Here is a 249385-nt window from a genome sequence, read left to right as displayed (position 1 = left end):
GAAGAGAGAGGAAAGTCAAGCCACGCCGCCACGCTACGAAGGTGACAGCGCAAAAATAGTTTCTCTGTCAGCGCGGAAGACGGTAAAATATGGCTAAAAAAAAAAGCCAATGAGTGAAGCTAAGCCTGCGGTAAAGGTTGTTTCTGTGGAAATCACGGAATAAAGCAGCAACAGTAACAGTTAGCTTAGCAACTAGCAACACCTGTCCTGCACCTATTCGGTGGACATGAGGAGGACCTTGACTGTTAAATATGTTAAAAAGTTGCGAGGATACAAAGTTCTCCATAGCTGTTTTTTTTTGGGGGGGGGGGTTATTTTGACAAATAAAAGGTAAGCACACATTTTATTTTCATTTTCTGCTGTGCTGCTGATTCATTAGATGAGTTGTGGCCTTATGTTATGGGTGTAAAGTTTGTAAATATTTTGTATCTGTGTGTTTTTGTGTTGTGAAAGTTTAGTGACCTTTGTAGCTAAATTAGCATTGATGTTGCGCTGTCCTTGTTGCTGAAACACTGCAGATGTTGACAGCTGTCACTCAGAGTGGGAGACGGATGCTCTGTAACGGGCGATTGTCCGTACTTCTTTAACGCTGATTGGTTGTTTGTGTTCATGTGATTTTATTGACCCATTTAGTTACCAAAAGGCATTTTATAAAACGTTTTCCGTTACATATTTGTCTCTCTCTTAGTGCCGGAACAACACCCGGTGTTTGCTCCGGGTGTTGTCTAAAATAAGCATTATAAATACACAAATAAAACCACTAAAATGTTTAGCTATTGTTGCACTGGAGCATAGACTGTAAAAATAATGGACAGGACAAGCTCCACGGTGGAGTGAAGCTTTTATTTTTAGAGCTCCCCCTGCTGACTGGCTGCAGTATAGGTCATAAACCCCGCCTCCTCAATGATAACAGATGGGATGTGGGTCAAACTCTAAAGTCAAAATATTCGTCACATAATTATTTTCTAAAAATTAACTCTGCTGTGATCATTAGTTATTATCCCCCTACATTGTGTTCAAGTGCTCATTTTTCTGTGAACTTTGTTTTAAATAAGTTATTTGAGGTTGAAAAATGGGATTTTAGGTCATATATGACGATGATTGACAGCTGCGGGTCTTGTGTAGCTCTATTTATGAATAGCAGTTATGTGGTGAAGAAAAGCTAAGACATCATTTAACTAGATATTAGAGTGTAAATATATGGTGGTTTTGTACTAACCTCTATGATCTGAACAAGACGTTGGTAAATATTCCAGTGGGAAAGATACTTATGTTTGTGGCGTAGCTGGGCTGCGTAAGTCATTAGAGCAGTACGCTAAATGGGCGAGGTGTGTTACCGGGGCTCCTCCCACCGGACCCTACTGCGCAGACTCTGGCTCCAAATGATGTCAAATTTGCAAGGTGGAAGTGCACCTAAGCACCATATTTTGGCTTCAAGAACATTGAGAGGGAACAGCTACAGTGCACGCCCACTGAAATGGACAGAAGTGGGAGAAAGCCCTGGACAATACGAATGTTCAATTTAAACTTAGCATGCTGCCCCCAATTTGGCACAACCCCAATTTTGGAAATAGAAAAACACCATTCCATTTAAGGACATGGGAAGAGAGCGGAATCACTCATCTCCAATTCCTCTTCCAAGATGACAGGCTCAGGACATATAACAATCTAATCCAAACATTTCACATAAATAAAAGTAATATATATAATATAATATAATATGTAGTACAAGTACAAGAAACCAAGAAAATTAAGCAAAACATTCTAGTAGATGCAAATTCCCTACAACCCCCAGAGCTGGTGATTACGTTAGCATTGGCTCAAAGGTTTATATCATGCTTCTATTTGGTCTTGTTATACATGTCACGAGGACATCATCAGAAACTTTACTCGTCTGTTTGGACCTTCTCGTCCAACTCAAAATCAGCCTTAGTCAATTTCATTCCAAATGGAAGGCGGAGAAATCTGTAGTGGCGAAATACAAAGTGGTACATTTTTGCAATTCCTCAGTGATTTTGGTTGTCCAGTACCCTGACTTATCTATTTATTTATTTGCACTCATATGAAGATACATGATGACAAGATAACAAAGAAAGGACTGTGCAGGAGAGGAATGAAGCTTAAAGGCTTCTAAAATATCCTCCCCTCAAAAACAAAATTTTCTTAAAAAGAAACTACAAGAAAGTTTAAAAAACAAATGAAAAAGAAACAACAGAATAAAGCTGTATTGTAATGGAAACAAGAGAGTGAGTTAATTCCACAGTGTTCATTATATATAATTGCTTGGACAAAAGATACTGAATTAGGTTTGCCCAAAATGTTTTGTATGTAGAATGATTAATTGAGGATTTGTCAAGAGAGTTCCATATTTGGGGACCGAAAGATATGGTAAATAAAGGTTCATCCGACTTCTTATTGAATAACAGTGGATGTCTGCTGAAAACCCAAAATAATTTAGGAAGGTATTTGAGATGTCTTGTTTGTGATGAATGAATTTGAACATAAACAAACATGTTTGAAACGTGTTAATTGAAAAGACTGCCACAATTTTGTATTTACTGAATGAGGGTGCAGATGGCGTTTGTATGGTTGAATTACAAATCATTCTTAAAAATCTTTTCTTTATTAAAAGTATCTCTTTAAGTTGTGAGGGATGAAAAGTGGCCCAGACAATATTACAGTACATCAAATATGGACACATTGGGCTATAAGAGTGTTATAAGATAGGGTTGACTAAGTAAGAAATTGATCTTGCCATAAGATTTAATTATTTTTTTGCACACATAATCAATATGTTTCTTGTTGATGATTACACCAAGAAATTTAGTGCTAGACAAATGACGTGCGGATCGGCCCGCACTGTCGCACAGGAAAGATTTCGCATCTGGGCCGCGTCTATCCATTGACTATGTAGGTAATCTGGACGTATGGACATTTCATGACGCATCCGGTGTGAACGCAGCATGTCATGTCAGAGGGATTAGTGAATGTGGATTTGCAATCCGTAAATTGCCATGGAAATTTCTTGTCCACTTTTTTGTTGTTTAGTAATTTCTTTATGATGTAATTTCTTTATGCCGTGTGTTTTTGATATTGGTAGCTGATTCTCTAAGTTTATCAGAGTAGCGTTTCTTTTTTGCTATATGTAGTAAATAAGTAAATTTCTTTCTATACATTTTGTAAATTTTAGTATTCTGTGGAGTTGGATTTTTTATAAACTTTTTGTATAATCATCTTTTTGCTTAATTGAGGATTTTAAGAAGTCTGTAGTAAACCAAGGTTTATTTAAGCTATGTTGCTTCTTAATTCTTTGGCTCACTACTGGGGAATTCTCATCAAATACAGATAAAAAACAATTGCATAAAGATTCACAAGGTTTTGTTTGCCTCCTTCTGTTTATAAACATCATTCCAGCTCACTTTACTGATTTCATTTTTAAATCATTGGATGTTCGCATCGCTCATCTTTTAAAAATGTATTCTTTCCCTTGTACACTTTTTTGTATTGTCATTTTTTGTTGTAATATGAAAAATGGGAAAGTGGTCCGAAATGTCCCCGCAGCCACCTCTGATGTTTGAAAGTCAACCACTTCCCAAGCCACTAATTTCAAATGCTACTCCTGTGTACCACAATCCATTTTATTCTCAACCACCAAACTCCAGTCACAACAACTCAAGCACCAATGATTTTGTCAGATACCTGGCTTGTCGTGAACTTGTGGCTACAGGCTTGTTCCAAGAGAGCAAACTTTTGAAAGTAGTGACTGAGATGCACCATTACCTGAAGCAATGGAAGGAGCCTGGGCTTCTTGGAGAACCACATTAGCAGAGCTGTCCAACTTTTCGATTCATCTACCTTACACAAACACTTCACCTTCAGCAGCAAGCAGAAGAGAGTTGTGTGTCTTCTGTGATGCATCGACAAAGGCCATCGCTGCTGTGTTATATCTAAAAGCCACAGACGCTACTGGAAACAACAACGTTGGATTTGTAATGGAAAAGCTAAGCTAGCACCTTGTCTTGAGCAGACTGTACCAAGGCTGGAACTGTGTGCAGCAGTTCTTGCTGTTGAGCTAGCAGACTAGTCTCATCTGAACTAGACCTTCAACTTGATGCTGTGACCTTTTACTCAGACAGCAAAGTTGTTCTGGGTTAAATTTGTAATGAAACAAGATGCTTTTACATTTACGTGAGTAATCGAGTGCTACGTATTCGGAAATCTTCCCATCCAAATCAGTGGTTTTATGTGCCAACAGACAAAAACCCTGCAGATCATGCAACCCGAATTGTTGCTGCAAGCCAACTAACATATACCAACTGGCTTAATGGGCCTAAGTTTCTCTTGACATCTGAATGCACAATTTCTAAAGACTCCTACGAACTCGTGAATCCAAACACAGACTGTGACATCCGGTCTCTAGTGTCCACATTGTACACTACAATGTCAACCAAGCAATTGGGGTCTGACAGATTTGCAAAGTTTTCATTTTGGAAGTCTCTAACTTGTGCCATTGCTCGTCTCATTCACATCGGTCATTGCTTCAAAACGACCCCAAAGAGGAGCAGTTCTTGCAAAGGTTGGCATCTATGTGACACAAAAGTAACTGTTGAAGACAAAGATCAAGCTCTGAACATCATCATACGTGCAGTACAAGAGGAAGTTTATGCTCAAAAAATTAAATGCATTCAAACTCACAAAAGGATTCCAGAAAACAGCCCTCCTCTCAAATGTCTGGATCCCTTTGTTGACATCAATGGCCTGTTGAGAATTGGAGGTTGACTCCCGGAAATCTTGGTCTCGGTGCGTTCTGGTCTCGGGCAAGTCTTGGTCTCGGATAGTGTGGTCTTGAACACAACACTACGCACTATCATGTGGTCAACATTATGTGTGGCTCATTTCTTGCCACACATAAAGCATGCATATTTAACTGGCACATTGGTGGTTAAATTAATGTCCCCACACAATTAAAATCTCTATTTTCTTCCAGAATAGTGTTTTTGTTAGTTTAGTTTTCTTACCAGGGATTTAAAACTTAAGGTTAGCCACAGGTGCAGGAAAGTTGATGGTCTGTAGATGTTGCATAAGGTGAAGTAGGAAGGTGCTGAGTCATTGCACATGATTTTTTTTAGGTTAACAAATTGTTATGTCTTGATTTTATTTTCATTAATAGCCTCTGTTAAAAAAAAAATTAAAAAAAAATATTTCAATAATTTTTTTTAACGCTATAGGGAGCCATTGGAAAAGCGTCAAAGGGCCACATTAGTCCCCAGAGCCGGAGGTTGCCTGCTCTGATAGAACTACAGCTGGACATCTGGCCTGGCATCATAGTCCATCAGTTCTGGTCCCTCCATGCTGATTATGATGAGTGTGTACGCTCTATCACTGCGCCCGGCAAGTTCTTCCTTTTTACTGCTGCCCTCAATGTGAGCACGCACTCATTGCAGGGCTCATTATGCCTGGCTCTCTTCGCGGACTGCGCGCACTCCAAAGGTGCACATTGGTGTTTATACTCTGCACATTCACTGTTGCATTACCCACAGCCAAGTTGCGCGAGCGCGCACCGTCTCCTCACCCGCGGAGCGAGAGAGAAAAAGAAAGAAGTGCACTCGGTGGGACGTGACGAAGCGCTCAGCCGCTCCGTCCAAAATAAGGTCACCCATACTCCAGGTATTTCCGAGGATATAAATATGCATATATATGTTCCTGGTATATTAACCCATATAAACCAAAAAGCATGTCCTGTCCTCAAAATACCAGTAATATGTTACACATTACTGTGTAACATATGTGTAATATGTTACACATTTGTAACATATTACAAATGTGTAACATTTGTAATATGTAAAGCACAGTGGTGCTTTTTGGTAACTTCATTACCAGGGAATGATGTGTGTGTGTGTGTGTGTGTGTGTGTGTGTGTGTGTGTGTGTGTGTGTGTGTGTGTGTGTGTGTGTGTGTGTGTGTGTGTGGGCTCATCACTTCCCTTATCATAAACAGCTCTGTTTTTACGGTATAAATGATCAACTTACTGAGTTACTAAAGGATGAGTTCACTCAGAATGTATAGGCTTATTCAACATTAACCACTTTAATTTTGCTTGGTACGTTTAGGAAGCCCCCCGCTGCCCGTCTCACTGAAGCGGGAGGGAGGAACTGCTGCCTCCGGGGCGTGGAGTGTTTACGACAGTGTCATAACCAAAAGGGACCTTTAGGGGGAGCGCTAAGAGCAAGTTACTTAGTTCTGCTTTAAAAAGAGGAGTAGGGTGAAGTATGCAGTTGTTTTTTTGTCCCTATGCCTTTTTAGAGACACATGGTTCCACAGTAACATACTGTACAGTCAACTGGAGCTGGCCAGCTTCACGTTGCTGCACGCAGACGAGTCTTTTTTCAACTATATTGTGTCAGAATCAGAATTCCTTTATTTATCCCAGGGGGAAATTACTTGCACTACAGCCACTCAAGAAATATTACAAATAAAAAGAATAAACACTAAACTACGAAAGAAACACTTGCTCAGGCAGCCATCTTGGATTATGACATCACCAGTGCATCATCGCGACAGGACGAGCATGCTCAGAACGACCGGAATTAATTGAAAGTGGAATGTATACAAGATCGAGGAATTATTCAATTTAGAATTAAAATCAGAATATACTAGCCACCTACTTCAGATTTAAGTTTCATTCGGCCTGGGGCCCGCCGTCCTCCGTGCTGTGCTGGCGTCGGGGGGTGTCTCGTGTTGGCGCGCGGGGGGCCGGGGGTGGCTTCCGTGGGGAGGGGGGCCTCTGCTGGCTGCACTTGGTGTGGGGTGGCGGGGCCTGGCTGGGGATGCTTGGGTTCGCCTACTTATCGGTTGGTGGGTGGCGGGATCGCCCTGCTTGGGCGTCTGATAGCATCCTTTCTTATCGGGGGGGGGCCAGGGCCACCTCCCTGTAGAGAGCGTTGTTTAAAAAAAAAGAAGAAAAAAAAGTTTCATTCGGAATGGCTAATTTTAGTGAGGATTGGACGTTTAGTTTAAAGAGGATTTAACTTTTATTCTGATTTAAATCTAGGGTAGGGAATTGTCTCCAGGACACTTTTTAAGATTTTAGTTGAAATTGTCTTTATGTCTTGACAGAAATTAAGATCGTATGTGCTCTGAAAAAGGAACTACAAAAATCCATCATCTGTAGCAGCTGTAACCCTGTAATAACTTTGACCAATGGAAAAAAACTGTTTTTTTAACCAATCACGTCTCCCTGCTCATTCTTGATCCCTTGCATGCACGAGCTCACACTGAAAGCGCGTCACCGCTGACAGAGTTAAAACAAAGTTCTCAGGTAAATGTAGCCATTGAACTTTTCACTTTTCACTTTTGTCATATTTGCTAAAACTGTCACCGCGACCGAGCAAAAAGAACCAATCAGAAGGTGGCGCTATAACAAAGGTCAACGCGTCTTGGCCAATAACTCCCACACCGTTTGTTGCAAATTTAAAACCTTCATATCCACAGATCCCTTGAATAGCGCAGAATCACCTGGGCTAGGCCACGCCCATTTCCGCCTAAACTTTTCTCGGAGCAAAATTGCAAAAACTGGAAAACCTATTTTTTCGAACTCCTCCTTGGGGTTTTGTCCAATCAGCATGAAACTTGGCACGTAGAGTCTTCAGTTGGACGTAATCTCCAGTTAACCCTATGAGTTTCTTCGGGTAAATTATGCGCAAATTATTAGCGAGTAAAGTTTTCTAGCGAGCTATAAAAATGCAAACTGGCGCATATCTCGGTCAAAATAAATGCTAACAACACCAAATCTGAGATCCTTAGTTGGCATGTGACTGTGAGGGTATGCGCCAAATTTGAATGATGTAGACCACTAGGGGGTGCTACAAATAACGAATATTTATATCTCTTAATTGGCACGACCAATTGTTACCAAATTTGGAGGGTATGATCTTGGGTCCCTCCTGAGGTGATATCTCAAAGTTATTCACGATTGGTCAAAGTGGGCGTGGCTAATGACATAATAACATAAATAAACAAACATTTATATCTGTTGAATTATTATGTTGAGGGCAGTGAAATTTACAGGGTAGATATAGAAGACCACACAGACAACATACCAAAAATTGCGCCACTAGGTAGCGCTATAATTGCAAAAACATTTTGGCCTTTAACTTTCACAATTTATTTCACATCTTCAGAAAATTCATATCGACATGCTCTCTACATAGAGTCGCATTTTCTGACATAGGCCACGCCCACTCCCACAGTACATTGCTCTTTGTAAGTCACTACATATCACAAACTTACTTTTTCAAATTATTCCTTGGGGTTTTGTCCAATCGGCATGAAACTTGGCACGTAGAGTCTTCATTTGGACCTGGGCAAAATATGCGCAAAATATTAACGAGTAAAATTTTCTAGCGAGCTATAAAAACACAAACTGTTGCATATCTTGATCAAAATAATTGCTAACACCGCCAATTCTTAGATCCTTGGTTGCCATGAAACTGTGGGGGAACCTGGGGGCCGAGTCGCGCAGGAAGGCTTGGCCCCCTTTCATAACTGCTTGTAGTACTAGTTATTATTATTATTGTATGAAGCCAACATTACTGCAGCCCTGCACATCATTGTTACTTAAACAATCTTAAAAACCATCTGAAATTTGTGGTGACTCAAGTAAATCACCTTTATTTTGCATTACAAAAATCTGTCCTTGAAACATCAAATAATCTTCCTAAATTATTGAAACAATGAAAAACATCTCCTAGAAAATAAAATTACAGAACATTAAATAATCATTTAATATACATATCAATAAATAAGTGCATCCCATGGTCCCATGTTGACTCTGAACTTTATTCTGTCTGTTGTCTGTGGAAGTGATGGGTCTAGACCAGATGATGGAAACTAGGATCAGCTCATGGTTTTAATGTCCAGGGAGGGGCTTCAAGAAGAAGAAATAAAAGAAAAGTTTAAACAAACACCAATACTCTGTCCTAAACTATCTCACACATTAAAAACATCCATTTAATCTTATATTAATGTACACAAAGCTCCACAAAAGTATTTATTGATCCAGAAATTAAAGTGATCTTACCTTTATAAGCTCAGTTTCCTTCTTTGTTTTTAAATCCCTTTGAACCTCCATCCATGGTGGTCTTTATCATCCAGGAGTCTTCATTTTCAATTAAATCCACCGTTATTTGGTCTCTTTTAATTTCTCTTTCTTTCTCACTCACTTGGTTCTCTGTTCCTTGTGTCAATTTTGCCAAAACAAAGCGCCATCTTTAATGGTTCAATCACGTGAAAAGAGCACGTGTCTGGGTAAATCTGGACGTATAGTTACCCTACGCAACAGAAGATAAAAAAATTAACAGCATGTACTGTCAACAACAAACCCAGCGTTGCTTAATGATGACGTAATGCCATGTGTGTCGTAAATGAACGTGATGACGTGTTTGTCTGTGGGAACCGAGTTGAGCTGGTGATCACGTCCGCTCTACCGTGCCAGAAAAGGGACAGGGAGGGGGGGGTTCCTGCTGCGAGCTTGGAACGGCCCTGGCGGTATGAGTACACCCTAAGAGTCATGATCTTTGACTTCTCCAGTGCTTTCAACACCATCCAACCCTGCCTCCTGAGGGACACGTTGCTGGAGATGCAGCTGCACTCAGACACCATGAACTGGATCCTACTTTACAGGGCAGCCACAGTACGTCAGAGTGGATGGCTGCTCCTCTGAGGTGGTCATAAGCACCATTACTCTTCACTCTCTTCAGGTCCAACTCTGGTTCCTGCCACCTTCAGAAGCTCTCTTCGAATCTTCGATCTTCGGATGCATTAGCAACAATGACAAGGAGGAGTACAGAGGACTGATCGAGAGCTTCACGACGTGGTGTAACACCAACCAGTTGAATCTCAACACCAGCAAGACCAAGTGTTGGACTATAGGAGGAACAGAAGGCCCGCAGCTTCATCCAGGGGCAGGAAGTGAAGAGGGTGGATTCATATAAGTACCTTGGGGTCCACCACAACAATAAACTGGACTGGTGGGGCAACACTGAGGCCATCTTCAGGAAGGGACAGAGCAGGCTGTTCTTCCAGAGGAGACTCAGATCCTTCAGTGTCTGCAACAAACTCCTGAAGTCCTTCTACCAGTCTGTGCTGGCCAGTGCACTGGGACAGTGCAGTGGTGTGCTGGGGGGTGTGCCATCAAGACTGGTGAAACAAACTGGTGAGGAAGTCCCACTCTGTGGTTGGACTAAACCTGGACTCCCTGGACACAGTAGCTGAGAGGAGGACAAAGGAGAAACTTCTCTCACCCTCTCTATAAGGAGCTGTGGTCCATGAGCAGCTTGTTCAGCCATCACAATAATAATTTATTGCATTGGATTTATAAAGCGCCTTTTTTTTTTGGTCACTCAAAGTGCTTTACATGGCATTATTCTTTCGCTCCACTCTTAGTGGTGGTAAGCTACTATTGTAGCCACGGCTGCCCTGGGGCAGACTGACAGAAGTGAGGCTGCCATAGTCCGCCATCGGCCCCTCCCACCACCAACAACACTTACTCACACACTAGTGTGAAGTGCCTTGCCCAAGGACACAATGACAGATACCACTGGAGTGACTGTCCCCCACTGTGGCCCCTGGAATTTTCAGTGGTCTCCATCCAACTATTAACCAGACCCAGACCTGCTTAGCTTCAGAGATCTAACCAGATTGGCCAATGACAGGGTGGTATGGACACACAAATGCACAATGCAGGACGGAGCGTTTCAGGTGTTCATTTGTGCCCACTGCCGCTACTAGGTTTAACTCCATGTTTAACACATTAAGTGTAACCACACTGACACCCCAAACCAAATTCCTTCAATTGTCATTTGCACATTTATGTCTGAATTACAGTTTTTATATGTTTTTGCATCTATGTTCTGTTTATTCTTATTTAATAGTGCTGTTACCGCAAGTGAATTTCCCCTTTGGGGATCAATAAAGGTGCATTATATTCTATTACCTAAATATCGAAATCAATATATTATGTATAATAACAAGTATTAACATATTTATCTAACATATCTACTAAGCAGCTATAATGTAACTATTTTCTTTTTTTTTTTTTTCATCTATATTGCTCATCATACTTCCTCTTCCATATACCTGTTTAGCAATACTTTTTCATTCTTGGCCAGAACACCACAGTTTCTCCCATGGTCACCAACCTGGGTGTCAAGATGGATCAACAGCTTTCATTTGTCCCTCACATTCAACACCTCAGTGAAATATATTTTTTTAATTTCAAAAACATTACTAAACTCCGCCCTTTCCTCTTTCTTGCTGATGCTGATAGGTTGATTCATGCCTTTATCTCCTCCAGGCTGGACTACTACAATGCACTACTCATTGGGATCTCTGCAGGTATTTGCAGAAGCTACAGTTCATTTCAGAACAGTGCTGCCAGAGTCCTAATGAAGGTCTGGAAATATGACAGCATCACTCCTGTATTTTGCACCCTGCAATGGCTTCCAATCCAACAACGCATCCACTACAAAATCTGTCTCCTCACTCACAAATGCATTCATGGATCTGCACCTCAGTACCTCAAAGACTGACTGTCCACACACCATCTCGATGCCTTCAAAGCACTAACAGCTTATGCCTCCATTGCCCCAGGACTATGCTGAAAACCATGGGAGAAAGGGCTTTTCAGTCATCAGCGCCCAGGCTCTGGAACACCCTGTCTGACCACCTCGGGGCTCCACAACCTGTAGATTATTTTAAGAAACTTTTGAAAACTCTTTTATTTAAGCAATGTTTTTAGATTTTTTTATTCTATCTTGACTGTTCTCACTCCCTGTAGCACTCTGAGATTTGTGTACAAATGTACAGGTGCTGGTCGAAAAATTAGAATATTATGAAAAAGTTGATTTATTTCAGTAATTCCATTGAAAAAGTGAAACTTGTATAATGTATATGTTCATTTCATACAGACTGACATATTTGAAGTCTTTAATTCTTTTAATGTTGATGATTATAACTGACAACTACTGAAAACCCCAAATTCAAATTAGAATATTGTGGAGAGGTTCAAAATTGAAGACACCTGGTGCCCTGCAAAGGCCTTTAAATGGTCTCCAGTCTAGTTCTTTAGACTACACAATCATGGAGAAGACTGCTGACCTGACAGTTGTCCCAAAGATGACCATTAACACCTTGCACAAGGAGAGCAAGACACAAAAGGTCATGGCTGAAGAGACTGGACTAGAGAGGCGAAGGGAAGGAAAAGATGTGGTAGAAAAAAGTGTACAAGCAATAGGGATAACCACACCCTGGAGAGGATTGTGAAACAAAGCTCAAAAATGTGTGGGAGATTCACAAAGAGTTGACTGTAGCTGGAGTCAGTGCTTCAAGAACCACCACACAGACGTATGCAAGACATGAGTTTCAGCTGTAGCATTCTTTGTGTCAAGACACTCTTGAACAAGAGACAGGGTCAGAAGCATCTCGCCTGGGCTAAAGACAAAAAGGACTGGACTGCTGCTGAGTGGTCCAAAGTGATGTTCTCTGATGAAAGTAAATGTCATTTGGAGATCAAGGTCCCAGAGTCTGGATAAAGAGAGGAGAGGCACAGAATTCATGTTGCTTGAGGTGGAGTGTAAAGTTTCCACAGTCAGTGATGGTTTGGGGTGCCATGTCATGTGCTGGTGTTGGTCCACTTTGTTTCCTTAGATCCAAGGTCAACACAGCCGTCTACCAGGAAGTTTTAGAGCACTTCTTGCTTCCTGCTGCTGACCAACTTTATGGAGATGTAGATTTCATTCTCCAACAGGACTTGGCACCTGCACACAGTGCCAAAGCTATCAGTACCTGGTTTAAGGACCATGGTATTCATGTTCTTGATTGGCCAGCAAACTGGCCTGACCTTAACCCCATAGAACATCTATGAGGTATTGTGAAGAGGAAGATTTGAGACACCAGACCCAACAATGCAGAAGAGCTGAAGGCCACTATCAGAGCAACCTGGGCTCTCATAACACCTGAGCAGTGCCACAGACTGATTCACTCCATGCCACGCCGCATTGCTCCAGTAATTCAGGCAAAAGGAGCGTTAACTAAGTATTGAGTGCTGTACATGCTCATACTTTTCATGTTCATACTTTTCAATTGGCCAACATTTCTACAAATATTTTTTTGTATCGGTCTTAACACTAGAAGTCCCACAGAGGTGTCAAATGAACTTTTTACCTATAAAACCCAGAGAGGTGTCATTTGACCCAAAGAGACCACAAAAATTATTTATTTTTAATGACAGTGTGGTGTGAGAAATGTGCAAAAGAACAACTGTGATTTGTTTTCAATGGTTTTTATTTGTGTAAAAAAAAAAAACAAACAAAATAAATAAAAATAACGATAATAACAAAGCAACTGTGCACATATTTAGAAGAATCTCCTTCATCCTCTTATTGAGACTCGTGACATACTTGGCACTGCCACGGTATCTCTCTCCTACATTTGCCACATGTGTATTTGTGGCAATGAACACATCGCACAGTTGCGCGATTGCTCTTGCAGCAATGGTTGATCTGACACTTAGCCCTTTTCCCAGGGCCAGGTGTAGGTGGTTGTTGTTGGCGCAGTTGCTCTTTGAGTGCCTTCTTTTCACTCACATGAGAGTTAGCCAACTCTCTTGCTAGCTGAACCAGGAAGTCCACCCGTCTCTCCTGCACCCCGGTGCATGCTTGATAAAGCAGATGTGCATTGAGTGCCGCCATGTCGATCATGTTGTAGAACACGGCGACTGGCCATCGCCGTGTTCCTGTGCGCACACTGTACTCCCGCACCATCTGGTCCATCACATCCACTCCGCACTTTGTGGTGTTGTATTGGGTGATGGTGTTTGGCTTCCTTTTGATGGTTTCCTCAGTCTCAACCACGCTGTGCATGCTGCTGAGAATGTAGACGGTCTTTTTTCGTTTGGGCGCATACACCGTCAGCGTGGCACCAGTGGTGGAAAACACCTAAAAAAGAAGAAATTGTTGTTATTATAGCGGTTTTAAACACAATGACACACTCAGAGGTGTTGATGGAATAAAAAAGACCAACAACATACCTGAGTGGTGAATTCCTTGCGGTCCATCTTTCTAGTTGACTGAGGAATTTCCCGGCGAATCTTGTTGACTGTCCCGAGGATGGTGGTTTTCCGGCTGAGCAGTCGTCGTGCAAGTGTCAGTGATGTAAAGAAATTGTCCGTGGTGACCGTCCTGCCTTTGTCCATAAATGGTTCCATCAGCTTCATCACCACACTCTCAGAAAGTCTCTCCTCACTGGGACGACTGGGGTCCTTTCCAAGATATGGGAGGACATTGCAGATGTACTTTGTTTTCAAATCACAAGCCACCCAAAACTTTATGCCAAATTTGTCGGGTTTTGTTGCAATGTACTGCAGGAAACAGCAGCGAGTCTTCGATGGGAAAAGCTGTTCATCAATTGTGATGTGTCGACCAGGGTTGTAGCATGTGATGCAGTTGGTAACAAACGATCCCCACACATCCGAAATTGCAGCAAACTTATCTGTCTGCACTCGCTCACTGCGCGTAAACATGTCATCAAATCGTAGGTGACGCATGATGTCTTGGAAACGGTTTCGTGACATAATTCCAGTGATAAGTGGGTTTCCCAGGCATGCTGACCAGCTGTCACGCAGAGATGGAACCTTGGTCACCCCCCTCAAAATAATAACAGAAATAAATGCCATTAGTTCATGGAGGATCATGAACCAGTCCGTCTGCTCCGTTTGCCGTGCATGCTGAATAGTCCATTCTTGAATGGTACGAAGCATGCCAACAGTAATGAAACAGAGGAAGCTCTGAAGGCGACTCCTGATTCTTCTTCTGGCCTTTGCTGTTGGCTCTCCATCTGCAGCGTACGGTTCCATTGGAGTGAAACGGAGAATTGTACCCACATGTTCTTCATGCCACACTGTGCCCTCTTTCGCCGTCTCTGTGGGCTCACTCTCCAACCGAGCTCTCTTTTCCAGATGAGGAGCAGTCTCGTCATCTGCAATGTGAACAAATTCAAATTATTCTTTTCTTCGGTTTTAAATAAAAATAAAGTCAGGAAATGAAAATAGGATGTTTGGGAAATCTAACCTGAAGACAGCTCAGAGTCCGAATCCGAATTTGGCTGAAGGTTTATGTCCTCCCCATCTGAGTCACAAGGGTTTGCATTGTTCAGGATCAATTCCAACGCTTCTTGAGTGGTAAATCTTCTCTGCATTTTGAGTAGAATAAGTGTGGAGTGTCAGCAGGTGGAAGCAGCCAGCTATTTATTCCCCACAGCACAAAAGGCTGCATGACAACATGGTATTCCAGGGGTGTCCAATTCCGGTCCTCGAGGGCCACTAATCAGCACACCTTATTCAAATGATCATCCAGCTCTGCAGAAGCCTGATAATCATTTGAATCAGGTGTGTTGGAAGAGGTGACTCTGTTTCTTTCAATGTTTGTAGTCTGTGTTTGTTCTCCCCCAGCATCAAGCAGAACGAGTTAATAAACGGGGCATTGTGACTTTAGCTTCCAGGGCACTTCCCCCTAACATTCCAGACTTCCATTGTTAGAGTCAGGCTCTCCCCCCTGCTGATTTCTCAGGTGATTCATTTACAAATGAATAGATGCAAATTGTAGCCATCAGAGTCGTCAGTTTGGTCCTAGAGTTCATTTGACCCTGCTCTGGGACTTCTGGGGGGATATAGAAATCCCTGGGACTTCTAGTGTTAAGTAATTCTAACACTGAATTTGAGATTTTCATTAGTTGTCAGTTCTAATCATCAAAATAAAAAAAAAATAAAAACATTTGAAATATATCAGTCTGTGTGTAATGAATGAATATAATGTAACATTTTCACTTTTTGAATGGAATTACTGAAATAAATCAACTTTTCATGATGTTCAAATTATATGACCAGCACCTGTAAAGTGTGTTACAAATAAAATGCATTATTATTATTATTATTATTATTATTATTATTATTATTATTATTACTTCTTTTCAAACAGATTTATGTTTGTACTTTATTGTATCTCAATCTCCAATCTATTCCATGACGGTATCAAGGTATCGCAGCACTGGCTTTTAATGCTCCGCAGCCGTTTACTCGAGTGGAGGGGGATAAAGACTTTGTCTGGAGGGTGGGTGGGGTCCTTTATAATGCCCTCTTCCAACTTCTGGAGGAGTAATTGTCCATGGTGGTGGTTAGACTGCCTCCCACAGTCTTCTATGCAGCCTTCACCACTCTTCTTCTCTGCCACACAGTGATGCAGGAGTACTCTCCACCACACATCAAGACATACTGTATCATCTCAGAATGTTTAAAATCTGTAGCAAGGTTCCTTCATGCATTTACGCACCCATTTTAATCTCATGTCACAGTAAACTGAGATTTAACCCTGGACGGGGTTCATCGCAGTTCAACGTGCACACAGACAGACAACACAGACTTCAAACCTTACAGTCATGGTTTTGTAGGAGAAAGCCGGAGTACCCAGAAAAAGCCCCCACACAAGCCCAGGGAGAACATGCAATCTCCACACAGAAAGGAACCAAGTGTCCACCCCAGGACTTGAACCCAGGACCTTTATCTTGCAGGTCTATGGGGAAAAAAGAAGTGCAAAACCTAAATGCATGTTGAACACAATTCCCAGTGTTACTGTTGTTCTCCTTTGTTTTTCGTTCTCTTTCTGTTTGTTCTTTTTTCCAAATCAAAAATCTTTTATAAATGCATGATACAAACTAAAAGTTACATGTTTCGACTTCTTAATTCTCAAAATATTGTTAGATGCAGTGATTATATCAGGCAAAGTTTCTGTTTTCTCGCACAGTCGTAAATACTTCCACACTGATTTTAATCAAGTGTAGTCAAGTGAAGGAGTGATGCCTGCAAAACAGAAGTGGCATTTTTTTAATGAAACATCCATGAAAATAAATACATTAAAACTTTAGTCTCTTTGTGGCCCAGCACCAAGTCGTCTTTGAACCAGTACAGGTTTGCTGTCTGGTGGTTGGGGCCTACTGGTTTAGTGGAGTATTTTTAGTGTTCTACTTATGTTTGAGACTATGCAATCTAATCGTAACTACTAAGGTTAACTAAGTTTAAAATATCTGCCTGTATGAAACCACTTTGCTGATATTATATAGGCTCCTTGGACAATATGGCAATCGCTGACGCTCGAGCTAGAGTGTGCGAACCAGTACTTCCAGTCAAAACGTCCAGTGATTTGATTGGGAGAGCAGGAGATTGCAGAGACAACAGTGTTCAGAGAGTTAAATCAGCAAAAATTAGTGGCTTTCGCAGCGTAAGAACCTCAGCACTTCCCTGTTGTGTACTGTAATAATAATAATAATAATAATAACGCATCAATTTTATATAGCGCTTTCTCATAGACACTCGAAGTCGCTTTACAGAATTAAGGAATTATTCTTTCACTCCACACTTGGTGGTGGTAAACTACAATAGTGGCCACAGCGGAAGCGAGGCTGCCATAGTGCGCCATCGGCCACCAACATTCACTCACACACTTCATTCATACTAGGCAATGTGGGTGAAGTGCCTGTGTGCCACCCCACTGTGGCAGTCACCCCAGTGGTCTCCCATCCAACTACTAACCAGGCCCAGACCTGCTTAGCTTCCTAGATCTAATGAGATCGGGCAATGACAGGCTGGTATGACCACTGTGTCTTCATCACGCTACAGCATGACTCTGAGATGAAGACTGAAATGGCTTTGGATCATGATTACTGTATGGTCCCTCAAACAAGCAAGGGCAAGTCATTTGGTAGACGAGAAAGATGCTCTTCGTCTCCAGGTTAAAGAGCTATAATAACAGTTGGAAGTCCTTAAACTTCTTCACCAGCTTTTTGGGATAGGGCGCCTGTCTGCATCAGATGGTGTGCAATTTTATACAAGGTTTGCATCTTACAAAAGCTTAACACTAGAAGTCCCACAGAGGTGTCAAATGAACTTTTTACCTATAAAACCCAGAGAGGTGTCATTTGACCCAAAGAGAACACAAAAATTATTTATTTTTAATGACAGTGTGGTGTGAGAAATGTGCAAAAGAACAACTGTGATTTGTTTTCAATGGTTTTTATTTGTGTAAAAAATAAATAAATAAATAAATAAATAAAAATAATGATAATAACAAAGCAACTGTGCACATATTTAGAAGAATCTCCTTCATCCTCTTATTGAGACTCGTGACATACTTGGCACTGCCACGGTATCTCTCTCCTACATTTGCCACATGTGTATTTGTGGCAATGAACACATCGCACAGTTGCGCAATTGCTCTTGCAGCAATGGTTGATCTGACACTTAGCCCTTTTCCCAGGGCCAGGTGTAGGCGGTTGTTTTTGGCGCAGTTGCTCTTTGAGTGCCTTCTTTTCACTCACATGAGAGTTAGCCAACTCTCTTGCTAGCTGAACCAGGAAGTCCACCCGTCTCTCCTGCACCCGGTGCATGCTTGATAAAGCAGATGTGCATTGAGTGCCGCCATGTCGATCATGTTGTAGAACACGGCGACTGGCCATCGCCGTGTTCCTGTGCGCACACTGTACTCCCGCACCATCTGGTCCATCACATCCACTCCGCACTTTGTGGTGTTGTATTGGGTGATGGTGTTTGGCTTCCTTTTGATGGTTTCCTCAGTCTCAACCACGCTGTGCATGCTGCTGAGAATGTAGACGGTCTTTTTTCGTTTGGGCGCATACACCGTCAGCGTGGCACCAGTGGTGGAAAACACCTAAAAAAGAAGAAATTGTTGTTATTATAGCGGTTTTAAACACAATGACACACTCAGAGGTGTTGATGGAATAAAAAGACCAACAACATACTTGAGTGGTGAATTCCTTGTGGTCCATCTTTCTAGTTGACTGAGGAATTTCCCGGCGAATCTTGTTGACTGTCCCGAGGATGGTGGTTTTCCGGCTGAGCAGTCGTCGTGCAAGTGTCAGTGATGTAAAGAAATTGTCCGTGGTGACAGTCCTGCCTTTGTCCATAAATGGTTCCATCAGCTTCATCACCACACTCTCAGAAAGTCTCTCCTCACTGGGACGACTGGGGTCCTTTCCAAGATATGGGAGGACATTGCAGATGTACTTTGTTTTCAAATCACAAGCCACCCAAAACTTTATGCCAAATTTGTCGGGTTTTGTTGCAATGTACTGCAGGAAACAGCAACGAGTCTTCGATGGGAAAAGCTGTTCATCAATTGTGATGTGTCGACCAGGGTTGTAGCATGTGATGCAATTGGTAACAAACGATCCCCACACATCCGAAATTGCAGCAAACTTATCTGTCTGCACTCGCTCACTGCGCGTAAACATGTCATCAAATCGTAGGTGACGCATGATGTCTTGGAAACGGTTTCGTGACATAATTCCAGTGATAAGTGGGTTTCCCAGGCATGCTGACCAGCTGTCACGCAGAGATGGAACCTTGGTCACCCCCCTTAAAATAATAACAGAAATAAATGCCATTAGTTCATGGAGGATCATGAACCAGTCCGTCTGCTCCGTTTGCCGTGCATGCTGAATAGTCCATTCTTGAATGGTACGAAGCATGCCAACAGTAATGAAACAGAGGAAGCTCTGAAGGCGACTCCTGATTCTTTTTCTGGCCTTTGCTGTTGGCTCTCCATCTGCAGCGTACGGTTCCATTGGAGTGAAACGGAGAATTGTACCCACATGTTCTTCATGCCACACTGTGCCATCTTTCGCCGTCTCTGTTAGCTCACTCTCCAACCGAGCTCTCTTTTCCAGATGAGGAGCAGTCTCGTCATCTGCAATGTGAACAAATTCAAATTATTCTTTTGTTTGGTTTTAAATAAAAATAAAGTCAGGAAATGAAAATAGGATGTTTGGGAAATCTAACCTGAAGACAGCTCAGAGTCCGAATCCGAATTTGGCTGAAGGTTTATGTCCTCTCCATCTGAGTCACAAGGGTTTGCCTTGTTCAGGATCAATTCCAACGCTTCTTGAGTGGTAAGTCTTCTCTGCATTTTGAGTAGAATAAGTGCGGAGTGTCAGCAGGTGGAAGCAGCCAGCTATTTATTCCCCACAGCACAAAAGGCTGCATGACAATAGGCTATTCCAGGGGTGTCCAATTCTGGTCCTCGAGGGCCACTAATCAGCATGTTTTAGATGTTTCCCTCTTTCAACACACCTTATTCAAATGATCATCCAGCTCTGCAGAAGCCTGATAATCATTTGAATCAGGTGTGTTGGAAGAGGTGACTCTGTTTCTTTCAATGTTTGTAGTCTGTGTTTGTTCTCCCCCAGCATCAAGCAGAACGAGTTAATAAACGGGGCATTGTGACTTTAGCTTCCAGGGCACTTCCCCCTAACATTCCAGACTTCCATTGTTAGAGTCAGGCTCTCCCCCCTGCTGATTTCTCAGGTGATTCATTTACAAATGAATAGATGCAAATTGTAGCCATCAGAGTCGTCAGTTTGGTCCTAGAGTTCATTTGACCCTGCTCTGGGACTTCTGGGGGGATATAGAAATCCCTGGGACTTCTAGTGTTAATGGCATTTTGGACATTAACCAGCACCAAGACAGCCTCTGCTAGCGCCAACACTGTCCAGCACGAACTACGGTAGGAAACAACTATGGTAACATTTGTTGGCGTCTCCTCACTAAGATTCTCTGTTCTTCTCAGCTTCTACATCAGTGTTTGAGCTATTTCACAATGCCACCTCCGAAGAAAAACATTACTGCCGTGGAGGCTGACGAACTCAGGAGGTCACTAGAAAATCTAGCGGACGATGTTGCCATGATACAAGAAGACCAAAAGAAAATATTCTGGTTGAAGAGGTCAAGAAGCTGCGTAGCAAAAATAAGGAAAAAGACAAGATGATCGTGGACCTGGAAAAGAGAGTCGACAAACTGGAGCAATATTCAAGGATCAATGATGTTGTCATAATGGGACTCAAGATCAGACCCTGATCATCTGCTATCGCTGTGGCCACTGACAACAACGGGGGAGAGCTCAGGGAGGAAGAGTCATGCCCCGCTGAACAACAGTTAGCAATTTTTCTCCAGGCTCATGGCATCACCCTCAGCGTGGATGACTTGGAGGCCTGCCACACTCTTCCAAGAAGAAGAAAGGAGGACAAGCCAACACTGATCTTACGGTTTAACAACCGGAAGAAAAAGATTGCACTATTGAAGCAAGGGCGAAAATTGAAAGGTACAGATGTTTACATGAATGATCACCTGACCTGGAAAAATGCTGAAATTGCCAGAAAAGCCAGACAACTGAGGAAACTAAAGAAGATCCAAAGCACTTGGATTAATAATTGCAAGATTTTCATTCTACTGGGGGACTTCAATGCCCATGTGGACTGCGATAATGAGACCTAGACAGGGGTGATTGGCAACCGATCACCACCTGGTGGTGAGCTGGTGGTGAGCTGGATCTGCTGGCAGAGGAGGAAGCCGGTCAGACCTGGCAGGCCTAAACGTATGGTGAGGGTCTGTTGGGAACGTCTGGTGGATTACCCTGTCAGTGGGGTCTTCAACTCCCACCTGCGGATGAGCTTCTCCCAGATCCCGAGGGAGGTGGGAGACATGGAGTTCGAGTGGACCATGTTCTCCACCTTCATTGTCGATGCGGCCGTTCGCAGCTGTGGCCGTAAAGTCTCTGGTGCCTGTCGCGACGGCAATCCCTGAACCCGGTGGTGGCGCCCGGAAATAAGGGATGCTGTCAAGCTGAAGAAGGAGACCTACCTGGCCTTTTTGGCTGGTAGGACTCCAGAGGCAGCCGAGAGGTGCCGGCAGGCCAAGCGTGCTGCAGCCCGTGCGGTTGCAGAGGCAAAAACGCAGGTCTGGGAGGAGTTCGGAGAAGCCATGGAGGAGGACTATCGGTCGGCCTCGAAGAGATTCTGGCAAACCGTTCGGCGCCTCAGGAGGGGGAAGCAGTGCTTCACCAACACTGTTGATGTTGTCGGGCGGTGGAAGGAGTACTTCAAGGGTCTCCTCAATCCCACTGCCACGTTTTCCGATAGGAAGCAGAGGCTGGGGACTCAGAGGCGGACTCGCCCATCACCTGGGCTGAAGTCACGGAGGTGGTTGGAAAGCTCCTCGGGGGCAGGGCTCTGGGGGTGGATGAGATTCGTCCTGAGTACCTTAAGTCTCTGGATGTTGCAGCCAGGGACCGGAGGGAGTCCGATTTGGGAACCTCTGCTGTTGGGTAGGTGTATGTGGGGGAGCGGCCTGTGGCTCCGGGCCTGGCGGATCCGCGTCGGGGTTGGTTGGTTTGCTGGCTGGGTTCCCGCTGTCCCGGGGGGTGGGTCTTTGGGTTGGACGTCTCGGGACGCGCTCCCTTGCCATCTGCCTGGGGACTGGCTGCGGCTCAGTGTGGCGCTGGTGGCTTGGGGCCCGCTGTCCTCCGGGCTGTGCTGGCGTTGGGGGGTGCATCGTGTCAACGGCGTGGGTGATCGGGGGTGGCCTCCGTGGGGGGGAGGCTCTACTGGCAGCATTGGTGTGGGGTGGCGGTGCCTGGCAGGGGGTGCTTAGGTTCACCTCCCTATCGGTTTGTGGCTGGCGGGATGGTCCTGTTTGGGTGGTTGGTGGCGTCCTCTTGTAGGGAGGGCCGGGGCCGCCTCACTGTGGAGGGTGTTGTATCGTGGTGCCGTGCGGGGCTGTGCTGGCCCTGGTGCGGGCTCTGCCCTCTCTCTTGCTCGGCCGCTCCCTGCTTCAGCGGGGCGGGTCATTCTGGGCCGGCGGGCGGCAGGGATCGCCCCCTGGACCGCTGGGGGAGGTGGCTGGTGCCTGGCTGCCCCTGGGGGTTGGGGGTCTCGCCGTGCTCCGTGTGGCTGGCATGGTTCGGGGGGTGCCGTGGGGTGGGTCTCTGGCTGTGCTGCTTGGTGCGTCCCTGGGGCCTGCGCTGCCACGTGCCCGTCTGCGCCATTTACCCTCTTCGGTGGCCTGCCATGTGGACTGGCCAGGCTCATACCAGACAGGCCTCCAACATGAACACTTCACTTCATTCACTCCCAGCTGGTCTGGCTCACCCACTTAGTGCACCACACACATATACCCAACCCTTGAGGGGCTGGATGGTGGGTCTTGGGGCCGCCGCCTGTGCTACTAAGTAGTGGCGCGGGGGTGGCACTCCCACCTCAGGTTGCTCTACTAATCCCTCCAATTTTAATCACACCTCAACACACCACCCCCCAGAGGGTGGGACCACCAATTCCACCCTCCGGAGCTATTGCACCACATACACATATATACACATAGGTTGGATGGGAGGCACCGCTCCCCTCCATCCACCTTCTTTTAATAGCACTCCATACATTCACTAAACACACACATTCACTCAGGGGATAGGGAAGTGCCTCTCCATTGGGGAATGGCTTGGTGTTTGTCTCGTCTCCTGGTTGCCTTGGGGGCGTTCCGGTGGTGTGCGAGTCCGGGGCGCCTTGCGGTGTGGGGGGTGGGCGTGCTGGGGGAGTGCTGGCATCTGGGCATTGCCCCATGGCTTGTTCTGTCCGGTGGGGGGCGGAGCATGGGCTGCTGTCCTTACGCCGGCTGGGGCTGTGCGGCCCTGCTGGGCTGTGGCCGGTTTGTTGGCTTGCTCTTGGGGGTTCCCTGTCTTGGGGTTCGGTGGGCCTGGCCGGCTGGCCGGGCCAGTCCTGGCGGGGGTCTTCCAGGGCGGGTGGTGCGGGCCACGTCCTAGCATGCCTGCAGGTGCGGCGCTAGGTAGCCCCTTCTTGGGCGGCGCCCTGCGAGGCCAGGTTTTGTGGCTCTGCCGCCGAGGGGCTGTGCGTGCTGCAGTAGCGGTTTTTGCACATACACTGGTCTACGATGCACTGGCATGCCTTAGGATGTGGGATAAAACTTGTACTGGGCTTAACTTTAGACACGTTGATCCCAAATACCTGCTTTAGGTATTACCACTCACTCCTTCCCTCTGTCCACAGCCACCACCATTATACCTAAGCTTCACACTTGTCACCAGACTGGGTTGATTACACAACATAATAAGCACAATATGTTCTACTACAATTTCACATATCATTCTCACTTTAAAATAATCAATTCTTCCCCACTCTTTCTATATCCTGCCTTGAGTCTCTCCTCCCTGCTCCCTCCCCCTCCCCCACCACCCCCTCACCTAGGTGTAACACTGCTCTCCCTTTTTATATCCTCCCTATAATAAAATGGGGAGGATATAAAAAATAAAAATAGCCTCTTTTTCTTTGATTTAAAATCAAACCTTGTGATATTTGAGATTAAATCAGCAGTTAGAGGCACAGGGGAAAGTGTTATAAATGTGGTTTTAGTAGTCCATTTTATTCCGTGATTACATCACCTAGTAGAAGTGCGGTCTGATTTTCAAAACAACATGATCTCCTTTCCCTAACTCCCTTAGGAAGTCTCCTAACACCTTTCCTAAACCCTCTGGCGTCATCCACAAGGTTAAGTGGATAGGAAAGGAGATAGAATGGACTATTTGGATACAGCCCCAGGCTAAATATCTCCATTGATTCTCCACTTTTGAAAGTTCTGAAAGCATTTTAAGCAAGAAAGTGACCAAGGAGAATATCAATATGTGCTCATTTGATCCATAAAACTCACGTAGACACATTTCATACCGTTATTTTGTAGATTTACGGAGATCCGCCATTGTGGCCCTGACAAAACTAATGGTTAGCTTCAAATCAAATCAAACTTTCTTGTCGAGCTCTTTTCATATACAAATGATAATTCAAAGTGCTTAAAACCTTATATAGAATAAGAAATACCCACTCTGCACCTAATCATAGACTGAGGCCACAGGACGCCGACACAGGGGCCCCAGGAGTCCTTCACCAGCACTGAGGGCCCATGAGACAGCACCACCACGGCCACAATCCATCACAGCTCTCAGTGCAGAGGGCCCCCTCTGAGGAAACACTTTGAGAAAACAAGAGCAACAATTAAGGAGGATAAAATACAATTAAAACTAATAAGAAAAATAAAACCATAGGAACCTTAATTTGGGGTAAATTGCACAAATTAACAAGGTAAAATACAAAACAGTAGATATAATAAAAAGCTAAAATAACATCAACTAAATAATTAGCTAAAAGCTGAAGAAGGAGATCTATCAGACCTTTTTGGCCTGTGGGACTCCGGAGGCAGCAGAAAGATACCGACGTGCCAAGCGGAGTGCAGCCACGGAGGAGTTTGGTGAGGCCATGGAGAACGACTTCCAGACTGCTTAAAAGAGGTTCTGGACCACCATCCAGCGTCTCAGGAGGGGGAAGCAGTCCATCGTCAACACTGTGTGGGAATGGTGTGGATGGTGCGCTGCTGACCTCGACTCGAGTCGTTGTGGATCAGTGAAAGGAATACTCCGAAGACCTCCTCAATCCCACAGACACGCCATCCAATGAGGAAGCAGAGCACGTAGACGCGGGAGTAGACTCTCCTATCTCTGGGGCTGAGGTTGCCGAGGTGGTAAAAATTGTCTGCTTATCTATGTGGTATCTAGTTGGCCAATTATCTTCTAAAGATTTCTAAGAATGTAGAAAGTTTTTCTACACTAGTTTTCAGACCCTTTTCATAATCGCCTATTTTTCTCCTCTCTTCCAGTTTTCTGGCCACCTGCCTCCGCATTGGGACTCACTCACTCACATACCTGCTCCATCAGTCAATAAACTCTTTGGAATTCAGTTTGGCCATCTGTTGTGTTCTACCTGGGTCCGCTTGGGGATGCTGCAACAGGCCCTACAATTTTGGTCGCCCTAAGCAAGAATTCAGTTGAGGCCCTAAAACACTCAATGATTGGGGCAATAACAGCAGCATGATATTTATGATAAATATCAATCTGGTTTTAGATCAATCCACTCCACTGAAACTGCTCTTCTGAAAGTTTCTAGTGACGTTATGATGGCCGCTGACTCTGGTCGTTACACAGTTTTAGTTTTACTTGATCTGACAGCTGCCTTTGATACTGTAGATCATAGTATACTGGTTGATCCACTCAAATCTGAGACGGGGTTTTCTGGTACTGTTCTCCAGTGGTTTACCTCTTACATTAATGGAAGAACCTTTAATGTTGCTATTAACGATGTTATGTCCAATATGTCCAACCTGTCATGTGGAGTAGCCCAGGGCTCTGTTCTGGGGCCTGTTTTGTTTTTATTGTATCTGATGCCTCTTGGGCTTTTCCACCGGGCAGGAGCTGGAGCTAACTTGGAGCTAGCTCGTGTTTTGGCTCCGGGCCATTCTGTTTCCACCAACAAAGCTCCAGCTCTCAGAGCCAAAAACCGGGGCTACGCTGGCCCCACTTAGCTTCTGGGCTACAGCTCAGCTCTGAAGTGGGCGGGTGGTAGGCGGGGTTATACGGGATCCTCCAAAAACGAAAAGCAGCTATTTTTTTAAGCTGGCGAGTGGCTGGTCACGTTAGCGCAAATCCGACAAAAAATATTTAAAAGTGAGTCCAAAGTAAGTTCAAGTAGATAGAGCAGTGGTCAGTGGAGGAGAACATTGTGTGCTGGTACTGTGAGTGTCTGAAGAGATTCAGGGGAAAGAGGACGGAGCCCCACGGACCGAACAGAACTACAACCATGGAGGAGCTCGTCCTGTAGAACTGTTACTAATTCTGGTAAGTTTTATTTCACCCTGTTGTTAACCTACTACCAATTTTAGCTTGCTACAATATTCCCTCATCAATATTATGAACGTTACGTCTAACGTGGTGCAGGCTAGTGTTAAGGCGAAATTATTAGTTATGTTTAATAATATATTTACTCATATATTTTTAATCCTTAAGCCTGGGGTGTAACTTTCCATTGTGTCTTCAACTTTGGGTCAGACCGCCTTGTCCAAAGCACATGATATGCTTACACACACTCACATAGTTCCCCAAAACAACCTCAAGGCCAGATGCGTAGGCATTCTCTGTACACACACTCACATAGCACACATACACACCACATACACATCAATTCACACACACAAACACCACACACGCACACACCTCCGTCTCCATGACAACCAGCAGATAACGGAACTGGTTGTTTAGACCCAAAGGAGAAACTGTCTCTCTTTTCACCCGCTGTCCTTCACTCCTCCTTCTCTCTCTATGCTTATCTCCCGGGGGGGAGGAGGGAGGGGGGACTGAGCAGGGATATACGTGATGTGTCAGAATTGTCTCTCTCTCGATCATCGGACGTCCGCCAGGACGGTCACTAATTTTTGTTTCACTTTGTTCCATCTTTGTCTTTTTTTTTACTTAGTTTTAATAAATCTTTTTTATAAAATCATCAATGCTCCGACTGGACTCCATCCTTCAACCAGAGCAATAAATCATGTCTCCAAATGAGGTCAACCGCAAATTCTGCCGTAACACTAGCCAGTTAGCCGCTGGTTAGCTAGGAAACCATAACAATGCTTTAATATTCCTGAAAGCAGCAGTAATATTTCATTGATCTGTATTCAGAACTTCCCTTATTGTTACATAATGGTCATGTAATAATATTACTGAACTATGTGGTAACATCGCTTCTGCTCATTTCAGAGTTAGATTTAATGGTTCATCTGTAGCTCAGCTCGTCTTCATCTCAGAACAAATCCAGTTAGATTCATTCATTCTATGCAAACATGTACAATATTATCTGTTGGTCCATCCTAAAATATCATTTGTTTATGAACAAATGTAACTATTATTAAGAACTAATATTGTTTTCTATTCCTGGACAAAACCAGGCACATTCTTATTCAAAAAGCATTGTACACTCTTTATTGTACAATTGTTTTACTATATTTGAGTTACTGTCTTGAAGTTCGGGGAAATACATACATGACGAACATCCAACCATTATTTATAATGTAAAAAAGATCCATCAGACTCAGACATAACGCAGAATACAGAGAACACACACATGGATTATTGTTAAAAACACCAGATTTAAAACTCCCGATCTCATCAAACTCAAAACTGTCCAAATGATTTATAAAACAAGTAAAGGTTACTTCCAAAAGGTTTGCAGAAAAGATTTTTAGAGAGAGAAGGGGAAAATAATTTGTGTATAACAATATCAGGGGTTAAATTATGGAACTGTGTAAGGGATGAAACAAAACAACATAAATCAGTTTAAAAAGTTTTTGAAATCATATATTTTTAGTAAGTATATGAAAGAAGAGTAACAATTTTACCAAGTACATGGCATATATACATTCATGTGTATGTACATATGTATATATGTTTGATGTGAATGTATACACTGTATATATAAAACTTGTGTAGAATATATAGTTAAAATAGTTATATAAGCTAAATATTTTTTGTGTGATTATCTAGAGCCTTGTTTAGTTTTATTGTGGTACGGTAGGTTTGTATAAGCTTTGCTTCAACCTACACACTTTTGGCTTAAGGATTACACAGTTGAGTGTTTGTTTTTGTAGTTTCTTATTGTGGAGACTGCTGAAATAAATAATAAATTCAAATATTATTTTAATGCTTCTATTCAGGAAAAAAAGCAGGAAGATGTTAATGCAGATGTTCTTCCATGGAGCAGTCAGCGACTCGGTTCATGGACCAGAACCAGGGCCAGGACTACGTCCATGGTCCAAAACCTCCAGCTCATGATGAACTCCTCAGCACTGGTGTTGATTCTGGAGTAGATAGAATCAGACTTTGGCCCTTTCTAATAGAAAACCCACAATCATTTTTTAAGTAAATGTTATTATATATTGAGTTGGTTTGTAAATCTATTTTTACTTTGTGTAAATAAAGTTATTTATTTTGTATTCTACAAGGACTTTGTTCATTGTTCGTTGCCTACTTGTAAGCACACACATGTATTTTATTTCTATTCAGTTAATTTAATTACTCTTTACATCCACTTTTTTGATCTAAGATAGAAACATAACCTGCTGTAGCACACACTATTAGGTTTGTATTTTTTTTTTATTTTGATACATTTATAAAATTTAAAAGTTCATATAATACTCACCTATTAAGTAGGACAATTAAATAAAATGCAATTAAGATTTCCTCAATTCAAAATTTATTGAAACAAATCAAAGAGCAGCAATAGGTTTAAAATATGTTGGAGTCAATAAGGTGTCATTGATCATTAATAACACAAGTCGAACAACATGATGAGGACACAAACATTTTAATAAAGCATCCATTCAGTCACACACAGTAAGTCCTTGGTCTAAATATATATAAATGAAATGACATCAGGACTCGTTAGTTTGACACAAACTTGAGCTGATTCTGGTCGTATTGAGTCCCACCAATAGTCAGCATTAAGAGCATCTATAATGATAAACAAACATATCAAAGTCAACTTATTGCCTTTATCTGCTGTACTTATGCAGGCGTAGTTGAAGCTAAGTAGCTTAGCAAATGCTAACACGGTCATTGTTAAGCAATAAAACGTCTTTGATAATTATCTATGTTCACAAATGTCGCAGATTCCTGTGACTCCAATGAAGATGGTTACGTTTTAGTTTTACTTGATCTGACAGCTGCCTTTGATACTGTAGATCATAGTATACTATATACAGTATATGACGCAAGTGCTCATGGGTAAACTGTTACGTAATCAGTGACGTACTGACGTATTGTGGTGACGCAAGGACGTGGCTCCAACTTGCCGCTGCTGCGGTGGAAAACCAAACCGGTTCTTCAGCTAAACAGGAGGAGCTCTGAAGTAGCTCTGGCACCAACCCCAGCTCCAAAAAAAACCCCTCCGTGCTCTTGGTGGAAAAGCCCTATTGGTTGGTTGATCCGTGGTTTTAAAAATGTGTCTTATCATTTTTATGCTGACGATATCCAGTTGTACTGCTCCTTTAATGACTCAGAGTTTCACTTTTTATCAGAGTTCTTAGACTGTATATCCTGTATCAAAAACTGGCTGTCATCAAATTATCTCCAGATAAATTCAAACAAAACAGAAACTCTGACCATTGCTCCTGATAAAAACATCCTCTAATTAAAAACTCTCTTGGTGATCTGGGCTCATCTGTTAAAACCAGCCTCAGAAACCTTGGGGTTGTTTTTGATCAGTCCATGTCTTTGGAGGGACATTGTCGTCAACTGACTAAAAACTGTTTTTACCACCTGAGAAATCTCTCTAAAGTGAGGCATCTTTTATCAAAATCAGATCTGGAACTGGTCATACATGCATTTATATCATCTCGTATTGACTACTGTAATTCTGGTTTCACTTGTTTTAATAAGTCGACCCAAAACAGACTCCAGATCGTTCAGAACGCTGCTGCCAGACTTTTAACTGGTGCTTCTAGAACATCCCACATCACCCCCATTCTTTCTACTCTGCACTGGCTTCCAGTTAAGTTTTGCATAGAATATAAAATATTAGTTCTCACGTTCCGAGCATTACATGGTCAGGCCCCTAAATATATCTCGGACTTGTTGTGCCCCTACTCATCAGGGCGATGCCTTCGGTCTTCAGGTCAGGGTCTCCTAAAGACCCCAAAAACTAAATTTAAGACCAGAGGAGACCTGGCGTTCCAGGCTGTAGCTCCCAGACTCTGGAATAACCTGCACCAGTCTCTCAGGGAGCTCAACTGTGTGGTCACTTTAAAAAAAACTGCTGAAGACTACACTTTACAGTAAAGCTTTTAGTTACTGGATTTTAATTTTTATTTATCCTTTAATGTTGCTGTTCTTATGATATTTATGCACTCTTGTTTTATTATTCTATTGTGTTTACCACAACTTTGTACAGCACTTTATGATTTTATCTGCAAAAAGCGCTTTAGAAATAAACTACTTACTTACTTACTTAGAAAAGTTTCCTGTTAGCATGTGTATGTAAGCTAACTAGTGCAGTCACATGTCTGTGGCACCTTTTCCTTTGATTTTTTTGCAGATTTCTGTGGGATTGTAAAACGGAGTGGCTGTACTGATGTTATTTTGTGTTTCACACAGGTGTGTAGACAATATATTGTAGACATTTGTTGATGTGATGTATATTTTTTGTGAATGATTCATTGTTCTTGTGAAAAATGTGGAATTGCTATGAAGGGAGGAATTTATCTGTAAATTATTTGACCATGTTTTTAAAAAAAATGGATGAATTGATATAACAGAAAAACATTAGTTCTATGAGGAAGCAGACTGGAGATTTCTGTGGGATTGTAAAACGGAGTGGCTGTACTGATATTATTTTGTGTTTCACACAGTAAATCACCTTCCTGAATGGCAAACCCCTGTGTGTGGCTCAGCTCATTAATGCATACAACACAACGCAGAAAGCTTCTAGTCAGTCAGTGCAGACACGCCGGCTACAGTGGTGCCGTAACCCGGATCTACATCGCTCAGCCATTCATCGTGGTGGTTCTTGGAGCACTGGATCAGCGCCAGCTTGGTCGCCGGAGGTTGCTGTCGTCACGTCGAGAGTCCGGGGGTTTGGTCTTTTAGAAAGAAAAAAAAACACATTTGCACAGTTACTGGTCGATGATGCACTGGCACGCCTTGAGATGTGGGATAAAACTCATACTGGGCTTAACTTTAGACACGTTAATCCCAAATACCTGCTTTAGGTACTACCACTCACTCATTCCCCCTGTTCACAGCCACCACCATTATAGCTAAGCTTCACACTTGTCACTATACTGGCTTGACTACACAACATAATAAGCACAATATATTCTACAACTTCACATCTCACCCTCACTGTAAAACAATCTATTCTTCCCAGCCCAAAAAAGAGAAAAAAAAAAAAAAAAAAATTTAAAGAAAAATTACGTTTATTGTTGATGAAGGGGAAAAGCAAAAAAATCCCACAGAGATGTCTTCTTTTGGTAGGGATAGCGGTAAACCCAGAGTTGAGTTGCTACAAACTCCAGTGAGAGGCGCAGCTAATGTGAATTCACCTGCATTTTGTTCTACCCGCATACTTGAGAATGTATCTGCTAATACAAGTCTACATGACGCTGTATTGGGTGCTTCTGATGTAACAGACTCAAACCTGAACACATTGATTACTCACATTGCTCAGCAAGTAGGACAGACCATAAAAGAGCAGTTAAGAAGTGAAATGGGACAAAGCCTGAATGACACGCCAACTCAGGTCCATGAAGGGCAGTCGTCCAGTGAACCCACTTACTTAAACCTGTCAGGTGCAAAGTTTGTTTTGCAGCCAGATGTGCGGGAGCCTCCTACTTTCAGAGGAGATGGTTTGGATAAGAATACAGTGTGTGAGTGGCGAGAGATGATGCAAGTGTATTTAAAGAAGCGAGCCATACCCATTAATGAACAATACTCTGAGATAATGTCTAAGTTAATGGGAAAAGCTAAAGATGTTGTCAGGATAACTTTGCAAAGCAGCCCAGCATTGAAACCCCAGCAAGATCCAAACATAATGTATGACATTCTCAGGCAGCACTTCAGTGATGCAACTTATTCATGCATGTCAATGGCCGATTTTTACAGTACGGTCCCAGTGCCAGGTGAGGCTCCTGTTGAGTACTGGCTACGGCTAAATAAAGCTGTAGATACCGCTGAGGAGGGTCTGAAAAGACTGGGGAGAAGTATGACTGCTCCATGTCATGAAGCAGCCATGATGTTCATGAAGTACTGCCCCGATCCCACGCTCTCTGCCGTTTTCAGATTCAAAGCTGCAGACAAATGGACTGCTAGTGAGGTACAGGAGCACATTGACCGCTATCACACAGAGAGAAAAGAGCTCACCCTCTCTAAACCCAAACACTCTCAGCCCGTAACGGTTAACGTCCAAACACCTGAGTCCAGTCCACCAGGAGCTGTAAGTCATGCAGCAGAGCCAGCTAAAGGTAATGAGAGCTCGAAGTCCTCCTGTAACGATGAGTGTCTGAAGATGATGATGAGCCTTTTTGATCGTGCGCTGTCCCAGAACAACAATGCAGTGTTTAACACTGTGAAGTCTGATCACTTTCAGAGACGCTCCTGCAGTTCGTCAGTCCGTCGATCATCCACTCTTGCACATTGCAGACAAACGCGCTTGTGTTTAGCGTGTTTCCAGCCTAATTACATTAACAAGGACTGCCCCAACGTTAAGTCCAATCAACAACCAGGCACACCTTCCCAGCAGAGTACCCAGCCATTAAACTAGCTGGCCCTCATTGGAAGGGGGGATGTGTGGGCAGCAAAGATGATACCCTCAATTATGAACTGCAACAACACTACGTCAAAGCATGTGCTGTGGTGCCTGCTGGTGCTAAAGTAATAATGCAAAATACTCAAAGAGTGGGCTCCTATGATGAACTGTTTTACACCTCAGTCAAAGTTAACACACTGGAAGTTAAGGGAATGTTGGATTCAGGGTCAATGGCATGCACTCTTAGTGAAAAAGCAGAGACGGAGATGCTGAGCAAAATGGCACTTTCAGATCCTATTCCTTTGAATCGTGAGATTGTACTTGTGAGATGTTGCAGAACGCTAAGTAAACAGAAATGCATGTATGAGGTTGAAATGAAGTTGTATGAGCAAAGCTGCATTGTACCAATTCTTGTAGTCCCTGGGCAGCGAGATGATTTGATAATAGGAAGCAATGTTATCAGATATTTGATACGCCAACTCAAAGTAACTAATGATTATGTGCGTCTTGTATCCAGTGGCAGCCTTTCCCCAGAGTGTGAGCAGTTTTATGACATCATGGCGAACTCTACCCTGTGTGAAGGAGAGGAGCTATTAGACAAGATTGGGACAGTCAAACTGCAGCAGTCTGTCACACTGTTGGCCAGGCAGGAGCATTTGGTCTGGGGTAAGCTGCCGAAAAATACACCCGTGTCTCCAGGCAGTACAGTTATAGTCAAGCCCACCACATCGAAGTCAATGCCGCGTAACATTATGGTTGGTCATATAGTCACGCCATTGTGGGGCGATCGGTGGGTACCTATGAAGGTAATTAACGTGTCTGAGAGATCGATCACACTAAAGAGAAACGCTAAGCTTGCAGATGTATCTTCATGCGTTGCCGTGGAGGAGTTCGAAATCTCCCAGGGGTCATGTCAATCTGAGAAACACATTAAATCAGAGACATGTGACAATCGCACCTCAGATTTAAAAGAAAAATTGAGCTCTGTGGGGCTTTCCGATATTGACATTGATCAGTGCCATACAAGTCAGAATGGTAGAAAAAAACTAGTCTCCCTGCTCGAGAAATACAATGACATCTTTTCTAAACACTCTAGACTAAACTAAAGATTTTGTGCATTGGATCAGACTAACAGTTGAAAGGCCGTTTTGTTTGCCCTATTGGCGCGTCCCACCTGAATATTATCAGAAATTGCGGCAAGTGTTATCTGAAATGGAGGAGCAGGATCTCATAAGGAAATCTGTCAGCGAGTAAGCGTCCTCGCTTGTACTTGTTTGGAAAAAGGATGGAAATCTGAGACTATGTACAGATTTTCGATGGTTAAATGCCAGAACATTTAAAGATGCTCATCCGCTCCCACACCAATCTGACTGTCTGGCTGCTTTAGGCGGAAATGCCTATGTTAGCACAATGGATTTGACCTCCGGTTTCTATAACATCCCGATGGCAGAGGCGGATAAAAAATATACTCCGTTCACAACCCCGATGGGACTATACGAGTATAACCGTATGCCTCAAGGACTCTGTAACAGCCCTGCATCTTTTATGAGAATGATGCTCAGTGTTTTTGGTGATTTAAACTTTAGTAACCTCCTATGTTACCTTGACGATGTTTTAGTCTTTGCTCCGACAGAGCAAGAGGCATTAGAGAGGTTAGAAGTGTTATCTAAAGTTGAGTCCCAAAAAGTGTAACCTAATGAGGTCATCAGTTAAGTTTTTGGGCCACATAATCGACAAAGATGGCGTCGCTGTAGACCCAGACAAAGTAGAGATAATTTCCAAGATGACAAAGGCCGACCTCATGGAAGATGACGGGTGTACGCCCTCAGTGAAAAGAATAAAATCATTTCTGGGCATGGTACTGTATTATCAGCATCTTATCCCGAGCTGTTCCAGTTTAGCCAAGCCATTATTTGCCCTTACATCCGCTCAGAAGAGACAGGGTAGAGTCAAGCAGAATGCCAATCCAGGCTCTTTTAGAAAGCTAAAGCCTTCTGATTGGACAGAAGAGTGTGATGTTTCATTGTTCAAACTTAAAGACAGTCTTTTAAACTGTATTGTACTCTCACACCCAGATTTTACTCACCCTCTTATTCTGTCCATTGATGCCTCGTTAGATGGGCTAGGAGCTGTGTTGTCACAGGTTCTCCTAGGTGAAAAGAAGCCCATCCCATTGCTTTCGCAAGCAAAACTCTAAGCACTTCTCAAAAAGAAATATCCTGCTCACCGCTTAGAATTTTTAGCCCTGAAATGGAGCGTGTGCGAAAAGTTCAGTCACTGGTTGAGAGGCAACTTATTTACCGTATGGACTGATAACAATCCTCTGACCTACATGATGACAAAACCAAAACTAGACACGTTTGAACAGCGTTGGGTGTCCAAACTAGCTCCTTACACGTTTGATCTAAGACACATTCCAGGGACAAAGAAAAATGTTTTTCTTACACACTGAGCAGGGATCCATTCGCTAAAACTGTGAGTCAAAGGCTGGTAACCGAGCAGTATGATAGGATTTTGGTAGAGGCCAAGGGCGTTGCTCCAGACAGAATCCAAGACACATTCCGCCTTAAAGTCCAGAGTCACAAAGTACAAAGAGTCACAACCCCTCTGTTAAGCACCACCTATAATGCTGATGTCAGTGTATTATTAGACACTCACAGCGAATGGGAGGTTGGAGCAGAGACGAGAGCGGTGCAGTTTATTCAGGCTGTTCAGGACCTGTTGCCTCCACGGCAGGACCCACTCCCTGTGTTCACACTGGCAGAGTTGCAGCGCAGTCAGGAAAATGACGCTACTATTTCGTCACTTATGCCTTTAGTTAGTAGAAAAAAACTCCCTTCTAGATGAGAGAGAGCAGTGTTCAACCCAAAAGCCATGGTTTTGTTAAAACAATTTGAGAGACTTAAATTACAAAGTGGAGTTCTTTACAGAATCACAAGAGATCCAATCAGCAAACACAAAAGACAGCAGTTTGTTCTTCCCGATAGTTTGAAAGAGAAAGCACTGTATGCCATTCATGACATAGCAGGGCACCAAGGGCAAGCGAGGACTATGCATCTCGCTAGACAATGGTTTTTCTGGCCTAAAATGGACATTGTCATAAAAGAGTATGTGAAGTGCTGTCATAGGTGCATTTTGGCAAAAACCCCAGACCCATCTGCGCGTGCTCCTTTAGAAAGTAATCGCACTTCTGCACCCATGGAATTAGTTTGTTTGAACTTTTGGAGCGCAGAGGACAGTAAGCAGCACTCAGTAGATGTTCTCGTAGTTACAGTTCATTTTACCAAGCTTGCTCATGCTTTTCCATGCCCGAACCAACCGCTAAACAAGTGGCAAAGAAGTTATGGGATCATGTATTCTGTGTGTATGGCTTTCCTGAGGGTGTTCACTCAGATCAGGGAGCAAACTTTGAAAGTGAACTCATTGCAGAGCTGCTCCAGTTGTCTGGTGTATCAAAATTGCACACTACAGCTTACCATCCCATGGGAAATGGTGGGACGGGAAGATTTAATCGCACACTTGGGAACATGCTCCACTCTTTGCCCCTGAAACAAAAGCAGAAGTGGCCTCAGCAGATACAAACATTGACATTTGCTTATAACTCGACAGTGCATGAAACAACTGGATATGCCCCCTTCCAGCTGATGTTTGGAAGGATTAAACAAGTGTTAAATGATCCAGTGGTAGTGGATCACAGAAGCTACGTCAAAACGCTCATGTCGCATCTTCATGAGGCAATCAGGATTGCTCAAAGGCACAGTATCAAAGAACAAGACAAACAGGCTGTGGGTTATGACAAAAAAAATCAAAGGCATTCACCTGAACATTGGAGATCATGTTCTTGTTGCAAACAAGGGTGAAAGAGAAAAGAAAAAGTTAGCTGACAAGTGGAGCTCAACGGTGTACACAATAAAAGACAGGAACCCGCAGAATCACACTTATAAAATGGAGGATCTAGAGGGCGCCACAAAAGTCGTGCACAGGAATTTGCTTTTGGGTCTCAATTTTCTGCCAGTGATGGATGCATGTGAAGCATGTTGTGCACACCTGATTCTTTGGACGTGGAGAGCAGTATGGATTGGACAAACTCCTGGATAAAGAGTGGTTCAGGGTATTCCTGCAGTCAACGGGATCAAAGTGACAGTATGTCTCAGTCAGAACAGTCTAGTCAGTGTTCCCCAGATATCGAATCTGAAGGACAGTACCAACATGAACTTGTTCACTCTGACCAGGGTGATAGTCTGGCTGCGGAAAATGGCTCAAACTAATTTCAGATTCCATTGACTCTTGACATTGACACTCCAGAGTCCCTGCCACAAACTGACTCGGGCCATGGCCATGACACCCCTGAAATACTGACTCAGACCAACCCAGACATGAACAGAGAAGGGGTAGTCATAACTAGAGTGGGTAGAGTTAGTAAGAAGGTCAACCGTCTTATTGAATACATGGTTAAGCCTTTAGGTTTAAAAGGCTTTGTCAGTTCTCTGAATAAGAGGTCCCAGTCACTTGACTTTATTCTGAACAGTGAGAGATATTTTTTTTTTTTTTTTGTAAGAGACATGGTGCATTCTGTGACACTTTGCGCCCAGCAATTTTGTTTGTTATAGAAGCAATGTGTTTGTGTGGTGTACAAGGCACCATATTAATCTAGGAGTGTGAAAGGTCTGATCACCCTTTTTTCACTGAACCTATGTAGTGGGTAGCTTTCCAGCTGAAGATAAAGCTTAGAGCTTTGAGTCCTTGCTTGGTGTTTGTGGTATGGATTTTGGCAAAATCTGGCAGGGGTGGATGTAGCCTATGTGGTCTTACTATTAATCGATTTAACCAAAATCCTGTTTCCTTGATAAAAAAGTAGTATTTGGTTTTATTGTTTTATTTTGTAATGTTTTATTTGGAGACTTTTATTTTGGTGCCTCTACTTGCTGTGAGTTCGCAGGCTTTACCTCAGTTCTATGAGGAAGCAGACAGGAGGTGAGCAGCAGCATCAGCTCTCCTGGTTAAAATGTTATAGTTTTATATAGTTTAGACTTTATTAGGGGGCTAAGCCCGCGGGGCCAGAGAACCGCGTATGTAAGCATACGTGGTTCCTAGGACCAGCGGTGCTAGGAACCCTATTGTAATCGTAAGGATTTTTATTATTATTATATATATATATATTATTATATTTATTATGTTTCCTTGGGTAAAAGTGGTGCTGCAGAATAAACCGTGCAAGGTAGGGCAGTACCTTTTGGTGGTTGGGTCCAAAACCCCAAGGGGACCTTGGACGCAAAAATTCGTCCAAATATTCAGGAAACAACACTTTTTCGTGCCAAAAAGCTAAGATTACAAAAAGTAAATGAATGTTTTAAATCAGCTATAAAAGTTTGTTTCTGGTTCCGCTCCACTTTACATGCCAACGTAAATCATTATGTTTGCATTTTGGTTCCACGTTACATTTTGATCCCAGTCACATATCTAATGTAGATACATTTTAGGATTCTAAATTTGCCTTGTAATGATCTTTATTGTCGATGAAGAAAGTGTTTTTAAGTATATTGGCATGAAATTGAAAATTTCAACCTGTTATGTCTCCATTCTCTACCACACACTTTGAGAAGCACTGCTCTACAAACAAGCCTGTCTCTCCTTAAATGTACAAACGTTTCTTTAGAATTGGGGCTAAATTTGGGTGAAAGTTGCAAATCTGTAACGCATATGGTTGATTTGTTATGAAGTTTTATAAATTTGAACTTTAGACAAGAAGAAGAAGAATGTATGTATGCATCGGGTGCTGACCCCTGAACCAAAAAGTTTGCAGACCCCTGGTTTAGAGCAAGAAAATCTTCATTTTTGAGCCAAGTAACATTCGTGACTTAACTATGTTCTGATTGGTACATGTGTTTATGGAAATGCCACTAGGGGGCGCAAAAACCAACATCAATGGCCACTGCTATAGTTTACTTGTAGTGATTTTTACTCCATCAATTATCATATATGATAGTAGAGGTTTGGTTAGGTAATATTCTTTAAAAGTTCTTCTAGAAGCTGTTTTTCAATTTAATACAAAAACACATTTATTTTAGAAAGTTCACAAAAAATTCCAGAAAAGCATGAATTTATCTTAGTTAAATATAAGTTTGTGCTTTGTGAGCAATGAAATTCTTTATTCATATTACACATGATGTTAGCACTCAGTGGTGACAATAATAAACACTATCTTGTTATATAAGCTCATTCGTTCATTTACTAAAATCCATTTAAATTTTAAAAAAAAAACCTTGGTTCTCATGTCAAATATTGTGATGCGATTAATTTAGATTAATCAAGAATAACTAATTTCAAAGTCTTTAATTATTTATTTATTTCTTTTTTAATCGAGTTCCACTTCTAATAAAGACAGAAAAAAAGTGATGATAATGACATTCTGTAAGAAAAGAGAATGTTCAGAGTTTAGTAACTGTTTAAATACTACAGCTGTCATTTCATTTGATTTTCAGATAGTCTTCACTTTTTAATCTGGAAATAGATATTCTGCCGTTTGCGTTCAGAGACAGCCTCCACCAGAGGTGAGTGGGGTGGTGGCCTAGTGGTTAAGGACGCTGGCCTTGAAATCAGAGCGTTTCCAGTTCAAGCCTCACCTGGATAACATCACTGTGGGATGTTGAGCAAGTCCCTTAACCCCAAATTACTGTTGTTATCCTGCTCATTGTGTGTCCTTTTGTGTATTTTTCCTGTAGAATATATGTTTTTTGGAGTACTCTCTGTGTTGTCATTTTGCATTTTTTGGTGTAATTTTTATGTATTTCTGTTGTTGTTTTACTTGTTTGTTGTACTGTGGGTTTGCTGAGTCATTTTTCGTGTTTTTCTTGTCTTTTTGTGTACTTTTGTTGACATTTTCTGTAATGTTATATGTTTTCTGTCATTTTCTGTATTATTGTTGCCGTTTTGTTCATTTTTGTCGTAGTTTTGTGTGTTTATCTTGTCTTTTGCTGTATTTTCCTGCAATGTTGTAATTCGTTGTATTTTTTTTTTTATGTATTCTTACTTTTGTTTTGTGTATTTTTCTGTCATTTTGTACATTTACTTTGGGGACTGCATGAAATTAGTGGCCCCCGGGTCGCCAGTTGCCTATGTCTGGTCTACACTCTACACCAGATATAGGCAACTGGTGGCCCGGGGGTCAAATGAGACACTCGCTCTAATTTAGTGCGCCCCCCAAAGTGAACACACAAAACCACAACAAAAAAGCACAAAACGAGACAAGAATATACAAAATGTATTTAATTTATTCTAACTCATATACATACAGGTACATATATAAAATTTGCTGTCTGCATTTGACCAATCCCTGGGGAGTGGTGGGCAGCCACAGTCCGGTGCCCGGGGAGAACAACACAATAACACAAAAATATTTTAAAAATGACAGGGAAATTTACAAAATGGCAACAAAAACACACAAAACAACACCAAACATGCACAAAAATGTCTCCAAAAACCCAAAATGACAACACATTACATCATAAAGATGCACTAAATGAAAGAGAAATAGACAAAATAACAATCAAAAAATAACAAAATAACACAAAAATATAAACAAATCACACAAAACGACCTCAACCATACACAAAAAATACTCCAAAAACACAAAATGACAACAAATTTATATAGTACAACAAAAAATGCACAAAATGGGAGAAAAACACTAAAAACAACAGCAAAAATACACAAAAATGACTTGAAAAATGACAAAGATGCTAAATACCATCACATGTACTCAGGACAACAGCTAAAATGCACATAACAGAAGAATACACAAAAAAAAAAAAACATTTAATTTTGTGTATTAATTCTCACATTAGTCATTACAAATGCTAACATAAATGTTGATAATGTAATTATATTTTATATTTTGTAATTATCAGAACTTTTTGGCCCCACTGTGAATAACATCTATGCTCTACACCGTGGTACCGCCATTTGTTTCTATTCAGGCTATTTTTAGCACATGCAGACTGGTCACGTGTCAAAGGAGGACGTCAGTAGTGTTGTTGTTGGTGGAGAGAGAGAGAATGGAGGAGTAAAGCAGTAGGGAGACACTGCTGTTGCTTTCTAGAACACGCGTTGTTGGTGAGTCGCTGTGTCGGTAGAAGGAGGGATTAGGGGACATTCTTCAGTCTGCAGAGGAAGCGACACACATCCACGGTACTGTATGTGTGTGTGTGTGTGTGTGTGTGTGTGTGCGCGCGCGCGCGCGCGCGTGAGCCAACTGCAGGCTAGTGAGGTTAGCCTGACCTAGCATTAACATGGAGGGTTTTCACTGCGCGTCATCAATCCGGAAGTTGCCATTTTGGCGATATGCGGCAGCAGAACAAAGCGCACGCACACAAGAGAATCCCGAATTTTGAGAAGAAATGGTATACAAAATACAGTAAGCAAAACATTCTGTGAGCTAGATAGCAGAATAATAATAATTTTGCCATCAAAAGCCTTGTCTCAGTGTTATTTTTTTTTTTTAGAAGGAAACCGATGTTCAGATGCTATAGTTTTCAATAAAGCAATAATAATAATAATAATAATAATAATAGCTTCAAAGTCACTGACAGATTTTCAGCTTTTTGCTCTGAAACTGGTGAGTTGTGTAAAACTTGCACTATTCAACAGCTGATTACGGAAGAACAAAGCAAGCTACAAACAAAAATTTTAGATTGTCATAGTACAAATTATTCTATTGGTCTTTAAAAATCAGTCATAATGCTCTAAAACGGCTGGCACTCAGGGGGGTAGAAATTCTGAAAATGGCTGGCACTGAATGAGTTAATGTTCAATTAAGAGAAAACATGTTTCAAGTTTATTATACCTTTTTAAATTAATATAAAATAATAATAGTATTAATAATAATAATAATAATAATAATTGGGGTGCAATTTGGAGCGCCTCCAGCAGATGGCGCCCTAGGCGGCCGCCTGTGTTGCCTGTCGGGAAGGCCAGCCCTGCTGCAGATCCATATGCGTCGGCTCCCTCGTCTTGAATCAATGAAGACTCAGGGGTGTTGCACACTCTATTCTGGATAAACTTATCCCCAAGTCAGTTGAACGAAAGCCGGCCAAGTTTATCCAGGACAAGTAACCATGGCGATTTAGCCTCTACAGCTAACCTGTAACCATGGCGATTTAGCTTCCACAGCTGCCCTGTAACCATGGTGATTTAGCCTTTACAGCTAACCTGTAACCATAGTGATTTAGCCTCTACAGCTAACTTGTAACCATGGTGATTCAGCCTCTACAGCCAACCTGTAACCATGGTGATTTATCCTCTACAGCTAACCTGTTACCATGGTGATTTAGCCTCTACAGCTAACCTGTAACCATGGTGATTTAGCCTCTACAGCTAACCTATAACCATGGAGAGTCAGCCTCAACAGCTAACCTGGAACCATGGTGATTTAGCCTCTACAGCTAACCTGTAACCATGGTGATTTAGCCTCTACAGCTAACCTATAACCATGGAGATTCAGCCTCTACAGCTAACATGTAACCATGGAGATTTAGACTCTACAGCAAACCTATAACCATGGTGATTTAGCCTCTACAGCTAACCTGTAACCATGGTGATTTAGCCTCTACAGCTAACCTATAACCATGGAGATTCAGCCTCAACTGCTAACCTGGAACCATGGTGATTTAGCCTCTACAGCTAACCTGGAACCATGGTGATTTAGCCTCTACAGCTAACCTGTAACCATGGTGATTTAACCTCTACAGCTCACCTATAACCATGGTGATTCAGCCTCTACAGCCAACCTGTAACCATGGTGATTTAGCCTCTACAGCTAACTTGTAACCATGGTGATTCAGCCTCAACAGCCAACCTGTAACCATGGTGATTTATCCTCTACAGCTAGCCTGTTACCATGGTGATTTAGCCTCTACAGCTAACATGTAACCATGGAGATTTAGACTCTACAGCAAACCTATAACCATGATGATTTAGCCTCTACAGCTAACCTGTAACCATGGTGATTGAGCCTCTACAGCAAATCTGTAACCATGGTGATTTAGCTTTTACAGCCCAAACATGTAGAATTAATAAAGTGAACTGATAGTTCCAGTAAGATGAGGTGGAGCTGATAAATGAAAATAAATTCTTGTACTTACAATAATATGCAAATACATTAATATTAAGTTTCAAGATGTACATTGGAAAACCACACACTTCACGCCAACATCCTTCAATACTTTTCATGTAACATTATGGTTGAATTTTGCAAAGATTTGTTTTTTTTCCTTTTTTTAAAGACAGCACAAACCATGCCCATGACTCATGCTTAGTGTCGTTTGGAGATATTTTCAAGAATACAGCAGCTTTCACAGGGCTCTACGCACCAGCACAGAATGTAGAACGGGCGGGGCCATGCATGCTATATGAACCATAGTTATGAAGTAAAGATTGACAGTGACTTGAAATATGATATTTGCTAAATGTTTTAATGTTTTAGTGTTAATAATATTGAGTTTGCATATTGAGTTTGAACATTTGAGTCTGCAACAAGCAGTGGCGGAAATAACAGGTCATTTCTTTTATATAATTTTAAAATAACATGTACCAAAGTGTTTTAAATAACAGCAAAGCATAACAACAGGTTACATGTATTCTGTTATTTTATTTTGCAGAAAAGCTGTACTTGAATTAAGTTAACAATAAAATAATCAACTTAGCATCTGCATTGTTTCACCATATGGAATTAAATTCAGAGGGTCCAGCTCTGATAGTGGGGTCTCCTAACCCTCTTCCCTGGTCAGGGGTCTGTAACCTTTACTCTACAAGGAACCATTTAACCTCATTTCACCTGGATTAAAGTCCTCCTGGAGCCATAAATACCTTCTCTATGAAGACAATGCAGTGTACAGTGATGTTGATAGGTTTTCAATGTAGTGAGTCCCGGGACCCACAGGTGGTGATTTGATTGGGTCTCTGGGAAATTCAATGGGTCCCCAATAAAAAAATGTATTTCTTTCTATTTCTTATATTCTTCTATTTTTTTAAATTGTAGGGTTAAACTCTTTTAATGGTGGTATGATATGTCTATATTTAGCAGATATATTCATGTATGTTCAAAATGTATCTGAAATTAAACAAATACAATTCAAATGAAAACAAAATGGTGTCTGTTGTACAAAAATAAATTATCAATAAAAGTCCTGATTTTAACACCAACAAAACATTCTCATCATCATCAAAAAATAAATTGTCACCAAAATCTTCTTGTCTGAACATCAACTAAATCAAATGAACTGAGTCAAACACTATGAAACTTATAGCACAAAAATGTAACTTAACTAACAGTGCAAAGTCTGTTGAGAAAAATAAAATGATGCAGATATGTTTGTGGTGTATTGTACATAGCTAGTTAACTGGCTGATTGTTGTTGTAGCGGCTAAACTAGCATGTACACAAGGCGATCATGTCTGCACTGATTTAATGCATTAAGGGGTCCGCTGACGGCTAGGTTTCTTTTGTTAGTTACTCTGATTTTAAACATAAGTTGATGTTCACAATGTATCGTACCTAGCAACATCACTGCTTACTACTAAGAAGGTCGTATCTTTGACTTAGGGCCCTATAAAATCTGTTTTATTTTTTTTTACAAATTCCGTTTTATTTTTTCTCAAATTCTGTTTTATTTTTCCCCAAATTCCGTGTTTTACACTTTATTTTTTTAAATTACGTTTGTTTTTTTTTTTAGAAATATTTAGTTTTTAACTCTTGTGAGGAAACAAAATAAATACTAATGAATAAAAAACTCATAATTAAACAAAAATGTATGTCAACAATAAAGTAAGATACAATTAAAAGGTAGATATAAATTGTAGTGTCATGGATTATTCTGACTGCTCCTTTTTAATTATTTATATGTCATATAATGATGTATGAGAACAGCATTAATGTCACCATATTTCCTCTCAGGGATCAATGGTTTACTGACTCTGATCAGGTTTAATAATTAGGTTTTGATCAACTTAGTTTAAATTGACCTAATTTAAATTATCCTATCTTCTGTAGCTCTGATGAGATGTTGTTTGAATGTAACTAATAACGTTGTTCCAACGGAGTTTTATTTTGTAAACTGGAAGTTCCCATTGAAACGTTTTTACTTGAGGTAGCTTGATGACTGTGAATGTGTACCTATAGACACGGACAAAAGGCTGGAATAAAAAGAACTAACAACATGGACTGTTATTCTTAGTTAACCAGACACAACAGTTCGAACACTGAGCAGGTGAAGATGATTAAAGCTGATCACGTTTTCACAGAGCACCGCTGCGCTACACGAAAAACGGACCGAGCTTTCGGGGGGGGGGGGGGGGGGCAGTGCACTTAATAAGCGGTCCGTGGAAACATTTTGAAATGAAATCTGCGTTAACTGGATCGTTAACGCAGATTGGCTGAACTAGCATGTATTCAATGGGATCATGTCTGCGCTGAGTTAATGCGTAAAGGGGTCCGCTGACGGCAAGGTTTGTTTTGCTAGTTACTGTGACTTTAAACAGAAGTTGTTGTTCACAATGTGCCGTTTTTCATGGGAAAAATTAGGTAATGCATGGATAGTGGATTTACTGCGTCCTTTCAGATGTTTTATGCATCAGGGACGCAGGACGCGTACCGAGCAACATCACTGAGTATATTAAATTATATACAGTTACAATTATATAGAATAATGTTTAATTTGATTTGATTTATATTGATCATGTAAATGGAAACTTAAAAACAGTTTAAAATAAAATAAATTGTCATCAAGAAATAAAACAGTATCTTGCATCTTCAAATTCTTACACATCATGAACACAATATTATATAAAGAAGATTTTTTTTTTTAGTTAATCTATTAACTACCTGAGCCACGGTCGTGGGTCGTCTTCTGATCGAGAGGTTGGGGGTTCGATCCCAGTACCTGACTATGTGTCGAAGTGTCCTTGGGCAAGACACTGAACCCTAAGTTGCTCCCAGTGGTCGACTAGCGCCTTGCATGGCAGTCCTGTCCCACTGGTGTGTGAATGTGAGAGTGATTGGGTGAATGAGCTGATATGTAAAGCACTTTGAGACTGCTTCAGTGTGGTGATAAAGCGCTATATAAAATCAAGTCCATTTACCATTTAGTTCATTTTGAAAGGCTACAAAAAGTGACTTGAATTTGATAACACATGATAACACTAGCACCCCCTCACACCCTGAGGTCAAAAGATGAATAGGTTTCATTTCGGGGCCGTGCTGAAGTGAAATAAAATTTAAAAAAACATTTTGAAATGACCAAATTACTCCAAAATAACAGATACACACACTTGGGGTATTTGGAAGCCGTTGACTTAGTTTCAGGTCGAACTCACCGCGTCTGGGAGATATTTGCTCAGCACACACACACACACACACACACACACACACACACACGCACACACACACACACACACACACACACACACACACACAGACCTTTTAACATTTTTCTATTAGCTCTGTCTGCTAGCGCATAGCATCTCTTCTTCATTGCTAGAATATCTGCATGCCAACCGACCACTGTGTTACCAGCGGCCACTGCTGGTCCAAACAAATATCTGATATAAATACAGTACAATTTTAAAAAGAAAAATAACTATTATGCAGTTTTGCATCGTTTACTATAGAACCAGAATTTAAATCAATAGGCTTCTTCTTCATTTGTATTATTCTTTTATTTATTTCATTCAGGATTTATTTTTAGTTAAATTGCATTGTTTTGAATAGTTTATCAAGGGATTCTTTTGACAATGAAAAATAAAATAATACAGTAATTTCTATTTTTTTTCCCCAAAAAAAATAAAGGAATATTTTTCAGTCATCATTTGTCTACAGTCCCATTTTTTAAAATAAATCGTGAGAGAATCGTATCGCGAACCCAGTATAGTGAATCGTAAGTATGTATTCATATAGTGGGAGGAGTTTCAGTAGAGTTGTCAATTATGGTCAAATGAGAATGTGTTTGAAGGCTGGACGTACAAAGAGGTGTACATACTCTGTAGTGTTATAAAGGGGTGTATTTGTGGGTGCAAAGTAAAAAAGCGTGCAATTTCCCTGGTTTAATTCTATGGGAGATGAACACATGATATATTGATAAAGGTTGCACCAATGTTTGCTGGACTTAGGTAAATAGATAATAAATGTACCAGAACATCCCCTGTCTTTAGACCCTTCCTCGGCAAGGAAAAACACAAAACCCAGTTGGAAAATGAATTACATGTAAACATATCATGTACGTCCAACATACGACCATAGAGAAGAGACACAGAAAAGTGGTGGGTTTTACAGTAAAGGCTTGGTACTGGCACACAGGAACACTGAGTGAGTCCTTTTGCAGCTGGATTCCCACCACCACACCATGTTAGAGGTTAGTTTGTTAGTGGGTTCGTTCTTAGTAGTAATAGTACAAAGTATCAGTGGGCGTGCCGCTCAGACGCTCCTCCCTCTCATGTCTCGTTTGGTCTAATTTGTGTTGATTTCAAAATCAAAATAAATGTTTTGAAACGTAACTACTAAAGAAGTTAAAAATAAGAATCTAGTAATGATTAAAAAGAAAAAAACAATAATATTAATCATAAACAATATTAAATAATGATAAAGTAATATAATGATAATATAGAAATACTAATAATACAATGAGAATACCATTAACTATAATATAAAATAATAAAAAAGAATATGAGAATATAATGGTAATTATAAGAATAGCAATAACATTAATACAGTAGTAGTACAATTAAACAATAATAATAATAGCAATAACAAAACATAATGAGAATTTAGTAACTGTAATAGGCAAGGCAAGGCAAATTTATTTGTATAGTGCATTTCATACTCAATGCAACTCAATGTGCTTTACATGATAAAACATTCAATTGTTTAAAATCAATAAGAACATTTAAAATCATCAGTAAAATCAATTAAAATCATCAGTAAAATCATCATTACATCAACAACATGACAAAAAATCTCTCTCTCAATCATATGCAGTAGAGAAAAAAAGTGCCTTTAACTTTGATTTAAAAATGTTCACATTGGATGCTGACTTCAGCTCTGCTGGCAGTTTGTTCCACTTCTTTGCAGCATAACAACTAAAAGCAGGATCGCCATGTTTACTGTGAGCTCTGGTCTCCACTATCTGACCTGTGTCCATAGATCTGAGAGACCTGCTGGGTTCATACCTGACTATCATGTCACTGATGTATTCTGGACCAAACCCATTCACAGATTTATACACCAGCAGCAGAACTTTAAAGTCTATTCTGAGGCTGACTGGGAGCCAGTGTAAAGACTTAAAAACTGGAGTAATGTGTTCTGACCTCTTTGTTCTGGTTAAGACCCGAGCTGCAGCGTTCTGAACCACCTGTAGCTGTTTGATGCTCTTTTGGGGGATTCCTGTCAGAAGACCATTACAATAGTCCAGTCTGCTGGATATAAAAGCATGGACCAGTTTCTCCTGATCTTTCTGAGCCATTAAACCTTTCACTCTGGAGATGTTCTTTAGGTGGTAGAAGATGTTTTTGTGATAGATTTGATCTGACTGCTGAATGTAAGATCTGAGTCAATCAGAACACCAAGGTTTTTGACTTGTTCTTTAGCTTTTAAAGATCGAGACTCAAGATAATTGCTGACAGCAGTCCTCTTTTCCTTGTTACCAAAGACAATCACCTCCATCTTGTCATGGTTTAGTTGAAGGAAGTTTTCACTCATCCAGCAGTTTACTTTTTCTAAACAGTCACACAACACCTCAATGGGACCATGGTCATCTGGGTTCATCGATAGATATAGTTGTGTGTCATCTCCGTAGCTCTGATAATCAACCTTACAGTTCTGTAAAATTTGTCCTAAAGGAAGCATATAAAGGCTAAACAGAAGGGGTCCAAGAACAGATCCCTGAGGAACCCCACAGGACATTGGTAATCTGTCAGATTCAAAGTTTCCAATGCTTACAAAATAACTTTGCTCCACCAAGTAGAACTTAAACCATTGCATTACTTTTCCATTTAGTCCAACCCATGTTTGCAATCTGTGCAACAAAATTGTATGATCTACAGTGTCAAATGCAGCACTTAGATCCAATAGAATGAGAACAGATACTTTTCCTGAATCAGTGTTCAACCTTATGTCATTGATCACTTTGATCAGAGCAGTTTCAGTGCTGTAATGAGAATGAAAACCTGACTGAAATTTATCAAATATTTTGTTGAATGTTAAGAATCGACTCAGTTGGTTGAAGACCACCTTCTCAATGATCTTGGCCATGAATGGAAGGTTGCTGATTGGTCTATAGTTAGCCAGTATAGAGGCATCCAGTGTTCTCTTTTTTAACAGAGGTTTCACAGCAGCTACTTTCAGGGATTTTGGTACGGTGCCTGATTGGAATGAGCAGTTAATTATCTGACACAAATCAGTGACAATTGACTTTACAACAGTTTTAAAGAAGTTTGAGGGTATTGTGTCAAGGCAACACGTTGATGGATTCAGCTGCTGAACAGTCTCCTCTATTGTTTTTGGGTTCACTGTAATAAACTCTAACATTGTAGTTGACTAATCCCTCAGTGGTTGAAGCTGTTCAAGCTTTTTGTGGTTTTTGCTGGTTTGTTCTGATGTTTGACCTTATTGATTGTATTTTTTCATTGAAATATACAGCAAATTCATTGCATTTTCCAGCTGACAGTAATTCAGGGGCTATCTGATCTGGGGGGTTGTGAGCTTTTCAATTACAGAAAACAACGTGCGAGAGTTGTTGACATTTTTGGCAATAATTTCAGAAAAGTATTGCTGCCTTGCTTTGAACAAGCCATCATTGAATTTTCGCAGACTTATTTTGTACAGTTCTAGATGAATTTGGAGTTTTGTTGATCTCCATTTACGCTCAGCTCTTCTACAGTCAGATTTCAAATTCTGCATTATCTCAGTCCTCCTCCAAGGTGTTTTCTGTGTGTTTGGTTTTCTCTTAGTTTTGATTGGAGCCAACGCATCTATGACATTACAGACTTTTCTATTATACTCATCCAGAAGATCATCAACTGTCTCAGCACTCAATGTTGGTGTCATTGCTATGGCTTCCATAAACTGTGCACTTGTGTTCTCATTTATGTACCTTTTCTTTAAACACACATAACTAGGGGGAACAGATGTTACAGTCTCTAGGTCAAAAAAGACACAGAAATGATCAGATAGAGATAAGTCTCTTACATCAACAGCAGAGATATCAACACCTTTAGAGATAACCAGATCCAAAGTGTGACCTTGAGTGTGTGTCGGACCAGTCACATATTGTGTAAGACCAAAAGTATCCATTAAAGCATACAGTTCTTTGGCAGTATTGTCCATGTTATTGTCTACATGAATATTTAAGTCACCTGTTATTATTAAAAAGTTGTATTCAGTGCATACAACTGACAGCAGTTCAGCAAACTCATCCATGAATTCTCCAGAATATTTTGGGGGTCTATAAACGACTAAAAACAGAACTCTTGAATCACCCTTCAGTAAGAATGACATATATTCAAAGGAGATAAAATCCCCAAATATTATGTCTTTGCACTGAAATATTGATTTAAAAATGGCAGCAACTCCACCACCTTTCCTGCAAGTACGACACTTATTTAAATAAATAAAGTCTTGTGGTGAACTTTCATTGAGAATAGTATTACTGATACCATCATTCAACCACGTTTCATTAAGAAATAAAAAGTCCAAGTGATGTGTCAAAATAAAATCATTAATTATTAGTGACTTGTTAACAAGAGATCGAACATTAAGAAGAGCTAATTTTGAAAACTTTACTGGAGACACTGGTGGACTTTTTGGATGACATGTTATAGGAGTCAAATTTTTATCTCTATAAAGCTTTTTGCTTTTCTTTAATTTCACAATTTTACCTGTGTTACCTGTCACCACAGGAATTAAAGAAGCTGCATTAACTCCATAGGGCCCTGACTTTTTCTGGTTGTTCCTAAAAATAGAGCTATTGCAGTCTGGACCCAGCACACATCAGACCTGTGTCGCTCTAAGATGAACACAGCTGGCCTGAGGAGAAGAGTGATCCTCTTCTCCTCAGGCGACCGTGGCTCAGGTGGTAGAGGGTCGTCTTCTGATCGAGTGGTTGGGGGTTCGATCCCAGTACCTGACTGTGTTGAAGTGTCCTTGGGCAAGACACTGAACCCTAAGTTGCTCCCAGTGGTCGACTAGCGCCTTGCATGGCAGTCCTGTCCCATTGGTGTGAATGTGAGAATGATTGGGTGAATGAGCTGGTATGTAAAGCGCTTTGAGACTGCTTCAGTGTGGTGATACGGCGCTATATAAATCAAGTCCATTTACCATTTACCATCCTGGGCCTGGTATCGTCGAGGAGGGATGGGTGGTGCAGATTGGTTCTTTAGAGGAGATAAGATGGGACCATGGTGGGGTAAAGGGTGGGGTGTCAGTCTTGTGCCAGCCAGAACCAGCTCGTTCATCTGGGCAGTTAAATCCAAGAAGGCAGGGGTAGGAGAGAAGCAGGATGAGGTGGAAGTAGGTGAATTTTGGGGTGAAGCAGGTGGGTCCTGAGATGTGGGGGTTGGGTTGACCTCTTCATTTTGGCGATTTTTATTTCTTGCTGGAAGCTCATCGACTCCATGTTCTTTCCTTGTTGTTTTGTTCTCCGATGGTACATGTTATCCTCTGTCTTTATCAGAACTGATAGCAGTGTGACTGGTGAAGTAAAACAAGTTGGATGTGAAGAGTTTTACTCCAGCCTTGTTTAGACACAGTCCATCTGCTCTAAAAAGATGACGACGTTCCCAAAAAATAGGAAAATTTTCTATAAAATTTAGTGAAAGGGCAGCACAAGCCGAAGACAGAAATTTATTCAAAGAGTAAATCCTTGAGAATTTCAGATCTCCTTTGCGGACTGGAGGTATCTGGCCACTGATGAACACTTTAGGCTGTAAACAGCTTACAGTTTTTAGCAGATGGGTGAAATCCGGCTTTAACACCTCAGACTCCTCCTTGGCTAAATCATTTAACCCAAAATGAATCACAACATTTTTCAAATGTGGGTAATCTGCAACGATATGCAAGATTTTGTCAGCCAGGTCTGATACTGTGTCATTAGGTAAGCAGATCACTTTCACGTTGCTGCTAAACATCTTCTGAGCATCTTTAACAGAAACGTCTCCCACTATCAGTGTGTGAGGTTGTTGCTTTGGCCGACCATGTCGCTTTTGTTTTCCTGAAGCACTTTCAGTCTTTGCAGTTCCAGAAGGTTGTGTGTTGACCTCATTAGAGCAAGATTCTAGGTCATTCAGCAGTGAGGCGAATCGATTACCCAGTTCTACATGAAACTTGGTTTGTGACTTGGTGATACTCCTGCCTTTAGCAGATGTCCACTTTTGTGCCTGGGCAGACAAATGGTAAATGGTAAATGGACTTGATTTTATATAGCGCTTTATCACCACACTGAAGCAGTCTCAAAGCGCTTTACATATCAGCTCATTCACCCATTCACTCTCACATTCACACGCCAGTGGGACAGGACTGCCATGCAAGGCGCTAGTCGACCACTGGGAGCAACTTAGGGTTCAGTGTCTTGCCCAAGGACACTTCGACACATAGTCAGGTACTGGGATCGAACCCCCAACCTCTCGATCAAAAGACGACCCACTACCACCTGAGCCACGGTCGACAAGGGAGTTGATGTTGAGGCTGCAGTCTGCGAAGCCAGTGCAGGCCAGTCCGTCTCATTATTGATATTAGGGCGCTTTGCTCGGCCCGTGAGCCTTTGAAGTGGATATGACTTTTTCTTAGGCTTAGCTCCCAGGGTATTCCAAGGAGGACTCGCACCTGTTGGTTTATCAACGGGAACAGGATCCTCCCTAGGCCTGATAGCTTTGTTAGCACGGGCTGGTAGCGAGTTAGCTTTATCCACTCCGCTGTTTTGAAACAGCGGCACAGTCGTATCATTATCATATCCACAGTGCCCATTAACCTCAATGTTTACTTGTATTCCTCGCACTGTAGTCTCCAGTTCAGTAATATTTTGGAGAAGACTGCTGTATTCTGTTGTGGAAAGAGCCATTCTTCTGCTAGTTCGCTTGCTACTTGTAGCTAGCTAGCTTGCTACTTAGCTTTCCAGTTGAGCCAGCAAATAAAAAGGCAGTAGATGATTACCTCAGAGCCAGAGTCAGATGGTAAATGATAGAGTTTGATGTTGAGGTATCGTATAATTTCTCAGAAGAAAAAGTTCATGTTTAGTAAATAAATTCCTCTGTGAGCTCCGCTCTGCTCTTTTGCTGCTGTCAGCTCAGCTGCCGGAAGGACAAGCTAATACAATAATAAACAGCATAAAACAATGAGGTAACAGCATTAATAATAATACAGTGTGAATACCAGTAACTATAAGATAAAAGAATAATTAAAAATAATAATATAAGAATAGCATAACAATAATACAGTAGTAGTACAATTAGATAGGGATATAATATTAATAGTGAAAGTAGTAATAATAATAATGTTATAATAATAATAACAAAATAACAATAATAATCTAGTAACTATAATGTGATCAAAAAACAATAATTTTAATAATAAACAATATTAAACAATGATGAAGTAATATAATGATCATATAGCAATACTGATAATACAATGAGAATACCAGCAACTAAAATATAATATCATAAAAAAGAATATAAGAATATAATGGTAATTATAAGAATAGCAATAACATTTATACAGTAGTTGTACAATTATACAATAATGTTAATAATAATGGCAATAAAATAACATAATGAGGATCCAGTAACTATAATACAATAATAAACAACATAAAACAGTAAGATGATAATAATAATAATAATAATAATAATAATAATAATAATAATAATAATACAATGAGAATACCAGTAACTATAAGATAAAAGAATAATTTAAAATAATAATATAAGAATAGCAATAACAATAATACAGTAGTAGTAGAATTAGATGGGGATATAATATTAACAGCAAAAGTAGTAATAATAATAATGTTATAATAGTAATAATAGCAATAACAAAACAATGACAATCGAGTAACTATAAAATAAAAGAATAATTAAAAAATATATATGAATAGCAATAACAACAATACAGTAGTAGTACAGTTAGATAGGGAAATAATATTAATAGTGAAAGTAGTAATAGTAATAATAGTAATGTTATAATAATAATTATAACTTAATATTGACACTAAAACATTTTGCAAATATATCTTGAGTCACTATCAATCTTTACTTCATACAAAACTACAGTACGCCAGTTAAGTCAACTATTCATCAGCATGTATGTCTATACTGTACAACCCCTGGACTAACAGAGAAAGTTTGTCACACCAGTGCCTCCACTGGATTGGTTTGTGTAGAGCCGTGATAATAATAAATATGTTGATAGGGATATAATATTAATAGTGAAAGTAGTAATAGTAATAAAAGTAATGTTGTAATGATATTAATGGTAATAATTGCAATAACAAAATAATATAATAATGCAGTAAAAACAATATTAATAATAAACAAATAATTATAAGGTAATATAATGATAATATAGCAATGCTAATAATACAATGAGAACACCAGTAACTATAATAAAAAATATTAATAATGAAAAAGAATATAATGATAATTATAAGAATAGCAATAACTTTAATACAATAATAGTAAAATTATACAAAAACAATAGCAATAACAAAATAATATAATGAAAATCCAGTAACTATAATACAATAAAAACAATAACAACATAAAATAATAATAATACAATGAGATTACCAGTAACTATAAGATAAAAGAATAATAAAAAAGAATAATACAGTAGTGGTACGATTAGATAGAGATAATATTAATAGTGAAAGTAGTAATAATAGTAATGGTTATAATAATAATAATAGTAATAGTAATATTAACAATAACAAAATAATATGAGAATCCAGTAACTATAAGATAAAACAATAATAAAAAATAATAATATATAAGCACATCATTCATCTCTCCATCTTTGGCTGCAGCAGTCAATGCAGCTTTTACGTGTATAACTTCAGGCACCATGTGATGAGGTTTTAGCTTAGCTTTCTTAACTGTCGCCATTAAAAAAATGTGCATGTTAACGGACTTTGCAGGTTTTTCCGGGTACTCTCCCTGTGCGCTATAAAGGACTTGACTGCTCCAGCGTGTGGTGCTCTGCTACGAAGCAAAAGCCTCACGTGCTTTTGTTTTGCTTACGTGGTGAAAACACGAGCGTTCATAGTGTTCACGGATAAACATGTTTACTTACCAGAATAGTACGTCCCACATTTCCGCTCTAGCAAACTGTGACACACAATACAATTGCTGGTTACATGGAGCTGGTTCACCTTCAACAAACACGTAGTTTAACAAAGAATACTGACAAAATAGTGAATATGTTATTATATACAGACATAAAGTGACAAGAACAAACTTACAACATTCCCTGCTGATTGGTTAATGTGGATGCCGACAGATGAGTAGCAGTTGATGGTGAAACAGATGAACTGTGATCAAGATGGATGCCGGAAGTCGTCTCCCTCACACACTGAGGTCAAAAGCTGAAAAGGTTTCACTTCTGGGCAAACTTGAATGTGCCGTCAAGCCGAAATAAAATAAACCGCGTCGGGGAGATATTCACTCCACACACAGACACATAGATTTTTTTATCGATGGTCGACTGATGTGATGTTTTAAGCATTTTTGAATCAGTACAACAATCTCTGTATGACATTGCACATGGCAATTCCAGCACGGGTACATAGCAGTCACATACTGAGATTGTAAAATAATCTCAGTACGGAGGTGAACTCAGTCCGTGACACCGGTCTGAGGAGATCTGGATCCACGAGGACAACAAACTAGAATGGGAATAGATGGGGTTCAACTCCCTACAGTGTCTTTGCTCAAAGCCAAAATATATGAAAACACAATAGTTATCACTCTACACATTTCACAACAAACCTAAATGTCCCACCTTCAAACACAGCCTCATTTGGCCATCCATGAAAAAGCTACTGAACCTCCCACTTTTCTATAGCAATACATACGTACATTCTACGGACACTGCACTAGTCATAATAAATAAAAAAAACAAAAACTGTACAGCACTTTGTTCAGCTGAAGTTGTTTTTAAAATGTGCACAAATGCACATAATTAGTTTTCTTAATGTTGATATTGTTCTCTTCTCCGTTAATAAAGGTCCCTGTGTGACATTAGACATGGCTTTAATTGATTTACCTTATTTTAAGGGTTTGCCTCTGAAAAAAGAAACTAACAGGTACATTATGCTATAATAGTTAGGAGAAACCGTCATTACATCACAGAGAAAACATCAATATATATATTCAGTATTGCTATTCTGGTTCGATTGTATGCATCAAAGCGTCATATCAAGGCAAGGCCAAAATATCGAGATATTTAAAAAAAAAGCCATATCTCAAAGTCTTTGAGAGTCAAAATGAATTCAGGTTCTGATGATAAAGTGCCAGAAGACAAAGAAGTATGTCTTGTTCCCAATGGTGTTTTCCTAAATGTCACGTATTAACAAAATAAATTAACAAAAATACTAATTAAAACATATGGTTGTGATTTTTCTGTTTGTGTTCACCTAAGAAGTACCGGTATTCTTCTAATCGGCAATCCTTCATTCAAAAGGTCACTTGTTTTGTGTGTCAAATAAAGTGTGTTTGACTAAGTGCATATACTGTATGAATTCATGGGTATGTGGTGTGGGAGATTCAAGTCGTGATGGGCTAGTAGCTGCTATATTTCAGTCTTCCACTTTGGATGTGTATGAGCGCATGGCATTAGGCTAATGGTGTCGTTGACCATCAGGTTAGTCAGTCACAGCTAGTTAGCTCCTTTATCCAAAGCTGACACATACACTCACAGCGGTTGCTTCATCCCATTATCTTTGTTCTGACACTGCTAGGTATTAAGGCACACAACCTGATTGCGTTGGCTGACTTTGTTCTGACTGCTTTAAGGGTTGGCAGTTCTAAAGAGGATCCATCCAGGCAGCTTTAGTTTGGTTGAACAGTAGCCAAATATAGACTGTGACTTCATTTTCATATCTTTCATATGCTATGTGGGTGGGGTTAGTTTTTACTTTTTTATATGCATCAATTGTTTCAGTTTTAGCTGTGGTGCTACAGGCACCATGCTTCAGTTTCAGGCACAGCATGATGCATTCCGATTGTACTGGGAAGTCTGTATTTTTCGTAGGACAGTGTTTCTTTATTAAACTTTATTGCCCCATGTACCCCTTAGTCTTTATTTCTTATCGCAAGTACCCCTTAGCTCATATTATACATTATGTATTTGTGTCTGCAGGCTCATCTAAACTCTTCTTTTTCATTTGTTTCTGAGGTTTTGTTGGTTTTAGAATTTGAACTTCACATTTTGGTGTATTTTAAAGAGTTTTATATCTCCTGAGAGGTGTTCAAGTACCCCATTTTGGGAACCAGTGGTGTCGGAAATTTCAGCTGGAACACCCCCTGAGTATATATTCTTGCTGATAATTCAATAAACTGCGAGAGGAAAGCTTTGAGTGAAAGCTTTTCAGCCAATCAGCAGCTTCTACCCCACGTGTAGACTCTTAAGTCTTCCCATAGACTGCATCGTCACCAGCAAGTAATCCAATTAAATGAATGAAGTTGGTGCTGAAGATTTTCAAGCACCAAGCTTGACGTTACTAGTGACGAGATTCAGCTGTCCTCTCCCCACCAAGTCCTCCCATAGCCACACCCTCACACCAGCAAGGCAAATGGCATTCTGTTTTTCTGACTGCAGAAAGAAACAGTTCAATAGTTTTGCACAGCTGTGTAAATAAATTGAGAGAGAAACAGACCCACCAAAGATACGTTTCCATTTCAGTCTTTTTGTGTACTGAACGTTCAAGAGAGCCCATCCAGTTTTCTGGAAGCTCACCCACAATCAAAATCCTTGCACTTCTCCTGGCCTAATAAATAAAATAACATCAAATACATTTGACACTTCGTGTGTGAGGGTCTGACATTGTTGTTCAACAAAAGACATGATCATAACAGATTGTTTGCTTGTTTTCTTATTTAGTTTAAGGGTATTTTAGCAACGATTCGATTGGAGTCATGATTTGTTGTTGCCAATTCAATTCATGGATGATATTGGTTGATTTTGAATAATGTGATCCAAAATGATACAATTACTTGAAATCGATTCAGTATCATTTTAGCCAAAATAATAATTAATCCAGTGTGAGTGAAATAAATACCTGGATACTGGATAGTGCTGGTCAGCTTTTCTAGATTCCTGTTTCTTGTAAGGAAATTGTCTGTAAAGTATGAGTATGTTTGAGCCTTAAGCTTGATGTAAATGAAAAATATACATTACTTTTGTTTAGGGATGTGAAGATTATTTTTTTTCTTTTAACAGCAAAGGGCACTATCTATTTAGAATTTGAAATTCAGGACGCACCACCGTGTTTTAAATCAGAAGTGTGGAAGCATTTTAACTTCCCCAAGACAAAATAAAAGAAGTGAGAAAGAAAGAATGTGTGAAATCCAAGGTAAGAGGGGCACAGAGAGGAAAGAGAGAAACAAGAGAGAATGAAAGCCATAGTTTGTTTATTAATATTATTTTTTTGACATGGGATTTGTTTTGAAGTCCAATTGTTAAGGAACAAAATACATTTTCAGTTGCACTTTTAAAAAGAAAAGGAACTATTATGTAGTTTTGCATAGTTTACTGTAGAGCCAGAATTGAAATGAAAAGGCTTCTTCTTCATTTGTACTATATTTCTTTATTAATTTCATTCAGGATTTATTTTTAATTAAATTGCATTGTTTTGCATGGTTTATCAAGGGATTCTTTTGACAATGAAAGACAAAAGGAAAATAGTACAGTATTTCTATTTTATTTTTTCCCAAAGATAAAATGAATATTTTTCAGTCATCATTTGTCTACAGTCTCATTTTGTAAAATAAATCATGAGAGAATGGTATCGGGAGTTGAGTGAATTGTTACATCCCTACTTTTATTACATTACGCGCGCGCACACACACAAATGAATACGACAATTTAAATTAAAACACTCATATTTATAATAAAGAGAGCTACCTTCCTTTCTGCTCATTAGCATTAGATGCATGTCTAAAAAATACTGCTGACGCATTACCAAACTTATACCTTTTCACCCCTACTACATCTGTCACAAGCGAGCATGTATTTCAAACTAAAGGGGACGTGGTCTGTGTCCAAAGGTCTCAATTGTTGTCAGAAAATGTAGACAAGCTAATATTGTTGAAAAACAACATGTCCATATCTTAAATCTGTGCTGTGTGGACTGTTCTAGTTTTGATGTTTTAAAAATGTGTTATTTAAATTCTATGCACAGATATTTTTTGAAGAATGTCATGAGGGCATAATTTGGTTTAATAATTATTATTATAATAATATAATAATTTCACATTTTATATATTTATTTGAGCTGTAAATGTTATATCAAGAGTAGGGATGGGCGATATTGACTAAAAAAATGTATCTGTTGTATTTCTGGTATTATCACAATAATGATAAAAAGCACGATAAATAAAAATAATAATTCACACCTTATGTAATCAGGTTTCTTACAAACACAAATAAATCTGAATACATCAACATTAGACACATTAAAAAAGGCTACAGTAGCTGCTGACTCAAAGAGTTCATGAGATGATATGAGTTTATTGTGTATGTGGATTACTATTAGTGTTATTGTATGTAATTCATTTATTTCCTCACTTGAAATGAAATTATTTTCCAACATGAAACACATGAAAAGCACAAATACACAGTGTTTTTACTGCTGATTAATCTTGTTTATTTCATTTTTGATAATGAGTTACATAAAGTTATGATTGATAAATATATCTCTGATTTCCTATAATTAACCCAGATCAAGCTGATGATTTAATCATTCAGATGTATTAATCTCCTAAATAATCACGGCAGAGCTTCCGTAAACAACGTTCCGCTCCAGAGAATAATAAGTTGTTGACAACAAACACGGGCAGTCTTGGCCTGTGGAACACGGTTTTTTGGGACATTCTTAGCTAAATTGAGGGACAAATGGCCCGTGGCCCTCGCTAATTTCTGACATGGGAATTTATCGTTTATATCATGAGATGACATACTGTATTCTTACTGGTGAGAATATTTTTGACGATAAATTATAAACGATAAAATATTGCACATTTCTAATCCAGAGTCGAACTGTAAGTATGCCCTAAAAGCAGAGTTATTTTTTACAACTGCATTGTTTCTTTCTTCCTTCCTATCATCCTGTATTGTTGTCATGAACCCAGTATTGCATTTCGCCTTGTTTTCTGAACTCTGTATATCAGCCCCCCATATAGATTTCTATTAAAAATGTTGATACATTCACTACACACTATGACAGGTTATGTTTAATTTGGATGTTTGTGTTGAAAAAGTGTCATTTGTCTATCTGTAGGTAAGATTCAAGATTCCTCTACCTGCCCACCCCTCCACCTTCTGACTCATGGCTGAGTCCAAGGACCTGCTTTAACACACCCACAGTGGAAGGACCTTCATGAATTTGCACAACTCAAGTAAGCCTCTAAGCAGTTGTGGACCTGAATAGTCCCTGCTTTAAATACTGAAGTTTTGCTGATAAAATTAGTGCTAGATTCTTTTTGTAGAGGCTGTGAGCTGTTGTCATTGTTTGCCAAGACAAGTGGCAACATGCTTAAATGTAAGGGGTAAACATGTCTTATTTCATTGTTAAAAATAAGACATTATTTTTATTGTAGCTACAGATTTCTTAGTAGCAATGTAGCAGTACAATGCTGCTGCCACCCAAACTTTATATAAACTCAAAGCAGAGTAGTATTTCCAAATTGGGAAAACTTTATTATTCATTTAGTTTCTTTGAATTCACATATGAAAAGTGAATGCCAAAACAGGCAGCACGGCTGTGTAGCAAGAAGGTTATGGGATCAAGCCCTAGGGTGGACACTCGGGTGTTTAGTGTGTTCTCTCTTCTGTGTATTCTCCCTATGCTTGCATGAGTTTTCTTCCAGTATTCTGGTTTTTTCCCATTACCTAAAAACCTGTATGCTAGGTAATTAGAGTCTAGAGGCATAAAGAGGAGCGTGAGTGGTATTCTGTTTGTCCTGTGATCGACTGGCGCCCTGTCCATGGTGTACCCCCGCCTAGCAGACTTAAGGACAATTTTACTAAGATCTCAAATAAAGGGAGCAAAATCTCTTCAATGCTATAACACTTTGGAGGCACTACTTCCTTACCAGCTGGGCCTCTTTTACCAAGATTGCTGCGCATATTAGTGTATGTGTAGACGTGTTTCGGACCACCCTATTTAAATTAGGAGTGGGAGAAATAGTTCGGGAGCCAAACAACTAAATTTCATTGAACGTTGTTTTGTCGGATAAAGGTTTTTTCTCACTTTTTCTGGTAGTCTAGGGTATTCTTATCATGAATCAGAGACAGATGATATCTGTTGGGCAACTCATATTAACCTCTTTCTATCGGACACAGCCAAATTCTGAAATCCTTCAGATTCTTCTTTTTTTCAACTAAGTATGCTGAACAAACTTTAAGTATGCTTATATTCTGCAATAACTGACGTTGAAGAGATTTTCTAAATCATTTTAGGAGTATAATATTGCAAATCAACCCTTCCCCCTTAAATTTTTGGCATGCGGGGTGGGCATTTGTCATGAAAGAAATGTTTGGTTTTGCCCCTCATGTCTTAGAAATTAGTCTAAGGTCAAGTTACTTAAAAACATTACAGATGACACTGTACAGACACTATTGTTTTAAGCACATGTTTACCATGCTTTTCTTCAAAGTTATTTTGCTTAGGAAAGACATCAAACCATGACTATCCACTGTTTTGAGGGCACCTAATGTCAGCTAAAGTACTAAAGCATCACTAGAATGGTTTATGTTCAAAGTTTGATCAAGTTTAAGGCCAGTTTTAATACTAGGAGGTCAGTGTCCGTAGGAAGTAAGTATTAATATAGAAAAGTGGGAGGTTCAGTAGCTTTTTCATGGATGGTTAAATGAGGTTGTGTTTGAAGGTGGGACGTCAGGGACATTTAGGTTTGTTGTGAAATGTGTAAAGTGATAACTACTGTGTTTTTATATAATTTGGCTTTTAGCAAAAACACTGTAGGGAGTTGAACCCCATCTATTCCCATTCCAGTTTGTTGTCCTCGCGGATCCGGATCTCCTCAGACCAGAACGGACTTGGTCCGGACTAGTTTCATGTCATTAATCCACAACAGTCAGTTTAGATGCACACGGAATTTGTAAAGCATTTATGAAATTCCTTGATTTCATAGAGAGAGTTATTAACGGTATCATTGCAGCCATGCACATGTTCCACAAGCAACAATCACTGTTGAGGTAGGACCAATGTTCCAATGTTCTAATGTTCTAATGTTCTAACCGATGACGATGGGAAAGGCCACAATAAATAAATCACTTTGTCCAATTGCTCTTCCAAAGAATTCTAAACCTGCTCCAGATTTCATATGTATCAGTATAGGATGCTCCATGACCCCAGTAACCTGGACTAGCCATTGCAATGTTGTTTAACTCTTAAAGCTGCAGTATGTAAGGTTTTTTTTTTTTTTTAAGTTTTGTTCGGTCAAAAATCAATAATCACCTTGTTGATATTGGAATACAAAGTGTTCTGAACGGACAGTGCACTTTTGCTCCTTCTTCTGGCCCTGTATAAGGGCTTTATAAATCCAGGAGTGTGACTCGACTTTGCTGTACTCTGTTTGTAAAAATATCTCTGATTGGCTGCAGAGTGCACCATGAGCTGTTTTGGGGTGTTAATATTGGTTTCTCAACTATAGTCAATGCATGTTCACGTAAGGCTGGGCGATATGCCCGAAATATGTATCAGGATATAAGTGTTTCAAATCAGTCAATATTGATAATTAGCAGTAGCAGCAGCTGCAGCCTCCTCATGGAACAGACAGGGACAGTCTTTAAGCATCCACTAATGAATAAATCTTTTTTCTGCACAAGAACATGGATTAACCTTTATATTTGATACATGGATTATGTAAACAGGTGCACTCTCATGCACGCACTGTGCCTGTGTTTGACGGGCGCTTGTTTCTCCGTGCACTGATCTGATGTTGGCATTAACAGTTGTCTGTTGATAAATATAATGCTTACCACTAAAACAAGCATAAATATGTCTATGTATGAGGAACAAAATAGGTTTTAATTGTGAGTTTCAGGTAGGACTCTGATATAAATACCTAATGTCTGTCGGACCTGTAGGTTTCAGTTTTGCTTTGTCGGGTTCTTCTAGTCAAAGCTTGTTTAAGGTTCATATCATAAATGGTCTGTGTTTAAAAGCAAATCAGCACCACAAAACGCCAAAACAAAATATTTGTCTCTCATTTTCTTTTTCTTTCTCCCCATCCTCCTCCACCTGCTCATTCATTGTCTGGTTCTTCTGACTGCGGTAACGCCATCCAGGCTTTCCATTTCCTTGGTTGCGCTATCCAAGCTTCAAAATAATGCTGCACATGAACGCATGAACGGTAAAGGCTTGTTGGGGACCGTACTGGATTCAGAAACAACTCGTAAAACTCATACAATATCTTTCAATGTTGTAAATAGAATACCATCACGTTTTTGTGTGTTTCGTTTTCAATTTAAACTTTACTGTTATAAAAATAAAGTTTTATTAAAGTGTTTTTTGTTTGTTTTTTAAGGATATTTAAAATAATTAATATAGATCTAGGCAGCAAAGGGGCCAATATTAAAAAAAAAAAAAAAAAAAATGATATAAAATCAAAGACAGAATGTCAAGACAAACAAACACTACGGTGTTGGATGGCACTCAGAAGGCGTAACTTTGAAAGAAACGCCACAATGCGCATGCGGGTCAGACTGGAGCCGCAAACTGTTTACACTGGAGTCTGATACAGGTCACATTTTAATGGTAATTTGAACTGACAAAACAAAAAATTGGAATCGAGCATTAAGGCTTGCAGTGTGAACATAGCCAGTGGTGTGCCACCCCGCGGAAGACAGGGGTGGGGAAGGGGGAGGTCTATGCAAATCCAGGGACACACCCCTCAAAACAGAGCACTCTCAGAACTTGTTGTTACAGACTCTTAAATCTCTTCTGTTGCTCAATTCATGTTATGTTTTGACCAAACACCAGAACAGATATGTCATTTAGACCACAGGGAACTGTTTTAAAAGGTGAAAAATGGGTATAATATGTCCTCTTTAGGCTAAGTTAGGCGCTCTCTGAGAAATTGTGAGAAGCTTTGTGAATACGCAGAAGAGATCTGGAGGTCTCTGTGGGTCGATAACATTATAAACAGGACTAGAAACAACTGGTTCTCATCACACTGCACGTTTATTGTATGCAGGGGAAGATCAAACACTGCTTTTATGTCGTTTCAGACGGGACGGTAACAGAAAAGTAACATTAAACTCCATCCATGCGCTCAGTACAAATCAGGTAGAAGGCAGGTCTGACTCAACTCTGACCTTACGTTACCATGGTTTCCTTAAAGGGACAGTCCTCAGAAGGCCATTATTACAGCGGGCACTGGTATTTATTTCACTCACACTATTACAGTACATTATTATTTTGGCAAAAAAGTTACTGAATTGTTTTGATTGAATAAATTAATAACCAACATCATTTATGAATCGAATCGCCAACAACATGAATCTTGATTCGAATCAAATTGTTGTTAAAATGAATTTTTACACCCTACTATAAGAAGACCCCTGCGACCATGAACAGGAACAAGCAGTTGATTTAATGAATTTACAATGTCAAATAAATTGGTAAGGTCATAAAGAGAATGTGTCACATATATTTAAAGGTGAGAACTCATACTGTCCTTTTCACACTTGGAAATCTCGCTTTACCATCAATAATAATGATACATTTTATTTATAAACCCTTTTAAAAAATGCAAATACACTTTTCAGTTGTTAAAACAACTACACAAATCAAAAATGAAACTAACAATAATAAAGGTAAATAGAGAAAATACTGTACTTAACAATCACAAGTTAAAAGCTTTGGAGAAGCTTGTGGAAGCAGATTAATACAGCTTCTCCCATCAGTTTTACTTAAGTGCTCGGATATGTGCATCATTCAAAATCATTGTAATTTAATTGTAATTTTAAAAAAAATGCTGGTCAGCACAAACATTATTGAATTGTAATTGAACATGGATAATTGAAGACCTAAATGTAAATGAAAAATGTAATTGACCCCAACCCTGGCTGCAAGTCATCCTTGAGTTTGTAATCACTCGTTGGTGAATTACCGCCACCCAGTGGTCGTCCAAGAAAATGTGAAACATACAATAAAAAAACAAATCGATTATGGGAAGGAGAATCGATTTTTAAAATCGGCACCCCAAAAATCGCAATAAATCGTTAAATCAATTTTTTTCTCCCATCCTTAATCTTTGTCCACATGATGAAAGCAGTGAAACTGTTGACTCTGAGTGCTCAGCCTCCTCACTTGTGTTTTTTTTACAGTTTTTTTTAGGCTTAACAAGTATTTGACTGACTGACTAATTTGGTCGTCATGGATACAGTACACGCACAAACTCCCACGCACATGCACACAGACAGCAATGTGACTCCAGGGGTTGATGCACCTCAAATAGAAACGCAGAGATGAGTCATCCACTGTGCTGCTGCAGTGAACACACACACACACACACACACACACATACACACATCTATAGCATTGGTTGTTAAATCTTTGAGATATGTTGTTGCCTGGTTGGTTTTACTTTAAATTGAAAGTGATAGTTTTACAATGAAATGCATGAAATCCAATCCTAAGAAGGCAATAACAAGGTGTTCCACTGTTTCACTATTTTCACCTCTTTTTTTTCTTACTAAGTTCTGCATCTCTAGTCTCTGCCGGTGAGTCACATTGATGCAGCGCTGAATGGGCATGGGGACACACATAGTGAAGAAGAGGGTAATGACGGTGATGTTGCAACTGCATTAAGATGGAGAGCCAACATGAAGCATCACCATCAGTCAGGTGTATCAGTATTGTTTACATAAAGCACCTTTTCTCCAAGTCTCATTAGCTTGTCGTAGTTAACACTTGTTATATTTCGCTCATCTTTTGAGCACTGAATGTAAGAAGCACTGAAACTATCAGGCACAGCATTCTATCAGTAATGGCCACGCTGACAGCCAAGTGAGCTGCTTTGGGTTAAAAAGCAGCCTTTTCATAATCCTGTTTGACATTTATAGGATGCAAGTCGATTTATATCTGATGGACTGATTAGAGTCAGCTAATGAAGCCTGTGGAGTAACACTCTGTATACGGATGAACTCTACAGTGACAATGACACTGTCAGTATCAGCAGAATCATGCTACAGTGAAACAATGTGCTCTCATCCTAGTGTGTGTGTGATAAATAGATCTACCTTTATAGAAGCACGTGTGTACTGCAATAAAGTGAAACTGATCAGAGCGCTGTTTATCATTCCATGGTTTTATATTGTATAATCTCACGGTTTTAATCATTTACAACCCCCGTCACTGCCAGTCATTTTAGAGCATTTTTAATGATATTTTAAGACCCACAGAACATTTTTTACTATGACTATGTAAAATCTGAGGAATAGACTCTCTACTTTCATCATTTAAAAAATTATGTTTCTATCTTGTTTCGTTCTTCCGTAATCAACAGTTGAATATAGGTAGGTTTCACAGAAAAGAAAGTGTCTATTTGTACAGTTGCCATACGGACAACCCCCGGTGCTATTGGTACGTTAATTGAAGTACACTTACATAGCGTCTTAGAGTTAGGGTTAGGTTTACGGTTAGGTTTAGTCTTAGTCACGTGACCTAAACTGGCCATTGAGGGGTGCTGCGTACGGATAGAATGTTGGTATATTGATTCGGCAACCGTACGGATAGCCACTGCCCACAGAAAATGCCAATTTTTGACCTGGAAGCTGAGAAATCAGGCTTTTTGTTAAAAGAAACTGTCCAGCAAAACATTGACTTTGAGGCTAATGTTTTTAGCTTTATTGACACTTCAAACATCTGAACATTGGTTTCCTTCCTTGGTGTTTGTTGTCATTTGCACAGTAAAGAAATATGTTTCGTTGCGGAATGAAATTCGGTGTTGTGAAATGCTTGGAGTTTCAGTGCTTGTTCACCGGTTATTGATCGCCTTCTAACACCATCGACACACTCCTAATAGTCCATCTAGACCGCTCAGAGTGTGCGCTGCTTTAAATCCACCGTCTTAGACTCATTTTTCTATTTTCTCCTTCATAAACTCTTCACCTCCTTCTGTGCTGTTTGTAACCATCGGCTAATCTCTCAACCCAAAGTGCGGTGCTGCTATCTACAGGGCAGGAGTTGGTCAGTACACCACAGTAGAAGTCTGTTATATAATAGGCGATCTTCGCCACAGTTTTTCCTAGCAACCTCCGTGAAAAAATACAATTGACGTACATATTCATCAATGGCAGTGAACGTTCGTATTTGAAATTATGTATATGTTCGTCAGTGGCAGTGAGTGAGTTAACAGTGTCGGCAGCTTCCTGCCTATGTTCTTTTCTTCGTGCTTTTTCTGCAGCAACAGTGTTGTTTTTGAACTGAATTATGGATTATAATTCTTCATATTTTTAAATTAGTATTCCTCAATTGTGACATTTTCTGTGTTTGGGATTGGTCTAACGCTACAATCTCCACCCCTGTCATAGGAGCACCTCCGTAGCCAGGCTGAAATCACCTGTCTTTAGTGAACATGTTTATGTCTTGCTTTGTAGGACAGGGGCTCTCTGACAGAGAATGTTTGATTAGTTGAAGCCCGCTAGCAGAGAGATATCAGGATATACTTATCCAACTTCGTATACCGGTACTGGGAGAAATGCAGTGTTCTTCTTATTGAATGTGTTTCAGTCCTTATGTTGACAGCTTGACTGTTACTAATTATAGTTCCTTTATTCAAATGTGGTAGCTGCTTCTTTTTCTTTAAAATTATTTTGACTATAATACGAATTTGTGTTCATGAAGAGTTTATATCCTTATATCAATGTTATTCTTTCATATATCAGCCCATTTATTGCCTTTTATAGCCCCCCAATATCTTTGTGGCATTGGCCCCAAAAATCCTGAATTGCTCAGGCTCTAATTAAAATAGAGTATTTCTCCTAATGAGGGTAAATTTGGGCAGTGGTGGCGTAACAGTTCATGAAGCTGGCTTGTAGTCAAAGGGGCACCAGTTTGAATTTAACCTAGTTCATCAATGTAGGATGTTGATCAAGTCACCTCACCTCACCTAACTGCTTGTGTTGAATGTCACTCTGGAAGTGTCGGATAAATTAAATCTATACTCAGAGGACTTGGTATATATTCGTATTCAGTGTTTATAAACATTTATTGTACATTTGATGGATTTGGCAAACATCAGATTTAGTAGATTACTCAGAACATAACTTTTTTGGTCTGACCATCTGGAGAGCACCTAGGGTTGTTGCCTGATGCTCACTTTTTTGATAACTCAACTCACAGCAGGTACAGAATGGAGGGCTGTGTGGATAACATTTTACTTTAATTTAAATTGATTGAATACAAGCAGCACAGCTATGTATCTGATGTTGTTTTTTTTTTTTTCAAAACTCAGAACATGAAACTTTCAAATGAAAACTAAATCTAAAAATATGTTTTTTTTAACATAGAAATCCAAATACAATGATGTTTTTTTATTTTAGGCTTTCACAATATTTACTAATTTAAAGTACTGAAAGGTTCGGCCATCTGCTTAAAAAAGAATAATAATAATAATAATAATAATTGGTTAAAAAATACTATTTGAAAAAGTCAAAAAACCTAGATACACAGTATTTATTATTTATAACATTTTATTTGTAAACTCAACATCAATGGGAGTGCTAGAATACAAAAGGCCCAGTTCAGCTCACTGTTCTCACATGTGTGTGTGTGTGTGCAGGTTGTCTGTTTAGCCTGTGTGACATGAACAGTTTACACTCTGCTCTTGAACTATCCATGACATTGAATGTGTCTAAATCTTTATTCCATTTTCTTTCACTTATTTACTTCACCTCCTCTGGTCAGTCTCTGAATAGCTTCTTTCACTCCTGTTTTTCCCTCCTTCCTGTTTGGTGTGCAGCCACCAGTCTGTGGCCTCTTCCCTCTCCAACTCTGAGATGCAGCTTTGTGTGGCTCATCTCCAAATCCCTTGTTCACTTCTATGTATTTGTTGTAGTGTACTTTGGTGATTTTGGTGGTGCAAGCACTACTGCTCAACCAGAATGAGCCAGGTGGAAGAGAATAAAGCCACTGTCTCTGCCTCCATTCTGTAATTGACAGGCCATCCCAAACAAGTGCAGTGCAAAAACATGTAAGCTCTAAATGCCAGCCCTCCACTCTCCCACCTTACCATCCTATCATCCTACCACCCTACCATCCTACCACCTTACCATCCTATCATCCTACCACCTTACCATCCTATCACCCTACCATCCTGCCATCCTACCATCCTACCACCTTACCATCCTACCATCCTACCAACCTACCACCTTACCATCCTACCACCCTACCACCCTACCACTCTACCACCCTACCACCTTACCACTCTACCACCCTACCACCTTACCACCCTACCACCTTACCACTCTACCACCTTACCACTCTACCACCCTACCACCTTACCACTCTACCACCTTATCACCCTACCACCTTACCACTTTACCACCCTACCACCTTACCACTCTACCACCCCACCACCTTACCACTCTACCACCTTACCATCCTACCACCCTACCACTCTACCACCCTACCACCTTACCACTCTACCACCTTACCACCCTACCACCTTACCACTCTACCACCTTACCACTCTACCACCCTACCATCTTACCACTCTACCATCTTACCACTCTACCACCTTACCACTCTACCACCCTACCACCTTACCACCCTACCACCCTACCACTTTACCACCTTATCACCCTACCACCATACCATCCTACCATCCTACCACCATACCACTTCACCACCTAACCACCCTACCACCTTACCACCATATTTTCCTAACACCTTGCCACCTTACCATCCTACCACCTTACCCCCCGCTCCCCCACCCACACACGCACAGACACACACACCTCTCTCTCCTTCTATTTTTATCTTAAGCTCCTCCTCCACCCTGCCAGCCTATTTTTAGCTCTAGTGTCTCCTTCCAATCCCATCTCCCCTGTTAGCAAATGCCTCTCCTCTCGGCTTTCTTGGATAGGCATTGATGCAGTGCCCTACTCGTCCACTTCATGCAGTTCATGCCAATAAACAAGCTGTTGTTGAATTGTCTCTTTAATTCCTTCAAGTAATCTATCTATTGTCCCCTGCTTTCCTTCTGTTCTCTTTCTGTTCTCTCTCTTCAACTCCCTCCTCCATAGTCACACAGTGTTAACCAGTGGATATTATGCGTGGGATCAGCAGCAGACCTGTACAGAGCTTCATTCTAGCACTGCCAGCTTTTTTTGTTGTGGGTGCAGACAGATCAGACGACAATAGTGCGATCCTTCACTTCCCCTTTGTTTGTCAACCCCTCCATCTCGACCTACTTTAGCTCTTGTCTCTCTTCCCTCTTTCTCACTGTCTTTGTCACTCTTTTGATGCTTCTTTCTAATTTTGGAAACATGGAACCTCGGGGAGTGCTCTCCCAACGCTATTTCTGTCCTCATATATCCTCCTTCTTATCTCTACCTCCTTCTCCTCATTCTATCCTCTCTCACTTATCAACAAGGAGAAGAGGATGAGGATCTTTTCATGCAATCCGAGCTCCAAGGAGTCATGCTTCTTCAAGTCTCCGCAATTTTGTTGAGGTTGTCAGCGGAAACTGCAGCATTGATGCCCTCATCTTTCTTCGCTCTTACAGGATAGATAAAGTGACCACTTGAATCCATCTGTACTGGATCTTTTAATTTTTGCCGGCTTGCAGCAGAGGAAACATTTACGAGTTACATCTTTGACTGCATATGCAAAAACATTAAGCCACGGGATTAACCAGTGCAAGAGTTGTTTTCTTTGCTAGAATTTACCTTTGATAAATACCTTTGGCCAATAAAAAAGAAAAATGAAGAATCCAGTTCAAGACTTTTGCATTAAATGTAGACTAATCTCAGCCTGACAAATCTTGGAAAGGATCTTAAAGCCAAAGCTGCATCCATGCACCATTGATGGATGCATCCAAACTATACCAGCCACTGGAGGAACTAGGAAAAATGTTTGACTGGATTTTTGATCACCTCCTTGGACCCACTGAAAAAAAGTTTTTGGAATCTCTTAAAAGTCTGAGTCTTGCCTAAATAAACTGTTGGCCAATCCTGATCCAGACAATTATTTCTTTCTAAAATAAAAAATTATAAAAGCACATAAATCCCAGCCGAGCTTAAAGGTATTCCAGTTTTAATTCCTTTATTGGCACAAGACTGACCCATGTTTTCCTTATCAACTGCTTTTTGGCTCTTGTCTTGGCATGCTTTTGCATTCCACTGTGCCGGGATTGTGCGCCATGTTACAAACCATCTATGAGACCGAGTCATGTTTCTCTTCATCCAGCACAGACAGCAGCCATCATCCACCACTGGAGCTTCTGAGCGGCAGCAACGGCTCCAAAGGTACTGCCATGCCCGCTGCTGGTGAGTCATTTAAGAGAGAGCATGGAAGGGGTGGAGTGAGGTTCATGAAAAGTGGGACTTGGAGCTGATTAAGGGATGCAGTGTGGAATACATATTAAAAGGTCTGGAGGTATGCAGAGATTGTCATCTAGTAAAACAATCATCCTGGTCGATAAATCTGTTAGTGTGCTTTAGAAACTTAAGCTCCTTATGATAAGTTGATGACAATAGCTGATAGAGGTTTAGTTAAGTGGTTTTAAATGAAAAAAAAGGCTTTACGTAAAGATTTTGTGATTTAAAAATGTATAATGAATCAGTTGACCAGATCTTGGTCGGGTGTGCAATAGTAATTCAAAAGTTTTGTAAGAAGAGTTATATATATGTATAAAACAATGTACCGTTATTAAGGAAATGTGTAATTTGTAGATGTTTGCTTTGGTTGCAATGATTGTTGGAATTAAATCTTACACCAGGCTCAAATGCAATCCTTAAAGGTACACATGGAAATTATCGAACAAGTCAAAGGTAGGCCTGGGCCGATTATCGATAAATCAATTAACCGGACAGTAAATAAAATGAACTTGGTAAGTTTGCCGACCTCTGTATATTGCCATATTCTTACGTATTTGGCTGTGCGCCTGTCGGCGGCAGAGGCTAGTGTTTGCAACAGATATTACACAGCAGATGACTCAGTCAGTTCTAATAATTTCTCAGTGAACCTGCAGCGTAATTACTCTAAAATAGTATTCCACCGCCAGGTAATCTTAGATTTAGGTTAATCAAACCATCATTGTCCGGTAGATGTGGCAACTCTGGACCTACTACGTAGCTTCGGATTGCTACGCCGGCTGCACCCAGTGGCCTGTGGAGCAGCGGCGCCTCTTACCCGCGGTGTCTAAGTATTTTGTTTTCCTCGTCTTTGGCCTCCAAACAGGCTGGATGACAAGTGGGTTCACCCTCAGCATCTGCATGTTTGTTCCATAGCGGAATGAACGCAGTAAACTAGAAGCTATTTGATCCATTCTGTATGGTTTTAAACTGAATGAAAACGAAACAGAATGAAACAGTGGGAGGCAGGGTCGCGAGCATTTTTGTTTACAAAGGATTGGAAGTGTTACCTGTTAATGAATGTACAGTTATATACTTCAGTGCCTCAATGTTTAATATTTATTGTCAGTGCAATTTTGTTTTTTGAGAGAGACTTGATAAACCATTTAATTTATTGCTTTGATTGTGTGTGGTTTTGCATTTGAGGTGGGTTTTTTTCTTAACAGAGACAGGGTCTTTTTTATTGTTTTTGTTTGTGATATTTATTAAAGTGCAATTTTTTGCTAAACAGACTGAAAGTCCATTTTATTTTAATTGTTTGTTTTGTTTGTTAAGATATTTAAAAGTTGTTGACATTCCAATTACAATGGTAAAAAATACTAATGAGAAATACAAGTTAATTGCATTTGAAAAGGTGTACTTGCATTTTTATGATATGTTATCATTACAAAAAAAATCAACAATAATATCGTTTAGCGGCAATAATAATTTGTGGGACAATATGTCGTCCAGCAAAATCTGTAATCGGCCCAGGCCTAGTCAAAGGTCCATTTATTATATTCGGCCAAGCTACAAGTCATGATAATGTTATTTTTGAAACAAAAAATAATTTTCATTCAAAAAAAAAAAAAAAACAAGAAAATACTAATACAATACTAAAATAGAATAAACTGCCATTTCATTTTTGACATAAATTCAAATGAATATTTAAATAAAACAAAACAATTTCTCTGAAAAACAAGTATATTATGAAAGGGGTTAAGGAATCCTTTTCTTTAAAAAAAGAAAAAAAAATGAAGTGAGAACATTTATTTATTTTCTCATTAATTCAAAAATTAACATGCTAAAACAAATCAAAATATCCCTCTCAGTTTAACACCAAATCCAGCCCTTCATAATTTTTGTGGTTGCCACAGCAGATCACCATCTAACAAGGTCTGATCACCGTTTATCTGTGTGTAAGACCAACACTATTCAGAGAAAACAAGCTGTGGACATTGAACGCATCACAAAAACGCTGCAAGTAAAAGCAAGATCAGAGAAGAGAGACTGTCTGAACGTTTAGTTTAAAAAAACTTAGGCTACAACTGTTTAATAAAAGGAATCAATTCCACACGAGCTACTGCATAGCATATACTGTAGATGTATGTCTCTTTGAATTACATGATGACAACACATGTGAAGGAATCGTCTGCAAATATGCGGCTTGGGGGCCGGATCTCAACTGGGCGACGCCTACTGAGTACCCCTGTCTTACACCATTGGAAAGGCTGATTATTTCTCTACGTGGCACTATACAGTATGTGTGCTGTTGAGCCTTGTTTGGTGGATAGGATTATTAAACTTGTGGGAAATATAAAGGATACCTGTGCTAGTCATGTGTATAACAAAATGTGTTTACAGTAAATTTGAAATATAAATATTCTAATCACTGAAATGCAATTTATTGGGATCAACGGCAGCCATGAGCGATCAGATATGATCTCAAGTTATTGATTCTGTTTCAGTTTTTACATAGGCTTCTACCTTCTTAGATTTTTATTTTTTGTTTTATGAGTAACTAAACCCGGGGGTTTACTACGAACAACGCAAGGATGTGTGTTGGAGCTACTGTGCAAGTGTAGGAACATGTTATTGTGCCTTTTGTTTATGTGAAAACTGGAACTCATTTAAACGCTCTGTGGAAGAGAATAACAGAGGAAGTGAACAGCGTTTCCGTATTGGAGCGGACTCAGGCTGAGGCTTGAATTAAATTCACAATAACTACAAATTATGGTTTAAATGAAATATTACTCATCCGCAGCCTAAAAGCATAAATCCCGGCTATTTGATCAAGATAATTCTTTACATTTAGACTAGTCAGGCTGGCGAGCGTCAGCCCGTGCATCCCCCGTCCTCCCTCCTCCCTCCTCTCCCCCGCCGTGTGCTCGCAGCACAGTGATCAAACCTCACATCAGGGCAGAGATCCTGGAGAGCAACAGAAATACTGTATGTTGTTTATTGGCCTCAGTCGTCGGAAGGAATAAATAAAATATGAAATGTCCTATGTATATAATGCTTTTTTTTTCTTCACCCATCTCTATTTGTTCTCAGAACCCAACAACACAGTATTTGTGGTTTATTTTCCCAAACTCGCCTGTTTTCTGGAGTTTTAGCCTCTGAAAAATCACTTTCTGAGCAGTTCTAAAAACAGGCTGTTTTTGGGCCTACTTATGCATATTCATGAGTGGGTGTGTCTATAGACGCTGACTTCATGTCTCGCAAGAGCATGGCAGATCAGTGATCACCAAGACTATTTTATTTTGCTATCCATACATTGTTATTGTTTTCAGCCCAAAAAACTGCACATTACAGTAAAACACATGGATATTTAAGAGGCTATTATGATTGTGAGTCTGTCTCAGCACTGCGTCAGGCTGTGGCTTTATCCTAGGCTATTAATGCAGCACTAATGACACATATGTCATTTCATAGGGGCATTGTCAAGGATGTGCAGTCGACCTTTATTAGAGCCAAAATGTCAAGGTCAAGGTTGCGTCAAGTGTCAAAAACCAAAATTTTCCATATCTCAGTGAAAATGTATCACAAGTTTGATGCTAACAATTCTGAAAAGCTCATCTCAAGTGGAGTATTTTATTTCATTGGTACAGAAGCTGTACGACCAGTGTTGTGCTAATTACTGAAAAAAAGTAACCGTTACTAGTTACTTCATTCACAAAGTAACTCAGTTACTATTTTGATTACTTACACCAAAAAGTAATGCGTTACAGGAAAAAGTAACTTTTGAGTTACTTAGAATTAAAGAATGTATTATTTTTTTGGGTCATTTGTGTCCATACAGCTTCATATCAGTGCTGTAATAATATAATAATTCACTGTTGATCAACTGTGCTCCTGTATTAACATTGTTTTGGATAAAAGCCTCTGATAAATGAAATGTTACTGTATCCAACCCTACAGTTTATAATCATTTACATTAACAGAACTAAACTCTGCTCAGTATTAATCTCACAAAACAACCTTAATATTATTCAAAATCATAGATAAAAAAAATTAAAGTGGCTTCAGCATCATAAAACAGTTGTGTTTAGCCTTAGAATGTTCCCTTACAGCTTAAGTACAAAAACTAGAATTATGTTCAACATAAACAAAAAAACCTTCTAAAGTAAATAAATGAAAGTAATCTGAAAAACAATACATTTTGACCAGCTCTGCTTTACAAAAACTGCTATAAAACAACCATAAATGATGTGCATATAAAGCACAAAACAGCTGGGTGCTGGCGGGGGGCCTTGGGGTTGGGGGTTGGGGTCGGTGGCAGGATGCGCTGGGTGCTCGGCTGCTTGGGGTGGCTGCCTCTCGGCCTGGGATCTTGGGGGCGTCTGGGGGGCTGCTCGGCCGTGGGGGGTGGCCTGGGGCTCCCTGGCCCCCGCTCTTTATGCTGGCCTGGCTGCATCTGCGGGCCCGGGGCAGTTCCTGGATTTGCGGTAGCGGTTTTTGCACTTATACTGGTCTACGATGCACTGGCACGCCTTGGGATGTGGGATAAAACTCATACTGGGCTTAACTTTAGACACGTTAATCCCAAATACCTGCTTTAGGTACTACCACTCACTCCTTCCCCCTGTCCACAGCCACCACCATTATAGCTAAGCTTCACACTTGTCACTATACTGGCTTGATTACAGAACATAATAAGCACAATATATTCTACAACTTCACATCGCACCCTCACTGTAAAATAATCTATTCTTCCCCACCCTTTCTATTTCCTACCTTGAGTCTCTCCTCAATTAAGCAGTAAAATAAATCAATTTATTTTATTTTATTTAAAAAAATAAATAAATAAATAAATTCATTTATTTTATTGCAATAACAAAACATGCATTGCTGTCTCATAATGATTGCACTTCTTGTAGTGTTGACCTTTGACAGCATGTGCAGACAATGTAATAAAAACAAAAAAAAACACCATTTAACTTTTGAAATGAGCACATTCTACTTAAAGACCTAAAAACCTAGTTCTCCAACAGTAATGATCTACTTTGTTGTATTTTTTATTCCACTACATTTTTTAATGATATCTAAGTGAAGTTGGTGCATTTTTCCTCCCATTATTAAAATGCGCTAAAAAGTAAAGACAGATTTAGACAACTTTTTCACTCATTTGGCTTCTTGTTGTTGTCTGGAAACAAGTATTTTTTTCCCCTCTCTCCCTCTCCTGTTTTCTCTGCATAGCAAAAAGAAAATAAGCATCATGACGTCAGCCCTGCAAAACACATGCTAAAAAGAACCTCCAGGAGTCAGAGGGAGAGAGAGGAAGAACAAACAGAGCAGTAGGAAGAGTGGGATAAAAATAGCATAATGCCTGTGTGTACTTCACACAAATTAGAAGCTAGGAGAGGGAGAGAAATATAGTAGACACGTATGTGTTGTACAGAGATCTCAGGGAGGGCAAATTACGATAGGCTGGCCGACTGTAGGTCATCAATAGTGTTGCCAAAATAGCAACTTTGTCGCTATACATACTAACTTTTTAGATTCCTCTTATGACTTCTTTTCCAAAAATGGAAGTCAATTTTCCGTGTGCTCCGTAACTAACAGGCCGAACATCTGACTCACTACGGCTTTAAACAGCTTGTGTATTTCTGGAGCCTCTTCCACAGCCAAGAACAGCCACTACTATCATTAAAAAACTACATTTGGTCTGCTTTAAACAAACCCGGTGTCATCTACGTATAGCTACTTTCTGGACTGCTCATGGTGGTAACACTGCAGGTCTCAAAGGGGTGTATCATGTTTTTTTCAGGCACATAGTACCATTCTATAGCAAACTCAAATAACTATGCTTCCCAATTTTTGGGGGAAAATGCAGCAAATATAAAAAAAACTTAAAAGATCCCGACTCTTTGATTTTGCCTCTGTCTCTTTAAGAAACTCCAAGCTTGTCTGAAACGCACATGCCCCCTTCAGTACTCATACAAACACGCATGGTTGTTGTTTACTTCTGTTTTTCTGTGTGCTATATTTGGATACTTTCTAAATTTTTACATTGCTACAATACATTAGAATAATTATCAAAGTGAGGAATGCTAACGTATGGACAGAGATCTGTCACCGACACACACACACACACACACACACACACACACACACACACACACACACACACACACACACACATACACATACACACGCTTACCCATGCTGTTCTGCTGGCTCTGAAGAAGTAGTCTAGAGTAGGGAACGTATTGTTTTTTTAGTGTCAGTGTAATTATTAATCCACTAATAATAAGCTCTTGTTTTAAAGCAGTCATCTGAAAAGTGCCTGGAACAAACAAAGCAGATCTTTTTGGGGCGAGGGCCGCTTCCAAAGATAAACTCCAACCATTGTTGACCAATTGTTTCATCCAAAAGAGGACTGTTTTATTTGCATCCAAAAACAAATGTTCTCACTGAAGGTGATAAAAACTAAAGGCAGGCAGCTACTATGGTGAGCAGAGTAGTGTTGTGGTGGTCAAGACCGGTCTTGGTCTCGAGACCGGTCTCGAGACCAAATTTTAAAGGTCTTGGTCTCGTCTCGGACTCTGAAGCAATTTGACTCGGTCTTGTCTTGGACTCGGGCTGCCCGGACTCGGGATTTTCCGTCAAGACCGTTCGAGACCAGCACTAATTCCTGCTATTTTAAAACTTTTTTATAATGTGATAATAACACGGAGAAGAACGGGATAAAACAATCCTTTATTCATTATTTAATCCACCCCGTATAATGACCACAACCTTCCTTAATGTGACTGAGTGACGTGTGTGACACATTCATACGTGTGTGGCTCCGGTGTCAGTTTGGACCGCGGAGCGCAAGGGAGAAATGAACTAATCACCGGTAAAAATCCCAGTAAAACTCCTGAAAACAATCACCAGTAATAAATATTATCTCCCTGGTAAAGACAGTAGCTCTAATAACTGGTAAAATGATAAACTGATGATATTACAGCCTGTGAAAGCTGGATAGGGGACGCACTTACTCTGCTTCTGGGTCCTAGTGCCAGCCGAGCGGTGAAGCCTGTTCCTTTTACCGTGTTTACTGAGGTCCGTGTGTGTTTAATAAGTTTGTGTGTGTTTAATAAGTCCGTGTGTGTTTAATAAGTCCGTGTGTGTCCGTGTGAAAGTCTGCATGTTTATGCCTCTCTCCATCCACTCTTTTCATTATATCCATGTCTTTTAAGGCTTTATTACATAATGTCGGCTGTAGTCCGGGCCGCCGCCATCTTGGATTATGTCGTCACCAGCGCGTCATCGCCGCAGAGTTGCACTCAAATAATATTAAATATTTTTAAAGTGGTGGTTTTTTTGTGACTTTAGACTCCAATTACATGTATGTATATAATATGTTCCCCACAATATAAACAGGTTCAAAATATAATTATTTTTTATAGTTTCTGTTTCCACTGTATCCAGAATAATAATAATTATATATATATATATATATATATATATATATATATATATATATATATATATATATATATATATATAATAACTATTGATTAATTTGTTACATGACATTTCCAGGGTTTGAGTTTGTTTTATTTAGTTTCACATCTACCTGTAGCTCTATGTTTTTTACACTGATGACAACTTGTTGGAAATCTTTGTGAATTGAATATCCAGTTATATTACAGCAACCAAATTAAACTATATCAACTAAGTGAATTAATAAAAATAACCTGTGTAAAGGCTTTTTCAAACTAAAATCTTATCTTGTGAAATCTGTGACCTGTTAAACCTGAACAACTCAAAGAATCAGAATCAAGAATCATTATTTCTTGGCAGAAATGCTTTTAAACACTTGCTGTACATTCAGCTGACATAAAAATCTTGTTTTCAAATATGTAGAATAATTGTGAATTTATCAGTAGCAGTAGTAGTTTTAATATTTTAGTTAATTTTTTGCAGGCACCTTTTTTTTTTGTCCGTCAAATGTATTTAAAATAAACTAAAATTAAAGAGAGATGTTATTTAACTGTTGAACCTTGCCATAATTTTATTTTTTTTTTATTTTTTTAAATTGAAAAAAAAAATGTTTATGGTCTTGGTCTTGGTCTTGGTCTCGGTTTGTCTCGGTCTTGGTCTTGACTCGGTCTCGGCTCCCGAAAGTCTTGGTCTTGTCTTGGTCTCGGTGCATTCTGGTCTCGGGCAAGTCTTGGTCTCGGATAGTGCGGTCTTGAACACAACACTAGAGCAGAGTAAACCGATTAACACAAAGTTATCTCTCAGCTGTGACTGCAGCTGATTTGACGGAGCTTTTATCTTGATTTTTTATTTTAAAGTGTACATTAATGAGTACAGACAACATAAGCCATGGGTTTCTTACAAATGTATTTAAAATAAGTAAATGAAAAGCTAAATCTGTGGAGGCGGGTGCTGTGGGCTGAACTAAGGAAGAGAACATAGGAGGGGGGAGGGGCTCTGCTGTGCAGCGTTGGGCGGTAACTCGGCTGGTGACGAAAGGTCCGAGGTGTCTCCAGGAGGTGGGGGGCGTTCCAAGGAGGACTCAGGCATATTAATACCCAAAATGGATGCCGTCAGAGTTTTTAAAGATTACTCAAACATACATGAATGAATCAAGGCAACGCTCCAGGCATGTTTTAATGAGGGAATGACATAAGATAAGATATAAATCTTGAAAAAGTCGATTTTACATAATAACCCTCCTTTAAGGGAATATACCTGAATGGACCTAGCCATGGATGTTAGCCCTGGCTTGATGACCTCAAAAGCGTTTGTAGTAATCACTGTGTGGGCCTTCTTCTCCTGTTTACACTTAAGCGTTTTTTATGCACCTGCAGTTACGCATGTATCTCCTGCGTGCATTCCCTCATCCAGGGTCTTGACATGGCCACCATGCATAAAGAGACAAAATGCACTTAAGTCTGTGAATGAAGGCATCTGGAGCCAAGACGGAGGACTGGGCCATGATGTCATTTTTTTGGGCTGTCCTGAAATCATGGAACATGGAGTATCCCTAACACTTGTGAATGTCATTGAAGTCCATTAAAATGATAAAGCAGACTTTTAATTTGATTTTAAAGGCATTATTCATTCATGAACAATGTTCGAGATTGATTTGATCAGATTTTTGCGAGGATCAGCCGCATTTTTCTCTCCGAGCTACAGTTAAAACCTCTCTTTTTTTCCTCATACTAACGACAGATTAATGTTTGTTTGTGTGGAAAGACTGCTTTGATGAACAACTTACATTTCTACATTCAGAAATGATGAGCACATCAGTCATTATCATCTGTCATCAATAATGTGAGCTCTAAAGCCTGCAGGAGTGTGATGTGCTGGAGGTTTGAGGAAATGAGAGGTATAGTGCCTGTGATCCTGCAGAGGAGACAAATAAGTTACATCTAGTGAAACAGACACATTGGCTTCCTACTGTATATAATAAGCTGTTTTGATTTGAATTTGAATGTTCAATGCTTCATGGAACTGATGTGACCTGAAGCCGAGCATCATTTTAAATATGTGTCCGATCAGTTTGAATTATCCATCCTCTAATGTTAAATTTCAGCAACCTCTGCATAGATGACAACTTGTTTCACTTCTTATTAACTCTGCCAAGCGCAAAGCGCAGAACGGATGAGGTTATGTTTTACCTTGCGTTTATCTGTCTGTTTGTCTGTTAGATAGCTTGAAAGGTTATGAATGGATTTGGATGAAATTTTCAGGAAATGTTGATTATGGGACAAGGAACATGTGATTCAATTTGTGTGATGTTCTGGCTTACCAAAAATTAGAAAATACCACTTGTGGATATCTCGTTGATGATGTCATAGGTTCTCTGATTCAACAGCCCAATGTTGACAGGTAGTCATGGTAACTCAGGATAAGTTGAAAGCTGTGTAGATGGTCATAGTAATTTGAACAATGCATTGCACTTAATAGGTGAGCATGAAACAGGATAATGTGGAAGAGTCTGTTTCACATGGTTTGGTTAGTTGCAGTAGGTATAATGAGGAAAGAACTCAGATGAAGGAGGAATTAAAGAGAGAGGGAATTCACCAGTTCAATATTAGTAATGTTGTACGGAACAAAAAAGCAGGGCACTTTGCGTCAAACATTTACACAGTACTATGTATACATCTCCATATGTGGCACAAAAAATACATAATCAGCTTAAATTTGGATTTCTGAGTTACTGTCAGAGAGAAGAAGCATTATGATGAAAGCTCAACATTTAACTTTTTTTAAAAACTAAATGACTACTAATTCTGAATTGAATATGTGTGAGCTAAGGCTGAACGATTAACTTTAATCGCATCAGTATTAAGGTTTTTACTACTGCGATTACGTAACCTCAGATGCTCAGTTTCACCTGCTCAGAGCGTTTAAACATCTCATCAGAGCTACAGAAGATCTGTGGATAAAGTTGTTCTGTTGTTGTGGACGAGATCATCAATACCAGGGATTGTAGAGTCTGAAACATAAAGATTAATGATAACTTCTGATACTGTAAAATATTCTGACGCCTAGTGGTGAAAAAACACTTCTAATACGTGATGTGTCTTGCACATTTATTTTTGTTCAATCATTACAGTCTGGAATGATGTGATCTGGATAATTTCAATCAGGTTCATTTAAATTAAGCTGATCAAAAAATAATCATTAAACCTGATCAGAGTCAGTAAACCATTGATCCCTGAGAGGAAATATAGTGACATTAATGCTGTTCTCATACATCTTTATATGACATGAATAATTAAAAAGGAACTGTCAGAATAATCCATGTCAGTGCAACTTATATCTACCTTTTAATTGTGTCTTACTCATAATTTCAAATTACATTTTTATTCTTTTTTATTAGTATTTATTTTGTTTCCTCACAGTACAACTTATATCTTCCTTTTAATTGTATCTTACTTTATTTTTGACATATATTTTTGTTCATTTTTTTTATTTTATTTATTTATTAGTGTTTTGTGTCCTCACAGGAGTTAAAAACTAATGTTTTCAGAAAAAAAATTAATATTTCTAAAAAACGGAATTTTAAAAAATTGATTCGGAAAACCGAATTTGGAGAGAAAATAAAACACATATGTATTTAAATGTATAAAATATTTTTAAAAATTGTAAATCGAATCGAAATCGCAATATCTGTCAGAAAAATCAAAATGAGGTTTTTTGTCAAAATCGTGCTGCCCTAGTGTGAGCTTACTTTACAGCAGACATAGGCAACTGGCAGCCTGGGGGCCACATGCGGCCCTCGTTCTAATTTCATGCCCTTATTGCGGCCCTTATTCTAAATGCTGACAAGAATTTTCACCATGTGACCCTCTGATCAAACACATTTTTTTTGGCCACTCACACGCACATTAACTCCTACGGGCAATTTAATGACGCCAATCAGCCTAACAGTCTTTTTTTTTTTTGCATAGTCAGAGGAAGCACGAGTACCTGAAGAAAACACATGCAAGCACAGGGAGAACATGGCAGGCTTGTGTGTTTCATTCATGAAATTAGCCAGTGATGTTAAGTCTTCAGCTGTTCATTAACATGATATACAGACCCTTTCCAAAAATTTAGAATATCATGGAAAAGTTGTTTTATTTCCATAATTTCATTCAAAAAGTTAAACTTTCATAGATTATAGATTCAGGGCCCACAATTTAAGTACTTGTTTGTTTTACATAATTTGGGCTTCCAGCTCATAAAACCCACGAAAACAGGATTTCAAAAAAATTTGAATACTGTGAAGAAATCACAATTTACTTTTCAGTTAAGCATCTTGGGTTCTGTTCCTCACCTGTCTTCCTCGAAACCCTTGGACCTTGATTCCTGAATGAAAGACGCACTTTACTTTCATCAGAAAACACAGGCCAGTCCTTCTTCTCCTCTTTTTTTCTGCAAAACTGAGAAGTAAATGGTGATTTCTTCACAGTATTTTATTTTTTTGAAAACCTGTTTTCGTGGGTTTTATGAGCTGGAAGCCAAAATTATGTAAAAATAAACAAATAAATACTTGAAGTAATTTAAATTGTGGGCCCTGAATCTATAATTGATGAAAGTTTAACTTTTTAAATGGGATTATGGAAATTAAACAACTTTTCCATGATATTCTAATTTTTTGAAAAGGGTCTGTATAACAAAGGTAGGCAACTTTTATCACAGCTGCGCCACAAAAATGTGTTTGTTTGATCAGAGGGTCAGCATTTAGAATAATGAGCGATCTGAGCATTAATACAGGAAAGCGCAAATTCTGTGTTTCTGTTGTCGTTTTGCTTGTTTGTAGTATTGTGGGTTTGCGGAGTCATTTTTCATGTTTTTTGTGTACTTTTGTTGTCATTTTCTGTAATTTTATATGTTTTCTGTGTAATTTTGTGTATTACTGTTGCCGTTTTCTTCTTTTTGTTGTAGTTTTGTGTGTTTTTGGAGTACTTTCTGTGTTTATCTTGTCTTTTACTGTATTTTCCTGCAATGTTGTAATTCTTTTAATGCATTCTGTCATTTTGTACATTTACTTTGGTGGCCTCATAAAATTAGACTGAGGGCCGAATCTGGTCCGCGGGCCGCCAGTTGCCTATGTTTGATGTATAGAGTCACATCAGTCAAGGGTCTGTCCTGAATCACTGAGGTGAATGCACTTTCTGTTTTTCACTCTGTTCTACTGTGCGACTGTGACGAGGAAAAGATACTGATAGGATTCAAAGCCCTGCCTGCATGTGTCTTTGTGTGCACGTCTATGTGTATTTACCAGGCTATAAATGTCTCCAGTTTGACGTCAGACACTGGCTGCTGTGGAATGCTGCTCGCTTGCCAAAGTGACTCTTTCACACACACACAGTCTCACACACAGACTGTGTGTGTGTTGTAGTGGACGATGGTGTGGGGGGGGGTTCACGTGCGTCACAGTGAAAGGCCAGAATATTTGTTTCTGTAATGTAGATCCAGGTGGTCACACATGCACAGCCTTATTCATCCAGCTTTTTCGAACTTTTCTCGAAACATTTTTTGCAGCATTACTGCAAATATTGAAACCAAAATTCTCAACATTATTATAATCATCTCCAGTTTATAAATAGCTTCAAATAAAACTATATTTTTATCATAATCCACATAGAGGAAATGTTGGTGTTTACCTTTGTGTGTCAAAGTCTGAGGTCACAGTAGTTGTCTAATCCTTCAGGACAGGGCTAACAGGTTTGGCTTCATTGTGGGTGTGGCTAGTTGATTAGTTTAGCAATCCACTTGGGACAGGCAGAAAAGTGCTGGCCAAGTAGTGAATCTCGGGAAGGCCAAAGGTCAAGGACATTGATAAGTACCTTGTACTTGAAGAAGTAACAGAAGCAGAGGTGGATAGAATAATCACAACCTGTACCTCAAAAAAATCCAGAGACGTTAATAATCTAACTATGAGTCTAATAAAAACCATAACAGCTGAAATAACCCCGCCACTAACACATATAAGTAATCTCTCATTTAAGAATGGTGTTTTCACCGAAAAAATGAAAATTGCAAAAATCAGACCGATTTACAAGGGTGGAGAAAAATGGAATTTCACTAATTATCGACCTATATCAATATTACCACAATTATCGAAAATTCTGGAAAAACTCTTCATGAAAAGACTCGACAAATTTATAGAAGACAATAATATACTACATGAAGGACAATATGGGTTTAGAAAAGGACGTTCAACAGCTATGGCTATAATTGACATCACGGAGAATATAAGAGAAGCATTAGAAAAAAAACTATTTGTATTCGGAATTTTTCTGGACCTAAAAAAGGCCTTTGACACAATTAATCATGATATTCTAGAAGAAAAACTTCTAAATTACGGAATAAAGCACTACGCCTTAAAATGGATTAAAAGCTATATGACAAATAGGAGACAATATGTTGACTTTGAAGAACACACATCAAAATGCCAAACCATACAATGTGGTGTGCCACAGGGTTCAATTTTAGGGCCAAAACTGTTCATTTTATACATAAACGACATTTTCAAAGTTTCAAATTGCCTCAAACTAACGTTGTTTGCAGATGACACAACCATTCTATGCTCAGGCAAAGACATTAAAACTCTAATAGAGTCAACAAATGAAGAACTATCAAAAATTCAGACATGGTTAGATGTAAATAAACTAGGCCTAAACATCAGTAAAACAAAATTCATCAATTTCGGAAAGAGAAAAATAACAGGAGATATAACACTGAAACTAAACTAATAATAATAGAACAAGTAAAAGAATATAGGGTACTAGGAGTGTGGATGGACGACAAGCTGACCTGGAAAAAACATATACAAATAGTTAAAAACAAAGTTGCCAAAAGCAGTTACATCGTATAGAAGCTTCAACAAATCCTACATACCAAATCACTTAAAACAATCTATTCTTCACTCATAGCATCGCACTTAAATTACTGCTCCGAAATATGGGGTAATAACTACAAAACGTATCTTGAACCACTATTTAAACTACAAAAAAAAAGCTATAAGAATTTTACATAAAGCACCACACAACGCAGACACAAACGAATTATTCGAGAAGGCAAAATACCTAAAACTGCAAGAAATAATACACTACAACACACAAATACACGCATTTAGGGCCTCATCTAAAAAACTACCACATAAAATACAAAAACGTTTCACATACAATCAAAATTCCTACGACTTCAGACATAATAATGTGTTCAGACCAGACAGGGTCAAATCGAACGTTGGCAAACATAGTACTGTGTATAGAGCCATGAACCTCTGGAATGGCCTTGACGCAGAGACACAACAATCCGTAAATCTGAAAGGATTTAAGGAGAAAACACGGAGGATATTTCTACACGCATACAGATCTCAAGTCAACTCTTCATCGAACTATACAGCGATGACATGGAACTCATCAACTGGTCATTGAGCGCCATTGACAAAATCTTCACTACGAGGCAATTACTACAGCACGAACCAGCGTGTCCAAAGGACACGTACCCAAGTGGATATGTCATGGATGCACGAGGGAGAAGCCAGATGCTCTGTCTCTCCCTGCTGACAGTGGAAGATGTGGAGGACATCTATCTGCTAGGGGTCATGATCTTTGGCCTGCTAATGATGGGGGTATGTGTATGTGCATGTGCCTTTCTGATGCATCGTATGCTGAGGCGACTTTCCGAGGATATGAAGGTACTCCGAAAGAAGAAGAACTTTTCGTTTGGAGAGTTGGAGGAACGTAAACAATGACTGGAAAAGAAAGCTCGAGGAGATACGGAGAAAAAGGACAGTGAGGAGGAGTAACAACAGGAACAATGACTGCAGACGAGAACACATCACAAAAAAAAACAAAAAAAAGACATTAATGAATAGATGAAATTATGGTATGAAGAAGATAAGAATGTTTGACTAGAGAAGAAACGAGGTCATTCAGCTCTCACTCCCTCACTCAGCAATGGTCAGAACATACCTGGCACTGCCATAGTATGTTCTTTCTACATTTGCCACATGTGTATTTGTAGTCAACACATCGTACAGAGGCACAATTTTTCTTGCATTGGTTGACCTGACACTCAGCCCTTTTCCCAGGATCAGGTGTGAGAGGTTGTTGATGAAGAAGTTGCTCCTTGCATGCCTTCTTCGCACCCACATGAGAGTTAGGGTGTACTCACACTGGCAACCAGGGCCGTTCTTAACCAGCTCTGTGCATGTGTGAAACCATGGGGGACCATTGTCTGGCCTGCATACGTGTGAACTGCACTGCAGGGGGATAACGGCCCGATGGACCTGCTGGAAGAGGGCCGCACATGCACACACACAACTCGACTGGACCCGCGCGCAAAATGTGATGACGTTGGTACCGCGCGACGCTTCACGGCACATAAACATCCGCATTCCGCAATGATAACGGTGTCAGAAGTGCTTGTTAGCCGATGAAAAGGTCAGAGATGGAGTTACCTGTCTCTCCATTCCCCAATGGAGAGGCACTTCCCTATCCCGTGTGAATGTGTGTGTTTAGTGAATGTACGTGTGTCATAAATTAACGTGATGACATGTTTGTCTGTGGGAACCGAGTTGAGCTGGTGATCACGTCCGTTCTACCGTGCCAGAAAAGAGACAGGGAGGGGGGATTCCTGCTGTGAGCTTGGAACGGCCCGAGCTGGCAGTATGAGTACACTCTTCGCCAACTCTGTTGCAAGCTCCAACAGGAAGTCTATCTGTCTCTCCTGCCTCCCGGTGCATGTTTGATAAAGCACATATGCATTCAGTGCTGCCATGTCAATCATGTTGTTGCGCACACTGTACTCCTGGTCCATCACATCTACTTCGCACTTTGTGGTGTTGTATTGGGTGATGGTGTTTGGCTTCCTTTTGGTGGTATCCTCAGTCTCAACCATGCTGTGCATGCTGCTGAGAACGTAGACGGTCTTCTTCCGTTTGGGTGCATACACTGTCAGCGTGGCACCAATGGTTGAAAACACCTGATAAATAAGATAAATTGTTATTTTCACGGCACACACAATGACACACAGGTGTTGATGAAAAAAAGACCTGCAACATACCTGAGTGGTGAATTCAATGCAGTCTGTTTGTCTAGTTGACAGTGGAATTTCCCTACGAATCTTGTTAACTGTGCCAAGGATGGTGGTTTTCAGGCTAAACAGTCATTGTGCAAGTGACAGCGATGTGAAGAATTTGTCGGTGGTGACAGTTCGGCCCTTGTTCATGAATGGTTCCGTCAGCCTCATTACTACACTCTCTGACAGTCTCTCCCCACTAGGACGACTGGGGTCCTTGCCAAGATATGGGAGGACATTGCAGATGTACTTGGATTTCAAGTTGCAAGCCACCCAAAATTTGATCCCAAACTTGTCAAGGTTTTGTTGCAATGTACTGAAGGAAACAGCAGCGAGTCTTTGACGGGGAAAGCTGTTCAATAGTGATGTGTCGACCAGGGTTGTAGGATGTAATGCAGTTGGTGACAAACAATCCCCACACATCGGAAATTCCAGCAAACTTATCGGTCTCCCCTCGCTCACTGTGCGTGAACATGTCATCAAAGCGTTGGTGTCGCATGATGTCTTGGAAGCGGTTTCGGGACATAGTTGCAATGATCCGTGGGTTTCCCAGGTTTGCTGACCAGCTGAAATGAATTCTCATTCGAGAGCAAGCTATAAGGTATTTCTATAAATATGCAAATTTGGACCATTTCACATCTGGCTGGTGACCCTACATGACAATGTGAGAAAAAATCTGACTTCAAAATCATAAATTCTCTTTTAGAATAATATGTGACATATCACAGGATTATGAGGACATGGTTTGTGAAACCAACAATGTTTATTGAGGCCTATTTACATACAACACACAAACACAAACCAGGTAATGGTTTGAGAGGACTAACAAACATTACAAGGTCTACAAGAATACAATACTATATTTAATCTCTTAAAAACCCTTTTAAAGACCCCCTCCAATCCTTCTTTTTAGCTATTTTCATTCTCAGTGATATTTAAATTGTTGTTATGAAGTTTTTAGCCAAAATAACAAAACCTGTGCCATTTTTTAAGACTCTCCTTCTCTAGAGCGCCAGTTTCCCTAAGTTACAACAGACTATCACAGAGCTGCCTGTGGTAGTGGTAAGATGGCTGCCGGTGATGAGAATTCGCCGCAAGGTATCTTGCCTTTATTATACGATATCTATGCATCCAGGTACATTTATTAGCAGCATCATCTGACAACCTGTGTGTGTGGAAGCCATTGAAGTTCTTCTAAAGGACGCTCTGTGTGCTACTGACTGGCACCGCTAAATGAGCTCTTTATTGTGGTTTCATCTCCCCCACACACTCACCTGATAATAGTAGTCTGACAATTCCTGCGTTTCCTCCTTTACTGGATTGTTTGATTCTTATGCATTTTCCTTTGTTTAATTTGGCATTTGGTGAGTTTTCCTGACTTTACTTCTCCATTGTATGAACAGAAACCTCTCAGAGAACTCACAAGGTTTGGGTCAATGCAGACGAGGCTTTTGTGTTTTCTGACTCAGTGCAAAGATTGGATTTTTTTACATGGATCTTTATGAAGTGAGGAGCTGTGTTTGGAGCTTCTGTGGGTTTGAACTGTGAGATGCTGCCACCTGCCCAACCAAGCTCCAGTATCACTTATATTTTAAGACAAGTGTACAAGAAATCTAAAATAGCCACTTGTCAAGCACTTACTAAATACAATTATGTGATTTGAATCTGGTAGGTCGACCTTTATTAACATTGAAATGCTGTGAATATTCCTACTAGGGCTGGTGATATGGACCAAAACTCATATCTCAATATATTTTCTCAAAATGGTGATATATGATATAAATCTAGATAATTTTATTTCAAATGAAGTCTGAGAAGAAAGAAAATTCTGGGTTAAATTTGCTGATCCAAAATGCTACACAGGCTCATTTATTAACAAACAGCTGGTCAATATGTACCACTTTTGGTTTTTTTCTCCTGTAAGGGACAGCATGTGTGAGTGATATGTAATCTGTAATATGGGTTGTTATGGGGAAGCTCTGAGTTAGGACTCTGTTCTGACAAGTAAAAGCAGTGACTCTTAAAACTAGTATTTTGATACAAAATAAGCTATTATATATAATAGAAAACTTGATACATCTTAAATCTCGATATATCGCCTAAATTATAATTCCTAAATTATAATTCCTAAATTATAAAACAGCCTAAATTGAAACATAAATGTGTATATGAAGCACGTGTTTATTTAATATACTTACAGTTTATATACAAGTCAACACGTTGCATATTTACTGTTAATTTCACATTGCTTCTCTTTAAGTTAAAGATTATCATTTTATTTTCATTATATATTTTATTTTAATTTCTCATGCTCACTCATGTGGTTCTCTGGTATTCACTAATGACTTATTAGACACATTTATTACAGACTTTACATTCTTTAACACTTTTTTAAAGCAGTGTATATTTGTGGAGCTTGTGATTGGCTGATTTTTCATGGTGACTTACGTGTTCCTTCTGCTGTGGTAGACGTTAAAATCTCAGTTATTAATCTAACAGAACATGTAACTGTGTTCCATCCTGATGGTCTTTAGGAAGATAAACTCTGTCACATTTTAAAATGTATTTACACCAGTTCTTTGTTTTTTTTCGCCGGAACGTGTTCATTCATCATCTCTGTTCTGAGTTGTTTCTGGGTTTGTTGCCGCTGTCAGCACTAATCTCGCGAGAACTGTCACTCAGACCATTTCAGGTGGAAGTTCTCGCGAGGCTAGTGACGGCGTTCAGTTTAGTAAGGCATCTTTTAATTATTATTACATTAAAATACGAGATATTTAGGGGAAAATACTAATACGGGAAGATGGCGGGAAAGAGGGGTAAAATACGGGAGTTTTCCAGCCAAAACGGGATACTTGACAGGTATGTCTGGAGCAGATCACACACACAAACATCCACATTATACACAAAACATGCTTGTGCTCCTAATGATCATTGATCATTGAGAACAGTAATAGCAGTGTCCCAGTTTCCCATCGCGCCACTTTAACAACAAAAATATAGTAATCATAACTACAATGCGAAAGTAATGTTTTGAACGGAGGATCCCCTCAGACCCAGCCATAATCCATAATTCAGTAGTCTTTAAACTAATACTTGGCAACTCTTGCCCAACACCGCTCTTCAGTGTTATGCGGTCATGTGAGAGACACCATCCAATCAACAGGGTCTGCCGTCACATGACCAGAAATTGTCAACCAAAACAAAGTTCACGTGGAAGCCTCTGCTGCAGTCAGTTTAGTTGATGTCAAATAAATGAAAGGCAAAGTGATATTGGTCAACCATGAGGGGCAATAATTAGTTTAAACTGAAGGTGTCTTCTCCTTCGCTCGCGGTTTTGATTTCACACCAGATTACTTTGGGTCTCGACTCTCAATTAAGCCTTCCAGTTTGTCAGGATCACCAAAGAAGTTGTGTTCATGACCCTTGGATTGGATATCTTGATAGTAGCCGGATAGATCAGAAACGCATGGAAACAGCCTGACGAGCCTTCTCCATGGCAGCGTAGCAGGATTTACGTCGGCTCCTGGTTGCTGCGCTGTAGTCGGCCGTAAAATAATCTACACTGGGGCATCTCTCCATGTTGGGAACCACAGTGGAAGTTGATTGGTGAGGAATTGTGTGACATTAGGACCCTCTTTTCCCTCAGGTAGTCCATGAACAGAGATGTTATTCCTCCTGCTTCGGTTTTCCAGGACAGTTAATATCGCTTTCATTGTCAATAAAGGTGCAGTCCGCAATTCTCAGATCCCTCCTCCCCCTCCCTCCCCGCTGCTCTCTTGCCCTGTCTCCAAACTTTCCAAAGTCCCTCCCTCAGAGGAGCTAACAAGCTAACGTTGGTCGAGCAGCAATTTCACAGTAATACACCGTTAAAAGCATATTACTGCAGCGTGTCTCTCTCTCTCAATTTGCACACAGTACACCAACCTAGCAGCAGCAACAACAGCAGCAACAACACAGTGTCACTTACAGCACCCAAACGGAGGCTGCTGTGCACACACAAACAACACATGCACCACAGAGTTTTAGTGTAACAATTCCAAATCAAACATAATGTAAATCAAGCAGCAGTAATTACCTTTCAAGCAGAAAAATCACTAATTCCATCTTCTACTCCTCCAGACCATACACTGTAAAAAAGACGTCGCTCCAGCCTGGGAAAGGGGAGCAACAGCTGTCAGACCAACTACCAAGACAAATTCCTTGTACTGTCCTTAAAACTGTACATGGCCATTAAAAACATTTCTGATTCTGATTCTGAGACAGTCCATCAAACACAATCCTGGCTCTGATTGGTTCTTTTTGCTCGGTCGCAGTACATTCTGGCAATCTGCCAAAGGCAGCAGGAGCAGCAGGAGGTGGGACTTAATGAGTCAACTACTAGTTTAATGTAAAGCTGTCCTTACATAGTGACAGCCTTAGCAAATATGACAAAAAGTCACTTTTATAAAAGTTGCAGACTGCACCTTTAATAGGCATGGGAATTGATAAGAATTTAGCGATTCCGATCCATTATCGATACTGCTTATCGATTCGATTCCTTACCGATTCTCTTATCGATTCTCACTGGGTGAGAGAATTAAATAATAAAAAGTGATTTGTTTGCTTTAACTCTTCATTATATTATCTTTGTCTCTTTAATTTCCTGCAGGGATATCAGCTCTCTTTTAATCCACCAGGTATAGATCGTTTTCACTGCATAATAATATATACAAAAGCGCTATATCAAATTGATGAATTATTGTTATTATTATTACAGCATTTGACACATTATGGCTACAGACATTTGAGAAAATTTACAGTGCTCCTTTTGAACTTGAACAACGTGATCCAAAACTAATTCAGACATAAAACAAATAATTATGTCACGGTCCGGTGTGGGTGTGGACCCAAATGCAAGGAGAGATGGAGGCAGGATAGAGGCATAACGATCTTGGAACCAGTCCATGTTTATTCCTCAAAAGAAAATTCCAAAATCCAAACTCAAATCCAAAACAGGGGAGCAAGAACAGGGAGCAAGACCAGACACAACTGCACACGAAGAGGGAGACAACGAACCTGACAACATCAACGAACCAGAAACCACACTGTGACCAAGCACTCAGTAAAATAGTGGAGGAGGCCTGATTAGGAATGGGCCACACCTGGGTGAAAACATGAGGGAGCTAATCAATCACCAACCGCAGGGCAGGCGGCGGCCGGGTGCGGGGAGCCGGGACCGGCGGCAGGGCAGGCGGCGGCCGGGTGCGGTGAGCCGGGACCGGCGGCAGGGCAGGCGGCAGCCGGGTGCGGGGAGCCGGGACCGGCGGCAGGGCAGGCGGCGGCCGGGTGCGTGGAGCCGGGACTGGCGGCTGGGCAGGCGGCGTGGAGCTGGGAGCTAGGAGACACAGGAACGCTAGCCTGGGAGCTAGGAGACACAGGAACGCTAGCCTGGGAGCTAGGAGACTCTGGAACGCTAGCCTGGGAGCTAGGAGATACAGGAACGCTAGCCTGGGAGCTAGGAGATACAGGAACGCTAGCCTGGGAGCTAGGAGATACAGGAACGCTAGCCTGGGAGCTAGGAGACACAGGAACGCTAGCCTGGACGCTAGGAGACTCAGGAACGCTAGCCTGGACGCTAGGAGACTCAGGAACGCTAGCCTGGACGCTAGGAGATACAGGGACGCTAGCCTGGAAGCTAGGGGACTGGCGGGGTTGGCCCTTTCTTCTCGACCGACCTCTACCTTGTTGTAGGCTCCGGGGTCCTCCAAAAGCCAATCGAGTTCCCAAGTACCTCTCTCTGACAGGATCCTCCTCCAAAGAAATCCTGCCCGCCTCGGCCTCCCGTAAGAGGCTCTGAAAATAAAAAATCCGCTCTGCAAAGATCCTCTCCGCTGGGTCCACGGGTGGCTGGTTCGTTCTGTCAGTACCAGTCCGTCTCCCGTGTTTGTTTACTTGTTTTGAGAACATAAACCGGTGACGAGGTGCGTTTTCTTGCTGAAGTTTGTTTTCTGAAGAAAAGTCTGTGCAAGAAGCAACTTTAGCGCGAGTGTACAGAACCCGGAAGTGAGTAGCGTAGCAACAGAGACGCTACAAACAGAGCACGGAGGATAGCATAGCTGTGGGTGGAGGAGGTGGATTCTCTGCGGTGGACAGCAAACAACTATATGGTAAAAGGAGCTTCACTTGGTGCTAGCATAAACACAATATACAGGACCTGGAGGATTTTATCGTTACGTATTTGCGACGTAAGAGGAACCGATAAGCGGAATTGACAGGCAAGCAAACAAACGATTCCTAGGAAATGGATTCCTGGGAACCGGTTCTCAGGAAGAAGCGGTTTTTGATTCCCATTCCAAGTCATTAATGACATTGATTGTGAACTGAAAGACATTCTACTTTTTCTGCGCGCTTCATTGTCTGCTCTCAGTGCTTTAGGGATGATAGATCTGATTGAAGAGAATCAAATCGTCTCTCCAGGCAGATTGATCTTTTATTAGTGATAGCTTCAGCTTTGGTAAAATGTTTCTCCATTGCAGCTTCAATCAGCTTCATTGTCTCAGTGGAATCCATTGATGGCGTGCGCTCCAAGGTGGATGACTTTGCGCTGTTTTTAGTGTGCCTTGGCATCCAAATGAAAGGATTGCTGAAACTTTTCCTAGTTTTACCTTTACCTTAAACAATTGATCCAGTTTTAAGACTAGCAACTTGTCGTTATTTTATTAGTATTTGGGCTTGCAGGGGCGCTCTCAACACACAACTATATCTTGGCAGCCAATGTGGAGACGTCAGTTGAGGAAGTTAAATTTGATTTAGATGGACTTCTCTGTCTGCTGCACAAACATTTAATAATGTAGAAAAGTAAATAAACAAATTAAAAACTTTTTTTTTTCAAATCTTATGATATTTTTACCTTCTAATTTCATGTGCATAGAACGTAACCCTCGCGAAAAACGAGGGACTACTTTATATCGATCTCTGTGCACAGCGACCCTCTTTTCCTCTGACTGACACACACACACACACACACACACACACGACTGGTGCATTTTTCCATCTCCACTGTGTTTTCTGTCAACTGCGTGTGTGTTTGCACCTGCTTCTCAGTTCTGCTATTTTCTGGGTACTAAATCTATGGGCGCAAACAGTTCCAGATTTCATGAATCGCATTGTGTCCCCTGCAATAATTTATTTGCATGTCCTCCTCCCATTATCTTGAGATCCGCCGACTATGCATATTCATTAGAGGGAAATGCGCTAAATGAATTGAGGGAGCATTCTGATGCGCTGAAGACGCGCAGTCTTGATTCCCTGGGCTTTGTACTCCTTATTAGCGCATGGAGTGACATTTGCACACGTTTTATTAGTAAAATAGTAAAACTTTTGTGCACCTGCCTCTGGAGAGTCAATTTCATGGCGCTTTTATAAACTGGTTGTTTTGGGGCCCTCATGCATATTCATGAATGGGGTGTCTATAGACGCACACTTCATGCCTCGCTCTTACAAGGGTGATCAGTGATCACCAAAGCAAGCTGTTGCTGTTTTCAGCCAAAAAACTGCACATTACAGTAAAACACATGGCTGTTTAAGAGGCTATTGTGATTTTGAGTTTGTCTCAGTGCTTCAGGGTGTGTTTATCACAGTAGCAGTAGCAGCGGAGTCAGTCAGCTGCTTCAAACACTCTGCTTGACGGGTATTGGACGTCGCAAGGTGCTCAAAACACATCGAAAGAACTCCTAATTAACAGTTGTGTATTCTGTTTGAAACTTTTTATTTACTTTGCTTATTTTTTAGTTTTGTAGTTGTGTGCTGTGCTGTTTGTATTTTTTTTAAAAAGAGAAAAAAAAATCAATGGAAACAGAGTTTTCTTTGGTGATTTTATTAATAATTTCACCAGCTGAGCAGGACATTAGTTTAAAAACCTTCTCATAGTTAAAAACATAGTCATTCCTGCTCCCTCCTACATGCCTGACTCGCTGCCACTATCGTTGTTGTTTGTTTACTTCTTTCCGCGGGTTTTTCTTCTTTAGTACAGAGCCGTACTGCTACTACTTCCTGTAGAATTTTCTCTACCGCCCCCTGTCTTGGTTGCAGGTGTTGCAACGGTGAATGCTCCAAGTATAAACACCAATGCGATCTTGTGGAGTGCGCACGCGGTCCACGAACGGAGCCAGCTGAAAGTATAACAGGCCCTTTAAGCTGCTAAGTCACTTTCTTCTCCTCCTCATCTCTATTAACTACAGGAATAGTGCATTTAAAGTGATAATAATTTGTTTTGTCCAATCGCTGCCTCGCAATGGGTCACAAACACGTCATATCAAGTCAAAGGTGATACGAGGCGGTAAATACAGAGAACACATTTTGTTTACGTAGTTTTACATATATGACAATAAAGTATCATATGTAATAACCGCAGTGTTTGTTTTGGCTGTGAGGTAGTAATCCCACTTTGGATTTGGAGCTATTTTACAAAATGTGTAATAACAAAGGAGGAAACAGAACTTTTTCAACCTTGTCCTTCTGAATGAGGCTAAAGGCATGTATATCACTGTAGCAAAACCATTTATAAAGTTTTCTTTTCATAATGCCGCCCCTTTAATGGACAGGAAGTGGAGAACGGAGTAGGAGAGAGAGCAAGAACTGGTCCTAATTAATTGTTTTTTAAATGATTTTGGCCCATTTGATAATGAAAATATAAATATATTAATATATATAAATGGAATAATCTAAAGTGGAAAAGACCTGGAAGCAATAAAGGCACATGGTGGAGAAACCACTTTAAACATACTGGACTAGGCATATCCTCACACCCACCCCATTGAGAAAAGACAAAGCCAGGAGGAGCGAGAAATGAAAGAACAGCTCTTCTTAGGTATACGCTTTTTTAAACAAGGCAAGGCAAATGTATTTGTGTCGTGCATTTCAACCACAAGGCAATTCATTGTGCTTAACGTGATTCAAAGTGAAAAAGAAAACAATGAACAAAGTACGAACACTGACTGGCTGCAGTATAGGTCATAAACCCCGCCTCTTCAATGATAGCAGATGGGAGGTGGGTCAAACTGTAAAGTTAAAATACTCCTCACATAATTATTTTCCAAATCTAAACTCTGCTGTGATCATTTTTTTTTTGTCTGCACATGCTGTCAAAGGTCAACACTACAAAAAGTGCAATCATTATGAGACAGCAATGCATGTTTTGTTATTGCAATAAAATACATTGATTTATTTTATTGCTGAATTGTGACCATCACCAGCCCTCCCTAAGGAAGGGTAATAAATATTTTATTGGGGGAGGGGGAGGGGAAAGGGAGCAGGGAGGAAAAACTCAAGGTAGGAAATAGATAGGGTGGGGAAGAATAGATTATTACAGTGAGGGCGAGATGTGAAGTTGTAGAACATATTGTGCTTATTATGTTGTGTAATCAAGCCAGTATAGTGACAAGTGTGAATGAGTGGTAGTACCTAAAGCAGGTATTTGAGATTAACGTGTCTAAAGTTAAGCCCAGTATGAGTTTTATCCCACATCCCAAGGCGTGCCAGAGAGGACGCCAGCCACAGACCGATAGGCAGGCAAACCCAAGCACCCCCAGCCAGGCACCGCAACCCCACACCGCCGCTGCCAGCATATCTTTTAAATGGCCATACCTCGGAGTTAATTGCGATTGGTTAAAGTGGGCGTGGCTTATTACAACATAAAATATAAATAAACAAACATTTATTTCAGCGGAAGAATTATGTTGAGGGCTGTGCAATGTACATGGTAGATATAGAAGACTACACAGACCACCCATACCAAAAAGTGTTCCACTAGATGAAACACATTTTAGCCTGTAATTTTCACATTTGAAATCACATCTTCATAAACTTTATATCCACGTGTTCCCTAAATAGATTTGCATCTTCTGACAGACCACGCCCACTCCCACTGCATATTGCTCTTTGTAAGTCACTACACATCAAAAACCTACTTTTTCAAATTACTCCTTGGGGTTTTGTCCAATCAGTGTGAAACTTGTCACTTAGAGTCTTTAGTTAGACCTGATCTAAAGTTTATAAAGTAATTTTGTTCTTTCAAAATATGTGCGAATTATTAACAAATAACATTTTCAAGCTAGCGATAAAAATTCAAACTGTTGCTTATCTCGGTCAAAATAAATGCTAACAACACCAAATCTGAGATCCTTGATTGGCATGTGACTGTGGGGATATGAGCAAAATTTGAATAACTAGTACAGTGCCCATCAGAAGTATGCATTCATGTGGGAGCTTAAGTAGAGTTGTCAATTATGGCCAAATTAGTATGTGTTTGAAAGTTGGATATACAAAAAAGGTGTACATAGTCTGTAGTGTTCTAAAGGGGTTTATTTGTGGGTGCAAAGTAAAATAACGTGTGCGATTTCCATGGTTTAATTCTGTGGGACATGCGCATGATGAATGTGTTTGATGAAGGTGTGCTCCCGTGAAATGTTTGAGACGCTGAAACTCCATAGCCATTGTAGTAAGTAAATAAAGTATTATCTATAATTCGGCTGTCTTTTTTTTTTTTTTTTTTTAAACAAAAATCTTTGTTTACCTTCGAACCAAGTGGTCAGAGCTTTGCTTCCATGCGTGGCACCACAGAGAATCCGCAGTTTTCCAAATGGAGTATTGAACTGGTTGAGGTCAATACGACTCCAGTGAAACAGCGCGTTATTGAACAATTACAGGGACAGTTATATGGTTTAAACAATGAGAAACTTGTCAGCAAAAGACTCACCAGTGGCTGACGGTTTCAAATGATCTATTGAAAGAGCTCCCATTTTTAAGATGCAACGACAGCATGGCAGGCACAGAGATGGAGACGCAGGAGGAAGTGAACTCCCTGACCCGCGACTTAAAGGAAGTTTGGGATCACAAGGATCATTTTAAATAACCATGAAATATTAACTTAAATAACCAGAGCAAACCCTGTCTTTAGACCCTCCTTCGGCAAGGAAAAACACAAAACCCAGTGGAAAAATTATTTACACACATACATGTCATGTACATCCAACATACGACCATAGAGCAGAGACACAGAAAACTAGCGGGTTTTACAGTAAAGGTGCCCCTCTCCATTTATCCAGGCTTGGGACTGGCACACAGGAACACACTGAGTGAGTCCTTTTGTGGCTGGATTCCCACCACCACACCATGTTAGAGGTTAGTTTGTTAGTGTGTTAGTTCTTAGCAGTAATAGTACGTAGTATCAGTGTGCGTGCCGCTCAGACGCCCCTCCTCCCTCTCATGTCCCATTCGGTCTAACTTGTGTTGATTTCAAAATCAAAATGAACGTTTTGAAACGTAATTACTAAAGAAGTTAAAAATAATGGAAGCACACCCTCAGATTCTGTGTAGTATGAGGGTTAAGAGAACTGTAAGCCGGGTCAGAAGTGGGAGCCTGTTTGGGCTTCACCACAACTGGGTCTGTTTGGACCTCTCACTGCTTCCAGCCTCCCCCAACTACTGAGTGAGCATGACAGAGTGGTTTTCTGAGTCAGTACTTCAGTATATGCAACATTGCATAGAAAGTGTTGCTTTTTCTTAGTTTCTTCGTTGAGAGCAAGTATACGAAGTCTTTTTTGATTTTCCAACTCTGCTGGCGGCAACATAAAATTGTCCATGGCTGAAGAAATCTCTTGTGCTGAAAACACCAACATGCTGCAAAGATTGACCCTGTGACTTATTCACAGTCATGGCAAAGCATGGTCTCACTGGAAATTGTTTGCGTCTTAAGGTGAATGGGAAGATGTTGTCAGATGGTATGAGTGTGATTCGTGGAGTGTGCGTCCAGCATTTACACCAATTACAGATTTTGTAACTAAGAGGTGCGGCAGGATTTCTTCGATAATGTATCTTGATCCATTACAATGTCCATTTTGTTGGTCAAAGATTCGCATTAGCATGATCACCATTCCAACTTTTAAAGAAATGCGATGAGGAGGCATTCCGGAAGGGCAGAGTGTGTTTAAAAACTCAGTTGGGTACATGTGATGACCCTCAGAATCTGCTGTGTCAACGCTGTTGCAAACGTGTTTTTCTCCTGGAAAGATCTTGGTCATGTACTCATTTACTGTGTTGACTTCAGAATTAGTTGAGCATATGACATGTTCACATAGCCAAGTTGGACAGGAAATGTTACCCAGCATGTCTTCATACACCCAATTTACAATGTCTTTTAGCTTGTCACCAGGAATTGTCGGTGTGACATTGCAAATTCACCTTCCTCTGGAACTATTGGAACTTTTGCCTCGCCAAGGTCTAAGAGGAATTTGACAAGTCTTCTTCAGCTTGTTGATGTTCTGTAGCTTGAGAGATTCTCATGTTTATTGTTAGACTGAGAGTTTCAACATTTTTCTACAGGTATGAGCTCTTGCAACACCGTCCTATGATCTCGGTTCGGCTACCGTGTGGCACAACGGTCAGTATTTGCCTCCAGTCGCCACCAAAGACCATTGTGAAGCCACCGAAATGTACAGTCTGCTGCTTCTAATGCACGGCGATCCATCATCGTCACTTCATCCACAACCTTGAGATGTGCCATCCTAATGAGTGTGGCAGTGTTGTCATGTTCACTGACAGCGCAAGTGGATTCATCAGTGAGAATGAGAGGACATTTTGTTCTACTGTGAAAGGTGGTGCCTTTTGTCAGTAGGGTTTCTGCGATGCCACTTGCGGCTGTTGCAAGAGCCACTTTGCCTTTTGCGTGGACTTTTGTTCAGGATGTGGCACAATACAAAGGTTTTTCCTGTCCCACCACTTGCATCAAGCACGATCATCTTTCCAAGTCCCTGTTCCACGCTCTCTATCACGGTTTTGACAACACTTTGCTGCTCGGGATTAAGTGTGTTTTCTGTTTGAGTAATTTGAGCGTGAAGTTCCTCCATGTTGTGCTCTGTCTTGTGCTGGATGATGTGGGGAGTCTGATTTTGATCATGAAGTGGATTAGGCTCAGGGAGTCCAAAGTTTCCACTCAGTGTGAAACCATGTCTTTCAATATGGTCCTTGAGGTCGAGTAGCACTTGATTCAGAATGTTCTCATTTGACTCATTCATTGCAGTCCTGTGCATGAAGTCTTCACAAAGAACACGTTTGTGCCTTTCCCAAAACTGAAAGTGCTCTCCTCAAAGCACAAACATGAGCATGGTGGCAAATACTTCACGTAGTGCTGGGCCAAAGGTCACATTTGCTGCTTCACTTCCTGGTCATTGTCAACGATGCCATGTGCAATGCAGGCAGCCAGGTAGGTGTCCATGACCACATCTCTAACTTTATGGAGGTCTCTGAAGGAAGTAGGTCCTGGGATACGGTATAACAGGATGCAGAGATAGAACAGTTCAGTAGTGTGTGGGTTGAAGTTAATCATCGGAATACGTTTAACGGTGTTGGCCATGCGGTAATCGTGGGAACTTAGTCTTTTGTTTTTGGAATTGAAATTTTTTACCTGTGTATGTGAAGTGTTGAAATACATCTGGGTACACAATGTGTCGCATGTGTGAGACCTCGCTCGCAGCGTTGCTGGCCAGGCGATTATTACGTTCTTTGCTGGTTTCTGCTGCAAGGTGTCTTGCATCGTGCGCAGCGTTGCTGACCAGGTTATTGCTCTGTTCTTCACCTGTTTGAGCTTGATATTTGATAAATGTTTTAATGTTTTCGTGTCAATATTAAGTTTTCAAGCTGTGGCTGAAATAACAGGTGATTTCTTTTATATAATTTTAAAATACGTAACAAAAATGTTTTAAATAACAGCAAAGCATGACAACAGGTTACATGTATTTTATTTTTTTATTTGGCAGAAAAGCTGTACTTGAATTAAGTCAACAGTAGCATAACAAACTTAGCATCTTCATTGTTTCACCTTATGGAATTAAATTCAGAGGGTCCAGCTCTGATAGTGGGGTCTCCTAACCCTCTTCCCCTGGTCAGGGGTCTGTGACCTTTACTCTACAAGGAACCATTTAACCTCATCTCACCTGGATTAAAGTCCTCCTGGAGCCAAAAAAATACCTTCTCAATGAAGACAATACAGTGTATTAAATTATATACAGTTAAAACTATATGGAATAATGTTTGATTTAATTTGACTTGATTTTTGTTGATTATGTAAATCAGAGGTTCTCAACTGGTCTCACCCTGGGACCCACATTTTAACACGGACATTAAATCGCGGCCCACTTTTTTTTTTTTTTAGAAAATCAACCGACAAAATTTTTAAATTTCAAAAATAGCTGTTGAAAACACACATATATGTTTTTTTAAACATAAATCTGCATATTTTCCTGTGCAACATGCATTTCACAGCATGCCTGTCAAGAAAAGTTTCTTTCAAAATAAAATACAAGTCCAACATGAGAGACATTTAGCATTTATTTATTTTTTAGCTGTCCGCGACAATAAATTGACATCAAGAAATAAAACAGTATCTTGCATCTTCAAATTTTTACACATCTCAGTTTACATGAACACAATGTTATATAAAGAATATTTTTTTATTTAATGTATTTGAAAGGCTACAAAAGTATCTTGAATTTGATAACACATGATCATGTGATCAACACATGATAATTACTCATTTCTTGCCACACATAAAACATGCATATTTAACCTGCACATTGGTGGTTAAATTAATCTGTTCCCACATAATTAAAGTCTCTTTTTTCTTCCACAATAGTGTTTTTGTTGGTTTAGTTATCTTACCAGGGATTTAAAACAGGTGTCGGAAAGTTGATGATCTGTAGATGTTGCAGGAGGTGAAGGCCCCATTAGGCCCCAGATCCGCAGGTTGCAGACCCCTGCTCTGGGAGAACCACAGCTGAACATCTGGCCTGGCATCATAGTCCATCAGTTCTGGTCTCTCCATGCTGGTTCTGATGAGGTCCTCCTCTTTGGTGTGGAATCGTGTATGCGCTGCGCATGTACGCTCTCCACTCGACGCAATCTCTGCCCCACAGGCACTCCGTCACTATGCCTGGCGTGCTCTCCCACCCCAACACCCCCCGATCTCCCCGCCCATGTCCGCTCGTCGTGCTTCCCATGCGCTCTGTTGCTCCGTGTGCCCGGACGTCTGTCCCCACTGTGTGTTTGTCCCAGTGTCCGTGTACGGAGCATGGGCCGTGTCTCTCCCCGGTGTTGGTGAAGCAGCAGCGTGTGTTTGGGGACATGGCAGCGCGTGGAGTGTCCATGTCGGACCCTGATTCACCGGAGGTAGACTCAACAGGACAAGGAAGTTTCCTCCTTTTGAATTTTCCCTCGCACTCACACAGATGCGATTAGACAAAATTTTACACGCACACACTGAAAAAATAGTTGCATATGCGACCAATTTACTCGCAGTGTCGAGCCCTATATAAACACACACATACAGTTCCCTCCAAAAGTATTGGAAGGGCAAGGTTTGTTCCTTTGTTTTTGTTGTATACTGAAGATATTTGAGTTTCAGATCAAAACATGAATATGAGACAAAAGTTCAGAATTCCAGCTTTTATTTCATGGTATTTACATCTAGATGTTATACAACTCAGGACAGAGCACCTTTTGTTTGAACCCACCCTGAGCAAACGTATTGGAAAAGACATTATTAAATTAACTTAAAGTGAATAACATTTATTATTTGGTGGCATAACCCTTACTTGCAATAACTGCATCAAGCCTGTGACCCATTGACTTCACCAGACTGTTGCATTCTTCATGTGAAATACTTTTCCAGGCCTTTACTGCAGCCTTTCAGTTCTTGTTTGTTTCTGGGGGTTTCTCCCTTCAGTCTGCATGATTCTCTATTGAGTTAAGGTCCAGTGATTGACTCGGTCAGTCTAAGACCTTCCACCTTTCCCCCTGATGAAGTCCGTTGTTGTGTTGGTAGTGTGTTTTGGGTCATTGTCTTGTTGCATGAAGAAGCATCTAATGATTAGTTTGGATGCATATTTCTGTAAATTTCCAGACAAAATGGTTTTGTGCTACCATCATGAGTTACATCATCAATAAAGACCACCACACAAACACACACACACACACACACACACACTTAAGGTAAAAGGAAAGTTTAATGCTGCATAACACCAGAAATAATTGGATTTACAAAAAAGTTTGTTCATATGTTATCAATTAAGGTTGCAGTTGATTTAGATATCCTTGTGGGTTTATGAATAAGCAAATAAAAAGAATAGGTATATAGTGTATTTAAGAAATCAACTGAAGAATTTAATTCATGTTTCAAAAGATCAATATTAAAATCCCCAATAAGAATACAAGTCTTATTTTTAACACTTATCATCTCTGGTGTAGAGGACAACGCCTTATTAAAAAATACCAATATCATTTTCAGGTGGCCGATAAATGCAACCAGTGATTAAGGTTTGACCCCCAAAACTGCTCCATTTTGGAATTTCAATAAATGATGTTTCTACCTCAGTTTCAACAAAATGAATACTCAGAACCTCTCTTTCAAAATATTCAAAATCCTCATGTATAAAAATAGAAACTCCGCCACCTTTTTTGTTTTTTCTACAAACATGTACTGCATTATATTGGGGTACAGAGTAAAATTCTTCACTATCCTCATTAAGCCATGTTTCAGTCAGAGCAAACACTGAAAATTTATGTTCTAAAGTTGATAAGAACTACATTAATGCGTCAAAATTCTTTGGTAAGCTACGGACATTTAAGTGAAAGCTCAAATACATTTTGATTTGGTTTACTTTTGAGCAATGCATTAAAGTTCATTTAATTATAATAATTGCGTTTATTATTTGGCCTTAAATTTAGACTGCTTTTAGGAGTAAGGCCATATTGTACAGATGCATAAAAGCTACCAGAGTGTCATAATTGCATTGTCCACAACGTCTCAGAGCATCTTTTACCACACTAATCAAGCAATCATTTCTGTTTCTCTCCTGCAGTCGTGGAGTTGAAGAGCAGCCCCCCATCAGGCATGCAAAGTCCAGTAGGAACAGCCAATGAGCAGAGAGGAGGAAGTGGGGAAGGAGGTGAGAAGGGAGTCCTTTAGAAGACACTATGGGGGAAGTATATTTGGTCACCCTGGTGGACATACACAATAATTGGAAAATCAATATTAAAGTCAAAATGCAACAAGACAAACTGCATTTCCCTAAGTAAATGCAAATGAGAATGCATTAGCCATATCCCTCGGTGTCAGAATTACCTCTCTGAGTCAGCATAATCCTTCGGGGTCAGAATTACCCGTTTTAGTCCGTGGAATCCCTTTGAGTCAGTATAAGGTTGAGCTCAGGTTTCTGTGTCACGAGCTCCGCTTTTGATGTGACGGCGTGGTTGACCATTCAATGTTCTGCGTCACGGGAAGCCGTCGCTTGGCAGTTTACTGTCATGCGGATTGTGGCTGTAGGTTTGTGGTTTCAGAGGAGCAGTTTATCTTCCAGTCACAGGTAAACAATGTTTTGTGTTTTAAGCATCTTAAAAGGCAATTTATTTTGGGATTACTTAATTACACCTAACCATGTGTGCATTGCGTTGGAAATCAACATCAAAACATTGGATTCGAAATGCAAACAAAGTATAAAAGTGTACTAATATTGTCGATCACGGTGTAAATTTTAAACATAACGTCTGCAGTCCTCTGGCACCCTCCTGAGCATGTCGGCCATTGTTTGCAAGTATGCATTCATGTGGGAGCATAAGTACAGTTGTCAATTATGGCCAAATGACAATATATTTGAAGGTTGGATGTACAAAGAGGTGTACATACTCTGAGGTGTTATAAAGGGGTTTATTTGTGGGTGCAAAGTAAAATAGTGTGTGCGATTTCCCTGCTTTAATTTTATGGGACATGTGCATGATAAATGTGTTTGTTGTTTTTTTATACTCATTTATATATATTTTTTGTTTGATGTATTTTTCTGTAATGTATGTTTTTGGAGTCATTATGTGTATTTTTGTATCTTTCTGTTGTCTTTTTGTACATTTTTTGTATAATTATTGTTTTTTGTTGCCATTGTAGTGATTCTGGAGTCATTTTGTGTATTTTTGTATTTTTTTTTATGTAGGTTTGTGCATTGTTGTCATTTTGTGTATTTTTTGTATAAGTATTTAGTTTTGTGTATTTTGAGTCATTTTCATATTTTTGTTGTTTGGTGTATTATTCTGTAATTTATATTTTTTGGTGTAATTTTGTTTGTTTTTGGAGCCTTTTTGTATATTTTTATGCATTTCTGTTGTCATTTTGTGTACTTTTTGTTTAGTTTTTAGTTTTATTTTATTCATTTAGTATATTTTTATTATAAATACTGTGTGTGTGTGCCAGCCATCTCCTCCGTGCGTTATCTATCACACATGCGCACGCGCTTCTTGCACATAATCCGTCGCAGGTTGTTAAGAGAGACACGGTAATTACAGTACGCCAGTTAAGTCAACTATTCATCAGCATGTATGTCTATGCTGTACATGCTGGGGAGTGGTGGCCTAGTGGTTAAGGACGCTGGGCTTGTAATTGGAGGGTTGTCGGTTCAAGCCTCACCTGGGCCGTCACTGTGGGATGTTGAGCAAGTCCCTCAACCCCAAACTGCTCCCCAGGCACCGCAAAATGGCTGCCCACTGCTCCTCAGGGATGGGTTAAATGCAGAGGACGAATTCCATTGATGTACAAACATTACATGGCCAATTAAAGGCGAAAGCCCCGATTTTATTTATTTACAACCCCTCGACTAACAGAGAAGTTTGTCACACCAGTGCCACCACTGGATAAGCCGTGATAATAATAAATGTGTTGATAGGGATATAATATTAATAGTGAAAGTAATAAAAGTAATGTTGTAATGATATTAATGGTAATAATTGCAATAACAAAATAATATAATGAAAATCTAGTAACTATAATACAATAAAAACAATAACAACATAAAATAATAAGGTAATAGCAATAATAATAATACAATGAGATTACCAGTAACTATAAGATAAAAGAATAATACAAAAAAGAATAATATAAGAATAGCAATAACAATAATACGGTAGTAGTACGATTAGTTTGGAATCACGAGAATAATAATAAATAACCATGAAATATTAACTTTAGGGGACATATCATGCTAAATCCACTTTTTTAGCCCTTAAATGCATTTTGATGTCTATTTAGATTGTTTAGAAGCACAGAAAAGTTCAAATTAATCTCTTCAGGTGCTCCGTAGATATCTTTATATTCTGTTTTGGTCATATTTTTCAATCTGTTTCGATTTTTCGATTCTCTATTACGTTTTTTAAACAATAACGTCAGCGGAACTGCCAAATTAGGACATCGACTCCAGGCCCAACACTTCAAGCAATCCGCCATTTTTATTTCTCGCTTTTATTTTGTAGTCCAAGCTGAAGGATGCAGAAGTTTTGAGAGGAGAAATCAAAATGTTTGGTTGTTTGATGTAGTAACCCACATGCTTCATTACACCGTCTCCCAGCATCAGAACCTTTTCAAAGTGCCTGGTTGAGTTTTATTTTTCACGGAAATGTACCACATCTGTGGGTAAGGTCATTTTTGTGTGCGCGAAGCACTTCAAGGATGACTGCTTCAGCAACCTCCACCAGTATAAAGAAGGATTTGCCGAAAGACTTTGTCTGATTGAGGGTTCAATTCCTTCTATCTTTGGAGACGACAAACAGAGCACTTCGGTAAGCTGTAAATAACACTAAAAAGTGTGATGATAAGACGTCCCTGTCATTGTTTTGTTAGCATTAGCAGTTGCACCGTCTTCATATGTTAGCGTCTAAAGTCTAAAGTTTTCATTAGTCATTTCATTTTGCCGATTTTGTCTCCGAAAAGACTGTATTAAAATGCATTTCGTGACGTTAGCTTGGCGCTAGCGTTAGCTCAGTGCTTGTGTTAGCTCACTTGTTAGGGTTCTGCAGGTTCATCATCTTCATTTTCATCTCGCTCCGCCGGGTCAGACTCTGGCTCAAACATGTAAAGTTGGATGGACAAGTCTTCCGTTGTTGACATTGTATAAATAACGTGTGAATAAACTTTTTCTGCGCCGCTACATAGCCATCTCTTCTATCAAACTACAAAAATGGCCGAGCAGGGTGGAGTTGAAACTGGAGAGGGGGCGGGGTATGAAGTGTCTCATTTGCATTTAAAGAGACTGCACCAAAACGAGTTGCTCTTAGAAGCACATCAGAAAAGGGGTAGAAAAGGGGCCTGTGGAGCTATAATAATGAGGAATTCAGACCCAAGCATTGCAGTTCCGCTTTATATAGACCACAACTGTATGATTTATATGTAAAAAGGAAGGATTTAAAACCATGATATGTCCCCTTTAAATGACTTTTAGCGGTACAAAAACGTTTTTAATATTGACCTTTTTTTTTTTTTTTTAACCCAAACAAACTGCTACACGGTGACGTCATGAACCCGGAACCGGAAGTAGCGCGCTCAATACCGTGCTCTTAAGAAGGGGGCCGTAATCATAAAATTAACGTTTTGACCGTTTTGCTTCACCAAATTACTCCAAAATAACAGATGCACACACTTGGTGTATTTGGAAGCCCTCGACTAAGTTTCAGGTCGAACTCTTACCGCATCGGGGAGATATTCGCTCCACACACACACACACAGACCATCCTTGAATTATAGTATAGATACCTGTAGTGAAAATGTGTTTAATGTATTACCAATAAACAAAATCTGTGAACCTTTTTATTAAAAAAAAAAAAAAAAAAACATTAAAAAGACTTTTTTGAAAAATTTTATACTTTTTGGCATACACTTTGGAGAGCCACCATTTTGGTCAGAACATGATGCACTTTTGTTGTTGTGCCCGGTTTGTCGCCTAAAATAAATGTTGCATTGTGGGAGGTCTGTTTACATTGTGGGAAGTGTAGTTTATACCCTCGGCCGAAGGGCATTGTCATGAGTTTGTCGTCCGTCCGTCTGTCTGTCTGTCTGCCCACCAACCATTCTCACGCCAAATCATTTGCACTAATGGGGGGATTCCAGGTAATGAAAAAACATTTTGGTCCGTCAATTTTTTTTGGCAAAAAAACAGGATTTTGAGGATTTTGGAAAAAACGTTGTCGTGGACTGATTTTAAAGAAGGTGGACCATTGATACCTTTCTGTAAGGTGACATTCACTCAGGGCTTTAGATTACTGCTAATATTTTTTTCCAATCTGATAATTTTGGGCGAAAAAATGGCATTTAAAAAAAAAATTCTATTTTTGGACTATGTAGGTGTAAATCTGAAATAATAACCCAGCAACAATTCATGCATCAAAACATTGGTACTAATGGGAGGATTCTAGGTCATGAAGACATTTTTCCAGTCGGCCAATTTTTGGTTTTTGAGGATTTTGAAAAAAACATTGTTGTAGACTGATTTTAAAGAAGGAATGGAGGTGGACATTGATATCTTGCTGTAAGGTGACATTCACTCAGGGCTTTAGATTAGGGCAAAATGTGTTATCTTTGTGTTTGTCACAGAAACTACTATGTAATAAAATTCTATGCATAAACAGGTGAGTAATCATATTTAATAATGTTTTATTCTCCTACCGGTATTATAAATGTAATGGATGAACCATTTCCAACTATAAATTCACTGAACACAATAAATCTATGTAAATAATTTTTCATGACGGTTAATATTTTGAGGATTTTTTAAATGTCAGGCCGAGGCTTTTCAAGTGTGGGCATGTTATGTTTCTGTTAGCTCTTTTCACTAAGCAGCAGTGTGTCACCTCTCCTTCAGTGATAAAAGTGCACCATCCAGGTTGTTTGTTAGGAGAGGATTAAATATCACCTTTCTCACCAACTACCTGCTTCTTGCGCCGACTCAGCATGCAGAATTTACCTAACGGGCAGAGCTGTTGTTAGCAGCAGAAATAAGGCTGTGTAGTTAGGCAAGCAACTGTGATGAAAGCTGAAAGGATGTTTGCTCATTGACGGGAGGATGCGCCGAGGGTCAGCACCTGACGGCGCTGTAAAGAAAAGGTAACTGGTAAGTCAGAGGGAACAATTTGGTGGGGGTGCGATTAGTGCCATGAACACCCGCCCATGTAATCAGAAATGTAGTAGTGCTCTGAACAAGAACGTTTACAAGCTGCATTGAGATTTTCTGTGAAGAAATTCTGTCTGATTTGCATTTGATTGTAGATGTAACTTAGGCTTCATGCCCATTAGCTTAGCCTATTAGGTTAGCCCGCAAATCCCTCTCATCGCAGCTCAGCTTGAAGCGGTCCTCGCATATCACTGAATATATTATATTGTGGATATACTGGAGCCAACGTCTGGATAACTCTGACTTGGTGTTGTTTTAAATATTTTTGTGAGGTTTTTCTCTTGTCGCCATTGTTCAGAAACCGTAGACCAACACAACACTGATGTGTAACAAATATTGATGATGACTAGTTTTGGGAATGTTCACAAGAAAGTCTCACCTATGGTCTCAGTCATTATCAGTGTTGGAGGTGAGCTTTTTACTGTTGAGTCATTGATTGAAACTGATGGTATAATATAGTATAGAAATGTAATGCAGCAGAGAGACTTCACACCTAGGTTTAGCACTGCTGTGGCTACAAATGACTTGGTTTCATTTCAGTTCAGTATTTTAAGGAGAAAAAAGTAAAAGTTGTCTTTGTTGTTGTTTAGCACTATACCAGCGGTCTGCAACCTTTACTCTCAAAACAGCCATTTTGTCTAATCTCACCTGGATTAAAGTCCTTCGGGAGCTGAAAAAAATACCTTCTCAATGTAGACAATAGTGTGTGTAAAGTTCTATACAGTTAAGATTATTTTGAATATTGTTATGTAAGCAATATTTTTTGAATTCATGTATTTGAAGAATAACTTGAATTTGATAGCACATGATCATGTGGGCCAACACACGCTAATTGCTAATTTCTTGCAACATATCAAGCATGCATATTAAGCCGGCTTGTTGGCAATTAAATAAAACTTTCCACACAATTAAAATCTCTATTTTCTTCCAGAATAGTGTTTTTGTTGGCTTAGTTATCTTACCAGGGATTTAAAACTTAAGGTTAGCCACAGGTGCATCTGTAGATGAGGTGAAGTAGGAAGGTGGCAGTTATTGCACAATGTGATTTATGTTTAGGTTTTATCATAATTTTTCTTGAAATAAATGATATTAAACATCAACACCCTCTTTAAGAAATAATGATTTCTTTTATTTTAATTTTACTATAGTGAGTCATCACAAAAGAGACACATAAGGCTTCAGAGCCACAGGTTGCAGACTTTTGCACTATAGACCCATTTCATGTGATATATGCATAATAAATTAGGTGCATGCGCGCAGTTCAGTGCAAAACAACCGGAGAACTGCATTGTACTAGCATCGGCACAAGATTGAAACACTTTTGTTTTTGTATAAAAACAACACAGTGCCATTGTGTTACATTGTTGATTGCACAGATAGGAGACCAACAATCCAGGATTTAAATTTAACAACATACTGGCTGGTGGGCACCCTTTACAGAAGACATGTGGTTCCAGCTGCAGGATGTTGAAGTACATGCTGCTTTGTGCGTAAGTCCCATGCAAACTTCATACAACTGTGTTTTATGACCCTGTCGCTGACTTGTTAACACGTTTGCTTTAACGAGACAAAACTCTGACAATGCCAATATTTGGATGTTTGACAGTAGTTATAAGCATCTAGATACTTGATGTTTTTAGGTTTTCTTTTGTATATATACTGGATTTTTCTATCAGATATGTATAAATGTCTGGCCATTGAACATCAGGCCAGGAGCGCACATCGGATGACCACTCGTTTTCGGGAATGCTGCATGGGTCATGCAATCATTCACCTGTACTTAAAGTGAGTTTCCTTTAATAAGTGGCCACGTCCTCAAGTGACAAGCTTTCTATATAATACCAACTATTTTCAAGCCTTAACAGCGGTTCATTCATTGCCATTTTTCAAGCGTCACATATGTAAACAACATGGTTTCTGCACCGAGTATGTGCGTACATGTCAGTCACGTGTCTCATGTTTGTCCACATTGAAATCTCTTTATACATTGGCTGGAACAAAGTTGCTTATACAATTCATTCATATGGCCATTATACAATACACAGTGTTTCAGCAGAAAGAAAGAAAAAAAATTACGCGATTAACCCAGTAAAATCATGTGATTAATCATGATTATTGATTATTTGTTTGACAGCACTAAATATTATATGTTAACCTGTACTTATAAATGGTAAATGGTTGATTGTGTATATTTTGATTGAAGAAAATAAATGTCTTAGGTTGAAACTATTTTTTTCATTTGACTTATATTTACTTCAATCAACAGAGAAGAGAACTTTCAGACAGTTAATTACAATCTGATGAAATGATCAATGAGGGGAGTGAGCGATTACGTGACTGCTCTGTTTCTATAATGAAATATTCAAAGTTTTTCTGCCAGTACTTTGGATATCCTGTACTTCTAATCTCCCTATTGATTATAAATGTATGACCTGAAAATGTTATTATTCAACCTAGTCTCAATGGGTTAGATAGATAGATAGATACAGTAGATAGATAGATAGATAGATAGATAGATAGATAGATAGATAGATAGATACAGTAGATAGATACAGTAGATAGATAGATAGATACAGTAGATAGATACAGTAGATAGATAGATAGATACAGTAGATAGATAGATAGATACAGTAGATAGATACAGTAGATAGATAGATAGATACAGTAGATAGATAGATAGATAGATAGATAGATAGATAGATAGATACAGTAGATAGATAGATAGATAGATAGATACAGTAGATAGATAGATAGATACTGTAGATAGATAGATACAGTAGATAGATACAGTAGATAGATACATAGATACTTTATTCATCCCCAGAATGGGAAATTTAAGTGCCCAGTAGCATACAGTGTGCCATACATTCCACACACATTCTCATACAGTAAATACATAAATAAAAGGTTAAAAAGTTCCTAAAAAAGATTGTAATAAAAATGCTCATTAGCAGGAGACATTATACAGTCTTATGGTAGCCGGGATAAAAGAGCTCCTGAATCTCTCAGTCCTGCTGCGCATGGACAGGATTCTGTCACTGTGGCTGCTTTTCTGTGCAACCACCGTGTCTGTGTAGGGAGTGATTGTTACCGAGGATGGACTTCATTAAGCTCATCATCCTACTGTCCACCAGTTCTCCAACAGAGCACACACCCTTCTCCATTACTGACACTCACTTAGGAACCAGCTGGTCCACTGTTCCCCCAGCACACAACAGCAAAAAACAGAGCACTTACAACTACTGCCTGGTAGAAGATGTACAGCATCTCAGGACAGCCATCAAAATATCTTAATCTTCTTAGGAAGAAGAGTCTGCCCTGTCCCTTCCTGTAGGCTGTATTAGCATTAGCATTAGCATGCACTGACCAGTCCAGTTTGTGGTCCAGGTGGACACCCAGATATTTACAGTGGTATGAAAAAGTTTGGGCACCCTTGTAAATGTTCATGATTTTCCTTAATAAATAATTGGTTGTTTGGATAACAAATTCCAGTTAAATTTATCATATAGGAAACAAACACAGTGATATTTGAGAAGTGAAATAAAGTTTATATGATTTACAGAAAGTGTGCTAGAATTATTTAAACAAAATTAGGTATGTGCATAAATGTAGGCACCCTTGCATCTTATTGATTTTAATACTCTTAGCACTAATTATTGGAACTCAAAATTGTTTTGGTAACCTCAGTGATCCTTGATCTCCATACACAGGTGAATCCAATCATGAGTCAGGGTATTTAAGTAGGAAAATTCTAGGTGTTTCCTCTTTGCATCTTCTCTGATTAGTGGCAACATGGGAGCCTCAAAACACCTCTCAAATGACCTGAAAACAAAGATTATTCAACATCATGGTTTAGGGGAGGGATACAAAAAGCTATCCCAGCGATTTAAGCTTTCAGTTTCAACTGTGAGGAACATTGTGAGGAATTGGAAGACCACAGGCACAGTTCTAGTTAAGGCCCGAAGTGGAAGACCAAGAAAGATCTCCGAAAGGCAGCGGCGCAGGATGGTGAGAACAGTCACAGTCAACCCGCAGACCAGCTCCAAAGACCTACAACATCAGCTTGCTGCAGATGGTGTCACTGTGCATCGTTCCACTATTCAGCGCACTTTACACAAGGAGATGCTGTATGGAAGAGTAATGCGGAAAAGCCTTTTCTCTGCACACGCCACAAACGGGGTCGCTTGAGGTATGCTAAAGCACATTTGGACAAGCCAGCTTCATTTTGGAACAAGGTGCTGTGGACTGATGAAACTAAAATAGAGTTATTTGGGCATAACCAGGGGCGTTATGCATGGCGGAAAAAGAACACAGCATTCCAAGAAAAGCACTTGCTACCTACAGTAAAGTTTGGTGGTGGTTCCATCATGCTGTGGGGCTGTGTGTCCAGTGCAGGCACTGGGAATCTTGTTAAAGTTGAGGGGCGCATGGATTCCTCTCAATATCAGCAGATTCTGGAGAACAATGTCCAGGAATCAGTGACAAAGTTGAAGTTGCGCCGGGGCTGGATCTTTCAACAAGACAATGATCCTAAACACTGCTCAAAATCTACTAAGGCATTCATGCAGAGGAACAAGTACAACATCCTGGAATGGCCGTCTCAGTCCCCAGACCTGAATATTATTGAAAATGTATGGTGTGCTTTAAAATGGGCGGTCCATGCTCGGAAACCATCAAACCTGACTGAACTAGAGATGATCTGCAGAGAAGAATGGTCCAAAATACCTCCCACCAGAATCCAGACCCTAATTGGAAGCTATAGGAAGCGTTTGGAGGCTGTTATTTCAGAAAAAGGAGGATCTACAAAATATTAAGTATTTTTTTTCTTTTGTGGTGCCTAAACTTATGCACATGCCTAATTCTGTTTAAATAATTCTAGCACACTTTCTGTAAATCGAATAAACTTTATTTCACTTCTCAAATATCACTGTGTTTGTCTCCTATATGATAAATTTAACTGGAATTTGTTATCCAAACAACCAATGATTTATAAAGGAAAATCATGAACATTTACAAGGGTGCCCAAACTTTTTCATACCACTGTATATGTGGGGACCATCTCAATGCCCTCCCCCTCAATTTGAACTGGTAGATGATGAGGTTTCTGCCTGCTGGAGTCCACAATCATCTCCTTGGTTGTTGTGTTCAGCACCTGCTCCACTGTGTGAAGTCAGAGATGACCCTCCTATACTCCTCCTCATCCCCTCCCTTCACACCTGCCACCACAGCCATATTGTCTGAGCATTTCTGCATGTGGTATGATGCAGACCTTTGAGCGAGTCAGAAGTGTAAAGTGTGAAAAGAACAGGGGACAGCACGGTTCCCTGGGGGGCTCCAATGCTGGTCACCATAGTTTCAGAGACCATCTGACATACGACGGCCTCTTTGTCAGGTAGTTGGTGACCCATGTCATGAAATCTGGCTCCACATTCAGTTTTGCAAGCTTGTTTCTCAGGAATGTAAGCTGGATGGTGTTAAAAGCACTTGAGAAGACAAAGAACATTATCCTTACATACCCCCCGGTGCCATCTAGAAAAGAGAGTGTCCGGTGAAGCAAGTACAGGATGGCATCCTCCACATCCATGTTCTATCGGTACCCAGACTGTAGGGGGTCCAGTGCCTGCTGCATCCGTGGCCCCAGGAGCCGAAGGAGTAGGCTTTCTAGGATCTTCATTATCACAAACGTCAGGGCCACCGGTCTATAATACTTGACCCCAGACAGCCTCCCAACCTTAGGTAATGGCACGAAGCAGGATGTCTTCCACTGGCTTGGCACGTGCCCCGTCTCAATGTACCTAGCCTTTAGCTTAGCCCCGGCTCGACATCCGCGGAAGGGATTTTTCAATTCCTTTGGAATGAGGTGTATAATCCCTCTGTATTTCCCTCAAAAGTGATCGTTACTATGTGTAGTCAAAACCACAACACAGAGCTACACAAACTTGCTGCCACTTCTGTTGGCGCACATGTGAGTGTGTTTATGGGTTGGCATGTGACCTGACATATGCCCCATTGAAAAAAGCAGTGGACAAGCGTAGTTATTACACGCTTTGGTGTGAGACTTGGTTGTATTATTAAGAGCTTAACTGTATTTCTGATCACAGATTATTATTTGAATAATGTTTATTTTGTTGCCTTTTGTATTTTATTTCACATTGTTTGATGTGATTGTTGATCACATTAATGTGTGTGCCTTTATGCCTTGTGGCATATTGGACTGTAGGACTGTTTTTTATCCAGATGTTTGTTGTTCATTGCTTTAAATTAAATCATTCCAGCGACATTCATTTTGTCTTCTTTTTTAATAGTATGGTAGGTTGAGGTTTTGTTTATTTAGGCAAGGTTTTTCAGGACATTTTTATCTCTTGACATGTTTCGACTGTCAACTGCCAATGTAATGTTTTCTTTTTAATCCAAAGCTGGAAATTGGCCTCTTGTTTGGAGTCAAAAGTCACTGAGAACAACTGTTGATTGTTCTTCAGAATCAGAATCAGAAATGTTTTAATGGCCATGTACAGTTTTAAGGACAGTACAAGGAATTTGTCTTGGTAGTTTTAATATATGGGGAAGTCTGAATTGATAACTTAATTATTGACGTCTAAAAAGTTAAGTCTGAAAAGTCTGAAATGAGTTTTAAAATTGTTGACAATTTTGAGAGTAAATTGCTCCTATTGTTTAGGAGTTAGATGGTAAGATTGAAATAAAATTTACAAGAAACTTGAAAAGAAAACTCGAGTGATGTGAATAGATGAGTTTGGTCACTTTAAATGAACAATAAAATCATATGGGTGTACTGGAAATTTGGTGCTTTATTGGAAGACTTATTGTCAATGAACGTACTCGGGCGGATTCACTAAAGGATTATGGGCATTAAAACGTGTGCAAACATCACTCCACGCGCTAATAACGGGTACAAATGCCATGGAATCAGGACCACAGATCTTCAGCGTGTCACAATTCGCTCACAATAAGAAAATAAAGTGTTAGTAAAGTGTGTGTGAGGGAGAGAAAAAGCTGGAAGTGCACCCGCGGCGGCGGGTGTGCAATCCAGTGGCTGCGGTGCAGATGCTCGCTGGATAGATGGAGAGATTCATGGATGTCGCTTTGGATACACCGCTCCAAAGAGCTCCTGTGTCTTTCTGTCCATGTTTTGATCGTAAAACTCTCGTGTCGTATTGATGTCAGGAGTGTCAAGCCAGAATCAGCTGATCAGCTGCGTAATTTACGCAGCGATCACACAATGTTCACAAATGAGAGTGTGCGTGATTACTCAGGAGCTCAGACCTGCTGGATGATGGTCAGTAGATCATCTTCAAATGGTGCTGATTGACTGATTGATAGACTCTTTTGCTGCATTAACTCAGATCAATGGCATCAACAGATCAATAGGACAGTTTCTGTCCACATCTGACTGTTTTTCATGGACTGATCAGAGCAAAGTTACAGGACCTGGCGGAGCACCCACATTAAATTAGATAGAGGAAAATATAGATTTTAGGTTATGATTTAATTTTGTAGTTTTTTTTGTTTAAAAAAACAAAAAACATTTTATTGTATTTATTTAGTATTCTTTATTATTAATATATTTGTGCATGCGGATCACTATTAGTGTTATTGTATGTAATTCATTTATTTCCTCACTTAAAATTAGATTATTTTCTAAAAAAAAAAAAAGCACACGAAAAGCACAAATAACTCCATTAGTGTTTTTACTGCTGCTGAATCTTGTTTAATTTATCTGATAATGAGTTACATAAAGTTATGATTGATAAATAACTCTCTAATTTCCAATAATTAAACCAGATAAAGCTGATGATTTAATCATTCAGTATTTAGATGTAATAATCTCAATAGTTACATTAGTCTAATGGGACCAGCTTTGTCTGTGAACACGTGAAAATATAATTTAAAAATATATAAGTTTGGACGGATGAATAGTGATATTAGTATTTATGTTAACATTTATTTCACACAGTATGTGACATGTTTAACTTTTATCCTTCCATACAAGTGTTAAGTCTGACCTTAAACAAATCGATGACTCTCTGTGGCTTTATGACAGTAAGACGTGTTTTTTACTTGGTCTGTCCCTTATATGGAGTGGTTAGCATTAGCTCTTAGCCCAGTCTGTGGGTTAGCTTAGCATAGTTAGCTTTAGTTGAGTTTCCAGTTCATAATCGTTGCTACGGGTTCATCTCTGTCCCCGTGTTTGTGGAACTTTGGGTGGATCTGATGGAGGAACTTGAATCGGTTCATTTTGTTGGATGGTTGTCTGGTTTTAACCAAGTAGTGGTTCATGATGTATCGCTGCTCGGCAGCTTCAGGTGACAAGCACTGCTCTGTGTGTGAGAGCTGGGGGCGGGAGGGGTGTTGCACACCGCGGTAGCGGAGGCTACGCTGCGGAGCTCCCGTAAACAGCGTTCCGCTCCAGAGAATAATAAGCTGACAACAAATGGGCAGTTTTGGCATTCTTGGCTAAATTGAGGGACAAATGGCCCGTGGCCCTCGCTAATTTCCAACATGGGAATTTATCGTTTATATCGTGGAATGACATATTCTTACCGGTGAGAATATTTTTGACAATAAATTATTAACGATAAATAATCGCACACTTCTAATAATCAGTATATTTTTCGATTATTTTGTGTGTTTTTGTTGTATTGTGGTCACGGCATGTCACTGGTAAAGATACATGTAGATTATTGTCCCGTTTAGAATTTAATCTATAGAGATTCACATTAATAATATTGTATTGGAAATATCTTCTCAGAAACACACAGCTGCTTTGTAGCTTCTCAAAGCAACCCTGTACTTATCCGCATCCGCTATAAAGAATTACACACTCTGAAGTGTTGAATTTACCAATGTTTCACACGTGTCCTGGTCAAAGCATGCAGCTGTGTATCATTGATGTGTTGGCTGCTTCCAAGTCAAACATTCAGACTGTAAAAGGAGAGTTTTGTGAACAGCTTTATACTAGGTTAAAAAAAAATAGAGGCAGTACATTTAACAGTAGTTATGCTCTGAAACTAACTTTTCACTTTTTTATAATGATGATGTATTCAATGTAAGAAAATTTACACTTTTTCACTGCAGGTTACCCAAACCACAGATTTTACATGCGTGTGTTTCTGTGTATTAAAAAAAAATCTGTACAATTGTATTGGTTTTTATTGCAACAGTATTGGGTCAGATCTGACCTCCATAGGTTATGATAGTGTGGAACACTACACATAGGATGTATTAAATTCACAGTCTATTGTAACTCCACTCCAGATGGAGAGTGCCCAGGCGGAGGCACAAGCCCAGTGGATCTGCGCACGGAACCCAGGGTGGGTTCTGCTGGGGTGGACACAGCCCTGAGAGAGCAGCAGCTGCAGGAACAGCTCCTGCTGCTCAAACAGCAGCAAGAGCTGCAGAAACAACTGCTTTTTGCAGAGTTCCAGAAAAAACACGAAGTGCTAACACGACAGCATGAGGTTCAGCTGCAGGAACATCTTAAGGTAAGTCAAGCGACATCGCTTTAACCAGGGGTAAACATAGCTTTTTTGGACCGGTATTCAGGGGAGCACCTACGGTTGTTGCTTGGTGTGGTGGCCTAGCTGTGGTTAAGGAAGTCAGATTGGTTAAAATCTAACCTGGGCCATCACTGGGGTCCCTTAACCCTAACTGCTCCCCGGACACTAATTGTGTGAATGCATTTGCACATATTTTGCAATATAGGATGAATATGATTATGTTTTTTCATGAGTACCTCACAGGAGGAACAGAATTGATGGATGCGTGAATAATGTGACATTAATTGAAAAATGAATAGCAACAGCACAAACAACTGAAAACAAATTGTAGAAATATCTTAAAACAGAAACAAAAGACTGCTTTTTAAGCATTGAAAACCATCACTATTTAAAGCCATTGATTATTATTCCTATTGTGCCATCGTCATCTCATCGTCATCATCATCATCACTTCTTCTGTTTCTAAAATAGTAGATTTTGGCACTTACTTACTTTGTTCTGCTTGCATTAAATATGACTATAATGTCTGTAAAATAAATGAAAATTTTAAAAGTAAATGAACAGTGCTACAATAATAAAGGTGGCGTTAATGTCTATTTTAATTGATGGATGGACTGCTCTCATATATCAGTGCAGGTTCTCACATTAAATAGAGGAGATTTAAAGCGAGGTGGGCATGTGTGTTACAGCAACAACAGGAACTGCTGGCAGCTAAACGGCAGCAGGAGTTGGAGCAGAAGAGAAAACAGGAGCAGCAACGACATGAAGAACAGGAGAAGCAAAGACTGGAACAACAGCTGCTGCTGCTACGGAACAAGGAGAAAGGCAAAGAGAGTATGTCACCGTTTGAAATTATGATGGTGAAATAGAGGTTAGGTCAAGTAAATAAAATGTACAAAGTAACTCCAGAAAACATACAACATTACTGAAAAATACACAAAAAGGACAACAAAAACACAAAACAATTACTCCAAATATACAAGGAATAAATAACAGAAAGCAAAAACACACAAAAATGACTCCGAAACCCAGCAAAAACATACAATTAAACAACAAAAAACACACAAACCTTTTATTCTTTGCTGCTGAAGATGCTCAGGTTGGTCATCATTCTGACAAAAATGTTGTTAATGTGGCCCCCAAAAAAGGTAAAGAGTAAACTAACACCACTATATCCTTTCCAGAGGAAACAGAATCAGAAAGGATTTTATTTGCCAGGTACGGTTTAGAACAGTACAAGGAATTGAACTTGGTAGTTGCAATCAACACACCACAGTTGATGTTTTTGGCGCAATCATGAGAGGCAAATGCTTGAAGGAGCCTTTATCTCACTTAATTGAATAAAACCACCTATATCTTTTAAATACAATCCATTAATTTAATTAATATTTATTAATTTACTTTAACACAAGATCCATTTTTAGGACTTGTATTAGAGGTTTGTCAAGTAAATGTGAAGGATTGGTTGAAATATATTATTTGAATCTTTTATTTATTTTATTTCACTTTGAGAATTCAAACCGCCTGGTTTGCCTATGACCAGAGCCGACTCTGCATCCAACTATAAATACCATTATTTGATCTCTAGTACTACAGAAATGTGATTTCTCCATGTCCCTATTAAAAACACTGCTGTGGTTGGTAACAATGTTTGGAGAAAACGTTGCAATGTTAATATACTGTACTTTGAAACTCTACTGCCAAAAACTGCACAATATGGCTAGAAAACACTGGCTAAAACATGACTGTGATGAAGGGGACAAGTTGATGTTTAAATGATGTGGCTACTTGTCTCAAAGAAGAAGTAATGTGTATGCATGTGTATCTTTGTGAGGTGCCATTGCCAGCACACAGGTGAAACTAAAGCTGCAGGAGTTCCTCCTCAGTAAGAAGGAGCCTGGTCCTGGACTATTCAACCATTCCTTCTCACCAAAAAGCTGGTAAGGATAACAAAGCCTTTTCTGAATGCTTCCCTACTGTATAAGACATGCAGACATTGCTTTCCACGCAAAGTTTATGATTTGTAAAATTAAATGTAGCATGAGAAGGTGCGCAACAGTACATTTCCTTTTAAAGAGTTTTGATGGCACCAATGGTGAGGTGGAAAATTGAAGCCAGTTTCATGGTACGCATTTATTGTCCTCACAAATCAGACCTACAGATCTGTGTAGTCAAAAAATGCCCCAGCCTGCTGTGTAATAGAAGTTTTCTTTTGGTGAGCCATTCAAGTTCATGTATGCAATTATCTTCATAATAACTCGCAGTTTCAGAAATCAGAATATTTTTGGACGCATTTGGAAATGTTTTGCGCATTGCCCTGTGGGATTTCGAGTGCCAAGAAGAATCCAAAGACGGTTTCTTTAAGACGTGTTTTGACTTCACTCTTACATGATTCTTTTCCGGGTGACTGAGGCTCATTGGAAGAGGGGTTGTCTTTAGATCGAGAGGTTGGGACTTTGAGCCCAGGGCTATATCTTTCGAAGTGCCCACATGTCCTTGGGCTAGACACTGAACCCTAAGTTGCTCCCAATGGTCGACTAGCACCTTGCATGGCAGCTCTTCCCCATGGCTGTGTGAATGTAAGTGTTAATGAGCTTATTTTGTGAAGTGCTTCGGGACTACCTCAGTGGTATTAAAGCACTATATAAATCAAGTGCTGATATGGTATGCAGTCATTATGATTTTGGTTGTTTTGCTTACACAAGAATGAACTAGATGTGGCATGTTTAGCTTTCTCAAAGGTTCCACAGAGTGGTGGAAATTCCTTGAAGATGTCTTCATCAGGGGTAACTACCAACATACTGCTGTCATGCAGTACATAGATTTTGGAGACTTCATCCACTGTTCTTACTGCCAGGGACATTTTAGTAGGAGGGCCATGTGAAGACATGGAGGATGTGCCCTCTTAAACCCCACCGAGAAACAACCAAGGCCAGTTGGAGGACTTCATTATTCTAAAGAACTAAATACAGTGTGTGTGTGTGTGTGTGTGTGTGTGTGTGTGTGTGTGTGTGTGTGTGTGTGTGTGTGTGTGTGTGTGTGTGTGTGTGTGTGTGTGTGTGTGTGTGTGTGTGTGTGTGTGTGTGTGTGTGTGTGTGTGTGTGTGTGTGTGTGTGTAGGGGATTTCATCAAACCTCCATGGAACAGAGCTCTCTTCCACAGAACAACACTCCAGGAACACCTCCCTCCTATAATCTGCCCCCGCTGCTGGGAAACTATGAGGGCAAAGATGACTTTCCCCTCCGCAAGACTGGTACTTACTCAGACTGTTTATGTGTGTTTCATGGAGAAACTGTAAGAGCGAGGTTTGTAGCAAAGACGAAATGCACACCAGTTTCCTCAACAGTTGGGAAAGAAACAACGCCAACCACCGACAATACAATGTTCCGACTTGCTTAACCTTGACCCAGTTCTGAAAAAAAAATTAACCTTGCAACAAAACATGAACAGCATCTGATTTTATACTTGCTTTTACCATTAGAACATTGTATATTTGTCCACAACAAACTAATGTTCTTTTCTACTTTGGTCATGACCTTCCTACAATTGTGCAGACACTTCTCTCCAAATGCTCTTTTCATGATATAACACCCCCTGAAGTTGCTATTGCTCATCCGCAAAATGGTTTCAAAAGAACTAGGCTATCATTACTGCTTCATCACTGTGACAATCAAATTTTAGGCAGTCCTCAACGACCCTTCTAGTTCACCAACTCAGGAGCAAAGAACTAGCATAGAGCCTAATGATGCATTTTTGACATACCATAGTTTTCCAAATGTTGAACAGGAAAACTCTCCTACGGCGCTTAGGGACAGAAGCCTCTTTCAATAGTTTCCTTTACTTGCTTTTGTTTTTTTTTCTTCTTTCTTATTTACTCAGTAAACCCTGTGGTGAGATCAAGTCTGCTAAAGTAGTTAACTCATTCAGTGCCAGCCATTTTCAGAATTTCTACCCCCTCAGTGCCAGCCGTTTTTGAGCATTTTGCCTGATTTTTAAAGGCCCATAGAATACTTTGTTCTATGACTATCTGAGATCTGAAAACAGATTCTGAAAGATTGAAGACTCTACTTTCATCAGAACTTTTTTGTTTCTGGCTTGTTTCATTCTCCTGTAATCAGCCGTTGAATAGAGCAAGTTTTCCACAAAACAGCCTGTTTCTTAAAAAATCCTGTCAGTGACTTTAAAGCTATTATTATTATTATTTTTTTTTGCTTTAGTGACAACTAATATCTGAACATTATTTCCTTATATAAAAAAAAAAAAAAAAACACTGAGACATGGCTTCTGATGGCAAAATTATTATTATTTTGCTATCTAGGTCTGGGTTGGACCTGGAGACGTTCTGGGTTTGCAGGAACAACGTTTGTGTGGCAGTATAGCTGCGCTGGCGTACCGTCGTTGAGTTCTGTTTCGTTAAACAGCAGGGTTTCTATTGGCCGATCCACAACCCCTTCTGAGTTGATCACAGCCGGTTTCAGACTAGGAGAAAAGGGACCACAGTTTGGTCCGGGATTCAGATGTTGGAAGGTCGACTTTCAGGCACGCTGTTTTGCATCTTACGCTTTCGTTGCGAGCAAGGTTCTTAAAAATCTAACTGATGCAACTACAAATAAAAGAAAAATGAAATGAAAGACTGGAACCATGAGGGAACGCGTTTGAGCATGAACGCCCGCGTCCAAGGCTGAAGTTTTTGGAGCAGAAGAATTTGGAGACGCCTTTTGGAGGAGGTGTTTTGGTTGATCATTCAGAGATTATATCGTTGATTGGTCAATGTCTCTGCTTTCAGCTTGTGGGTGTGTCTCAAGTGTGGGCGTGATGTGGAATGACATAGACAACAGAGGGAGTTCCTAAACATATAAAAATGCCTAATATATAATTCCACATATTTCAAAACATCTTTTCAACATCATATCTTGAAATATCATGTATTATGAAACAGTTAGATACTAGACACGACTAAAAAATAGCATAGTTAGTACTTCATAAACCGGAATGTAAAAATTCATGTTAGGCTTTTTCTTTACCATATGGTTAACTGTGAGTACCTTAAACTAAGCTTTGATGTTTTTTGGTATTTCAAGCACCTTTTAAATGATGAAACATTTTAAAATAGCATTTTGTTGGTTATTGAATTACCTGAAAAGAGTGGCATAGGACAGACAATATTTGCAATTTCAATTTTTGCAGGAACTATCCCAATAATGTTTTCTTTTGTGACTTTTCAAACATAGTGCAGTTTTTTTGTTCTCATTTGAGCGGGAAACAGAAAGCTGGTGTTATTCCAACATCCTGTGGGACCTCTGGAGGTGACAAATCCGCAGGGTGTCGGAGCTCAGAGTTTGAAAACTTAGCATGTAAACCAGTGGCGGCTGGTGCATTTTTCTCCAGGGGGGCTACAACTCCAAAATAGACATACACCAAAAACAGGGTTTGTGCAGCTTTGAACAAATAAGTAAGAAAAATTGCAGTCACAGTACTGCTTTAAATTACAACTAACCAAATGTATTGCCACAGAACCCATAAGCAAGAACAAATACAATGGAGTGAATGAGTGAAATTTAATTTGTTTTATTTTAATTTAGTTTAGTTTTAGTTTAGTCAGATTAAAAAAAAAGAAGTAATTAAATAAAATGGGGGTGACAAAGTAAGTGGTAAATGAACATACATATTTCAAGACCTGACAAAATATAATTTAAGACCTAGTTTAAAAAATATGAAGATATTCAAGATTTGAAATCATCATATTTACTTTAAAAAGCAGAAATAATTAATTTCTCTTTCTTCATTTTGCTTCTCCTTCTATCGTCCCACTTTATGACGGAAGTCTGTGACGTCAGACCCTCCCATGGTGGGCGGTGAAGTTGTGTAACTGAGCTGCTGATTCAACTCTGCGCAGCCTCAGATGGTCTTTTTTCATGTCCTACTCAAACTAACGTGGTGAGTGGTGGGGCGGCGCCCTACCGCCCTCTATTGGCCAGCCGGCACTGATGTGCCCTTGTGGGGCCGTTTGCATTTCACAATGGGAGGCAGACCACAATGGTGTGACAAATCCTCCAAGATGAACCCTGACCTAGAGACGGTCAGGGTTCATCTTGGAGGATTTGATTCCCTTCAAAGTCAACTTTTAAATCGCTTTATGTTATTCAAACACTTCTTTATCAGTGATGCTTCATTATCACGGCAAAGAATCATGTAATTTTCAACAAAAAGAGGCAACAGAAGTCCACTGTTACATTCACACATGGCACAACCTAGGTTTTTCAAAAAACTGCATTTTGTGAGCCATGGTTACCTAGAATGCTGTCGGTAGTAAGGGCCCAAGCACCAGAAGTGGTGCGAAGGCCCTATTGTCCCCGTAAGGAATTTTATTATTATTATTATTATTATTATTATTATTATTATTATTACAGTTACCAGCGCTTTACTTGTTTTTTTTAGGTCCTTCCCGGGGGTGCAATTTCATTAAATTTGGCAGGCCCAGGGCCCATGATACGCTAAATTAACTTTTCTGTGCTTTAAACATCATAAAGTGCTATATGGGCTTCATACACATTCCCGCAGTGTTTTTTTCATTGATTCCCTCAATCGTTAGTTAGAGGGTGATTTGCTCCTTTCTTACTGCAGGGTGAGCCCAAACACCTCACTCCAATTTGATGACGTGTTCCCACTTTGATGACAAATTTGACGTGGCACTGAGCTGGAGAAGCCGCGCCTCCAGGAAGCTCTCTGTAAACAGTAAACAGACATGCCCACAAAGGTGAGCATTTCAGCGTCCTTCGCGCAGTGCTATGTATGTATTTTCTACAGTCTATGTATGTACCAGTGAATGCCCCGCCCCCACGCTCTGTCTCGTGTTTATAAAGTAGCATGAGTTCAGCTACGGGGTGGGTGGGAGGAGGGCGGGCCGTCCTCTGGCTCTACATCACCGTGCGGGGAGAAGGAAGTCAGTGTCTTATCTATAGACACGCCCACTCATGAATTTGCATAAGTAGGCCTTTTCAGAGGCTAAAACTCTGGAAAACAGGCGAGTTTGGGAAAATAAACCTCAAATGCTATGTTTTTGGGGTTCTTAGAACAAATGGAGACGGGTGAAAAATAGCATGTGGTTTAAACTAGCTGGATGGCATTCAGTAGGTATATGCATTGGACCGTGACTAGCAAAAATGTAATTTGGACCTATTCCCTAAATTCAACAGGAAGTCTACAATTTTGAATTTAGATGATCAGTCCAAATCAAAAAAGGTCCTTCTGCACCCTCCAACCAGTGTCTCCACTCTTAAAGCGCCAAAACCACAACTCAATTTCCAACATCATAGTTTCGCTCCACGGGACTTAACCTGCGAGAAAAGAAGACACAAGGGTAAACTAATTGCACACGCTTCAAAAAAGAAAAAGGAAAGTGTATTTAAAATCCAAAAATTAGAAAGAATTCAAATTAAAATAGAATACATTATCTGAGCAGTATGATGACTTACTGTATCGGGATATTTGTGGGCTTAAATTACAGTTAAATAAAAATTATAATAAAAAAGTGGAATATTCCTTGTTTAGGTTAAAAACATAATTTTATGACTTCAAAATACGACCCTGGCCATTAAACAAGGAGATACTCTGGTAACATCGGCAATATACATAAATTGTATACATTCAACAATACTATGTAACATTATATACTTCTACATTATCCAATGATTAGAACTAGAGAGAGTGTGAGGTCGGCTTCTCTATGGAAGACAAAATGAGGAGGAATCTTCTGGACTTGGATTGACACGAGCTGAGTTGGGACTTTGCGTCCAAACTCCGCTTTGGATGGATGAAGGTTTTTTTACCCTGAAATAAAAGGGTGTCGAAGTGGAGACAAGATGATGAAGTCAATGCATTCATTTCCGCAGCTGCAGGTGCTGAAGGACACATTTTTGTGTCAAATGTGAACTTTAACTAAACATAGCTGGGGTGAGTTAGTATATAGAAACATATGTTAAATCCTGCTTAAAAGTTAAGTTAAAGGAATCAAACTTTTCTGTGCTGAAAGGATGGGACATCCACTTGCTTTTGCAAATGGACATATTTTTCCTGTATAAGATTCTGATGAAGGGATTATCCTAAAATGGGACCCCCAAGTCATGGAGCTCCGACCAGTTGTGCTGCTGGTTCTGCGCCCAGAGGTGTTTAGCAGCAGTAGGCACCGAGCAGCTCCATTGACTGATTCAAATCTGCGGACTGCAACTAACCAAGCAATAGTGTGAAGTTAGTTTATGAATATATGTAGAATCCTATTTCTATTATTACCTCCGCCAAGAGCGTAGCGCAGAAGCACAGTGAACACTTCATGTGAAGCCACGAACGGTAAGGTTATGTTTTACCCTCCATTTGTCTGTTAGCAAGATCACTTGAAAAGTAAAAGTTATGAACGAATTTGGATAAAATTTTCAGGAAAATAGAAAATTGGAACAAGAAATGGGTGATTAAATTTTGGTGATGTTCTATATATATATATATATATATATATATATATATAAATATGGTATATATGGTAACACAGCTCAATCTTGACAGGTAGTCATGGTAATCCTGAGTTTACTATGTTACCGTGACCGGAGTGTGTTGGCTGAGGTTGAGCTGCTTGGCGGAGGTCTGCACTCTCTGAGTGCTTTTCTAGGTATATATGCTTTTATCCCTGTTATGCTATGCAAACTCCATGGGACTGTTTCCCGAATAGACTGAATGTGTTTTAAAATGTTCCATTTGAAAGTGTGGTTTAACAAAAACATTACTCATGGAGCTAGAGAATCCAAGCGACTAAAGAAACCTGGCGGGAAACGTGCCAAAATCAGAGGCAGGCTCCCCATAAAGATACACGTCCAGAAGATCTAACTACGGCCAAGGCTGTCACACTGAGTTTGGAATATCTTGTGGTGGATGTGCATGGCGTAAAGCAACGGAGGGGAGTAGATGCCAGGCTGAGCTTCCTCAATTAGATCAGCTTATATAGTCCAATAGAATGTCATAGGATAATAGACGAGCACTATACTCTTACCTGTTAGACAGAGAGCTGATCCTGATATTCCCGTACGGTGTTATCAACAGGCGATCTTCTCAGTATCATACATTTCAATCAGGCAGGTTTTATTCAAAAAGTGCTCATCCTCTAATAACATCAGAAAAATGTTGCACTTGATGTGGTTGAGCCAGTAGCTGCCTTCTCCCTCGACGCACAAAAGGCTTTTGATAAAGTTGAGTGGGGCTTTTTTTTTTTTAGCTTAATCACATTTTGGATTTGGACCACATTTTACTAAATGGGTTCAATTATTGTATAATTAATTAAAGGCCGATGTGGTGACCAATGGCATTATTTTGTCCTTTTTGGATCTTTCATGTGGTACTTGTCAAGGCGGTTCACTCAGTCCCTTTTTATTTATTATTTTTGTAGAAACTTACACATTGATAATTAGGACAAATAAGGACATTAAAGGGATACTCATGGATAAACAAGAACATAAACTGCTTCTTTATGCAGATTATATTTTGGCACTTACCTCTTTACCACCACATGTGATGGACACTATAAAGTTTTAATACTGTATTTACACAATAGATTGGATCAAGTCTGAGGCCATGCCTTTATTCACATATGGTGGAAAAATTGAAATTGAAATGGACACCTAAAGGCATGAAATAGTGTTATCAAAAATTAAAACACATTTTGAAAAGTGGTAACAACTTAAACTAACATTGTGGGGCAAGATTAATATCATTAAAATTATCACAGCCCCTGTGGTTATGATGTTGCCCAATACAAACCCACTTGATATTGTTTCAAAGTATGAAAATTTGATGAAACATTTATTTTAAGGAGGTAAAATGGTGAGAATAAGATTAGAGAAATGATATGCCCCCAGAGAAAATGGAGGTATGGGACTTTCAGATTTGAAGCCTTGTTGTCATTTGAAATGGCTAAAGTGGTTTATTATTGATTGAGAGTGGACAACAATGGTTAAACATTGTGATAGATATCTGTTCATCGTTGATCCAAGACTCAAGTTATCTCAAAAGCCTGACAACAAACCCAGTTTTGATTCCTTCTTATGAAGTTTAGACAAAACTACATAAAACGTTAAAGCTGTCACATTATGTACAGAAATATGCATCACTGGAATAACCCTGGTATTTGTATTGGTAAAACACATGTTTTTTGGGAACAGTGGCATTTGCGTGGTATTTATGCTATTGGGGATTTGTATAAGGATGGACAATTTATGTCCTACGAGGACCTAACCCTGACATTTAGTTTGGACGGTAGAAAACATTTTTGGAAATATTTACAGATAAGACATTTCTAAATTTAGAGACATGGTTAAAGATTATAGTTTAGATTATATTAGGATGCCACATGAATGCCACACAGTTCTACGTTTCATAAAATGTTCAGTCTTGGAGGTTCTAAGTGCCTGATCTGGGACTGAAATCCCTCAGACTCCAGAACTGTGTATTGTGGGAGACAGATCTCTAATGCCGAATGTCTCTAAAGGAGTCTTTTCAATCGTTATGGTCGGTCTTGTGACAGCGTCCAGGATCATTGTTAGACACTGGAAGAGCACTGTGTGCCCTGAATGAAGTGACTGGATCAAATCAATGGTGGACACAGCGTCATATGAGGGCAGGGGCGTTTCCAGACCCCCTGGGGGCCCTAGGCAAGAAGGACTATGGGCCTCCTGGCCCCAGAATGATGATGAATGAAGTCCAGGATGACGAATCAGTAAAGAAATACTTTATTAAATAAGTAACATATAGAATAAATAACAGCTATCTAAACTAAAGGCAAACTTTACACACAGTATATACAGTTGATGCCAGAAAAACAAACACAACTGAAATGTGCAAAAGTTTTAGGTATGATAAAAGTGCAACCAAGCAAAAAAAAACAAGGAATTGAAGTGGAAAGTAAGAGTACACTTTGGATTTTATAACCATTTCTCATTGTCATTTTGTAATTTTCTTTGTTGAATCTCTGAGGTAGGTTTTCTGAACTTTGAGAAAGTCCATGTCTGTTATTTGGAGTGGTTCTTTTCTCACAATTTGAAACAGAGCATTGTCATTGATAGCTTTTGGCCACAGCGCAGGATCATCTGATATTATTTGATTTGCTATTATTTGAGTACCTTCTGTTCTGGTGATGTAGTGTCATGGGGTGGTGGAGGTGGTGATGGAATGCTGTGCTGCCATGCTGCTGCTGATGCATGGAGGTACCATCATGTCCTACTCTTCTTCTTCAAGACCCCCCTCATGATCTGAGGTTGATATTGCTAGAAAGAAAATAGTATAAGAAGCAATTGTTTAAGACAAATATTTGTGTATTTGTCATATTAAATCAGATTGCTCCCATGATTTATTTTAAACTTTAAAATGTATTTTAAAAAGTTAAACTAAATAATTTCCTACTGTCATGTAGAGAGGTCTGCTGCTGCTGATGTTGGTGTTGTTGTGGTGGTGGTGGTCCAAAAAACTTCAACAAAGCACCTTGAGGAAGGAAAAAAGAAAAGAGCACAATGTATTTGGTTGGTTTACATAAAGTAAAGTAAATAAATGTGCATGCTACACAAACACTAAACATTTCAGATATGTATGGAATAATTAATGAACATTAATTTGCAGTCACAACTTTAATGCTTCATGTTAACATTTTATTTAATGTAACATTTAGGCTATAGCAGAACATTTATGGATGTATCAGTTTTACCATTTGACAACAAACACTTTATTCTGGGAGAAAATATCATTGGCAACAAAGGACTAACTTATTGTGTGTCTATGAATGTACAATATGTACACAGCCATTGGTAACAAGACTTATGATGTGTAAGCAAAGCTGGACTACTTCTTAACATAAAGCTGTTAAAATTGGTGTAAAGTAAGAATAAATACATGCTCTAAGTTTGTCATAACACAGAAGTTTGTTGTTAACCACACTTGTCAAAATTGAATAATTAATATATACATATAAACACACTTTATGAATGTGTTTAGAAGTAAACGGCTGAATTCACTTTCTCTGTGTGTGTTTGATAACATCAGATACAGGGACCGGTAGTAGTGGGGCCCCATTAGGAAGGTTCCCAATGTAACACTGTAATGTGTCCGAGGGGGTTTCAAGTTGTGTCACTGATATCTGCCGTCTGTCGGGGCCCCTACTAGCAACTAGCCAGTGACTACTCAGAAAGGGCCCCGTGCAGGGGATTTTTGATGCGCTGTCACTGCAGCGTCTCAAAGCAGTTTCATTATTTTGTCATTGAAATTGACTGTCAGCCATCCCTCGGGGGCCCCCTTCAACTCGGGGCCCTAGGCAATTGCCTGTGTTGCCTACCCTGTTGCAACGCCTCTGTATGAGGGTTAGGGTAAACAAGTTGAGAGGGGACAGAGACACTGATTGGGATTGTTTTGGGACTCTAATAAGCTGATAGAAGTATCATGTAAAGCCTCTATGTTGCTCAGAAAAAAACCCACACACAATCCTTAAACTATCAATTAAAAATCAAAAGATTTTAAAATAAGTATGTGAAATATATGAATGTCTGCTTTTTTGGTATTTTTCTCTGATCCTGGTGTCTCTCATGCAGTGTCTGAGCCCAACCTGAAGGTTCGCTCACGTTTAAAGCAGAAGGTGGCTGAAAGGCGGAGCTCCCCACTCCTCCGCAGGAAAGACGGAACCGTCATTAGCACGTTTAAGAAAAGAGCAATAGAGATTTCAGGTGAGAATGAACATACACAAAAAAAATGTCATTACAAATGATTCCTGTGCTTCATGATGAATGTCTTTTTTTTTTCCCATCAGTGTCATCAGTCTGTAATAGCGCTCCAGGTTCAGGTCCCAGTAGCCCCAATAGCTCCAATACAGCCATCTCCAACGGCAACACGGGATCGGTTCCAAACATACAGACTGAGGTACACACACAAACAGAAACAATCAGGCTTTAGACTGGTTTCCTGATTTATATGACCAATAATTAGTAAATGCTTGGTAAACCAAGCTTAAACCTGCAGGTTTTTCATTGTGAAGCCTCAACTATAGCCAGGGGTCCATGCCCTATCAAAATAACGGGTGCACACCAGTTCAAATATTTGTAATGCACATTTATGCACCAAGGATTTGGGGATAGAAGTTAATGATGAGAGGCAGTTCTTTAAAGGCGGGCATACACTGTGCGATTTTTGGCCCATTTTGAACCAATTTTTGACTCGTGCATCTATTTTTGGGATCGGGCCGAGTCTCTGCTAAATCGTGTGTATGCATAAAGTATTATACATACTGTAGTATACATGGTGTAGCATACATACTGTAGTATACATGGTGTAGTATACATGGTGTAATGTACATGCTGTAGTATACATGGTGTAGTATACATACTGTAGTATACATGGTGTAGTATACATGGTGTAGTATACATGGTGTAATGTACATGCTGTAGTATACATGGTGTAGTATACATACTGTAGTATACATGGTGTAGTATACATGGTGTAGTATACATGGTGTAATGTACATGCTGTAGTATACATGGCGTAGTATACATAGTGTACTATACATGCTGTGGTATACATGATGTAGTATACATGCTGAAGTATACATAGTGTACTATACATGCTGTGGTATACATGATGTAGTATACATGCTGAAGTATACATGGTGTAGTATACATGGTGTAGTATACATGGTGTAATGTACATGCTGTAGTATACATGGCGTAGTATACATAGTGTACTATACATGCTGTGGTATACATGATGTAGTATACATGCTGAAGTATACATAGTGTACTATACATGCTGTGGTATACATGATGTAGTATACATGCTGAAGTATACATGGTGTACTATACATGCTGTAGTATACATGATGTAGTATACATGCTGTAGTATACATGATGTAGTATACATGCTGAAGTATGCATGGTGTAGTATACATGCTGTAGTATACATGCTGTAGTATACATGCTGAAGGATACATGGTGTAGTATACATGCTGTAGTATACATAGTGTAGTATACATAGTGTAGTATACATACTGTAGTAAACATAGTGTAGTATTTATACTGTAGTATACATAGTGTAGTATACATACTGTAGTAAACATGATGTAGTATTTATACTGTAGTATACATAGTGTAGTATACATACTGTAGTAAACATGATGTAGTATTTATACTGTAGTATACATGGTGTAGTATACATACTGTAGTATACATGGTGTAGTATACATATTTTGTTGTATGGAAATGTTTGAAATCCAGTCACTCCTCGTGAGGGTATCACTGTTGAAGCAGCACCACGGACCAGTTTACCTCAAAATCTCATACTGCACATTGCGAACACCGTAGGACCGCTATAGGACACAGTAGGACCGTTGTAGAGCACCGTAGGACCGCTGTAGAACACAGTAAGACCGCTGTAGAACACCGTAGGACCGCTATAGAACACAGTAGAACTGCTATAGAACACCAAAGGACCGCTGTAGAACACCGTAGGACAGCTGTAGAACACCGTAGGACCGCTATAGAACACAGTAGAACTGCTATAGAACACCAAAGGACCGCTGTAGAACACCGTAGGACAGCTGTAGAACACCGTAGGACCGCTATAGAACACAGTAGAACTGCTATAGAAAACACCAAAGGACCGCTGTAGAACACCGTAGGACCGCTGTAGAACACAGTAGGACCGCTATAGAACACAGTAGAACTGCTATAGAACACAGTAGGACCACTATAGAACACAGTAGGACCGTTGGAGATCACCGTAGGACCATTGTAGAGCACTGTAAGACCGTTGTAGAACACCGTAGGACCGCTGTAGAACACTGTAAGACCGCTGTAGAACACCGTAGGACCGCTATAGAACACAGTAGAACTGCTATAGAACACAGTAGGACCGCTATAGAACACAGTAGGACCGTTGGAGAGCACCGTAGGACCGCTATAGGACACAGTAGGACCGTTGTAGAGCACCGTAGGACCGCTGTAGAACACAGTAAGACCGCTGTAGAACACCGTAGGACCGCTATAGAACACAGTAGAACTGCTATAGAACACAGTAGAACTGCTATAGAACACAGTAGGACCGTTGGAGAGCACCGTAGAACACCGTAGGACCGATATAGAACACAGTAGGGCTGTTGTAGTGCACCGTAGGACCATTTTAGAGCACCGTAGGACTGCATAGAACATTGTAGGACCTCTGTAGAGCACCGTAGGACCGTTTTAGAGCACCGTAGGACTGTGTAGAACTTTGTAGGACCACCGTAGAACACAGTAGGACCGCGCTAGAACACCGTAGAACCACTGTAGAACACCGTTGTAGCGCACCGTAGGACTGTGTAGAACAACGTAGGATCGCTGTAGAACACTGTAGAACCACTCTAGAACACCGTAAGACCATTGAAGAGCACCATAGGACTGCGTAGAACATTGTAGGATCACTGTAGAGCACCGTAGGACTGTTGTAGAGCACAATAGAACCGCTGTAGAGCACCGTAGGACCATTGTAGAGCACAGTAGGACTGCGTAGAACATTGTAGGACCGCTGTAGAGCACCGTAGGATCATGGTAGAGCACCGTAGGACTGTGTATAACTTTGTAGGACCGCTGTAGAACACCATAGGACTGCAATAGAACACCATAGAACCACTGTAGAACACCGTAGGACCGTTGTAGAACACTGTAGGACCGTTGTAGAGCATCATAGGACTGTGTCGAACATCATAGGACTGCTGTAGAAGACCGTAGGACCACTATAGAACACTGTAGGACCGCTGTAGAACACTGTAAGCCCACAATAGAACACCTTAGAACCGCTGTTGAACACCGTAGGACCGTTGTAGAGCACCGTAGGACTGTGTAGAACACTGTAGGACCACTATAGAACACCGTAGAACCGCTGTAAAAACACCGTAGGACTGCTGTAGAACACCGTAGAACCACTGTGGAACACCGTAGGACCGCTGTAGAACACTTTAGGACCGCTGTAGAACAGTGTAGGACCGCTGTAGAACACCATAGGACCGCTGTAGAACACCATTGGACTGCTGTAGAACACCGTAGGACCGCTGTAGAACACTGTAGGACCGCTACAGAATTGACTTAATGTACTGCCCACGACTGTCCAGCCAGTTCCTGGTCCATCACATCGCCATCTTTTCTTTTTTAAAGCTCTTTTTGCTGAGATTTGCAAGTGTCTCTCCACTTCTGGGTTCTTTTTCTTCTTCTGTTTTAATGGTGACGCTTCAGAGTTATTTTTCTTCTTCGTCATGTCATATATGGATGTACAGTGTGAGCAGTCAGATCATGTCAGAGTGTTGGTCCGTACAGTGTGAGAACATGAATCGTGAGCTGCGCACATTCAGATTCAGTATTTGAGTGGCAAAATTTGAGCTGGACCTGAGTACGATTGAAAAAATCGCAGTGTCTGCCGGCCTTAATGAAAGATGATTAGTTTTAGTTTTTCAGCCACACGAGTGTAGCTGTCTGACTAGACACACTAGTGAAACAAGAGGAAGAGAGACATCAGAGGTACAAGGTAGAGAAAAGGTGTAGAATTAAGTAAAGTTCAAATACATTTTAAGTTCATGAACAGCGCTAACTGTAGACAGTAGCAAAGCGCCACTGTAGACAGTAGCCTAGTGCTATCTGTAGACAGTAGCTTAGCGCTAACTGTAGACATTAGCCTAGCGCTAACTGTAGACAGTAGCTTAGCGCTAACTGTAGACATTAGCCTAGCGCTAACTGTAGACAATAGCATAGCACTAACTGTAGACAGTAGCCCTAGCACTAACTGTAGACAGTAGCCCTAGCACTAGGCTACTGTCTACAGTTAGTGCTAATCCACTGTCTACAGTTAACGCTAAACTACTGTCTACAGTTAATGCGAGGCTACTGTCTAAAGTTAGTGCTAGTGCTAACTGTTAATGGTAGCCTAGCGCTAACTGATAACAATAGCCGAGCACTAACTGTAGACAGTAGATTAGCACTGACTGTAGACAGTAGCCTAGTGCTAACTGTAAACAGTAGATTAGCACTGACTGTAGACAGTAGCCTAGTGCTAACTGTAAACAGTAGATTAGCACTAACTGTAGACAGTAGCCTAGCACTAACTGTAGACAGTAGCCTAATGCTAACTATAGACAGTAGCTTAGCACTAACTGTAACTAACTTCACATTAATAAGCAGATAGAGATTAGGGACGTTGCTATCTGACTATTAGCCTCGTCGACGACACCAATGTTTCTTTATCGACTAGTGACTAGTCTATTACACAAGGTTTTTCTCAAACAGTTCAATTTAAACACAAATATAATATACAAGGTCAAAATATTCTTAAATATTATTGTGTGTATTTAATATTTATCTGAAAACATCCTCTGTATAACTAGTTATTAGTTTAAATACTAGAGAGATGGTCACACTGTGAGAGATGAGCAGCTGAACTCTGCTGAACATCAAAATATCTCCCCAGCACGAATCAAAGGCAGCAAATCACACTGAAAACAAACCAATGAGCTCTGGAATCAATGTGTGCCATTTTCAAGCATTTTTTTGTTTAAAGCTTAAAATTTTGGACAATAAACATGCCTACAGGTAGAAGCAACAATATTGATCAATAATCAATGTGATCAATAACAGCATTAAAATGGCAACTATACAAAAAACCTATTAATAAATAATTTATTAATAATTCAGCTCTCAATAATAATGTTCAGGCATCACATTTTAACAGTGAAATGTAGAATAAGAGAAGTATGTGATATGATATCCTCCATTTACTGAACACAAAATAAAGCTTTCACTACTTCATACAAACACAGCAGCCATGGAATCAATAGCAGGTAATAAAACATCACGTTAAAAACACCTGATATAAAATACAGTCATACCTTTTCACGTGCGCACACGCGAGGGCGGACACACACACAGCGTCTACTCGCACGCACACACACACACCAAAACACGCCAGCATCTCTTCAGTTAGCGGAGTTATCTCTCCATAGATAAAGTGTTCTCTGCCCTGACATCATTACAACATAGAAGAGAAGCTAACGCTAGCATGCTAACTTTGATCAGCTTGTGTGCTGACAGATTATAGTTACTCATAATGTTTAATCTGATTACGTAATACCGTTACATGAAATCCGTTTTTTCAGTCAATAGTAGGCTTTATATTCTGAGTATAAAGTAAAAGATAACATTATCCACACATCACTTTATTCTGTTCCACCTGTGAGGTGGTTTTAGAAAACAAATATTTTAAAAAGTAAGCACTAAGCAAATCTACAGTAGGTGCCAGAGGTTGCTCGAGACCAGATATAGGCAACTGGTGGCCTGGGGGCCACATTTGGCCCCCAAAGTAAACGTACAAAATGACAGAAAAATACATAAAACAAAAGCAAGAATACATTAAAAATACAAATAATTACAACATTGCAGGAAAATACAGTAAAAGACAAGAAAAACACAGAAAATACTCCAAAAACACAAAACACTACTACAAAAATGAACAAAATGGCAACAGTAATACACAAGATTACTCCAAAAAACAAAAGTACACAAAAAGACATGAAAAATGACCACAAACTTACAGTACTCACAAACAAGCAAAACAACAACATAAATACACAAAAAAAAACCGCAAAATGACACACACAAATACACAATATGACTCCAAAAAACATATATTTTACAGGAACAATAGACAAAAGAACTAAAGAAATACACAAAATGCCTCACAACGAGCAAGACAACAACAAACATACACAGAATGACAGAAAAACACACAAAATGACTATTAAAAACTCTGTGTTCTTTCCTGTATTATTGCCCAGATCGCTCATTGATCTAATGCTGAGTCATGAATGTTGATCATATGACCCTCTGATCAAAAAAACTAATTTTTTTGGCCCCGCTGTGATAAAAGTTGCTTATCTCTGATATACATAGATGATCATTCTCAGAAAAGCAATCCGACAAGGCATAAAAAGCAGCATTCAAATCCAAAGTGTAACGTTACAGTAGACGTAATAATGGGTGTGGGTGTTGCATTTAGCATCAACATGAAAAATAGGACTTTAATATGTCCACTCACCACCCAGTGGTTGGGGGTGTAAATTGCAATCCATCAAATTGACAAATAGCCTTCAGAATTTTCCATCGCAGAAAAAATTGGCCAACGATGGGAAATATTTGGTGAATTAAGGCGACCCCTGGTAGATGAGTCTGTAATGCCATAGATGTGGTAACTCCAATCAAAACTAAGAGAAACCCAAACACATTGAAAACACCTTGGAGGAGGACTGAGATAATGCAGAATTTGAAATCTGACTGTAAGTAAGTAAGTAACATGTATTTCTATAGCACCTTTCTTAGACAAAGTCACAAAGTGCTTCACAACACAGATTAAAAGCAAAAAAACAGTACACACAGTATAAAAGGCCATGACAGCATAGAATCATAGCAGCCCAAGATAAGCTAATTAAAAGCTTGAACAAATAAAAAGGTCTTTAGTTGGCTTTTGAAGGTGGCGACAGTCAATAGAACGCAGAGAGGGCGGGAGATTGTTCCAAAGCCTGGGAGCAACAGCCTGGAAAGATCTGTCTCCTCTGGTCCAAAAACGAGTGCGAGGAACCATAAGCAAATACTGATCCACAGACCTCAGGGCCCAAGCAGGAGTATAAGGCTGGATCAGATCACTGATGTAAGAAGGAGCCTGACCCTGCAAGGCTCTGAAGGCTAGAACCAGAATTTTAAAATTGATCCTAAAAGACACTGGCAGCCAATGGAGTTATTTTAGAACGGGGGATATGCGAGTCCTCCTACTTGTATGGGTCAGAATTCTTGCTGCAGAGTTTTGTACTAGTTGCAGATGAGACAGCTCCTTCTTGTTCAGACATGTGAATAAACTATTACAATAGTCTAAACGTGAAGACAAAAAAGCATGAATGATCAGCTCCAAATCATTCTGACACCATTTTCCTGAGTTTAGATATTTTCCTTAGTTGGAAGAAGCAGTTCCTCGTCAACTGCTTACAGTGCTTCACTAATGACATGTCTTTGTCAAAGAGAACGCCTAAGTTTCTAAGGCTTGGTTTAGCAGACTGGCCTACGTCACCCAAGTACTGCTTAATCCCTGAAATTGAGTCATCAGGGGCAATAACCAGTGTTTCTGTTTTGTCCGCATTTAGCTGTAGAGAGTTATCGCTTAACCATTGTTTTATTTCAACTAAACAATGAAGTAAGAAGTTAAGCTTCTTCATCTCAGACGGCTTAAAGGAGCAGTAAAGCTGGATATCCTCAGCGAATAGGTGGTAAGAAACATCACTGAACCTTTGGAGGACCTTTCCCAAGGGGGTCAAATACAACAAAAACAAGACAGGACCCAAAACGGAGCCCTAAGGGACTTCACACAACAAATCCGCTGACTCAGACCTTATTTGGTTAGCTGTCACACTAAAGCTACGCCCAGATAAGTAAGAGGAGAACCACTGTAGAACTGGCCCTGTCAGTCCTACTTGATCCCTCAATCTTCTCAGCAGGACCTGATGGTCAACGATGTTGAAGGCTGAGGACAGATCCAAGAGAACTAGAGCGGTGCATTTTCCAGAATCAGCAGACATCGTGATATCACTGGACACTCTCAGTAAGGCTGTTTCCGTAAAGTGTTTTTTTTACGGAAACCGAACTGAAACGTCTCATGGATATTATTTTGATCCAGGAAAACTGTAAGCTGGTCACAGACTACCCTCTCAAGAATCTTAGACAGGAACGGGAGTTTAGAAATAGGCCTGAAATTGTTGAGGTCCTTGGGGTCTAAACCTGCTTTTTTAAGTAGTGGCTCGACTATGGCGTGCTTGAAAGCATTTGGAAACACACCAGTAGACAGGGAGAGGTTAACCATTTTGGTAACCCCAGGGCTAATTACCTCAAACACTTTTTGAAAGAGCCTACAGGGAAGGACGTCAGATGAACAAGAGGAGGGCTTCATCTTGGTCACCAGAGCCGAAATATTGGCAAATGTCATGGTCCTAAATGAGGACCACATGCTGGAGACAGGCTCAAAGACACCAGAGGTACCACACAGAAGGGGCGGGATTTTATCCTTAATCGTCTAAATTTAATCCGTAAAAAAATCTCACAAAGGCATTGCTGTCAGCTTCACAAAAGACAGGGGTAACTGGAGCAGCAGGACAGACAAGAGAATGTATCGTGTCAAACAACACTTTGGGATTTTTCTTGTTCAGTGTTATGAGTTGACGGATATAGACAGATCTGGCATTCACAACCATTTCATCATAAGATGACACAAGATCCCTGAGATGAAGCCTGTGCACCTCAAGGTTTGTGGATTTCCACAGGCGTTCAGTCTTTTGACATAGTCTTTTAAGAATTTGGATCATTAATCCAAGGGCACGCTTTTTTTGTGTCGATAGATTGGATTTACCAGAAGCCACCTGATCCAAAATTGTTACACAATGATTGTTAAAACAGTGAATGAAATTGTCAATATCAAAGCACTCCATGAATAAAAGAGGGTCAAACATATCAGAAAATCTCTCTGTAGTGTTAGCAGCAAAAACACGCCTTCGAGACTTGATTTCTGATGGCTTGGGCTCAAGACTAAAGTGCAGATCACACAAAACCAGACTATGATCACTCAAATGAACATCATTTACAGACACGTTCAAAATGTCTAGGTCAAGTGTAAAAACTAGGTCTAAAATATGTCCTTTTTGGTGAGTGGGCTCAGAAACATGTTGCTCAAAATTAAAAGCTTCAGTCAATGTTAGGAGTTCCATTGTGGAGCAAGATGAGCTGTCATCAATATGAAGGTTCAAATCCCCAAAGATTAGAACAGAATCCAACTTTATCAAAGAAGATAAAAAGTCACTAAAATCCTTTAAGAAGACAGCAGCAGCGCCAGGAGGACGGTAGATCAACACAGTTGAAGAACCCACCTTAACCATGTGTGATTCAAAAGACGCGAAGTCTTGAGACTGGATCACTTTACATGTGTAGTCGTCCCTGTGCAAAATAGCCAGTCCACTACCACGGCGGCAGGGGCGGGGCTTCCTGACAGCAGAGCAGCCAGCTCTGATGAATGAATAAACTCTTCCCCTCTCTGCCAAGTCTCAGAAAGGCACATAATATCCAGCTCTTTTCTAAGGAAAAGGTCATTCAAAGAAAAGGACTTATTCGCTATTGAACGAGCATTTAACAATCCAATGTGGAATGTTGATGACATCACGGAGGCAGTGTTCAAGGTGCGCAGCGGTATTGGTCGAAGGCACGTCCAGCGGTCACGTGGGCTCCAGCTGGTCCTTGCTGGTAGAGCCGACATAAACACAGAAGTGGAAGATGGCGACAAAGGACCGTGACCATCACTTCAGCGCTGTGAAGGGTCCAGGGCACCCGCTGAAGTCCGAGCAGGCGGCAGCATGGACACGCTTTACCGCACGTCGAGGAAATAAATCCAGCGCAGGCACCGAGCGCGTTTCCCACCGAGCGCGTTTCCGGCGGCCGAAGACGCCGGAACCCAAGCGTGCTGCAGCACGCCTTTTCCTGACCTGGACTCCGGACCGTGAGCCTCTTTTCCTGGGTCTCCTGCTGACCTTGCCCAGCACCAGAAACAGCAGCAAGTATTCAGGTGAGTCCGGATCGATGATAAAAGGTGGAGGAAACGCTTGTTTATACCTGTCCCGTTTATCAAAGAGGCCCTCCATTGACTCTCTGATGCTTAACAGAGAGTTCCGATTATAAGTCCTTAGAACCAAGACACATCCATTTGTAATGATCACATATGCTGGAACAATGACCATTAAAAATCTACACTGTAATTGAAAAGCTCACAACTCCCCCCAGATCAGATAGCCCAAGAAATTACTGTCAACTGGAAAATGCAATGAATTTGCTGTATATTTCAATGAAAAATACAATCAATAAGGTCAAACATCTGAACAAACCAGCAAAATAACAAAAATCTTGAACAGCTTCAACCACTAAGTGATGTGTCAATTACAATGTTAGAGTTTATTAGTGAACCCAAAAACAATAGAGTAAACTGTTCAGCAGCTGAATCCATCAATGTGTTGCCTTGACACAATACTCTCAAACTTCTTTAAAAGTGTTGTAAAGTCAATTGTCAGTGATTTGTGTCAGATAATTAACTGCTCATTCCAATCAGGCACCGTACCAAAATCCCTGAAAGTAGCTGCTGTGAAACCTCTGTTAAAAAAGAGAACACTAGATGCCTCTATACTGGCTAACTATAGACCAATCACCAACCTTCCATTCACGGCCAAGATCATTGAGAAGGTGGTCTTCAACCAACTGAGTCAATTCTTAACATTTAACAAAATATTTGATGAATAGTCAGGTTCTCATTCTCATCACAGCACAGAAACTGCTCTTATCAAAGTGATCAATGACATTCCTGATTCAGGAAAAGTATCTGTTCTCATTCTATTGGATCTATCTTTATTATCTCACAATGGAGAAATTTACTAACCATTCCTTGGGGAACAGTTGGCGCCTGGGGAGCTGTTTCGGCTAAAGGGACTTGCTCAACATCTCACAGTGCTTGAACCGGGAACCTTCTGATTACAAGGCCAGCGTCCTTAACCACTAGGCCACCATTCCCCACTGTAGATCATACAATTTTGTTGCACAGATTGCAAACATGGGTTGGACTAAATGGGAAGAGCAAAGTTATTTTATAAGCATTGGAAACTTTGAATCTGACAAATTACCAATGTCCTGTGGGGTTCCTCTGGGCTCTGTTGTTGGACCCCTTCTGTTTAGCCTTTATATGATTCATCTAGGACAATTTTTACACAACTGTTGATTATCAGAACTACGCAGATGACACACAACTATGTCTATCAATGAACCCAGATAACTATGGTCCCATAGAGGTATTGTGTGACTGCTTAGAAAAAGTAAACTGCTGGATGAGTGAAAACTTCCTTTAACTAAATCATAGCAAAATGGAGGTGATTGTCTTTGGATCTTTAAAAGCTAAAAACCAAGTAAAAAACCTTGGTGTTCTGATTGACTCAGATCTGACATTCAGCAGTCAGATCAAATCTATCACAAAAACACCTACAGATCATCGCCAGAGTGAAAGGTTTAATGACTCACAAAGATCAGGAGAAACTGGTCCATGCTTTCATCTCCAGCAGACTGGACTACTGTATTGGTCTTTATCAAACATCTACAGCTGGTTCAGAACGCTGCAGCTCGGGTCTTAACCAGAACAAAGAGGTCAGAACACATTACTCCAGTCTTAAAGTCTTTACACTGGCTCCCAGTCAGCCTCGGAATAGACTTTAAAGATCTGCTGCTGGTGCATAAATCTGTGAATGGGTTTGGTCCAGAATACATCAGTGAGATGTTAGTCAGGTATGAACCCAGCAGGTCTCTCAGATCTATGGACACAGGTCAGATAGTGGAGCCCAGAGCTCACAGTAAACATGGTGATGTTGCGTTTAGTTGTTATGCTGCAAAGAAGTGGAACAAACTGCCAGCAGAGCTGAAGTCAGCATCTAATGTGAACATTTTTAAATCAAAGTTAAAGGAACTCTTTTTCTCTACTGCGTATGATTGAGAGGGAGATTTAAGGTCACGTTGTTGTTGATGTAATGTGTTTGGTGATGATTTTACTGATTATTTTAAATGTTCTTATTGATTTAAAGCTGTTGAATGTTTTCTGTTGCACTTTTTGATCATGTAAAGCACATTGAGTTGCCTTGTGTATGAAATGCGCTATACAAATACATTTGCCTTGTCTTGCCTTGCCTTGAGTGCTCCCCTGAGAAAGCACCAGTGATCAGGTTCTGGTTGTATGTGTCCCTGTGCAGCTGAGATCTCTTCATCAGACACTTGGGGCAGACGGTACACTGAGTCCTCTGAGTCTCTACAGCTCGCCTTCACTGCCAAATATCTCCCTTGGCCTCCCCGCCAATGCACACATTACAGTAAGTACACTCTAAATCTTCCACTTTTATGTTAGTTTGTATAACCTTATTTTCTCACCATTATGGCAAATGTTTTTTTTAAATTAAATTTGTTATAGCAGAGGGAACTGAAAACAAGTTATGTGGTTTAGTATGCTAATGTTAACAAGCCCACCATGGACTTCAACTCACTCAGGACCATTGACGAGAAAACTCGTCATTTACGTTTTATCACAGAAATTACTAGAATACACCCTGGTGGAGGTCCCTCATCAATATCTAAGCTGTGGGGTAATGTAGTGACCAGCTGTGCCCTGAAGGTGGCAGCAGTGCACCTTTAGATGAGCGATTAGCCACTGATGCTACTATTAGCTAAGTAGGAAGAAACAGGAACGAGGGAGATTATGGCGCTATGAAGTGATATCATTAGGTATCCAGCAGCTCACAGCACCACATACTAACACAGAACATGTGTGGACCTGAGTGGATTATCGATAATGCTGCGATCGTGAGATAAAACCATCTACTAACCGGGCTAAACGGTCATCTCTGCGTGTCGGGAGGAAGAGGAAGTTACGTCTGTGTGATTGACGGGGGGAGGAGATATAAAATACAGTAAGCAAAACATTCTGTCAGCCAGATAGCAAAACAATAATAATGTTGCCATCCAAAGCCTTGTCTCAGTGTTGTTATTTTTTTTTTTATAGTTTTCAATGAAGCAAAAAAAAAAAAAATGCTTCAAAGTCACTGACAGATTTTTTTTAGAACATGCCTGTTTTCTCAGCTTTTTGCTCTGAAACTGGCGATTTGTGTAAAACTTGCTCTATTCAATGGCTGAATACGGGAGAACAAATCAAGCCAGAAACTTTTTTTTTCTGATGAAAGTAGAGGCTTCAGTCTTTCAGAATCTGGTGTCAGATTTCAGATCATAGTACAAAATATTCTGTGGGTCTTTAAAAATCAGTCAAAATGCTCAAAAACGGCTAGCACTGAGGGGGATAGAAATTCTGAAAATGGCTGGCACTGAATGTTTAATGTGGGATTATTACCTCCGCCAAGGAGGTTGTTTTTTGATGGCGTTAATTAATCAATTCATTTATCTGTCTGTGAACAGTCTAACTTGAAAACTAATGAACATATTTTGATCAAACTTCCACTAAATATCCAAAATGGGATGGGATCCAGATTTGCATACTCATTCTGGATCAATTTTGAAAAATCAATGATTCCCTGTGTTCGGCTCCTTAAGATGGATCTACAGCGCTGCCTACTGGTGACTTTGTGAATGGTACCATGATCAGGATCATTGATCCAGATAACTGGTGGAGGTTTACGCTCGATAAGTGCTTTAGTTCAAATATGAAAATACACTCCACTGTTCAGCAGTAGAGAGAACAATCACATAAACACAACTGCAGCTTTTAACATTGTTGGAGAAAATGCAGAAACTTGTATACAATTCATTCAACACTAAGCACTTTACAGTTGTCTTTTAGCTTTATTCACACAATACCAAGTGTTGAAGCGTGAATAGTGTTTGGATTATTTCATACCAAGTATAATCCAAACTTTTTTTTTTTTTTTATTTAGATCTGACCTTTTCCAACCGTTTAAAAAAAGATGTTGCTACAGGGTTTTTGTAGTCATGCTCAAACAACCAAGTGATATTGATTATCTGTGATTAAATCTTTGCTAATGCTTCTCTCAGCCTTCCCAAAAGCTGTCAACTCAGCAAGAGGCGGAGCGACAGGCCGTCCAATCACTACGATCGGGTGGAGCTTTGACCGGAAAGTTTCTCTCCACGTCCTCCCTACCTGCAGGTGAGGTTAACAGCTGAGTTAATAATAATAATAACTCATCCTTCATCAGCGATGTCCAGAAAAAAAAAGTAGTAAGCTTAAAAAAAAAAAAAAGGCTAAAACTCACGGCGACGAGGCACGACACCTAGGGGGGTTGGGGGGTATGCTCCCCCTGGAAAATGTTTCACAAATTATGCTATATGGTGGCTTTTAGTGCATTATATTAGTGTATTTGTGGCTTTTCTTGCGTCTATTTTGAAGCACTTTTCTTAGCATGATGTATTTTCTCATCTAGTTTTTGTTTGCATGATGCATTTCCAAGTTGAAATCTGGTATCCATGGTAATGATGACAAAGAATTGAATGAATTAAAAACCTTTTCAAAATCTACTTTTTTCAAAAATGTTCTGTGAATTATTCTTACCAGCGACTCTTTTCTTTGTTGAATCTTTCTTAAAAATAATGTTTATTTAATTTAGATGAATTCAGTAATGTTGTGAATGTTAGGATTTATTATATTGTTGGGGAAATGTTGAGAGAGAATGATTGTTTTCCTTCAGTTGCAGCCACCAGATATTTGTTTGAACCAGCAGACTGCGCTGGCAACGCAGTGTTCGGCTGGAATGCAGCTATTCTGCGCAGTGAAGAAGAGATTAGCAGACAGAGCTAATAGAAAAACCTGACTTTTACAGATATTCAGGTAATATTACAGATATTCTTTCAGTGCTAAAGGGGTTCCAGGGGTGCAACAATTCACCCACTACAGATCAAGCAACACCACAGCTGAGGCTGGTGATGCCTCACTGGGGGAAGAGCTGAACCGCTTCTTCCCTCACTTTGAGGTGGAGTCACCCATAGCCACACCTCATCCACCTGCCCACAGCAGCCCCATCCTACAGGTGGAGGAGCATGAGGTGAGGCGCACACTGAAGGATATGATCCCGAGGAAAGCTACGGGACCCGACAGCGTCTCTGGTCAGGTGCTGATGATGTTCGCGAATCAGCTGGCGGAGGTCTTCATCAGGATCTTTAACCAGTCACTGGCTCAAGCTGCTGTCCCCACTATCTGAAGTCTTCCATTATTGTCCCAATCCCAAAGAAGAACAGTATCAACTGCCTGAAGGATTACCGCCCAGTAGCACTAACAGCTATTATTACGAAGTGCTTCGAGAAGCCGGTCAGGACACACATCATTTCAAAACTCCCGGCAGGTTTAGACCCCCATCAGTTTGCCTACAGAGCCAACAGATCCACTGAGGACGCCATATCCACAGCTCTCCACTCTGCTATGTCCCATCTGGGGCAGCGTGTGGCTGCTCTTTGTGGATTTCAGCTCGGCTTTTAACTCCTTCAGTCATTTTCAAAATTTCTACCCCCCTCAGTGCCAGCTGTTTTAAAGCATTTTGATTGATTTTTAAAGACCCACAGATTCTGAAAGATTAGACTCTCTACATTCATCAGGAAAAAATATTTTGTTTCTAGTTTGTTTTGTTCTTCCGTAATCAGAAGGTGAATAGAGGCAAGTTTCACACAAATACACAGTTTGTGACAAAAAGCTGAGAAAAATGGCTTTTTCTGAAAAAATCTATTAGTGACTTTGAAGCATTTTTTTTTTTTGCTTTAGGGACACCTCAAAATTGGTTTCCTTCTATAAAACTACAAAAACAACACTGAGATTGGGCTTTTGATGGCAAATGTATTATTATTATGCTATCTGGGTCAGAATTAAAGGGTTTTCTTGCTGTATTTTGGCGTTCCTCCAAGTCTCTCCCCCCGTCATTCTCCCCACACACAACTTCCTCCTCCTCCCGGACATACCGAGTGTCACCGCTTGCCCCGTTTTTTGATCGTTTTTTTTTCTCATCATCGTGACTCTCTCAATAGTACACTTTGTTCCACACATGCTCTGGTCGAGTGTGAGCTGCTGGGAGCTTCAGCTTCAATTCTCGTAGCGCCATTTTCTGTCCTCGTAAACTCTTTTCCTCTCCTTCTGAGCTCTGCCCATCACAGGTGATCTCTCATCCAAAGGTGTTCTGCTGCCACCTACATGGCACCAGTTGGTCACTACATCATTGTACAGTTAGATATTCACTGGAGACCTTCGTCACACTGTCTCATAGCAACCCCAGCCGAAAAACACAATTCACATCTATAGATGTGAACTCAATGAGTTAATAACATCATCCCTAACAGACTGGTGACCAAGCTGCTAGACCTGGGCCTGCCATGTTCCTCCTGCCTTTGCATTAAGGACTTTCTGTCTGACCGCTCCCAAAGGGTCAGGGTTGGACCAATATATCTGTGCAAAAATACACCAGTATGCACCAGAGACAGCAACAACAAACACCAAAATAGACAAAATAAATGAACACAGTAAATGTTCAAAGGGAAACATTTCACACTATGAAGCGAGGTAATAAAAACACACTTATAACCTACTTAAAACAATACAACAATAAAGCAATACACCAATAAAAGTGCAAGAACAGGCTCCAAAGTGCTTTGTTCAGCCTAATAACAACTTGTGGGAAGAAGCTGTTAATGTGGCGAGATGTCCTGCATCTCAATGAACGATATCTTCTCGCGGAGGGAAAGAGCTGGAACATGGCTTTACCAAGGTGGCCAGTACCAGAAGAGTCATTGATGATTTTCAGAGCTCAGTCTGTAATCATAGAGAGCCTCCAGAACAGGCAGCTCACTGCACACAGTCCTTTTTGCAGAGCGAACCACCTTGTTGTTGTTGCTCTCCTTTCTTTGGTTGTGATGTTACTGAACCACACAGTCATAGAGCTAACAAGCAGACTTTCTATGGTGCAGTGATAAAAGTTAAGCAGAATGTTAGAGTTATTTGTTTCCGCAGAAAGAAGAGATGCTGATGAACTTTTTTGACAATGCGATTAGTGTTTTTGTCTCATCTCAGGTCATTAGACAAAGTTAAACCCAGAAACTTGCACTCCTCAACAATTTGCAGTTGAGAGTTGTCAATGTCAACAGGCATGTGAGAGTTACCACGACTAAAATCAAAAACAAACTCACATGTTTTAGATGTGTTCAGCGGGAGGTTGTTTTCTTTACTTAACAACATTTATGATTTCTGCTCTATAAGATGAATCATCATTCTTAGTGATGAGACCAATAATGGTGGTATCATCAGCATAATTGATGATCAGATTGGAGTCAGAAGAAGCTGCACAATCATGAGTGTACAGACACTTTGTCAGAAAAACAGTCATAGATTTTTACTCTGTGATCTACCAGTTAAAAAGCTAAAAATGCACTTACACATAGCATCACTCAGACCAAGAGACCTAAGTTTTTCAACCAGTTTACCTGGGACAAGAGATTTAAATGCCGTGCTGTAATCAATGAACAACATTCTCGCGTGAGATTTAGCATTGTCCAAATGTTGGTGTACAGAGTTGAAAGCAAAGGAGATTACATCCTCAACGCTCCTGTTTTCTTTGTATGCAAACTGGAGTGGATCGACACATGCAGGGATCTGGTTCTTAATGAAGTCCAGTACAAGCCCCTTAAAAATCTTCATCAGAACAGATGTGAGGGCCACAGGACGATAGTCATTTAGACACATCACTGGAGATTTCTTTGGAACCTGAATAAAGGTGGACTTTTTAAAGCTGTCTGGCACAATACAGTTCCTCAGTGACAAGTTGCAGATATCCATTAAAACAGGGGCAAGTTGCTCGGAGCACAGTTTCAGTACACGAGGAGGACCACACATCTCTTTGACCCTCAGCCTCAGCACCGGCTCCCCCCAGGGCTGTGTGCTGAGTCCTCTGCTCTATATTCTGTACACCTACGACTGCATCCCCACCCACTCCAGCAGCAGCATCCTGAAGTTAGCCGACTACACTACTGTGGTGGGACACATCTCTGGGGAGGATGAGTCTGCATAACGGGATAAGGTGGAGCAGCTGCCGGCATGGTGTAGAGAGAACAACCTGGCCCTGAACACAGCGAAGACCAAGGAAATAATCATAGACTTCAGGAGGAATAAAGCCCCTGTTCATCAGTGGAAGCTGTGTGGAGAGGGTGTCAGACTTTAAATTGCTGGGAGTCCACATAGAGGAGCACCGGACCAAGGGCACACACACCACTGCGGTCAAAAAGAAAGCACAGCAGAGACTGTATTTCCCCTACAGTCAAAAACTTTGTGTCTTTTTACCGCTGCTCTATAGAGGGCATATTACCATACTGCATGTGTGCATTGTTCTCCAGCTGCACCGCTGAAGACGAGAAAGCACTCCAAGGGTCGTTACCACAGCCAGTAAGATCATCGGCTGCCCTCTCTGGATGATCTGTACAGTTACCGCTGTCTCAGGAAGGCATACATAATACTAAAGGACCCATCTCACCCACATCAGTCACTCTTCAAACTACTGCCCTCTGGCATGTGCTTCAGGACAATAAAAGCAAGGACAAACTGGATATAAAACAGTTTTTACGCCAGAGTCATAATTGCACTCAACGGACAAAAACTGCACACACACACTGATAGGGAATTGTGCAATAACAGAAGCACAGTGCAATAACTACAAATGTGGAATGACTTTTGGTATGAATGTTGTGTGGTATGTTTCTTATGTTAGTTTTTATTTGATTTTACTTATTTATTAATGCTTGATACCTATGCACCTTAAGGATTCCGCTTTTTAATTTTGTTGTACTGGTACAATGACAATAAAGTGATTCTGATTCTGTAAGGTATCATTTATGAACATGTTTAAGAGTAGAAGGCGGCCAGAAAGAGAGTAGTAGGCGAGTCTGCTCGCTGCCTGCGCTTCTGGTTATCCCTGGTTCATCGTATACTGTATAATCTGTCTTCTTCTTAACTCATGTAGGACATGATGTGGAGGCTCCGCCCCCTTCTTCTCATACAGCACATTCTTCATTACTGCAGCACGTCCTCCTGCTGGAGCAGGCTCGGCAGCAGTGTGCCATGCTAGGTGCTGCAGTATACACACACACACTCTATCTTACATTTAGTGTGTGTCTAACTCTGTGGCTCCCATCCCCTACAGTCCCCATGTATAACCAGTCACCGTTGGTTACAGCAGAAAGGGGGGTGTCTGGCGGGATGCGGACGGTCAATAAGCTGCCCCGTCACCGGCCACTGGCCCGCACACAGAGCGCTCCTTTGCCCCAGTCCCCCCAGGCCCTGCAGCAGCTTGTGGTTCAGCAGCAGCATCAGTACTTCTTAGAAAAACACTACAAGGTAAACACACGCACAAACACACAACATATAGCACATGGTAGCACACACCTAACTTTAAATCCACGTGCAGGTGCTTTCAAAAGGAACGGAGCTTCCTCGGCCCCCTCCCACTCACCCAGAGGAGACGGAGGAGGAATTAACAGAGACCAATGACATGCAAGAGGCTGATGTAGCGGCGGAGTTTCACAGGTACTGCATCTTGTGTTCTATTTTATAATATATTGTGAGATGTCTCACTATGGGATGCAACTTCTGTCTGCATTCCTCAGAAGCATTATTTCAATCTGCCAATCCTTTTTTTTTTTTTTTTACCTTGTCTGCACATGCTGTCAAAGGTCAACACTACAATAAGTGCAATCTTTATAAGACAGCAATGCATGTTTTTTTTTTTTTTTTATATTGCAATTAAATAAATGAATTTAATTTATTGCATAATTTTGACCATCTCCAGACCTCCCTAAGGAATCAAAATCAGAATTCCTTTATTAATCCCGGGGAAATTGCTTTTGTTACAGCCACAGAAAAAATCACATAGAAAGAATAAAAACGTTAACAAAGACGCTGCACGCTCATTGCCGCAAGGCCAGTGCGTTGACTTCAGCACACCTTGCTGTCGTCTCGGTCCCACTGCTCTCAGCGCCTACAGGTCCGTGCACATGTCGGTCCTTTCTCTGGTCTCTCACGAAAGTGTGTAGCCGGCTCCAGCTCCAGATACTGCGGTATCCGAGCTTTGGACGGTCCAGTACACGTTGGCCTGCATCCCCGCTAGAACCTGTGCTAGCTGCCTTGTGGTGGCGCTAGCTAAGCTACCTGCTCTCCTGACTGCGTCACGCGGTGATGGAAGCTAAGGCACCTCTCACCGAGGGAGCGGGATGCTCTGGGGGTCGTCTCTGTCCGTGTTGGGGTAAAATCTCCACTAAGGACAGGCACAAAGTCTGCTCCAACTGCCTGGGTCTGGAACATGCTTGTATGGTGGTTGAAACTCCGGGCTTGTGTCATTACTGCGCCGTGTTCAACACACGGAGCATCCACAGGAGGCTGGCATGCCAGGTTAGCCTGTCCGAGCAGAACTCCTTCCCCCGCTCATGGTGTCCCCGTATAGGCGGGTGAAGTAGAGACTCTGCTGATGGAAACTGCGGCTGCTCAGGGTTCCAGCTGGGATTCCCAGCTCAACCTGGTGACCCCCTCCACGCTTCACGAGGATGTCCTCATGATTGACTGTGGAGAGTTTGATGAAGACTCCTCTGACCCTCTCGGCTCAAGTGTGGACAAGGAGGACGATCCTTTCATCACCCCGGCTGGGGGCAAGCTTCCTGCTGCCTCTTTCGCCTCCCAGGAGGAAATGGAGGCCTCCATGCCCGTCTCCTATCCTCTCAGCCTGGACATGGTGGACATTCCTTGGCCCACCGTAGTAACTGAAACCACCAGGTCCCGCTACAAAGGAAAGAAGCTTCCCTTTTTGAAGGGTGCTCTGAGACAAATCCTTCCTGTCTTTCCTGAGCTGCTCGTTGAGGTAGCGCGCCCCTGGAAAGACCGTTTGTTCACCCCTGTGTTAGGTGCCTCATCCCTCGACTGTGAGGTGATGGAGAGCCTCGGACTGCTTTGCATGCCACCGATGGAGCCCCTCGTTGCAGCTAAAATGCTCCCTTGACAGGCTGCTGTGTCCCCTCGGAGGCCCATGTTGCCGTCCAGAGCGGACTGTCTCCAGTCAGACCTGTCCTGTAGGACATATGCGGCCGCTGCTCTTTCAGTCAGGGTGCTGAATGTCCTCTCTCTCCTCACTGCCTATCAGGCTGAACTCTGTGAGGATTTCGCCCTGTTTCAGGACCCTGCGACGATGGAGGAAATATCCACTGTTACCTATGTGTGTCTCTGCACCCAACGCTGCTCCCTGCAGGCTATGGGAAAGGTGATGAGCAACGTGGTTGTCCAGGAATGAGCCCGCTTGCTCGACCTTGCCAAACTGTCTGACGCAGAAAAGAACGACAGCTCTGCCACAGCCTCGTCAAGGCCCGCCCTCCTGGCCCGGAAACCCTGCAGCTCCGGCGGCTGCTGTTGCGCCAGCACAACCTGCTCAGCGCACGTAGAAGAGGAGGAAGAAAAATACTGCCTGACCACTTTTTTCTCCTCTGATGACGAAGCTGATGTTCCCTCGTTTTCCAGCTTCATCTGCTTTCACCCATGCAGGCTGTTCACGCCCCATCCTCCCCTCTGCCAAGGCTCGGCCTTCTGCTGTTGGGGAGAGACAGACTGGTTCCGCAGGACGTTCGGCTGTTGCCCCCCCCTGCACGTCCACAAGCACGCACCTACACACATGTTCAAAACAGAGCAATGAGCGTGAGGGCTTCGTGAGGCCCTGACGTGAGGCGTAAGGGCTGCTCCCCGTGTCCAGACCAATGGTACCACCGTGAGATCTGGCGGTGGTTCTGGAGGAGGCGGGCCTGAAGTTTGCCTCTCTTAAGGCGGTCTTGTTACTGGCTCTGACTTCTGCCATAGGAGTTTCCATATCCCAGAGTGAGACATCTCTGTCCTCCTTTTATAGGAGGTGGGTCTCCCCCTAGCGGACTGACGCGCTTCACCAGCCAATCAGCATTGGCAGATTTAAATAATGCTTCTTAGGAATGCAGACAGACATCTCACTCATATTAGTCATAGAACCGGGGTTATATACATAACCTCAAGTTTTCTAACTAACGTATCAATGAAATCCAGGTGTAGATGTAATCTCTGCTCTGGCTTTGTCCAGGCTACAGAAGGACGAGTTTGACAATTTGACTGAGTCAGAACGACTCACAGAGGGCGAGGAGGCATGCACAAACATGCATGTGAAAAGTGAGAGCACAGAGAGCGAGCTGGAAGAGGAGGAGGATGATGAAGATGTCATTCGGCTAAAGGAGGGTGATGACGAGGAGCAAGGCAGCTACACACAGGTGTGTGTGTGTTTGTTATGATAATGTTACATATATGACTTGGCATCCATTCTACATCACACACTACATCATCTATCATTATGACATCAGCTAACTTTGGACAGCTAGTAAGTGTGGGCAGGAATTTAAAGCTGTCACTCAAAAAAGGAGACTAGCCATGTGTGACTATTCTGTGTTTTTCACAGGCAATGTGTATGTGGTCCATCTGTTGGAGTGTCAGTGACAAAAGCCCATATTAAGTCTGTCTGAAAGAGAGTATAATCTCTGTATTGAAATGTATTTGAACACAATTCTATGATGTTAACTCTCCTTTGAGCACCAAAAAAATAGGATACCCCTCCTCATGGTAGAACAAAACCCAACTGTATTTTTTTTAAAGTATGATATATAAAAAGTGAGAAAATAGTTCTCGTGGTCACCGGAATTGGTGGCAGGGATGTTGTTGAGCACATTTTAATGATGTACCCTGGTGAAGATTTTCACAATTTATTATAAACACAAATTGATCAAGTAAATATATTACAGACATTTTTATGTGTCGTATTTATGGCAAGATATTCACCAGACTATATATCATCATCAATAATATTAGCACTACCATCTACCTATAAAAGCAAGGGAGGTCTGTGTGTGTGTGTGTTGATGTGTGGATGTGTGTGTGTGTGGAGCAAATATCTCCCCGACGCGGTGCGAGTTCGACCTGAAACTCGGTCAACGGGTTCCAAATACCCCAAGTGTGTGTATCTGTTATTTTGAAGTAATTTGGTCATTTCAAAATGTTTATTTTAATTTTATTTCACTTCTGGACGGCCCCGAAATGAAACCTATTCAACTTTTGACCTCAGGGTGTGAGGGGGCGCTAGCGCACCATCTAAATCTATTTCACTACACAGCTGCTCACGCGAGCAAGAGTCACGTGTGCGGCCACTCCTCCTCCACTTCCTCCTGTGTCATGCTATTGTTAGCTTCTCAAACACGGGAGCTCTCTGAATAGATCATTTGAAACTGTCAGCCACTGGTAAGTCTTTTGCAGACACGTTTCCCATTGTTTAAACCATATAACTGTTGCTCAATAACGCGCTGTTTCACTAGAGTCGGTATTGAACTTAACCCGTTCGATACTCTATCTGGAAAACTACAGATTCTCTGTGGTGCCGTGCATGGAAGTTAAGCTCTGGCCACTCGGTTCAAAGGTAAAAAATGATTTTTGTTTTTTTAAAAAAGACATCCGAATTGTAGATCAGCAAAGACAAAATGAGATACATAGCCTTATTGGGTCAATCGGTGCACAACATTTTCTAACAGATTCAAAGGTCTCCTATCATTCAAGCTGCCGTCCCACATACACCCATGAAACAAACTTGACTCATCAGACAAAAGTTTGTCTTTGCCCTTCAAAACAGTCCAACAAAATGCACTAGAATATGTGCTTCTTCTGTATAGACAGAAGGGCAAAACATGCTAAACTCGTGATGAATTAAGGTTTGTGTTGACTTCAACAACAGAGAAAACTGGTGCCATGCTTCCCCCAACTGAAGACGCTTTCAAATACCATGTTCATAGAGCCCAGTTCCAGACAGCAATATGGTGTAAAAGCCACATTGCCACTAACCCCAGAACTAATCCAGCGGGACATGGCTGGAATAAGTGTGACGATGGGACAATGGAACCGTTGCTTGACACCACCCAAATGAAATGCCAGTGTACTGTTTCTCAGAACTGTGCCTGTCTACTTGCTGGTCTTCCATGCATCAATATTTGCCCGTGTGTTGATTGCCCAAACGCCACGACGCAGTGCAACGACGACAGCAATGCCAATGATTACCAAGCAGTTAAATCTACTGCAAAAAAAAACAAAAAACAACTGTTATTCATGGCCAGTATTCAAGGTCAATGCTTCTTTTTAAGTTCACATTTAAAATGGTGATGTACAGTAAACTTTGTGTTATTGCCATTGCATGAACAGGTGAGACCATAACATTTGGCTTAATCTCCAGTATTTTTTCTCGTTAAAATCTTTGTTATCAGAAAATGTATTTACATAGTGTAGTAGCTTTTCATTTTCATGTTTTTCTTACAACAGGGTTGCAAGAAATGCCTTGACAAGTATCTTGACCAAGAGTTTGTCTGAAAATAAGGGGGGTAATCTTAGTTCAGGGACTATATTTATGCATTAATTGTTTCTTCTTGCCAAAAGTATTATTGTATGCGCTTGGGGAATTGACTGCGATTATTTTAAAACCTTAAACAATACTCTGCCATGTATATTGGCAATGTTATGGACAATCTTGGGCAAAGTTACTCCCAAAATCAAAATATTTTTGACTTATTTTGTTACTTTTTATCATGTGATGGCCAAAATAGATGAAGAAGTGACCCAAATTGATTTGTTGAAGATGTGTCTTAGCATTGTGGATTTTTTGGTACCAAACATGACATAAACAAATGTTTTGAAGTAAATTTGACAATAACATGTTTTCTTTAAATTGCAAAAATCACTAAAATGCACTCAAAAACACCCCTGCCACCAATTCTGGAGGCCACAAGAATCATTTTCTTACTTTTTATATATCATACTTGAAAAAAAATACAGTAGTGTTTTGTTCTACTATGGGGAGGGGTTTTGAGATATGGTTGTTAACCTATAATGTGGGCACCTGTTGCTGGTTGACGTGGATAGGGGTGCTTTCACACCGGTGTAGTACCGGACTCAGTCCGAATGGGAGGAGAACAGCTGATCATTCTCTCATCTTGGTTTGACTGGGTTTGTGTTGAAAGCACAGTTTTTGATCCGCTCCAAAACGCCTCTGATGCAGTTACGTGAGCTAGTCGGTGGAGGGCGCCGTTACTGGAGTAGAGACTTCTCTCAGAGTCTCATCTATTTGTCAAAGCGAGCACGTTAGAGTGCGCAAAAAAAATCTGCCTCCTCCTTTTGTTCTTTCACAACATTCAACAATGGAACTACAACAAATTGTCGTGCTTTTGGTGGTTTTGATTTGCTGTACGCTCAACATCATCTTCAACACTACCAGGGTTTAATAAGTCATAGGATGAATTAAAATGTTTGATATTTTGGGGTGCCACCTCTTTAGAAGAAGAAGTCATTACTATGTCAGAATAGCTCAGGGTGTGAATTCTTGTCAAACTATTTTTCTAGCAAAACAATATTGATACATGAACCACAGACAAGTAGTTTTGTTTAAACAGCTATTTTTCAACAAGCTCATCTTGACACAAACAACACTATAGAGTACTATGCTGACTGAACTAAGGCTAATACTCAAGTTCATAAATTAAGGAAAAAAAGATAGAAAAGTAAAATCAACAGAGTAAGATGAGGTAGGTGCGTTATGTGTTAGCTTCTACTGTGCGATCAGTGTCAATTAGGTTGTGTGTATGCCTTTTGTTGAAGTTACTTTACATACAGATTAGAATTTACAGAGTACCTTGTGTCCCAATGGATAAAGATGGCTTTTGCTCATCTTTGTGGTTGGCTGAAGTCCATTAGCAGTGTCTGTCCTGAAAGTGCTGCTTCGGGGAAAACTACAGGATTGGTCCGATGTGGCAGGTTTTCAATCTGCAAGCTTTACAGCTGAGTTCACATGAATGAGACTGAGTCAAGCTTTAGGGTTGCTGGTCAGATGTGGACACAGGGTTTATTTGGTCAAAGGATTTTGGGGAACAGACTGGTCTGGAATGTCAGAGGTAAACAAGCTTGCAGTGTGTGTGCCTCAGTGAACTTGCTGTTGTTCAGTGCTCTCAGGGTTATGTATGTTGCTGACAGCGGTGGCCATAACATAGCAGAGCTTCCTCAGGCAGAGAGCTTGGTGTATGCTATCAGTGTACGATGGTATCTGCCCTGCTTAGGGCAGTCTGAACAGAACTGACCAGAAGATAATTCTGTAATCACTTGTAAATCCCTCTTTTGTTGAAAACAACCTATTATTTTTTAACACAAATATATATGATTTTCAGAATCACTAGAGAGAGACACCGAACACCCACACTTACCAACACAAACCTTTCCCTAGTATCTGCGGTAGAGGTTAGATCGGGCCCAAAAAATCCAGCCCGACCCATTAACTTAAATTGTAGGCCCGAGCCCGCAGCAAACCCGACGTAAATTATTGTTTTATTTAATGTATTGCAGCCGGTATATTAGTAGCGCAGTGCCTCGTGCAGCGAGGGGGGTGAGAGGAGGGGCGTGCACACACTCACTGCAGCCCAAAAGGTATTTTATTGACGTGACTTGAGCCGTTATCACAGTTTTACAGGCTTTAATGGAGGTCGTATTAACACATCAAAAATAAACAAACACACAAAGAACCGTCTTACACCGTCATACACTCACACTACCGTGGGAACAGAATTGTTAACTCTTTTCCCCGCTTACACCTGCCCTTTCCCCAGCCTCCCAGCCAATCAACACTCAGAACACATGTAAACAAAGACACACATTGGCAGAGCAAGCTGCAGTAACCATGATGCCTTCTCGAACATGGGAAATCTCAGCATCAGTTAACCACTGAATACACACAAGTGGAACATAACCAGAACATAGAACCCAGTCCGTGGAGCACAGACCTGACTGAAGCACGCAAAAAAATGATACCACAACAATATATAAGTGCTTTTGTGTTCATTAAAAAATAATATTAATGTAATAGAGATTTAAAAAAAAAAAAAAGTTAAAAATGAAGCGAAGCGGGAAAATGATGCCCGAGCCCAAACTCGGGTCTGCAAAGTCACAGTCCAGTGCGTTAGACACACAGGCTTCAAAGATGGGGCTTCTTTACTTTGAAACCCTTGAAATGTTTTTCTGGATTTCTTATCAGTTATCATTTCACGAATGAGAATCATGAAATTGCGACATGCATGGATGTTTTGGGCAACGTAATGCAAAAACTAAATTCACTCAATGTGCGGTGCAGTGCACAAACTGTGCTCGGGGCTCCTGTTCCAGCAAACCAGCTTTAATGCCAGACATATTTGGCACACCGTCATAGCAGTGTCCTCTGCATTTGAGAAGTGGCAGTGAGTGGACTGAGGATATAATAGCCAACAAAGCTGTTCTTGCATCTGACATCTGCTCATAATTACAGGCAGAAATTGATGCAGCAACGATGCTTATTGCAGTTTTATGCAGATTTGACTTTTCATTATTTTGAAATCTGTCCAGTGCTTTGGCCAAGCTGGAAAAACATCCTGTACAAAAGTTCTTAAAGACTCTTGGTCATGTGTTGTAGATAGGAGAGGGGTGCCCATATTGTGGCTGCAGTGAAAACCAGCATTGTAGACTATCCATGGGTATTTGCCTTTCCAGCTAACTTGAAAAGTCCACTCTTTTTCTGTCCCACATCTTTACTCAGTCGCTGACACGGTGGAGTTGTCACCAGGAGACGTTGTCGAGTTGGTGGATATTTTTGTTTTTTAATCACAAACTTGTCAATTTTGGTAGCTAAATCACCGCTATGCTACTATTATGTCCTACATTGTCTGGCTGTTTATCTGACATAAATGCAATGGGTTGATTGGTAGAGGGATAGTGGTCATGTGCCCATGTTTATCACTAAATCTAGATGACTATAGTTCCATAGAGGTGTTGTGTGACTGCTTAGAAAAGGTAAATTACTGGATGAATGAAAACTTCCTTAAAATAAAAAATGACAAGATGGAGATGACTGTGCTTGGCAACAGGGTCTGAAAGGACGGATAAATTGATTTCTGCTTCAGTTTAAATGGATGGGTTGTTTTTTTTTACTGAAGCAGCGGACGAGTCATGAGGACATTTTATCAAAACTAGACCCATGATGGAATTAGAATGTTAAGTATTATTGTTTCTCCTGTGCAGCAGGTTTCATAGGTGGCAGTGTCTTTGTGTGTTCCCACCCAGAACTGTCACAGAAGTGCTTAAAATAGTCCCTCACCCTCCAGCTGGAGCACATAAGGCCCATTTAGCATCAGACGAAAGCAGTGAAAATACTCCCACCTCCAACCTGAGCTGACACACACACACACACACACACAATCACTGAAGTTACTATGACATCACGAGCTGGTGGCTCAACCCCTACACTCACTTGTGTGTGTGTGTGTGTGTGTGCGTGCGTGCACACTCATCCACATCTTCAAGTGGGCTTACAGATTTTAATGTCCACCCACACGATGAGTCACACAGTTTGAGGCAAGGAGTACATCAACAATTTCTTTATATAGATGCCAGTGTGTGTGCACGTGGGTTTGCGTTTGTGTGAGGATTTAATTCTCGGATTGATTTTTAGGGTGAAGAAGACTATTTATTCCCTGACTGTTGTGAGTTAAATTTGATCAATCTATGTCTGTGTGGGTCTGTTTGTGCTCCAGTAGATGTGTGCTTTTCCCTCTGCTGTGAATCCTAACACCTCTCCCTCTGTCCCTGTCCCATCGGGGCTTGCAGCACCTGGGGATGTTCCAGTCCCTGCTACCTCACCGACCTCTGGGAAGAGCGCAGTCCTCCCCTGCAGCCTCTGTCAATCCCATCAAACACCTCTTCGCCACTGGTTTGTACTTTTTGCCATATGTCAGTGCACATCTGTTTTCTGATTGGATAAGGCGCAATATACATGATGTGTTGCATCAAGCTGGCTATTACTGACAGTCATTAGACTCGAAGCTTTACACTTCCAGTCATTCTATTCTATTCATATGCATCACATTTATATGTGTAATATTTAAAAAGATGACTAAATAATAATAAATTAGTACTTTTTTCCACTGTAGAGAAACAACAATGCCGCCCGTGAATTAACTAGTTTTACGGGTCCACGGCACAAGGATTTTTAATATCCCCATTTTGATATACCTACAGAACATGACTGGATCTCTATTTTAAAAGAGAAAATAAGCAGCAGTTTAAGATGTCTTACTTGTGGATACCTAGATATATACATGCACAGTAATACATTATTGTATAATAATATGCATTATTGCAATAATAATTAGAGCTGACAAACAATTAATTTTTTAATCGTGATTAATTACAGTTGTTTATTTCCATGTTTCTAAAGAAAAAAGAGGCAGTTTTAAGGAAACGTTTTCTATTTTTTTTCTGAAAGTATCAGGCAGACATCTTGAACAATTCTGAACAATATTGCACACAAATAGCGCTGATAGAAATCTACAGTAAAAATTGTTCATTTTAGTTTTGTACTGCTTTTTAAGTACACTGCTTGAGATCATACATTTAAGATTATCTTCCTACAACCAGTTACTTAAGCAAACAAGCTTATTAACGTTCATATTCAACTTATTAATAATGCCTCAGAGTTGGTTGAGCCAATGAGAGCCAAACAGGAAAAAACATCATATCCCCTTCGCAAAGCAGTATCAAAACAAACATGGTGGCCGACACCAAGAAGGCCTTTGCAGCTGGGCACTGCTCTGTTTAAAAAGACATGGATTTACTGTATTGTTGAAACCACAACAAGAAGAGGCTTTAAAACCATAAGTCTGTAACGTACTACATGCTGTTTTTGTCTTCTGGCCCTGTTTAGGGAAAAAGAACTACGCTTGTCGTGCTATTGTGATCAGTTCCGTTCATTGTTACTCTGTAGTCTGCATGTGTTTGTCGCCCCCGCTCAGCCACCAGAACTCAAACGTCTGGTGAGTGCTGGATTCCAGGCTACGTACATACAGACAATTGTGTCTATCCCAGCCTGTGATTGGCTGATCTGGTTAGATTTCTGAACCTAAGCAGGTCTGAGCTTGGTTTATAGTTGGATGGAGACCACTGACAATTCCAGGTGCCACAGTGGGGGACAGTCGCTCCAGTAGTATCTGTCATTGTGTCCTTGGGCAAGGCACTTCACCCACATTGCCGAGTATGAATGTAGTGTGTGAATGAGTGTTGGTGGTGGTGGGAGGGGACTATGGCGGACTATGGCAGCCTCGCTTCTGTCAGTCTGCCCCAGGGCAGCTGTGGCTACAATAGTAGCTTACCACCACTGTGTGTGGAGTGAAAGAATAATGCCTTAATTCTGTAAAGTGTTTTTAGTGTCTATGATAAAGCACTACATAAAATCCAAATTATTATTATTATTATTATTATTAATGCAATTCATCTGTGTTAAAATATAGCAAATGCGTTAATTTAGAATGATTAATCGCATGCATTAATGTGTTACATTTGACAGCCCTAGTTAATATATATATATATATATATATATATATATATATATATATATATATATATATATATATATATATATATATATATATATATACTGTATATATACAGGGCTCTACACTAACTTTCTCAGTTGGTCCCACAGCACAGGATTTGAATGGTTGACTTAACTGGCGTACCGTAGTTGAAGGAAAGACTGACAGTGACTCGAGATATATTTGCAAATTTTTTTAATGTTTTTGTGTCAATAAGTTTTCAAGCTGTGGCTGAAATAACAGGTGATTTCTTTTATATAATTTTAAAAAACGTAGCAAAAATGTTTTAAATAACAGCAAAGCATAACAACAGGTTACATGTTTGTTTTTTGGCAGAAAGGTTGTACTTGAATTAAGTTAACAGTAGCATAATCAACTTAGCATCTGTATTGTTTCACCCTATGGAATTAAATTCAGAGGGTCCAGCTCTGATAGTGGGGTCTCCTAACCCTCTTCCCCTGGTCAGGGGTCTGTAACCTTTACTCTACAAGGAACCATTTAACCTCATCTCACCTGGAATAAAGTCCTCCTGGAGCCATAAATACCTTCTCAATGAAGACAATACAGTGTATTAAATTATATACAGTTAAAATTATATAGAATAATGTTTGATTTAATTTGATTTGATTTATATTGGTCATGTAAATGGAAACTTAAAAACAGTAACCAGCACATATTCAAGTACAAGATGGCGCCGCGGATGGTCGCCTCGGTACTGCGCTCTCTCGTAGTTGTTGTGTTTTTCTTTATTTTTGTAGTTTATTGCTCCCCTTCTCTGGTCTCTTTCACCAGAGAAGAACTATTACAAGTTGGACAGTCCTCTGCTGATCTTTTTTCACCGGTTCTCATTGAACCAGAAAGTTATGCAGATATTCTCACCGGAGGAGCAGCAGCTCTCTATGGAATTTGCAGGAGACGCCGCAGACGCAGACGGGGGAAAACGAGCAGGCGCGCTCGTCAAACTGAGGCAGCGGGGATTACGCACTGCGCTTCCATCCATTCACCTGGCGAATGTCCGCTCACTGGCAAATAAAATGGACGAACTGCTGCTCCTAAACACTAGAAACTCGGACTTTTGCAGATCCGCCGCCCTGTGTTTTACTGAAACCTGGCTCAGTGAACTCATCCCGGACAGCTCTCTACATCTACCGGACTTTCAGCTCCTCAGAGCGGACCGCGTAAAAGAGCTCTGTGGGAAGACGAGGGGCGGCGGAATATGCTTTTACATTAACCAAGGTTGGTGTACAGATGTCACAGTGTTGAAACAGACGTGTAGCCCTAATCTGGAGAGTTTTTTCATAAACTGCAAACCGTTTTATTCTCCGCGGGAGTTCTCCTCGTTTGTTATGGTCGGTGTTTACATCCCACCTCAGGCTTGTGTAACAGAGGCGTTACAGCACCTGGCCGACCAGATAGCAGACGTGGAGAAAAAACATCCAGACTCTTTGCTAATCATTCTCGGGGATTTTAACAGAGCAAATCTAACCCACGAACTCCCTAAATACAGACAGCATATAAAGTGCCCCACCAGGGGTGCTAACACACTGGACCACTGCTACACTGTAATAAAGGATTCATATCACTCTGTTCCCCGTGCAGCTTTGGGGCTCTCTGATCACTGTCTGATTCATCTCATCCCGACCTACAGGCATAAGTTTAAATCTGCTAAACCTGTAGTAAGGACTGTAAAGAAATGGACAGAGGAGTCAAAGCAGGAGTTACAGGACTGCTTTGACTGCACTGATTGGAGTGTTTTTGAAGCTGCATCAGACAACCTAGATGAACTGACTGACACTGTGACATCTTACATCAGCTTCTGTGAGGACATGTGTGTGCAGACCAAGACTTTCTGCACATACAACAACAACAAACCCTGGTTCACACCTCAACTTAGGATGCTGCGTAAGGCTAAGGAGGAAGCCTTCAGGAGTGGGGATAGGGACCTGTTCAGGCAAGCCAAGTACACACTATCCAGGGAGATCAAAGTAGCCAAGAGGTGCTACACTGAGAAGCTAAAACAAAGCTTCTCAAACAAAGATCCCTCTGCAGTGTGGAAAAGCCTGCATGAAGTCACCAACTACAGGAAACCCTCCCCCCACCCTACTGGTAACAAAAGACTAGCTAGAGACCTGAACAGCTTCTACTGCAGGTTTTCACACCCACCCCCCAGCTCATTAGCATCAGCCCATCACCTGGACTCTGCCCTTCCTGCTCCCCCTACTGCCCCCCCTACCTCACCCTCTGTCCCCCCACCTGCCCTGAAGATCAATGAAAGAGATGTGTGCCAGCTTTTCAAAAAACAAAAGATCAAAAAGGCTCCAGGACCAGACGGAGTATCTCCCTCCTGCCTGAAAGCCTGTGCTGAGCAGCTGGCTCCCATCTTCACACGGATCTTCAATACATCACTGGAGCTGTGTGAAGTACCTTCCTGCTTCAAAAGTTCCAGCATCATCCCAGTCCCCAAGAAACCTGCCATCACAGGACTCAATGACTATCGACCCATTGCTCTGACGTCTGTAGTCATGAAGTCCTTTGAGAGGCTGGTTCTGAGCCACCTGAAAAAGATCACAGGACCCCTGCTGGACCCCCTGCAGTTTGCCTATCGGGCAAACAGGTCTGTCGAGGATGCAGTCAACATTGGTCTGAACTACATCCTGCACCACCTCGACTCCCCAGGGACCTACGCTAGGATCCTGTTTGTCGATTTCAGCTCTGCATTCAACACCATCATCCCGGACATCCTTCACCAGAAACTCACCCAGCTCACAGTGCCGGCCTCCACCTGTCAGTGGATCACCAACTTCCTGACTGACAGGAAGCAGCAAGTAAGGCTGGGAAGCATCACATCTGGCACCCGGTCACTCAGCACTGGCGCCCCCCAGGGGTGTGTTCTCTCCCCACTGCTATTCTCCCTCTACACCAATGACTGCACCTCAGGGGACCCCTCTGTGAAACTCCTGAAGTTTGCAGACGACACCACCGTCATCGGTCTCATCCGGGACGGGGACGAGTCTGCCTTCAGACGGGAGGTGGAACAGCTGGCTCTTTGGTGCAGTCAGAACCATCTGGAACTGAACCCGTTCAAGACCGTGGAGATGTCAGTGGACTTCAGAAGAAATCCCCCCCCACTCCCCCCCCTTACCATTTTAAATAGGGAATTGGCTACCGTGGACTCCTTCATGTTCTTGGGATCCACAATCTCACAGGACCTGAAGTGGACCTCCCACATAGACTCAACCAGGAAAAAGGCACAGCAGAGGATGTACATCCTGCGTCAGCTGAGGAAGTTCAACCTGCCCCAGGAGCTGCTGATCATGTTCTACACCTCCATCATTCAATCTGTTCTGTGCACCTCCATCACTGTCTGGTTTGGATCTTCAACCAAACTAGACAGACACAGACTACAAAGGATAGTCAGGACTGCAGAAAAGATCATTGGTGTTGATCTGCCCTCCATCCAAGACTTATACCTGTCCAGGGTCAGGAAACGGGCAGGTAGCATCACTGCAGACCCCTCACACCCTGCACACAATCTGTTTAAACTCCTCCCCTCAGGCAGACGCTACAGATCATTGTACGCCAAAACAACCCGCCATAAAAACAGTTTCTTCCCCCAGGCTGTCACTCTGATCAACTCTAAACAGTCAAAGAGTGTCAGTCCTGTTTCTGTGAAAAAACCCTGGAACCAAACATAACAACCCTGGATCAATCTGACACTGAGAATGTTCATGTACATACCTTTAATTTAAATGTTCTCCTGCACTACTTATCAATGCTCTACTGCACTATTTTCCTTTTATTAATATTATATTTTATTATTACCTTTCTTTTCTAATATTTTTCCCTTCTTTTTATCTTGTTTTTTTTTTTTAATTTTTATTTTGTATTTATTTATTTTTTTTATACTATTATTATTATTATTACTATTATCATCTTGTTATTTGCACATTATAGTCTAACTACTGTTTATATTTATACTTATGTTTATACTTATTATCATCTCTTCTAGTTGATTGTTTATTATTGAATTGTTTTCACTATTGGAGAGAGCACAGTTGACCGAGTCAAATTCCTCGTGTGTACAACATACACTTGGCGAATAAAGATGATTCTGATTCTGATTCTGATTCTGATTGGTGGTTAAATTAATCTGTTCCCGCACAATTAAAATCTCTATTTTCTTCCAGAATAGTGTTTTTGTTGGTTTAGTTATCTTACCAGGGATTTAAAAACTTAAAGGGGACATATCATGGTTTTAAATCTTTTCTTTTTACATATAAATCATACAGTTGTGGTCTATATAAAGCGGAACTGCAATGCTTGGGTCTGAATTCCTCATTATTATAGCTCCACCCCTTTTCTACCCCTCTTCTGATGTGCTTCTGAGAGCAACTCGTTTTGGTGCAGTCTCTTTAAATGCAAATGAGACACTCCATACCCCGCCCCCTCTCCAGGTGACACTCGGTTCAACGCCACCCTGCTCGGCCATTTTTGTAGTTTGATAGAAGAGATACGGCTTTGTAGCGGCGCATAAACTAAACTTAAAATAAACTTTTTATTCACACGTTATTTACAAAATGTCAACAACGAAAGACTTGTCCATCCAGCTTTACATGTTCAAGCCAGAGTCTGACCCGGCGGAGCGAGATGAAAATGAAGATGATGAACCTGCAGAACCCTAACAAGTGAGCTAACACAAGCACTGAGCTAACTCTAGCGCCAAGCTAACGTCACGAAATGCATTTTAATACAGTCTTTTCAAAGACAAAAACGGCAAAATGAAATGACTTTTGAAAACTTTAGACTTAAATTAAACCACGTAGGCCATATCATCAAGGATCTAAAACTAGCACACAGTGCTAACATATGAAGATGGTGCAACTGCTAATGCTAACAAAACAATGACAGGGACGTCTTATCATCACACTTTTTAGTGTTATTTACAGCTTACCGAAGTGCTCTGTTCATCGTCTCCAAAGATAGAAGGAATTGAACCCTCAATCAGACAAAGTCTTTCTGCAAATCCTTCTTTATACTGGTGGAGGTTGATGAAGCAGTCATCCTTGAAGTACTTCGCGCACACAAAAATGACCTTACCCACAGATGTGGGTACATTTCCATGAAAAATAAAACTCAACCAGACACTTTGAAAAGGTTCTGATGCTGGGAGACGGTGTAATGAAGCGTGTGGGTTACTACATCCAACAACCAAACATTTTGACTTATCCTCTCGTAACTTCGGCATCCTTGAGCTTGGACTACAAAATAAAGGTGAGAAATAAAAATGGCGGATTGCTCAAAGTGTTGGACCTGGAGTTGATGTCCTAATTTGGCAGTTTCGCTGCAAATACTGTGATGTAATAGTTCAAAAAACGTAATAGAGAATAGAAAAATGGAAACAGATTTAAAAATATGAGCAAAACAGAATATAAAGATATCTACGGAGCACCTGAAGAGATTAATTAGATTTTTTTCTGTACTTCTAAACACTCTAAATATACAACAAAATGCATTTAAGGGCTAAAAAAGTGGATTTAGCATGATATGTCCCCTTTAAGGTTAGCCACAGGTGCAGGAAAGTTGATGGTCTGTAGTTGTTGCAGGAGGTGACGTAGGAATGTGCTGAGTCATTGGACAACATGATTTATTTTAGGTTAATAAATTGTTATATCTTTTTTTTATTTGTCATTAATCATTAATAGCCTCTGTAAAAAATAAGTCTTTATTTCAATAGTTTTTTTTAAAGCTATAGGGAGCCATTGCATAAGAGTCAAAGGGCCACTTTAGGCCCCAGAGCCACAGGTTGCAGACCACTGCTCTGGGAGAACCACAGCTGAACATCTGGCCTGGCATCATAGTCCATCAGTTCTGATCCCTCCATGATGGTTCTGATGAGGTCCTCCTCTTTAGTGTGGAATCGTGTATCCGCTGCACGCGTACGCTCTCCGCTCAAAGCCCCACATGCACTCCGTCACTATGCCTGGTGAGCTCAGCGCGCTCTCTTAATTTAATAGAATCTGATCTGTATGAGTCTCAGTCTCAACCATACCTGGTTCAAGTAGCACGGCAGACCGAAGGAAACTTCATTTTTGCTGCTTTGTCTGACTCTTTTCTGCACTTCCGTCCTCTGCTCTCTTTCTCTTCGCCGTGCCTGCATCTCTCTCTGTCAACTTGGTGTTAGCGTGGCTACGGTCCAGGTGTTTCTTCAAGTTACTGATACTGTTTTTCATATCTCAGGTTAAAATGTGTTGTAACGCACCTTACTGAGATTTGTAATGGGTATAATATTACCTAAATGTGATTAGTAATGCATAACATTACGTAGAGTGTCAGCAGTGAGCTGTGTGTGTGTGTTCAGTGGGGCTCCTGTTTGTTCTGACAGCAACAGGAAGGAATGATTTGTGGTACCACTCCTTCACACACATTGGGTGGAGCAGTCAGCCACTAAATAAGCTCTCCACTTTGGTCGGTGTGTCCTGTAGAGGATGCTAGTCATTGTTCATCACTGTCCAACCTCTTCCTGTATGTGACGAAGGCTGTTCCCCCAACAGACCGCTCCCCACAGCATGGCTAATGCAACCAATATGTCATAGAATTACTGAGTTCCTCACCAGGTAGAGTGTGAAAACTCTCTCTGAAACACACTTGGCATCACATACTGTGGTCGCCATGTGCGATAGATTGCCCAAGACAAGAATGCATCGAGACCAACACTTTTGGGAGTCGAGACCGAGTCAAGACGAAGACCGAGGCCATAAAATTCCATTTAAAAAAACCATGGCAAGGTTGAACAGTTAAAGTCTCTTTAATTTTACTTTCTTTTAATTTTAACACTAACAATTTTTTCAAAGCAGAACATGTAAGAATCTCAACTCTCAACAAATTTGTTTCACTAAAATCGACTCTTGTGTATTAAAAAGCCACTGATACCACCAGCCACCATAATTATTTTAAATATCAGAAAACCAGTCAAGTGAATGTACAGTAAGTGTTTAGAGGGTTTTCTGACTAGAAATAAGATGATGGTCCCAGTTTTTGCAAATATCTGTCACATAAAACAACCCAACAGTTTTCCAAGGAGGAAGAACAGTCACTGAGCCAATAAAAAATGTTTTTCATTCAGGTTAAATTTCAGCAATAATTAATCAGAAACAGTTCATCCGTAAATAACATCAAATGTCTAGCCTGAACAAATTCAATAACAAAATACAAAAACAATTAAAAATTGTTGCTCACCCACTTCACCAGACTGAGACAAGACCAAGAACTTTCAAATGTGGTCTCGAGACCAAGACCATTCTGGAGTACGACAATACTAGAAGAAATGGACTGCAGTATGGTGTTAGAAGCTGAGATCACGCATATTAGAGTTGTCACGATACCAAAATGAGTAAACACGATACTCTACCAGACAAAGTATCACAGTTCCGGGTAATATTGCGATACTGAAGCCTTTTTTATTATTATTTTTTTTATGAACTGCAATGTATTTGTACAAGTTAGAAATACTTATTAATTACTTATAGTGTTGTTTGGTGCATGATAAGAGTACATGAACAAAAGCATATAAGCAATAAAAAAAATAATAAAGTAAGTTGACATTTATATGGATGAAATTAAGAAAAATAATCATTCAATTTCAACTAACTAATAGTGTGGTGTTCAAGACCACACTATCCGAGACCAAGACTTGCCTGGGACCAGAATGCACCGAGACCAAGACAAGACCAAGACTGTCGGGAGCCGAGACCTAGTCAAGACCATAATTATTATTTTTTTTCAATTTAAAAAAATATATAAATAAATACAATTTTGACAAGGTTTGACAGTTAAATAACATCTCTCTTTAATTTTAGTTTCTTTTAAATACATTTGACGGACAAAAAAGATGCCTGCAAAAAATTAACTAAAATATTAAATCTACTACTGCTACTGATAAATTCACAATTATTCTACATATTTGAAAACAAGATTTTTATGTCAGCTGAATGTACAGCAAGTGTTTAAAAGCATTTCTGCCAAGAAATAATGATTCTTGATTCTGATTCTTTGAGTTGTGAAGGTCAACAGGTCACAGAATTCATAAGATAATTTTTTAGTTTGAAAAAGCCTTTAAACAGGTTATTTTTATTAATTCACTTAGTTGATATAGTTTAATTTGGTTACTGTAATGTAACTAGAATATTCAATTAACAAAGGTTTCCAACTGTAACTGTAAAAGTGAAACTTTCTGAAATAAAACTACAAACAAGTTGTCATCAGTGTAAAAAACACAGATCTACAGGTAGATGTGCAACTAAATAAAACAAACTCAAACCCTGGAACAGTCATGTGACAAATTAATCAATAGTTCTTGTTGAGAATTATTATTATTATTCTGGATACAGTAGAAACAGAAACTATAAAAAATAATTATATTATGAATCTGTTTATATTGTAGGGAACATATTATATACATAAATGTAATTGGAGTCTAAAGACACAAAAAAACACCACTTTAAAAAGATCATAGACTAATATAAGACCTTTTTACAGTTATTTGAGTCATTCTGGGCTTGTGCAACTTGTGGCAATGACGCGCTGGTGACGACATAATCCAACATGGCGGCGGCCCGGACTACAGCCGATACTATGTGTAACCAATGGGAAGGCAGGGGTTCCCTTTTTGGTGAAGTAAATCTTACCGCATTAGTCTGGCAAGAATGTGAACAGAGGCCAAAGTGGGAGCAAAATTTGTTATTTTATTTATCATCCACAATCATAAAAAATACTTATTTTATTTCATGATGTGGTTTAAAAGCTGGACGTACAAAAATATCATAAACTTTCAACACCAACAAAACTTTACCAAACAAAGTGAAGTTTAGAAAATGAAAATATTAACAAACTTAAGGTTAGTAACTCAACCAAAAACAACCCAAACGTTAGCCAAAGATTAACAAAATCACACTAATCAGCTAAACCTCACTTCATTCAGTTAAAGTGCATGGTGCTACGTTTAGTAAACATGATTAAGAGCTTATTTGAATATGATTTGAGAGCTTATTTAAATATGATTTGAGAGCTTATTTGAACAGCAGCGGCCAACTAGTATAAAAAAACATAATTAGCCTCCTGAACATCTACACTTAATAAAGAATCAGTAAGACAAAAGCTACCTTCCACACTTGGAAATCCGGCTCCCACAGGGGCTCAGGGCACCTCACAAGAGCAGCATTTCCCCCTCAATGCAAACTCCATCGATAGCCTCACCCAGTGACAGGGCAACAATAAGTTATTGAGTACATTAATACCAAAAAACTTGAAGAGACTAGTACTCGCATTTAGCAACCGACAGTAAAGCCTAGGAGCCCCGAACACGCAGACGCTACGGCGTGCACACCTGCTTATAATCTTTCTAATCAGAGGATGTGGTTAGGAAAGCATCCGGTAGACGAGGATGATGCGTTCACGGGTTATATGACGGTGGGAAACTACCACACTTTAACCGTCTGGTTACATATGTAATAAAAGCCTTAAAAGACATGGATATAATGAAAAGAGTGGATGAACAGAGGCAAAAACATGCAGACACACGCAGACTTATTAAATACACACGGACCTCGGTAAACGGAACATGCTTCACCAGCCGGCAGGCAGTAGTAGAGTAAGTGCGTCCCCCGTACTGCATTCACAGGCTGTGATATCATCATTTTATTATTTTACCTGTTGTTAGAGCTACTGTCTTTACCAGGGAGATAATATTTATTACTGGTGATTGTTTTCTGGAGTTTTACTGGGATTTTTACCGGTGATTAGTTCATATCTCCTTCTGCTCCGCGGTGCAAACTGACACCGTAGCCAAACACACACATGAGTGTGTCTCACACGTCACTCAGTCACATTAGGGAAGGTTGCTGTCATTATACGGGGTGGATTAAAGAATGAATAAAAGATTGTTCCATCCCGTTTTTCTCCATGTTATTATCACATTATAAAAAAGTTTAAAAACATCAGGAATTAGTGCTGGTCACAAACGGTCTTGAGAGAAAATCCAGAGTCCGAGACAAGACCGAGTCAAAATGCTTCAGAGTCCGAGACGAGACCGAATCCTTTAAAAACACCGGTCTCGACTACCACAACATTATTAACTAATATAAATATTTTATATTTATATTTTTAAAAAAAAATCTATTTGACAATATTGCTTCTTCTCCAACATAATAAACCAGAGGATAAAATACAATAAACAGGAACTGATTCCCTGAGAAAACTATATTTGTATGTATTTTCTGGATGAAATCACTGGTGTCATATGAGATTAGATGTGATCCCTCCTTTGTATGTATATAATTTATAAATATTGTTTGTACATTGAAAAAAACAAAAAAAAAGTGTTCCCTCCTTTGGCTCCTACAGCTGGTGACAGCGCCTGTCCAGTAGATCTCCTATTGCTTTTACCGTCTCTGCCTCGTTTAAAGACAAAATAGTTCCAAATGGTCTTTTGGAGTTTGTCTTTTTGAGCAAAATTAGTGATGCCACCGACGACGGCGCCGCCGCGGCAGACCGCCACTCGGGCCCGGTGCTTCTGCCATGTGTTGTCTCGTGTTTGTGACTATAAGCGTGCACACGTCCAGACGAGACAGAACTTTAGCTTGTTGTTTGTTTTGAAGCAAGTTTCTGTCGAAGAGGAGCTGTCTTCAGTTCCTTCATGCCGGCAGAAACACACAAACAGCCAATCTGCTAACAGATGGGCGGACCCAGTGTTTGGAAACAGCCTATCACATCTCCGGACGTCACCAGTAACAGGTAAACAGCCAATAATTCAGCAGCTGTGTAGTTTGGTTGCCATGTTGGTTTGTTTTCAAGTAAGTAGCGTGCAGTGAGCTTAGACTGAGTAGTGAAAAGTCGGGAGGAGAGTAGAGGCAGCCGCTATGTAGCGGAAACTGGTACCGGTAGTATCATAATCCACGGGAGTACTGTCATGTAGAATCTTTAGTATAGTAGGAACCGTTACAATTTGGCACCGCGGGGTAGCATGGGTATTGTGCAACTATAACACATTGTTGCCTAAGATGGTTTTAAGACCACTCCAAACTCTACTGATGCTCTTCTGCTGCAGCTCCTTTTCTAGTTTGGTCCAATACAGCTTTTCCCTTTGTGTATCTTTTTCCTCAGCTCTATCTGCACCTTCTTAAGCACATCCCTCTTACCAGACTCTTTTTCTCCTTCAGAAGAGTCTTTGTTTTTAGATTTTTCTCAGGTTTATTGTTGGAGAAATATAGTACCTTCTTGCAATGTACAGCATTATCCACACAGAATGTCATATCGTCTGTAATCCCCCTGTGATGATATCAATTTTAATCTCACAGTTCTAAAACAGTCCTTCAATGCATCCTTAGCTTCATGGGACTGTACAAGAGAGGTTTGTACACAGGCAGATGAGCCGGTTGTGGTTAGATCTTCCTCAGGGAGGAGCGCAGGGGTGGCCAATCCTGGTCCTCAAGAGCCACTATCCAGTATGTTTTAGATGTTTATCTCTTCCAACACACCTGATTGAAATGGCTAAGATTGTTATCAGGCTTCTGCAGAGCTTGATGATGAGTTAATCATTTGAATCAGGTGTGTTGGAAGAGGGAAACATCTAAAACATGCTGGATAGTGGCTCTTGAGGATCAGGATTGGCCACCCCTGGCCTAGCGTTTACGGCGATGTAGCTACTGACACCCTGTGACTTGTCAGAGCCTTGCTCTTTTAATCGATTTTTTATTCCTGTTTAAGAATTTATGAGGTTCTATTTAAATAATCTTTTTCTCTCTATGAATTTATTCAGGTCTTGTTTATGACAGTTTAATGCTGAAACATCAGTGTGTGTGCGGAAATGCTCACATCCACCCAGAGCATGCTGGGAGAGTGCAGAGCATCTGGTCTCGACTGCAGGAAACAGGCCTGCTCAGCCGCTGTGAGGTACAAACACACGTTAGCATGCTAACATATTCAGCATTTTAACTCTAGAAACTGCCAAGTGTATCCGTCACTGAATGTTTCTAACTGTATGCAGAGAATTCGAGGTCGAAAAGCTTCTCTGGATGAGATCCAAACGGTCCACTCAGAGTTCCACACATTGCTGTATGGTACCAGTCCACTCAACCGGCACAAACTAGACCACAAGAAGCTGCTGGGTGCCTATTTATTTATCATGTAGTCATTTATGTCTTCATATAGTCATTTAATTAAGCAGTTAACTTGTGGTCTCTTTATTTTTAGGTCCAATCAGCCAGAAGATGTATGCAGTTCTCCCTTGTGGCGGAATCGGGGTGAGAGTCCTGTGTGTGTGTGTGGACTATGGTGATTGGCCCACTGTGAGCTGTGTGCTGCCTCCTTCAGGTTGACAGTGACACTGTGTGGAATGAGATGCACTCATCAGCAGCAGTGCGCATGGCAGTAGGCTCGGTCATTGAGCTGGCCTTCAGAGTGGCTGCAGGGGAACTGAAAGTAAACACTAGTTCTTTTCAAAAGTCTTTGTGCTGGGTGAAGAGTTTACGTCTTATTCTGTATATTTTGTGTGGTTTTAGAATGGCTTCGCAGTCGTGCGTCCACCAGGTCACCATGCTGAAGAATCCACGGCCATGTTAGTTGTGCTGCTTAATGAGTAACACTGGATGATCAGTTGATGTCTGTGGTTAGGTTATGACTCAGCTCTGTGTGTGTGTGTGTGTGTGTGTGTGTGTGTGCGTGTGTGTGTGTGTGTGTGCGTGTGTGTGTGTGTGTGTGTGTGTGTGCCAACAGGGGGTTTTGTTTCTTTAACTCAGTAGCCATCACTGCCAAACTGCTGCAACAAAAGCTTGGAGTGGGAAAGATCTTCATTGTTGATTGGGTAACAGACACACACTTTATTCCATGTAGTTATAGCTGCTTAGCCACATAACTAACTCATTTTAGAACTTTACCTGTATCCACTATTGATGTCAGTGTGCCTCTAAAACACTGACTTTCTCTGTTGGCCTAAACCTCATCAGAATATACATTTAATTGTATTTGGCAATTACAAATTACCAAATACTCATAAGGATTTTTTTTCTTTCGCAACTCCTTTGTCGTGGAACTCTTCCTAGGCTATTATTGCAGCACTAATGACACATAGGGGCAATGTCATTGATGTGCAGTTGACCATTTTGTGTCAAAAACCAAAATTTCTATATCTTTATGAATATTTATTGTACAAGTTTGATGCTTACATTTATGAAAAGCTCCTCTCTAGTGAGGTATAAGCTGTACTACCTATCAGTAAAAAGATAGTTGTCACAGTTAGTAGATACGTCACAAAATAAAAAATGCTTTTTTCCCTATGACTTGGCCACAAATTGAGATACAGTGCTCAGGCTGGTACCATTGAACAACATTTCCTTTCAATGTGTGACCTTGATCTTCATTCAAGGTCATATTTAAGGTAAAGGTCAGTCTTCTGTTTTTCCTGCATTATTACTTTCAATTTAATTAGTAAAAAGAACAAACTTGTCATCAAATCCAGATGCAGGTTGTTATTTTTAACAATATTTTCAAATACGTATTAGCTTTGAAAATACAGGTCTTGCCTTGCTTTGAAATATTTTTCCACAAGTTTGTATGAAATTGTTCCTCATAGTTCTATTCTTTGTTTCATATCTTTTCTCTTGTTGCACTAACTGCTTCCAGCCTCAGGTTGAGATTTGGTGGGCTGGCCTTTATGTTAGAGCTTTTATCCAATCATATTCAGACATCATGTGTTGCCAGGGTCTAAAATCTGCCCTCATGCCTTCAGAACCAACAGTGTGGGCATCTGTAGCTTAAAGTGAATGGAAATTAAGCTTTTGAGTTGGCTATTGTAGCCTGACCTGCTGTAGCACCTGTGTAACACTGGAGCTAGCTAGCAGGCATAGTACGTGCACGTCTTTTGATTGGATACTGTTAGCCTGTGAAATCAGCGTCGGCTTTTTCTGTAGTGTGACATCATAGGGTGGACTAGGTTGGGATTGGGCTGTGCCTGGTATCAGTGGATAGGTCTGGTTCTCCCGAGCCCGAAAATGTGCTTCTGGTGGAGATAGTCTGAAGTGAACCGCCGAAGGCAGAACACTCCCTTTTTGGAAACAGTATAAAACTTACTAAAAATGGACCATGGAAACACCCAAATACAGCCTTAATGGGAGTGACAGCATGTCGCACAGTACACGATAAAAAAAAGCACAACAAACGCAATGTGAAGCAAGTCTGTTATCTTATCTGGTGAAGAAACACAATAAATCACGTTAAGAATTAATGAAAAACATTTTTTGCCTTGTTCTACGGACCCCAAATCTTACAATGCAATGAAACTTTTCCGAAGTTCAAGTTACATGTTCAGGATTTATGAATGACATACAGGTACATTTTTAAAAATATTAGTTTTCATATTTCTAGATATCTAATCCACTCCTGTGTAATGGTGACTTATAAATGCTGAACGAGGTAACGTTCTTCACCAATCCCTTGTCATTTGAGAGCGCTGATTAAAGATTTAAACATCACAGCTGGACAATTTAGATTTCAAAGGGCAACTGATTCTTTTCAGCACATCAAAAGAGAAACATCTGGAGGTTCTCAGGCTAAAAGTTTTTAAGTCCAGTGTAGCATCTGTGCTGACAGAAAATTAGTGGCTATGAGTGCAAAGCCTAGATAATACTCTTCTGTAGTTTGACCTATGAAATTCTAAATGGCATCATGTAGTTGTCTTTAGCAAAGTTTTAGGTCATAGATAGATCAAATTGTATTATTTTCTAATTTCTACCTTCCGCTGTGACCTGAACCTGCTAAAGGACATTCACCATGGCAACGGCACCCAGCAGGCCTTCTACAGCGACCCCAACGTTCTCTACATCTCCCTCCATCGCTACGATGATGGAAACTTTTTTCCTGGCAGTGGAGCTCCAGAGGAGGTACTCACACTACACACACACGTTGGTCTCTCTAAAGCAATGGTTATCAAATAGTGGGATTTACCTGGGCTCAGGTCAGGTTTAGGCGCGGTATGTACGCTATATGAGCAGTAAAATGATGACATGTGAGAAATGAAAGGCTGGCCTATGGGAAATGAAAATATTATTTTTAAAATGTATAAATGGCTTGTTTTTGACTCACTCAAGCTGTGAGTGTGTGCATATTTGAATAGTGTAAGGCTGTAACGGATTCAGGCTTAAAAAAATAATAAATCAGAAGAGAGGTTGTGGTTCCCATGCATTTGGGGTAAAACACCCTTGTGTTATACTTAATTTATATAATTATATCAACATTATAATCAATAATATCTATCCACTGTGTACACATGCTCTCAAATAATAGTTGGCTGGAGAACACCACTGTTTTATTGGTAACACAAACTGTAAGTCTAATTTTCACAGGACTTACAGTATATTTGCTATTCTGACTGACAGCTATTCTATTTCCCTGAATGTATTTTATAATTCAGTTGGTTTGTGTTTAACATTTGTGGAGAATCCCTGGACTTTAACAAATTGCTGATTGACCAATAAAAGCATGATGCAATGGTTTTAGGAAAGTTTGTATAAATATATCTGTTGAAATGTGCTGGGCCTAGCAGTACTGTATGTGGGATCTTCTCCTTCTGAGACAATTCATTATAAAGGGACCATGTACACTGTTTGTCTCGCTCCGTAGGTGGGATCTGGTGCTGGTGTTGGTTTCAATGTGAATATCGCATGGACTGGAGGGGTGGAGCCCCCTATGGGAGATGTGGAGTACCTCACTGCCTTCAGGTAACATGGATGAGTTATAGGAAGAGTGTTTGCTATTGATGTGAATTAATAATGGCTGGTTTAGTAAAGAATTGTTACTATTTATGACTTGCATGAATGAAGCAGAGCCTAAGCATCTTCTGTGTGTGTTTAGGGTTGTGGTGATGCCCATCGCCCAACAGTTCAGCCCAGATGTGGTCTTAGTGTCTGCTGGCTTTGACGCAGTTGAGGGTCACCAGTCGCCTTTAGGCGGCTACAACGTCTCTGCTAAATGTGAGGACATGTTATCATAGTGACGTGAGCACTTTAGCACACAGCTTCTGTAGCATTTGTTCATGGTAAAAAATGTGTAATTGCAGGTTTTGGGCAGCTGACACAGCTGCTGATGGGTCTGGCAGGTGGGAGGGTTGTCATGGCGCTGGAGGGTGGTCACGACCTCACAGCCATCTGTGATGCATCCGAGGCCTGCGTCACTGCACTGTTAGGGGAGCCGGTGAGAGCCAACACCTAAAAACAATACAATTACAATAATAATATTAGATTGTTCTACAATGTGCATTCGTGCATGTGTGTGCGCGTTCATCAGAGATGAGGGCTCGAGTTTGCGACTCGGGCTGGAGTCGCACTTAAGTCGCGCACACCGAGACTTCAGACTGGACTCGAACTCGTGAACAATGTGCTCATACTGCTCCGTGTGCGTGCATGATTCTCCGCGGTGCACCTCAACAGGTGAGCGCGATCGTGCTGATGAGAAACTCACCCTATAAACATCCTTTGGCTGTGCACAATGTAGCTGAGAACACCTGAAACGTGCACTGCACAATACGCACGGGAAAAGGACTGGTGAACTTATAATGACTGGACTGTTAAAATATGAACTCATCATTGTATAATTCATTTGCTGAATTAATGAAGTTGTTTATATGAGAAGAGGAATATAGTTTAAAATTTTCTTAAAACCTTGTTTATGTATTTAAGGGCTAAAATTATGGCAAATGTCTCTTTAATAAAATTCAGAGTGAAAATATTTAATTTATGTATGAAAATAGTATAATATAAAAGTATTTCTGCTGAGAAATTAAATTAAAATTGAAATTGTAATATCTATAGTTGATATAAATGTTAGATTTCTCTCATGTATCGAGCCCTCCCGAACAGAGAAATACACAGGAGTTTATACTCTGGGTAGGCTGGATGTCCAGCCCGAAAGAGGAGATGTCATTTCTGTTCCTGCTTGCGGCCTAGGGATTTAGTTGGAAGTCTGTTTTAGTTAGAAGTGTGTTGAAATCTGCTGACTGTCTGTAAGTTGGTTATTTACGTCACAAAAAGGAGAACCTATATGTACAGAGAAAAAAAGCAGGGTTACGTGCTGGTCTCCACATATGGTGTCTCAGGACATTAAGCAAGAGGTAGATGGTAGTAGTGTTTGTGTTAACGTAAATCAGGTAACATAAATCAGCCTAGTGTTATGTTATCGGTAAACCATGTCCAAAGCATATGCGCAAATGGAAAAAGCATATGTTAGAGTGTTAACTAAAACTAAAATGTGCTGAAACTACAAGAAGGCATACAGCAGACAGGAACAGAAAGTACGTGTCCCTGCTCTGCACTGATGACCTAATGACCTGAGCAAGCTAGACATAAAGTTCCCCTAAGCCTGCAGCTAGGATGTTAAGTTAACTGTAAAAGAATGAGAAGATACTGTACATTGATATGTTTTATCATAAACATAAGGAAAATGGTTTCGGGTTATAAAGTCGACCTAGTTTTCTGTTTGATTAATGCCTACTTTTACAGTTTACTTCCTGCATTCATTTAATAAAAAATAAAAGTTTAAAATATACTTTAACCAAATTAAATGTACTGACCTGAAATTATGTTTATTTGTATTTACCTTGTTTGATGAAAAATGATGAACTTATTTGCATTGTGTTTTATGTTCAAAGGTTTTTCACATTTCTTGTCACTGGAAAGAATAAAAGTAAGAACGAGTAAGAACTGAGTTTGGTCAAGTTCTTCCTTTTTCAAGTGTGGGAATCCATGATGTTATAAACACACTTGACACAATCATTATGTTCAGCATATTAACACTCAAACGTCTAAGCTTAATGTGATTCCCTCCTTTTTTTTCATGGTAACCATGGTAACCATAATACACATCAGGGCTGAAATTTGACTGAATTCTCGGGAACGTGGTACGTGATATTCGGCGCAGAGATGTTTCACGGCCCCAGCCGTCGTTCATCCCAACTTGTTTGGAGACCTGAGACTTGACTTGGACTTGACTTGTGAACATCTTTGGCGTGCGTGCGTACTATCTAAGTTTGAGTGGAGCAAAAATACAGAGCTCAAGGACGAGTGAGCTTTTCTGCCTCGCAGCGCTGCATCCTTCTGCTTTTAGAGTGTGTGGTTAAAAAAATGTGTGACACTAAGTGACACACTGTGTATGTCCTTTTCTCAGAGTGACTCTGCAGTTCAGTGGCCTCAGGAGAAACCCTGTCCCAAAGCCTGCGCCTCATTGGAGAGAGTGATCGACATTCAGAGTGAGCCACATTCAATGTTTCAATTACAAATACATCCTCAATTATCTATGTTTGATTACAACTAACTTCTGATTATGATGAGTTTTTTTCACTTACAATTAAAATATTTAATTTGTTTGGGATTAATTACATTGTAATTGATATTTTTAATGGAATTTCCATGCCAATTACAAAATGTATTAAATGAACTCAATTACAATTCAATTACAACAGCAACTGTCTTTTTCAACACACGCTCTCACACACTTCTCACACACATGCACTTCTCACACACACTCACACACATGCACTTCTCATACACACACTCACCCACTTCTCACATACACACTCACACACTTCTCACACACACACACTCACACACTTCTCACACACACACATTCACACACTTCTCACACACACACACACTCAAACACTTCTCACACACACACTCCTCACACACACGCACACACACTCCTCACACACACTCACACACTTCTCACACACTCCACTCACACACACTCACACACTTCTCACACACACACTCACACAGTACTCACACACACACTCACACACACACCCTCACACACACACACATACTCACACACTTCTCACACACACACTCTTCTCACACACACACACTCAAACACTTCTCACACACACACACTCAAACACTTCTCACGCACACACACACAGACATACACACTCCTCACACTCACACACTCCTCACACCTGTTGCTCCTGTCATGCAGGTAAACACTGGCCATGTCTGCAGAGCGCGTCTCAGAGCAGTGGTCCCTCGTTAGCAGACGGCATGCTGGAGGCTCAGGGTCAGTCAGAGAAGGATGAGGCGGACACGGTCAGTGCCATGGCATCACTAAGTGTGGATGTGGAGCAGCCGGCGTCAGTTCCTGAGGAAGCAGGAACCAACAGGTCTGTACGAACTACATTCATTTCGATGTCTCACTAAGAAATATACGCCTCCGCGTCATTCCTCAGAAGCCCAATCTCATTACGCCAATCCTGATTGGCTGGTGAAATGTATTCATCCACGCCAGGTAGTCCACCTACTATAAGTAGAGTGGGTGGATGATACTACGCCATTCAAAAAACTCTTCTAGCTCTGAGCTATCTCGCGTCTGCAACCGCTTAACCGTCCACAGGTGGACCCTCTTTTGGAATCCATTGCCGGACGCTGCTGTTGGATGCTTTCTCGACCACACCTGGTCGACCGGTGCTTCCCTGCTCTCCACGCTCAGTGCAGCACTTCCTTGACGCCACACTACGGCCATGTGTTGGTTCTCCTGCTAGCTTAGCGGCTACCCACCACGTGCCAAGTTAGCTGCCAACTTCCTTCCGCCTGCATATCACCACAGACGGAAGATGGAGAACAAGGCCCAACACACCAAGGCTCGGAGGCACGCCTCTGCAAATGCGGCAATAAGATTTCAGGTCAAGACACACACCAGGTCTGTTCAGGGTGCCTCAGGCTGGAACACGCCCGATGGACCCTCAACGCCCCTGGCTTCTGCCGCAACTGCGGCGTCTTCTCGTTGAAGAGCCTCCATAGACGGCTGGCACGCCAAACCAGCCTGTTTCAACAGGACCTGTCCCTCCCTCCCCACAGTACCCCAGTCGCGACGGAGATGGAAACAAGAACCTGTGTGGAGCCCGCAGTGAGGCTCGGTTCCAGCTGGGGCTCCCAACTTGACCTTGCCACTGTTCCTCCACAATCAACTTGAAAGTTGTTGCACGTGAGAAAACACTTTGCTCCGCCCATATGGTGCCTATAAAAGGTCCGGTGAACGCCCTAAATGAATATTCAGTAATACAACTTTCACATTGGACCGAGGGGTAAAATGATCAAATAAAACAATCTTCACTTAAAGCGAGGTGGAGGTATTAATTGTTGCGGTGGACACACGCAGGAGAACGCAATTTGGTGACAGTGAACATTAGGAATGATAGAGCGGCAGATCACATTGCGTTGCCTCAGCGCCAGAATGTGACTGAGGTGAAAAAGAAATGATCACACATAGAAGTGGAGGAGCTCAGCCTCACAAAAAGCTGGAGAATCATTGGGGAGGAGGAGGGACACACACACAGATGCACTATATGTGCCAGAAACATGGGATTAAATCACATTTCTTTGTTTAAAATAATAAAAAATTAACAGGTAAAGAAACCTATTTGGAACTGGACATAATTCACAATATTTAATTTCAAGTAAAACCATATTTTTCATCAGTCCCAGGATGTTTAGTGGTGAGTGAGGCCAGGGGCTCCGCAGCACCGTCCTACCTTCCATGGAAGCCTGGTTCACACTCCCGCAGCACCTCTGCCTCCATCCCGCACCACCGCGTCTTCACGGGGTGGTGTTTACACATACGTCTTTTACGCATGCGAGTGTGTTCCTTTTTATAACAGCTACAGGTGTTACAGCCAATTGATCAGCAGTTTTGCCCAATGATCATGTGATTTTGATTATTATTATTAATATAAAACTGTATTTGTAGGTGTGCGCACATCACTCACTCCCTGGGGCGTCAGTATAATTTTTTTCTCCTCCGTTTTTGCAAATATATCCTTCATATATGATTTGTATTGTGAAATGTGCAATGTTCAGTTATTTCACACAAATGTATCAAATTCACAGAGCAATCTTTAATTTGAGCTGGTCCTCGCCCTTCACTTTTGTCTGGTTCTATAGGCTGGATGTCTACACTCCGTGCGTGGCACGGGCATTTTCTCCTGTCCTGTCAGTGCTTGCCCTGCAGGCTGATAAGCTTATCTGCAATACGGGAGCTACGACATCCCATAGTGAGACATCGAAACAAATGTTATGAAAGAGAGCTATAAGCTATTTACATAACCCTGGTTCTATGAGTAATATGAGTGAGATGTCTCACCAGACAGCCCTTCTCGCTGAATGAGTGAGAAGAGGTTTGCTTATTTGAATGACGCAGTATCATCCGCCCACTCTACTTATAGTAAGTGGGACTACCTGCCATGGATTAATACATTTTACAAGCCAATCAGGATTGGCGTAATGAGATGGGGCTTCTGAGACGTGGAGGCGTATATCCCATAGTGAGACATCTCACTCATGTTACTCGTAGAACCGGGGTTATGTAAATAACCTATAGTTATATATGTGCATTAGCTCCACCATAATCCACCTGTGAATAGTTGTGTACATTGTGTGATGTTCATAGGTCCACTGAGGAGCCAATGGAGGAGGAGCCTGTGTTGTAGGAGGAGCTTAACAAGGACGGACACAGATTCTGCACTCACCTTCTTCTGGCACCTCCTCTTCCTTTTCGTTCATTGCAGCAGAGTGTGTCAACACACACTAATGTGGAACAGTTTTGAGGAATCATGGAAGGAGAAGCACACATAAATAATTTAATCCTTTGCGGTTCGTCAGTCTGAGGAGGTGCAGACGAGATGTTCAAATTTCCATGACAACCAGAGAGAGGATGGGGTTGTAAACATGAGCACCTGTAAACACAGCCGCTGGTTTTTTTTTTCTATGCTCTGATCACCTTTTAGTCTGGTGCTGCACCAAACGCTGGAAGCTAACCGCTGCAAAACAAAAAGAAGAAGAAGAAGTGTGGTGCTGCCTAGCCTGGATCCCAGTGGCGCAGACACCGAGCAGACAGCTCGTCTTTGGCTTTGCTCAGAGAACGGGGAGAAAGCAACTCATCAGGAGGAACAAGGTGCCTTTTATTGTGTCCACACACACAAAACACCACTCAGTCTGTACAAAACAAACAACATGTACAACACTCTTCATGTTCCACTTTAGTTGTGAGAAGGTTTTTTTGTCTATCTGGATGCCTTAGTTTGTTCATGTTTCTCTCAGGACAGAGGGAAGAACATGTATACAGTATATATATATGTATATATATCAGTGACATGCCGTGACCACTAGGGTTGGGTAGGCACTTTGCAAATCGAGACCACCAATGACAATTTCATATGTTTCTGCTGGCAAGTGTTAATTTAATTCAAATCAATTTTATTTGTATAAAGCAATTTCCAACAAAGTCATCTCAATGCGCTTATCAAAATATAAAATTCATAACAAGAAAGAAAAAAAAAACCCAACAAGATCCACATGAATCAACATTGTAAAACACCATAAAAGAAACATAAACAATTATTTAATATAGCCTCCATACTCTCCCAACAAGATATATCTCATGACACGGAAGCACATCCGTTGTTTGTGTTGGAGAAACAGAAAAACGGAGAAAATAACAACAACTCAGAACGGCCTCAGTGAGGCGCATCCACAAAATCAATCCTTCCTTTTGTTCCATTCACTGTAAAAAATACAAACAATTTTCTGACTTTACCTTTGCTGAAGGTCTGGTAGCTCAGGTGTTGGTCTCCCATCTTTTAAAAGCTGTCGTTTTCCTAAAAAAAAAGTTTCTCTATCATCTCTGGCGCTGTCATCCTACTTGTAGTGTCATCCCGCCCACTCGCTATAGAACATAGCAGCAGCAGTCACATGGCATCTATTCACTAATGTACTGTGAACTTATGTATAGCATTTAGCATAGCACGGTTACATCCCAAGGCAGCTCTCTACGCTGCCTTGGGATGTAAATGGTTGTCATCTTGGGGACCTGACTGCACATGCGCAAACACGTAAAAACACGCTATGGGAACAGAGGCAGAGGAGCAACGTGCCTTTGGGAGGAGGCGTGGCCTCTCTCTGCCTTACAGCGGAGTTATACCGTGCAGCTGTTCCAGGAAATAGCACTGTTTAGTAATTTGGGCTATGAAACGCACAAAATGCGGACACTTTCAAACTTATAGGTACTGTAGGCTATTGGAAATGAAAAAATAAATAATTTATAATTATATTATAATTAAAACAAATAATCAAAATATCAATTCACCCTTGGGTAGGCACTGCCTACCTTGCCTACCCTGACGGCATATCACTGATATATATATCCACTGTATTCAATCTAAATCATTGGTGTGCGTCACATGACCTAAGCCCAGCATACATGACAATATCCATTGCATCCCTCTTTCTTTATTCTTTTTGCTATGATGTGTGTTTTTGTGTAAGTGCTGATTTCACATCACAATTTTCTATATCTGTACAGATGTGTATAAAAATCCAACATTTTCCTTTGTTTTTATATATATAAAAAAAACTAATATTATTCAATATAGGTAACTATGTACCATACACACACACACACACACACAAAATCATAATATACATGTTATATAATATATATATATATATATTTTTTTTTTTTTGTTATTTAATTTTTTTAATAAGGATGACATCTAAGTCACTTGTTTTTTATGGTTTCTCCAGAATTTAGTAGTGACATTTCTATCATCCTTTTTTGATGGCAATATTGCCTTTAAATTGGTCCTATGTGAACTCCAGCAGTAGACGGCTGAGGGATACAAGGAATTACAACATTGCAGGAAAATACAGTAAAAGACAAGAAAAAACACAGAAAATACTCCAAAAACACACAAAACTTCAACAAAATTTGACAGTTATACACTAAATTACTAAGAAAATATTTAAAATACAGAAAACAACAACAAAAGTACACAGTAGTATATAGATGAGTCTACTTTTGTAAACTTAAAATGTTCCAATTTAGTCTAAAGCAGTAATAAATTAGTATACTTTCTAGTAAGCTACAAGTACATGGTTCATAGTATACTTGCTATACTTTTTACTTATACTCAAGAATACTTAATAAAAATGAACTTCAAGTATTCTACTTTTTTCTAAGTGATGGAATGAATGTGTGAGCTGAAGAAAAGATAGAATTTGACTCTGGGCCTAATTCAGCACTATGTAGAAAGAAGCTTTATCTGAAAAACAAGAATTACTGTGGAACTAACAGACATTAAAAGATTTGACAGAACATGGTATAATCAGTGGTTAGGCAAGGGGTCTTCTTTAGGGTGGCTGCTCCTCCAATCCCATCTGCTACTGCTCTGGGCATCATTTAGAACAGACAGACAACAGACGGCCCGGGGGCCACATACGGTAAAGTAAATGTACAAATATGACAGAAAATTACAAACAAAATCAAGAATAGATAAAAAAAAAAAAAAAGTACAAATAATTACAACATTGTATGTGTGTGTGTGAAAAAATGTGGACGTAGGTCCATCTCTCCTCCGCGGGTTCCTGTCTCACACACACACCCATCAGTCACATTAAGCACATTTTTCCACTGCGAGATGAAGAAAGAATATCTATCTGCTGTAATTCGTCCATTTTATTTTTCCATTTCCTCTACTAACACGTTCAATTCTGCTGCTTCACATTTTTATTTTTGCTTCCGCGCACAACACGTACAAAACGCTCATTTAACCAAAGGCGGTCTGCACCAGTTCTGTACGCGCACTAATCATTGCTGCAATCTTTGTGAATTCCTCGCAGCAGGTGAGGAAACTGTGTCACTAAAGGATTTAGGGAAGCAACTGGTTTACCACCCTTTGTGAATCCGCCCCTCAGAGTTCAAAACAGATACTTTTTCTGGCTTCCATCACCCACAAGCAGTTCTGCAGAATCAAAATCATTTCTGCTGAATCAAAATCAAACAATAAACATTCATGTACAGCTATCATGAGTAAGAAAGTTCCACCAGTTTCATCAAAACACCAGAGCATCTTCTCATTGTTTTCCAGTACAAACAGCCCCCCAGTATGTGTGCATGCTTGCGTGTTCCCCGTGTTGTTGGCTGCTGACCGCTGGTTTGGGCAATAAATGGTGCAGTGGTGGCCAAGTAGTTACAGAAGTGGACATGTTTCCATAGAGTTGCAGGTTCAAATCCACCGTGGGACCTTGAGCAAGTCCCCCAAACCTAATTGCTTCCAGGACTCTCTTGAAAAAGAGATTATTATTCTCAATGAGACTTTCCTGGTTAAATACATTTTTTTTTTCCCTGTCAGCGCATCAAATAGTCTTTGTATTTGCATTAACCCTGGTTTTATTAGCTGTAATATCAATATTACACCACTAGAGGTCACAGTCTGGCTAATACCAAAAAAATAATATATATATATATTCCCTTCTGGATTATTTCAAGAAATGTACACCACACCCAAACTTTATTCAACGTGCAAAAAAAGTGTTTCATGCTGTTTTAACATTAGTTCTGTGATTTTAGAATGGCAAAGATATCCAGGATAGTTGTTTTGTTATTGTGCCCAGCGCTGCATAGGGTGGATGTTATACACACAGGTTGTAAAATCAATAAATAAAAGCTTTAAGTCTGTGACTACAATGGAGAAGCAGGAGATAAGTGACAGTAAATGTTTAGTGTTCATTATGAGGCTGTACATCACACTATTTGCTAAGTAATATTGTATATTTCTAGATGTTTGATACTGTGGCATAAATGTCTAATTGTTGTGTGTCTCTCTTTGACTGTCTTCTATTTCTGAGTTCTCTGTTACTGAACTAAATGTTATTTAATGGAAGAAAGATTGTTTTTAAAGTTGATCACAAGCACATTCCTGCCTCTCCGTCTGTGTTCACCACATTTCCTGTTGCTACAATAATATGTGTCTGGTTCTTATCAACACACATTTATATATAAAGTGCATATATGTAAATATATATATATACAGTATATATATATATATATATATATGTGTGTACAATGTGCAATACACCCTGTTGAGCATTGGTTACTGTGACTACACTGACCGTGATTCTCGTTACTTGTTTGAAGTTTATCGCTCATCCTGATTGAGTTACAGAAGCTTAAAAACTTTATGATTCTTTAGTTCTATATCAGGGTTTGTGGACATTTTTTTACTCTCACTGTTACATTGTAATGTTGATCATCATTATCTGTTGGTTTTTTAATGGGGACTGTAAATTTGGTCTGAACTACCAATTAAAGCAATTCACTGACTACCTATAACTGTAGAGTGTTCCATGCTGACTTTTTCTCTGTACACTCTTTCACAGGTCCCCATATATATTTTTGTATTTGGCAATTGAAAATTGAAAATTTATGACAAGCTCATCACAAGTGGAGCATTTTATTTGATCGGAACGAAGCTGTACGACCTACCAGGAAAAAGATCAGTAGGTGTCAAAGTTCATGACATCATCAAAAAGTGTTTTTTTTTGCATAATGACCTTTGAGCATATTGTAATCAATGTGATCTGAGTGGACAGTAAACCTATTCTCCTTCTCCTGGCTATACGTTTCATTTATAAATCCAAGAGCGTGATGCTGGACTTCAGCCAATCAGAGATCTTTCTCCAAACGTGTGCTCCATGAGCGCAACTATTGGCTATCTCAACTTCTTTGCTGGTAGATGGTCTACTGCTTCCCTGCTGTAGCTGCCTAGAATAGAATAATAATAGTTTTATTAATAGCCTATTTTTAAGGTTGAATATACTGTAGCCTATTAAGGTAAATACAAGATTACTGCAAGTCTTTTAACATAGAAATAAGTTGGTACAAAATAATATAATTAGCTAAAATAGCTTAATGCCTAATTTAGCACAGCCAAACCACCAGTGTAGTTAAAATAACATGTGGACAGCTTTTAAGATCTTTCAGTAAAATTAGAGGAACAGTTCATCTTAAAATCTGAGCTTTAAAATGCCCTAAACAGTGAACATGAATCTTGACTCTGACCTTTGAATTCATGTTGGGTGTGGGATACATATGTATGTGTATATACGTATATATGCATATGTGTGTATCCATAAAATGAAGAGTCCGTCCTTAAGACTGCTCTACTGTAAAGTGCCTTGAGATACCATTGGTTATGATTTGGCGCTATACAAATAAAAGATTGATTGATTGATTGACCTTTCATCTTCATCTTCATCTTCCTCCTTGCTGCTCCTGCTGAATGCTTTTATCCAGGAGAGCAGAGAGCTGCTCCCCTGGGCTTCCTGCTGTAGCTCCCTTTATTTTTCCTTTTTTATCCTCTCCTTTCTAGGCATTATACTGTAATTGGTAAATAAAAAGAGATCAACAATATGAATAATGACTGGTTATATGTCAACAAGGCACAGGGTTACTTTTTCTGCAGGCAATTAGGAATCGCCTGTTTGTCATTTAGCAAATAAATTACTGCAAGTGACAGTGTTAATTATGTAGCCTAATGTAAACATACACAATAGCCTGCTAAATATTCATTTTAATGTATGTATGTATACTGATAGATTCACATGCTGTAGGATAGCAATGACAACCGGTGGTCATCATCACATCATATCTATTCTTGATTTTGGGAAGCATCAAGCTAATTTATGTTACCAGCTGGTGAGCAGGGGAGGAGGTGTGTTTGTGCTGTAACTGTGCAACAGGCCTCGGTTTGTGTCCACTCTGCGTTGACATTGGTGTGTGTGGGTGGAGGGATTATTATTACACACTTTTAATTGACGAGCACTTACAAGTGATCATGTCACAAACATGATTTTTATCAGTATTTTCTCCGTGTCTGTTTTAGATTTGTGGCCTTTATAACTCACTCAATGATCATGATTTGAGCAGGGGTCAGTTAACCAGCTGCTAGTCCTGTAGTATTTCCCTGGCTCTCAGTGCGGTGCTCTGGCTGGAGCTCTGCCCCCCGGCGCAGCTCCATCCTGGGGTCGTTATCACAGCAGCACCTGGTGGACTCACTTTGGACGTCAATCCCACCACTGCCTCTCTGGTTGACCCATATGTGCGGACTCCGCTGCTCCATTGGATCCTCATCTTTGTTAGCGGTGTTTGGAATCGGATGTCGTTTTCCTTTAACTTCTTTTTGATGTCGTTTGATTTTCTCTTCAGGACAATGTCGGTAGGGTAATCATGGTCAAACCAGACACGTTTTTTATTGACAGACACCTTCTTTTGCGAGGCTTTTTTAATAATCATTTCCTTTGTTTCATATTGTAAAAAGTTTATAACTACGCATCTCGGAGCAGTACCTGGAGGGGGTTTTCTCCCGGCAGCTGGAGCTCAGTTGTTCACAGGTGGTTGATGTATTTTGACATGTTACTGCCTTCAACATCCTCAGGAAGGTCGAATATTCTCATATTATTTCTTCGTGACCTTGTTTCTAGGTCAGTGACTTTCTCTCCCAACCATCTCCATCAGCGCTCCACTCCTCCAGCTCCACGATCCGTGTCTGGGCCTCTGATAGGCTCGTCTTTTCTGACTGCATCTCCATTTTACATTCATCCAGTTTTTTGTCTATTTCTTGTTTAAAAGCAGCTATCTCTAGCTTTAGCTCTTGCTTGAACGTGTTAAAGTTCTCCTGAAAGTCATGTTTTAAGCTTTGTATGTCGTTGCGTATGTTAGCCAGGCCTGCTAGCAGCGCTTCCATCGTGGTGTGAGGCCTCAGCTGTAGTTTTCTCCAGTCCATCTTCATCATTGTTTCCTTCCATCGTGTCTGGTCTGACAACTGACTCTCTCCCCTTCTGTTTGTGTTTTCATGTCAACGTCATGTAGTCCAAATGTTGAGTTATAGAGGTATTATATCGAGTTCAGTTAACCGACCTAGAGAGGTCTCTATTAAGAGTTTGGTTGCATCGGCGTCTCACTGTAACCGCTTTGTGTCCTTATGGATCCCTGTGACTGTGCAGGGTCCGCATATGGGGCCATGATTGTAACAAAACCATTTGTGTGTGTGAGTTATCCAATCTGTGTGTCTGTACCTTGAGATCTGTATGTGCGTGTTTCAATCCATGTGTGTAGAATTGCAAGGTATAAAACTATTTGTGTGTGTGTAATTCAATCTGTGTATGTGTATTAACATTCATATGCATGGGTCATCAAACTGGCACATTCTATTGGCTGTCTCATTACAAGGGACTCTTGGAACACATTTGGCGAATATAATCTGTTAGGGCTGCTCAATTAATCGAAATTTGATTACAATTTCGATTATTACACCCAACGATTACAAAAATAACATAATCGAGAAAAAACGATAATCAAAAAAAATAAAATATATATATATTTACATGTTGTATTCGCTAAAAAAAATAAACCCACTATTTCAGACGTCTACAAATAACAAAGCGTGGCACACACGTCTTGCCTCTTTCAAAGCCAAAGCTAGCCTGCAGGCCAATACGAGGAAAGTTGTTGCTAGTGATCTTGAAACATGGCTGGAGAAACGCAGCAAAAACACTTTGGGTTTGATGATGAAGACCTAGAGCAGAGTGTTTTGTTTTGTGCAAAAGTGAACATACTTGATTTTAGTGATTGAAGGATTTTATTCATGTTTAAAGAATATATTTTATGTTTTTTTTGTACAAAAAATAAATTACTTTTTGGTTGACAAATAATCGTTTGAAGAATCGTGATTTCAATTTTGACTAAAATAATCGTGATTATCATTTTTTATATAATCGAGCAGCCCTACGATCTGTAACTTTTTAATAATTGTATCTCATGCAATACCGCTAGAAACCAGCAGTTGTCGCTGGTACCAAGTGACTGTAACATATTTGTCATATACATTAAAACCCAGTCATGAAACGGATTAAAAAAACACGCGTTCATAAGACACGTTTGACAACCAAACTACCTAAAAACTAACTAAAGGGGAAGAGGAAACTACTGCTAAAAAAACAAGAAGAAGAAGAGGAACAGGGGAAATGAACACTCGCTACATGCACCAATATATCTTTATTTGTCTTAACAAATAGATCATTACAGCTGATCAGTTACGAAGCGTCTCTATGTATACTAGATGATGACTTGATAAATCATTGCCTCGGCTCCTTGTGACAGTGAGACAGATTCCATCAAAGGTGGAGCAAACAAACACTATCCTTGTACACAACAGTACAAAAACTGTATCTTCTTTGGTTTCAACTCTAAATGAAAATAACAAATAAACGATGTGGTTATTTTGTTTTCCTAATTTAAAACCAAAATGGAAATACAGAAAAATAAAAAAAACAGACAAGCAGCGTTTTTTTGTGGTGTAATGAATCTACTGGTGCTTCTCTTTTATTGTGATCAACTTCCGTGTGTGTCGAAGGCTGAACGTGAACATCTTGTTACAAAAACATCCACAGACTGAATGAAAACAGGAGCAGAATCTGAAAACTGCTGAAATAAATCTTAAACAGTCCTATTGTGTGTGAACATGTGGGGCCTCATTTATAAAAGTGTGCCTTGGTAAGCACACCTCAGCTGGCGTGCAATTTCGTTTTTTTACGAGTTATAAATTAGGGTGCACACTCGTCCCATGCCTGTTTCCATTTTAAATCACAATCAACGCGAAAGTTGTCACAGGAAACACCTTTCTCCGCACATATAGTGCCTATAAACGGTCAGACTCCCCCATACGGTGCCTATAAACGGTCAGACTCCCCCATACGGTGCCTATAAACGGTCAGACTCCCCCATACGGTGCCTATAAACGGTCAGACTCCCCCCATACGGTGCCTATAAACGGTCAGACTCCCCCCATACGGTGCCTATAAACGGTCAGACTCCCCCATACGGTGCCTATAAACGGTCAGACTCCCCCATACGGTGCCTATAAACGGTCAGACTCCCCTATACGGTGCCTATAAACGGTCAGACTCCCCCCATACGGTGCCTATAAATGGTCAGACTCCCCCCATACGGTGCCTATAAAAGGACAGGCTTCGCCCATACGGTGCCTATAAACGGTCAGCCTCCGCCCATACGGTGCCTATAAAAGGTCAGGGGAAAATGAGCAAATAGAACACTTTTCAGCAGCCTGATAAGCCACTGTGCGCCTTTAGGCATTGTGAGTACGTTCCTTTTTATAACTGCTACAGGTATTACAGCCAATTGATCAGCATTTTTGCACAATGATCATGTGACCCCATGATCATTGGGGTTGGCGGGGTGCGCTGGGTCCTCGACTCTGTGGGGCTTTCTTGGGTGTGTATGTGGGGGGCGGTGGCTGCGTCTCGGCTTGGGATCTTGGGGGCGTCTGCTCGGTCGTGGGGGGGTGGCCTGGGGCTCCTTGGCCCCCGCTCTGTCTGCTGGCCTGGCTGCATCTTGGGGTCCAGGGCAGCGCTTGGGTTTGCAGTAGCGGTTCTTGCACATACTGTACATTGGTCTATGATGCACTGGCATGCCTTGGGCTGTGGGATAAAACTCGTACTGGGCTTAACCTTAGACACGTTGATCCCAAATACCTGCTTTAGGTACTACCATTCACTCTTTCCCTCTGTCCACAGCCACAACATTTTAGCTAAGCTTCACACTGGTCACCAGACTGGCTTGATTGCACAACAAAATAAGCACAATATGCATAACTACAACTTTACATATCACTCTCACTTTAAAATAATCAACTCTTCCCCACCCTTTACATTTCCTACCTTGAGTCTCTCCTCCCTGCTCCCTACTTATTTGCTAAAGCGTATACCTTAAAATAGCCTTAACCTAACCACAAGGAACAAAGCCCTAAACCTAATATAGGAACTAAAACGATAGTAGATATATAGTATATATAGTAGAACACCAACATTATATTCAAATATGATCCACCATCTACACATAGATCTAATGGGCTGCAATAGGATGATGTCCAGTCAGACAAAGTTGTGCCTGGTTGTAAACAACCCCCCACTTCTGTCCCTCGTTGAATAACCCATCATACTGCTCACACTGCTTCACACCATTTACACTGATGTCCACCTCATATATCATTACATGTTACCAGTACAAGATGAAACCTTGCCTGTAGTGGCAGCATTTCAGAGTGTTAACCCAAACACTAGGAACGAGTGTATCATAATGTATCATGTTTTCTTGCAGTCTGTGTCTTCTCCTCGCCCTCTGCTCTCTTTTCTGTTTCAGGTGTCTTGATGTTGGAGCTGACAGTTCCTGATCAATGGTTTGCAGCTCAACTAGTCTGTTTGCCCTACTGTTCACTAACCCCAACCAGTCGAAGCAGATGTTCTCCACCTCTGAGCAGGCATTATTTCATGAATGTTTATGTGTAAATGTAACCACTGGGAAAGCAGGGGTTCCCTTTTTGGTGCAGTAAATCTCACCGCGTTAGTCCGGCAAGAATATGAACATCGCAGTTCTGGCACCAGTCCTTGATGTCACGGTCCATTCCTGACCAGTAACAACGCTTCCGCACCACCTCCGTAGTACGCTGGATCCCCTGGTGACCATGGTTCTGGTGCAGCTCCTGCAACACCTCTACCTGCAGACACTCCGGCAATAACAACTGGAGGACTTCCTCACCTCCATCTGGCCTCAGCAGCCGACGGTACAGCAGCCCCTCCTTCTGCACAATGCGGTCCCATTGCTTCACCAAACCCCTCGCTCGAGGACTCAGCTTCTCTTGCTCAGCATGACTTGACACTCTCAGTTGGCTCCAGAAGGGCAGGAAGGATCTAATGGAAAGGTCTGACCTTTGGAGCCTTCTCAGGTCGACTGGACTGCGGGATGGAAGAGCGGTAATGGCGAACTGGGTGGCTGCCTGCCTGCTGCGGATGCTGGCAGACGTTCTCTGCAATTGAATCGGGAACCAGGTAGGTAGCATGGAGAGGTCGTGAAATCACCTGGGTTAAATTAGTGAGTTTATATCATGCTTCGTAGTCCAGCTTCTGTCAGACGGAGAATGTTTGAATACTCTGGCAAGAAAGCCATAGTAAATACATGACAGCCTTACGACATAGTCGATCTACATACTATTCCTCACTAATTGAAGAAAATAAAAATAATCCGAGGTACCTTTTCAGCACTGTAGCCAGGCTAACACAAAGTCAGAGCTCTATTGAGCCCATGATTCCTTTAGCCCTCAGCTGTGAGGACTTTATGACATTTTTTAACGATAAAATTCATAAGATTAGAGATAAAATTAGCCACTCCCTGCCTTCACCTGGGCCTGCTGTACCATTAAATGTAAATAGGCCTAACCTAAACTGTTTCACACATATAGGACTTCAGGAACTTAACTCTATTATTTCATCCTCCAAACCATCGACCTGCCTTTCAGATCCGATCCCAACTAAGCTGTTTAAAGAAGTTGTTCCCCTGGTCTGCCCATCTTTGTTGGAGACAATAAATATATCCCTATCAATAGGCTACGTGCCACAGTCCTTTAAAGTAGCTGTAATCAAACCCCTTCTCAAAAAACCTACTCTTGATTCCAGCACTTTAGCAAACTACAGGCCTATATCTAATCTTCCTTTTATTTCAAAGATTCTTGAGAAAGTTGTGGCAGCTCAGCTCTGTGAATTTCTTCAAAACAACAGCCTGTTCGAGGACTTCCAGTCAGGTTTTAGAGCTCAACACAGCACAGAGACTGCTTTAGTTAAAGTAAATAATGATCTACTCTGGGCTTCAGATGAAGGACGACTCTCAGTGCTGGTTTTATTAGATCTTAGTGCAGCTTTTGACACTATAGATCACTATATTCTACTAGAGAGATTAGAGAAATTACTTGGAATCACAGGGACTGCCCTAAACTGGTTTAAGTCCTACCTATCTGATAGGTACCAGTTTGTACACGTGAATAATAAGTCTTCTGTGTACACTAAAGTAAGCTATGGGGTTCCTCAGGGCTCTGTGCTAGGTCCAATCCTCTTCTGTATCTATATGATCCCCCTTGGTAATGTTATGAGAAAATACTCTGTTAACTTTCACTGCTATGCTGATGATACCCAACTGTATGTATCAATGAAGCCAGGTGAGACAAATCAGCTATCTAAACTTGAGGCCTGTCTAAAGGACATTAGGGCCTGGATGGACCAAAATTTTCTTCTTCTCAACTCAGACAAGACTGAGGTCATTGTACTGGGCCCACGACACCTTAGAGAAACCTATGCTAGCCTAACTGCCCTAGATGGCATTACTCTGGCACAAAGCACAACTGTTAGAAACCTTGGGGTTCTATTTGATCAGGATTTATCCTTCAACTCTCACATAAAACAAACTTCTAGAACTGCCTTCTTTCATCTCCGTAACATTGCTAAAATCAGATCTATCCTGTCTCAGGGCGACGCCGAAAAACTAGTCCATGCTTTTGTTACCTCTAGACTGGATTATTGTAATTCTCTTTTAGCAGGCTGCCCGAGCAAGTCGCTTAAGACACTTCAGCTGGTTCAAAATGCTGCAGCACGTGTACTGACTAAAACTAGGAGAAGAGATCACATTACTCCTGTATTAGCCTCTCTGCATTGGCTTCCCATAAAATATAGAATAGAATTCAAGATTCTTCTTCTCACTTATAAAGCCCTAAATGAACAGGCACCAGTCTATCTCAAGGAGCTTGTAGTGCCATACAATCCCCCCAGAACACTACGCTCTCAAAATGCTGGACTACTCGTTGTTCCATTTGTCTCTAAAAGTAGTATAGGAGGAAGAGCTTTCAGTTATCAGGCCCCACTTCTCTGGAACCATCTACCAACCACGGTTCGGGGGGCAGACACCCTCTCTACCTTTAAGGTTAGGCTCAAAACATTCCTCTTTGGTAAAGCTTTTAGTTAGGAACCAGCTCATAGCTCATAATTAAGATGCAATAGGCATAGACTGCCGGGGGGGGGGTCTGGCATGCTCGGTTGGAGAGAGGTTGGAGAGGGCGTTAAGAGAGAGGTCATTTAGGTTAGAGAGGGACCGGAGAGGGTCCCATTCCTCTCTCAAACACTCCCTCTATGTCTGCTTCTTCCCTTGTGTGTTTGCTCCTGTACTCCTTCTGGCTTTTGTCTTGCAGGTCCGTGGGATCCTCAGTGTGGAGTTACAGAGTCTCAACAACTCTGTCTCCACCCTCTCCTCTGCACACACCCAACACAGCATAACGTGGATGGCTGTTCATCATAGGAATGGGATCCACACAAGGTTCCTGCTGCTTAACAGAAGGTTTTCCTTGCCGCCATGATGAATTCATGTTGGGTGTGGGATACATATGTATGTGTATATACGTATATATGCATATGTGTGTATCCATAAAATGAAGAGTCCGTCCTTAAGACTGCTCTACTGTAAAGTGTCTTGAGATACCATTGGTTATGATTTGGCGCTATACAAATAAAGATTGATTGATTGATTGATTGATTGATTGATTAGGTGAATCCCGCTAATGGGGATCAATCCAGGCTTCACTTATCTCGCTTTGTAGTACAGGCCCTAAATGTTAAATCTAAATCTAAATGTTTAATGGTTTATATTGTAAATGCACCAGATATAAAAATACATTTGATTACATTTGATTGCGTGCTAGTCACGAGCATCAGGCTGTTCATCATCCAACGACAGTTGGAGTTAGTCACAAGAAAACATTTAATGCAGAGAGATAATATGAGCATGTCTTTATTACAGTGATATACAACCAAACAGGTTGTAGTTGACAGCTCAGATGGTGGCAGCAGTGGTTGTATTAACGCCGTTTTACTTTGAAAAGCACAGGCAAACATGAACCAATCACAATCAAGGAGACACTGAAGCACCGCCCATCAGTGACTTCCGTTTTTAATTTTATGTCCAAAAAACGGAAAAACTAGTTGAATTTCTGTTTTTCATTTTGTGTCCAAAAAACGAAAAAAAAATTAAAAAAAAATAAACTATTTTTTGTTTCTGATTGTGTGGATTTAGCCAAGTAATCAAACTAACAGAAGGTACCATGGTCCTATCGATAAGTGAACTGGAGTAACGCCATCAGCTGAAACAGTTTGAAAAGTCAGGACAAAAAACAGAATTTTTAGCTCGTGTGCAGCATTAGCTTTAGCAGCGAACTCGTTCTTTCTGCCTCAGAGATTGATTCTACATTTATGCAAAAAATCTTTCATGGAATCAAAGCTACAACGGGAAAAATAATCTAAATCTCTGTCAGACTCCTTCCTACACCGTCAGCCATGGTGAGTTTATCCCTCTTGACCTTTGACCCCATGCGGAAGTACCAAACCAGTGCGAGAGTGTGAAAAGGCTTATTCTGCTGCACTGTCCTTAGCATAGCCGTTGGCGTCGGATGAGAGTACACTTCCGGATCACGTAATTTGGCCAATCGGTAATGGAGAAAACGGATAAAAGTGTTCATTTTTCATTTTCTGTACGGAAGCAACAGAGCTTGAATTTGAAATACAAGGAGTTTTCCGTTTTTTCATTTTGGTTTTGCAAACAAATATCAAATAATGAGTGTTTTTCTTTGTTTTTCATGTTTTTGTTGCATAATGAAAAACGAATGAATGAATGATACACGGATTCTTAATGAAGTTATGAGAGGTAATAGTGCTTGAGTCAGTGCAGACATTTTCAAGTAACAGAGTGACGTCCGCGCGCCTACAAATACAGTTTTATATTAATAATAATAATTGTAAATAAAACACCTGTAGCTGTTATAAAAAGGAACTCGCACAGAATGCGTAAAGACGCATAGTGGCTTATCAGGCACTGCAGGAGGACGAGGTGCATGGGAAACTCTGGAGGGAGAGGATCTACAGAGACCAGAGAGACCTATAGGCAGGACCAGGACCCCCGTGATGATGAGGTGCTGCGGGAGGGCGGAAGAGGCTGCGGTAGAACAGAGGATGAGGTGGTGCGGAGCCCCCGGCCTGCACTCACCAGTAACCACCCGGGCACTGATGAAAAATAAGGTTTTACTTGAAATTAATTATTGTAATTTATGTAACGGAAACAGGCCTGGGACGAGCGTGCAGGATTTATTTTACTCTGCAATGGAATCTATTTCCAATGTAGCATAGTACTGTTATTGAAACAAACTTAAGTAAAAGTAAAATTACAGATTTTAGAAAGTACTCAAAAAAGTAGTACACAAAAAAGCTACTCAATTACAGTAACGAGAGTAAATGTAATTCGCTACTTTCCACCCCTGATTTTGAGACAAAATTTTGGTTTAAATGTATGATATTTTTAGCAATAAACTGTCCCATCTGAAAAAACAGACTGGGATATACAGTATTTAATATGTAGGCCTATATGTAATGTACCCTTTTTATCTCCCATATGCCAGATACCTGATAAATGTGTACCTCTTAATTATACAATAGTGTTGATCCTGGTTAATCAGATTATATACTAAATGATATGCATCTGATTATCATTATATAATTTAACATATTTTACCAGACATTGTTGGGTTGATTAAGAAAAACTGATAATACAGTTTTTACAGTAGAAAATTAGTTTTGTGAGGAAATAAACATTTTTCAGTTCAACACTGTTTATGAAAATACAATCGCCACGTTTTTGTTCTCACTTAAGCTATGATTTAAATAAAGAGCTGACTGAACCTACATGTTTCCTTATTTTACTTGTGTCCGACGTTTGTAAGTTAACTTATTTTGATTCACTCCACTGCACACATAAAAAGCACGACAGCAGCGCTTAGGACCCGCACAAGATGGCGCCGTGTGGTGACGTCAGATCCAATCAGCAGCAGCGCTCGATGAGGCGTCCGTGTGCGTCATGACGTTTCTTAACGCATCAAAACGTCACTGAGACGGAAGTGTCGATACTGCTTGTGGTAAACATGGGCTTCATGGACGGAGCCTCAGGAACCGTCAGGGACCGAGATTAATGTACTGACATCAAACGGTGAGCCATAACTATAAACTATAATATACACTACCGGTCAAAAGTTTTACAACACCCTTATTTCTCCAGTTAGTTATTGCAGTTCAAGTCGTGTAAGTCCAATGAATAGCTTGAAATGGTACAAAGGTAAGAACTGAACAGCCAAAGGTAAAAAAAAAAAAGGTTTGGTTAACCAAAACTGAAAATTAATGTACGTTCCAGAATCATACCTGTCAAGTTTTGGATTTTAAAATAAGGGAAATTTTCGGGCGCACACTATGAGCCGTCCCACCCACCCAGCCAAGCTCCAGTATCCCTTATATTTTAAGATAAGTGTACAAGAAATCTAAAATATCCACTTGTCAAGCACTTACTAAATACAGTTATGTGATTATAATCTGGTAGGTCGACCTTTATTAACATTAAAATGCTGTGAACTTTCCTACTAGGGCTGGTGATATGGACCAAAACTCATATCTCAATATATTTTCTCAAAATGGTGAAATATGATATAAATCTAGATAATTTTATCAAATAAAGTCTGACCAGAAAAACAATTGTGGGTTAAATTTGCTGATGCTAAATGCTACACAGACTCATTTATTAATAAACAGCTGATCAATATGTGACACTCATTAATCATCTAACTGAGCTTTACATGTTGTTCTGAGAAGTAAAAGCAGCGACTCCTAAAACTAATATTTTAATACATAGTAAGCTATAATATATACATTAATATATGAAATATTATAGTTTTCTATATCGCCAAAATAGAAAACTCGATACATCTTGAATCTCGATATATCGCCCAGCAATAATTACTAAATTATAAAATAGCCTAAATAAAAACAGAAATGTGTATATGAAGTGCATGTGTTTATTTAATATACTTACAGTTTATATACAAGTCAACACGTTGCATATTTACTGTTAATTTCACATTGCTTGTCTTTAAGTTAAAGATTATCATTTTATTTTCATTACATATTTTATTTTAATTTCTCATCCTCACTCATGTGGTTCTCTGGTATTCACTAATGACTTATTAAACACATTTATTACAGACTTTACATTATTTAACACTTTTTAAAGCAGTGTATATTTGTGGAGCTTGTGATTGGCTGATTTTTCATGGTGACTTACGTGTTCCTTCCCCCGTGGGAGACGTTAAAATCTCAGTTATTAATCTAACAGAACGTGTAACTGTCACATCCTGATGGTCTTTAGGAAGATAAACTGTCTGTCAGATTTCACAACGTATTTAAACGAGTTCTTTGTTTTTTTTGCCCGAACGTCTTCATTCATCATCTCTGTTCTGAGTTGTTTCCGGGTTTGGTGCCGCTGTCTGCACTAATCTCGCGAGAACTGCCACCAAGCCAGGCCATTTCAGGTGGAAGTTCTTGCGAGGCTAGTGATGGCGTTCAGTTTTAATTATTACTACAGTAAAATACGGGACATTTACGGGAAAATACTAATACGGGAAGATGGCGGGAAAGGGGGTTAAAATACGGGAGTTTCCCGGCCAAAGCGGGATACTTGACAGGTATGTCTAGAATAAGCCTTTTCACACTCTAGGAAATCTCGCTCTTGTTCAGTTCTCGCGCGAGTTCAAATGTCAAGTGGGATAAACTCTCCTTGGCTGACAATGAGTCTGACTGAGATTTAGATTATTTTAGGCCGTGGCTACAGGTACGTTAAACGTATCCGTAGACTGCCACCTTTTCGCGGTGACATCATCATCCGGGACATTTGCCTTATCAACGCCCTTTGCCATTTTAAGAGGGGCTTACATTTGCCTGGCAATCGCTATTTACGCTATTTACCACGGACAACACGAAGGTTTTGCTCAATGTTGTACAAATATTTCAGCAGATTGGAGGCAAAGGCCAAGCACTGATATGAAGGGAAGTTATATCATAGAAAAACGACCCGACAACATGGCCTGATCTCCAATGGCCTGATATTTATGAGTAGCTCATTAACAGCCCTGGTGTCTACACAATGGAGAAGATGAGAACTTACTAAAGCTTGGATGCATATATTTTCTTTAAGGTAGGCTTATGAATGTGTCTATATAGGCCTGTGTCATCATGATAAATAGCTCGTTACGTGGTTATGTGGCTATGCCAGTCCATCTCATTATTGATATCAGGGCGCTTTGCTCGGCCCGTGAGCCTTTGAAGTGGATATGACTTTTTCTTAGGCTTAGCTCCCAGAGTATTCCAGGGAGGACTCGCACCTGTTGGTTTATCAACGGGAACAGGATCCTTCTTAGGTCCGATAGCTTTGTTAGCACGGGCTGGTAGTGAATTAGCTTTATCCACTCTGCTGTTTTGAAACAGCGGCACAGTCGTATCATTATCATATCCACAGTGTCCATTAACCTCAATGTTTACTTGTATTCCTCGTACTGTAGTCTCCAGTTCAGTAATCTTTTGGAGAAGACTGCTGTATTCTGTTGTGGACAGAGCCATTCTTCTGCTAGTTAGCTTGCTACTTAGCTTTCCTGTTGAGCCAGCAAATAAAAAAGGAGTAGATGATAGTAAATGATAGTTTGTTGTTGACGTATCATAACCTTTCTCAGAAGCAAAAGTTCATGTTTAGTAAATAAATTCCTCTGTGAGCTCCGCTCTGCTCTTTTGCTGCTGTCAGCTCAGCTGCCGGAAGTACAGTACAGGTGATGTAGAGAGGGAACGAATTAAGACAGGCTTGACGCACAAGTATCCACTGTTAAATGAATCCTTTTTCTGCACAAGAACATGGATTATCCTTATAAGGTAGGGTTAGGGTTGTGTAAATAGATCCACTGCTGTCTCTGGCGCCGCGGGCACACTGCGCACCTGTGTTTGACGTGCATTTGTTTCCACGTGTGCTGATCTGATGTTAACATTAACAGTTTATTAATAAAAGCAGGTTTACCACTAAAACCAATGTAAATACGTCATTTGTATGAGGAAAAAATAGGTTTTAATTGTGGGTTTCAGGTCAGGCTCTGATATAAATACCTCATGTCTGTCGGACCTGTAGGTTTCACTTTTGCTTTGTCAGGTTCTGGTCAAAGTTTGAGTAAGGTTCATATATGGTCTGTGTTTAAAAGCAAATCAGCACCACAAAACACCAAAACTAAATATATGTCTCTCTTTTTCTTTCTCCTCTGCACCTAAACATTCATTCTCCATTTTTTTCTTTTTCTTTTGTCGACTAATTGCTATGTGTGCCATAGTCTTGGTGGACCAACCATTTCCTTGGTTGGCTACAGCCCTAGCAATTTCATGCACTTCCAGAGAGGAGGAGACTGGGAGGGATTTACGGTTTGAATTCAGCCATGTCCCTCTGTCATGGTTCAAGATTCAAGTAGTGCAGCTTTAACTTCACTGTGCATGTGAAACTCTATTTCTGGTCAAGCGCTGCTGCGCTCCGTGAAAACATGATCAGTTTCACCTGCTCAGAGTGTTTGAGAAACATCTCAGGGCTACAGAAGATCTGTGGAGCATCATATGGAGCAGAGATTTTAGTCTCTCAGCAACCACAACTCTGGAACTCGCTCCTTCCTGATTTTAGAAGCACTGGCTGTGTTGTAAATGTCATCCTAACGTACTTCTCATAGTAAGTCTGATGTAAAAATGAGTAGACAGTATGAAAAGACTGAGTAAGTTAGAAATACCAGGATGTCCAGTATACTATGTGGGGACATATGACTAGTGTGCACGGTGGACACACTAGTCATAGCAATGATTTATATATCAATCAATCAATCAATCAATCTTTATTTGTATAGCGCCAAATCATAACCAATGGTATCTCAAGGCACTTTACAGTAGAGCAGTCTTAAGGACGGACTCTTCATTTTATGGATACACACATATGCATATATACGTATATACACATACATATGTATCCCACACCCAACATGAATTCATCATGGCGGCAAGGAAAACCTTCTGTTAAGCAGCAGGAACCTTGTGTGGATCCCATTCCTATGATGAACAGCCATCCACGTTATGCTGTGTTGGGTGTGTGCAGAGGAAAGCTCTTTTTTCCAATGAGACTCAAAGCACGTACGAAAACCGTTATTCATTCACACCAGTCATACCAGTGGTGGTAAGCTACAATGTAGCCACAGCAGCCCTGGAGCATACTGACTGAAGCGTGGCTGCCATTTCACGCCCTCTGACCACCACCAACATTCATCCACAATTCATACCCATTCATACGAGGCAATGTGGGTAAAGTGCCTTGCCCAAGGACACAACAACAATGACTTGGATAGAGCGGGATTTGAGCCCCCAACCCTTTGGTTATTGGAGGACCCATTCTACCACTGATCCACAGTGGCTCAACCGCCCCGTGGTGCTTTGCGAGCAGAATGTAATGGTCCTGGGACCGGCGTCAAGCTAAAAATCAAACTTCCACTTTTCAAAATAAAAGCATCTCTTCTTGTCTTCCATTAGTTTCTAAACACCTTTGTAAATAGGGCTCTTGTTTTGAAGTTAACTGGAAGGTTTGTCATTAGCACAATTTCTGAAATAACGGAATTAAATGTGTTTACGTGAGTTTTATGGATCAAATGAGCACATGTTTATAATCTACTTGGTCACTTTCCCACTTCAAATGTTTTCAGAACTTTCAAAGGTGGAGATATTTAGCTTCAGTGTGCTTCAGGGAAAGCTCATTCTAGTTTATATACTCATTGAGGTTGTAGTTTATAGTACGGAGTGACATTTCAAACAAAGCCATTGACTCTTTACCTCTCCACATCAAAACTAAAAGCCCACCTGTTCCAAGCTGCATGCATACTTATCAATTTTTCATTCTTTTCATTTTGTGCTTTTGTTTACTAATTTTACTTACTTTAATGTGTAATTTTATAACATTTTCATCACTCTGTAAAGTGTCCTTTGAGTTAATTAATTACTTCAGCCGTCCGCACACACGGACACACAGGCTTCATCGGCTGACTGTAAATCAGTCCATCAAATATAAATCTATATTTTTCTATATCTTTCCTAAAGGATGTCATCAGCAAATTATAGGATTGTATTTATCATTAATCATCTTTTTTATAAACTCAGCTGTCAGATCTGCACCAACCAGGATCTTCTATCAATGGGCAGGTTGTTTTCTTAGAGATCTTGAATGGTCAGGAGGCGGGGCTTTATGACTCGCTAAGACCAAGCCAGAGCAAAACCTGCTCACGAGCAGGTTAGTTGTTCAGCATTAATTGCCATAGTGATTAAGCTCCAGCGAGCTTTGTAGTCCAGCACTTTTAAAGGGAACTTTGTTGTGACAGTGTTTAGGTTTGAAAAGGGGTGTAAGTCGTTAACCAATAGATTTTTTAAATGTTTGACAATGACAATGTGTTAATTCTGTGCCTTTACCATGACAGCAGCTATGGCAGAGGCAGGGGTTCACCTCACGTCTACCTCTGCCAACGAGCGGCCGTCCATCTTTGAGCTTCTGGCTCAGGAGTCTTTGATGGAGACCATCAGACCTGCATTGAGACACACTGTCAAGGTGAGCCCTGTTGTTACAGTGTGTGAGACATGACTGTAACGTTGCTTCCTCTTCATCTTCAGGTCCTGGCAGAGTCTAATCCTGCTCGTTTAGGCTTCTTGTTGCAACATTTTGATGAGCTGTACCTGCTGCTGGACCTTCTCCTACAGAACTACTACTTGTCCCATTGCAGTGCCTCCTTCTCTGAGAACTTTTACGGGTTGAAGAGAGTCTCGAACAGCCACACACTTTCTCTGGGGCTGCCCAGAAACACCCGCCTCTGCTCCCTGCTGCTCCTGTGCCTGGGGTCTTACCTGCGAGCCAAGCTGGAGAGCACACTGGCACGGCAGAGGGATGAAGAAGATTTCTCCATCCGCCTGGCTCAGACCAGGAGCCAACGGCTGTACCGAGCTGCTTTGGCAGCGTATCCCTATGTCAGCTCAGCCTGGCAGTTGTGGGTCTTCTGCCAGCAGCTGCTCTTTGTCTTTGGAGTCGCTAGAACCCACAATCCTTTGCTGTGGCTGGCCAGAGTTCATCTGGCTCGACTGAATGACAAAGACATGGCGCGGAGAGGGAGCAAGAGTGTCCAACCAGCTGCTGGAAGGTTGGTTTCTGTCAGTTTTCAGTTACTTTAGATTAGTGGTTTTCCACTGAATTTTGCTTTAGAACCCATTACCACCCCTCGATGATACACCACAAGGAAAATACATTTACAAACTTAGTAAAAATAATATAGGAATAGAAAATAGGGAAAACCAGAAGGAATTAAATTGTATTTTCTCTGACGCGTCTGACAGCCTTTAACTCATTCAGTGCCAGCCATTTTCAGATTTTCTACCTCATTGCCAACTGTTTTTGAGCATTTTGACTGATTTTAAAGACCCACAGAATATTTTCTACTATGACAATCTGAAATCTGACACCAGATGCTGAAAGATTGAAGCCTCTACTTTCTTTGTTTCTGGCTTGTTTCGTTCTTTTGTAATCAGCCGTTGAATAGAGCAAGTTTTACACAAATCTTCAGTTTCAGAGCAAAAAGCTGAGAAAAAAGCCTTTTTCTGGGTCAGAGTTGAATGGATTTCTTACTGTATTTTGGCGTTCCTCCAAGGTTCTCTCCCGACACGTAACCTACTCCTCCTCCCGGACATGCAGAGTGTCACTGCGTTCCCCGTTTTTTTATGGTTTTATCTCACCATCGCCACATTATCCATGAGTTCCACACATGCCCTGGTCGAGTATGCGCTGCTGGGAACGTCAACTCTCGTATGTAGTGCCATTTTCTGTCTCGTAAACACCTTTCCTCCTCTCCCTCTGAGCTCTGCTAAGCACGGATGATCTCTCATCCAAAGGTGCACTGCTACCTCCTACATGTCACCTATTATTTTGCTATCTGGCTCACAGGCTGGAGGTATTTTCACTAGCACTCCCTAAGGAAGGGTAAGAAACACCTTATTATAGGGAGGATATAAAAGAGAGAGCAGTGTTACACCTAGGTGTTACACCTAACAGTGTTAGTGCAGCGCACAGGAGGAGGCGGAGCACTGACTAAATCCTGGAAGTTAGTGAGATAAGAGCTCATCTAGCTTCGTAACATAGGCCCTTGAGGTCTAACTCTGAGTTGGTGATTAGTTTTGTTTTTGTGTTCTCTGCAGTCTTCTTCAGAGGGGGTTGTGGCTGATGTCCCAGGCAGCAAGAGGTGCCGCTGTCTCCATCTCCACCTCCTTGTCTCTGAGTGTCTTCTTTCTACAGTTCTTGGATTGGTTTTATTCTTCAGAAAACCAGAACACTGTCAAATCTCTCACCTCACAGCTGGTTCCTGCTCCACTGCTCCACCTTCAGCAGAGGGACCCTGATGTGGTCGCTGACACCAATAGCTGCCCACTGTGCAAGCAGCTCTGCACTAACGCCACAGCGCTTTCCACCTCCGGCTACGTCTTCTGCTATCGCTGCATCTACGCCTATGTAAAAGTTCACCGACGCTGCCCTGCCACAGGATACCCAACAGAACCTCGCCACCTTATCAAGATTTACTCACCCGAGAGCTAAGGGTTTCACTGCAGTATGTTTTAGATTTAGTCAACACTATTTGCTGATTAAAAAATGGATTGTATTAAAAGAGCATTTGGATATTAATCAACGGTTTGAAACTTGGTGTTTCCGCTGTAGTTACAGCCGTATCTATTATTTTAAAGCCACAGCAGCAACTCAGAATAACATATAATGTAGTAACTTAAAGCTGCAGTATGGAATTGTTTAATTTCGTACATCCAAACGTTTGAGCATATTGTAACTCAGTGTTCTGAGAGGACTCTGGACCTCTGCTCCTTCCTTTGTCTTTGTATTCAAGCTTTAGAAACCCAGGAGCCAATCAAAGATATTTCTAAAAACCGAGTGCTCTATGAGCTGTTTTGGATGTTATTATTGGCTGCTCGACTGAAGATGTGCCTTCACGTCCAATCAGTAGTGCAGGTACAATGGCAGGCATTTCAACAGGGAAAGTAAGGCACAGTTTACACGAGGGAGGGGCTTATGGAACTACCCGCCTTGTTGAGGACAGTAACTAGAGAGTGAGCTTTCATGTCAATCTTAAAACATCGGAAAACTCTCCAATAACAAGATAGTTGCTAGTTGTCACATCTGAGAAGAAAAGTTGGTAAAAGGAGATCTACAGTTGTATGTAAAGATTCCATTCTTGTCTCAAAATTCTACATACTGCAGCTTTAAATGTAATAAAAGCTCACAATGTAATACAATCATGAGCTCATAATGTAACAATGGCTTCCTGTAAGAGAAGTGTTGCATTATCACCTTTTATCTTTGACCATTCCTGCAGGGTGGAAGAGCATACTTTAACCTCTGTGATTGTCTCTCTGTATATATGAGCACAATAACACTCTGTGCATTATTACTTTACAGGCAGAGGTCTGAATGATTGTTTGTACATACAGTATGTATACAGAAATCCTCTGTGTGATTTACTGATCACTGCTAGTTAGACAGATATCTTTTATTTCCCCCCCCCTCCACGGGGCTAGTGCATGAGATCTCACAGTTGAAGCTCAGTAGAAGTGCTCAGCATTATATACATAGATTCCATTCAATTTATATAGTGCAAATTACAACAATAGTCATCTCAAAGTGCTATCAAATTATAAAATTCTTAAGAAAAACATTTTCTCCACACTTGTTTGAACACTGCGCATGCGCACACATCAGTAGCTCTGCAATTGGTTTAAAAGTCTGGAGAAAATGTAAGAAGCCATATGATTGGCTGAAAGCAAACACACCTGATTGGCTGATGAATCTGTCAATCAGTTTTATCATCCAATGGTGACGTTCGTTGACCCGCGACGTCAGGGCAGTCTCAAAATTCACCACACACATTTCTCTCACAAATACACAGATGTTTCACAGCACAGAAGCAGTTTGTAAATGCACATTCAGCAATTTGCATTATCTGTGGGTTTATATTACATGTGTGCCTCAAAATAATATTTAAAGTAGATCGTGTGCATTTCAGAATTTATATTACAAGTTTGCACACAATAAATATTTGCGAAACAGATCGCGTGCATTTGTGAATTTGAAATATAACTGTGAAACAAAGCATGTACATTCGTGAAAAACCCTGCAAGATTTCATTCATTATGATACTGTTCTGATTCCATATATAAACATCCTTTACCTGTGCACAATGTAGCTGAGAACACCTGAAACATGCACTGCACAATACGCACGGGAAAAGGACTAAAACCAAAGGGCCACTGGTGAACTTATAATGACTGGACTGTTAAAATATGAACTCATCATTGTATAATTTATTTGCTGAGTTAATGAAGTTGTTTATATGAGAAGAGGAATATAGTTTAAAATTTGCTTAAAACATTGTTTATACATTTAAGGGCTAAAATAAGTTAGTATTTAAAATATAGAGTGAAAATATTTAATTTATGTATGAAAATAGTATAATGTTTCTGCTGAAAAATTGTTAAATTAAAATTGAAATTTTAATATCGATAGTTGATATAAACATAAGGAAAATGGTTTCAGGTTATAAAGTAGTAGTAGTTTACTTCCTGCATTCATTTAATAAAAAATAAAAGTTTAAAATATACTTTAACCAAATTAAATGTACTGACCTGAAATTATGTTTATTTGTATTTACCTTGTTTGATGAAAAATGAACTTATTTGCATCGTGTTTTATGTTCAAAGGTTTTTCACCTTTCTTGTCACTGGAAAGAATAAAAGTAAGAACTGAGAATGGTGAAGTTCTTTCTTTTTCAAGTGTGGGAATCCATGATGTTATAAACACACTTGACACAATCATTATGTTTAGCATATTAACTCTCAAACGTCTAAGCTTAATGTGATTCCCTCTTTTTTTCATGGTAACAATGGTAACTTTAGGTTACTTTTGTAACCCTGGTTCTATGAGTAATATGAGTGAGATGTTTCACTATGGGATGTCGCCTCTGCTACATTTCTCAAAATACCTATTTCACTTTGCCAATCCTGATTGGCCGGTGAAGTGCATCAGTTTGATGGGAGAATCTCCCACCTCCTATAACAGATGCGCGTCATTCTTCGTAAACAAACTACTCTCCTCGTTCGAGAAAGAAGGGCAGTCTGGTGAGACATCTCACTCATATTACTCATAGAACCAGGGTTACGAAAGTAACCTATAGTTCTATGTCATAATATTTTGTGAGATGTCTCACTATGGGATATGGAAACTCCCATAGTGCAGACATGCGTACCGAGCATCGCCAGCCCAGGGGGCAGGAATCTGCTTACATCAGAACAGTAAGACAGCAAGCCAGCAAAAAAACAGCTTTAATGGAGGCAAACTTCAGGTCCGTCTCACCCATCAGTTCAAACAGGGGTCCCTTAAGACCCTCCAGAACCACCTCCAGATCCCACGGTGGAACCACCAATCTAGACACGGCGAGGAGTCCTCACCAGGACATGATGTCCCCTGAGAAACGGAATGAAGTGGATCAGCTTGAGAAACACGGCTGACAGTTCCAAGTAATTTATGTGAGAGCGCTGGCGGGCCGCATTCCAGCGGCACCTCACAGTTCTGCCCTCATGAAACCCTAGCCTGACACGCCGGCGTAGGTGGAGATCACCTTCCTGTCTGTGCCTGCGCCCAAGGGCACACCATCATCAGGAAGCCGGGAGCCCACCAGTGACCCAGTTGTGCGCTTCACTCTGGCGTAACCAGAGCCAGTACCATACCCCCCGGAGCAAGCATGCACTGCTTGTCCTGGGGGACAGAGTGACCACGGGAGGAGCGCCGTCTCCAACCGGAAGGGGGCCAAAGCCTCCCTTCTAGTGGAGATAACGGTCCCGTTATCACCTTGCTTATTGTGGCAGACAACGCTTTCACACAGTGGGTTCCCTCAATGAGCACATCACTGTTTTTGATGTGTGTGGGTGCGTGCTTGTGGACCTGCAGGAGGGGGCAACAGCCACCCGTTCTGTGGAACCTGTTTGTATTTCCCGGTCATCAGAGGGCCGAGCTTTGGCAGAGGGGAGACCAGGGCGTAGAAGTGCGCGTGAAAGCGGAACAGTTGGAGCTGGCGAACGGGGAACAGTCAGCTTCAGCTTTGGGGTGAGAGAAGAAAGAGGTCAGGCCATTTTTTTCTTTCTCGTTGCCTGCGTGCACTGGGACTGCTGCACCAGTGCAGCTGGGGCCGTCGACTTTCCGGGCCAGGCAGGCGGGCCTCTCTGAAGTTGCGGAGGTGGCGCGGAGGCACTCGATGCCTTGAACAGCGAACCCTGGGGAGGGAGCTCCGGAGCCATTCTCCGACGCACAAGCGGAGACGTGAGCGGAGGCTTCCTAGGGAGGCATAGGCGCAGAGCCTCATCCTCCCTTTTCTACATTTCACAGTGCCGCTGCATGGAAGACAGGGCGGAGCCAAATATTCCTTCAGGAAAGATGGGAGCATAAAGGATGTTGCATCTCTCAGCATCCGTCAGCTTTGCAAGGTCGAGCCAGCGAGCGCGCTCCTGCATCACCATATAGCCCATGATACTCGCCATAGTCTGTAGTGAGCAGGTTTGGGTACGGAGCCACACATCCATCACTGTGGACATCCCCTCCATTATCGGTGGGTCCTGGGACAAAGCAAGACATTCATGGCACTGATCAAGAGGGCTGCGGCCGTATAAGTCCTGTGGGACAAATCTGATAGGAGACGGTCCGGTTTCAACGGCAGCATGTGTCTACATGGAGACAAAGCAAACTGGCATGGGAGCAGGTGCGTCATGACGAGCGGTTCCACCTGTGGCATCCTGAGCAGTCCACGGGCCTCCATGGCCTCGCAGTCGAGGTTGGAGTAGCCTGCAACCAGGGCTTTCTTTGTGAACGGGCAGGCCTGCCAAGGACGACCCACTTCCTTGAGCAGCTCAGAGAAAAAGGGAAGAGTTTGTCTCTGAGCTCCTCTGGAGAGAGAAAGCTTCTTCCCCTCGTAGCGGGACCTGGTGAGGCAGCGAACGAGGCAGACAGTCCATCTCAGGTCGGAGTGAAGAACACTTTGTCCCCTTTGTCCACTCTGGAAAGGAATGGGTTGGAGGAGTCCACATCATATTCTTTACAGAGATATCTGTTAGGTGAACAGCAGCAGTTTCCATTGGAACTGTCTTCACTGCATCCTCCGCGGCCGGGCCGTGTGTGGAGGAAGAGGGGCCTTGCTTGGGCCTCAGAAGCCGTGCCAGTCTCCTGTGGAGGCACCGGGCGCTGAACGCGGCACAGTGCTGACAGGAGGCCGGGGATTTGATCACCGTTTGGGCGTGCTCAACGTCCAGGCATCCGGAGCAGGCCTCGTGTCTGTCCTTGTTGGATATTTTTCCACCACATGGACAAAGACGAGCCATGATGCATCCCTTTCCCTTGGTTGGAGAGGCCTCGTCTTTCATCGCTGCTTGATGCAGGCGAGAGAGCAGGTGGATTAGCTTGTGCTACCACGTGGCGGCTAGCACAGTCGCTAGCAGGGGTGCAGGCCAACATGCTCCGGGTGTTCAAGGCGTCAGGGACAACGTTGCCTCTGAAAAGCAGCTGGGTCGCTGGAATCCCGTGGCTCATATACCATTGTATAGGAGCTGGGGCTGGGCTGAACACCGTGGCGTGGGCCCAGGAGGAAGACCAGCATGCGCAAGAGCCCGGAGGGCATCGAGGGCCTTGGTCTGGGACGGCAGCAAAAGTGAGCTGGGGTCCGTGAGCTCTGGTCTTGCGGCACAGAGCTAGTAGTGAGAGGCCACTGAAGGCCAACATGCACGCTGGAGGGAGCAAACAACTTTATGCCTTGTGGCAGCGAATGTATGTGCTACCTTGTGTGGTCTAAAGCAAAGCGTCAGCCCTGCCAGCGGTTGTCAGCAGGAAAATAGAAAATCCCACCTGCGAACAGTTAAACTGGTCAGAGCTAAAAAATGCGGGGTTGCTGAGAGGAGAATAGGTTTAAGAATGACACGCACCTGTTCGCCTCCTCCTTTTATAGGACGTGGGAGGTTCTCAGCCAATCAGGATTGGCAAAGTGAAAAAGGTATTCTGAGAAATGTAGCAGAGGTGACATCCCATAGTGAGACATCTCTCAAAATATTATTAAAAAGAACCATAATACGCATCAGGTGCACGCCTCTGCTGACGCCCATGGTGACAGGTGGCACACCAGCAGCTGTACCATTAGTCATCACATTTGGTTCCAACAACTTCAAAGTGGACGGTACCAACAAAAGGAGCGCTGACTGTAAAGTCTGCAGTACACCAATCAAATCCAGTTTACAGTGATCATATAACAAACAACTCATCAGTACAATGAATTCATGTTTCATTGTATGTTTCATTGTTGGGGAACACAGTGGTGTTGTGGTTAGCACATCCCCCTCACAGCAAGAAGAGCCTGGGTTCAAAGCCCTAGGGTTGACACTTGCGTCTTTTCTGTGTGGAGTTTGCATTTGTGGGTTTTCCATGTATGCTCGATGGACTGGTGCCCTGTCCAAGGTATACCCCTGCCCAGCGCCAAATGAGGGCTGGAGATAAGCACAAGCAGACCCCTGCCACCCTGAAAAAAGAAACAAGCACGTCAGAAAACGGATGGATAGTTGATTCGTTTTTTAATTTCAAGTTTTTTGTGAAAGTCACGATTTCTTAGGCTGCAATCTGTCATTTTGTGTGTGACGTCGACTGCTAGTGGACATTGTTCTGTGTCTATAAACAATAAGCCTTTTCACACTCGCACTCTGGTTCAGTTCTCTCGTATGAGGTCAAAGGTCAAGAGGGATAAACTTGCCATAGCTGATGGTGTAAACAGCGGGTCTGACAGAGATTGACATTATTTTTTCCCCATTGGAGCATTGATTCTTTGAAAAAACATTTGTAGAAAAGTGGTATCGGTCTACAAGGTAGAAATGCTGAGTTAGCTGCTAATGCTACTAAAGCTAATGATGCTAAAGCTAATGATACACACAAGCTAAAAATTCAGGTTTTTCCTGTCTTTTCAACAGTGATCAATCAGCTGATCAGTGCTGTTTCACTCATCGGGCTGTCCATCTTGTGCACTTCCTTCAAATTTGTAAAATAATAGCTTAATAAAAATAATCATGGACCTGGTTTGTGAATGGTGTACCTCGTTAATTTACCTTTTCAAAGTGAGAACTCGTACTGTCCTTTTCACACTTGGAAATCTCGCTTTACCATCAATATTGATAATACATTTTATTTATAAGTGCTTTTCAAAAACTCAAAAACACTTTACAGTTGTTAAAACAACTACAAAAAAAAAATAAAAACTACCAACAATAAAGGTAAATAGAGAAAATACAGGAGTAGAAAAACAGAGTCTGTTGCTTTGATACAGTTTCTAACATTGGTTTTACTAAAGTGCTCAGATATGAGCATCATTCCCTGGTACAGTCCTAATCTGCCCGCTGGAGACCCAGGTAGTCTGTGTTTTCATTCACCAGGGGTCACCTGTGTGGAAGCGAGAGAACTGCCCTAGCTTCCATACTGCTGCTGAGCTGCTCCATCGGTTTTTAAAAGTGCTCGGATCAGCTGAAAGTGACATCAGCAGAAAACCCTGATCCCTCCTCCAGTCTGAATATGTGTAATATTATTAATATGAACACTATTAAAACACTAATGGTCTCTGGAATAACATAACAAACACTGTTAGGTTGGAAATATCAACAGTGAACAAGCTTGTTTATGTTTATATTCCTCTGACCTTTGACCCTCCAGGTTGCACATGTAGAGTTCCAGAGTGTGAAAAGGCTTATAACAACATGGTCAGCAACATGGACACTTGAGCAAGTGCAAAGAAACATGGGTATTGAGTAATGTATTGAGCCAATGAAATTTGTTTCTATTATATTTTATTACATATTTTAATAAAACTATATAACCTACAGGTGTATAACTGCATTACACATCATTGCTTTATTCTGTTATCATTCTAGTGGTTTTTGAGGCTTAAAATAAAACAGCCTTAAACACAGAGGGTCCTTTCGGAGGGCAGTTTCCATACAGTATATATATATATATATATATATATATATATATATATATATATATATATTAAAAGTCTAGCTGGTAAAAGAAAAATGAACATGACTGGATGATAGACGGATCATTGATGGATGAGCAAAAACCAAGGAGATGATTGTGGACTCCAGCAGGCAGAAACCTCATCATCTACCGGTTCAAATTGAGGGGGAGGGCATTGAGATGGTCCCCACATATAAATATCTGGGTGTCCACCTGGACCACAAACTGGACTGGTCAGTGCGTGCTAATGCTAATGCTAATGCTAATGCAGCCTACAGGAAGGGACAGAAACAGTTCCTAAGTGAGTGTCAGTAATGGAGAACTGGTGGACAGTAGGATGATGAGCTTAATGAAGTCCATCCTCGGTAACAATCACTCCCTACACAGACACGGTGGTTGCACAGAAAAGCAGCCACAGTGACAGAATCCTGTCCATGCGCAGCAGGACTGAGAGATTCAGGAGCTCTTTTATCCCGGCTACCATAAGACTGTATAATGTCTCCTGCTAATGAGCATTTTTATTACAATCTTTTTTAGGAACTTTTTAACCTTTTATTTATGTATTTATGAGAATGTGTGTGGAATGTATGGCACACTGTATGCTACTGGGCACTTAAATTTCCCATTCTGGGGATGAATAAAGTATCTATGTATCTATCTATCTATATGGATGGATGGATGGATGGATGATGGCCATCCGTCTGCTCTTCAGTGTGTAAACAAACACTTATATAACATTGCAGCCACAGGAACCCGATGGAGTACGTCAGGAGACATTTGGTGATGGAGAGGATTAAAGGATTACTACTGACACAAATGACATGTTTCTCAACCTCCATCATCACTGTCACTCTGTTCTGCTCCATGTGCGCCTGGCTCTAATGGATCAACTGTTGGCAGTGAGTTTGGGTTCTTCATCTGCAGAACAGGTCAGCATAATATCTGGGTTGCTGGAATGTAACTTTTTTATCATATGTTTAGTCATATTTAATTAATTCTAGTATATTTTAAATGTAAAAATAAGTTTTGCCCTTTTTGGATTTTCAGAGAAGTATGTACTTTTGTATATATATTGTGTGTGTGTATGTACAGTATATACATATAGATATATACACACACACACACATTTTTGCCAATTCTGCCAGGGTATGTAAACACATGTATTCTTAATGAGGGATAAAAACTGATTTAAAGTGTATTGTATTGTATGTTTCGCACAAAAACCATACTGTACTCTGCCTCTCTGTACTCAGTCATGATGGTGTGGATTGCAAAGCTTGGGGAAGATGAACTGAACCACCAAACGTTGCTCTTGGAGCCCACCTCTAAAGAACTGATCCTATTCTGATAGTATTTGGGAAGTATGAGTCTCTTTTCTTTGACTTTTCTCTTCCTTCTTCTTGCCACTCACTCAGCCAAACCTCCTTTTCCCTGTGCCGAGTGTTCTCCCTCGTGTCCACATCGCTGTGTTTGTTACGAGAACGCCGACCTGGTGGACTGTCGAAGTGGCGGCTTCCACCGCGTCCCCAGAGGTCTTCCACACGGCTCATGGCTACTGGAGCTTGGAGGAAATAACCTGAGCGTAGTGGGCACACATGCTTTCACTGGGCTGCGGTCCCTACGTGTGATGGTGCTGACCGACAGTCAGGTGGAGGAAATCCAACCGCAGGTAAAAACTACCGACAATGTTCAGAAGAAATTCTCGTAGCAGTTAGGATCTGATGTTCTTTCACTCCTAAGGCTTTTTTCTCTCTGAGCTTCTTGGAGAAGTTGGACCTGAGTTGGAATCAGCTAACAATTCTTCCTGTGGAGTTCTCAACCAGTCTATCTGCTCTGAAAGAACTCCGACTGGAGCACAACTTCTTACACTACATCTCTGATTACAGGTATCTCCATTGTATTGGTCCATTTTAAACTAAGTCACATTGGTCAACAGTACTTGTTATGTAGCAGCTAAATGTGAAAGTATGACAGATGAGCTATAGAGAATTCAAAATCTTAAAAACATAGGACAAAGTAAACCAAGAAAAGTAGCTACAAGTCAAAACCAAAAGTAAAGAGAGGAGAAAGCAAACAAAATTGAACAACTTCTTCCTTTTGACATTGTCTATCAACTCAAATTTCATTTAAATCCATTTAGAACCTTCTGAGATATTCTGTTAACAAACATCCACATTAATAGACAAACATTCGCTCTTTGGAGAAGGTAATGAACAAATGAATTACCTGTAGCAGCAGCATCTGTGTTATTTTTTTTACCTGTCTTGCCTGACTATATAGTAGCCTATAGTGCCATTTGTTTTCCCTACATTTAATGTATCGTCTTCCTTCCTCTGACGTTTGCGGGCTTAGCAGCCTCGTAAATGAGTTTCTGGAGATTTTAATCAGTGTGAATTATAAAGGTATTCACTCCAATCCTTATATATCTCAGGGGTCACCAACATGGTGCTCAGGGGCACCAGGTAGCCCGCATGGACCGTGTGAGGTGCCCTCAGGCCAGTTCTGATTTAGAGGTCCAGTATTCTGCTATTTTTCACCATCTCCATTTGTTCTAACAACCCCAACAACATAGTATTTGAGGTTTATTTTCTCAAACCCGCCTGTTTTCTGGAGTTTTAGCGTCTGAAAAGTCAATTTCATGACGCTTCTAGAAACAGGCTGTTTTGGGGCCTTCGTGCATATGAATGAGTGGACATGTCTATAAACGCAGACTCTACACCACAGCTTTATTTTGATAGTAATTTTCTTTTGCTATCCACACACTCTTGTTATTTTTCCATCCATCCATTTTCTTCCACTTATCTGTTGCCGGGTCGTGGGGGCAGCATTCTTAGCAGGGAGGCCCGCACTTCCCTCTCCCCAGCCACTTCTTCCAACACTTCCGGGGGGATCCCAAGGCATTCCCAGACCAGCTCAGAGACATAGTCCTTCCACCCTGTCCTGGGTCTTCCTTGATGTCATCTTAATTAGGTGCCCAAACCACCTCATCTGGCTATTCTCAATCTCAAAGGGAAAGCCCAGCCACCCTATGGGTGAAACTCATCTCATCTGCTTGTACCGATCTTGTTCTTTTGGTCATGACCCAAAGTTCATGATCAAAGGTGAGGCTAGGAACGTAGATCCACCGGTAAATCAAGTTTACTTACATCACATGGCGATAAAAATCCACCTGTCCCATTTGGAGCTGACTTTATACAAAATGTGGAATAACAAGGGAGGGAGGAAACATGTATATCACTGTAGCAAAACCATTAGAAAGGGATTCTTCATAATACTGCCCTTTAATTAAAATCTGAGTTACTTGCCAAGCTTCAAACCCACACAGATAAAGTAAGTTAGTAAACTTTATTTATATAGCGCTTTTCACAGATACAGTCACAAAGTGCTTCACAGCAATAAAACAAATAAGAAAACATAATTAAAAAAAAAGAAGAAACATAACAAATAGACAGTCAATGGCAGCGTCAGTTGGTTGGACTAGAATTATTTTATATCTATAAGACGAAGGAGGAATTTATATACATTAATGTATATGAATGACCACCAGCAGTAGACCATAGTAAAACACTAGTTAGGGATTTTTTATGCATTTCAAAGGAATCATACATAAACATAGATTTCTCAGAAACTCCAGATATCAGCTTTAAGGAACTCAGTTTGTGGACCTTGGAGGTCTTAAATGAACAGTACAACTGGAGATCATCAGCAAATAGATGATAGGATACATCACTGAACTGCTGGATTATTTGATAGAGAGGAAGAACATACAGCAAAAAGAGGAGAGGTCCCAACACAGAGCCTTGGGGCACACCACACAGCAGATTCCCAGACTCGGACATTATATGGTTGACGGACACACTGAAAGTTCTACCGCTCACGTATGAGGAGAAGCATTTAAACACTGGACCCGACAATCCAATCAGGTCTCGTAACCTGTTTATCAGAATCTGGTGGTCTACTATGTCAAAGGCTGAGGAGAGGTCTAATAGCACAAACTCCGAGCACCTCCCTAAGTCTGCAGACATCAGGGTGTCACTGGACACTTTCAAAAGTGCAGTCTCTGTAGAGTGGGATTTACGGAACCCTGATTGAAACGTATCATAGATGTTATGTGACTCCAGAAATTATGAAAGTTGCAATGAAACCACTTTTTCCAAAAAAACGCAAAGTGGATCTTAGATAATGCTTAAATTGTGCAAGTACAAACAAGTTACATGTTTTACGATTATTTAAGTTTTTAGTGACTGGTAAAATAGGAACATCATGAATTCCTGTGAAATGCAATGAAAATTAAACATGTGCATAAATAAGAAGAAACTTAAAGTGAAAACGTAGTATTTAACAAGTGCTTTTTAAACGGGTAGCCCTTCGTTAGACTGTTAACTAGCTTTGAAGTATCTCGCTGTTTCAGAAAGGGTTGGGGTCCCCTGAGATATATAATAACTGCCACCTTCACCCTCCTGTGGACTGTTAATCGCACGCTGACTGACGACTGCGCAGTATGTTTTATTTAGTTATAATACATTTCATTTTTGTCAGGCCATCTTAATGAGCAAGACTTTGCTTGCATGTAGAATTGAAAAGTTTTCTTCCAGCTTTGAGCATCTGGACAACCTGGAAAAGTTGGATCTCAGCTACAACCACCTGACTGTAATTGGTCCCGGGGTGTTCAGGGGTCACTCCAGGCTTAGACAGCTCTACTTACACAACAATAGGCTGATTGTGGTGCAACAGGGGAGCCTCGATATGCTGCCTGCACTGGAGGTAAACACATGACATTATAGTTCCTCTATGCCATGATGAGAAGTGATTGAAGTGATTACTTATAAAGTTACATCTGTTTCAACTATAAGTCCATTGTGATGACCATTCTTTTAGTTGGTGAGGATACATAATACAAGAACTGTCAATTGTGTGCATTGGTGTAATCAGTGACGTGCCGTCAGGGTAGGCAGTGCCTACCTATGGGTGAATTGATGTTTTGATTATTTGTTTTAATTATAATTAAATTATAAATTATTTATTTTTCCATTTCCAATAGCCTACAGTACCTATAAGTCCGCATTTGGTGCGTTTCATAGCCCAAATTACTAAACAGCGCTATTTCCTGGAACAGCTGCACAGTCTCATTCCGCTGTAAGGCAGAGGAAGGCCACGCCTCCTCCCAAAGGCACGTTGCTCCTCTGCCTCCGTTCCCATTGCATGTTTTTACGCGTTTGTGCATGCGCAGTCAGGTCCCCAACATGGCAACCATTTACGTGCAAAGGCAGCGTAGAGAGCTGCCTTTGGACGTAACCGCGCTATGCTAAATGCTATACGTAAGTTCACAGTACATTAGTGAATTGATGCCATGTGACCGCTGCTGCTACGTTCTCTAGCTAGTTGGCGAGATAACACTACAGACAGGATGACAGCGCTAGAGATGATAGAGAAACTTTTTTTTGAGGAAAAACAACAGCTTTTAAAAGATGGGAGACCAACACCTGAGTTACCAGACCTTCAGCAAAGGTAAAGTCAGAAAATGTTTCATACATTTCACAGTGAATGGAACAAAAGGAAGGATTGGTTTTGTGGATGCTCCTCACTGAAGCTGTTCCAAGTTGTTGTTATTTTCTCTGTGTTTCTGTGTTTCCAACACATGCGCTGTCGTTTCATGAGATATTTCTTGTTGGGAGAGTATAGAGGCTATGTTGAATAATTGTTTATGTTTCTTTAATGGTGTTTTACGATGTTCATTTTGTTAGATGGCTAAATGCTTGTTCATGTGGATCTTGTTGGGTTTTTTCTTATTATGAATTTTATATTTTGATAAGCGCATTGAGATGACTGTTGGAAATTGCTTTATACAATTAAAATTGATTTGAATTGAATTCACACTTGCCAGCAGAAACATATGAAATTGTCATTGGTGGTCTCAATTTGCAACATGCCTACCCAACCCTAGTGGTCACGGCACGTCACTGGGTGTAATGTACAGAGTTGTGATATGAACAATGTGGAAAGTAGCATTTAAAATGTATTTGATGCAGTTCTGAATCTGAGAGGATATAAATTCTATATGATGGCAGATTTAAACTGCTCTAGACAAACATCAGAAAAGAATATGTAGAGTAAACCAAAATGTCTAACATGTTATTTTTGGGTTTTTTTTTTTTTTTTTGGAAGTGCTCCTACTTGGTGCCAGTTATGAAATCAGTGACCCTTTGTATATATCTGAGCCCATTTTAATGAGTATGGAACTGTATCAGCGATGGTAAAAAAAAAAAAAAAAGTAGACTCATAATAATAATTGTGCCCATCCATGCTTTTTTACAGCCCCCCTAAAGACAGAGGTCTGGTGACGGGTAAAACCAGATGTATGGTCACCCTACCGAAATAAAGCCTGCATTACTTTGTTCAGTAATACAGGCCTAACGGCGATATTTAATTTGTGAACGTAGTGAATTTTGTATATTATTTCTGGAAGTTTTTGGCATTAAAATGCTTTTAATCACTATTTTACCACCGACATGTAGTTCTGCATGGGTGCCATCGTTGTGTCAGACAATGAATTTTAGAGTAAGTCCAACTTCCTGCTTACATAACAGATGACGTTAGTGGTAGTAAATAAACGGGTGGCATCTTGAAATGGGGGAAAATTACTTGTCCATGTCCTGTATGTCAGATGACAAAACTAGCTTTATTTAAATACTGGAGTGATTTATATCTCTGTATTGTAGATGTATATATATAAGGCCAAGTTGTCTGAATGTCCATACAAAGTCCCAACCAACACATGGATGAACAATCCCAAATTTTTACAATCACCTCATAAATGTGTATATAACACTGGTCAAAAGCTTCTCCCTGGGCTGGTTATTGGAAGAACAGCACCTGAGGGTGGGCCTTGATTAAAATTAATGATTACATGTAACTCTTCAGATACTGTTCTGGCCTCATGGAACCTTTCCACTATCCAGTTAGTTGAACACCACCACACAAGAAGTCAGGCGTCAGACGTCAGGACGAGTTGGACTCTATTTTTATATGGCTGGTGTGAAACTGTAATAAACAGATACAGTAAAAGTACATCAGTACACAAATTATGCAGCAATTATGAATTCAAGCTTAATATAACTCAGACTGTCTCCTTACATCGTAATGAATCAAAATAATGCACTGAAAGATAAGACTTGTAAATAGTTCCTTAAAACATTGATGAACTACTTAAATGTTCCATTTCTAACATGTAATATTCATCTAAACATTGTTTTTACTGCAATACTCACAGAGAATGCCTTTATGAACACAAACACAGCTACAGAACACAACATCTTTCCATCTCCACGATCTGGATCACATTACATCACCATCTCTGCAGCATAGTTAGGACACAATTCCTGTTTCTCTTAAAGAGGCAGCACACATAACAAGACTAATGACAGAGCCAGAACAAATACCAACATCATTACATTGATCCACAGTCTAATCAGCTCTATGTCTTTGTATCCAGGTACTCCAGCTAAGCCACAACAACATTTCTCACATAGACCCAGAGGCTTTGGCTCCACTCTACAGCCTAGCACTTCTGGCTCTGGATGGAAACAACTTGCATCACTTAAAGTTTAAGACCTTCAACAGCCTTCATACAACAGCAACACACATTCAGCTCTCAGGTTGTAAAACTTTTCATAGAAGAATCCTTCCATCTGGTCTGTTACAATCATCTTTCTTATTTGTCTTCCAGGAAATCCCTGGAGCTGTGACTGTGACCTGCACCGTGTCTTCAGTAAGATCTTATACATCCGTCACCTCCACGTTGATGACTACCACAATGTGACATGTCAGTGTCCTCCACAGCTCAGTGGGGCATCTCTGGCCTGGGTAGACAGCCAGCTTTGCATTGCAGAAACTGCTACAGTACTGGTCATTACCATGACTGTAGTGGTCACAGTGGTGGCGGCACTAGTGATGGCGGAGAGAAACAGGAAGAGAAACAGTGGAAGGAACTGGGACACAGAGTCTCAGACACAGACTCAAAGCTCTCCATCCTGAAAAGCAGACAAGACAAGAGTCATTAAGTATATAAATTGATCATCTTTTGAAAACACAAATATGAATTAAGTTTGTTTTTTTCTTTCTCTGAATAATGATCTTTTCCACAGTAGGTATTCCCAAAGAAACAAGTGAGAAGAAGCTGAAATAATACCATTATTGTGGTCAACCCTAATCAGACTGTTAGTTGATTAAATTCTCAGCAGTACATCAGTGTGCATTCATATAGATTAAAAAGTATCAGAAACAGGTCCATGGTGCAATTTTATGGAGACTGGTTTCAGCACCTGTCTTTCTGCTTTTTTTTAATGTTTGTTATGAATCTATTATTTTCACTTTCAGTTGAATAAATAAAATTTTAGTTAATGTGTAAAACTTAATTCATTTGGAATAAGACGTCATATAGAAATGAAAAGGTGTGGCCATCAGTAGGCTACCTCTACCTCCTGTAGTGGGCAGGTTTTACCATGAACAAAATCCCCTGTCACTGCTTTGCATGTACACCTTTAAATTGAGAGGGTAATGCATATTGTAACATCCCTGCAGTGTGTTATAGTTGTAGTGTTGTTGTTCTAATGTTAATGTTGATGTTCTGATCATTGTGTGTTCTTTGAATGCATCTTTGGGGAGAGCTGGGATGTGAGTGGCGGGAGTTGATGAGGGGGCGGGTCAGAGAGGAGGGGATGCCTGTGTAAGGGCAAAATTGGTTAATTATGTTTACAAATACATTTATTCATATATTTACTCATAGACCTTATTATTTTTAAGGCTTTAAGTTGAGACTTTTCATTTCTGCTGTCTCATGTGTTCTGCTCTCTTCTCGAGGTCAGTCACATGCTTCCCAAAACACATCTTATCCCTCAAGCTAGACACAAAGGCACCCTTTTGGTGAGAGACACACACATACTCACATAGTCACATATACACATCCAATACACATCCATTTACACACATTCACATCACACACACACACACTCACATAGTCACACATACACATCCAATACACATCCATTTACACGCACACGCACACACACACACACACACGTCTGACTATCACCCCCGATACCGAAAGCGCTATCTCCGAACAAACAGAACAAACTGTTGTTTCTTTCTTATCTGTCGGGGGGTAGGACGGTTAAACGGTGTAGAAATGCGTGTGTGAAGAACTTTTTAGTCAGTCTTGCTTTTTTCCTCGGCCCGGAGCCTTTTGACCGTCCTTGTTGTGGGCTGCCTTTCATTCTTACCGGATGGAAGCTTCTTTGTACTCTTTTCATTTAGTTTTATAATAAATCTTTTTTTTTTTTTTTTTTTTTATAAAATCATCACGCTTCGACTGGACTCCATCATTTAACCAGAGCAATAAATCATGTCTCCAAATGAGGTCAACCGCAAATTTGCCTTGACACCTGCATGGAGAGGTAGCCGTGGAATGTGAAGGAATGAGCAGGAGCCCAATAAGCTTTGACCCTTTTTGTTGTTGTTTTTGGCGTGGTTACGGTCGACAGTAACCGCAGTTCTGTGTGGAAATAAAGCGGCTAACAAGCAAGAAGGTTGTCGTCCTTTCCAATGTTCTATGGGACGCTACATTGGTGTCAGAAGTAAAAGCAAGAGCACCGGACTGCCTGACTGCTAACCCCGGCTCGTATGTACGTGGCTAGCAGCTCATTAGCCTACAGAGAGAATGGCAGCTAGAAGTGGGGCTGGTGCTGCTGAAAGTCAAGCAGGAAGCTATGGACAGTGAGTACACCGAGACGTGGGAGTGACTTTGACCGGACGGAGGCGCACAAGGCTCGCCTCAGACGGATGACCAGGAAGCTAGAAGCTGACGCCGGCTTCGGTTCGGGTGGCGCGGAGCGGCGTAGCGGGAAATCAGACCGGAAATGACGCGGCGCCAGATGTAAACATATATGGCGGCGCCCTGTGTATCCATCCACATGTAAAAACGCTGAAGTGCTGGCCAATGACATTGAGACTCTGGCGAGGAAAGCTTATGCCCACATGCCCACTTATGTGCAAGATGAGTTAGCCAGAGACCAGTTTATTAGAGCCATAACCCCTAGAGAGCTATGCATACAAACTCAGCTGGCACACCCCCGCAGTTTACAAGAACCTTTAGAGCAGGCTGTGGAAAGAGAAGCTGTTGGGACTATTGCTGAGAGTGACCATGGCCGGAGCGGACCTGTTATGAGAACCGTGACCCAGCAAGACTCGGATCAAGAGAAGCCAGTCTGGGCTGCTGAGTTAACGGAAAAGATCAGAGCCGTGTCGCTGCAGTCGACAGGCGGCAACGCCCGCCCTCGCCGGGGCCCCCCTGTTTGCTGGACGTGTGGCCAGCCTGCCACATCAGCGTGCGGTGCCCAAAGCATGCTGGTGTTCAGGGAAACATCTCTGGGTCTGCATAGATGGGACAACGCAGGTCCCATCTTCTGGGTCCCTGTTACCCGTGGATGGAGCCCAACTGTACAGCCGGGGGAGCGGGGCTCTACTCCCCCCAGAAGCAGATGACGGCACAGAGGCAGCATGACATTGAAACTGGGGATGCACAGCCCATTAGAACACGCCCCTGCCGCCTTCCCCTGGCTCATCAGACTGCTGCTGACACGACGATAGATGAGATGCTGAAGGCAGGCATCTTGAACCTTCGGACAGCCCCTGGGCCTCAGGAGTTGTGATGGTAAACAAAAAGAGGAGTGCTATAATGAGGTGGAAATAAAGCGGCTAACAAGCAAGAAGGTTGTTGTCCATTCCAATGTTCTGTGGGATGTTACAATATGTTTGTGGGCTTTAATAGCTTATTTCTGTGGGACTGTAGATCCAATGGCCCTCATTTATCAACCGTGCATGAAAACGGGTGTAAATGTGAGTTCATATTTATTGTACAACGTGATTTATGACACATTGGTATCTGACCAATCCCAGCGTATGATCCGGTGTTACTAAATGCTGCGGCTGAATTCAGTCATCATTAACATGATACACCCTCAAATATTCTTGGTTCAGAGGCCCCGCCCACTGAGGACAAACAAACACTGGCAAGAAAAGTAAGGTTTGTGAGATGAAAATCCATGTCCCCACATCTGAGATGAAGAAAAACAAAGATGTGCTTTTAGGACGTGTGAGACTGGAATAGAAGGAGCTCATTTAAACACTCCATAGAAGAGAATAACGGAGGCACTGAACGGCGTTGAGATATTGGGACAGAGTCGGGCTGAGGTTTAATACTAATTTAACCAATGATGGTTTGAATTAAATCATTCACAGCCTAAAAGCTAGTCAGGCTGATAAGACTGTGCCTCCATTATCATAAACAGTGTTGTGCTAGTTACTGAAAAAAGTAACTAGTTACCGTTACTAGTTACTTTATTCACAAAGTAACTCAGTTACTATTTTGATCACTTACACCAAAAAGTAATCCATTACAGGAAAAAGTAACTTTTGAGTTACTTAGAATTAAAGAATGTATTGTTTTTTTGGGTCATTTTTGTCCATACAGCTTCATATCAGTGCTGTAATAATATAATAATCCACTGTTGATCAACTGTGCCCCTGTATTAACATTGTTTTGGATAAAAGCCTCTGATAAATGAAATGTTACTGTATCCAACCCTACAGTTTATAATCATTTACATTAACAGAACTAAACTCTGCTCAGTATTAATCTTTACAAACACCAATCTGACTCAAACACTAAGTATTCTTTCAATACCAGTTTATTTACCTGAGACCAGCAGAAACTGAAAATGTTACAAGGAATTGTGAAATAAAAAAAACACAAAACCACCTGAATATTATTCAAAATCAAAGATCAAAAATTAAAGTGGCTTCAGCATCATAAAACAGTTGTGTTCAACATAAACACAAAAAATAGCGCCTTGCATGGCAGTCCTGTCCCACTGGTGTGTGAATGTGAGAGTGAATGGGTGAATGAGCTGATATGTAAAGCGCTTTGAGACTGCTTCAGAGTGGTTATAGAGTGTTATATAAATCAAGTCCATTTACCATTTAAACATATCAGGCTAACGAGCTGATGTTAGCAGTGACTCAGCAGCAGCGACAGACTGCATATTTACAGCAACATACCGATCAATAGTTTGGCTGATCTATCCCTGGATAACAGTCAGTCCCTTAAAATCCATACGCTGTTGTTTTGGTGCAGAGGCTTCCATCATGTCCACCAATAGCTTAGCTTAGCTTCACCGATGCATCTTTTGGAGACAAAAATTATGCACCTATTTCCCCTCCGAGAACCACGTCCTGCTCTCGCATTGACTTGCCATTATTGGCGCACGTGATGTAAACAGAAACACGCTGACAATGTTTCTTCTTCTACTTCTGTTTTACCGTGTTTGGCACGGCATCCCGCAAAAATATGTAGTGTCACTGTAAACAGGAAGTACACTGCAGCTAACAAAGTATCGGACAAACGTACCATATTGTAACGGCGTTATTTCTTTAAAAAATATTGCGTTACAGTACTAGTTACTGTAAAAAGTAACGTTGGGGCGGTAACATGTTACTTGTAACACTGGTGTTACAAGTAACACTGGTGTTAGTGAGGGGAGGAGCCTTTAGCAGAAGGACACAAGCACTTAGTGGTAAAAGTTCACCCTCTAGTGGGAAATTATTAGAAACTACTCTGTGGGTTTGTCCTTTTATTTTGCCCCCGGCCACAATTTTTATCTTCTTTTTATTATTAATTTTTTGTTATCTCAGACCAGTTGATTTGTTACTTCATGTGATTTATTTCTGACATGTGTTTGCACTCAAACTTCCCTTGGACATGGTTCCTGTGGGCGACCGTGGCTCAGGTGGTAGTGGGTCGTCTTCTGATCGAGAGGTTGGGGGTTCGATCCCAGTACCTGACTATGTGTTGAAGTGTCCTTGGGCAAGACACTGAACCCTAAGTTGCTCCCAGTGGTCGACTAGCGCCTTGCATGGCAGTCCTGTCCCACTGGTGTGTGAATGTGAGAGTGATTGGGTGAATGAGCTGATATGTAAAGCGCTTTGAGACTGCTTCAGTGTGGTGATAAAGCGCTATATAAATCAAGTGTATGTAGTGTGTATTTCCTTTTGTAGTGATGGCTATATGACGTCACATAAGCCTTCTTTTCTGGTCTAAAGAGGGAGACCATGAAAAGGGTCCAGGACGCAATAGCACGGCATTGGCTTTGTTACGTCTGCAACACAAACAGTTTTTGTGTGTAACCTCATGCTTAGTAACTACTTAGTAAAAACCAAAGGAACACCATATTTTGATTATAAACATGTTTTATATATTTATCTATAGTACTCTCTTTAGTATACATTCATTACTAATTTTTTAGTTTCTTTTAATGAGACTTTAAAGTAAAAAACAGTTTTTCTTTTAACTATTTTTGAAACATTTTTGCTCAGGCAGTTTTAGTTTAGCTTGTTATCAAACTTTTTTTCAACTAAATTAGGCTCATTTTGTTTGCAGTTTATGGGTCACCAAGAAACCTCCAGCAGAACCAAAGAGGTGGGGCAATATTATTATTATTATTATTATTATTTTATTATCACCCATATCCAAAGGGGTAAGTTGGAGCTCAAATGAGGAAACTGAGTATCCATTCCTGAAGGCAAAGTATAGAGCATTTTATGGAAAGGCTCTGTATGCAGAGCAATCAGAAAGTTTGCTCTATAAAGAAATATACAATGACATATCTTCAAAAGGTTGAAGAGCAATATGGATTGTACAATGGAGCGGCGGTGGTGCAACAGGAAACAAAGTGTCCTTGAAGGCAAAGGTTCAGAGGTTCGAGTCTAAGCAGGGTCATCTTTTTTTATGACATCTGGAATACGTATTTTTTGGACACCCAGACGACTCTGGCGACTGTATTACTTTAAAAATCAATGTAAATGACGGGGAAATCACTGTCTGTAGAGCTGCACTGAGAAGGTGGTACACTTCCTCTACTTACTGGGGCTAAAGGTTAGTGCAGAGATGTCCAGGGATACCAGATGTCCCCTGAAAACTCTCTCTCTCTCTCTCAGCTCCCCACCTGGGCATGTCAGACCACATCTCTGTGGACCTGATCCTGCAGAACAAAACCCACCACCAAAACAGTATAGGTTTGTTGTGATGAGGCCGCTGCGATACAGAACAGCTTTGAATACACAGACTGGATTGTGTTTATTGAGACCTGGATGTGTACACCTCATCTGTTCTGGCCTACATTCAGCTCTGCACTGATGCTGTCCTACCCACCAAGTCCATCAGGGTATTTCCTAACAAGCAACCATGGCTGGAAAGCACTGCTCAGTCCAGTATAATGGCTCAGTGGTAGAGTGGGCCGTCCAATAACCAAAGGGTTGGGGATTCAAATCCCGCTCTAAGTCCATGTCGTTGTGTCCTTGGGTAAGGCACTTTGCCCACATTGCCTTGTATGAATTGTGCATAAATGTTGGTGGTGGTCAGAGGGGCCAGAGGCATAAAATGGCAGCCACGCTTCTGGCAGTATGCCAGAGAGTAGCTGTGGCTACAATGTAGCTTACCACCACTGATATGAATGAATAAAGGTTTCTCCACATGCTGTGAGTCTCTTCGAAAAAAAAGGCTACATAAATCCAAGCCATTATTGTATTTGCTAATTAAAAACTGCCAAATACATTGTTCTCGTTATTTATAACTTTATATACTTGCTTTGCCGTGGAACTCCTCCTTGGTTATTAATGCGGCATTATGACACAAATGTCATCTCATAGGGGCAATGTCAATTATTTTCAGTCAACCTTTTTTTGGAGCCAAAATGTCAAGGTCAAGGTTGCGTGTTACGCCCCAGTCTCGGAGCTCCAGGATGCAACATAAAAACGTAATCTAAATAAAACTCGGTCTCAAAAAACCACCGACAGCGGGTTCCAATAATTAACACAAATTTATTCTTGAACAAAAAGAGGCTTGCCCAGCAGGTGCAAAATACAATAAACAAGAACATGAAAACGGAAAACTGCACAAAACGCAGGAACTCAGACTATATAAGAAGGGAAATAAAGTGCACTATATATTGATGACACAAGTGATGCTGCTGCTGGCTTTTTGAATGTGGTGACATCTTCCTCAGCCAATCCGGGCTGCCCACCACTCCTCCTGCTGGCAGCCAATCCTGGGAAGCGTCACCAAAGCTGTTCCATTGATAAGGACATCCCACTCTGTAGTGTTGTGTTCAAGACCACACTATCCGAGACCAAGACTTGCCCGAGACCAGAATGCACCGAGACCAAGACAAGACCAAGACCATAAACATTTTTTTTCAATTTAAAAAAAATATATAAATAAATAAAATTATGACAAGGTTCAACAGTTAAATAACATTCTCTCTTTAATTTTAGTTTATTTTAAATACATTTGACGGACAAAAAAGGTGCCTGCAAAAAATTTACTCAAATATTAAAACTACTACTGCTACTGATAAATTCACAATTATTGTATATATTTGAAAACAAGATTTTTACGTCAGCTGAATGTACAGCAAGTGTTTAAAAGCATTTCTGCCAAGAAATAATGATGCTTGATTCTGATTCTTTACGTTGTGCAGGTCAACAGGTCACAGATTTCACAAAATCATTTTTTAGTTTGAAAAAGCCTTTACACAGGTTATTTTTATTAATTCACTTAGTTGATATAGTTTAATTTGGTTACTGTAATGTAACTAGAATAATCAATTAACAAAGGTTTCCAGCTGTAACTGTAAAAGTGAAACTTTCTGAAATAAAACTACAAACAAGTTGTCATCAGTGTAAAAAACAAAGAGCTACAGGTAGATGTGAAACTAAATAATTGTTGAGAATTATTATTATTATTCTGGATACAGTGGAACAGAAACTATAAAAAATAATTATATTGTGAACCTGTTTATATTGTGGGGAACATATTATATACATAAATGTAATTGGAGTCTAAAGACACAAAAAAACACCACTTTAAAAAGATCATAGACTAATATAAGACCTTTTTACAGTTATTTGAGTCATTCTGGGCTTGTGCAACTTGTGGTGATGACCCGCTGGTGACGACATAATCCAAGATGGCGGCGGCCCGGACTACAGCCACACACACGAACTTATTAAACACACACGGACCTCGGTCAACACGGTAAACGGAACATGCTTCACCAGACGGCTGGCACTAGGACCCAGAGGTGGAGTAAGTGCGTCCCCTGTATTACATTCACAGGCTGTAATATCATCGTTTTATCATTTTACCAGTTGTTAAAGCTACTGTCTTTACCAGGGAGATAATATTTATTACTGGTGATTGTTTTCTGGAGTTTTACTGGGATTTTTACCGGTGATTAGTTTATATCTCCTTCTGCTCCGCTGTGCAAACTGACACCGTAGCCAGACACACACACACACACACACACACACACACACACACACACACACACACACACACACGCACACACACACACACACACGAGTGTGTCACATGAGGGAAGGTTGTGGTCATTATACGGGGTGGATTAAAGAATGAATAAAAGATTGTTTTATCCCATTCTTCTCCGTGTTATTATCACATTATAAAAAAGTTTAAAAATAGCAGGAATTAGTGCTGGTCTTGAACGGTCTTGAGAGAAAATCCCGAGTCCGAAACAAGACCGAGTCAAAATGCTTCAGAGTCCGAGACGAGACCAAGACTGGTCTCGACTACCACAACACTACCACTCTGTCACAGAAACACACCCCAGGCAGCAAACAAAAACAAGAGCACAAACTGAACACTAAATAATACAGCGAGGGCCGTGACATTGCATCAAGTGTCAAAAACCAAAAAGTTCCATATCTCTACAAATATTTATCGTACAAGTTCAATGCTTACATTTATGAAAAGCTCATCTCAAGTGGAGTATTTCATTTCATTGAACAAAAGCAAAGTTCATGATGTCACAAAAAAAAAATATATATATATCCTTTTTTTCCCTGCAACTTGGCCACTGGTACCATTGAACAACATTTCTTTTCAATGTGTGACCTTGGCTTTTGCTCAAGGTCATATTTAAGGTCAAGAACTCCTCAGAAAAGTGAACAAAGTGAGACCTCAACGCCCACAGAATGACGAAGCTCAGCCAAAAAATAAAAATAAAAATACTTTTTTTCCCTATAACACAATTTGAGATACAGTGCTCAGACTGGTACCATTGAACAACATTTCCTTTCAGTGTGTGACAATGACCTTCACTCAAGGTCATTTTTAAGGTTGTTTTTTCTGCATTATTACTTTCAATTGAATTAGTAAAAGGAACAAACTTGTCAACAAATCCAGATACAGGTTGTCATTTTTGCCAATTAGTTCAATTTTCAACTGCCAAATATGTATTCGCCTTGCTAAAACAAGTCTTGCAAAGTTATTATTATTACTGTTTACTAAAGCATGTACTGCCATCCAGTCCACGAGCCTGGTTGTCAGGTTTGCAGATGACACCACTGTGGGCCTCATTAAGGACCAGTGTTGGGTAACGCGTTACCGCCCCAACATCACTTTTTACAGTAACTAGTACTGTCACGCAATATTTTTCTAAGGAAATAACGCCGTTACCGTTACAATATGGTGCATTTGTCCGTTACTTTGCTAGCTGCAGTGTACTTCCTGTTTACAGTGGCGCTACATTTTTTTGCGGGACGCCTTGCCAAACACGGTAAAACAGAAGAAGAAGAAGCATTGTCAGCGTGTTTCTGTTTACATCACGTGCACCAATCATGGCGAGTCAATGCGAGAGCAGGACGAGCTTCTCAGAATCTCCAAAAGATGCATCAGTGAAGCAAAGCTAACGCTGCGGCTGGATTTTAATGGACTGTGACTGTTATCCAGGAACAGGTCAGCCAAACTATTGCACGATATGTTGTTGTACATATGCAGCCTGTCGCTACTGCTGAGTCACTGCTAACAGCAGCTAATTAGCCTGATATGTTTAGCATTGTGTAGCTGAGAAAAATGCTGTGAATTAGTTTTTCCACATTTATTTTTAGAAGCATTTTTAATAGCAGAATGTGCACCTGGAATATGCACAGCTTACTTTACATTACTGTGCTAAGGCTGAAAAATTACAGTTTTAATTTTGGAGCAGCTGTTTTGTGCTTTATATGCACATCATTTATGGTTGTTTTATAGCAGTTGATCAACAGTGGATTATTATATTATTACAGCACTAATATGAAGCTGTATGGACACAAATGACCCAAAATAAAAAATACACTCTTTAATTCTAAGTAACTCAAAAGTTACTTTTTCCATTAACTCATTACTTTTTGGTTAAAGGGGACATATCATGCTAAATCCACTTTTTTAGCCCTTAAATGCATTTTGTTGTATATTTAGAGTGCTTAGAAGTACAGAAAAAATCAAATTAGTCTTTTCAGGTGCTCCGTAGATATCTTTATATTCTGTTTTGCTCATATTTTTCAATCTGTTTCGATTTTTCTATTCTCTATTACGTTTTTTGAACTATTACATCACAGTATTTGCAGCGGAACTGCCAAATTAGTACATCAACTCCAGGTCCAACACTTTGAGCAATCTGCCATTTTTATTTCTCGCTTTTATTTTGTAGTCCAAGCTCAAGGATGCCGAAGTTACGAGAGGATAAGTCAAAATGTTTGGTGTTGGATGTAGTAACCCACACGCTTCATTACATCGTCTCCCAGCATCAGAACCTTTTTGAAGTGCCTGGTTGAGTTCTATTTTTCATGGAAATGTACCCACATCTGTGGGTAAGGTCATTTTTGTGTGTGCGAAGCACTTCAAGGATGACTGCTTCTGCAACCTCCACCAGTATAAAGAAGGATTTGCCGAAGGACTTTGTCTGATTGAGGCAGTGTTGTGCGTGAACGCGTTCAATGAACGACGTTCACTGAACACGTTCATATTTTCGGTGAACGTTGAACTGAACGAATCACTTTTCAAACAATGAACGTGAGCGAGAGCGGCGTTCCGTCTGCCAGGACTGAGCGCGTGCGCAGTTCACGCTCATTTGAAGTCAGGTTTTACGACACTGTTTATGGCAAACACCGTGATAGCGGTCCAGCATGGCGAGTGCTAGTACTAGTTCACGTGATACAGACTTAGCTGCTACTGAAGCCAGTTTTGAACAGCACTTGGCAGAGTTTTATGTACAAACAAATGAAGACTCAGACGGAAAAAACCTTACATTTTTGTGCAAACTGTGCCCACCGGGACTAAACAAACAAGTACGTACGTCAGCCACATCGAGCTCAAATTTGAAGCGCCACATCGAGTTAAAGCATCCGAGCTATCTTGCCAAATATCTGCGACTGAATGATGAACGCAAGAAATTAACGAAGAGAGGACCGCCGCCGCCGAGCACACCCACCCAAGTTAAGCTCACTTTATTTAGTAAAGGACCTGCTGTTTCCTTCGTTTCTCAGCAACAAGTGGACAAGCTTGTATTGGATTACATTGTGGGAGATCTGCAGCCTTTGAGCAAGGTCGAGAAGCCATCCTTCATCAAATTAGTGACAGGTTTGCAGCCATCCGGGCATGTGCCTTCAAGAAAGCAGGTACAGAAACTACTGAACAATGCATTCCAGGAGAATATTTCTGACTTAAAGAATGAACTCTCTGAAGTTGATGCCGTATGTACAACAGCAGATTGCTGGACTGCAGTGAATAAAGCTCTATGCTGTATAATTTTCAGTTTTCAAAGCTATTCAATTTATTTGGACAAATTAAGTCTGGAAGAGTGAAAAAAAAAGTTGAAGAATGTAAATGATATTGTCATTGTTTACTTACTGTTTACTGTTTTTTGAGGATGCTAGAATGTGTCGGTCCAGTATTTCACAATGAGCAGGGTTAGCTCATCTTAAGTTAGGTTGTTCAGCTGCTAGCTGTTCATTTTCTTTAGACAAATATGATCAGGAAGATTTTTTTTTTACTATTATAAATTAATGTAAATGGCATTTTCATTCTTTACACACTGTTTATTTCCTTTTGAGGGTGTGAAAATGTGTTTGTTGAGTATTGCACATTGAGCAGAGTAAGCCCAAGCTAAATTTACATTACAGTACATCACTAATTTTGTCTGGTTTACATAGTTACTGCCGTTCAGAATATGCGGGATTTTTGTCAGTGGACAGATCTTTTTCCCATCAACCTGAATGTACCTTTCATGTTTTTGAAGTCCTGGGTAATTTGGTTCATGCTGGCTAAATAAAGGTTTCACTGAACATACAGTATAGCTTGACTGCACCTTGCATTTTCCAAGTTCTACATATTTTCCTGATCACACATTATTTAAGGGGTAAATATATTCCTTATCTCAATATTTTTTCTCTCCTGGCTATAGGCTAATAGTTGTCACTTGTCTCTGATGCTTTATTGGTACAATAATTTTGATTAGTTTTGAATAGGCAGTGATTTGCAGCTGGTGATGGATGGTAAAGACATTCTATTGAGTAAGATAGTGGCTTATTTAAAAAAACAAACAAATGAACGTGAACTAGTTCATTTTTAGAAATGTGAACTTAGTTCATTTCTTTAAAAAATTAACTATGAACATGAACTAGTTCATTATTATCTGTGTGAACTGAACTTTGAGCTAGTTCTGTTTAAGTATGAACTGGCACAACACTGGATTGAGGGTTCAATTCCTTCTATCTTTGGAGACGACGAACAGAGCACTTCGGTAAGCTGTAAATAACGCTAAAAAGTGTGATGATAAGACGTCCCTGTCATTGTTTTGTTAGCATTAGCAGTTGCACCGTCTTCAGACTTCATATGTTAGCGCTGTGTGCTCGTTTTAGATCCTTGATGATATGGCCTACGTGATTTAATTTAAGTCTAAAGTTTTCATTAGTCATTTCATTTTGCCGTTTTTGTCTCCGAAAAGACTGTATTAAAATGCATTTTGTGACGTTAGCTTGGTGCTAGCGTTAGCTCGGTGCTTGTGTTAGCTCACTTGTTAGGGTTCTGCAGGTTCATCATCTTCATTTTCATCTCGCTCCGCTGGGTCCGACTCTGGCTGGAACATGTAAGGCTGGATGGACAAGTATTCCGTTGTTGACATTTTGTAAATAACCTCTGAATACAAAGTTTATGCGCCCCTACATAATTGTATCTCTTCTATCAAACTACAAAAATGGCCGAGCAGGGTGGAGTTGAACCGAGTGTCACCTGAAGAGGGGGCGGGGTATGGAGAGTCTCATTTGCATTTAAAGAGACCGCACCAAAACGAGTTGCTCTCAGAAGCACATCAGAAAAAGGGTTGAAAAGGGGTGGAGCTATAATAATGAGGAATTCAGACCCAAGCATTGCAGTTCTGCTTTATATAGACCACAACTGTATGATTTATATGTAAAAAGAAAGGATTTAAAACCATGATATGTCCCCTTTAAGTAATCAAAATAGTAACTGAGTTACTTTGTGAATGAAGTAACTCATAACGATAACTAGTTACTTTTTTTCAGTAACTAGCACAACACTGTTAAGGACTGATGAGACCACCACCTGACCCTGTAGTGCTCAGACAACAACCTTGAATTTTGGAAGAAGATGGTAGGAGGGGGGGGCAGTGGACACGTGGTCAACATGAAGTTCCTGGGCATACACATCACATCTGACTTGATCTGGTCTTGGAATACATCCTCCCTGGTAAGGAAAGCTCAGCAGAGGCAGTGAACCTCCTCATATAAACTGTATAAAGAGAAGAGTATCCTCTGCGTTGGGGCTACATTACGGTATGGGAGCTGTACAGCTCAGGAAGAACTTGGTTTATGCACATCAAGTCCAGAAGAGGGGTAAGCACATTACTAAAAATCCCACCCATCCGACCAACAGACTGTAACATTCTCCTCATTAAGGATGTTCAGAGTACACACACACACACACACACACACACACACACACCACACACACACACACACACACACACACACACACACACACACACACACACACACACACACACCACACACACACACACACACACACACACACACACACACACACACGATACCGGGAGCGCCATCTCCGAACGAACAGAACAAACTGACTTGACCTCCTCCCTGTTGCTTTTTTCTTATCTGTCGGGGGTAGGACGGTTAAACGGTGTAGAACTGTGTGTGTGAAGAACTTTTTAGTCAGTCTTGCTTTTTTCCTCTGGCCGGAGATTTTTGACCATCCTGCGTTGTTTCTGACCGCCTTTCCTACCAACAGGATGGGACACTTCTTCTTTATACTCTTTTTCATTTAGTTTATAATAAATCCTTTTTTTTATAAAATCATCACGCTTCGACTGGACTCCATCATTCAACCAGAGCAATAAATCATGTCTCCAAATGAGGTCAACCGCAGATTTGCCGTGACAATAGCCATGCATGCTAATGAATAGTTGACTTAACTGGCGTACAGTAGTTTTGTATGAAGTAAAGATTGACAATGACTTGAGATATATTTGCTAAATGTTTTAGTGTCAATATTAAGTTTTTCTGCAACAAGCAGTGGCTGAAATAACAGGTCACTTATTTTATATAATTTTAAAAGAAGACGTAACTTTTTTATTAAATAACAAAGCATAACAACAGGTTACATGTAGTCTGTTTTTGTTTTGTTTTTTTTACAGAAATGCTGTACTCGAATTAAGTTAACAGTAACATAACCAACTTAGCATCTTCATTGTTTCACCATATGGAATTAAATTCAGAGGGTCCAGCTCTGATAGTGGGGTCTCCTAACCCTCTTCCCCTGGTCAGGGGTCTGTGACCTTTACTCTACAAGGAACCATTTAACCTCATCTCACCTGGATTAAAGTCCTCCTGGAGCCATAAATACCTTCTCAGTGAAGACAATACAGTGTATTAAATTATATACAGTTAAAATTATATAGAATAATGTTTGATTTAATTTGATGTGATTTATATTGATCATTTAAGTGGAAACTTAAAAGTAGTTTAAAAAAAAAATTTGACATCAAGAAATAAAACAGTTTCTTTCATCTTCAAATTCTTACACATCTCAGTTTACATGAACACAATGTTATATAAAGAATATTTTTTTTAGTTAATGTATTTCAAAGGCTACAAAAGTAACTTGAATTTGATAACACATGATCATGTGATCAACACATGCTAATTACTAATTTCTTGCCACACATGAAACATGCATATTTAACCTGTACATTGGTGGTTAAATGAATCTGTTCCCCCACAATTAAAATCTCTTTTCTTCCAGAATAGTGTTTTTGTTGGTTTAGTTTCTTACCAGGGATTTAAAACTTAAGGTTAGCCACAGGTGCAGGAAAGTTGATGATCTGTAGATGTTGCAGGAGGTGAAGTAGGAAGGTGCTGAGTCATTGGACAACGTGATTTATTTTAGATTAATACATTTTTCTAACTTGATATTATTTGTCATTAATCATTAATAGCCTCTGTAAAAAATAACTTTATTTCAATAGTTTTTTTTTTTTTAAAGCTATAGGGAGCCATTACAAAAGAGTCAAAGGGCCACATTAGGCCCCAGAGCCGCAGGTTGCAGATGCTGATGAGTGTGTACACTATCGCTGAGCTCAGCATGTTTTTCCTTTTTACTGCTGCCCTCAATGTGAGCGCACACTCGGTGAAGGATTCGTTATGCCTGACTCCGTTCACGGACAGCGCGCACTCCAAAGAAGCGCATTGGTGCATTCATCGTTGCATTACCCACAGCAAAGTTGTGTTAGCGTGCACCGTCTCCTCACCTGCAGCACCGCGGTCAAGCCAGCCTCCACTCCGAAATCCTCAGTCAATCTAGCCGCCAGCTAAATTGCAGTGCCTTTTTATAGACTGTTTTACGGTAATCTCGCAGTGCGGAGAAAGAGAGAGAGAAGGAGAAGTACACTCTGTGGGACGTGATGAAGCGATCAGCCGCTCCGTATAAAATAAGGTCATCCTATACACACTCGCACTGATGCGACCAGATAAAATTTTCACTTGCACACATTGAAAATATACTAGCATATGCGACCATTTTGGTCGTAGTCTCGAGCCCTGAGACTCTAATATTGTTGGGAGTTTCTTATTCAATGCAGCAATTCAGCTGCTGGGATTTTACTCGACTCCATTCTGATATATATTTGTAAACGCGGAGCTGATGCTTTGGAATGGCAGACAGTGGAGCAGGAGAGGAAGCGATGCCGGAAAAGAGGAGTGAGACAGCGGCTACAAGGACCAGTTGGCACCCGGCAGGAGACAGCAGGGGGAGGGTGGAAGCGTGGCCGAAAAGGAGGAGTGAGACAGAGGCTACACAGACTCGGAATACGACGCTTGCCACTGCCGTCTATCATCTTCGAAAATGTGCAATTATTAAGGAACAATATTAGTGAGCTTCAAGCGTGTGTTACTGTCTTTACAGTACTGACTGGGAAATCTTCAAGGACTCTTGTTCTGATTGTGTCAAGCTACATCACCTTTTGTGAAAACATGATTATTCCTACGAAGACAATCACACTGTACCGAAACAATAAGCCCTGGGTAAGTGAATCCCTTAAGAGTGTTTTAAATCAGAAAAAGCTAGCTTTCGCCAATGAGACAACACAGAATTACTCAGAAGTTGGTGAAAAAGAAATCAAGCTGGCCAAAATGCAATTTAAAGATAAAGTTGAGGACAAACTAAGGAGTGCTAACTCTCGCTCTGCTTGAAGGGGAAATAAATCCATGGTCGGTATACAGGACAAAAAAGCAGGAATTTAATCTTGATAAACCTGACTTTTTTCAGAGTTAAACACATTTTATCTAGATATAGATATATTAGATTTGACTCACATGACTTTATTGATGAACGTGTCAGGATTGAGTGTAGGTGTGGACCCAAATGCAAGGAGAGATGGAGGCAGAATGCAGGCAGTCCATGTTTATTTATCAAACAAAACCAAAATCCAAAAAGGCAGCACGAAGAAACCAGAGAACAGGGAACAAAACACAGCAGGACACGAAGGAGGGTAGACATTGACATTAACAATGATCCAGCAAACACACTGTGTCCAAATACTCAGCTAAATAGTGGAGGAGTTCTGATTGGGAATGAGCCACACCTGGGTGGAAACATGAGGGAGCTAATCAATCACCAACCAAGCACACAGACATCACAGGGGGTGGAGCCACAAGCAGGAATACCTGAAATACAGACAAGAGTTAAACACAGGAGGCCAGACTCAAACAGAATGAACAAAGACACAGAATAACTTAAAGAGGACCCCAAGGGCTAAATAACAAAACTCAATCTGACATAACCCCCCAAAGGAGCGGGTTCCAAATGCTCCAAAACACCTAAACAGGGAGGGTGGTGGTGGGCCCGGAGGAGGGTCCATACAAAGTGTTCCCCAAAAACCAGACTGGGGAACGATGGTCCGGGGGTCTGCCAGTCGGCAAGCCAGACAGGACTGAAAAGAGCTGGTCGGGCGGTCTGCCGGGTGGTCTGCCGGGCGGCAGACCAGACAGGACAAGGGACCGTCGCGCAGGCAAGGCCGAGGAGCAGGACTATGGCGGCCTCCCATGAGGCGGCGCAGGTGAAGGGGACTTCCTTGGTGAGACAGACATGACCACCTCTGACGACACCACCTCTGGCGAAACCACCTCTGGCGAGACAGACGAAGTGGGTTCTGGCAATCCAGATGAAGTCACCTCCGGCGAACCAGACAAAGAAGGCTCCGGCAAGCTGGGAATTGGCGGCTGGGTGCGGGGAGCCGGAACTGGCGGCAGAGTTGGTGGACGGGTGCGGGCAGCCCGCACTGGTGGCGACGTCGGTGGCCCGGTGCGGGGAGCCGGTACTGGTGGCGAAGTTGGCGGCCTGGTGCGGGGGAACTCAGGAAGGCTAGCCTGACAGCTAGGGGACTCAGGAAAACTAGCCTGACAGCTAGGGAACTCAGGAAAGCTGACTTGACAGCTTGGGGACTCAGGAAAGCTAGCCTGACAGCTAGGGGACTCAGCAACACTAGCCTGACAGCTAGGAGACTCAGGAACACTAGCCTGACAGCTAGAAGACACAGAAATGCTAGCCTGACAGCTGAGAGACACAGGAACGTGAGCCTGACAGTTAGGAGGTCCAGGAATGCTAGCCTGACAGCTAGGACAAACAGGAACACTAGCCTGGAAGCTAGGACAAACAGGAACGCTGTGCCTGCATTCTGCCTCCATCTCTCCTTGCATTTGGGTCGACACCTACACTCAATCTTGACAAAACTAGCTGAGTTCAGAGATACTTCAGAGGGCAGTCAAATACAGATTGACGGAATTGATGCCTGGAGGACACTTGAACGTACAAATAAAAAAAAAGCCATGGGCCTGACTACATCATGGGCCGATTGCTTAAAAACTGCGACTTGTTCTTGAGTGGCATTTTCACATTCATCTTTTAGCTTTCCTTATCCCAGAAAAAGTTCCTGCATTATGGAAAGAATCCACTTTGGTAACCGTAGCCAAAGTTACCAAGCCCAAAATGTTGAAAGACTATCGCCCCATGGCGCTCACCGCCTTAGTCATGAAAGGTATGGAAAATATTGTAAAAAGGAGATTACTGAAAATCCGTTTTATTTTTTTCCAAATTCCGTTTTTTTCCACTTTCATTTTTTTAAATTCCGTCTTTTTTTTAGAAATATTTATCATTTTTTAAAGAAAATATTAGTTTTTAACTCCTGTGAGAAAACAAAATAAATGATAATAAATAAATAATAAGTTGTAGTGTCATTGATTATTAAGACGTCTCCTTTTTAATTATTTATGTCATATAAAGATGTATGAGAACAGAATTAATGTCACCTGATTTCCTCTCAGGGATCAATGGTTTACTGAATCTAATCAGGTTTATTAATGAAGTTCTAATCAACTTAGTTTAAATTAACCTAATTTAAATGATCCTATCTTCTGTGTAATGTGGAATTTGATGTTGACTAGATGTTGCACTTTGTTACTTTTGTCCCCCATAGTCAGGACGAAAGTAACACCATGTAATACACTGAAGTTAAAAAACAAAAGAAAACAAATCATCTTTTTAAGGAAAACAGTGTTACGGCAGAATTTACGGTTGACCTCATTTGAGACATGATTCATTGCTCTGGTTGAATGATAGAATCCAGGAGAAGCATTGATGATTTAATAAAAAATGATTTTATTCTAAACTAAATAAAAGAATACAAAGTGGAACAAAGTGAAACAAAATTAGCGTCCGTCCAGGCGGACGTCCAAAGGAAGTGCCGCGCCCCGCTTCAACAGTTTCAAAGCTTAAGCTTTTTATACAGATAAGAAAAGGTCCCAACAGTGAGAGACAAAAGGGAGGGAGTCAGATGCCCATAGTGGCAATGTTGGAGGATGATGAAGATGTTATGAGAAGGTTTGGCTCCAGTCTTTATCTGTCTTGATAAGTGTGTACGTCAGTGTATGTCTGCAGAGATTCTGGCTTGGCAGAGACTGTGCTGCACTGAGAATAATACGATCTGTACTGTTTAATCATGATTCAGCTGTTCAAAAGTGTAAAGATTAATGGAGTCGTCATGTATTAAAACATGACAAATTGTACACATGAACATACATTTGAGGATATGATGATGAATATAAAATTTGCCATGACATTCCCCACTTTTGGTCGCCTCAACGACCAAATCAAGAAACAAAATTATTATATTCCACCTTTGCTGTCTGTCAGGGTTAACCATTAGCATCGTTATTGTCATACATTGGATATATTCTTCTTTTGTGAGGCACAGATATATCAAGAAAAATGTGGAAATAAACTTCTTCATCATTATTATTAATGGCATGAATCATCAAAAATCATCCTTTATTGCATCTAGATAAGCAAAAATCATCATTTGCATCAAGGACATCACTCGTCTTCATCGGCTGAGTTCAGTGGTAACTGGGGTAACCAATAGCATCATGAGTGAAGAACCTTGAGTATTTTCCTCAATCGTAGCAGAAGGGTTTATGACTGTATTCCTGCAGCTAGGTGTGAGCTTGTCCTCCCTCAACCTAGCTATGAGCATTTGGTGTGGCTTATAAACAAAGCTAGGCCCTTGTTCTAGAGAGTTTTCTTGTGTGTGTGTCTCAGTGGCCTTGTCGGTTCCCCCTTCATTGTTCGGTCAGCCTCCGTCTCAGCATCAGCTGGTGTCGGCAATCATCTTGGATCCATGTTGCCTGCTCCGCGACCTTCACTGCCGTGTGGGTCGTTCCGGTCGGCGTTGTAGATGATTGGTTGTTGTCTGAGGAAGGGTAGTCTCCACACACCTGGCAACCTCTCTTGGGATCGGAAGGTACCTGAACAGAAGAGGGGGAAAAACACCAAAACAAAACTCTTGGGATTGGCTGGTACCTGAACACAGGCGCGATCCCACTACTGAGGCTTTAGCTGGTACCTGGACAGAAAAAAAAAAGGGGGTGGGGGGGAAAAACACTCACCCAAAATAAAATAAAATAAAATAAAATAAATAAAATAAAAAATAAAATAAAATAAAATAAAATAAAATAAAATAAAATAAAATAAAATAAAATAAAATAAAATAAAAAAAAAATAGAATAGAATAGAATAGAATAGAATAGAATAGAATAGAATAAAAGTTTAGGGGTGTTAGGTTTAGTTAACTAACTAAATGAATAGTTAGTATGGCCAGGAAGGCAGAGACAGGTCAGAGGTCAGGATCTGAGAGCTTTTCAGATCCTAAAAGGTGCTGCTGCACAATCACACAATGGTTAGGTGTGGGTTAGTGAGCTTTTAGCCATGCTAGCTCAATGTTATCTGTAGCATTCGCACGTGAGTGGGAAAATATGAGGCTGAAAGAAAAGCAGGAAGTATTAATTCGATTTTCTTTTCCTGGAGTAAGAAGAAGCATAGCTGGAGTTGCAGTGATTATCTGTGGTACATCTACTTACCTGGTGAGAAGCAACAATTTGAGAACCACTGTTTACAAGGACATGCAAGTCGGACGGAGAAGGACATGCAAGTCAGACGGAGAAGTGTGGAGTGTGATTACATGTCTTCTCAAGATGAATACATACAATTGGGAGACATGGAGATGTGAGAAAGCTAAATGAGTTTAACCAAATAAATAAATTGTTTGTTTCATTTTTCGTTGCTATCTCTTATTTGTGAAGGAGAAATCTTATTCTATCCTTTATTTATTCTGAATAATGTTAAAACTCCACACCTATTCACATAGCCTAATTCTTTTATAGAGCTGAATTTGTCAGTTCATTTATTTCATTCATTTCCCTCATAATTATTATTTGAGATGTAATTTACTTAATTTTGAAGGTCAATTGGTGGCAAAAGTGTCTCCTATTCTGTGTCTGAACCAGAGTTCAGCGAGATTATTGGCCCTTTAAGGTTAGACAGAATTAAAGTTAAGTTGAGTCGAACAATCATATTGTCTTTTGCTCTCTGTATTTATCCCATTCGTAGGGGTGACGAGCCCCAGCACGGTTTGGAGAGCTTCCTTAAATGCCTGGAAGTTACTTAACTTTAAACTTATTTCAATCAATTATCAAGAATTTCAGGAGGACCCTTTTTTAAATCTCAGGCGACCCAGATTGGGCCACCAACCCAATGTTGAGAACACTTAATTTTTCCCTTAAAAGTGTCTAAACCCAGTGAAGGTGTTTTATGGTCTTGCACGCTAAGTGCTGGTGGAACAAGAAGAAAATAGTTGGAGGGTTTGATGTATATTTTCCTATGATAAAATATAAATAAAAAATCAGAGGGACGTTGGCCCCTCCCTTCCCTTTTTTTACATAAGAATACATTTGGATTCTTAAAACCATATGATAAATATCATTGGAAAATCACTTATCTGATCATTTTGGATGTGTCTCCGTTTTCCTCTCTCTTGTGTCCGCCTGCCTTTGTGCCCTCCAACCTCCTCGACCTCCTTCTCCTCAGCCATAAAGGTCAAAGCCAGGGTCAACTGTACGCTCTGTAGTCTCTGGAATAGATATTATGTTAGAACATCCACAATATGTCATATTGTCACGTGTCTATTTCAATCTATTTCCCCTTTGTTTCCCAGTTACAGTTATGGACAATACTTCCCTTTAATTCTCATCCTTCATCATAACAAGCAGTGACCAGGCATGGCGGCTGGAGGAAGGATCGGAGTCGAGAAGGCGGTGGCATTCTGTTAGGAAACACTCAGAAACAGAAAGAGAGGAAACCATTAAGACTTAACTGGATAATTTAAAATATCTCTTTTCTTTAGTTGGATCTGATTCGTCTCCTTACAGCGACCTGTATTTTGGAAAAAGCTACATAATAACAACAACTAAGACGAAGACGTAGACAAGTGCACACCACAACGAGTATACACATATAACAACAAAAAACATGGACACTGAACATGTAAGGTCAGTCAAGGTCAAAGCCAGTCATTCCACTGAAAGTGGTATCATATATAAAAAAACGTTGTTTGGTGTTTTTAAACACCCAGAAAAAAAACCCTTTAAAACCTGGTAAACTTTTTAGAAGGCCCAAGGCCTAAAACCATAGTTCTTTTAACAAGCAGCAGTGTTTTCTGAACACCCCACTACATAATTGGCAAAAACAGGGAGAAGATCAAGTGCATCAAAACCCAGGAGGAAAAGAAGGTGAAACAGAGGAACATGTGTGGTCAAACAGCCATTCATCGGTCAATCACTCAATGACACGTCCACGGCACATTCGCACTCACAACACGGTTCTCTCAGGCATACGTAACGTGTCATCATTCAGTCACTCATGCACCGCACACGTTCATGCCTCAATTTTCACGTCCATGCATTCACAAGGTTTTGCTGCATAGTGTCTAAGTGGAATATAGGTCTCATCTAACCCACCAATGGCGATAGCCAGTCCACCTCGTCTCTCGGGGTCAATGAGCTCTTATTGCCCCCTCATGCTTGGCAACCTTTTAGTGTTAATTAATTGCTTTTTACTGGTATCGTCTGATTACTAAGAGGTACGCTCCTTTTTACTTCCGCCTTTGCGGAGTCTTAGATTATCGCCCGTGGTACTGACAGTCTGCTCATCTGCTGATCAGGCAGGAATCGCACGGCCGTGTCTAACTCAACAAACTCAACAACTCTCGACCTCCGGCTTTGTAAAAGATAAAGCTGGGGAGAACTCTCAACCTCCGGCTAAAGCTCAACAACTAAAGCTGGGGAGAACTATGGGGGGGGATCTCTCAACCTCCGGCTAAAGCTCAACAACGACCTCCGGCTAAAGCTGGGGAGAACAACAACTCTCGACCTCCGGCTAACTGGGGAGAACAACTCTCTAACCTCCGGCTAACTGGGGAGAACAACAATAACAAACAACTCTCGACCTCCGGCTAACTGGGGAGAACTAACCTCCGGCTAACTGGGGAGAACTCTCGACCTCCGGCTAACTGGGGAGAACAACTCTCTAACCTCCGGCTAACTGGGGAGAACAACAATAACAAACACCAACGCAAACTGTCAGGACTTTATTGGGCACCTCTAAGATTGAACGGAGCACGCAACCTCTAATAACCCTCACTCTAAGGGAACGTAGAAATTTGTTCAGAATGGTCTTCGGTTACCAAGCATGTATCAAATCAGGTGGACCGCTATCCCCCAAAGAGCGCTTTCCCTAGCAAGGTTTATCCTTTTTCTGCACATTAAACCAGGACTTCTTGTTTGAAAAGTAATTGCCTATTTACTCATAGCAACTAATGGGACATTTTTTCTCAGGAAAAATTTGGTACCCCCCCCATGCTGTCGAGTGGCTTTGGGCCGGCCAGACAGTCCGACGCGGTAAGGGGAGGCGCGCAAAATGAAAACAATGAATGTTGAACTAGGCTGTCTGTCGCAAGCAGCTTCAAAAAGGGTAAGGTACAGATTGTTTACGAGGGTATCGGTCAAAAAATGTCAAAATTTAAACTTGTTGAGGCTGCAGTCCTCAATCTCTGTCTCAATTTTCCTGAAATTGAGTAAAAACAAAAGAGAAAAAGAAGAATCGTTCAGAAATAACAAAGGAGAAAAACGTGTGAGCTCAAAAAAAAATCATGGCCAATAAAAATTAAAACTTCAGCTCCAAAAGCTGAGGCAACAGAGGGCTCTGTCTTCAGCGGATGTAACCATATCTTGCATTGTGGGGGCCTCCCCTCAATCAAGAAAATAAATGAAAGAAAAGCCTTATCAGTAACACTATTTTCTTCCCCTTTGTTTGTTGTTTTCTCATAAAGGCCAAAGCAGTGTAAATAAATGAGCAACATAATGAATAAAAGCAAAGATAAATGATGGGCACACTTGATCTCATGTGGCAAACAGAAGGGTTCTGTGTGAAGTTCTGTGTTTCTCATAGTTATGAATGTGGGTGTGTGACTGTATGTCTGGTCTGTCTGCGTGTGAGAGAATAAATGAAAACAAAATAATCTAGTGCACAGTCAGAAGATAGAGGGGTTAGTATTGTGCGAAGGAGAAGCTTGTTGGCTATTTGCTAGTTGTCCCCCTCCATGCCAAAGTTCAAGGCTAAAGTGATTTAGCTCTACCACCAAAGGCTGTGGTGGACTTCTTGTTGCTTGGTATCCTTGTGGCTTTTGAAACAGTGTCTTTTTGGTGAAGATTTCCAGCAGACGTGTGACCAGTCTGCAGTTGCTGCCCATCATTCAGGCAGTAGTCGTGGCATTTAACTCGCAACTCATTGGTGGGGGAGTGTCCAACCACTCCGACGCCCACAGGTTCTCAGTCTTTGATGATGGGGCAGGATGTGTTAATCCAGCATTGGCATGTGGCCCATTCATAGACGATGAAGAGTTGACTTGGGACTGAGCGAGTTATTTCAGCATTGCTTTGCTGAATGGGAGTTGAGTCCTTGAGTCCTGAAAGGTCACACACCTTTGATTGTCCATTTCCTTCTGATGCTTGGTCCTTTGAATGATGTTGACATTCCATTAGCGTAAGAGTTGAAGGTGATTTCATTCTTTCATTGAAGATGTCGTTTCTTCAGGGGACAACCACAAAGCCAACAGAAACTAACAATTTAAATAATAAAAAATGATAATGATGGTAACAGTAATATTAAAATAAAATAAAATGAAATACTGTATTCATCTGTGTGTGTGTGTGTGTGTTGCCCATCAAACATGAAATCAAAATAAAATTTAAAATAAAAATAAAAATAGTGTCTGTGTGTAATGGCACTATTCTATCGGCAGGGGAGAAGTGAGAAATCACAATGTTGTGTCACAAGTGTGTAGTGCACTAAACTGGCCAGTGAGGGGCGCCACCTCTCTCTCTCTCTCTGTTGGGTGTGGCTCTCTGTGCGTGTGCGTGCCTGTGCGTGTGCGTGCGCCCGTGCGCGTGCCTGTGTGTGTGCTCTCTCTCTCTCTCCCTTTCTCTCTCTCTGTACGTGTGTGTGTGGGTGTGTGGGTGTGTGTGTGTGTGTGTGTGTGTGTGTGTGTGTTCACACGTCTGTTCTGAG

At 40.7% G+C, this 249385-nt stretch overlaps 3 protein-coding genes across 6 annotated transcripts; all 3 read left to right on the top strand.

The window, feature by feature from the left end:
• The first annotated feature begins 41094 nt into the window (after window positions 1–41094).
• On the top strand, window positions 41095–185105 carry hdac5 (histone deacetylase 5). 3 transcript variants are annotated; one of them, XM_028454440.1, is made up of 29 exons: window positions 41095–41271; window positions 60617–60734; window positions 105348–105434; window positions 119742–119968; window positions 120673–120817; window positions 121818–121923; window positions 123103–123236; window positions 132598–132729; window positions 132813–132922; window positions 144876–144992; window positions 146680–146791; window positions 151629–151733; window positions 151809–152002; window positions 152073–152191; window positions 154749–154932; window positions 161369–161471; window positions 174944–175077; window positions 175172–175292; window positions 175378–175427; window positions 175498–175605; window positions 175686–175741; window positions 175900–175987; window positions 177942–178061; window positions 178801–178898; window positions 179032–179150; window positions 179237–179370; window positions 181339–181420; window positions 182149–182329; window positions 184612–185105. In XM_028454440.1, exons 2-29 carry the CDS (start codon window positions 60716–60718, stop codon window positions 184649–184651), a joined length of 3225 nt encoding a protein of 1074 aa, XP_028310241.1. In that variant the 5' UTR covers window positions 41095–41271; window positions 60617–60715; the 3' UTR covers window positions 184652–185105. The 3 variants fall into 3 exon arrangements, with proteins under 3 accessions (XP_028310241.1, XP_028310243.1, XP_028310242.1); XM_028454441.1 differs by lacking the exon at window positions 41095–41271 and adding an exon at window positions 71780–71838; XM_028454442.1 differs by lacking the exon at window positions 105348–105434.
• Window positions 185106–200795: 15690 nt separating this feature from the next.
• Window positions 200796–209611, top strand: pex12 (peroxisomal biogenesis factor 12). Of its 2 annotated transcripts, none has more exons than XM_028455166.1 (4): window positions 200796–200922; window positions 206291–206415; window positions 206478–206998; window positions 208047–209611. In XM_028455166.1, exons 2-4 carry the CDS (start codon window positions 206293–206295, stop codon window positions 208438–208440), a joined length of 1038 nt encoding a protein of 345 aa, XP_028310967.1. In that variant the 5' UTR covers window positions 200796–200922; window positions 206291–206292; the 3' UTR covers window positions 208441–209611. The 2 variants fall into 2 exon arrangements, with proteins under 2 accessions (XP_028310967.1, XP_028310968.1); XM_028455167.1 differs by having other exon boundaries at window positions 200797–200922; window positions 206288–206415.
• Window positions 209612–216737: 7126 nt separating this feature from the next.
• Window positions 216738–224108, top strand: LOC114469028 (insulin-like growth factor-binding protein complex acid labile subunit). The gene is made up of 7 exons (XM_028456251.1): window positions 216738–216869; window positions 217194–217609; window positions 217681–217826; window positions 220536–220704; window positions 223433–223595; window positions 223667–223708; window positions 223780–224108. The coding sequence occupies exons 2-7, from the start codon at window positions 217304–217306 to the stop codon at window positions 223998–224000; spliced, it is 1047 nt and encodes a 348-aa protein (XP_028312052.1). The 5' UTR covers window positions 216738–216869; window positions 217194–217303; the 3' UTR covers window positions 224001–224108.
• The last annotated feature ends 25277 nt before the right edge of the window (window positions 224109–249385 follow it).

Source organism: Gouania willdenowi, chromosome 8, assembly GCF_900634775.1.
Source record: "Gouania willdenowi chromosome 8, fGouWil2.1, whole genome shotgun sequence".
NCBI classification, from domain to species: domain Eukaryota; kingdom Metazoa; phylum Chordata; class Actinopteri; order Blenniiformes; family Gobiesocidae; genus Gouania; species Gouania willdenowi.
Note: the sequence above shows the minus strand (reverse complement) of the source record. Positions and strands in the feature narration are given on the sequence as shown.

Excerpts from the sequence above, each read along its gene's own strand:
- pex12 (XM_028455166.1), top strand. The coding sequence starts at position 206,293 with ATGGCAGAGGCAGGGGTTCACCTCACGTCTACCTCTGCCAACGAGCGG. Across the intron at positions 206,416-206,477 it reads CATTGAGACACACTGTCAAG|GTCCTGGCAGAGTCTAATCC; the intron begins GTGAGCCCTGTT and ends CTTCATCTTCAG. Across the intron at positions 206,999-208,046 it reads GTCCAACCAGCTGCTGGAAG|TCTTCTTCAGAGGGGGTTGT; the intron begins GTTGGTTTCTGT and ends TGTTCTCTGCAG.
- hdac5 (XM_028454440.1), top strand. Across the intron at positions 123,237-132,597 it reads CTTTCCCCTCCGCAAGACTG|TGTCTGAGCCCAACCTGAAG; the intron begins GTACTTACTCAG and ends TCTCTCATGCAG. Across the intron at positions 175,606-175,685 it reads TGGCTGCAGGGGAACTGAAA|AATGGCTTCGCAGTCGTGCG; the intron begins GTAAACACTAGT and ends GTGTGGTTTTAG.
- LOC114469028 (XM_028456251.1), top strand. The coding sequence starts at position 217,304 with ATGAGTCTCTTTTCTTTGACTTTTCTCTTCCTTCTTCTTGCCACTCAC. Across the intron at positions 217,827-220,535 it reads CACTACATCTCTGATTACAG|CTTTGAGCATCTGGACAACC; the intron begins GTATCTCCATTG and ends GTTTTCTTCCAG. Across the intron at positions 223,596-223,666 it reads AACACACATTCAGCTCTCAG|GAAATCCCTGGAGCTGTGAC; the intron begins GTTGTAAAACTT and ends TTTGTCTTCCAG.